This window comes from Lepisosteus oculatus, chromosome 10 (genome assembly GCF_040954835.1).
Source record: "Lepisosteus oculatus isolate fLepOcu1 chromosome 10, fLepOcu1.hap2, whole genome shotgun sequence".
NCBI lineage: Eukaryota > Metazoa > Chordata > Actinopteri > Semionotiformes > Lepisosteidae > Lepisosteus > Lepisosteus oculatus.
Genome location: NC_090705.1, coordinates 31,702,585 through 31,948,520, shown reverse-complemented (window position 1 = coordinate 31,948,520; position 245,936 = coordinate 31,702,585). Strand labels below are relative to the sequence as shown.

Here is a 245,936-nt window from a genome sequence, read left to right as displayed (position 1 = left end):
CCCTGCTTCAGTGGGTAGCCAGTTGAAAACTGCAGGGTGATATAGCTGCTGGCAATTGTAGTATCAATGACAGAAAATGAATACAGCAAATCCAAGAGCTTAATCCATTCCAGGTTCTCTATTAAAAAGTGCTTACTGACAATTTTACAAGAAAAGAGAGAAACCTTACACACATACAAAACAGTATGGGAACAAGTAATAGGTTTATTCCATGCTGAAAAGTGAAGAAAGAAAACACAACTTTTCGGCCGTGACCTGAAGAAGGCTCCAAGGCCGAAACGTTGTGTTTTCTTTATTCTCTTTTCAGCATGGAATAAACGTATTACTTGTTCCTTTGCAGCCTATGCATGCTGACGCAGCTACCCACCTGGACTACAAAACAGTATGTCTGTTCTGACGATGGACACACTACGAAGTCAACATACCAAGAGACAACTCAAATCTAGAGGAAAATCTACTCACAATAAATCACATTGCTGAGCAGAAATCAAAGTAAGAAATTATAATTTAAACACTCCCCAGACTTACCCATCATAGCCCAAAACTGGTCATCAAACGATCTGCAAAATCAGCACAGATTGCTTTGTCTTTGTCTCCCAGTGTTTCTTAACTAAAGTTTGTTTCGCAAAGGTACGGTACATAGCTTCCCCTGTTAAATTAAACCAAAAAAAAGAAATGTTCTCTATCTTGGTTCTGCATATGTTGTACAAGATTTCTCCTGCGTCTGCATCTCCTCTCGCCCTTCACTTTCTGTTTTTAAAGGCTTCTTGCCATCTTAACAAAATTAGTGTGGCAGGCCGCAATCTTCACACAGATTGAATCACTGTGCTCCTGCTGTGACATTAATTGTATCAGGTGTGTGGACATGCAGTGCAGAGGAATTCCAGACCTCAAATAGAGAGACAAAGAAAACAAAAGAAGATGGGGAAAAAAGACAGCACACCACACTTTCCGATAAACATACAGTCAGTCCTGTGGATAATCACTCTAATGAAATTGCAGTTTCCATACTATCATAACCCTTTGCTTATCCCAGTTACACAAATGTCAAAAACCTGTAAAAAATACTTATCTATAAGTGTAAGACATATCTTTAAAGTTCAGCCAGTTTAAGACTACTTTATTGCATGTACTGTATATTACAATATCTGAATAAAACCAGATTCCCATAGTTTCTGTGGGACTGTTATCAACATTGTGACTGCATTGTGGGGCGCCATGGTACTACAGTGGTTAGAATTGTTGTCTCGCAGTGCTGGGGCCCTGGGTTCAGTTCCGGGGGTGCTATCTGTGTGGAGTTTACACGTTCTCCCTATGGTCATGTGGGTTTCCTCACGGTGCTCTGGTTTGCATCCACCGTCCAAAGAAATGCTGATAAGTTAAATGGCTTCTGGATAAATTGGCCCTAATGTGAGTGTGATAGACTTCCCTGTCTTTTGCCTGTTGCTTGCCAAGATACCCTTGCAGCCATGAATTGGATAAAGCAGTTAGAAAATGGATGGTCAGTTGGATGGATTAATTGCAGTGTTAGCAGTATGTTGTGTGCATGTGTGACTGCACTAGATCTGAAATAAAGTCCACAATAGCTGCTCAATATCGCTGATGGAGAGAGTTTCTAATCTGATGAAAGAACAAGCTGCACATTTAAATCTGTGCTGATTACGTAACCACACACAGAAGCCGTAGCAAAGTGAACTGGAAAGAAAGAAGCTTTTGCCAGGCAGTTAATCCACTTGACCTAGTAACCAACTTAGAGCAGTTGCAAGAACGGTTAGTTAAAGCTGACGAAGTTGTTGGTCTTCATGTGGTTCATGTGCATGGCTAAAAAATAAAAGCTTGTTCTTTCCTGTAAAACCTGTTTTGAAACGAAAGTTCTATGGGAATGTAACTTTAGTTATATAGGGTGGAGGAATATAAGGTCTCAAAATAATACTGTCTGAGTGAATATTATCCGTTACTACAACTGTAATAACAGCTGTAGTAATGATGAGTTGTGACCTGTCTTTTTGCCTGGTTAAACTCCCCCCTCACCTTTCTCACCTTTACACACCTCTCAATTACAACAGGTGAGTGAGAGACTGGACACTGATAAGCTGGCAGGAAATTCTTTATGAGCAAATATGGAAATGAGACAGTTTTAGCCCCGCCTTACAGTGGATATTAGAAAAAGTGAATTAGTCTGATCCATCAGAAGGTATGTTAGACCTAGCCTCAGGAATACATTATAAAGAATAACATTTTCTGTAGATATAAAAGTATTAAATATCGTATTCCATACAGAGTGACATAGCCAATATCTATTTATTTGACTGTAATTTAGATGAATGGCACAGAGGTCATGAGATTTGCAGTGACAGATAAACATGTATCTCAATGAAGAAGACACGAAACACAGCAGTTTGTTTCAATGTGGTTTTACTATAGCAAAGATCACTATTATTCTTTATAATTAAAATGTATTAAAGCCTTAAAATGGCTCTACCTCACTGTGGCAGCATGAAAAATTAATTACACAAAAAAGTCACAATGACTATCCGATACTATTTATTCAAGAGGAGGTGGGTTTCCATTTGGTCTAGGTTAACAAAATTATATTTTAGGGAACTGATCATACAGTAAGTCTTTTAGTGTCATTATTTTAGGAAAATAGATCATCTGAAATTGTGTACTTTAGGTATTCAATTAACAGTAACAAAATTAATATTAGATACTGACAAAATCTATTTTAGATTCTTTCAAATAAGAATTAGAAATGGAGTAACTTTCAGAGAAATTTGTACTTGTGATATACTAACATCACATAATATAATATCAAGGATGATATTATGTTTTATATATAACATAATATCAAGGATAAAAAATAAGTACCATACTGAGCTTATTTCTTGTTTTAAATCAATGTTTTTAGTAATATGCCCATAGTTGTATTGTGATAGTTTGGTAAACATGTTATCAAACTCAGAGACAAACCTGAGGCTGGATATGAACAGCAATCCCCCACCATTTAAAAAGAAAGATCTTACCTGTGGACAAAAGAGAAAAGTCTGGAACAGCATGGTTCAGACATGCCTGATACTGTATGGTCTAGACATGCCTGAAGCAACTGTTTGAAAAAATCCAGTGCTTTCACCTAACCATTAAAAGCTCAAACACATACTTTCTCTTCTGACATAAACAGATATCACAGCTGGGGAATTATATACTCTATGCATGATATATGTTTTTTTGTTGTGTGTAAATGTATGCTCACCTCAGAAATTTTCCCCAGTTTTCAGGGCTTTGTTTCAGACTATAAAGACTATGGGATCTTGAGCCTTGGTGCTATTCAGAATGGATGTGTCTTTTTTCTGGCACCTTTGATAAACATTGGTTCCTATTTTTTAAAGATTAAGATTTTCAAATATGTTACCTGTAATTGGAAAACAATTCTTTTGTGTTTTCATGTATTAACATTGGGTCGGCAATTTTGAGATGCTGTTTTTCTTCCCATGACCCAAAACACATGATGATGCACTTGATGTCTTCAGAATAGGATGGACATGACGGATTGATGCTACATCCTGGAAAGAGCCTCCAAAGGAGAAGGGACACAGAGGGCAGCCATTTCTTCTGTGGCTGAAAGAATGGTCTTGAAGTGGTAAGGCACTATAGATGTATGGTCCTAACTCCACTGAAAGGGTAAGAGAGGCCAGTGAGTTCAGGACCAAATCCCTCAAAACTGAGGGAGAGAGTCATCTGTGTTATTGTGTTATGTTGCAGAAGGGCAGTGACTGTAGTAGATAGGATTGGCACCCATCTGCCCTTTATTACACATATCACACAATATACGTGTGTGCCGTCACGACGTACTATTGGCGTAACGCGGTAACTAAAACATTAATAACACGTAACAGTAAGTAAAATAATGTTGTAAATAATAAGTAACACTTTGTGCCAACATAACAGCCTTCTGCTCTTCCTGCATACTCCAGGTATGTATCCAGGTGAAAACTGGGAACAAAAATCATGTCCCAGTAGGGAAAAAGTGGAGACTTGGAGCCACCGGCTTTCAGCAAAGACCTACTGTATCTCATGATGGCTGGCGTTTGAGCCCCCACAATGCTGTAATTTAGTTTCCAAAACATTAGTACAATACATCGTAACTAATAACACTGTGTGCCGACATAACATCCCCCCTCCCCCACCAGAAAGTAAAAAAACACAGCTTTTCCCAACCAAGTGAAAAAAAGGCAGCATTCGGGGATTTTTTTTTTTTTAACGCAGCTGGAAGTAATCAAATACAGACAGTCCAGACTCAACACTCCAAAGAAAAAGTCCAAAGTCATTCACAGAGTCCTTGACACAGGCTGGTTGAGACCACTGAGGAGGTTCTGAGGCCTGTTCGCCCACAGGAACGGACCGCCCAGTTAGGGAGTCCACATCACCTGGCAGCCCAGAAGGGGCAGCATCAGCTTCAGCGCCAGGGTGTGTAGGCACTACTGCCTTGTGGAGCTGAGTGGCATTTGTAGTGAAGCAAGGGTTTTAATTTACTGTAAGAATCAGAAATTGTAACAATAAATTGCCAGAGTACTTGATGGCATTAATGATCTGATAACATAATAATTTACAGTCTCACACATAGATTCTCATTGTACAATATATTGGTATAAATCCAGAAACATGCATTTAAAACAACAAATATAATAGAAACTGTTAAACTCTCTGATGTGATATGAAAGCTAATTGTTCACTCAGGGATTACAAGCAGAAGAGTTAATACCTTCAGAGTTAAAAAACATTGACTATGTTATTATCTATCTCATAGGTTTTAGCATAGGTTTATATAATTACATCACATTCATATTCTCAGATTTGGGTTCTTGCTGGTATGACAAGGTATGTCATAAGGTATGACATCACAAATTGGCGATTGGCAGAGATGCTGTCATGAACACACCTGGCACCCAGCCTGGATGTACTGTATATTCCTTTGAGTAATGAGCAGTGAGCCTGATCATCTGGTCTTGGGAAGAACAGGACTACAGACCTGATAGAACCCACCAGTGCTTTATATAATTAAACGGTTCAGCATTGAAGCTTTACAATGTCTCTTATCTGAGGGCCCTCTTTAACTACACTCCTCTTCACTTTACACAGAGAGGCACCAGCTGCTTGGTCAAAGCAACACAAAGTGTCATGGTCAGCATCCCCTCCTCCAGAGGGCGCACTAACCCTCTCTTGACAGTTCCTTTAATTATTACCTGTGTTATTTCCTGGTGTGTCTAGTTTTCTTCTCCCTATTTAAGTTGACTTCCTCTTGCCTTCGGGGCTCAGCTTTGGAACATGGTTGCCTAATGGCTCGCCTACTACCAGGGGAAGCCTGAGGAGATAGGCCTGTTGAAGCTAACACAACCTTCTGAGCCCGGGGCATGGAGCAGAGCCTTGGATTCTTGTTCATTGTTTGTTTCCTGATTCCCTTTAGACCTGCATGGATTTGGTTACTTTTGGATACCTACCCTTCACTTTTGCATGGACTTCCCTGTTATCACAGTGTGCACTAATAAACCTCGTATGTTTTCCCTGAAGTCCATTTCTGGTTCTTTTCCGAATGCCACCTGGCATAGGGTCTTATCTACACTTTCCACAGGAGGCTGACCAGGCATGCGTAACACAAAGATTATTAGAAATCTTTAACAACACTTAATTCATACACATGCCATTGCAACCTCTCAGAGACGCGAAAGATAGGTGGCTCCAGTACTGGGGAGGATCGAAATAACTGAAGCTTATCTCCTCTCGATTAAGTCTACAGAACCTGACCCAGTCCAAGATAGCAATACCAATACCGATACCAGTGTGATCACCCAGTGTGATCAATCATCGTGCCTTTTCATTCGGTGTTGGCATTCTGCTGCTATGCCCTGGCTGTGTGTGAGAGATCTGAGCTAGGTGGGCACAGCGTCTGTTCAGGGTAGGTGAATCCCAGTATGAGGAAGGCTGGTGAGCAACAGCTGTAGCATACTGTGAGGTTCTGCAGAGTAGCAGGGTGCTGAGGAGAGCCATTAAGAAGGAGCAGCCCTCAGCCAGGTAGACTTTGATCTCATTTTTAAGTGTCTGGTTCAGCCGTTCCACCCACCCCATTCACCTTTGGGTTTGAAATAGCAGTTCAAGTGTCCATGTCAGCCAAGAAGGATTCCAACTCAGTGCTGTAAGTGCTTGGTGGTCTGTATACAGCATGAATGCACATCCATATAACTACATATGCCACCTCTTGCATTCTCTGACTCAGGTCAGGGCCTCCCACTCACCCGCAGAGTAATTTTGTTCTGTTGCACTATGAGCCTGAGAAATAAAAGCAATAGCCTACTCCACTCTGTCGTGAAGGTGGGACAGCACAGTTCCAACAGCTGTGTTGGGAGCATCACAGGTGACAAAATGGGGCTGGAGACGTTAAAGTTGGAAGGCGAAGTGAGCTGAGCCGACAGCTATAGAGTAGGCAGGTGTCTGAGCCAGCTCTGTGACGTTGGCCCCCCTACAAACAGCACAAACGATGAAACCCACCTCATTTGTTAGTGCTGCATTTGTGCCGGCTTGTGCCGTTTAAAGTAGTGTTTGTGCTGCTTTAGTTTCCGAGATATAGCACCTTGTTTTTTCAGGGTCATGACGTCATTCAGCCCCCCCTACAATGTCGTAGAAGAACCGAACCAGTCTCATTCATTAGTACCATGTTTGTGCCAATTTGTGCCATTGAAAATAACTTCCCAGCTGATTTCATTCCCAAGATATAGTGCCTTCTTTTTTGGGTGATCATGTGACCATGCACGGCAACTTTGACCTGCAGTAACCCCTTCTGTTAAGTTCAAGTGTTCTATTACTGGTGGGAGGATAACAATTCTGCAGCTTTGTTTCTCTGTTTTCCAGTGTCTTCTGTGCGCTTGTGTGAACAGGAAAATCAAATTTGTCACCAAAATCATATCCTAATCAGAAGAGCTGCGGATGTACAGTAGCCTTAAAAAGCTGGGTCTGCATCTGAAACTGGGCAGGACAGGACATAAGTCCTTGGGACAGGTACCAGGCTGAGCAGAGTGGACTGGGAAGGAGAGCAGGGACTAGGCCTCTATTCTGTCCAATAGAGGCAGAATACACACTTTGCCCAGCTTGAAAGTGCATATGTTTTAAAAGCTCTAAGTGCCAAGATCACTGTGTGGATCAGTAGATCATGGTGGGTGTAGAAGAGGAAGGTGAAGATGGGTTGAGCACAGAGAAGAAACAGGCTTAGCAGACTTTGTGTCACGCCCCACACTCTCCCTCGCAAACGACGTTACATTCCCGGAACCTCTGCTTCCCAATCTCATCCCTGATTGAACCCAGCACATTCTCACATGCATCAGATTCCTCAAATTCTCACTCCCTAACCAATCATCCAATCACACCCCTTTCCTTTCAGTATTTAAACCCCCTTCGCACACCTTCCCACGCTCACTATTGAGAAGCCTATCTTAGTATTCTCCAGTGCGTGTTTCCTAACCTTTTTGACTGATCTCCCGTTACGAATCTTCTGCTTCTGCCTCTTGACCTCGCCTTCTGGATTTTGCCTTTGAATTGTTTGACTATCTCTTGTTACCGGACCCTTTGCCTCCCTTATCGACCCTGCCTTTGGATTTTGTCTTTTGGATTGTCCCTTTGCTACTCTGTGTCCTGTGGGATTCCGGTCACGCATAAGGATCCTCCTATTCCACGTATTGGTTCCCTGACAGAATAGTGAGCCATATTAAAATGGATCCAGCGGACCAGAGTCAACTTTCTATTCTCCTTGAACACTCCCGGAATCTGGACCTGCTAACTACTGCAGTCCAGCAACTAGCTGACCACTTTGCACTTCCGCCGTCTCCCCCACCTGCAGCTCCTGCCCCTGCACCCCCGCTTCAAACACAAACTAATCTTCTACCCCCTCCCCTCCCGGAAAAATTTGATGGCGACTCCTCCAGTTGTCAGGGCTTTGTGACTCAATGTCAGATGGCTTTCCACATCCGTCCAGACTGCTTCCCCACCGATGGAGAGAGAATTGCTTTTATGGTTTCTTGCCTCTCTGGACGAGCCCTGGAATGGGCTGGACATCTCATCTCTCGAAACGCTCCTGAGACTGCTAACTTCCACCTTTTTCAGACAGCTCTACAATCTGCCTTTGGGCAGTTGCACTCTCGCCACCTCATTGTTGCACGCCTCACTTCCCTTACTCAAGGATCTCGCTCTTTTCAGGACTACTCTTCCGAATTCCGTTTTCTGGCTGCTCAACTCGCTTGGGATCACAATGCCCTGATTCACTACTTCCGCCTTGGATTATCTGATGAACTCAAGGATCACGTTGTGCACCTGCCCCTGGACTTCCCATCACTTGACTCCTTCATTTCTCGAGTTTTTGAACTAGAGCTCAGGCTGCAACAGCGAAGGTCGGACAATCGGACCCCTCCCACACCCTCCCAACTGCCTTCCTTCCATAGACTGACCTCCGAGGAAAGAGATTGCCGACGTCGTGAGGGGCGTTGCCTTTACTGCGGTTCCCCTGATCACCTCCGAGCTGCCTGCCCCAGTCGCCCTCCTTGCTCCTATCCACCTGCTGTTATGGCCAGTGTCACTTCTTCCTCTCCCAGATCTGGACTCTTTCTCCCAGCCACCCTGTCATGGACTACTGGACAGACCTCTCTCTCTGCTTTTGTTGATTCGGGCTCCGAAGAGAACTTCCTTGACTCTGGACTCGCTTCGTCCTGGAATATTCCCCGGTTGCCAGTCACCCAGCCCATTCGGCTCCTCACTCTTGATGGCTCCCCCCTCTCCCCTGGTCTGGTGAAGTGGCAGACCCCTCCCCTCACTCTTCGCATCGGCGCCACCCACCAGGAGGTCATTCGGTTCTTTCTCATTCAATCCCCTTCTCACCCATTGGTTCTTGGTTTCCCGTGGTTACGGATTCACAACCCACACATCTCCTGGTCACAAGGGGAACTCACAGCCTGGGGTTCCCATTGCCTTTCGCATTGTTGTCAGCTTCCTCAGAAAGTTTCCGTCTCCTACATATCTCAAGATAACCTCCCCAATATCCCTTCCCAGTACTCGGATCTACACCTAGCCTTCAGTAAACAGAAGGCCCTATCCCTCCCGCCTCATCGCCCATCTGACTGTCCTATAGACCTAATTCCAGGGGTCCTACCCCCTAAGGGCCATGTCTATTCACTCTCCAACGAAGAGACTCAGGCTATGGAAGATTATATCCAGGAGTCCTTGGAATCTGGTTTCATCCGCCCCTCTTCCTCACCTGCCTGCGCCGGTTTCTTCTTTGTTAAAAAGAAAGACGGCTCTCTCAGACCCTGCATTGATTATCGCGGTCTGAATAACATAACTATCAAGAACAGTTATCCCCTCCCTCTGATTTCATCGGCTTTGGAATCACTCCGGGGCGCCACTATTTTTTCTAAACTGGATCTCCGCGGTGCGTATAATTTGATCCGCATTCGGGAGGGTGACGAATGGAAGACGGCATTCATTACTACCCACGGTCATTATGAATACCAAGTAATGCCGTTTGGACTGATTAATGCTCCTGCTGTCTTTCAGGGGTTCATGAATGACATCTTTAGGGATATCTTGCACAAATATGTCCTGGTATACCTGGATGATATTCTGATCTTTTCCCAAAGTCCCCAGGAACATGTCTCTCATGTGCGTGAGGTTCTTCATCGTTTGATTCAGAACAAACTCTACGCCAAATTGGAAAAGTGTACTTTCCATGTTACCAGAATCCACTTCCTTGGCTACATCCTCTCACCCCTGGGCATTGAAATTGACCCTGCCAAGACTGAATCCATACAAAACTGGCCAACCCCCCAGAATTTAAGACAAATTCAACGTTTCCTAGGATTTTCCAATTTTTACCGCCGTTTTATTAGGAATTTCAGCTCTGTCGTCTCCCCCATTACAGCCCTGACCCGAAAAGGTCATGATCAAGGGAAATGGACTCCTGAGGCAGACCAAGCTTTCCTTCATCTCAAGAGACTGTTCACCACAGCCCCCCTCCTCCGTCACCCAGACCCCAACCTTCCATTCATTCTCGAGGTGGATGCCTCAGCCAACGGAGTCGGTGCCATATTATCTCAACGTCATGGAGAGAAGGGTATCCTCCACCCCTGCGCCTTTTTCTCCAAAAAATTGTCCCGGGCCGAGACTAATTATGATGTTGGAGACCGAGAACTACTGGCTATCAAGCTCGCCCTGGAGGAATGGAGACACTGGTTGGAGGGGGCCCTACACCCTTTTACTATTCTTACAGATCATAAGAATCTCTCTTACCTACAAACTGCCAAACGTTTGAATCCACGCCAGGCCCGCTGGTCACTTTTCTTTTCTAGGTTCCATTTTTTTATTACTTATACACCAGGATCCAAGAACATAAAGGCTGACGCCCTATCTCGCCTCCATGATCCTCCTGGCTTTTTGGACCCTCCTGAACCCATTATACCCCCTGAGAGAATTGTGGCTGCTATTAGATGGGACCTGGAGAACCAAATCAAACGTGCACTTCACAACCAAACCGTTCCCCCTCAGTGTCCTCCAGACAGACTCTTTGTTCCGGATACCTTACGCTCCACTGTTCTTCGCTGGGGTCATGACTCACTATTTGCAGGTCACCCCGGTGTCAAACGTTCCTTGGAATTCATCTCTAGACATTTCTGGTGGCCTTCTATGAGGACTGATGTTACTGGGTTCGTGCAGGCCTGTCCCATCTGTGCCATGTCCAAATCCTCCCGTCTCAAGAAGCCCGGTTTACTCCAACCACTCCCAACCCCTAGAAGACCTTGGTCCCACATCTCAGTGGATTTTCTTACAGATCTTCCTGAGAGTCAAGGCAAAACTACCATTATGGTCGTGGTAGATAGATTCTCGAAGTCGGCTCATTTCATTCCTCTTCCTGCCCTCCCATCTGCTCAAGACATGGCTGACCTCTTCATTCTTCATGTCTTCAGACTTCACGGCATTCCTGAGGATATCGTATCAGATCGAGGACCTCAATTCATTTCAAGATTCTGGAGAACTTTTTGCAAATCTCTCGGGACTTCCACATCTCTCACGTCTGGCTATCATCCTGAATCCAATGGACTGACGGAAAGAACCAACCAGGACCTTCTTACTTACCTTCGATCTTACGTCTCTGCTTCTCAAGATGACTGGGTCTCTCTCCTCCCCTGGGCTGAGTATGCTCATAACTCTCTCTCTTCCTCCACCACTGGGATGTCTCCCTTCTATTGCTCCCTGGGATACCAACCCTCTCTTCTCCCGGACTCTATCCCTGATTCGGATATTCCCTGCCTCCAGACGCGCCTCACTTTCCTCAAGAGGATTTGGAGACAAGCCAGATCCGCCCTCCTGAAGACCTCCTTGCGGCAGAAGACCACCGCTGACCGTCATCGACGACCTGTGCCCAGACTACGACGAGGACAGTTTGTCTGGCTGTCTACTAAAAACTTGCCCCTTAGACAGCCTTCACATAAGTTGGGACCCCGTTTTATTGGACCTTTTCGCATCCTCTCCCAGCTCACCCCTGTAACCTATCGTCTTGCTCTTCCTCCAACTCTCAGGGTGCACCCCTCCTTCCACGTCTCTCTCCTGAAACCCTACCACAGATCCCCCCTCTCCCGGCCTCGGCCACCTCCACCCCCACCACGACTCATTGATGGTCTGCCTTCCTACACGGTCAATAAGATCTTGGATGCCCGCTGGCTCCGAGGTCGCCAACAATTTCTAGTCGACTGGGAGGGCTATGGTCCTGAGGAACGTTCCTGGGTCTGGGAGAGAGATATTTTGGATCGCAGCCTCATTGATGACTTTGTTCGTACTCGCTCTCTGAGGTCGTCAGGAGCCGACCCTAAAGGGGGGGGGTACTGTCACGCCCCACACTCTCCCTCGCAAACGACGTTACATTCCCGGAACCTCTGCTTCCCAATCTCATCCCTGATTGAACCCAGCACATTCTCACATGCATCAGATTCCTCAAATTCTCACTCCCTAACCAATCATCCAATCACACCCCTTTCCTTTCAGTATTTAAACCCCCTTCGCACACCTTCCCACGCTCACTATTGAGAAGCCTATCTTAGTATTCTCCAGTGCGTGTTTCCTAACCTTTTTGACTGATCTCCCGTTACGAATCTTCTGCTTCTGCCTCTTGACCTCGCCTTCTGGATTTTGCCTTTGAATTGTTTGACTATCTCTTGTTACCGGACCCTTTGCCTCCCTTATCGACCCTGCCTTTGGATTTTGTCTTTTGGATTGTCCCTTTGCTACTCTGTGTCCTGTGGGATTCCGGTCACGCATAAGGATCCTCCTATTCCACGTATTGGTTCCCTGACACTTTGGTGAAGTGGTTGTATTTTCTACAGTGCCAACATTGAGGCCCTCAGGCATGACAGTTCTGAGCCCTAGTAGCATGAGAGGGTGAGACACGATTCTTGCAGCATTGATGACGTGACACACAAAGCTGCCATATGAGCAACAAGGCTGCTTGACTTTAGGGTTGTTAGATTTTTCAGCTATCTGGTGCCTGATAAACTACCCTACATCACCGCAAGCTGACAAGAGAAAGCTTAAGCCTACAGATCCACTACAGATGGGAGCATAGACTCACCTGCCTGCTGCCTGCATTGTCTGAACAGTATCCTCCTGAGAATGATGCTTTGGAGGTCCCAAGTGAGAATTCAGAAGCGTGACAGCGTCAGTGTATTTCACAGCAGGGCCAAGAGTGTGAAAGAGAGCACAGCCCCTCTGTACCTAAACAGTGTAGGAGCATTGCTTTTTGGGGGAGCGTCTGGCACATTTTTCAGGTCGGGTGCAGCCAAAAACATTTCAAAAGACTCCAGCCAGTGAGTTCAGGGCACTGGAGGCTCGCCAGACAAAGCAAGGAATGGAGGAGGCAGGGAGAGAGAGCCTTATCCTTGTCTTCAATATTATGTTGCAGAAAGGCAGAGACTTTAGCAGACACTTTTGGCAGAACTTTATTCCTTTATTATACATGTCACAGAACTGAGACAAAATGGTGGTGAGTCGTCAAGACTCACTAATGCCATTACATAATCTCCAAAGCATTCATACAACAACGTCGTAGCTAATAACTAAACAATGTGTCTTGACATAACAGCTTGGATTCCAATGATGCTCTTCATGCATTCTTCATCCTGGAGGATATGTGCTCCAGGAGGTTGTATCCGGGTCACCCTGGTAACAAGGAAAAAAAAATCATGTTCCTATAGAGAGAAGTGGGGACTTGGAGCCACCGGCCTTCAACTGGGAGATGTCTCATGATGGAGGGCATTTGACCCAAGGAAAGCCTGCAAGTCCCACACCCCTCCAGCCCTTGGCTGACACTCTGCCTATTGGTGACCGATAAGGGAGGGGAGAGAAGAAGTGGCAGGCCCTCTTAAAGGGGAACTGAAGTGTCAATGTGAATTTCATCTCAGTAATAAAATCAATGCACCGACATTCTACAATAAAAAAATCAAATTTCAACTAAAGCACATCGTGAAGTTTGTGAAACTAGTCGCCACGTCGTCACAAACTCGCATTCGAGTTCCCACAAAGTGCGACGTGATGCGGCCCTTCCTGCTCACTAGTCCCCACAACGTCTCGTGTAATGTGATGTGAGAGCGAAAAAATACGGGTTGTGTGGCAGACATTTCACCGCAGAAATGTTCCAATGTGATCTGCAGGCGTAGTTAATAAGTAAGTAGTATTTGTCGGCAAAGTGGTCTCGAAATCAAAAGCAATACTTCTATTGGAGTAAACGTGATGTACTGTATTCACAAGCCTGCTTGTTGACAATGTCATAAGGTCGCACACGTCACTGGATGTTTTGTTGCCTCGTTCTGAATCGCTGTGCATACCTGGAAATTTAGTCTGTTTTGTGATAGAAATGGGAGGTTTTACAAGTTACTGTTTGCATATTACTTTTATTGTGGTTTGAAATGCAGTCATCAATTCTGATTCTTTCTAACCCCCAAAATATAAACACAGCGTTGCAGTTCCCTTTTAAGAAGGAGCTGCAATTACAGCAGACCTGATACTATAGGCCCAAATGAAATTAGGAACAGGTAAAGATTTATTCCATGCTGGAAGGAAAAGAAAATAAACAACATTTCAGCTGGTGGAGCCTTCTTCAGGTGTAAGGGAGACAGGGGAACTAGCAGGTAAATAAGGACCAAAAGACAGAGCAGTTAAGAAGGGACACAGCAGGTGGCAAATGGGCAAGGATCAGGTGACAATGAGTGGCCACATTCAGGGAGAACAGGAAAAGAGATGTGAAAAGCCAAAATCAGCAAATGAGTAATTAAATTACTAATTTACTAGCAAAATAACATTATTAGGGGTGATTGATGTAAAGGGATTAGAAATTCACATTCTCATATGGATGGAATTAGGCTTTGGCATTTAAAGGATATGCATGGTGCTAGTAGTGGATGACCTTACAATAGAGTCTACTGGGCTTCACGTCTGGCCTGTGTTTCTGTGTGTTTCTGTGTGTTTCTGCGTGTTTCTGCGTGTTTCTGTGTGTGCCGACCCTTGGGACGTCCCTGCTTGAGGACAGGGTCTGTCACCATCATTAACTACAGTCTGGTCTTAAAAGTGGAAGAGAATGTGGCATAATTGAAAAAGTCCCAGGTAGTAAAAGTAAACTCTGCTCCCATCTTGTGCTATTTCCTTCTCCTGAGCAGTAGTGCTCACCACACATTTAAAAACTCTACATAGTACCATGATCTACTTAAGTAGGCCTAGAAGTGGTGTGGTACATTCTGAGATTATATTGTAGTATATCAACATAATGTACTGGGTTACATTTGTTAAATAAGGCTATCATTTTCTACTGCACAATATGTATTGTATACCCTCTTACTTTTTCATAAATATTTCCTTTACTTGTACTGTATGTACAAATGTGTTTTGAAACATAATATCATTGATAATGACAACACTACAGACTTCACTATATGTCTAAGCCCCATAGTAAAAGCAGAATTCCTGCTGCATTGTGGGTGTTCTGGTGAGGGTAATAGATGTTAAATGTTTGCTTATAGCCAGCTAGATACAATAGCTTCTAAATGCAAATAGACCCACCTGTTTTTTTTTTAATTATTAGCCTGTGGAAAACTCATTCTGTGTTATAAATACAATACAGGTTCTAGTTGTATTTTCAGGTGCAGTGTGGACTTCAGTCTCAACCAGCTAGTAAAGTTGAGCTTATCTGATGTGACTTGACTTGATATAGGAACAAGTAATAGGAGCCAGAGTCTCTTTCTGTTCCCTGCTCCCGCCTCTCACTCCTCCTCCCTCCCAACCTTTGTTCTCCCACTACTTTACCTTTGCCTACTGCCCTGTCTCTCGCACACCTGAAGAAGGCTCCACGGCCGAAACGTTGTGTTCTCTTTCTTCTTTTTTTCAGCATGGAATAAACCTATTACTTGTTCCTTTGCAGCCTACGCATGCTGACGCAGCTACCCACCTGGACTTGATATAACCTTGAGCATGCTAAACTGAGGTTTATTATGTAGGAAGCAGCTATAAACATTTGGTCCTAAGAAAAGAATGCATGAAGAGAAAAGGTATAAACATTCAATGTCTTTGGAGATGGAAATAAAATATGAGTGATAATATGCTTATAGGAACACATAAGGCAGGGGACTACTTTTTCTTCTTCCTAAACAAACTCTCTTTGAATAAACAAAACTGTTTTTTTTTCCCTTGGGGAAGGGTGAGGCTGGAGAAAAGAGGGGTGAATAATATTGTGCATTAACATGAGGAAAATAGTTTTCCACATGCAGGAATTGAATTACCACTCAATGAGCACACAGTGATATTCCACAAATACTATGTTGATCATGAAATTAGAAAATAAAAATAGACCTCACGTGGAAAAAATCTTTTCTGAATGGCTAAAGAGAACACCTCAGGTCTGGAATTGAACGCAGGGCCCCAGCACTGCAAGGCCGCTTTGCTAACTACTGTATCACCATGCTGCCCAGTTAGAAATGTATTTACAGTAAATTATCGAACATGCTATGGAAAACTTTGTGAAAAATGTCCGTTATATATCTGTACATGACTCCATTTTTTGAGTCTGCAGTTTTTGGATTGGTGGGATATTTCATGTCATTTCACATGTAAAGCACTGAAAACATTTATTTGTAGAATGTTTGACTATAAATGTCTGGCAGTAACATACTGTATCGTGCCAGCCACAAGCCTTTGCATGATAATAAACCATTATTTTTCAAGCTTACAAAATTATCTTACAGCATAGCATGTCCTAATGATGACGAGGCATGCTGCCTGTCTCTCCTATTAACTGAGGCCTGTGCTGAATTTCTTCTTGTAAGACAAATGGAGATCATTGCACATAGTTTTCTGGGACACATGACTTTTGCTTTGTTTTTTGTCATATTGACATCGGGCCTGGTTGCTCGGGTAATGATTTCCTAGTACTTCTTTCACAACAGGTTGCTGGTCTGTCATTCACACTAGCAGGAACACTGTAACTGCCTGGTATTTCTCTGGGAAATGAGAAACATGTTGCCGCTCCTCTAAAATAACTTCGTAAAGGTTTTTTCACCTTTCCGGGTGTACTGTCGATTTAAAAGATTTTCAAAACCTGCAGCAAGCATGCTCCTGTTGGTGCGTCCTCTACCTCCATTATGCTACTGTACATAAACACTCCCTAAATTCAGTTGAAGAATCTCTGCCACATAAGTAGCACCTGAATAAATAATTGGACACTGAGCAAACAGAACAGGTGTGACAAACACATTTAACTGCTGTAAGCAGGAGAGAACGATAAGAACACAGAGCCCATCTACTGTAGCTCGTTTGATTCTGAAATGATCTGTATCTCAGTTATATTACCATAGACACCACAAAGTAATACTTGAAGCAGCAGGTGAATTGTAAATGCAATCAATCCACAGTCCCCACCTTTTTAAGAAAACGTTTCTGCTGTTTCCTGCCACATCACCGTTCCTCACTTTTCTTTGCAGTCATGAAATCGCCACGTCTTACAGGATTGTGTTTGTATGCAAAGCATTCTTTCGCACCCGCCTTACATCCCAAGTTCCTCGTACTGCTGGATGCCGGAGTCACAGCCCTCACTTTTTCTGAAGTACAGTACATTGTACAACCAGCGTTTGTGTCAAGGCGAGGACCAGGGTTTTTTCTCATTTAGTCGTTCTGTGAGCCACTGTGGAACGCTCTGAGAAAGGGGAAGATCTCTGCGTGATGAACGATTGAAGACCTGTTATTTTTAGAAAACAGCCTGGTAACAATTGCTCTACAAGCTCGTGGGAAAATCATCTTCTTCTCTCACTTAAACCAATGCAATAGTGTGCTAGACGACATTTTTCAGTTAACTGAGCCAATACACACCCACGTGTCATTCTAATTGCGACTATTTACACTTTAGCAAGTAAATAAGACACCACCTTGTTATTTAATCAATATTACTATAGCCAAGTGACCAGATGAAGGAATATGGAAGTAAAGCTTTACTGCGACTTACAGGTTAGATAACTGTATACAGTACTTATCAGAAGATTTGAAATAAACCGGAGGGAACAAAGGTACTTTTAACACCCCATTAAAATTACTCTTAAATGTGGAGCATTGTATTTTCTTCCCGTCATATCAGTATGAGAACAACTCTGTCCACACTTGTCTCCTTAGCTAGTTTTCATGCAGAGCTAAAGACAGTGATCTGTACTTCTGTGTTCTGTTTACTCAAATCCATTAACACCAAGAAAGTGAAAAAGAAGTGCAAGGAAAACAATTTTTATTTTACGAGATGTTTAAGTTGATTTATCAGGTAGCGACAAACTTTCAACCACAACTTTAACCACATTACTTTCTCTTTGATTCTGAAATCTTGGCAGGCCATTGAAAAGGTTCTTTTGCTCTGGCTCGAATTGCGTCTTGTTCATGAACGACTGAAGCAATTTCACTGAACGGCTTCATTTCTGTGCGGCTCTTACGTATGCCATATGATTTATATGCCATATTCGCCGGGGATATAAGTCATATAAGTGATTGATGCTTTTAATGCAACTGTTTCTATGCAAAGGAAATAATTTGTCAGATAAGAGTAATTGAAAAGAGGTATTACATTTGTCATTGCGGAAAGCTTTGGCGTCAGAATAGGAAATAAAGCTTTAATAATCTACTACTGCCTCCTTGTGGAAACAGTTTGTAAAGTTGCTTTTTCATTTTAACAGTACATGCAGTATGTATAAGAAATACTGTGTTATTGATATGAAACGTACATTTGCCAATAATTAAAACATCGAATAAGATGTTCAGAATTCAATAATGCATCTCCATCGCCCCTTTCTTTGTTAATTCTGTGTTCAAGAATGTGGATCATATGTGACTAGTCTCTTGCAGCATTTTTATAAACTGGAGATCAGAAACTTTTACATGTCCCTAAATCTACTGTACATTTGAAACTAGAACAAATACCACGCAGAGCGAATATAAGACCTACAGTATATATATAAGGAAAAGAAATACAATTGACATTGTAAATATTACAATTTAATTTAGGGTCATTTACTATACTTTGTGTATGAACTGAGTGTATGACATTCAGTAAGATATGCTTTTAAAACTGTTCCATAGAGTTAGATGATAAGAACATAAGAAAGTTTACAAGCAAAAGGAGCCTAGTTGGTAGTTAGTAGCTAATGGACCCCAGGATCTCATCCAGATGTTTCTTGAAAGAAGCCAGTGTTTCAGCTGCAACGACGTTGACTGTTGCACACTCCCACAAACCTGGATCCGGTCCCTCTGTAGTGTTCTCTGTTCAAGACTAAAAAGGTTCAGTTCCTTCACCTGTGTAGAGAGCATTTCTATTGTAACGCAACGGGGGCTCAGGCGGGCGCCCTTGCCGCATTAGGTCGGCCCCCCACCGTCGGGGGCTCGAACCCGGGACTCTCGCATCACTCAGCAGGGACCCAGCCCGGTGAGCTAAAGAGAGATCTCGCTTCAGCCCAGTAGCTGTAGTCCTGCTATCACAGGGAAGGGCGGCGACGTCAGCGCTCTGGTAAGCCGGCTCTTATACAGTGCCTGTCGGCCATAAGCGTTACACTATAAACCCCAGGATCGGGTTATCTGGTTGCTCATCTCTGGACTAATTCTAAAGTAGTAATATCTCTTTTTTGTAATGTAGTGACAAAAACTGTACACAATATTCTAAATGTGATCTTACTATTGCATTGCATGATCTTATCATTACATCCTTTCATTTAAAATCTAAGCTTTAAAATATATATCCTGTCTTAACTTTAACTTATCTTTGTATTCTAAGTTCACTGGGCTACCTTTGAGGATTTTTATTAAGATATTAAATGAGCCGCTTAACTGAATTTATGTTAATAGTGTATTGGTCCATACAGTATTTATATTTATTGCCTTATGAAGTTGTCCTTAACTTGAAATGTATAGTGCAAGAGCATATTAAAGTGTCAATGTCAGCAGCGTGTGTGTACTTTAATGAGCACTTTTTTGAAAAATCTGATGATTAAATTCCAATATTTGCTGCTATATTAATAGCTGTGGCTTTTGACTTTTGCTTTGTAGCAAATGATCCTGTCACCAAAAAACACTGTTCAATCACCATGTGCTGTTGCCACCCCCTCTATAAATTAACCAGGGTGGAGTCTAATTTCATTTCTGAAACATGACTAAGTCAATATTTATTTTAAAGCCTGTTCATCCTGTTAATTTAACAACTTACCATGACAACGTACTTCAAACTAATCTTCTATTTAGACTTGTAAGTAGTATTGAATGAAATTCCTTGACAAAGAGTTATACATTTAAACTGTTTCTACAAAACATCAAGGTTTATTATGTATTTAGCTATTTCAGGGAACTTTATTTGAACACTGACTTTGTTTAGTATCAACAACTTTCTTAAACAACTTTCAGAGTTGAATAAACAAATACTTAATACAGAATATCAGACTCCTACAAAAAAGAAAAACTGTAGTGTGGAATTCGCAATTGGTGACAGTCGGTGTATCTCGAAATTGCGTGTATAAATTCCAGATTCCAGTCTGAACTTTTCTTCTCACAAATTAGACAAATGTAGAATTGTGTGAACAAATGTTTCAGTGCATTGCATGACTACTTTGTCTCAATACTGACATCTTGGAGAAAATCTTAACAACCTGTTTTAAACCCGTCCTGATTTTCAAAACGGGAGAAATAACATCTAGAAGTATTACGATTAAAGTATCTGAATTTTTTTATTTTTATCTTTTAAATGTGTGTACGATATATTTTACACAATCTATTTAAAAACAAATCAAGAAATCAGTAAGTGGCCTAAAACAGTTTTTTTTCTAGTTTGTATTATACCTGTTACTGTGATTAAAAGGAACATAAATGCTTTTAAACAATAGTAGTCTAGTCAATATTACTATTTATACTTTCCAATTTAAATATAAATGCACTTTTAATCGTTTTTATAATTAAAACATTAATTCTGTACAATTCTCATGATGAACTAATGTACCTATATACGGTATATTGAAATCTTACCTGAATTCACTCGTTAATTTCAATACCTTACACACCATCTATTAAACTAAAAACTTTCATGGATTACTATTACTGCTCAGTTAAAAAATAAATCACTGGGGACTCTTCATTGTTTGACTCGGAGCCACATAGTTCTCTTGTCTCATAGTAACAGCCCAAAGTTTGGAAAGAAGAGTGAGTCCAACATTAATCAAAACAGGTTTAGGCCTAGAATACCTACTTCACTCCTGCCACCCCCTGGCACAACACAACAGGCACCAACCACAGTAATAACAGAGTCTTGGTTGTCCTGGAAACTCGTCTCACAGCAAAAAAAGGTTAATCAGTTGGTCTTACTAATGAGGTGACATTAGAAAATTAATGTATAGATTGAGAAGCTGTTTCACTTTTAATGAAATTCAACCATTTTGTTCAAGAAAAAGGTTTCGTACATCAAGAGCAGACAAAAGACTGATCGTGACTGAAAGGACAAGAACAAGCAAAAGACAAACTACAGTATGGGACGTACAATGACTACTGTAAAATGTAAAGACATTTCAAATACCAGATTAAACCTTACTGTATTCTAACTAGAGTTCTCATTCTTTGATAAATAATCTAACATAAAATAAAAATAAAGTTAATTTAAATAATTATCAACAGTCTGTATGGGTTTATAATGGGTAGAATTATAAAGAAATGCAAAAAAGCACTTAAAGTCTCAGGCTGTGTAACTGATATGATCCAGATTCCACTGAGTTCACTGGACAGTCTAATACATTTAAAGACACAAACATCTTAACAGCTCAGCTGTCTTCAAACTCAAACACAAGATGAATGTTACAGGTTAGAATGTTAGTGTGCTGCCACAGTGTGGCAGACGTGGAACTGAAATGCTGTAGGTGACATCAATACTGTAGGTGTATCTGATGAAGGACATCCTGCTTAATCACAGGCTTTCATTGGGAATTCTGAAGGAGTAGTCCCATTCACACAGAATACCAATAACAGAAATATTGCAAAATAAAAATACAGATTTGGGAGTGAAACCTAATCTCAATCAATAATAACAAGATACACTGTACAGTGTACATTATAAGAGGGGTACTCTAATGAATAGTGACTTATCACAATCTCTAATAGAACAGATGATAAAAAAGCATTTTCTGGTTTTCTTTGTACTTCAAAACACATTGGGTTTTATCAGGAAATATAAGTGCTGTAACACTTCATCGTGATTAACGATGAGATTGGTCCACCTAATGCTTTGGATTTATGCCCTAATATATTATTATAATCCTTTGCAAAACTATATTGCAAAATTTGCAAAAAAGTACTCAATCAGACAAAAAAGAGAAAATCCTGGTCTATTGTGGAACCAATTCTGCATTCTTCTCCACTGCATTTCAGCAAACACACCCCTTATATGGGCAGGCGTCACGAGGTGAATCCCTCCTCTTAAGGGCGCTCTGGCCCTTTCATATTTTAGTTGATTATATGCACCTGCCCTCTATTTGTCCCTCTGTAACGAACAGTTCTTTCCGGACCCTATGCGGACGACAAAATCCGACGGAGTGGGGAAACACAAGGGAAACGTCATGCAGGAAAACGGGGCTGAAGACAAGGGGGCGTGTCCAAGGTGCGCTGGTGCACGGGGGAGGTGTGGCCGAGGCGAACAATCCGAGAGAGTAGTCCTTAGGGAATATCCAAAACACAAGGGTAAGTCCAAAACCAGGAGATCCATCAGAACAAAGAATTAAAAACCACGAAGGCCGGGTCGGAACTGGCGGACGGGGAACAGGAACGGGAACAGAGGTTAAAACCTTAACGGGACCAGGCGCTTCCAGGTCCCAGACTCGCACGATATGGAAATCAGATGCAGAGCCCGGATGAGCGTCAGCGCCTGGCTTTTAAGGTGGGCTGGGAATGGGAAACAGGTGCACCGAATAAAGTCTTGCGTGAAAGGGCTGGAGCACCCTTAAGGAGGGGGGACTAATATTGTGACACCCTCCTTATTTAAGCCCGGCGCTCTCGCTATTCCTGGCTCTGCATATGTATGCCCGGAGGCCCGCCTACCATCCAGTCGCCCTATGTCCACGGCTTGAAGGCATAGGCTTCCTAAGGTCGTCCGGACCAAGCTGAGTCCGGGGCTTGGAGCGCCTGGCCTCGTCACTCCGTTTTTAATCTCCTTGTTCCATGTCCCTGTCCCTGTTTTTTAATCGTCCTGTCTCAGATGGATTTCATGGTTTTGGACTTTGGACTCCGCCCTGGATTCCTCCTTTTGGATTGTCTGGACCTGACTGCCATCTCCACGTCCCCCGAGCACCGGATCACCATAGTCATGCCCCCCTGTCTGTCAACTCATCCCCATCCTCTTCATCTCTTTCCCTGATATCCTTCTCCACTTACTTCCAGATTATACCGTCTGCATAGGGTCCTGAACTACGCTTTGCTGGAGCCTGGGCCAGCTTCCGTTACAGCAGGTCTCTTTGTTGCGGGATCACTTTTGTTGCTGGAGAGTTCCCTTCCCCAGCAGTGAGTGATCTTTTGTTTGTTTCGCTGAATTATATTGTAGTTGTAAGTATGGGACAATGTATCCACTTGGCTTTTCAAAGTGTGTCTTCTTGTCTGGCATCAGCATGCCTAGCGTGTTCATTTAGGTGCAATTGAACCTCTCTGTTTATCTGTTTCCTTGAGAGTAGAATGGGTCCTATTCCTTGTCTTTCTCACCACCTGTACCTGTGTAACTGTACACTAAGTTGTTCTCAAAGATTCAACTGTCTGCATGAATCTTCTCAGGAATCCCATAGTGGCAGATACAGACAGTAGCTTCCACAGGATGGTGACTACTGTGAAAGGAGTCTCACCATTTGTGGTACAGGCTTGGGCATTCCTGGTGAAGTACAGTAGTCAGTGATGATTAGAATGTGCTAATACACCCTTCATGCCTCTGTTCCAGGAACTGAAAGCCAAGGGATATTAGCTCCAGAGAAAACTGGTTGGAGACCAGTGGGGTGGGGTGGGCTACAGACAGCCAAAGCTGGGACTGTGCTCCGACAGCACCACTCTCAGCTCTTGAACCACAGTTTGATGTTGGCATACAGTAAGTTTGAGGGCTGTAGCCCCAAATTGATCTGTTAATTTATCAACAGTTTTAGAGTAGGAATAGTATGCATATCGAGCTACTTTTCTCAAAGCTATACATGACTCATTGCACACAAAAAGGCAAACTTTGTTTGTTTAATGAAATCTGCCAACTTAAAATTAACTTAGTTCTTGAATAATGAGTGGGTCAGGCTGTGCTCTACGTAAAAACTTGGACCCCTTGTCTCAAATTTAACGGCTTATATCTTCCCTCATACCTAAATAGTATGCAGTTGCCAAACTGCTGCATCGTTAAACACAAGCAGTTTCAAAAGTGGTAGAGAAAAATGGTCAGTCAAATGGCAAAAAAACTACTTTCATCAGCTATTCATTTTCGACAAACAGTGCACATTTAAATGTTGAAAGCCACATTTCAAACAGTATATATTTTTTCTGACTTCAATGGTTTTCCCTCCTGTGATTATAAAGCCACATTAAAGGTGTTCCTCAATAAAGTGCATAAGCTGCTTGCTTACGCTTGAAGTTGCTATTGTGTTTTGCAACTTCATACATTTATAAGAAGTATCAGTCTAAAAACTCTAGTATTCAAGGAGCTGTTCAGAAGAGCTAGTGCTGAAACTAGATACAGACACAGGTCGGGTAAACAGCATCTTCCATTCATTCTGTTAAATAGGTATAGTAGTAAAAATACACACCTGCTTTCATGTACAATATGCTGAATTGCAAGATACAGTAGGAGGATGTCTTCAGTACATTTTGACAGTGGTTCCCCTCTTGTATATACAGCACTCTGAGATCCTTTGGGCTAAAAGGTGGTATACAAACTGAAAGAATTATTATATATTAATTAAGACACACAGTAGTTTTGTCTAGCATATTATTTATCAGATACTGCCTGCAAAACAAATCTTCCTAGCAGAAGTATTTCTTCGTTGCCATTATGAAGGGACTAACATCACTGTGAGTGCAATTTTACTTCACATAAAGTGTCATTGAAAATGACATGATAGCATGGCAATGCCTCTGTTTCTAGTCTCTTGGTTTCTTTGTTTAATTCCAGACTGAGAATGTGTGGAATTCCTGTGATCCTCTTATGTTCACATGGGTTTTCTTCTGGTGCTCTGGTGTCCACCCCTCTGAAGACGTGTTTGTAAATTGTAGTCTGTAACTTGTGTTTCTATGTACGTGAGCTCTGCGATTGATTCCCTTTCAGGTTGCAGTAATCCCTATTAAGAATCGGTGACATTTTCATAGAGAATGGATGATGAAGCTTCATGAATTCATCAGTGGAGACTGTTGCAGTATGAACACTAGGGTGTGCAAGAGTACTGATAACTGATCAGAGTACTGTTTTTTTTAATAACTGGTGTACAGTATAAATATATTTTTTTATTATTATTGTTGATGTATTTAATAATAATAATAATAATAATAATAATAATAATAATAATAATAATAATAATAATTCCTTACACTTACATAGTGCTTTAATGGAAGCTCCGCTCAAAGCACTTTACAAGTAATGGAGACTCCCCTCCACATCCACCAATGTGTAGTCCTATCTGGATGATGTGACAGCAGCCAAAGTGTGCCAGAACCCTCACCACACATCAGCTTTCTATTGGGACAACCAAACAGAGTGAGAACAGAACAGAATTTCCAGGGGGGAATTTAACTAGGACACTGGGGTAATATCCCTACTCTTTTCAAGAAATGCCCAGGTATTTTTTATGACCACAGAAAGTCAGGACTTCGGTTTAACATTTCATCTGAAGGATGGCACCTTTTTTTTTTACAGTATAGTGTTCTCATCACTATACTGGGGCATTAGGACCCACACAGACCACAGGGTAAGGGCTCCCTACTGGTCCCACTAACACCTCTTCCAGCAGCCACCCTAGCTGTGCCAGGGGGCCTTCCATTCAGATACTGGTCAGGCTCACACCTGGTTAGCTTCAGTGGGTTGCCAGTTGTGAGCTGCAGGTACTGTACAGTAGCTGCTGGCATGGCTGCTGCTATACTGTATTTGCAAAGTGTTACAACATGTTTCACAAAACTAGTAGCACAAAAACATATAAAGTTATAGTGTAATGTTATTTGTAGAAGACCGTATAGACTAGACGTACAGTATTGACGATCCTCACAAGATTGTGTTTTATGCAGAAGTGCATACAGTATTTGCATGCAGCCTCAGTTGTAGATCTGAATGTTCTCCTTCATTAGGTACTGCACGCATTATTAGTAGAGTTCTGTGAGGTGCCCTGCGAGCTCTCCCCAGTCTGCTACGTAGATGCTTCGCACAGTAGTTGGCACTCCACAGCAGCAAACATAACATTTTCTTTGTTTGTTCTCAACTTGTCATTTCACAGGGACCCAGACAACTATTTAACACCCAAGTGCAGGGAACACACACACACTCACACCAGGGCCAACAAACCTACCACCATGGCTTTGGAGGAAACCAGAGAACATACGAACTACCTGCAGATAGAACTCCAGGAATGGAACTCAGGTTCCCAGCACAGTGAGGCAATAATGATAACCACTGCATCACAGTGCCACCCTGATTTTTAGCATTTTAAAAAGAAATTATATGATATGGGCCTCAGGTTGCCTGGGAAACCATGAGCGGGAATAAACCACATATTTCCTTTGTTCTCCAGCACAGCGTATTAACAAATAACCCTGTGGAAACACTTATAAACACAAATATTTAGTTATAAACATTTACAAAGTCCAAAAAACAAAGTCTATTTTGTTCTGATATTAACAAAAGTGTATCAGTGTGCTATGTTTTACAGGCATAAGAAAACAAGACTCTACCTTGCTACTGATAAACAAATATCTTATAGTGAAAAGAGGGGACCTGTTTTTTTATGCTTTTATGCTTTCCCTATTTTAATCTCTAAATGGACGATAAACTAATGGAAACCTTTTAACCTATTCAACATACAGGTAATGCATCACGAAATAAATGAAATATTTCTTTTAGCGTGGTGGGTGCCACAAACAGGAAATCTTTGTCTATGTATTTCACAAATATAAATCAACAGACCTTTGCATTAGTCCTGACGGCAGTCAGTCTCATCAATGCTCAAATTACCTGGAGGTCATACAGTGCAAGTTGTAAAGAAGGAGCCCTCTCATGGTCCTGTCTCCATGTTTTAATCATGTCTGTATTGGTATATAAACATTGCCTTGAGACCCAGTTTTCCTGAGAGACATTCCCATGAAGACTGGCTTCATGACCTCCTCAAATATTGTGACAGTTAAACATTAGTAAACTTGCTTGGCCACCTACACTACTGTATATTTTACAGCCATTGTGAATGCTTCAGGAAACAACATAAGGGACAGTTGACAAAATGCTCAAGATATGCCCTTTCTCTTACCTTACAAGAATGGGGCACTACAATGTGAAAAATAAACATCCTAAGACCCCCGACATATAATTATATCATCTTATAAGATCGCACTGCCGTTTGACCAGGCTAAGAGAAACGTTTCATGCATTGAAATATACTTTTATAGTTTAAAACCTTTGTGACACATAATGTGTCATTACTGAGGGTATAAAAAAAAGACGAGAAACAAAGGAATGAAAACCCGAACAAGAGAGGCTTAGGAGACAAAAATTAAACAATTTAATTGAAAAAGAAAATTCCTGTAGGACACATGTATCAAACATAAGACCTGCCCGTTGGAGAAAAAGAAGTTTTAAACTCTTGGCAAATTAAGTAAACTCTATCTCTTTTGTTGAGGGCGAAGTAAATGAAGGCAGTGACAAGGTGCCAGCTTAAAGGAATCTAGCTTGTCAAAATGAAAAGCTCGCTTATCTCAGCATTACAGAGGGGTCTGCTAAATTTGTCTGTTTGGTTCCGATAACACTGATGGAATTGTTCTTTGAGGCTTTAATACATTTTAACACATCTACCAACACAGGACAAAGAGATCCACAGAGTAACGTTTTCATCAGAGCTCTGTCATAAACAGGAGACTTTAACATCTGTCAACATAGCTGTTTTTTTAATGAAAAAATGATTACCTCAATATCAATATTCAGAGTGGCACATTGGTGCAGTGGTTAGCATTACTGCGTCGCAGTGCTGGGGCCCTGAGTATGATTCCTGGGGGTGCTATCTCTGTCTTGCATGGGTTTTTTCTAAATGCACTGGTTTCCTCCCACAGTCTGAAGACATACTGGTAAATTGGCTTCTGGAAAAATTGGCCCGGGTGTGGGTGTGGGCGTATCTGTTTGTGCCTACAACCCTGAATTGAATAACGGCTTTAGTCAGAGGGTGGGTAGATGTTATCATTGTTGATTAATCATGAAAATATTTTTCAGTGAGAAATATGCTACTTATGAAGTAATATATAGGTGTCTTAACCCATATAAGAAGAAAATATGGGTTTTAGTTTTAGTGCTAGTAAGACTAAAGGAACTGAGACTAATAGTCTTCCTAAAGAACTAGGAATAAAATGAACAACTACACTACCTGTACGCTTAACTTTTCATTTCATCAACAGGTAGCGCAGTGACAAGGACTTTGGACTTGTACCTGGAACTTTATTGGTTCAAACCTGGTTGAGGTTTTGGAACATTCTTGGGTGTTAATGTGTTTGTGTCTGTCTGTCCTGTTATGGATTTGCGTCCCATCCAGTTTGTATCCTGCCTTGCACCATTGCTTGACATTGCACTGGCTCCACCATACCACCGAATTAGAAGAAGGGGTTAGAAAATGGATGGATTAAATGTTTCCTCGAAGTTTAGATTCGTGGTTCCCAGACCCGGTCCTGGAGGATCACTATTTCTGCTTGTTTTCATTCTTGCTTTAATTGGTATTCGATTACTTAAGTGATCTGATTGCTAGGTATGACTTTTATTTAGCTTGAATTTAAGCCATAAATCAGGCGCCTACTGTATAAACGTCCAGAGATATTACAAAATGTTTGAGGGGACATCATTCCAGGCAGAAACTGCCTCTGCAATTTAAGATGTATTTCAGATTATAATATTTAAGATGTACATGCGATCAGGCCTGAGTAAGAAAATACCCAACTTCAAGGATACTGTTTCCAACAACCTTAGTCTTCACAAGCTTATGCAACCTCACGTGAACTTGTTTGCAATCACAAACAACTCTTACTAGTTGATCATTTGATGATGATCAGACACAGGTGGGAATGACACTGTATTGGATACTCCCACAATGAGCGTTTTTTCTTGAGATTGAGTTGGTTATGTTTCGTGCATCACACCTGAATGAGGGTAATTTTGAAACTCAGCAATTTGTACAGGATTGATACCAATTAGAAATCCCCTTTGTTGTTGTTTAAGAGATTAATGCAAACTAACAAATCTACTCAAACAGAAAACTTTAATCTATAAGACTGTGATTAAGAATTTAACTGCAGCAAAAACTAGAAGACAGATTATTCCTTCAGGGACAAGATTGGGAATCACTGGTATAGATTGATTATCCATTCCATGTCCTTGGTTATATACTACAGTTAAAGATAAGGTATGGCAGTTTCTGAGGCCTTTCTTTCATCACATGGTGGAAATACACAGTAAAGGGACCAATAGGCAGAGCGTGGACATCTCGTTACACAAGCAAAGTGTTCCCTTCTTGAAGGTGGAAGGATCTAATACCACACGTGACCACAGCATGGATTACAAAGATTTTAAGCGAAAGCCAAAGAATGACTGTAAACATTTCATGCTCTGTCTGCATGAGCCCCTGTTGACTCTTAAAACTTGACATCAGTACCTTCTGTGGTATCTAAATCATATAGTTTAGCATTCATATAAAAATGGAAACATCGTTTTTATCTAAAACGTGGATCTCACATTAAATGGCTTTATTTACCTTCAAGAAATTACATCTTGTTACTTTTTATTTTGAACAGCAGCGTTCATTCTGATTGTGCACATTCCAATATTTCTGCGCTCTTATCACTAGGTCTGTCAGCACCTTAGTATGATCTTTGAATGTCTATGAAAATCTCACTTTTTTCAATGTCTCATTAGCACCTTCCACACCATACCAGGTTGTTCTTGTTATTTAGTCCTTCTACATTACTTTTGGTTCTTAAGCTATAGAATCTGTAGTATTTCAGTGAGAGCTGCAGCATAAGGTAGATAATTGTGCTGTACTGACCTCCATCAGCCATATGGAAATGCTCTCCTTCACAAATCACCTTGATTTAAAATTCATGAAAGGTACTCTGACCAGAAGACTGTAAGTAATTAATGAGATTCAGAGATAAATCAGAGATGACTCAGGCACAAATTAAATGTCTCTGACAAACTGTTTTATACATTGCATCTGCAGACTCTCTATCGAAGCATCTAATTAATTTTCCTTAGCTTCTCAAGAGCCTACTTTATGTTGTGCTCCAGAAACAAATGTAACGATTTTCCCCTTTTGCCAAAGGTAAATCCGTCTGGAAGTGATGTCTTCAACTCATTCTCTGATTATATTGCCTTTATCTAACAGTTTAACTTGAGTGTTTAGATGTATTTTTTCCTGAGAACAGTCCTCCCATTACCATACTGTATCTAAGCAATTTTACAAAAATGTTGAATTTTTGTCAGGATTTGTGTCACTAAAACACCTGCTACTTACATTATACTCTCACTGACAAGAAAACATGTAGCAGCACTGCACGTCACATTCCTGTCTCCCTCTCCTTCACATATCACATGTCAAACCATCCAAACACATCCTGAAACACGTTTAAGATGGTCCTACTCAATCCATCACACTGTGAAACAGCTAAAGAATATTTCAGCTTTATTCATTTTAGACAATTTCCAAGTGAAACGCCAAGCCTGTACTTGTCCATTTGACTTCAGATTTAAAAAGAGTTTCTTCCAGATTCATGACGTAGCAGAGAAAACAAAAACCCCAAATGAATAAAACACTAGTAGGCCACAGAATTCTGACAACCTTGAATAGAAGTATGGAGGTTGAGCACGGCTTGTTAAATAGCTTTTAAATGTTCGCTGAGAATACTAATTAAATTTATGGATGAGTGACCTTCATTATTAAAAATTTGATCTTAATACTTGGGAATAGAGGAATTTTCATTTCCAGTCATCGTAAACATTTGTTTATGCTTTAAAAGAGTTGCTGTAGAAAATAAAGCATCAATTTACAGAATGTTGTTTAAATTTCAATGAAAACCATAACAATAAAACTAACAACATGCAATTCTGGAACGAATGTAGTTTTGAACCCCCCGCTTAAATTCAACTACTACGGTAGGACAGAATTAATTATTGTTTATATATCTGGCTTAAATTACAATTTGTGGTGAAAAAAGTAAAATTATTTCCAGAATAGATGTTTCCTTAGTTATACAAACTGAACTTGGATCAGGACGTTTCTGATTCATGGCTGGGTTTAAAGCACACTGTATCTAAAGCTCAGGTCCTGCTCCATTATGGACACAATACTGTGAAATGAAACTGTAATCAAATGACTAAATAACAATTTAGGTTAACATAGAGTCTAGGGCAGTGGAGCAGTGGTAAGCATTGCTGCTTCATAGCGCTGGGGCCCTGGGTTCAATTCCAGATCTGGGTGATACCTGCATGATCCTCTGGTTTCTTTCCACACAGAATGTGTGTCTGTGTCTGTGTCTGACTGTGTGTATCTGCCCTGCGATGGACTTGCGTTCCATCCAGGGAGTACCCTGCCTTCTGCCCGTTGCTTCCCAAGATAGGCTCTGGCTCCCTTGTGACCCTAAATTAGAAGAAGTAAAATAATGGATGGAAGGTGTGGAGTTAGGCAGGGTTCGTTTGGCGTGGAGGCAGAGCACTCAAATGAGAGAGATGCGTTGCCCCAGTATCCACAGCTCAGAAGAGTGAGGAGTAACAAGCCTCAGCAATGGAAGTGGTTTAAGGGTTTTGATGGGGAGATCAAGCACAATGCTGTCCTGACTGAGCTGCAGGAGAGAGCAGATATTTGTGCTGAGGTGTCGACTACGACCCCCGTGGCATCACATTGGATAAAGAGTCTACAGCAGGAAGGAAAGCAAATCAACAAAAATCTAAGTCTTTAAGACATGTATCAGATGCCTCAATTTAAAACAAAATCCCCTGAATTAATGACTGAATCAGCTTCTGTATTGCAGACACGTTCTGAGAGCTTCCCGATGTTAATGAGTAGCAGGTCCACTGGCTGCAACACAAGACACGAGGGTAAAATGAGCAGCTCCCATATCCCGTGTTGCAGCCTGCGGCCCCCTGCATGTCGCCTTCAAGCTTCATGATTGTGAATCTTCCTTTATTAAGGACGTCCTCTGCAAACATCAATGTCTCTCATCAACACATACAAATATATCAGAAAGGTGCAGATTTACTATGACAGTTAGGGGCCTCTAAGCCTGAAACCCAATAGTAGAACATCCAATTAAGTAACTAAAACTGCTTTTGTAATTTATTGGACCATCAGCTTTTTGTTTGTTGTTCCAATGTTTATCTCTATGTACTTTCTGCAGTTTCAGAGACATTTTAGTTTGTGATTTGTGCCAGAACAAAAAAGCTCTGAGTAAAACAAAATATCATGGATGTGAGTGTAATAACACAGGCCTTGTTATGCCAAATATAGTTGGTTTGATCCTTCTGGATTATGTCATTAACCACAGTGGACCAGGATTCTCCAAGCAGTGCAACACAATTGGACACATGCTATTAGGACAGTGTGGAATTCATTGCCACACAACAGCAAACGCTATAACTTGTTGAGTGCCTGTGAGCTGCAGTGCATTAAATAATAGACACATCTTTCCTCTATTGAGGGGCTAATTTTGTTGAAGGCACTCCTGGGCTAGAAGATCAAAAGATGTATAAAGGGAACCTACAGTAATACAGTAGCTTCCAAGAAAAAAAAAATCATGAAGTTGAACCAATTATTTTTTTTTTTCATATTGAAGGTTTCCTAACACATTGCTCATAATATACAGTGCTGTGCCAAAGAAATTGAACATATTTAAATATACGAACTGGAAACAATCTTTTTGCACAGACAAGCCTTCATACAGTAAATATTAACTCATCACCATAATTATCTCCTTAAATAACTTTCAATAACATTTCAGACCACATACTATGTCACTTTTCTGCTAGTTGGGATGAGAAAGGTTTTTATGGAGCAACTGAAATATTGCCAGTCTTTTTCAGCAATATGATTTCTAGATTAAAGCCATTGAAGGGAAAAAAACATACGCCATTATTAAATAAAATAACCACATCAAACGTTACTGCAAATTGCATCAGTTATCTGAAAATAGTTCTGTAATACTCAAGCAAAATTGCAAGAGTGAATAAATACCAATAAACAATGTATTTCTGGCTTGATTAGATTCACTGTCACATTTATTCAGACATATTTATTTTTATTCTTCAAGTATTGCTACATAATATTACTGAAAGTGTACTGTATGTCTAGAGTCTTTATTAACTAAACATTTTAGAATATTTGCATGACATTTCTACAGTCACTGAAATAAAAACACTTAACATTGCAAAAAAAGTAGCTGCATTATACATTCATTTTCCATGTTTATGATTCTCCTGGTGCTTAGCTTTGCTGGATACTAGTAATTCGAACTATAAAAGTGACAGCTTTCATTAATGTTTTCATTTAAATGAATTTCATATCAATGCCCACATGTCTTGAATGATTGTTTTTTACTTTGAACAATAAATCATCTTACAAATTCCCTAACTCTAAAGAGGTATGATGGTATCCTCAGGAAATGGTAGACGGTACTGTAGGTGACCTTGAACTTTTTCCTGCTTCCTGATTTTCTAGTTGCTGTAATTGCTCTGCATTAAAGATTTCTCCACAGTCAAAATATTTTTCTTCTTTCATTTTAAAATTCGTTCAAAATTTCAGGTCTTTCAACCGCTGGTTGTTCCTTCAAAATGTACTTGGCACATTACAGTGATATTGTCTTAAAGCCGTTGAAGACAATATACAGTAGCTGTAATGCTCACACTATCTACCAAGTGTCCCAAAGTCTAATCTTCCTAGTAGCACACCACGAGTAAGTAAATCTACAGACAGCATTGACTGAACCACTTGCACTTGCACAGCCTACAGGAAAAAGACAGACGTGATCCTTGAATTGTTGACATGACAATACGCTTGCTTTCTTGTCTGTTTACCTTGTGCAATAGGAAGACAATTAACCCAAACAGAACCTAAACAGAGCTCAGGTCTCAAGGTATGCAGTGAAATAAGTAGTGGATTGGTTTATAAATAAAATTATTCTCATATAGCATTATATCTACCTCCTGGTGAGCACCTATCCAGCAGATTTCGTAGGTAACCTTTTATACTTGCATTTCTAAAGGCATGAAACAATTTAATTATAATGAGATACAAAGGCTCAATTAATTAATTTACAGGTCACTTGAAACAAAAAGCACAATATCTTTCAGCCCTCAAGGACCGGTATTTTCTTCATTGAAACATTACTTGCTTGATTCATCAAACTATTCTATTTTCTACTTTATCCAGTACAGGATCGTGAAGGAGCCCAATGCGCCAACTTATTTATGTAAGGGGCAAACACAAAGATATCAGAAGAACATACTGGATAGTAATGAGAAACTTGTGTTATTACCCCAAGCTAATATAAATGGACATCAGTAGTTCAGTAGCTGTGTCAGCATGTGTAGGCTGCAAAGGAACAAGTAAAGGTTTATTCTATGCTTAAAGAGAAGAAAAGAAATGCAATGTTTCGGCTGTAGAGCCTTCTTCGGGTGTGAGAAAGAGAGGGAAGTCAGCAGCTGATAAAGCATGGGAGAACTAAAGCCGGGAGTGGAGAGGAGGTGGGATCAGGGGAGAAGCAGAGTGGACGCTCAGGTGGTGTGAAGTTGAGAGAGGTGAAGAGAGGTGTGAAGTCAAAACCTGCAAATGAGTAGAGAGCAATCGAAGAAAACGTGTCTGTTGTTGAGAGAAGGGGGAAGGCGTGGTCCTAGTTTCAGGACAGTTTTGGTTCCGGGTGTCTATCTGCAATAGGAGTTCCAAAACCCCTCTTTGTGAATGCAGACAGAGAGATCAGTATGATCATGACCGTTAGAGGTGAAATGAGAAACTATGGGCTTGGAGAGATCTTTGATCCTCACAGCCCTGACATGTTCCCTGAAGCGGTCTCCCAGCCTCCTTCTTGTTTCACCAATGTAGATAGCTGGGCATTTTCTGCAAGAGATGCAGTAAATAAGGTTGCTGGAGGTACAAGATGTCACGTGAGTGATGCGGAATTGTCCAGATGTCCAAATGAACATTTGCTTGTAGCTCTGCAGCTGTAGCACAATAAGCCTCCTCTCACTGCTGACAACGCAGTTCCACTAACTGAGTACCAGGTCAAAAACTAACATGTTTCTAGACTCCTCTTATTCAGGTGGATAGCTGCGTCAGCATGCGTAGGCTGCAAAGGAACAAGTAATAGGTTAATTTCATGCTGAAAAGAGAAGAAAGAAAACATTTCGGCTGTGGAACCTTCTTTGGGTATAAGCAACATCGATGATTGTTACTTTCAATACATGCCACAGAAAGGTGCTTTTCAGTCTTTACTGAGGACCTGCTATCATCATTTAGTACTCTCTGGAGATCTATTAGCCTCATAAGGAAGCAGATGCTGAAACTAAAGTTACTGTGTCGGCAAAATGTATATTTTTAGCTACTCAGCATGGGTTTTTTTTTCTGTGGGTGAAGATATCAAGTCACTGCACACTTTTGTTGGCCAGGCCTTAAAAACATCTACAATAGTGAATCCGCAAGAGGTCTTTCCCGGACAGAAGAGGTTTTTCCCCCTCCAAGACAGAAAAACTAGTATTTATAAAATCACATTTGTCTGGTGTCTTGTGCACCTTCTGAAAGAAGGGAAAATAGTTGCAGACTTACTGATCAGATGAAAGAACACTTTTGTCTTGACACATCATAAATACTCTGTTTGAGGCTTTAAAAACTGAATTTTGGAAAGGAACTGAATAAACTGACACAGCACACTGCAAACCAGACAGGAAACTTAAATTGTCACTGCTTGCATTTGACCAAATGTTTAACACTTCATATTTATAGGGGTTATAGAAGAATATGGTACCAAATCAGTTTTAGCAGTAAATATGCCTCACTACAGTTACTCTGAAATGTACAACAGTATTAAAGATAACAAATATAATAAACAGATATCCATTTCTAACTAAATAAATATGCAACTACCAAAACAAATAGAAGAAAGAAACTGTTACATTTAGCACTATTTTCCATAGGTTGATGACATGAAATACTCTCTTGTTATATACAGTAGTTCAATTTGCAGGCCTTCCACCCTGGTCAATGTAATAAAATGATACAACTGGCTTCTTAATTGCTATATTAATTTTCCTAATCATCAGTTAGTCCCAGAGATAAACACACCTTCATGCTGTCCAGGCACGTTTAATTGCTTATAGGTTAGCAACTAATACTGTAAGTTGCTTGACTGGAACACTGCCAGGTATCATTTTTCTCAAAAGTTTGGAAATTTATGTTACTTACTGTATGAAATGCAAGAGCTAAAAGGCCACTTTCATTCTGTCGCAGAGCTGAAAAGAACAAACAGTTCAACTTAATCCTGTTATTAATTCACCTTAGGGTTCAATTGTGGAACTGAGCACTTGGTTCATACAAAAACCAGCAGGTTTGTGGTCTTTCAGGACTGGGATTTGAAACCCAGTCAAAACCGTTAGCATTTTAATTAGTTTTCGTCACCTGACAAAAAGTATGCTACCGTTAAAAATGTGATGCCAGCATGCATGTTTCTATAAATGTTAGGTTTGTATCAGCGCATTATTTTAAAAGTAGCGACACAAGAAGGAAAAAATCATAATTCATCCTATCCAAATCAATTCACAACAGTTTCATTTTCATGCAGCTATAACTATCAATGGAATTATACAAACATACTTTTTTTTCACAATTTAAAATTGTATTATAAAACAGAGACAGATCCAAATACAGAACAGTGTGTACTGCCACAGAAATACCTCGAATCATAAAGAAGTATTCATACTGCATTTAAAAAACAGAAAACAATTAAAAGACAACATGCACGTAGTGCTATCAACACAGCAGACATGGAACATTGTATTGAGAATTTATGCTAAAATGATCCGCTCTGCTTTTTCCAAGTCTCCACGTAGGGGATTTATAACTGCACTCATTTTCTAGAAAAGCCAGGCTGATGCTCCCACAGAAATGATCACATATTGCTCACACTGGCCACCCCAAAACTGTCCTTGCAACCGACTCTAAAGACACTATCATAACGTATCCTAACACAACAGATACCTACTGAAAAGCTGATGCAGTCAAACATTCTTAAGAATTAAAGTATGGGTATTGACATAAACACATAGATGAAAAAAACATAACTCTACAGTGTGTTAGGTACAGTAAAATACTGTAACAGCATCTTTGAAATTACATCCAGTACAGTAGGCCTACTTCGATGTGCCAAGGCTCTCCACCATCCAGAAGAAACCGAGTCATCTTCATCTGGATGCTTTGAAGCTCAAGTGTGCTCCAAGGCCATAAAAAGTTAAATTAAACTTTCCTTGACTCACCAAAATCAGATTTTGGGCAACATTTACAGAACTGTCAAGTGACAGCTGTTTGGCTATGGTCCTCAGACGCACTCACTATTCTGTAGCTCCTGTCAGGTCCGTCTTTGTCTCTAGCTGTGGCAGTCTTGACAGTGGAATTCCATGACTCGAAATGACAGACACTTATGTTTTGAAGGATAATTTTTCACGTTAGTAAACACACTCGCTAATTTGAGATGCACTGATAGCAAAAATTAAAAATGCATCACACTGATTGGTTTCTAAAACCCTACAGTAAAAGACAGTGAAATCAGATGGTCTCTGTAGCTCTACGTACAATACTAACAATGTGTAATAACACCTGAGGCTAAGGTACTGCACCTGAAGACCGCCAGTCACTGAAGTAGACATCCATCCACTCATCCATTTTCTAACCCTTCTTTCATTTCAGGGTCACGGGGCACTGGGGTCTATGGGGACAAGGCAGGGTACATCCTGGACAGGACCCAGTCCATCACAGGGCAGTCACAACAGGGCCAATTTTCCCAGAAGCCAATTAACCTACCAGCACAACTTTGTATTACAGCAGGAATTACACCCAGAGGAAGAGGAAACCCACCTGAACACAGGGACAAAAACCACACAGTTAGCACTCCAGGTTTGGAATTGAACCAAAGGCACCAGTGACACAAGGCTGCAAAACTAGTCACCCTGTGAAGTAGCCCTTTTAAGTAATTAAGTCAAATTGACTTGTATGTTTTAAATAAAGATCCATACCACACTGAAGGGTCTTAGCAATGGCTTTTTTCAGTCCATATTTACTGAAGTATTCTTAGCCGAATATGAAGAAGGTACAGTATGTAGTGTTAGTAGCAGCAGAGAACGTCAGTAAGATTTAATTATCATGATAAAAATTTGTTTTGGTTTCCCTAGAAGTGTGACTAAGAAGAGATTGAAACAATTACATATACGGTAAAATGCCGTTCAGTAGTATAGTGAGAACTTCCTGCTGCAAAATGTTAAATCTTAAATATTCTCAAACAGAATGTTTTTATGGACTGCTTATAAATGGTGAAAATACGAAACATTGCAATCCCTGTTAAAACATCATTCAAATACTATTCTGCGCATGACAATAAAAGTTTCGTAAATAGTATTTTTTTATCTTGAAGGAGCCTGATTCCCATTAAATACAAGAAAATCTATCCAATCCATCCAGTTTCTCACCTCTTTCCAATGCAGGGTTGCAGGAGATACACCTTGGACAGGATGCTAGACCACTACAGGGTACACACAGACACAACCATGGCCACATTCACACCAGGGACAGTTTTCCCAGAAGCAATTAACCAACCAGTGTGTTTTTAACGGTGGGAGGAAAACCCAGGAACATACAAACTCCATGCAGATAGCACCCGAGCTCCGTAATTGAACCCAGGGCTCCAGCGCAGCAAGGGACAGTAGCAACCCGATTTATCCCTTTCTGTACCGTTTCCACTAAATTTAGCTCGATCATCCCGAAAGACGATGAGATCACAAAGCGATCATACCTGTATAAATTGACAGGAGGACGCAAGATCAATTTCTGTGTTTCTTGTAAAGTTACGTGACCTGGATATTTTTAAATTACAGCAATAATCAAACCTTGGCACTTGCTATAAACATGTATAGGGGTAATCAATCTTGCGGATCAGGCGATGCACACTCATTCCTATGGTGATCGTACTGGAATTCGAATATTTCGTGCGTTCTTTCAAAAACTAAACGAAAAGCACTTCATAAAACAATTGCAACATTACAATTCGATTTAAGTTTTTAAACACGCTAATAGCAGCAACCAACAAACACAACATGCTAGTGTCGTTATTTTGTTAATATTTTTTTACTACAAATTATACATCTTAACCGGCCAAGACAAACTAAAATAGATCATAACAAACGTCACTTTTTACCTGTGCTTTTAGTACCTGTGATATAGTAACTTTTTCTGTGGGCGTGCCTTCAACGATAGAAGAAACGTCCTTTGACATAGCGATGCTATGAATTGTGAGATGCTAGTTCAAAGCGCTGATGAAGGGCGATGTTTCGTCGTATATTTATGACACAGATCTGGATGATTCCTATATACAGTAAAAAATAGTAAACGAAACGTTAATTATATATACATCAGAGGCCCATCTTGTGTCCAGTTATGTTATTTCCCAACTGATTTACTTGTGTGCGTGAATATTTGTTTGGAGCTTCGTTTTCAGACTTTTGAACTGATGAAGGCTTCGCTGCAGGCGGGTTCCACGCAGTGCTGACAACGAAGATGTCCTTGCTTGCCTTCAATATAATAATGTTGTGAAAATCCGGAGTTAAATTTGCGATGCCGGGGAATCTGTCCATCTACTCACCCGACCTCTACTCCCCTCCTCCGGGATTGTAATTCTGCGAAATTGCCGTCTTTTACACACTTCACCTCTGAACACCAACCAGCAGGGCTCCCGGGATCTGATCCACTGCACCGGGCAGGTCTTATTGCGTCGCTCTACTGCTTTCTGAATAAATATTCAACTTATACGAAAGTTCATAGTGCTTCTATCAGCATTTTCTTCAAGGCTACCATCTTCAGTTTGTCCTTGAGCACTTTTTTTAAAAAAACTGCAATTTCTTCTTTTCTGTTCAACGCACACGTCCGTCACGTTGCTTTTTTTATTCTGCTGATCTAGAGTACAAGTTAAATTCGTGGCTATACTGTAGCTACTCAAAGAAGTTTCTTTTCATCTCCCAGTGAAATGAAAGTATGGTAGGTCTTATCTCGACGTTACATTAGTCCTTAATAGGATACAGTACGTGTTTTATTTCACGTTCCACGTCACCCTCCCTCGGTGCAGTTTGTCTATCCCTTGTTCTGAAATGCGGTTATGGGCATCACTAACTATACTTATTACAAAAGCTATCACGCACACCACAGCAACGATATAATTACACTGATACAGTAAACACTGTGACAATCACTCACCGGCAAACTGACATACAGGCTCTGATATACAGACACATTGATAACAGCTATCCACACATACTGACTTTACTATCTAGCAAATACTTGACAAATGTACAGGATAACAATCATTGCAACATTAACAGAGAAATTACTACTGTACATTGACACACTGACCATACTAATACAATCACTGTCAGTCTTGCGTTGACATTTAATACTGCACTCAGACACCTTTAAGCTGAAAAAGTGACACTGACACAATAACATACAGTATGATCCATTACTAAAAACGATTAAACTAACACAATGCACCAATTCATTGATACACACTGAATCGATGACACGCTGCACTCACACAAAGTTGATACCAGGACTCCAAAAATAAAGTGATCTGAAAAACGAAACACTGGAACACTGGCTCATTTACACCGAGACAATGAAACTGGAAACATTGATTGATGCATTAAGACAAAGTTGTAGATTTAGCAGTTGCCTTTATCCAAGGCAAATGACAGTGAAAATCAATGAACTGTAAAATTATACTTTAAATTACAACAGGATTTACAAGGCACACAAATAATTAAAATGCAGGCTCCAGGGGAGAAGTTTAGTCTACATTCGTCCGAAACAAAAGCAAAGCGGTACTGTACAAGGAGCAGAAATTATTACAATAACGTATCATTCCATCTAGCACAAGTGCAAGCAAGCGTGTCTTGAGAAGGTGCTGGAATGTCATCAGAAAATGGCACAGTCCTGCTGGTTTTGGTTACAGCCAAGCCCTCAGATACTACATTAAACTCTCAATTGACTTGGTAATAGGATTCATTATAACTGTTTGACAGCTCATAAACATGTGAGAGGTTTCCTTTTCGATCCATCTATCCATTTTTGAACTGCTTAATCCAGTACAGGATTGTGAGGGAGCCAGATCCTAGCTTGGCAAGCAACCGGTGCAAGGCAGGATACAACTGAGATGGTCCATCAGACACACAGACAAGCACCCACTCACAGCATGGGAAATTATTCCAGATGACAATTAACCCATCAGTATCTTTGGAGAGTGAGAGGAAACTAGATTTTTAGAGGAAACCTACAAGAATGTGGAGAGAACATGCAAACTCCACACAGATAGCATCCCAGAAATTGCACCCAGGGCCCCAGCGCTGTGATGCAGCCATGTTCATCACCTCTGGACCTACTCAAAAGTGTGGAATTGTATGTTACTTGCAGGTAATGTGGACTCCCCTCCACCACCAATGTGCAGCATCCACCTGGATGTGATTAGAGAATGCAGTTGTGTACTCAGAAGGTGATGGTTTTATTTCTATTAAAATTTACTCATTGCAAATCAGGTATTTTTGTATCTTCCACTGAACATTGTATCTGTGTAAGAAGTGCAAAATTAAACTTTACTACTCTCAGTACTAATCCAGAAGATTTGTTCTCTCGCTCCCATGATGCTTTGCGCAAGAGTGATGCATTATGGGAATCTTTCAACTAACATTAGAGTGAGCTGCCCAGAATAATGTTTTTTCATTGTGCTTTCTAGCATATATTCAGATATCTGTAGTGTCACATTTATTTTGTTTTTATTTCTGTTACGAAATTTGTCAGGGCTAGTAAAAAATAAAGTTTTTTTCTTCTGATCTGTGGTGTGCAGTGCCACAACCAGCGTGCCAGGCATGTCCGAAGATCGAGTACAAACAATGAACTTTTTGAAGAAGGCTTCCATTTGTTTCAAAGACATCTGCCCGGAACAATCCCGCTTTCTCATGTAAGTGTGAAGTCAACAGCAGCAGAGTTCATTTGTTTTCTTTTCGAACAGTAATTCATGGCTGTATTTGTTGATCACGTTGTGGATAGTGTGCCTGTGCAGTGTCTTCACGCTGGATGGCAGTGCTTTGCAGCAAATCCGGTATTATTCCAAGCGAAAAGTATCCTTGCGGCCGTGGCTATGATTTCAAAACGGACGTTTGGTGCCTGATGTATGCTTGCGATCGAACTTGTTTGTGTAGTTAAAGATGGTGCGGAACCCGATTTTGATAAAAGAAAGTCATTTTTAATTGCAGTTGAGTACGATCAAAGAGCTATCATTTAAATAAGGTAGTCCAAATATTCGCTGCCCTAAGAAAATGCTGAATATCTGCTCTCAAGACCTATCAATTAAACTGTCCCAATACTGATTTTGAAAGTATTTCTCTGTATGGCAAATATTTCACATACTCTGAATATGCTTACTTTATGTCTCATGCCAAAGCATGAAAGGAAAATCTGGACAAAAACCTGCTCGTGAAATGAAGGGTGTGTTAGACTTATTGGAAATCAGGGTCCCAAACCCACCCCCCTGTCTGTGGTATTAGATGTCGTGACCTTATCGCTTTGTTTAAATCCGTGAGTGTACTGTATTTTGTGTAAGAAAAAGGGGTCAGGTTGTGCTTGTTTTCGGAGAACACGTTAAGCTGGCGTCGGTGTAGCACTGTTAGCCACACACTTCACTTTCTTACGTCTCTACAGTTACTGAACTATTTACTCCTATTTTGGGATTGTCAGTGGGGCGACAACATACAACATACAACGGAACAAGTAATAGGTTTATTCCATGCTGGAAAAAAAGAAGAAAGAGAACACAACGTTTCGGCCGTGGAGCCTTCTTCAGGTGTGGATATAATAATGTTGTGAAATAATAATGTTGTGCACACCTGAAGAAGGCTCCACGGCCGAAACGTTGTGTTCTCTTTCTTCTTTTTTTCAGCATGGAATAAACCTATTACTTGTTCCTTTGCAGCCTACGCATGCTGACGCAGCTACCCACCTGAACTACAACATACAACGACAACATACGCTGCTTCCTTCAGACTAACGTGCTTAAAGAGCATTTTGTCTATTCTGGGGGGTGTACGAGGCTTTAAAATAAGTGCAGCTTTGTTTTCATTTAAACAAAGAACAATAGTTTATGTGGTTTTAACGTGTGGACCAGATATTCCTGATATTGTTCCTAGGTCCTGGGCAGTTTTTAGATCTATTCATATTGAGGGCTTCTCTCGGTGCGAAATCCAGGTTTGAAGTTAAGGAGATTTAAAAAAAACAATACGTGGAGATCTTTTGGATTTTCCCCCTCCCTCTGAAACAGGTATTTAGCTGAACTAAATGGTTTCGCAATGGAAAAGACTCGAGTTGTAACTGTTCCTGACTAATTTGTACATCGGGCTGAGTTTCCCCAAACCTAGTTTTCATGCGTTTCATCCACTTCTAGGCTTTAATCCAACTGATTTTAATTCAAGCCTGGCTTGTCTCCCTTTTTTTTATAGCATTTCAATATGTGTAAAATCTGTTCAGTTTCATTTCTGGACTAAAGTTGATCTTGTTAAAGGGCATAGAGAAGGACTATTTCACAGCAGTAAGGAGTATTTGAATTAAAAAGATGTTAGGGTAAATGCTCAGATATATTCAACATTTCATCCACCTTGCAAATGGACAAAGAAGGCCAAGAGCACAAATATTTTGATATGATAAAAAGATATGGTGGAGGTCTAACGTCTTGGCTTTTTTTGTGCTGTGAGGTGAAGGGATAGTGATAGAATCTTAAAATGTAACAGACATTTGAAAATAAATAGATGATATAGTAACTCTGCAGGGGTTCCTTAGGTACAGTATATGCCCCAAAGAGTGCATCATTCATTGCATTGCAAATGAAGCTAATTTTAGAAACTAGGCGTTAACTGTTTGTAGAGCACTTGTTTACATTAACAGGGATTGGTCAGACAGTGAAAAAACACGCTTCTTATTATTACTTTGTTTCAAGACTGGCATCAATGACAAGGAAAAGAACATGCCCATTTAATCATCTAAAATGTCATGTGATATTCTATATGATTATTTTGCAAATATATTATGATATATTGTATATTTATTGCTAATATATTGTGCTATAATTATTGTGCTAAATGAACTTTACACATTCCTACTCCTTCTATGGGTAATGGTGAAGTTAAATCCATGGTAACAACAGGGACATTTTCTAAGATTGAAGCACAGAAGATCCCTGGTTCAAATATCCCCTCTCGGTTTGAAATAATTTCAAGGGAACAACAGTAACAAAATCAAAATGAGGTAGTAACCCACATGAAGCACTCGCTTCAATATGGATCACAGAACTGCACGTTACACCTTTTTTTTCCCCTCAGGCCATAAAACTGCCATTCCTGATGTACTTGTATACAGGGCCTATACTGGAAATATTTATATTGCTCAAAGTTTCCAGACTGAAAAATGCCTACAGCCCCTGTATTCTCTGTTACTTATTTGGGAAAACACCTATAAGAAAATAAGTGATATCCAAGGGCTAGTTTTTTAAGAACATGAAATGTGCTTCTGTAAGATAACATCTTGTGTTGTTATAATGATTTGCGTTTGTTACAAGTGGCTATAGTTTTCATGTCCGTGATATTTATGTTTGTAGTATGACGTTATGCTTAGTCGATAACTTGTGTCGAAGGCCCATTCTACCTCTTGAGACAGAAGTGCTGAATTATAAATCTTATTGGAGATTTGGATTCTTTTTTTTTTCAGTCCCACTGGACTCATTTCAGCAACCGAATTCATTGCAAATGGCATTATCCTAATGTATGAAGCTGCATACTAAGTAAAGGATCATCCCAAGTTAATATGCTCCTTTGCATATGTTGCGGTTGACCCACTGTGTGTTGCTATAGTTCCTTCTGACTTCGGCTCTTCCGGAGGGATTATTTGAACACTCTTGTGAGTTGAACTGTGCCTCGTGTTTCTCATTTAGAGGGTTACTATTAGTACTTGACAAAGCGGCCTTCACATACTGCCCATGTTATCAGAAACCAGGAGACTGGTCTTACAGACGCCCTGTTACTGTAATATGTTATTCAGTGATGTGGTATGCATGCGTCAGCTGTATAGAGTCAACCAACTTGAGCAGCAGTCTTGAAACCAGGCGTCACAGGAGAGAATGCCGTCTGCCGTCTGTGGTGAGCTGATTGTCAACAATGAGGGCAGGCCACAAGGAGACGCGTCGCGCCGAGCGACCAGCTACAGCGTTCCATTGCAATTTCAGTGAACGTTTGTGGTTTTATTGGGATGTATTATTGGGTAAATGTTTTCTGTGCTGCAGTGTGCTTTGTTTTTGCATTATTCCATTTGCTCAGCATTGTCCTGTTCTGGTTCTGCCTCGTTACTTAGCTGTGTTATCTGAAGTTTAATGAGGAGAAAGTCCCTGACGTGTTGGCTCAGAAACAAGTCTGAAGCAACAAAAATGGCAGTTCTTCAGGATGTCATGGAGTGTACTGCTGAAATACTGTATAAAGGCCTACCTTATTCTAAGTGCTATAATGTTTTTTGTAGAATTAAACAATAAAAAAATAATATTGTCCTAAATTCAAGGGTAATTGAGTACTATGTCCTAAAACACTGCTCCATTTTCTTACTGCAATATCCTGTACTGTTCATTGGCTTTTTTGCATTCTGGAACAAAGTTGAAGAAAATGAATTTTAGAGAGGTTGTTGTTTTTAGGAAGCTGCATGCTTGGCACCTTAACCACCAGACACACTTTCAAAAAATGTCCTCTCTGTATTGAGCTACAGTATATACTGCAGAAAGAGGGTTGTTTCTGGTCTTGGGGTAAAAATGATAGTAACATACTTAAAAAGTAGCCAAATAAAAGTAACATAATTATTGTTTCTTTAATGTGAATAAACATTTTTTATCCATTTAAAAGACGTACATTGGAAGTCTTTATAAGTCGTTAATTTGACAGTGCCAAGACACCTTGCAGTTTGTCTGCAGCGTCTTTTTGTCTTGACCACTGTGTTGTTTGTAAATTGACTTGGCTAATGTAGCATGCTCTAGCTAAATTTAGCTAGCTAAGAGGTTTCTAAGATTAGCTATCACCCATGGTAACACTAGAAGTTCAAAGAAAAATCTAGGTATCTCTCAGGCTTGAAGTTGTCACTATGATTTGAGGTGCATGCTGTGCTGTGAAACAGGGCTCATACAGTAATAGATTATGTCAAGTATATTTATTTTCTCAAAATCTGCATTTTTGCTAGAGAACTCATTCGTGTTCGGCTTCAGGGTAGTACTGTTTGCACAGCACTCCGGACGTTGTTTTTAAAAAGCTGTAATTTGACAACATGAACACTCAGCAGTGGGGGATTTAGTTAATCATAGTCTTTCCTTTAGCACGTGTGCCTCATATGTGTGCCTCAGACTTTGAATGTCATTGACCATTTTTAGTTTTTGCTATTAATAGTCTAGGTAACAAAGGTCTATGTGACTCATCAGTATACATTGTTCTTAAGCATGGCCAGTGAACAGCTCAACTTTGCAGTAATAAATTTAATTCTGCATTGTTTGTATGTCATTTCCAAAGTATTAGTATAGCAAAATATGTTGTCCTGTATTATTATATATAATGTGTTTTCGATTAAAATCTTTTTTAAAAGGCAGTTTTTATGCTTGTCCTCTTGTAATAATCGTTGTTATAGAAGCATACGTTTATGGTATGTGTGAATTACATATGAGAAAATTAAAGTGGGCATATATTTATTGCCTGTGAAATTGATGTTTTCAGGCAAAATGTATTCTTCTTCAAGCAAGGGCTCATTGTATGCGAACTTTCATGTATGTATATGAACTCTCTGTTATGCTGCAATATTTTCATATAGCGTGGATATGTTGACACTAATACATTTGATGAACTTACAACACCTGCTTTTTTTTTGTTTGCAGGAGCCAACAACAGGAGAAAGGTAAGCTCAAGAAAATATTTCTAAATGCCTTTTTAAGCTGGTGTTCAAGCTGTTAGCAGAAATTGCTGCTAACAATAAGCCTCTTTACTTAACAAGATAAATTATAATTGAGAAATTGTTTTCAATTAGCGATATCCTGGCCAGCAGGGTTTATGCCACTGTTGTGCAGAAAACTGCACTGCGAGAAAAGAACAGTCATCAACATGTCAGTAATGTAACAGGACATGCCACTGTTAACAAGTGCAAGTGTCAGGCAGTAACAATTTCAGTGTAAAACAGCAAACACCCTCGGATAAAAATAGGTCTGGTGAAGGTTTTACACCTATTTGAAAAATAGTATAAAAGAACTGCAATAGATAATGTAGACAGGAAGGTATTTTCTCAATCATAAACATGTAAATTATTTTAAACCCATTTAAAGCATTCAGTTGGTATGTAGAGAAGGTAAATCAATGAAAGAGTAAAGATCACAGTGATAAATGGAATGGATGCCATGATAGATGTTTTGGCAATTTGGCACAAGACCAGTTTTCCCAAAAAACATTTTAGAGATTATGTAATATTCCTCTTAGTAACTGGAAGAGGTTGTGAGGGATCTGTTAGGATTTGTATACTGCATTATAGGTTTGGAAGTAATTCTGAAACCATACAAAGGAATATGTCAAGAGTCTGTCAAGATGATTGATCCACAAACGTCTTATTTAGAAAAAAAACAGCTGGACAAATGCAATTTTTTTTTTTTAAGAGACAAAAGATGAGAGATTGTGTCATTGAGAACTTTTAAAGCTGCTATAATACATCCTTGTCCAGAACCAGAACTAGACAGCATGTAAAATATAATTATTGTCTAAGAAAGGAGCACAATGTCTTGTTTCTCAGTTTTTGCATGAATATAAAAAGGCAAGGCAAAGTGGATATAGGTCTGTACCAGTTAGGGTTTGACTCATTGCTGCCTTTGAAAAGATGCAGAACCAGGGCACACTTTCAGTCTGCTGGGATTTCAGCTGATTTCTAACAGATTGAAAAAGTGGGTCAGCAGGGCGGATATTAATTGAGCAGCGAGTTATATATAAAATGGTTCATCATGACTAGCAGACATAGTACAGTTTTACAAAGCTCGGTAGGCACTTCTGATTCAGTAACAGGGTGCATCATAAATCCTGAAGAACATTTGAACTTGACTGAAATTTACTGGAGTGAATTGGTATTTTTATTCAAATATCCAATATCAGACACACAAGTGGCTTTGTGGAAATGTTACATTTATTCAGTTAACGTTTATCGGTTGCGCAGGATTTCCATAAGTAGAACACATTTTAATAAGTAACTGAAAAATGTAAATAAGTAGGTACATCAGTGGGTAATGATTTTATTTGGAGCTTCTAATAGGTTTTTGCTTGCACGTATTTCTAAATTGTGTGAAAGAAAGCCAGTGAGTGGAATTGTTAGAGGCCCTAACATTTCTCTAAATGAGTCTTGATTAATTAAAGTTGACACCTTGGGGCCAAATTGAGAGCAGTGGCAAATTCTAACTTTAAACCTCATATCTGGTAACAATCTTTAAATAAGGTCCATGCATCTTTGATGGATAGGATGATAGGATTATTTTTTCATTTATTAATGCCAGAACAGATAAAAAAGCCTGTTCATTAAAATTCATAGGACATCATTTAGATAACATCAAAGGAGGAAGATTCTCTTTTATGCCACTTCTAATACCTGCTATGAAACAGTGATCTAAACTAAAATCCTTACAAAATAGTCGACTGACCTTGATTTAATGTTGTGTTTTGGTGATTTAGTCAGTTCTAGTACAGTATGTTTGACTGTACTCTGAAATAAGTTTCAAAGAAAGTTGAATCAAAATGTAGCACCTTAAAAGGACAAAAACAAAAAGTAAGAAATCACGTCGAAAGCAATACTGTCTTCGAAGACTTATTTTTGAATTGGTACTGGTCCTCCTGTACCACATGGCGATGCTTGCAGTGCCGAAGGCTGAACACTCTGATGGATCTGCAGTTCATCTTTCTCTCCTGATGGGTCCAGTGCATGTCAGCAGTGAGCTGAGATGTATTGCCAGCAGCCATATCACCCAGCAACTCACAACTGGCAACCCACTGAAACTAAGCAGGTGTGAGACTGGTCAGTACCTGGATGGGAGACCTCCTGGGAAAAACGAAGGTTGCTGCTGGAAGAGGTGTTAGTGGGGCCAGTAGGGGGTGCTCTCCCTGCAGTCCATGTGGGTCTTAATGCCCCAGTATAGTGGTGGGGACACTATACTGTAAACAGGCCCCGTCCTTCAGATGAGCCATAAAACCGAGGTTCTGACTCTCTATGGTCATTAAAAAATCCCATGGTGTTTCTCAAAAAGAGTAGGGGTGTAAATTTCCCATTGGCCCTTACTTAATAACCCCCCTCTAAGAATTGGCTTCATTACTCTGCTCTCCTCACCACTGATAGCTGATGTGTGGTGAGCGTTCTGGCGCACTATGGGTGCCGTCGCATCATCCAAGTGGGGCTGCACATTGGTGGTGGTGGAGGGGAGTCCCCATTACCTGTAAAGCGCTTTGAATGGAGTGTCCAGAAAAGAACAATATGTGTAAGCAATAATAATAAAATAATGATAATAATAATAAAGAGAGGCTTCACAGTTCCATAATGTACTGGCTGTCCGTAAACAACGCCTGTAAAAATATCCCAGTAATTCCACATTCTTGGACTTCCTTTTAGAAAGGAAAACAGACATTGGCCATACAATGTATAAAGCTTGAAATGCTCAAGCATTTTTCTAAACGGTTTCTTTTTGGCTTCACAAAATTGATTGTATGAGCAGCCTTCTGGTAAATAAAAATTGCTTATTGCAGAGCTAATCGACAACTAGACTGTTCAGCAAACTTTTGGAATTTGTGTGCTAGAGCCTACTGCTGTCCTCAGCATTTCAAATCGGCAGTTTACTTGCTTGTCATAGTACATTTTCCACTGACCTGGTTTCATTGTCAGGTTTGCTAAATAGGACCTACATATAGCTACATATCGCTGGCATATACTTATGTGAGTGCAATGTAGAGACCTGTTAAAAAATAATAATAATTATAGAAAAGATTATATCGGGATTTTGCAAATACTTTTAGGATATCATTAATTGCAGTATAAGAAAGAAATGAGCAAATACTGTATTTGTGCACTATATTGTTTATTGTAGCATGGCCAGTTATCTAGTTCACATACACTTCTTTCCAGAATTCAGTTTTTGTGTCAGCTTATATCCTAAAGCTGTTTGTGATTCATCGTTTTTCCGGTGCGCATGTTGCACACTTGGCAGAAGCAATCCAATCTTCATTGTTTTGTTTTAAATCAGAGTTGGCTAATATTGCTTGTATATCTGTCTCTAAATATTTTGCTGCCTTTAGTGAGGGAATGGGCAGTATAAACAAATTCCGTTTAGAATTGTTTATATTGTTTGATAATGATGGTGACAGTCCGTTGTTTATTCTTAATTTTAGCGTTAATGGGTTCATCTATAACTTGAGTAAATGTTTCCACTTTTTTTAAATCAAGAATATTATATCTCAGTTTGACTTAAGGGTAGTTTAATAGTTCATTTCTTTTACACATCCACAAAAAAACATTTGCATGCACTTTAAAGGAGAACGTGATGTAAAAAAGTATTAAATGTGATCCCATCTCACCTCTCTTTGTTGTAGATGGCGGTCTTCGGAATCGTTTGATTTGCCCATTTTGTTTCCAGTGGCGCCTTCCTGGTAACCACAGAGTACGATTCAAACCAAAACAGAAGTCAAACCTCCAGATACAGAAGATTATAAAAATGGAGGCAGCACAGAAGACTCTGAGCCTGAAGCAAATGAAGATTTTGAGAAGGTTTAGGAATTCTACCAGCACAATGGTAAGGCTCATGAGAGACCATGGTCAGAAAGCACACAAATTATTGTTGTTAATTTAATTTTTGTATGCAATACAGGTGGCCAGTGTTTCAGATATCAAATTAATATTTTAGTGTATTTTTTTTATGATTTGTAAAGTTTTGCAAAAGAAAACTTTTAAACGGCCATCACTCAATGTAGTGTTGGTTTCTTTTGTAATTCTTGACGTACAGAGCCTCTATTTCCATAATGCATTAATTGTGTGCTTGATTGCTGTGTTGCAATTCATTTAGCAGCATGTAGAAAATGCAATTTTTCATTTTCCAGTAAAACGTGTTTGTAAAGGGAGCCACTATTATAAAATTTCACCTAGGTTTTACATCTAGTGTAGAGGATTTGCAGTTCAAAGGTAAAAATGAAGTTTATTTCTCTTCTTGCACTGTGTATTTCTTATAATTGTAGAAAACAATGTACTACACATGGTATCAGTGGTAATAAAGGGGGTATTTAAAAAAAGAATTTTGTGACATCCTTATTGTTTGCAAAAAATAATAGAACTGTAGTTAACCATGTCAAGAAAGTATTTTGTATTAAGGACACACAGAAAGAAAGAATTCCCTGTAATAATACTCCTTCACTCTCAATCAGATGCCAAAGTGGTGTGTTTCCTTCCCTTAAACACCTGAGGCAGTGCTGATTCCTTTCTCACTACTTTCAGTCTTCAAAACTGGCTCTCCTTAGATCTGCTTCCTCTAATATTATGTTAGGAAGGTACCAGTGTAATGTTACTCTGCCCCTTAAAGAAGAGCTGCAGTTTCTCAGTCCAGGTTGGCAATGTCATTGACTTCTTTTTTTTTTTACTGTTTTGTTTTGATTTTCCAATTGATTTCTAGTCCCAGATGTCAGAAAGGAAACTTTCTCCAATATCCAAGTCAGTCATCAAATGTATTTTCCTTATGGTCTATACCAGTCCGCAGGGTAGTGAAAAATTCACAGTCTTAATCCGAAAGGATGGGGGTAAGCAAGCTTTAGTGAAAAAGTTGTATTTATTATGTTTTGATCTCCAATTCTAATTCCACCACATCAGTGAGGAATTTCCCAAGATAATTCCTTGCGGTTGTGGGAGATGGATATTTATTTTTCGCTCGTACACCTTCGTGTTACAACGTAAACCCACTATAATTTTAATGGGATTGCAATTTTGCAAATGAGTTATCATTTTGATGCACTCTGAGCCTTAGTCATCCTGATACATTTCATCCTCACATAAAACAGATTTTAAAATCCTCTTCATTTTCTTGTGTTTTTTTTTTACTCATCTGCTGAAAACACTAAAGCGTCCCTAAGAAAAAAAATATTCTGTCTCTAGCTTGAAGGACATTTTGTGATGCGCAGGATGTTCTCATGATTTAGAAGAACTGTGCATGTGAAGTGGTTAAGCAAGTGTGGCTATTTCCGTAAATTTACAAAGCTTTCTCACTTAACTCCCAGAAAACATTAAAGGGAGGTAAGTTGAGGACTTGAATTTTATGAGCTGCTGTCATTGCTTTTCTGTGAACCCCGTTGCTCCCCAGCCACTGAACTGAACTGAGATTAAAGCCACAGCAGGTCATTCCTGTTTCCATGCTCCAGGCATGATGGCTTTCTCACTACAGAGAGTGGTCAATATCTAACAGTTTTCCATGTCTTTAGGCTCAGACAGCACATGACATCGATCAGTCAGGTTTCCTCATTTTCCGGTCCAAGAGTTCACATGTATATGACAAACCCTCAACAGATAATAAAAGACAATGAGACCAGTTCCAGTGTCATCATCTCAAACAGTTTTGCACACACAATTCTCCTTATTCACAAGGGACACATTCCTGAACCGTCTGTGAAGAAGGAAAAATGTTTATACTGGGGGAAAAAAAACTCTCATACTTATTTATATCTTGTCCATACAGTACCTCATACCTTGTGCAAATCACTATAAATATGCAAAGAATATGACAAAGTATTGTGTTCTGTTCTAAAATGGAATATTAAGGAAATTAGTGTAAATCTATACCCTTTCAGTTACTGAGTGAAGTTGTCTTCAGGAAGATGTGATAGAGCTTGAGAGATTAGATGAGTAATGAAGAGGAAAATTTTGAACTGAATAAGCTTTTTTGAATAAGCTTCGGGCCTCTGAGAATGTTCTAGAAGCTTAAAGAGTGCCTCTCTCTTTTTTTTGCCTTGTTTTGTTTATATTTGGTTTAAGTGTGTCATGTTTAGTTTGCATTATAATTGCCTTGAGCAAGAAAAAGAAACTGCTTACACCAGTAGAACATTCACAAAGTTATGGTGAGAAGGACAGTCTTTTTTTGTTGCAGGTGCACTGACATTTTATTGCACAGACATACCATAGGTAAATTCATTAGGTGCTTAATTTGATGTAAACAGATCTGATCACCAGGCAGTTGCATAAGTAGCCACCCTGGAACAGAATACAAGTTGTATATCAGCAAATGCATGTTTTGCATGAGGTTGAGAATGATGTGTTGTGGGTTTCTGTCTCGGGTCCTTTTGCAGAGCCTGGGCAAGCATGTGCCTTTTGACTGGTCTGTTTCAGCCCTAGATGTCATGTAGTTCCAGTCTCATCCCATAGATCAGTAGTTCTCAAACTTTTTGGACCAAGTACCACCCCTGATCAAACCAAAGCATCCAAGTACAGCCTACGAATCATCTTCTCATAGGAACCCCAGAAAATCTCAATGACCAACATGGGCACGCGTGCCTGCACACACTCACATACATGTATAATAAATATTATAATAATAATAAACTTTATTTGATATAGCACCTTTTAAAGGTGGCTTCTCAAAGCGCTTTACAGAATGACAAAAGGAACAACAACAACAATTAAAAATAAACAATAAAAAGCACTATTTCAGTGAGAGGGGTGAGCCTGTTTAGTCGAGCAAAGCAGTTGTGAATTGGTCGAGCCTTGATGCAATTCACAACAGAGTCTTAACCGATTTTAAATTGTCAGGCATTTTCTTGACGGCCAAGGCCTCGCGGTGGATGCTGCAGTTCATATCTGGTGGGTTATCAATGTGATATTTGGATGATGCAGTTCATATCTGGAGCAACCTCTCCTGCAACTACACCGCTGTCTCGGCTTGTCATCGCTCTAGCACTGTATGTACAAACTCTGATGCATTTTATCCAGTCGATGCCGTTCTCTTTGATAAATTCATTCAAAAACTGAACTATGTGCTCTCCTGTAGTTCCTGTTGGTAGCGGTTACAGAACAGAAAGTCCTCATGGGACATGCCCTTAAACTCGTAACGAATGTAAACGTGCAAATGTGCAAATCAACGACATTTAGAGACTCATCTAATTGCAGTGAAAGCATCTGCTCATCTTAACGACCTCTATCAGGGTACTTTTGACATCATCTGCCATATCGATAATTCTGTGAGTGACTGTGTCTTTCGGAGAGGGGGCAGCAGGTCGAGCTGTTAAGCAGCTTTTTCTCCACACATAATACGCGTCAGCTCTTTTGCCAATGGTAAACAAAGTTCTTCACAAGTAGTGTGGGGGCTTACCAGCTTTAACAATCCGCAAGTTTGCATTTTTCCCCTTTCCCATTTCAGGAGTTCGTCTCAGAAGTTAAAAAGTTTTTATTTATTTTTTGTATTTTTCTCAAATTAACCTAGAACAGTTCTTAAATATTGTTCTGTTATCTATCGTGCTTTCCTGTGCTCCAAAATCACACACATTCTCCTACCTCCCTATTTGCTGGACATAACTTTTTTTTTTAAATACAATTGGCCACTTTCGTTCATAGCACGCATTCCTATACAATGGTATGGAATAACATAGTAGTTCTTGTGTCCACTCAAGTATTAGCGCGCTTTATCGTAGTACCTTGGCTGCGTATTCGACACAAGCTAATTTTGTTAAAATAGAAAATATGAAAACCCATCCCAATTTTGCAGCACACACAACAAAGTTCCAGGGTCATATGGCGTACCGCCTTGCGGCACCTCGTACCACAGTTTGAGAACCACTGCCACAGATGATCGGTGGGGCTCAAATTTGGCGAATAGATTGTTCATGGCTCAGCTATCAAATTCTTATCTATAGTTAAGCAGCTACTTACCTTAGAGATCCCAGGACTTAAGAACTGCTGTGCTTGGTGGTCAGGCTGCACTACAAAAGAAGTCCTCCTGCCCAGGCATCACACTTTACCTGCCCAACAATCTCAGTGAGGTGTCACTAATTTATAGTTTTCCAAATTATGGCCTTATGTTGCTGGACTGTGGACTATCACCTTGATATTGGATGTTGCAGGCTGTGAACACCCAAGAAAAAGAACAAAGTCATTGTTCTCTCAAATATATTAGGCAAATTGATTCCAATCTTTCTTTCTTAGTTTTTCACCAAGCTTGACTTGCAGCGTGTTAAATCACCCAATTTGTGCCAAATCAGATCACCCACTAAAGTGTGTTACTTGTGCAACAGTCATTCATCCAGTGCTCAAAATGCCACCAAAACATTTATTCAATATCCAAAATGTATATACTTCGCAAAGGAAATGCTGGGCTGATAGGCAACTGTGTATAACTTAAGATAGTTGAGAGCTTTAAGGTTTGTGTTCAGCCGTGGATGAGTGTGCTATGATAAGAGTCAGGCTTAATCAAGGAAGGGAAAGATGCAGAGGAGAGTATGCTTACATTCCTGCTGTTGAGTTCACAGAGTGCCCTTCAACAGCTGAAAAGTCAGAAGTCTTCTGAAGTAGCTGATAAGCACAAATAGTGGACAAGGCAGGGAACTTGACTTTAAATTAGAGGTCACATTTCTATATACAGCAGTTTCAGGGTGACAGTATTTTCTCAGGGTCAAAGCATTCGGCAGTGATGTGAGGAAAGCTCAGATGAAAGCAGTGCTCTGGGAATAACACTTCTTAGAAGGTACATTCAGTGTGTTTTACAGATTATAGGCAGAAGGGAGGAATTGCTCAGAAAGGCTGACTAGAGATTTTTTTTACCTCTCCAGTTCTATTTACTTGTTTGAATTATAAAGCGAAGAGTTTATTTTGATTTTACTTGCAAATTGACCTCCCATAACATTTCTGTGTTCTTGCAAAAAAAAAACACAATTGTATAATTGAACCCTTCCTTCACTCTTTGAAACTTTGCTAAATTGCTAAATGTGTAGACATCATACAAATCTTAGTTCAAGACGTGAAACATTTTAAGTGAGTGTAAAGCTGAGGAAGTTGAAGTGTATTTCAATTTGATAGCTGCATGTATTTAAATGGGATGTTCAGAAGCCATTCCATGGTGGTGGTGATGATGATGACGATAGTTATAATAATGTCTTGTGGTCATAATCATCCCTACACTTATATAGCGCTTTTCTGGACACTCCACTCAAAGTGCTTTACAGATGGGGATCCCCTTCACCACCACCAGTGTACAGCACTACCTCGATGATGCTACAGCAACCATTGTACACCAGTACACTCACCACACACCAGCTCTCAGTGGGGAGGAGAACAGAGTGATGAAGCCAGTTCAGAGATGGGGATTATTAGGAGGCCATGATTGGGAATGGCCAGTTGTAAATGTGTAACACCCCAGCTCTTTTTGAGAAATGTCCTTAGATTTTTAATGACTGCAGAGAATCAGGTGTTATGTCAGGACTAAGGTTTTATGTTTAAAAGGTTTAAAAGGATGGCAACTTTTTTAAAACAAATCTCTAGAAATGTTGGTTTCCTTCAAAGTCCAACAATATCCACAAGAAACTATGCAAAGCAAGTGCCCTAACACTTAAAAACTTAAGAAGGTCAGAGAATTTGGTGTTCACTTTGTAACCCTATTTTCTTCATTGTTTGTGCACTCTTAAACCACAACATCCATGGAATTGTTAATAAAAAAGGTTGTTTTGGATGCTGCTTCACATTCAGCACACTGGATACTAAGGACTGATGAACAAACAGAGAGGTTCACTTTAAAGATATTATTCCTGTTGTACCTGAATTAAAGGACAGTTAAAAGGATTTGCCAGGACTTCAGTTTGTCTGAAAACTGTATCTCAGGACTGTTCTGTTTCCTGCTCGCAATATTTGCTATTCAAATCACAGAATACATAGACTACAGCCTTGATGGACTTCTCATGTCTGATTGATTTAGTTTTGCATAGAATAGAAAAAATATATATGCACAAGATACAAATGCTAAACTAAAAAAAAAGAGCAAACAAAAAGCAGTGATTGAACTGACTGTTTTGAATATTAGAATTTTTCTTCTTGCCATAAATAGTAGTTAAAAACACTGTTGCAACATACACCAAGTGTTGTAAATAAAAGTAAAGTTCTCTTGGTGCTTCCAACTGTAGCTTCAAAGTAGGTTTTACAGTTTGAAATTAAACGTGAAAAATAAATATAAAAAATAGCTGTAGGCTATCTTCAGAAAAATCGTCTTACAGGGTGGGACCACAGTAACAACTGCATTGTCTTTTGTCACCCAATTAATTTATTAATTATACTTTAATAGATGTTTGTAAAAAGTAATGGTCAGTTTTCAGAATGTCAGCTTGGCTTTAAACTATTCCTTATTTCTACAGATGTCGATACTATGGATCTAGATGTCATGACAGAATGCAGTTCAGTATTCTTTCCAGTTGGCCTTTTAGCAGTCAAACAATATATCCAGCTGTTTTTACAGTTTCACGGTATCTGTTTATGCCTTTAAGGGGTTTCATCATGACAAATATCCCTCCATCCATTTCCTAACCACTTCTTCCAGTTCAGGGTGATGGTGGAGCAGTGGGAACAAGGCAGGGTACACCCTGGACAGGATGCCAGCCCATCGCAGGGCAGACGGACACAAATCCACACACACTCACTCACAACTATGGCCAATTAACCTGCAATTATGTCTTGAGACTGCAGGAGGACACCAAAGAAACCCAAGCTAACACAGGGAGAACATTCACTCCACAGAGATAGCACCCCAGATCTGAAATTGAACCCAGGGCCCCAATATTGCGATGCAGCAATGCTAACTACTGTGCCAACGTGTTGTCTATCATGACAGTTATGTAAAAAAAAATTAAGTATAAGTTTTTCATCTTTTTCCTGTGGCTAAAGATGGACCTTTAGGAAGTTATTAATATAAAACGTTCTTCTGCTTGTAAATACATCTCAACATCACCAGCTCTATAGAAAACAATTTTGATTACTGAGGTTTAGTGTTAATGGCTTTTTAATTCTTCAGATTTTTTTCTTTGGAGAAGCAGCAGCATGATGTTTGTCATTAGGCTGTTTTGTTTCTTTATTATCACGCAAATGTATTCTTTTAAACAGTTGTTAATGCTTCCTGTTATTAATCAGATATTGCTAGTCTCAGGAATTATTTCCACCCCTGCACAGCTCAGTTATGGTCTAAGTGATATAGATCTGGAATTGGTTTTCGTTATAGAGGTATTAGCTCTATGATATGCTTTCCTCTTTCACTTTTGTACAGTATATTCAAGGGCAATCGCTTGCCTGGAGGTGGACTCCATTAAGGTCACTCTTTCTGATCCCCACCAGCACTTGGCAGTGTCACTTGTGTTATTTTTGATTTGCAGTGTATTATTAGAGACAAAGAACTCACTGGTCGGCTTGATTGCCTACAAAGCAGTCTGTGACAATTGCACCAGGGTAGACCCATATCTTTTACTGTGAGTCTGTGGTCTATTTTCTTAATCACACTCTGAGTCATTATTCAAGTCCTCAGCAGAGCTGATTGCTGTTCTGCTTCTTCATGAGCAAGATTCTTTCACGTTTGGTTCATTAATCAGATAAGCAATAGAAGGTGCACTGTCAACTGTACCCATTCCTGAGTTCTTATCCAATTCTGAGTACAGTTGTAGAATAGTTTTCTTAAGTAGTCACAGTACATTACTGGACAGCTAAGCAAATAATGTTTGCTTGATCACAGAAATGACTTCTGTAGCAAAAGATGGTAACCTTTATATATCACTGCTTTCATGCTGTTAAATCTGTGTGGCATATATTTTTAGCACAATCTAAGCTTCTTATTTATTTTATTTCATTTTGCGAAGGTTTGGTTTAAGGAATTGTTTAGAAGATAAAATAACCGTTGTAGTCATGTGAGCCTTGTTTTATTTACATGTTTCCATTGTTAGTTGGTGTCATTTTGGAAGTGTAATGCCAGCTAGATTAGGCATTCTGCATAGCAGGGCATAAACTGGAGACATGGTGGCACGTTGGAAAGTGTATCTAAAGATAACGTCTTCAGCTCTATGTGTGAGAGAGCATTTCTGCTTTTTCGTCCTTCTATAATAACCTACAAAAGTGTTCATACCCTTTCTGAACGGCACCTAAGTTATATTTATTCAGCATGAAAATAGATTTATATAATATTAGCATGTATAAATACAACTTCCATCAGAAGTATACTATATGTATACATTTATATTGATTAAATATATTCATTACCTTGCAATCAATATTTTGTCAATCATCCTTGTACTTTTGATAGTCATGAGGAAGCACTTTCTGTAGCCTTTTCTGATTCTGAAGAGTCTGAAACTTCGGACGGGGAAAAATAGAGACCGTCTTCAAATCCACCGGGGTGTGGCCCGCACTCAACTCAAATCATAAATGTTTAATCAGAAATTGTAATGAACAATCGATAACACTGATATTTATGCTGTCTTAAGCATTTTGTCAGTTTGATGCAGGCTTTATATTGTTATCCTATTGTAAAGCCTGTTTCCAGAGTCAGCCAACCCTTAAGAAGTACAAATTCACTACTGTTCTTCACAGAAAGGGCAACATTCTTTTTCAGTGTGAGTTTCATAATTCTGTGCTAGTCATTCTTCTGGTGAGACTGTCCAAAAGCACAGTCTGTTTCATCCAACTGCTTCACTTGACCCCGTTTAGACTTAGGAGTCAATTAGTTGCTAATGAATGCTGCAACATTTGATGAATGCCCGTATCATGTTTTCTAAGTCAACATGGGTTACTCTAGAGTTCTAACTCGGTTCCCTCTTTCAGTTTCAGTTCTAAAATAAAATCATTTTTCATCCATTTAAAAATAGCATTTTTTAATTTTTTAATTTGTTCTTCTGTAACTTTCAGTGACATGATTTTGGATGACACATATAGTTACAACACCACTATTGATTGAGCAAGTAAGTTTGAGTTGTGATTTTAATTGATTTCATATTAGATAGAAAACAGTGTACAGATTAGTTTTGCTATAATTGCAATATATCAGAATAATCTAGAACAACAGCGTATCCATTCCTTAATTTTTGATTTTCTAATTTAAAAATAGTTTGGAGTATTACTATTGGAGATAGTTATTTTTAGATTCACAGTGCATCTCTTGTTAAGTATATACATAGTATTACTATGGAGTATTAGTTTGGAGTATATTACTATGTGGGGGAAACAAATCCTGAAAAGTCTGAAAATTGATTTACCCCACTAGTTTTTGTGGAGCCAGCTCTTAAAACTGTGCTACAGTCATTTAAGAGTAGATAAATCAACCATGTAATGCTTAATTAAAACATTTTGGTAATATTTTAATATATTTCCTAAGAGCATCTGGTCAACTAAATTTATCTATAGTATGTAAAAATCAAATCAATGACTTAAAACCACACACACAGGTTTGTCAAACCTATGTTACAAAAATGCTGTTGTGCAGTAGAGAAAAAGAAAATCATTTATTTCCAGTAAAGCCAGATTGCTGTCTAGATCAGTGCCTTGAGCAGGGCAGGAATATTTCCGACATCATTTGGCAAAGACGGGGAAAGGGGATGAATGAATTTTCCACAGTCCCACCCAGTGGTGATTGATTGGCTCACAGCTGTGCGGCTGTACATTATATAGAGCAGTAGTGAAAACAGGAGAGTTCAATTTTATCTGCTCAGATCATCCTTCCAGTTGTAACTCGTCATGGCAACTTTTGTTTCGGTGAGTTTCTTCCTATGAATCAATTTTTAAAGCAGTTATTTTTATTTCAGTTGTTAACTGACTGGACTTGTTGTAGCACCTTCTTCAAACAGTACGTGGAAGTTAACTTTTGGGTTTTAGAATCCTGTTCGATTTGTTTGTTTCATTCCTCTTTCAAAAACGTTTGCTAGGTTGTTGTTAATCACAGAATATAATATATCATCTCATCACTACACATTAATCAATGCGCTGATTGTCCACTGTACAGTAATTAATGAACTGTTGACAGTATAACTTAGTTTAACGTTCATGTTTACACTTACAATATTAGGTTTCAACTAAATCATAACTTGTGCTTTAATGGGATGATATAAATTTCATAAGAATTCCTGAAATGTAATAGTTTCTTCTTTCTTGGATAAGGACATAAATGTATAGACAAATGATTTAAAAAGCATGGTATTGCTGTGTTAAACCAATTATTCCTGTTCCATACATATATTTAAAAAAACGTAATTAGATTTTGCTTTGACATCATCTTCACAAGTTCAGACTGATGGCCGCCATTGTGTCTACATTTTAATGTTAATTGAGTTGTCAGCTGTGGTTGAGAAAAAGTTGTTGCATAATTCAGTGTACAATAATCCTGTATTATTTGTAGTTGGTCACCTGTTACAACTGCAACAAGACCTCAAGACAGGGTGGTGTGAGCAGAGACTTCTTGATGGGCTTTTCCAAGAACCTCAACACTCCGCGTAGTGCGACTAGACAGAAGACACCTGGTCTCACTCCACAGTCGGCTAGCAAAGCCTCTACACCACTCCCCAAGTCTGCTTCAAAAGGCAAAAGCCCAGCTGGTACCCCAAGGTAATATTGCTTGTGTTTGGAAGGAATAAGGATTTGGAAGAGTACTGCTTTCCGTAATGCACTTGCACAGAAGAGAAAGAGTGGCTGAGAAATATTTTGTTGTGTGCAGTATGTTCATCCTGTAGGATGCTTCCTAAATCAGGAATTTGACCTGGACCTTAGTGTATTAGTGCAAAGGTGCTTATTATGAAGACATCTGGTTATACAGACAGAAGTGGGATAATAACCACTCCTTTCCTTGAATTTCCCTTTTGTGACTGTAACATGCTGGAGTCACATAAACCTCATGGAGTGAAATGTCTCTTCGCAGGTCAGCGTCCTCAGCCCCTGCCAGCTCCTCTTCCTCCAAATCGGCCAGTGCGAAGAAGTTTGCCTTTTCGAACCTCAAGAGACTGCTAGTCCTTGAAGAGAATGAGAAGAATAAAAAAGGCGGTCTACAGGACTTCCTTTCTTCGCTTTGAGCAATGCGAAGCAGAACCATGACAAGAATTTTGGCAAGTGCAGGAAGCTTTTTCCACAATAATATTTTAACACTTAAATGTCTTTTCAATTGTAGAGATCACAACGGACTTTTACAGAATTGTATTTTTGACACATCTTTTCTTTTTTTAAAAAAGAAAACCAATAGTTGGTCCTATGAAGATGCTCCTTTGTGGACTTTGAATGTACTGGCTATAATGATGTTTTAACATAAATTCTTGCTTGCATGTGAAATAAAATGACCAAAGACTTTTCGCCTTTTTCTGATTTCAGTATTTTTATTCTTGTATAGTAAACTCTTATGAAGACTTTATATATAATTGACATAATGTTGTATTTTAGTCCACTCAATTTGAAGTGGACTTACAGTATATAGATCAGCCTTAATCAGCTTTTTTAACAGTACATTAACTTTACAACAGATCAAGACTATATTATGATTTGCTGGGTTGTAAAAATTTAAGTTATTTCATTTTTCACTTCTCTGAAATTGTACAGCTCTTATTCTCAAATCAGTTGTTTTTTAAAAAAAAAAAAGATTTTCAGTGTTATATAGTTTGCAGTTATATTGTTACAGCCACAGGTGACTAGGAAGTTGTGGGTAAATGAAGTGTCAATCAGCAGTCCAGAAACACACCATAAAAGATCCGATCCAGAAAAAAAAAGGGTATAAAGAAGAGAAAGAAGGTCAGACCACAAGAGAAGAGTTGGAACGAGAGCCCCTACTTCATGATCATCCAGACAAAACTGGATTAGAACTAAGTAGTTGAAGCTTGCTATTCTGTATTTGAGGGAACTTGGGCTTCCTGATTCATGAATACCTCTGTTAAACAGAGCCTTTCCTGTTTGGGGCTGCATTTTTAGAATACAGAGATAGGCTCCCATTTATTTTGTGGCATCTGGGTTTGCAGAGAGAGCTAATTCACAGCAGAATGTATTGCATTTCATTTAGATGGCAGCATATCTCTGGCCTCTGTAGGCCTTTTTTAAGAGTCGAAAAAGTGGTAGCAGTCTGGGGTTTTCTGGGTGATTGGGATCACCTCGTCTGGAACACCTATGGAATGCCTTGTACTGTATGTGAACTTATAAATACAGAAATGTGTGTGTTGTATTTATGTCGTGTGTAGTGTTTGTTACTATTGTTAATAAATATTTGTTGAACCACGTTTGTCTGGTTTACTACTTTTTTCACCAAAGCTGTGCCTCTGCCTCTGTGAGAAAGAATTCACGTGCCTCTAACTATACCAACCACTCAGGTATATTTTGGCAGACGTTATTAACAAGTTGGGGGTTTTGAATATCTATTTTACCTATTGACTAATCCTGTCAGTCAGTTCCTGATTTTTTTCTACTTTTGGTTTATTTTGTCCAGACCCAATTAAAAAACATTAAATATTTATGTGTGTCATCGACAAGTTATGCAACTTTAATTTATCCTGTCGGCTGCTATTTTCCCTTATATTTAGTTTTAAATTAGTCTTTTCACATTCATTTAATGACATACTAGGCTTTAAGGACCAATATAAATCGATACACATTTGTCTTATCATATTTGTGAGAATACCTTTTTATGTCTATTGTTTCATATTCTGTCTACCCAAATTAAACTATAAAGCAGGCTGAAAACCTTTTGGCACTTATATATAAAAGAAGATGCAACTTACACCAAAAAAAAAAACCAAATATTTGCACTGTGGGGATGCCTCCCCCTGTTCATCAGGGCATGCCTGTCTTTGTAGGAACATTTTTTAAGTATCGTCCCCACAGGCAGTTAGAATGCAACAAAAAACAGCTCATGTAATGGATCTGAAAACCTGCCTGCCCTTTCAAATCATAATCCACATGAGGACATGCTTTCATGACATTTTCCTGCGGACAAAAGAAATGTCCTTGCTTGCACGCACAGTATGCGTTATTTGGCATCATTTTATGCATCTTGGGTTGAGCACCACTGCTGGCTTTTTCCATCAAGTATTGATTAGCAATCAGGATGAATTTACAGTATATGGCAAATACAGTAGTCATTTCATTTCAGTCTCCTTGAGCATTTCAGACTTGTTTTAAAGAGGCATCCATTCATCTGAATGCTTCACCCAATTCAGCGTCGGGGAGGGAGCTGTACTCTATCTAGCAGAAGGGTGCAAAGCAGGGTACACCCTGGATGGGACACCAGTCCATTGCAGGGCAGGCTCACAAACCAAAACACTCACACTGGGTCAGTTTTCCCCAGAAATCAATTCCTACCTACCAGTATGCTTTTGAGCTGTGGTAGGAAATGGGAGCTCATATTGAAACGCATGCAAAACTGGGCAGAACATACAAACTCCATGCAGACAGCACCCCAGGTTTGGAATTGAACCCAGGGCACCATTTATTGTTTTAAATGTTTTTTCTATAAATTTATATAAATTTAGGTTAACAGATTTAAGGCTAAATTCAGTCTTGCTTGAAAGTAAATTGTTCATCATCGTCTTCAAGAAATTGATGTTTAAGAGAACAAATGTGCATAAGGGCCATATTAATGTGGGACAGTATTTGTTTTCCAGAAGCTAACGCTAAGATATTTTATATATCTGTGTGTGGTGGATAATACTTTACTATATAGCACAGACATAAAATGATTTTCAGTGTCCAGAGCATCTGGGTATTTTAAGATTGCTTAAAACTAATCACTATACAGTACAGTATATGCATAAACAATACATTTAAGGCTTCAAATATTCTGCTCTCCTTTTCTGTTTCTACAAATGTTCATCTTTAAAATATATCTGCTTTATCACACTTATATTAAATTAAATATTAAATTTTTCAACTGAAGCCTGCTTGGATACTGCCTGACATGTTTTTTCTCTTATTTTTAAATAATTATTAAGGTCTGTGGTTGCCAGGCTGCACATAATGCAGCAATTTTGTGGCTGAAAGCAGAAAAGGCCCTTTCAAGCCCTGGAATAGTACTACAGCTGAATAAAAGTTCCTAACAGGAAGTCAAGATGAATAAATAGAAGTTACTAAGAGGTTGTCAATTTGACAGCAACAAAATGCTCTCAAGAAACTACTCTGAGCAAGAAATATTTACTAATTTGACAGAGGTTAAGGCATCATCAGAAGCCACTGTGGCAAAGCAATTATAATAGAAGTCTAAGAGTTTTGACAGCAGTAAAACACATCAGATTGTGGTTCTTCATCTACCATTTCCCGACTCTATTAAAGTAATTATATTAAGAATTCCGATGTACGTGTACATATGGCAATAAACTACTCTTCTCTCTCTATTCATGTTTTGGTATGCCTCAAACAATGCGCCCCTCTTTTGATAATGCTGCTGAGTAATAAACGGTGATCAGTGGATATTACACGATGACATACTGTACGTGATCTTTTATAAAGGAAGCTCAAGAGCTGAATTTGAGATTTCACTTGTACTGATTAGAGTTCCCTGTGTGCAGTTCTTCTTGTCCTACAGAGGGCGCTTGATTTCATCCGGAAAGTCAACAGAACAGGAAGTATAGTGTTTCCTTGCGAGTCTCCTTTAGTTACCGTAGAGTGCAGCGTGGTTTCGTGGAGCTTATTATGAGCAATTTCTAGTACTGTAAATGTAAGATCGGCTTCGGTGAAGTTTATTATAATGTCCAAAAGAAAGCGATCCAGAGATGAAGACAGTGAAGTGCATCAGAGACTGAAAGAGGAAACAAAACATCTGGAGAAATACACGAAAAAGAAAACGAAAGAGCACAACCAAGAAGTCAAAAAACTGAAACATGTTGAGACTTTGTAAGCTCACACGTTGCGCTTTTCAATCGCTTGCAAAAAATACAACCGAGACAGCCAAGATCTGCATACAGTCGTGTTAATGATGCAAGATTTTAGAAACACACAATGTGCAATGTCAATTTTGTATTCGATCATAAACATATATTACAGTACGTGATACATTGTCTGTGCACTGGAGCTCAGCTTTTATTTGTATGACATACATATTGAAAACTGTAATACTTTTACTAATATGTTTAAGAGCTTTTATATATAGTGTTTGGATGTGTGTCGTCAGAGTAGGTGACGGTAATAACTTGAATACACTGAAACTGCAATTATCAACTGTTTTTGTTGTACTTTTTTACAGTTATGAGAAACCCCCTCCTGGGCTGATCAAGGTTGGTAGTCCAGTTATAAAAAGTAGCTCTGCATACTGTTCACAATGTATCCTTATTGATGGTGGCACCATTCATGAGAATACCCCATAGTAATGTCACCCTTTCTTCCTGCTCCGGCCCATGTTAATGGATTTAAACATATTCTGTATGAATTGCATGACGATGGAGCACTGATTAAAGTTTTTTTTCCAATAGAAAACAAAGGCACTTCCATATGCACGTCTCTATTGAATTTAAGGTGAAGGCGCATAGTCAGTATGGCTTTTCTTAGCTCGTCAGTTTTTTTTAAATTCTATTCATATCGAAACATATTGAAGAGTGGTTTTGTAGGAGGAGGAAGACAAGCCCGAGGACTGTATTCCTGATGCTCCTGGGAATGAAGATGCTCGGGACTTCCTGGCCCACGCACCTACCAGGGGACTCTGGATGCCTCTTGGAAGAGAGGTGAAAGTCATGCAGTGTGAGTAGAAGCAAAACGAGCCACTGGTAGACCTAGTGAGCAAAATCAGGTCTCTAAACATAGAGGCTCTGTGGGTATATCTGGATGCAGGGGTGGAGCACCGGTCCATTGAAATCTAGGTTTATGTGGAACTGCTATAATCAGACTATAATGTTAGTGAATATAGCATTATCTTCTCCAGAGATACAAAGAAGAAGGCAATGCAGCCTGAATATAACAAATATTCAACTAATGTGCAAGTGTTGGGAAAGAACAATGTTTTAATAATAGTAATAATTGCTTACACTTATATAGCACTCTTCTGGACACTCCACTTAAAGTGCTTTACAGGTAATGGGGATCCCCTCCACCATCACCAATGTGCAGCCCCACCTGGATGATGCGATGGCCGCCATAGTGCTCCAGAACACTCACCACACATCAGCTATCAGTGGGGAGGAAAGCAGAGTAATGAAGCCAGTTCATAGATGGGGCATATTAGGAGGCCATGATTGGTAGGGGCCAATGGGAAATTTGGCCTGGACGCCAGGGTTACACCCCTACTCTTTTCGAGAAACACCCTGGGATTTTTAATGACCACAGAGAGTCAGGACCTCAGTTTTACATCTCATCCGAAAGACGGTGCCTGTTTACAGTATAGTGTCCCCGTCACTATACTGGGGCATTAGGACCCACATAGACCACAGGGTGAGAGCCCCCTGCTGGCCCCACTAACACCTCCTCCAGTAGCAACCTTAGTTTTTCCCAGGAGGTCTCTCATCCAGGTACTGACCAGGCTCGCACCTGCTGAGCTTCAGTGGGTTGCCCATTGTGAGTTGCAGGGTGATATGGCTGCTGGTTTTAATACTCCTATTACTACTACTACTACTACTAATAATAACAACAACTGCAACTATAAAATATGTAACAATAAGATATGTGATACCTTTCCAAACTCAAGGATGCTGTACATAATGTACATAAAGTACAATAACACCAAACAATATAAGCTGTAAGACAGACAAGAATAGGCCTTAATTAAAAGGTGAGTTTTACGTTTTTGTCAGGACATCTGTAGCTTTGCGTTTTCCCTCCTGGGAAGATCATCGGATGGACAATTTACAAATGGCAACTGTATTTTCCTTCTTGACTATACACTCATCCAAACATAGGTGTATTTTTACAAGTGTGTATCACTGGTACTTAAGCAGTGAGTGTACCCATTTATCTCTGGACAGTTTTGTTTTTTTGGTCTTGGTGTAGGCTGTCCTTAAATACTTGCTGTCACCAGTCCTTTAACACACCAGACAGAGAGATGTCTCACTCTGGTTGTCTGGGTGTTATGATGATGTGCATAGATGTTTTGGTTTAGAGTCGCTTTTACCTGGCTACTCTAGTAAAAGCTAGGGGCTTGTAAAGTGGCTATTCAGTCACTTTACAAACCTGTTACAGGCACAGTAGGTTTCTCTCAGTCACGGTGCGGTGGCTCTGTGGTTAAGGAGCTGCGCCTGTGGCTGGAAGGTTGCTGGTTTGGATCCCGTGGCCAGCAGAGAAATCCTACTCTGAGCAAGGCCTTAACCCCAGCTGCTCCAGGGGCGCCGTATAAATGGCTGACCCCGCGCTCTGACCCCAAGCTTCTCTCTCCCTGTCTGTGTGTCTCGTGGAGAGCAAGCTGGGGTATGTAAAAAGACAAATTCCTAAGGCAAGAAATTGTATTTTTGGAAACATGCCCCTAGCATCCAAGAATAGACAGGAAGGTTTAAACAAGATGCTTCCTCACCACATAACACATCTGTTTACTCCTGTATTAATTGTATTCTAATAAGCTTTAAGCAGTACATTCTCTTATTTCAAACAAACAATGGCATTCATTATTTTTCTAATGACTTTTTTCCACACAGTATGGTGGTATGCATGAAGTTCATCTCAAGTGCCTGCTTCTTGTTTTTTGGGGAACTAGAAAGCTCTTTTATTTAATGCAGAATTCTTAAATGTTTTAGTTTGATCTTTTGGATTTCTGAAGTAGCTGGTTATATGGTTTTTGCCTTTAATGTGCATTTGTAACATTCTTCCAGGAGATGTTGGGCAAAGCGACGACAGTTTGTGGCAGGGGCACACACTTGGCTAAACAAGCTAAAAATGTGCTTTCCTGTTGTAAAACATCATAGCATACGCCCTGATAAAATGAATGATAAGCAGAACACTAAAGCTATTATACTGATTGTGAATTCCCAAGACATTAGAATGGAGTGATGATCCTTCATCCTTTATCAATTGGACATAGTTGTGCCAGAAAAGACTACACTATCAAAAATAAATGGGTTTGCTTCTGCATTTGAAAACTTGTACTTTTTTATTGGACAGCTTTAGGTGAGCATTACTGTGGCTTCTGTCATCACAGAAATGCTTTTTTTTCTTTATCTTTCAACACAGTTCAGCACATCTCTGCAATTGTGGACATCCTAGCTGGCACTGTTGTAGTGAACAGGGCTATAAAACACCTCCCACGACCACTTAATTAAAAGTTAAACGTTATGCAACATGATTTGAAAGTGAAATTTATATGATGACATTGTGCTGACTTCATTTCTAGTCTGACTTAAATAGATGCTGTATGTCCTTTTGGCATTGTGGAGGTGTTTGTTCATGAGGTACAGTAGCTCATCACTATAGGAATAGCATTTGTACATTCCAAAAATCTGTTGTATAAAGACTGTCAGGATAGTTTTTTGTAATTGGGTCTGTGCAGGTTATGGTTTTTCCTTCTGGTGCTGTGTCCTGGAATTCTGGAAATACAGTGTCAGTGATTAGTTAAAACATGCTGTGTTTTTTTTTAATGTTTGACATTTGTAGGTGTTCCACGTGTTTGCATAATAAATGTACTTACCAAATGTAGACCATGATCCTTTAGTTAAAGGTGCATGAAAAGCATTTTGGTGAAGAAGACGATGTAAAACTAGAAATTTATGCCAACCAGCTCCATAGGCCTTTCAGTAAATAATAAATGAAATTGATCCTTTGATGTGCTTTCGAATGTTTTCTGTTTTCTTTTACTTAACGGCTGTGGTGATTAATACTGTGTTCTTGCTTCCATAGGTTGGAGATGCAAACGTTACGGTCACAGGACAGGAGATAAGGAATGTCCATTTTTTATCAAAGGCAATCAAAAGCTGGAGCAGTTCAGAGTTGTAAGTCTCATTTAACTTTTTTTTTCTGGTTGCGCCGTTCAAATGTGTATTATCCAGTTTAACCGTCTTGCTTTATAAACCCTCTCTCGGCTCTACTTTGTTTCGTGAAATGAGTCTTTGCTTGCTGCTTGCGATATTGGTGATTGCTGGCCGTGTTTTGTTTCAAGAATTGAAGCATTAACTTTGATGACCAGCATGAATCTTCTGGACCAACAAGAATCTCTTGTCTTTGTTTATCTATTTTCTTTTATTCCAATCCAGTGCATCCTAAATATCTGAATACTCCTTCATCATTTACATTCTATGCATGAACTTTCTGAACTTCCATTGCACTTCAGATTCACTTCTGTGCTTTTCCCAGTTTTTAGAGATTTGATTTGATTCTTACCTGCAGCTATTTTGTTTTACTTCTAAGATTGCTACTACTACTCTTGCTGTTTATTCCTTAATGTGACTCAAGAATTGCTCTTTTCTACTCTTTTTTTCTTAATTTCATATTTCCATATTTATATATTTAATCTAATTTATCTGTTAAGCCTTAACAAATGTATTTTGGGGGGTATTTTCGTATTTGGAACTGTTAATGCAAAGAGGGTTAGGCAATTGAAATGATTTGAGGAATCATTTACATCATACATGAATCAAAGGTGACCTTTAATGGGATTTCCTTGAGACAGAGTTTAATCCTAAAATAGGTCTGCCCCAGGGAGCAAAGATATGACTAGATTTTCTAATTAATCTGACAAAAAATAAAGGCTTTTTTTAAATCTTTCAGGCACATGAAGACCCAATGTATGACCTAATTAGAGAAAACAGACGTCATGAAAAGGAAATGAGGTATCAGGTTTTATTCTGGCAGTATTTTGTGTTTATAGCACATATGCACCACTTTGTCCTTTTTATTTAGGATAAAGAGAGAAGAGTTCCCCGCAAACATGTTTACATTGGTTTGCAAGGTAAATATAAGAAAACTGGTAATAAAACAATTACCATGCCATTTTGCTAGTCTGTGCATGCTATGAATTTTAACCTTGCAAGGATATAGGTTGTCTGCAATTTGTTCCCCTTCATAACTGTGTGGGTTTAATAATTTAAAAATATAATGGGCTTGGGATGTGAGTGGCTTATTTGGCTTTGTTTGGAGTCCATATAATGGCTTAATTGCCTGACTTCATGCAGAATCTGAAGCCACCATCAGCACTGTAACAGAATCGGTTTCCTCAGAGAGACAGCAGAAACAGTTATGGTTCCTTGAGCCTCAGCACTTTCCGTGCTCAGTGAATGACTGTTACATGATACCTCAAGTATATAACCAAGAAGGAAGAAGAAAGGGAAAAAATACAGATTATCTCGTGATTACTATGGGGCACTGTGCAAAGCATACAGTACAGTATGTGGGAAAGGAAAACCTAATGAGGTTTAATGGGATGACAGGAAACAACATGGTCCCAGTAGAGGGTGTTGAAAAAGCAAGTATTTTGTACTTCATGGAACATTTTATTTATTGATAAGTGGCGTTTTGTTATTCTTTGGGAACAATATTGAAAGTCTTTACAAGGGTTTTCTCGGTACATTAATTAATACCATGATTTCACAAAACTGATGATGAAACTAAGGATTTCAAATAAATGAAACGGATTTCATTACCGAGCGCATAGTGTTCATTGCTATTTTATATTTTATGTATTATTGATGGCTCACTGTGTCATAATTTATCTTCAGACAGATTTACAGTCAGAGTTCAGGCATTTAGAAGAGCACTCTCATTTCTTTTGAAGTATAGATTATGCTTTTAAGAATGTGCTCATCTTCAAGTCAGTTGAAGTAAGACAGTTGGGATTTGGAACAGTTTTGCCCTACTTTTTAGAATCGGCAGAAAACCAGCGTTCATCTTGGCCACTTGAAAACACTTAACTTTGGTTGGCTCCTAAGAACTCCCATATGTTATATTCCCAGTGGCAATGTGGAGATGCCATTGAAAACTGAAAGTGTTGTTATTGTGTTCTTTTTGCCACTGTTCCTTTTAGTTGGAAAAATAAAAATACTTTTTTTGTTTTACTAACTTTTTATTACAATACTAACAGCCTTATTACAGAGAAAACCCTAACTGTTATGTAGTTTAACTAGTTGAAGCGTTTTTGATATTCTTCAACACTGAGGTAGACAACGAATTAAGTGTCGTCCATTTTTCTCTTAAGTGTGTGTGGTTCCATGTCACCGTTTGCTTTTGAAAACGCCGCTGTTTCTCATTGCATAGCCTGGACCACCACTGCTGCTGTGCCCCCCGCCTCACTGTTGACCCCTGTGACCTCTGTTTCCAGGATACAGCAGCTCCAGCAGCTGCTGGAAGACACGACCTCCGACTCGGAGAGCAGCAGTTCCACCTCCTCACACTCCGACGGGGGCAAGAAGAAGAAGAGGAAAGGGGACAAGAAGAGGAAGAAGGAGAAGAAAAAGAAGAAGAGGAAAAGAAAGCACAAGTCCGCGCGATTGAGCAATGGTTCTGGATCGGACTGAGAGCTGAGACAGCTCTAAAAAAAGAAAATGAAAGCCTGGATCTCGAGGCTTGTGCTTCTGGGATCTTTCAGCTCTCCCTCAGAAGAAATGAAGCTGAAAGCATCTCTCTTGACTGACGCTATGCCTGTCTGTTCCAGCGGTGTCATCGGAGCACACTGAGGCGTTGAAGCTCTTTGTTCTTTATTCTCCACTGTCACAGTCAGTGAGTAATGCATGGATTTTCAGCTTTTTATTTGTCAAGGGTGACAGGATAATCAGCCATTTTCGTGGAAGGAGACACTGCAGCTCTAGATACAGGACAGGATTCCAGCAGTCAGGTTGTGTTTGAGCTCAGTTCTCTTAAGTTCTATCCCTTATTGCGCCACTGGCCATTAGCCAGGTGGTAAAACAAATACACAATGATGGGTTAAAAATGGGCTATCCCTGCAGAAACGACTGGGTGCCATTCCTGTGGTTCTTTGTGATGAAGGGATGGGTTTCGTTGTGAATATCTCAGTCAACAGCAGAGCCCTGTCCATAATGCTGCCTCTCATCTGAGTCTGTGGACTCTGCAGGAATCCGAAATATGTGAGGGGAAGGCTGTGATTATCAGCACAACCAGGTAGTTAGCGACGCACCATTGAGGTATTTAATAAAGAGCTCTTGACGGCATGTAAATATCCATCCATGCATTGCCAGAAAGCTGCTTATTTCTGTTAGCGGTTGTGGAGTCAGTCCCAGGAAACGGGGTGCAAGGTGGGACGATAGTCTGGATGGAATCCCAGGGTGCATGCAAACAATGTAGGGACACCAATTAACCCACCCAGTGTGTCTTTGAAAGATGGGAGAAGACTGGAGAAACGCCACGTCTTACTGAGGAGAACCGCTAAACTCAACACGGAAAAGGCTGGAGTTGAACACAGGACCCAAACGCTGTGCTTTAAATAAAAGTGCACTCAAAGTGGCAACCAAAAGCTGTAAGGCAAAGTTATAACCATGATGTCAATGTGCCACCCAACATGTAAATAATGTAAAATAAATCATATTCAGAAAAGATACTGAGGTAAGTTCTTTCTATAATTAATTAAAAAATAGAATTTAAATTAGGCTTAATCATTTTATTTAAAATGTATGTTTTCATAAATTTATTGACGTACTGTTTCTCTGTTGGAGAGTAAATTTTACCAGGTGCAACAGCCATACAGTTTTAATCATGGAAATTTTTTTTTTTCCTAAGTCACCGAAACCTTTAAAGATTTTTAACCATCTTTTGGCCACGTTAGGACATTTCCTATCTGATGCAAAGTAGACATGACCTCTACTCTTTGAAATATTTTGTTATATAAGTTACCATATGGCTCACACAAGAAAACAATACTTTGGAATCATATTTCCAAATGTATGGGGAGTTTAGGCACCATATTACCATATAATACCTCAGTAGATATTATTACTGTCGTATTTGAAAATTAGCATAGAAGTATTATGTGCTCAGGTGAAGTCGAATGCCAAATTGAATAAAAAATCCCAAACCAGAATAATATTGCACATGAAAACAATCATGTGATCCAACTTAATACTTGTGTCTAAGGATAAGACATTAACCTCGACAAACTGTTCAGAGGTGCTGTGTGAGAGGGTTTTGTTGAGTTTTAGAATGAAAACAAAAATTCCCTTTGATGTTATTATGTAATTTTAAGATCCTTTCTGAGAGCTGGAGTTTAACTGCAGTTTTAAGAATGCATATTTCAGTTATATTTTCTCATAAGTAATAAGCCGCAGATACCACATCAAAGAACATTTGCTGGACTCCACCCAAAATGAGATAAAGTCTATTTATAAATGCCTAGCATTGAAGAAAAAGAAGTTGATGCTGTTAGATTTTTGTGTGAGTGCTATAGAGATTTTCTTTGTGTGACATTTTGTTGAAAAAAAAAGGAAATTCAGATTGCGTTAAGAATTGAAAGGTTTAATTTATCAGTTTTAAATGTACTTTGTAGTTAATTTGCAGGTAGAGGAACCTCTCTTGTCACTTTGTTATTCCATTGCCAAGGTTTCTATTTTGCCTATGTTTTCAAAAGCGTATGGTAAATATCTGCTGTTTGAAGGGCACCGTTTTGAACTTGTTCTTTTACCACACATATGAATCCTTTAACACAATGCTTGTTCTAAATATTCAAAGGGATCTGTTGATCTCCCACGTTAGGGTGGGAGTCAGAAGGCTGTTAATGGAATTCATTCATGTTTTCAGAAAGAAGAAGAAACAGGTTTTCACTGTTCAGGAAACATTTTTGAAAAATACTGAGAGCTGTGTCAGTTTGTTTTGCTTTGAGTGTTCACTTAAAGGGGATTTTTTCTTCTAAGACACATCAGAATTCAGAGGCATAATTGTACATTGTGCTGGCATGCCAACTGTGCTATGTTTTCAAGAAACTCTTGACCTATGAGTACTCCCATCACTTACTGAGTCAGGTATTACAGTGAGGAACACATTGCTCAATGAATCACCATTTGTTTTTCTACAGTATTCACTCAAAACACAATGTCCACCAGATGTGTTGATTTTTTTTTTAATCTATTTTCTTTATTAAGAAAGCTGGTGTGTAGCAACTAGGGAAAAAAGACATTTCTGTAGAAATGTTTCTAAGTGGTGTCCATAGAACTGAAGTCTCAGCAAAACGATGGATGTAAAATAACCACAAGATAATAACTGTGAGAAAAACCACAGTATTTCTCTTTGGATAAGATATCAGCATTTCATTTTTAGTGACAAGGTACCTCAGAGTATTCATAGAATTCCGATAGCAGCTTGTGATTTTTCCTGTTGGAAATATACATGCATCCTAGTATTTCTTATCCACTGTTGCAATTCAAATGCCTGAATTTTAGAAAAAATAGGTCTTGCGATCTCTGTATGAAAAAGGATAGTCAATAACAAAAGAAACGTTTTGAAAGAACAGCCTTTTTATGAAATTGATTTCAAGTGTTCTCATTGCTATGAGAGGACCTTATCCTCTGTGGCACAGCGTGGTGGTGTAGTAGATAACTTTCCTGCCTCACAACACTGGGGCCCCAGGTTCAATGCCTGACCTGGGGTGCCATCTGTGTGGAGTTTGTATGTTCTCCCAGTGTTTGCATGGATTTTCTCCAAATGCTCTGGTTTCCTAGCACAGTCCAGAGACCTACTAGTAAGTTAACTGGCTTCCAGGGAAAATGACCCTGGTTTGTGTGTGTGTCTGTGTCTGTGACAGATGTTATAATTGTTGATAAAATTATGAAACATTCAGTGATAAATATGCTACTTAGGAAGTATTATATGTGTGTCTTATCCATATAAGAAGAAAAGGCCATTTTTAGTGCTGGTATGACTAAAGGCACTGAGATTCATAGAATTTCTGGGGAACTAGGAATGACATGAACGACTACAGTACCTGTACAGTTAACTTCTCATTTGAAAACATAGCCAGTGACAAGGATTTTGGACTGTTGGTTCAAATCCTGCTTGAGGTTTTGGAACATTCTTGGTTGCTAACGTATTGATTGAGGTTCTGGGGTCTGGGTGCTGCTTTTGTAAATGGCAGCTCTCCAGGATGAAACTGTAAAGGATAATTTGTTCTCAAATGACTCACCTGGTTAAATAAAGAATTTGAAAAACTGGTGCTTGTCTGTTAGGATTTTTCTTTTCTGAGGGCAGTTCCATTACGACCTCTTTTGAGGAGTTTTTTTAACAATGTCCATTCAAATGTTTTTCTATTAATATTCTGAGGCCATTTTATTTTACTTATGGTCAACATATCCTAAAATGGTAATAAACTTTAAATTTATAAGGAGATACAAAAATGCAATAACAGACAAATTACTGGATAATTAATTTGTATTAATTTTTGTAGAATCAAACTGTATTTGAACTTTACATTTTTTTTCTTAAAAAAATTACATATGTTGGGAGTGCTTATGCTGTGTCACCTATGGTACTTTCTTTGTCTTTAAAAAGTTCCCAGTTTGTCATGTGTAAGTGTGAGGAGTTCATTAGACAGGGTTTTTCCACATAGGTTTTCTTATTTATTATTTATTATTTTGGGGTGATCATTTTAAGTAGGAGTTGACCACGGTAACTATTTATGTTTCGATTTTTTGACCATTTCATATAAACTTTTCCGTAACCATAACAAAACTGCAGATGGAAAACTGTATTTCAATTGTGCCAATCAAAATACTAAATTTAACGTCTGGCTTGGACTTGGATGAGTCAATTGCCAACTCCGTATTTTAAACTCTCTGTGTATTTTTTTATTTGGTGGAATGCCTCTCTGTGTTTCAGCTGGATTATGATTTATGAAGCTGGAGTTGAAACTGCTGTAAAGCAGAACTGATGTACAAGGACTAATAGAACTGTCCTGGGTCACACGTATGGCAAACACATGCACAATTTAAAAGGTTCTGTTGCTGGCAGCTCATATCTCAACTGAACAGGTTTTTAATGTGGCCTTGTGCACTGTGCTTATCGGTGTTATTGAGATTGATGTGTGTAGGTTGCAATGAGGTTATCACTGTGCTTTATTCCTAATTGTTGTGGTTAATAACTCATGACAGTAGAATGATAATTTGATGTGTAGTATTACCATAACAACAACATATTTTTATTTGATGGCACTCGTGTCGAATAAAAACCAAAAAAAATGAATAACAGAGCCATACTCTGTTAATTATTACAGTATATGTGTATAGAACTGTTTAGTTCACACAAAAAAAGATTGTTGAAGTTTGTGTGTTTTCTTTTTATTTGTATGAGAGTGAGGTTAAAGAGAAAAAGTTTTGGTTTTTGGTTTATGCTATTATGCTGTTGTGTTTTGCTGTTCCTGTTTTTAACATAAACATGTAGCAGTCTTTACACAGATACAGGCTGTTATATGAAAGATGTGCCCTAGGCTTAAATAGATTATCGAATATATATGTGATATATATATATAAGGTGATGTATGGGTATTTGCAGCTAACAGACATATCACCCTGCAACTCAGAACTGCCAGCCCACTGAAGCTAAGCAGGTGTGAGTCTGGCCAGTACCTGGTTGAGGGACCTCCTGGGAAAAACTAAGGTTGCTGTTTGAAGAGGTGTTAGTGGGGCCAGCAGGGGACACTCACCCTGTGGTCTGTGTGAGTCCTAATGCCCCAGTATAGTTACAGGGACACTGTACTGTAAAAAGGTGCCGTCCTTCGGATGAGATGTAAAACCAAACTCCTGACGCTCTGTGGTCATTAAAAATCCCAGGGCGTTTCTCAAGGTGAGTAGGGGTATAACCCTGGCATCCTGGCAAAATTTCCCATTGGTCTTTACCAATCATGGCCTCCTAATAATCCTCATCTTTAAACTGGCTTCATCACTCTGATCTCCTCCCCACTGATAGCTGATGTGTGGTGAGCGTTCTGGGGCACTATGGCTGCCATCGCATCATCCAGGTGGGGCTGCACATTGGTGGTGGTGGAGGGGAGTCCTCATTACCTGTAAGGTGCTTTGAGTAGAGTGTCCAGAAGAGTGCTATGTAAGTGTAAGGAATTATTATTATTATTATTATTATTATTATTATTATTATTATTATTATTATTATTACCAACAGAGGTTATCATTAGGAATGGTACAGCACACCATCATCCCTGCACCGCAATGTTGTTGCTCTGCTTGGAAGATGAGAGCAGTAAGAGGCTGTTATACATCTTTCCTGCAAATAGTAATACTTCCTTCTGAGAAATGTAGTTCAGTTATTGAATGACAGTTCCAAATCTTTGGAGTTGTGGGACTTTTCAATCGGAAAACATGACGTGAGATGTCAGTGATGAGGGCTGTACTGTAGAATTCTTGATTTTCATCACCATTAATGCTAGTGTGCCTATATACTGTACTGCAAATTTAAGGTCATCTGTTTTCAAGTGTCTCTTGAGAATTATTCCATAGAAATATGCCTGTTTTACAGTATATTTCAGACCTAACCTTCAAAGCTCCACTGCATGAATGATTTATCGTTGATACCATAGTACTATTAAAATGAACCAGAATTTCTGTCCTTCATAGTAACCTACTTTATGTTCAGCAAAATTTAAGATCTGAAGTTTGATTTGGAATAAATTGTGATTTTTCAGTGACATCTAACCTTCATATTCTTGCGTAATGTGTGACAGCACCTTCCTCTTTTCTTCATTTCTTTCGTCGTGTAGACTATGCAAGTGGTAAAATGTCGTTGAAAGAACACGCACACATGAATATGTATGAAGTCAGTAGCAACCTGGATTGCAATATGTAGGTGTTTGGATGTAGGTGTAACCTACTGTACGTTGTTCGGATGTGGGAGCACCACGGTGTGTTCTTAAAAAAAAACTGATCTGCAAAGTGAGTTAGAGCTCAGGGAATAGTTCAAATTAAGTTGGAAGCCTGGGTTATAAGGAGGCTAGACAAAAACAACACTGCATGGACTATAAGAAGTGATGCGGAGTCGGTTATTAGCACTGGCGGTCTCTTAAAAAACGTTTTTTTTTTGCCTCACTTAGTTTTGTACGACTGTTCGAGCATAAGCTGCACCCCCTCCGTTTGTGTTTTTTTAACCAGGTTTAGTTTGCCCTTCCGTGTGGATGAACCTGGAAATACAGTGTAAGACGCAATATCCTTAAGATTGTTTTAACAATCGCCAATTGTGTATTTATGGGTCTGTTTGCTGCTACAACAGCTGCGAACCAAATGTGCGCCCTCGCTTGGGGAATGCGGGTGTCAGTCAGTCAGCCAGCCAGGCAGGGAGATTCAGGCTCAGGCTATCGACGTCTGGATCACTTATGGGCTCCCGTGAGAGCACCCTCACCCTCACCCTGGGGACGCTCGAATATAAATCATCCAGGTCTTCAAGTCTTATATTTGTGAACTTGTTAATATGTATTTCAGTTCTTGCTAAATTAAATTATATATCACGTTTCAAAACGTTCATACACTTTTGTGCATTGTCATCAAACCTTTGGTCATACATTAACATGTTGTAATGTTAAAGAGAAATGGGATATCGGGAGGGTGGGAGGGCGTTGATAAGTATTGTTTTTACACTCATTCGTTTTTTTTAAATAAAATATTAAAAGCGTTTATCGCCGTCGAAAATGTGAAGGAGAGGTTTCGCAGCAGCCGATGAAGCCCAAATACTCCTAAATCCTTCCTTTTGGTTTGTGTAACACTAGACGGTCAATGGGCTGTTCCTCTTAGTGTCTTCAATATCAGTCTTCCTCAGTGGCTTTTGCGATCGACTCTATAAAGACAACGAATAAAACGATTTTTTGCCGACCCATTTTAACTGTACTATTATCTTTACATTCACTAATCTTTTAATCACACCAATTTTAAAACTTGCCGGAATAAAAGTCTTACTGCTTTTAGAAAATCGACAATGAGCTTGGTGCCAGTCACACATATTTCCCCAAAGGAGAACCAGAATTTATCTGTGGGAGGAACTTCATCAGATAAATAAACGGAAAAACACGCCTCTTTCCGTGGTATAAACAAAGACGTCCAAGGTATTGTATCGCAAGATAATTGTATTTGGGTAACACTGAAGTTGGATATAATACATTAAAAAAAACATTTCGCCTCGAACCCTTCTAGGCATGTTGGGAAACAGCGCAGTTAAAATGAATGGCCAAGCTGAGGAGCCGCAATGACAAATGAATAATGTTAAGAGGCTGCAATTTAAAACCAAGAAATACAATACCTGCAAAAACTGAAATCAATCGGCGGAGGGGGGGGGTATTATGCGGTCTTCTGAATCTGAACACGTTTTAAAGTTTTGGACAGACACGCTTCGTTTGGCACCAGTCTGGTATCAGAATACAAATGCACCAAAACGATGGCATTAAGATACGACTTCAAAGGGATTTAATTCATCGCGACGCTCTTTAAAGTGGCAGCAGTACGGACGACAAAGTTCGCAGTACTGGCAAAATTGCAATGTAACTGGACCACATTACAAGAAGGGACACTAGATTATTCAATTGTCAGCGCTCGTTGCAATGTAATTGGTCAATGTCCCTCACGTCGTTACTCGGAGGACTCTAACCAGCCAGAGGAGGAGGAAAGAGGAAGTGAAAACATCAGCAGAAGCTGCAGAAGCCGAGGAGAGGGCGAGCGATATAAACTCCGGACATCATCTCTACAATCGTGAAGCCGTCGGCTTGTTTAAACAGGTTAGTGGCCGTAAATGTTACTCATTCACAAAAGTGCCAGCCATTTGCGGGACGAAGCGCACGCACATGCCCTTTCACAGTTGATGTTTTCATTCTGTTGGGAGGGGGGTTGCGGTATGTGATTTACATAAAAATGTTTGTTTCGAAACTGTACTTGTTAGTGTGTATCAGAGTACAGTAATTATTTCTTTTATAGCGGACCGCAGCGAAATGCGCGCACAGCGTGCCGCAAAGATGGATTATTTCACTTGTGTACCTGGCAGAATTATTCCTCTTATATAGTCCACGCACAACATTTGTTCAGGACAGTGTGCCTTGCCGATACCCTTTTAAACTATGCAGACATATTGCATTACGAGCAATTTTATCTTTAGTTACTCGATTTGAGTCAACTCCTAAGTACTTGCTTAGAGTTTCCAGGATGAGCACTTAGGTGATTTGGCGGAGATTGAGTTGAAGTAATCACCAAATAGGACAGTTTACTGCCGGGACAGAAATGTGACTTTTCGCGTGTATCGGGCGCAATGGGTTGGTTTGGCGTGACTGAGCCTCAATAAGAGACCGTGTTATTTAACAAATACCTTCATAAAGAATTATTACTGAAGTATGAATGCGTTTTAGAATTAGCCAGCTGACTTTTGTGTTTATTTTTATTAAATGAATGAGTGAAAAAAGAAGTACGTCACGTTCAAAACGCGTATTGTAGAGGCAAACGTACAGCACAAAAGTTCACATTGTATTGTATTATAATACTTGCACACGAATGCTTCAAACAAATATGTTACTAAAATGCCACGGATTTGTAAAGAATGTTTTTAATCGGACTCGTAATCGCTGGTGGAATTACAGTGTTTTAGTACCGGTGAACATTAACGTGATTATAGGCATCAAGCCTTGCCTTAATTAAAGGCTTCTTTCTTCAAACATGAGCTAGGAAATTAAAATAAATAAAGAGGTGGTTTCATTCATCTAGTTTGCGTTAGACTTTAATATGTGCTTTTCAGTTTGCACATTACTTTCTATCCATCCTACTAAAGTGTTGGATAACTTGAGGATGCTTTCTGTCTGGCAGTACTGTAGAAAGTAAACTGGACAGTATTGGATTACAATATATAAAGTCTTTATTATATTTACGTACCCCTTTATAGTAGTAGCATTTCCCAACGTCAAAATGACTTGCTCATTGCGTGTTGTTTCGCTTACCTGCGTGTGCTTAAAACAGCAATAAACCCATATCTTTGCATGTTCCATGATGTATGGTCCAATGTGTTTATTCCATAGAAAGCAACATTTTACACCCCAGTCTCGTTCAAGTTGTAAATGCTTTGTGAAGGAATGAAACCTCAAACCATTGTACATACCTAAAAAATTCTAAATGTATTTTTAGAATCCAAAAGGCCTTTCAGTGTACCATTCTTGAGTGTTTTTAATATCTGTTTAATGATACCCTTAGTATAAAATTGTAATTGTCCTCAGACGTGTAATTTGATGCTGCTCCATTTTGAGGTTCCAGCGTATTGTATTAAAGAGAGGGAGACAGGATCGTTCCCTGCCCAGACAGTAATAAGTAACTAGGCAGTGACAGCCCATTCATTTCAGAGCTTCTCCCATTGTGAAACTGGTGTGGCCAGGAGCCATGGCGACCACACTGGCCTTCCTCAGAGAAGGGCGTGGGAGTTGTAGTAGTCGAAGGAAGAGGAGTATTGAGTGTGAAGGCAGTTGGACTTCTTATTTTCAGTGCTCAAAAATCAAGAAGTCCCCAGAATCTTCTGTCCGGGGGAAATAAAAGACCATTTTTCTTGAAGATGCACATAGAAGAAAACCCTTTGGCCCAACTTCATACGTCTGTGGGGCACCTACTGTAGCATCGCACTACGCATTTAAAAGGCATAATGTGGAACGAAAACTCGAGTACAATTTCAAAGCATACCTACGAAAACTTTGAAATAAGCTGTTGTATACACATAATGCAAGAGCCCTTTTACATTTATGTCACGCATTCTAAAAATGTTTTGGGAGATTTGGAACATTGTGAACGATATGCTAGGGCTTATAACTAGGCCAAGCAGTGACCCAGGTTGAAAAACAAATTTCTCATCTTTTCCTGTCCCTGGTTTGTTCTCATTCGCAGTGTTTGTTTGTTCCAGGCTTGAAAATGTTTTTCTTAATTGCAGTTGAAAATGAGATCTGATAGTGAGCTTTGCCTCTGATTAGATGAGTATCACTTTGATTATTAAGCTTTGCCAAATATCAGGCTTGAAGCTGCTTTTGCTTCACACTGTGCACAGATGTGAGGCTGACAGTGTGGGAGCTGAGAGGCATTTCATAAGCGTTACAGAGTTGTCATGCCTCCTCTGAAGTGGTTGAAAGATTAAAAGTAAACTTTTATGGGGTTTTTTCACTTCAATTACCCCATCATGAGGTCAAAGATGGCTTCTCTTTGAGTACAATATCGAAGCCTTGTGATGCTTACTATTGCAAAATGATTAATATTTCTATGGAATACTAAAAAATGAAGTTCTTTTGGATGGTGTTCATCTCCTAGGCACTACATTTAGTTGTACACGTAGAGTTACATGCTGTAGTAGCTGAGTCATTTGTGCATGTGAAATCAATATTACAAGATACTTATATGTTCTTAACGTTGTCTAAATTATAAACTAAATTCTGTACTCTTTTTTCTTATTTATAACTTCTTGGCTCTCTTTTGCCATTTGGACAGCTAGATGCGGCAATAAAGGTTTAGGTACCTTAGCATTTAATGAAGCCTTTCAGCTACGTGTGAATGTGATGTTCATAATTGAATATGCTGGAAATCCAGAGATGCTTAAAAAAACCCTTTTCAGAGTCTATAGAAGCACACCTGAAAATCTCTGGCAGGGTGGTGATGCTCTCAAAATTATACAATTCACATGAGGGAAAATGAATTCGTCGGTGAGGGCAATGCATAATTTTCTTTTGATGGTGTGAATCTTTTTTTCTGTTATTAATCATTAGATTTGGAATACATTAACGTAAAACTTCCAACACCTCCTTTTCGTGAAAGTAATATGAATTCTGAAAGAGATTTCGTAGAGTATCATTACACCCTGACGTCTTGGTAGCCATTTTGGTTTACTGCCATTGTTCTTGTCACCTGCGGCTGAACATTCTGTACTGCTTCCAGAGATGCAGTGGTACTCTTGACTTTGAAACAAAACCTCAAGGATGTTGTCCTTTTTAGCGTTTTTGTTTGGAATGAAAATCATTGAAGTCCTTGTGGTTGTTTTTTCTAATAACAGTTACAGAACTAATGATTTTTAATGTGGACAATTTCAAATTAGTTACAGTATGTTATTGATTTAATCGCCAGAAGTTAACTGAACGACAGTTTTGACTTACATATGACCTGAAAGGAGATACGCTTGCAGATGGAACAAAGTAAAGGATGCATTTGAGGCGAATGTTCTTTTGCACTTCAGTATCTAGTGCTGTTTTTTATTGGTGTTTTTTATGCAGACTTTGAGAGGCACACTTTCCTGTGAAGTCTCTTAAGGGATTGAATAAATCTACTATGGTGGGCATTATCTTAAAGAAATTCTGTATGGCTAATAAAGTGATCTTATCTGATCTTAAAAGATTAAGATGAAGATTTGTTTTCATCACCCTAAATTTGGAACGTTCTTTGTCACTCTTGACATAACATTTGTTGAATTCATACAGTGCTACTCAGACTTTCAGATTCTGCACTAAATTTGTGCATAATGATGAGAAAGGTGTGGTGGTGCATTTGTAACCATTGCTACCTCACAGTGCAGAGGCCCAGTGGTTCAATTTCAAGGGTACTATCTGCTTGGAGTTTCTATGTTCTCTCTGTATTTGAGTGGGTTTCCTCCCACAGTCCATACTGGTAGGTTCATTGGCTTCAGGGACAAACTGTCCCTCGTGTGAGTGTGTGCCTATCTGTGTTTGTGTCTTTGTGCCTGTCCTGCGATGGACTGGTGTCCCATCCAGGGTGTATTTTGTCTTGCGCCTTTTGCTTGTCAGGATGGGCTCGAGCTTCCCCCCGGCCCAGAAAAAATGGATGGATGGGTGAATCTACTTCATAGAAACAGAATGTGTAGATTGTGTGGTACACAGCTTCTGTTCTGGTATTTGCTTTGCCTAAGCTCTTACCTGCCTGATTGAATTCTCTCAGCCAGACAAGTATAACGTTCTTTCACAGGTCCTGAGCAATTGTAGAGAACAGTACATGCTGTAAGATCTGCTGGGAGATATTCAACCAAAGCACTACAAGTGCAAATGAATGTTTTCAGTAACCAGACTGATGAGCTGTCTCACTGGGTGTGTTCAAGAGAGAAAATAACTGACTGGGAACATAGAAGTGGTTGCTACGGGGAGGTCATTAGGTTTTATTAGAAAGATGTTCAAAAAGGTATTTAAATTATTTATTAAGGAAATGATGAAAGCCAAACTCTGGCCCGTCCTGCAGGTATTCTTCTACACTGAGAGACGCTGCTTAGAGAATGTCTTTCCTGACATTCATGCTCATGGAATAAACTCTAAATTCTCACTCTGACTCCCCCTGATGGACAGGGCAAGACTGTGTTGCAGCCTGGGTTGGGCCAGAGTCTGTAGCCCCTCACAAGATGGGGGATGATAAGATGAAGGACATGACAGTGCGATCAAATAACACAGTAGAACACAGATGAAATGACAATTAAAATGCAGTGGGAAATCCAAATACCACCATACAATGCAATAAATGGTTATTACAAAGGAAGACAGGTGGGTATAAATGTGTGCCGTCTATTCTGGTCCTCACAAGAGGTCTAAAGATGGCGGAGCAGTGGCACTGTGGCTAAGGATCTACGCTTGTGGCTGGAAGGTTGCCGGTTCAAATCCCGTTGCCGGCAGAGGAATCCTACTCCACTGGGCCCCTGAGCAAGGCCCTTAACCCCAGCTGCTCCTGGGGTGCCACATAAATGGCTGATCCCGTGCTCTGACCCCAAGCTTCTCTCTCCCTGTCTGCATGTGTGTCTCATGGAGAGCAAGCTGGGGTATGCGAAAAGACAAATTCCTAATGCACGAAATTGTGTATGGATAATAAAGTGATCTTATCTTATCTTAAAAGATGAAGATGAAGGTTTGTTTTCATCACCCTAAATTTGGAATTTTCATTGTCACTCTTCACATTACATTTGTTGAATTATATGGTGCTACTCAAACTTTCAGATTCTGAACTAAATCTGTGCATAATGATGAGTAAGGTGTGGTCTTTCTTCTTTCATCATGAAAGAACTCTAAGTATCCTTTCATCTTCTAACTGCTTCATCCAGTTCAGGGTCTCAGGGAAGCAGGAACCTGTCCCGACGAACAACAGGTGCACGGGCAGGGCACAGCCTGGCTGAGATGCCAATCTATCTCAGGACACAAGCACAAGCAGACACAGACAAATATGCACAAGCAATCATGTTTACTTTTTATTTGTCACTTTGAACATGTGGAGTCACTGTTGTATATGGAAAATATTAAATTCTTGAAAGTGTTGTGTGACAGTAAGCTTTAAAGCAACAACATGTGAAAATTGTACAGGGGTCTGAATACTTTTGCAAGGTACCAAATGTACTGAGTCAGTGTAGGTTTTTTTTATTGCCTGAGCTCTTTAGCTGTCCGTCATTCTCAGACAAGCAACGATAGAGTTTGTTGTAGCTAGCCTATCACCAAAATGCGATTAAACCAATTCACTGTCTTAACGATGCTGCTCAATACAGATTGACCCAGATTGTGTTTGAAACTGTAATCTTCAAACCAAACCATAGAGTAGTTGTATACTTGTGTTCCTTGTGCCTTAAATGTTTCTGTATTGTTAAAGCATTTTTAATTAGAACAATACGTGTCGCAGTATTTGGAGTCACCTCTGATTCTGTTGTACTGAGTTTATTGAATGGCATCCTCTGTTCAATATTGCAGTTAAATAGACATAGACTTAACATGAGCTGTTGTTAAAATCGCTCGGACAAAAAAAGTTTTCTTCCATACACAGAAAGAAGGAATTCCATCCAGTTGAGCTGTCTTGTAGTTCTCAGTTGGCAATATCCTCACAACATGACTGCCTGCTGCACACTTTGTTACAGAATTTGGACCGTATAATGCCAAATCTGCAAACAGTGACAAGATTCTTTATGTCATCATGGTTTACATTGTAACGGAAGAGAACTGACAATGTTTTCTTTTTGTTGTTGATGTTATTTTAACCTTCAAGAAATGGAAAGCTTTTCAGCTTGTCTGGCAGTGACAAGGTCAAGCTAACATTTTCATAGCTGGATGAACTACACTTTTTTTTTTGCAAGTGAAGGGAACAAGTACAATAGTTCTTTTTTTTTGTCCTCAGAAAGCACAACTGTATTCATAAAAAGGGAAATACCTTGAGTGGTGTCAGGTAAACTTTCAGAGTTAATTTACTTCTTACTCCTTTCTTTTATGTAGAAATATCAGTTCCTGGTTCTCTAGCTTTGTTTTCATTGATCCCTGTACATGATCTGTGAACCGCGGTGACAGTGACATCATTGTGGTGACCCTCATTTTAGAATCACAATAACCTGGGTCATCAGCACTAAGTGGGTGTTTTGGCTTATACTGACAAAATAGAGCTATACTGACTGTCATAAGATTCATTTTTTAGTTTTTTCAAGACAAACAGTACCATGTAGTTTCATTTTCATTTGAATTTGAGTATCATTCATTATCAGTGCATTTTTTGCACTCTAAAAGTTTAACAGAATTGCTAAACTGTCAGAAAGCTTAGTTGTTTTAAATGATATGAGAGAGAGACTTGTGCCTGCCCTGTCCTCTACAGGTCTCATCAGTGCTTCTAAAAGAGTTTTCATTTCATAAAGGAGAAGCAGGGGATATCTGCCCTTTGATTTAATTAAAAAGTATGGTAAATGATATGTTTTTTTTCCATTATGAAACAAAATAAGGGCAGTTATTGTAATCCACGTGGTTTGTTTTGTTTTTACACAAGGGTAGCAAAGTAGGGGGCACCACTTGGTTAAATAAAACAACAACCCGATTATATAATAAGCCAGAGTCCAAGTTATTTTAACACGCTTTGCCAGAAATGCTGAAGGGTTGTGAAACAATATTCTGAATATGCTTCCCTGAGCTATCCTTGCAAACGAAACCCATTAGTCCCGTGACTCAGTGGTGAGACCTGTTGGGGATGTAAACGAAGCAGCAGTGCTGGGTTTTGGAATGTGCCCAGCGTGCTGAGGGCTGAGGGCAGGAGTGTGAAGTATGGGCCACAGCTGGGGCTTAAGGATGTAGTTCAAGGAGCCACTGTTGACGTTGTGGTGCTTGAATTTAGTGCCTCTGTTCCAGGTTCCTTGCGTCATGGTAATGTGACTTATAAACATCTGCTGCCCACAAGTAATACCTTAACCCGTGGAACTAAAATGCTGCAGGCTTCACTGTGTTGAACTTTTCAAGACTTTTGAAAGAGAATGGAAGGAAAGGCAGGCTGTACCAGGCTCGTGACCATGAAAATGCTCATAAACTCGCAGTGTTCACAGTGCCCAGTTTAGAAGGACAAAGAGAATAGTGTTCCTGTGGACAATAAATAAACACTGCCTCAAACTACAGTTTTTCTTGGTTATGGTCATGGTGCAGAACTGCACACTTATGATTTGCTGCTTCGCCAATAACAGGATTAGTGGGGCAGCTTAAAAGGTCACTCTGTTTCACATACCTTGAGCATTGAGTAGCCATTTTGCTGACTCCTAACATCTGTAGCTGAATCTTATGTTATGCAAATCCATGACATCTGATCCGAGAGCCCCTGGAGGACTGCGGAAAAGAGCTCGGCCTTGTGCGAGCTTCAAAATATGTCAGTTTTTGCATGATTTAAATGCAGTTATATCCACAATTTCAGATATGTGCCTAATGGTTTTTAATTTTTTTTTAAAGCTTGTTATAAATTTTGAATGAGGCATAATTTGTCAGGGTGTTTCAGTGACTCCTTAAGTTGTATGTACAGTAAACAATGAAATGATTTGTCATTTAAAGGACAAATGTGATAGTAGAGCACTGATATACCATCAAAGGTTACAAAGCTCATTTTAAATCTCTCCTGGTGCAGACAGTTTTGAACTGTTATAATGCACAATGTTATGCAACGCTGATCCGAATGTATTTTAAGAACAGCAGTTCTGCTCTTTTATGACCATTGCATTTCGGCATGGTTGTGTGTCTTGACTGCAGTTGCAAATAGTTTGAATTCAACAGTGAAAAATTCTCTGGCTTAGGTATGCCCGTGATATCTGTTGTTGGGCAACCACAATATTAAATGTACATGATCGTAAATAAAATGGTCCTGTCAACTGCTATGTCTATATCATGCGTAATTAGCTATTGAACTAATCAGCCATTAAAGTCTGAAGTCTTATGTTTAAGAATCGTGCTTGCCCCAGGGGAAACAAAGATTAGTTTAATTAAAACATGTTTGGTTTTTAATGTAATGAGGCAAGTGCACCATTAAGTTATCAGATTACATTATCATGTGTAAGTTCTACTTTATTTTATTGCGAACAACTGTTGAATTGATTGTGTCTCCCGTGTAGATGTTAGAAGCTTTTGTTTTGTTATTAAACAGTCTACAGGAGTTGTGATGCAGACCTTAGGTTTAGGGGAATCTCAAGTTTGCAGGAAAGGCTTAATCGGTTCATAGTGCTGTACTTTGTAATATTTCCTTTCTGGGCTAGATTTAAGTTTTTGGTCTCATTTTGATTTATTCTCTGAGAAATAATAAAGATAAATACATTAATCTGGAGATAAATTATGTTCTTGGGAGACCTAAATGCACACTGCAGCAGTTCTTAAATGTAGGCCTGATGCTCTGCTTCATTGCAGGTACTGCTGTGCAGTGCTGGAGCCAAGCTTTCAAAGTGGATTAGCCTCTTACAAAATAACATTACATGTTCACACCCTTCTCCAAGTGGATGTTGACTTAAACAGATTCAGTTCTTATTTGTTGCCTTTTTTCCTTTTTTGTGACGCTGATATAAAAGCGCTTTTATATCTTTTAAAACGTTTGGGACAGGCAAAAGGGAACTGTTCCTGCTTCTAAATGCAGAAGTGAGAAATGGAACTTTTCAAGCAAAGAGGCCAGTTAATCAGCACTGTGAATTGCAGTGATTTAGCCACTTTCTCATTAGTGAATCAACCCTTACAGAGGATGCTTTTGTTGATTCACAAAATGTTGTACAGGGGTTATTACCATTTTGCCAGACTTTTGTGAATTCCAGACAATTAGGTTTAACCTAATTTGAAATAGTAAGTTAGAATTGTCAGGCCTCAAAATCAGGTTGGTTATAGTTTTTCATATTGAAATTTATATTTATGACAAAGTAACAGTGTACTCACTCACTCACTCGGTGGCAATAGCTTTGCTCAGAGCTGCTCTCTTCTGCATTGTTTCACGTATGCATTTCCAGGATTTAAGGAAGCAAGTCCTTCCACTTCCTTTTGGATGAAGAAGATTCTGCTTAGGTAGGGAAGCGTGCGTGACCATAGATTTCGGAAAGAAATCGACGGAATCATGGGAAGCAGTCGTGTTCAAAGAATTTACATAAATTGTTTTGTGGTGTGCCGTTTCAGGTATTTAAGTGAGTGAAGTGGTTTCTTCTGCGAACGCAAACCCAGATGGCTGGAAAACAAAGTAATGCCCATGTCAATACTGTTGGGTTTCTGTGCTCTTGAAATTAAAAATGAGGGAGGCACAATGGTTAGTGTTGCAGTCTTGCAGTGTTGGGGCACTGGGTTCAGTTCCTGAGGTGTTACCTGTGTGGAGTTTGTGTTGCACTGCCCCACCAGGACAGTGCAGGCAGGAAAGTGGGTATCATAGACCCAAGAGCAAGGGCGTCACCATCCAGGCAGAGTGGCTACCATGCTCCAGAATGGACTTGGCTTCAAAGGGATGGACACGAGATTGAGAACTGGGGACGGGACAGGGCTGGTCTCTCTGCACCTGGAGGCTGGGCTGTCCAGGCTGGACGCGACGCATGTCGTCAGGGTGGTCTACAGGGAACGCGACAGGAACTGGGCTGAGGAGGGCGTATGTTTCTCCAGAGACCAAGCCAAGCGCGTGCTGCCAGGATGGGTTACAGAAGGCACACCCTGGACCAGGCCGAACAGTCCGTCTTCTGGGAACCAGAACGAGAGCGATGTCCCGAGGTTGAGGAAGGGGAGAACTACCGGGGTCAGGAATTGTGTTGAGTAGGTTTACTGAAAGGGCACCCTGAACCAGCCTGAGCCCACAGAGGACTGGATCCAGAGCAGAACCCCAGTCTCATTGCCACACTGTTCAAACTGGATCTGTTCTAGAAAGCACAGCAATAGATGGGCCCCAGCTGGAGTCATGGCACGTCAGGAAGTGGAGAAACAACTGGAAATGTCCAGGCAGGCAGGGAAACAGGAACAGGGAAAAGGCAAGGAGGACTCCAATGGGAAACACTGGATGGTGGTTCAGGAGAAACATGGTGCCAGATTGTCAACTAGCACCTGCTGCTGTGTGCCTTCTCTCTACCGACAGGTGCTCCTAATATCATTTCTCCTTCGCTATTGGTGCAGCACAGGCAGGAAGGAATGGCCACTACATCTGCACATACCCCACGCCGTCACAGTAGGACTGATTGTAGCAATTTGTATATTCTCCTCATGTTTGTGTGGGTTTCCTTCCACAGTTCAAAGACATACTGGTAGGTTAACTGGCTTTGGGAACATTGGCCCTGGACTGAGTTTGTGCGTTTGTGTCTGTGTGTGCCCTGTGATGGACTGGCATCCCGTCTAGGTTGTACCTTCGTACCCGTTGTTTATCCGAATGCTCTCCAACTCTGCAGTGGCCCTGTATTGGATAAAAGCAATTAGAAAATGGGGGTATGGCTGTGTTGTTGTGTATTATTTTGATATTGAAGTGAGTGGAGTGTTTTCGTTTCATTTTTACACGTAGTTGGGTGCTGCATGGCTGGAAAACAAAATAACACCCAGATCAGTACTGGTGGTTTTTGTGCGCTCTTGAAATGAAAAATCCTAAAATATTTGTGGTAGAAATAATGACAGTGTTTAGAAACTTACAAAAGCGAAATGTCAAACAATTATTTATGAAGAAAACATTGTAGGCCTAAAAGTGTATGCTAACAGATTTCCTATAAAGAAGGAATTTCTGGTTGCTAAGGATTCAGGGCACATTGACAGCAAAGCCATTGTCAGAGGATAAAGTTTTACCCTTTCGTGGTCACATTCTATATAGGTCATATTGTAATGTGTCAAGGACACAACATTCTTAATATTCTTATCTGTCTGGCAAAAGTGGTCATTAGGTTGAAGCTTATACTTTAAAAATGTTATACTTTTCTTAGTATGTGGCCGTCGTCAGATATAATCACATAGGCGCACTACAAAATAATGATTTTTTAAACACAATTGTGTGTTAAGGTTTAATTACCAGACACTCTTGTTCAGCTGCTCAAATAAATGTCTCTGTCTTGTGAAAGTCTGGCTTTGGCAGAGTATTACTGTTAAATTAGGTCTACTATTTGTTGTTGCACAATTTCAGCAGTTTGTATGCTACCCTCCCCCCCAAGCACCTCCTATGAGATGACAGACTTGAGCTTTTTATAAGCAGACATTACGCTGAAAACAGAAATAGACCAGTCTCCAGGGCTGCCTGAGCAGGTCATTAAAAAGGTACATCTATTTGAGCGGAATAATGTAGCTTAAAAAAGGCCATCTTTTTGCTTGTAGACATCAAGGGTCACCTGCTCGTTTTCAGGGTGGCTTATTCATAAAAAGTTTTGTTTTCAGCTGTTAAAGCCAGAGGTTCAGACACACAGCCTTCTTTGTGCACTCATGGATATGTAGATTTTTTTCACGTGTAAATTTGATCCAGACTTTCCAAAGTGTATTTTCTGATGAATATTAAATTGTTCAAGTAATGGACATCTTCAGTATCCACACTTTGTCATATATTTCACACTTATGAAAACCTTTTTTTTTTTTGCTGTTGGATGGTTACTTCAGTATGTGACATAGGCAGAAATGGCAAAAATGTCACATCATGACCAATTGCCTTAGTGATCAGGTTTGAGGGCTTAAAGTATTGCAGTAAAAATCCTTTTTCCAAAATAATTGATCTTGACCTTTTGTTTCTTCAAGAACTGGTAGGAAGGATGTACATTACCTTTCAGTGTTGTGATGTGCTGTGGGTACAGTATGTAGTTGCTATGAATTATGGGAATGTACATTAATTATCCTGTGCTGTTTCACAATATTCGAAAGCAGAACTGTCTGAATAGACTTTTGTTTCTGCTTCATGTATATAAAGTCTAAGTTACCAGCCCCAGATTGCTGTTTAGGAATTAGGAGTCAATTTAAATTGTCAACTTTTAGCATTGTGAAAAGTGTTCCATGTAAGACACATATACCAGTTATATAGGCATTGCTAATGGGGAAACGCTTGCTCACTGCTGCTAAATTCTTATACAGTACACCCTCAGTTTAACAGACTAATAAGGGGGCAGGGATGTGTTATTGTCAAATGTTTGTTAACATTTTTTCAGTCCCAAAACACTCTTATATGAGAAAAATACATCCACTATGTACAGTATATGCTTCCTGGCTATGTAAATACATAATGGCAGTGTGTATTAATATATTACTGTACTGTTCATAGAAATATACTTTATTGTATTACAGTAGAGTGTACCCTCACTTTATCAGACTAATAGGGAAAGGGAGAGTCTGCTTTTACCATCTGTCTGTTAAATTACCCATGAGATATTTTAAGCTAAAAAAACACTTTTATATGTGAAAAAAAACCTGTCATCAAAAAACCACGTATTAGACTACTGTAAGATCATTCATTATATCCTTGAGGACCCTTGGTCTCCATGACATTCCAACAACTACAGATGTCTGTATAAGCCGTCAGCATTTGCACACAGTAGTGCTGAGATCCTTTCCATTGCTGATTTTACAGCTTGCCATTGATGTCTAGTTCTTGTATACTTACTATTTTCCAGGACCAAACAGCATAAGAGCCCAGTCTCATTGGCATTGTACGGTTGTGATAATATGATGCCTACATCCACCCATTTTCTAATTGCTGTATCCAGTACAAGGTACAAGGTGCTGGAGGAGCTGGAGACTAACCTGGCAAGCAATGGGCGCAAGGCAGGATACACCGTGGATGGGACGCAAACAGACGCAAACACCCACACTCAGACCATGGCCAATTTTCCCAGAAGCCAAATAACCTATCAGCTGGACTGTGAGATAAAACCGGAGCACCCTGAGAAAAGAGCATTCAAACTCCACCCCAGGTCTGAATTGGACCCAGAGCCTCAGGTCTGCAAGGCACCACTGTTAACCACTACACTATCATGCCTCTTCATGATACCTTCATCTTGGATTAATTTCTTCAGCTTCTTACCGAACAGACCTATTACTTCAGTGGGTGCACTCAAAGCTTCACCATATGTTCTTTTATTCATTATTCCTTGATGTTTGCAAAATCGCCAAAGCCATCCGTTATTCCATTTGAAATTCAATTTTGGATGTTTGGCCATTCTGTTGGCTGCAGATCGCAATTCAGCGTCACAGATGTTCCTTTTGTGGACAAAACTGCCCTTTACCAGAGTAGAGTTTAGTCTGTTGAAAAGAAGTCTGTTACAGTGAAGGTGTACTGTGTACTGCGTACTGTGTTGGGGATGAGCCTTGACCCCATGGAGGTGGTGGCTGAGAGGAGAATGCTGACCAAGCTCACAGCCATCATGAACTCATCCGCTTCATGGGACTGTTACTGGGCAGCGGGGCACTTTTAGCAACAGACTGCTCCAGCTACAGTGTTCAAGGGAACGTTTCCGCAGGTCTTTCCTCCCGGCTGCTGTCAGGGTGTATAACGCTGCCCTAGGCTAGGGCTGTTAGCCCTTCATTTGCTCGTCTATGGACAGCATGTTTGCTCCATTGTACTTTTTGGACAATCAGTCTGTATAAACCTATGCACATTTTGCACATATTTTATTGTTTTTACTGTGACTATGATCATCACATTTTGCACACACCTACGTATTTATTTATTTTTATTTTTTTGTGTTGTCTTGTTTTATAACTATTCTGATGTCTGTTTTAGCTTGTCTTGGGCTGGACTGCTGTAACACATCAATTTCCCTACGGGATTAATAAAGTATTATCTATCCATCTACTGTATAAGCAAAGCAGAATTCAAAGCCTACTGTATATAGACCTGTTGCAGGTTAGACTATAGACTGTATGGTCAGACAACCTGCCAAACAAAGCCTACAGAGGTGCCTGTGTCGCCTATGATTAGGTGCACTTAATTAGGTTATTTGTGAGAGGTTAAAAGTGCATTATAAACAGAACCTCATGTTGTTAATGGGTTGGGTTTAGGGGAGACAGCTTTAAGGTCTTTTGTCCTGTGACCTGTGAAATCTCTGCAATAAAACGTCTGCACTTTGACTCTTGTTCTGAATTGTAATTTGCTCAGATCCCTAGATCCACCTTATTCAAGGGTGGTGTCTGTCACACGTGGGTTCTGCTTTAAGTATTGGGAAATATTGAGAACTAATTGATGGTTTTGATTAAACATTTTTTTGAGCGTCTTAATTATGGAAAGAAAATTACTATGTTAACACAACAGCTTCTAAATCTCGATGTTTTAGTAAGTGCAGTCCCCTTGTTTTGTACAGCTGTATATTCCGTGTATGTTACTATCCGTTCAAAACTGTGTTTATCGGCCTTGTGTCAGGGTCCCCTAGGGTGCCTTCGACACTGTCTAAAGGGGTTTCCTGAAGCAAAGGGAAGCCTTTTCACCTCAGTTTTAGTATGCACAATCTTCATGCACTGTGGGCTCTTGACAACACTTGCGTCAGGTTATTGAATGTTCAATCATGCTTTTCGTGTCTTGTAATAAAACAGTTTTTGGAAGAATTTAGCTTTTTTTTTTGGTTCATGCTGAGGGTTTGTTGTGTTTTATAATAGTAAAGCCTTCCCCCAGCTAGAACATTTGACAGCCCCTGATTTAAGGGACAGTCCAGCTTTGTAGAGCAGTGTAAGAGACACCTGTAGTAATCTTTATACTCTGCATTATGCTGTGGTGCTACATGCAGTGAATTAATCTACGGTGGCAGAATCCATTCTCAAGGGAGCTTACTTAGCTGGATGGTAGTTTGATGTACAGATAACAAAAGGGGCCTTTCATCAGGATTCTAAAAACGTTCTGTATTCTGAACAAATGTTACAGAGTTGACTGTGCAGAAGTGGAATGATAGAGCATGTCACATGGAGTGTGTTCCCATTGCTTGTGTTGTGTTGACACATCTTCACTTAATTGCCTTTCATTGGCCCTTTTAGAAGTCATGATGTGTGTTTGGAGTGTTTATGTAGAACATGAAACCAAATTACAACGTTGTAATGAGGAAGCAACTACAAAGTGTCCAAAAATGAATTCATGCTAGAGATCATCCCTCTGACTAAACATGAAGTAAAAGATTAATGTGGTTGAAATAACGGGTAATTACTGTCCTTAAGACGCTTGCTAAATTTAGTCATTTATGTCCGACCTACTGAACTCTGGAAATTTTTAATGATTTCAATTTGCCAGCCATTGTTGGCTTTTATTCAGTGAGAATTAAGCTCTAGGCTAGTGCAGTGGTAAAAATGTGTACTTTATTTTTTTACAAAATGTATATGGGAAAGCTAATGGAGCACTAAGCATTCAAATGTCACTCCAGTGATTCAGTGCATCATGATGTGTAATAAGAGTTTTATTTTATTTTTTTTCCTGCAATTCCCTAACCCTCAACTGTACTAAAAATAACTGCTACATGCTGTTAGTGGCAGAGCTAGTTTCACTTAGGTAAACATGCTGCAGTAGAATGCTGAGGACTTGGGCATTATGAAGAAGCATGCTGAAATGCTGTGGGTTTTATTTGCAGGTTGACTGAAAGTATTGTCTTTCTTTCAACTGAGTATAGATTTAAAGATCCTGGAAAAAGTGAAAGAATAATGGTCAGCTCCACACAGAATTTCAGAACAGGATAAAAGAAGATGTATCAATCTGGTGTGGAGAGAAATCCTGGGCAGAAGATAGGAGGGGTTATTTTATATTCCCGAATCGGGTAGTAAGCCATTTTGTTACTTTTTGTCATGGATGTTTATGTGTAGCCGGTGTAGAAAGATACCATCCTCATGTTAGGTGATGGGTTTGGAATACTCTACAACAATGGAACCTCCTGCTGACACAGCAGTTGACTGTGAAAAATTGACAAAGTGTTCTGTATCTGGCAGCTCATTCCATTGTAATCCCCAATATATATTTTTTCATTTTATACTTGCCTTACTTTGGAATTTCCAATTCGTTTCATATCGCCTGCATGAGGAAGGGTTAGGTGGGCTCTTTTGACAGGCAGCTACATAGTGCCTGACTGCAGGATTAGCACTCACTGCAGAATTTTAGTGTATCTCACTGACACCACTGCTAACCTGCAGGCATCTAGAAGTAACAGCCAGCCCAGATCTGATATCACAACATCTGGATTGTAGGACTCAGTCTGTGAGTGTCTTTATTAGTTAAGCCAATTGGGAACCTTCCTGTGCAAAGATTGAGAAACTGGAATGATTTAGGGGGGTTTTGGCTGTCTTGTTTGTCCCTGTTTGACTTATGGGTGTTGAAGAACAGACTTATGTAATGAAAAGAGAATTATGCAGACCTTTTATTGTTTGTAATAGGGAGGTAACTACAGTATGACGATACTCTGAATGCTTCATTCTGTCTAATGTGTTGGGGAACACAATTTCAATGTTTCCTTTCTGCACTTTAACACAGCTGGACTGGTGTAGAATATTTGGTGACTGAAGTTATATACTTAACATCAGGGTGACTTAAGTTCTTTCTGAGGTTAATGGATTGCCTGTTTATTATCAATCAAATATTTGCTTATTTTCAGTTCACTGGAATATTGAACTGATTTCAGTGGAAATAATCCAAAAACTGTTACGTAAAGGTTCATTTGATGGGGTGAACACTGGGCTGTGTAGGTCTGTATTATTTTCTTTATTTTTAATACAGAGGAAGCTTGGGGAATATTATAAGTCTGCTAAGGTACATCCCTTTATATTTAAGCTGAATTACATTTATGGGTTATCTGACATATATAAAGAGAATAGTTGTCCTGCTTTACTCACTTGGCATGTTTTGTGTTTTTTACATTTTTAAGTTTGTGTTTCTGACCTATCCTCAGAGAAGCAGACAGGGAAGTAAAAAAAAATGGCTTCCTGTCAGTTTTTAGTTTGTCGTTTCTTTTAATTTTGCCGCTCTTTGTTTCTGTGGCAGGCCCGTTTCCTTGTCGTGTGACGTTCACCTACTTCCTATTTTAGTTAAACCTTCTCTTTCTGATGCTGCTTTAAGTAGCAGGGTGCTGTGGAGCTTCTGACGGAGACTTTTCTCCTGCTGAAGACGGCTTTTTAAAGCCCCGTAATCTGGGAAGAGACAGGTGAGTAAAATATGGAGTCATACACCTTGGAATATCTTGTCTATAAAAGGATTATTTGAAAGATTTTGGGTTCACCAGCAGAAGAGATAAGGAGAGAGGATCTGCAAAGCTTTGCTGCTTGTGACAGGATATCCTGGTTAGTCCACATACCCACTTGCTTCTAGGCAGCACATAGACTTCAAGTTGGCTTCCTCTGTGAGGTAGGGTGTGGTTTTGAGTGTCTAGATTCTTTTGCGGACTGTCTAAAACTCCATTACTAAAGTGTTTGACGATAATGTCTTAGTAAGGTTACAGTGATACATTTTTTTTTTAGATCTGATTCTGAACGTTGCATGAACCCATGTAAATGATGGGCTTTTGTTCCGTTCTCTTCTCTTCCTTTTTAGTCTGGTTAAACTTGTTTGCAGACTCCGTGGGGGGAGGGTTTCTTTGGTGCTGGCATATAAGTATCTACCTGTAGAGGATGTGATAAGATGCTGCGTTTTAAAGGGTGATATCCTTAGCTTCTGTATGTATTTTTTGGTCGGTCGTGCTTTCAGCATTTGTTCTGAAAGCTACAAAGCTTACAATTAGCTTTGTATTCAGTAATACTACTAAATACTACGACTACTGCTCTTTTAAGATAACAAAAAATCTTTGCAGGTAGGTTTTGTGGACTATTGTTTTTCTCTTTAGCCAAATGTGTCCTTGTTTTTCCACTGAAGGCATTTGAATATTATGTTTCATGCAGTTAAGATGTGTCTTAGGTTTCAAGCGCATGGTCAGTGGCACAGTGTTGAGCTATACTGCAGGGCACAGCATTATACAGCAGAGCATTGATGCCTCAGTTCCTGGAGAGAGCATTTTACTGTAAATTATTAAATCTGAGACAGATTGTTTAATTAAATCTGGAAGTGGTGGATATTTTTATTATCTGAGGAAACTTTTCCTCAGAAACCTAGATAACCAATAAGGTATTTATTAATAGACAGTGAAGAAAGACATTTCACTAGTTAAGCTGTGGACATCGTAAGCCACAACCCGTTTCTGGTTTAATAACGGCATACTCTGTACCTCACCAGGGTGAGAACTAGAGCACATTTCCTTTAGTGATTTAAAAGCATTTCCTGCTGACGGGAAGAACTGGAGCATATTCAAGAGATGATGTGCTGCTTTTTTCAGTCATAAAATTGAAACAGTGTCTGCTTTTTGTGTTGTAGGAGCCCCAGTACTATTTGTAAAACATTCTCATAGTGACAGAATTAACAGAATAATAGCAAGTATTGCAAGCTTTTCTAAATAAAAAACAATGCAATGATATCATCTCATGAGTAATTCCAGAATGAAATATAAATCAATTGACAGTTTTTTAAAATAGTGTTATTTCAGTTGTGAAAAATCAAGTCTTTACCTTGCATGATCAGGGGTAATGTCATAATGTCAAGACGGTAATAGATCATTGCAACTGTGATTTCTGGAACACTACGCTTTAATAGAGTAATTTTATGATGCTTATTTTGTTGCATTGACAAACTGATGAAACAGTGGCATGTAAAATTTATTAAGGGCTCTGATCTTAACACTTCGGTGATTCATGAACCTGTGCACATTGATGGGTTGTGCAAGTGCTGTGATGGTTAATACTGCTAGCTCACAGTGCTGCATTTGACTCTAGACTGTGATGCAGGTTTGGGGGGTTCTGCGTGTTCTTCCCATGCATCTTTTGCTGGATGATTTGGATTCCTCCTATTTTTTGAAAACATGCTGGCTGGTTAACTCCCTTCTGACTGGTGTACCTCATGGTTCTGTCCTGGGTCCCCTCATAGTCTCTTTCAAAACCTGTTCCCTGAGACGTCTCCATCCCTTTCCGTGGCCTTTTATAATACTTTTAGGCTGCTGATATTCAAATCTTCCTCTCTTTTCCTCCCTCTGATACTCATGTCTCCTGTTGGAAGCACCTCCTTTTATTCCCTTTTCCTCTTCCTTGATGAGTCTGAACCTGATCACTCTCGATCCCTCTCTTAAATGCCCCGAGTACCTTTCTTCTCTGGTAAGCCCCTGCCATTTCTTCTTAAGCAACATTAACAGAATCAGCCCCTTCTTTACCAACAATTCTGTACAACTCATTATCCAGGCCCCATTAATGTTCCACCAATATTCCATTCTGACTGTTTTTCCTGCCAATAAAATGTGCTTTCTTCAACTGAACTGGATTTTTTATAGCTCAAACTTCATATTTCTCTATTGAATCAGACCCTCTGATGTTGCAGTATCATGTCCAGTGCCCTGTTGTTTCTGGAATACGCTGCAGGTTGCTGTAACCTTCCTGAACAATAAGAGACTTTCTGAAAGGGCAGGACTGGATGCAGTATCTACGCAGTACTGCTTGCATTGTGAAAAGAGAAAGAAAGTAATGACGGCAATGTTATCTCTATCTGCTGTTTCTGGATTAATCCTGTACAGACCAGACTTGACCCATTCATGCCACCAGCCAACCGGGACAGTGAGATTTGTGTTTTGCTGTTGTACTGTTAGACTGTTAGACTGTTAGACAAGTGCTTTTATTTTTTACTTCTTTTTAGTACGGCTTTTAATTTGCTGTGTCATTACCACATTGTCTTTGCCTAGACTAAAACAGCAGAGTTGCACTTGAAATATAGTCTCTGTAAGCATGAATTTGCAAAATCAGTTAAAAGATAGATGGTTGTCCTTAATTGTAGCTGCTAATTGTTTTTGTACCCAACCAGTTTTGGAAACACATTTTATTTTGTGTCTCATATAACGGCAACAACGTCTGTACTTATGTGGGGAGGACGTAGAAGGGCAGAGAGTCTCTTTAACATCTCAGACCCAACCAGTCATTTGTCATTTGACATTTGTCATGCATTTGTCATCATTGAAAGCCTACAGATCAGAGTGAGCCAGTGACATAACCAACCCAGGCTGTGCTGAATGAAATCCATCCAAAATCCGAAATCATGATCTTTCAGTCCTGTAAATAGTAATAAAATTGTCCAATGCGCATTGTACTGTATTATGGGGAAATCATCTCTAGTATCTCTTTTACTTGCTTAACAAAGGTTAAAAAAAACTCTCGATTTTCTTTTAGCTGTTTGAACTGTAATGAAGTTTAAATGTTCCGTTTATTTTTGTTTTGCCATGTGTCAAGTACAGAAAGTAGATAATTTAGAAATCATTATTAGAAGATTATTATAAAATAGGAATCATGTGCGGGTTGTATAGACTAAATTATTTTTTCTTTCATATAGTAAACATTATTAATCATTAATTCTCTTTATGACCTCTAAATGAAGATGAATGGAATGATATTTAAAGAGCTGCACAAATATTTGGAGTCGTAGTATGCAGTTCTCTTCGTTTCTTACTGTGTTACTATTTCCATTATCCTAATTTGCACCTCTCCGATTTAAACGGGGTGAGTGCTTTGTTTCATTGTTTAATTAAAGCAAAATCCTAGAATTTAACATCCACTTCTGTGTGTACTTTGTGGCATGCTGAGGAATAAGCTGATTAAGAGGTACAAGAAGTAGATTTCTTTTAGCGTTTTGATCCTTGGATACGTTTCATCTTAAAAATAGCACACCATATAAGTGTTTTAATACTGAGTCTTGGAACTCTTAGCACTTTGAGCTGTGATTCCCTAATAACATTTGAGCCACAATATCAAGCAAGAGATGGCAAGAATTATTTCATTAGATGATGTAATTAATGAATTCATAGCTGCTGAATCACACAGTTATGTTGTGTTTGATGTAGCCACAGACCACCTTCACATAAACGTTTAAGAAACTTTACTAATGAGACATGGCCTTTCATCTCATCTTGCTCTTATGTTTCCTACTGCCTTATTTCTCCAAGGATGTTATCCAGCTGTTTCTAGAAGGATTGCAGGTATTGTGCTTCAGCAATACACAGTAGTTGTAGTTTTGTCCAGACCCCTTAAATTCCTTTGTCTAATGAAGTGCTTCTGATTTTAGTGCTCTTTCCTTTCACTTGTGTCTTCAGGTCCATATTCACTATCCACATAACAGTCAGGATCTGTTCTGAACATTTTTCTAAAAATATAGCAGGCGATACTTTGGTCTCAGGAAAGATGAGGGGTAGGATTACAGTATGGGTTATGATTAGGATCATCATGAATACCTGTTTATCCATTATATTATGGAATAAATATATTTCTGGAAAAATGTTATTATACCATGGCTACAAGGTACTCTGGCTACATCCAGTAAGTCTACATTCAAATAGAGTGTTATCAAATCTGTAACGTTAATCTGTGAAGTTCTACAACAGCTGGTGTTTGTGCAGCAGAGCTTTTGTATTGCATTTTCCATACTTAGCCTATTTTTTGTTTCCTGTCTGCCTAAAAAAAAAATCTAATATTGTTCTCAGATTCTATTAAAAATGAATCAAGGTTTTGGAGTTTGATACATTTTTAGAAAAGCAGGGTTAAACCTTCCAGAGGTCAAAGTGCAGTAACTTCAAAGCATTGTGAGGCCTGGCAAAGATTGAAATATTATCACAAGGATGACATCATTACAGCTGGGTAGATGAAATGAGTTCAGAACATTTCATACCACATTTATAAACACTGTCACAGTCCATTTTTTAGAATTAACTTTTTAAAATTCAGCTTTACTACTTATTGTCACGTTCTGTCCTCGTCTATGTCCTATGTAATTTCTGGTGCATCGTGTATATCCGAGGAAATGGATCTGCTTTCTGGTTGTCCTTTTCCTCATCATTTAATATCCTTGCACAGTTCAGGATGCTTGACCTTCCCCTGTGCTGAAAGCACAGCTATGAGCATATGATTATGACGAATATTATTACAATGATTAGGCAGAATAGCCTAGTTAATCTCCTATGGGTTTTCAAAAAACCTACCCGAATGATGGGACTGTACAACTCGAGATTCACCCTTATTCATTCAATGACTTCATTTCTTGCTTTTAATGAATGCGGAGAGAACATATAAGAATACGAGTAACAAACAAGGTAACAAAAAAGGCTACAAAAGAGAGGAGATTTTTTGACTCATCTGCATCTTTTGAATTTTTAATGGATAACAGTCTCATCCATCTTTGTCTTGGAAAGAAACCGGTATGCCTATACAGCTGTGAGCATGATGAATACTCCAAAATTTTTAGTATAACTCATTCTAGGGTTATATTACTGACCTCTATGCATCCATGCACTATAGAGGGTTAATCTCTCTGTAGGGCATTTTGAACTGAGCTGGATATTTCACATTCTTTTTCTTCCCACAGTATATACAGAGAAAAAATAGAATCCTGAGCGGTGATAATCATGTTTTTATATTCTTACTTACAGTAGATAACCTTTCAAATAGAAAAAGCCTATATACTATGGTAGCCTATATGCATTAAAGTGTAAGCACATTCACACAGTAGTCACCTCAATTGCGGAATGATGAATTAAATTTGATGTATGGTTGTTACAAATGCACGCCTCTCCTGTCGCGTTTAAAATGCCTTTGGTGAAATCGCGAAACGCTGTTGCGACAAGCCATAAGTATTCCAACGCTATTTATATCTTTTGTATCATGTGACCGGTTTTCACTCATTGTTTCCAGGTTGGAACAGAATATCTTCTTTTGTTGTTTAGACTGAAGCCACAAAGCAAAAAGGGGTTTCTGCTCGAAAGAAAATAAAACATTGTATATCGCTCCTGCCTTTATTTAGCTAAATAATGGAAAAGGAAGCAGGATTAAACATTGATGTATTGTACATTGGAGAATTAAACTGTGGGTTTATAGTCTTAAGGAGCTGTCAGGTAAATGGAGTGTCATTTATTGTTGCAGTTATACAGATGCAGTCAGATTATGCTCCGCTTGTCCCATGTGAAGATACTAGATTGTTTTTCATCTCGTTTATTTTAGTAGAGAACTTTCATTGCCCACACTTTTAACTGCTGTGATGGCATAAGTGCGCAAGTATATGGGTTGACCTGCTAAATCTGGAGCCAGTAAAACAGATGGTGAGGAGGTAGTCTCCTCTGAGCAGTAGTTCTGGTGGTGTGAATTCAGTGTTCATGGAGAATTTGAACTACTTACAGTAATGAAGTTCATTGCTCGGGATGACTCAATGGAAATAAAAATGCACAGCAGATAAGGGTAATGTTTGTGCTTCTTAAAATCCCTTTTGTCTTAGCTTTGCTTATACTGTATTACCATTGATTCTGCCTGTATGCTGAATGTTTCCAATGATGCGATTAGGACTGTATCGATCATTTCTTCCCTTTTCTAATGCCTGAGCGAGCTGAACTGGAAACTGCTGGGGGAGGTGTCTGCTTTTTGTGAATTGAGAAGTAAAACTCTCATGTTACCTTCATGAATTATTGAGCCGTGACTCTGTAGACTTCAGCCCATATTCCAACAAGGTCTAATTGTTTCTGTGCTTGTTTTGCCATTCCTAATGATACTCCTATTAATTTGTCCAGAGTTTGATATTCACCATGCTTGGCACCGGGACTGTTATGACACTGTAATCACAAAGGCTTATTGTCATGCTCCCTGTACCCTTGATTAACATGAAGGTTTTTGAAGAGAGCATGTGGCCTCTTCACTGGAATGCGGAGATAAAATACGGTGTGTGTGCTATCTGTTTTGGCTTTCATCAGATCTCTTCATACAATTTGTATTGCTGCTTGTAAATGCAAAAGCCAAAAATGCCATTCATGCGGGACATCCCAAAAATATCAATGAATTGAAATAGTTCTATAAAAACAAATACCCTCAGATTGCTGTTCAGGACTGATTAGCAATTTGGTCGAGGTCAGTGCTGCTAAAGGAAGTTCCGTTACTGAGTCTAAAGGTTCACATACCTTTTCCAGCATAAACTGAGTGTCTGAGTGTTCAATATAGACGAGAAAATGTATGATTGTGTTTTATTTGTTTAATCAGATTGTGTTTATCTGTTGTTTTGACCAAGATGAAGATCAGATCGCACTTTAGGAGCTATTAATGCAGGAATACAGATTCCGAAAGGCTCACACATTTTTTCACACACCTGTATTAATTAAGAACATACAGTTCACCAATGACATGCCATTCCACCTAACTAGCTTGTTTGCTTTTTAAATAGCTAATTGTACAGAGGATCTCAGACAGCTATATCTTGAAAGAACTCAGGGGATTGAGTTTCACAGCATGCCTGGGTATCAAGTTCCCGACTCCTACCACCCTTAGTGTAAAGACGTGCCTCTTGTGCTGTATTTTAAAAGCATTTCATCCTCATTTCCATTTGTGAAATCTGGTTTGTATTTCACTGCTGATTCTGAAGAAATCCATTGGGAAGACCGTGTCTTTGCCTTTGAGGAATCTGATTATTTCAGTCGGGTTCCTTCGTAGTCTTCACTGTTCAGGATTAAAAAAAGCATATTCCTTTGAGCCTCAAAATAGATCTGGTTGCTCTTCTCTATACTGATTCCAGATCAGAAATATATATTTTTTTGCATTGTGGTGACTATAGTTGAACACAATATTCTATTACCAGTACATTTTTACAATGTACAATTTTGATATTATATATTTTTATTAGATTTTGTACGATTAACTTCATATCCTAATACTATTATCCTTTTTATGGATTCCTCACATCGAGAAAATGGAAATATCTACACAGACGCCTAAGTATTTATCTTCCATTGCTTTTCCAAGCTCTGTCTTTTACCATTTTAGATTTACAATTCATTTTTGCTGTTTGCATTTGACACATCTATGTTAAAAGTCATTTGCTAAATGCAGACCAAGTCTTTAATTAATCATTTTTTGGGATTTCACAGCTTTTGCAGTATCAAAATCTTCCAAAACCATCAGTCTTTCGAAATCTATCATCTTTCAGCTTGACTCGTTTCCTGATTATACCAGAATCTTTGATACACACTAGGAAGAACAGTGCTTGCAATGCAGATCACTGTGGTACTACACATAATAACACCTCCATTTATGTGTACTTAGTTCTCTTCTCTTTATTCTCAGGGATTATTCCAGATACAGTACATGCATTCCATTGAATGCCTACTGCCTGCAATTTGAGAATTAATCTTTTATGAGGAACTTTATGAAAGGCTTCTTCTCATAATAAGATATTGTTTTAATCCATGTTGCTTGATTAAGAACTATTGTAAGCTAAGCAAGACCTTGGAATCCACACTGACTATCTCCTAGAATCCTACTGCATAATGGATGTTATTCTAGTTTATTTTAGGCTACAACTATATCTGTGGAATGATCATTAAATGGAACTAGTATGTGATCAATTTTGAAATGTAAAAAAAAGAACAAATACATTTTGACATGTAATGGTATTTAAGCATGGCTTAATTAATTTCTTAATTTAATTTAATTTCTTAATTAATTAATTTCTTTGCCAATCCTGCCAGTTGTCCTGCCAATCAAAATGGGGGCATAATTCTCTCACTACCTTCACTAATGTATAGGGTGCTTATTTGGTTAAAGTCCAGTGTATTGATTGTATAAATCCTGCAAATGAAACAAGCATAACCTTCAGGGGAACTGAATTGTATGCTGTATTAGGTTTATATTCCTGTAATTATCTTAAGTGTGGGTTGAAAATAAATAATCATTATTACCTAAGCAGTTACACCTTAAAATTATTAAAATGAGATTAGTCTGTTAGCTAGGCACAGAGAGAAAAACTGGAAGCCAAAAAACAATTCTGGTGTATCTGCAAAGTTTTTGTTACAATAAAATTTAAATCTGTGTTAGAGGGTGATGCTTCAAAATGTGTCACATATCTTTAACTGGGTTAGTTTCTTTGGGATAAGCAATTCTCAAAAGTGAAAAGTTCCTTTATAGTTGTCAGTTAAATTAAGCAAGATTATACGATGGAGTAGTTCCAAATCTGTTTCTAGTCAATTTGACTAATATTTGCACTGCTGTTCAGTGTTTTTGAATTATGTGTCATTGTGGATGGTATCCAAGGTCAAGCATGATTTACAGGTTGTTCATCATAAGATGTTTTGGAGGTCATAGGCGTGCACTTAATGTTTTATTTGAAGCTGTTTATCTGCCTTTTGGATTCTTGTCGAACGGAGAATATGTTTGAAAATAAAACAATATATTATTGTTTCATATTTAAAACCTTAAAAGGTTGTCCTTTAGGGGTTAATTAGAAAAATAAATTGTAGGCTCCCTGTTAGATTGTAATTTAGGATTTATGGTTCTGTACGGGTGCTGTTCAGAATATTGAATTAGTATTTAATAGACACATTTTTATTTTTTCACTGGTTGTGTTCCATTTTAGACTTTTTTCTTTGTCAGAAACCTGACAACCTATTTTTCACAGGTAGACAGTAAAATAGGTTGGTGTAACTTTTCTGGAGTTGGTTATAAAAATTACCAGGGCACCCAGATGGCTCTATTAGTAAAGGTGCTAACTTGGAGCACTGGGCATCTGTGTGCCAAGCCTGGGCTTTGTAGTTGGATAGAAAGGACTTGGTAGTGTTGCAAAGGACTTCTGGGCTCAAAACATGTGGCAAATGATAAAGATGTGCAGGTCTTTATTCTCCCTGTGTGTTAAAGGAAGAGGATTGATTAAAAAAATTGGGAATCTCAATTTGGGTGGCTATAAAATAGAAAACTGAACTCTCCATTAATGGTTCCCTGCTACAGTATTTTTGTATTAATGCATACCGTATGAGCTCCCTATAATGAGAAGCATTGCGAATGTACAGATCAAGAGGGGGTCAGGAAAAAACTAGAGGTGAAAATAAAATGTCTTTATATGTACTGTACAGCGGCAATTTAAACAAAAGGAGCAAATGCTGCATGGTGGTTATCACTGCTGCCTCACAGCTCTTGGATCCTGGGTTTGAGCTGAACCTAAGCTCATTCTATGTGGAGTTTGCATGTTCTCCCTGTTTTTGTCCGTGCTCTGCTGGATAGGTTAATCAGTGTCTGCCCTCTGCTGCTGGGATAAACTTCAGGTTGCTGCAATCCTTATTAGGAGTGTACAGCTTTTTACTGATAGATGGAAATAAATATTTGCATAGTAGATATTTAAATGGAAACAGCAACAGGATGTCCAGAGAGAAGGCAAATGTTGAACATTAAGGCAAATCTTTAAGTGAAGAGGCTGCAGGTGTCCTCTGAGCCTGATTAATCAGCTGTTGTCAGGATTCTGACTAGCTAATACAAGAAGCCTTAATTAGTGTATTGAGAGGTATTTAGGTACTATCAATACATTATATATTGGAGAACATTAAGTATTGTGTTCCAGTTTCTTATATAAGGTAAAGATAAACTTTTAAGTCTTCCTCACTTTGAGATAAAAAAAAATCTGTTTATTTATGCAAAGGAAGGGATTGCTAAGGACTTCACTTAAGCAGTATAGAATAAGGCACGTACATTATTCCTTCTACATGTATTCCTTTTAAAATGCCAATATTGATTTTGTTTTCTGCAAATCTATTTTGGGATCACCAGCTTTATTTTTGGTTGGCAGGAGACTTGTCCAGCTGTGCGCGTTTGCCTCTGCTTGTGGAATCCTGATCATAATGCACTCCGGCTCAGCTGTCCTAGTATTCGAAGTGATTTTCATTAACGTTACAGTATTACAATGTAGTTTAGGGGTTAGCACTTCTACTGTTTATCTGCATGCCTAATATATTCATGTTTTGTATTAAATTTATTCATGGTCTGTATAGTGTGGTGTAATTAATGGGATATCAAACTGGAATTTATCTAGGTATATTCGATATGTAATACAGATCATATTTGTTGCACCAGCTGGCTGTGGTACTCTTTTTCAATAGCCAAACTGCTGTACAGAAGAACATGTGTTCATAATCATTCCAGAAAATCTTTATTTTACAGTTTTTTTTTTAGTTTGGCACAGAGAGAGGACCATTCAGCTCCATTTTATCTTACACAGTGTATCAGGGCCCAGAGAAGCAAGCCAGGACTTCCAGCTTAACAAATGCTGCATTATTTTTCAATTGTCAGAATGGAGGCTGTTTACTCTGTTTATTCATTACCAAGAGACTGGATCAAGGGCATTCAGATTTCCATTTTGTTTTGCTTGCTTCTGCATTTTGTAACTTAATCTGAAGGAATTCAGCATCAGATGATATCCATCAGGTGAATCTGAGCTTTTCCCCCCCCCAAAGACGTCAAACATTGAAGCAAGTCCTTTTAATCAAGTCACAGATGAAGAATAACTGCTTTTTTGGCAGAATTTATTTTTCAGAATCAGTCCCTTATACTTGTAATATACTATATTACATTCTCAATGGTTGACAATAATGAGTGACCATATCTTGAGTTGTCTTGCTCTCCAATCCGTCATGTTCAATTGAAACACACATATTTCCAGTAACCACAGAACAGTTTTTTAGCACTTTAATTCTGAGACATTCTCCTACTTAACATATTGCCATTCTTCAAGGACAAACTAAAACATTTATTTTTTTTATTGAAGATCCAAAAGAGGAAAAATGAAATTGTCAAATTTTTATTTCTGATATCCAGCATACTATAAAGTTTCTACCCTTATGTTTTAGGTGATTAAAAAATGATGAAAAGCAAATATAATACTATACAATTCATATGCACTACTGTACAGTTAGGGTTTTTCCTACAAGAGGGGCATAGTCTTTATGAAGCCAAAATATAAAAACTTTAAATTTAGGATTCTTCTGAAACAAGACTTATTCAAAAGTATAAATAATGCTTTATTTTACCCAGTGTTGAAACCTAATGTACTTGAAGGCTTGGTTATAATATGCTTTGTCCCAACTGCTTTTTTATGTTATTACAATCTATAAATATCAGATCTTTCATCTGAATCCAGGTTAGTCTTGAAAAAAGCCTGCTTACAATAATGTGAACAGCAGCTACAGCATTGCATTGATTGATGAGGATATGTTTGATTTGTTTTTGATTGTACCGATGTTTTTAGATATCAGATTATTTCTTGAGGGCAAATAAAAATTTTAAAAAAGGTGTGGTATCCTCATTCAAGTAATGTAAAACGCCAAAGTATTTTTGTGAGACTACAGCTACAGCAAATGTTAAAAGCAGTACTAAGTCTTGGGCACACCCTGGAAAAAACTATGTAATGTTGGAATGAAAATAATGGTGCAACATATTTATGCTACTTTTCCCTTTGGAACTTTTTGAATCATTCTTGACAGATGGTATATGTCTACTCTATCTTCTGTCTTTAAACATTTGACTAAAAAATCTCTATCCTGTAGGCTATTTTCTCTTTTGTCGTGTTGAAAGTAGTGTTTTTCATAGCAGGCACATTGTCTAATTATGAATCATTAAAACAAATCTGACTCTTGGTCTACTAGTTACAGATACTCTAGTTGTCCTTGATTTCAGTCTGGTTGGAAAGACATTTTTCACACTGGTGCTTTGTTAAAAAATGAACAGGAACATTGCAGAAGGCAGTTTGGAAGTCTATAGGTCTATAGAAACCCTGTCCAGTTCTGACTGACATGGGCCAGTGTGTCTGCAATTTTTTCTCGGTCTTCTTAAAGCACCTACAGCTAAGGAGCTTGGAAAAGTTTGGAAATAGGTCCAGTTAACCCAATGGAGAGATAATATACATTGGTAAAAGCTGTATTGAAATTGAATCCTGCTGATACAGTGACCTTTCATGAATAAGAAGTCTAGGAGATCTGTCTGTACATATTCCAAGAAGGAATGAAGAGAATTGAAATATTCTAAAATCTGTCAATAAAGACACATACACTTCGCACCCTAAAGCATGTTTTAATATCCAATTTACTGTAAAGCAATTGCTATATGTGCGTGATGAAGAAGTTAAACTGCCTAAAACCACAGGGGAGAAACCACAGTGCCTTCCCAGAGGTTATTTTCTCAAGATAAACAAGAACAATTTCCTCAGTCTGTCTTACCTTGTGTGTCCGTGCCACATTGATTTTAAATTTAACATGTTCCCTTGTTTTCTTCAGTCTGAGGATTTTGGGTTTCTCAGATTATGCTCTGATTATTGTTTTGGATTAGTCTGTGCCTTTGTACTATGAAGTTTCAGTATCAGATTTAACTTATTTCCTTAGTTATTAAAGCCAGATGTCTGAGTTTTTTGTTGCTGCATCATCCTAGGTCCTTCTGCGTAACAATGATGTCGGTCTGGCAATGCACATATGACATGGTGTTGTGTGGTTAGGTGATTATATGTTGATTGGTTTTGTGTACTTAGAAAAGCAGAAAAACTGTTGTTTGATACACAAGACACTATGCTTTTGACAAATGTACATGCGTCGCTATCCATGTCCTCTTCAGTTATTCCATTCTTTTTTTACAGGACATGTAAAGTAAGTTATTATGATTTTGTCTAACTTGTTAATCCTATCTGTGAAATGCAATTTTGTTTTGAAAATGTATTGTGGAGGAAGAGCTAACAGGATATATATATACTGGCTTCAGGCAGTGTGTTTGAATGATCTGTGCCTGTAGTGTTACAGTAGATCATTGTTATAAGTGCTGAAGGGTACAGTATGATAATTTACTGGAATGAAGATAACTGTAATACATGTACAATGATTTCCTGTAAATTCCCACATTTGATGTAAGAGTTAAATGCTTTTAACTTTCATTTTTTTCCATCTTTCCTTTTAATTCCATTAGTTTGTTTTGTTCTATTTCTGGAAGACACTAATGTGTCTGTAACAATAATGTTATTGGGACTGTTCAATAGAAACATTTGACTGTTTCTTCTATTTTTTTCTTCAGATTAATTCTAGTATTGTGAAATCCGTGTTCTGTTGGGATGATTGTTCGATTTCACCCTCTCACACTCTCTCTGCTCTTCTGACTTCTGTAGCTCTAACCAGAAAGATTTTCACAAATCAGGTGATGCAGGCCGAAAAGTCAAACAACTTCATTCTTTTTAATAATTAATCATTCTTATCTTGGTCATAAGGTCAGAATAAACTAGCCACGTAACACTATTGCTTCAGGCAGTGACCATGTCTTCAGTTGTCTTCTCCAATGCGTCATGTTCAATTGAAACAAGGGCATTTCACACATATTATTTCCAGTTACCACAGAACAGCCTTTTAGCACTTATACAGTTTTAAAACCTATACAGTGTAAGTGAAGGGGCATAAAAATGACAGTGTTGTTGTACATTAGCAAATCATTCTCTGTCTGCCCTTTGTACATCCTGGTGCGGTGGCTATGGCGGTGTGGTGGCTCTGTGGCTAAGGATCTGCCCCTGTGGCTGGAAGGTTGCTGGTTTGTATCCCACGGCCGGCAGAGGAATCCTACTCTGTTGGGCCCCATGAGCAAGGCCCTTAACCCCAACTGCTCCAGGGGCGCCGTATAAGTAGCTACTATGTCTGTGTGTCTCATGGTGAGCAAGCTGGGGTATGCGAAAAGACAAATTCCTAATACAAGAAATTGTATATGGCCAATAAAGTGATCTTATCCTAATGCTAGATACGTGAGTACTTACGTATTCTTAGTTTCTATCAAGGTCTTTGTTGCTCATGTTGAGTTAGTACCTTTTTTAAAACTTAAATCAAGGGTGTGCAAATGCCTGCCAGACTTTGTATTCTTTTAATTTTGAATTTCACAGGTAGCAAAGTTGAGTGAGAAGAATGTTCGTTGGCGAATTCCTTTGTCTTTGTCGCTTTCCAGTAAGATTTTTGAAAAATGGCAGCAGTGTCTCACAGAAAATATTTCAGTTCATGAAATTTGTTTGGGATGTGTAGAGATGAGGTTTTGTAAAAAAAAAAAGAAAAACGTAGGCCCCTCCTTTTGGGGTTTTCTTTGGCAGTATGTCTACCTGTAAGCCAACTACAATGAAGCTCTCTTTGTTTCGTTTGTTTACCTGTAGACTTGGATGAAAGCGAATCGCTCTTCAGTGTGAAGATCATCTTGCTGCCTGTGGCAAGCCTTCCACTCAGCTGCCATGCCACCACCGGCTGACATAGTGAAGGTGGCCATTGAGTGGCCTGGGGCCTTCCCCAAGCTCATGGAAATCGACCAGGTGAGAGAACTGGGGGGCGTTAATTTGCATGTTCATTTATTTTCATGAACAAAATCTTGCACGGCCTGTGGCATGCTGGGAAGCTGTGATGTCATCAGTGTGGGCCGGGCACAGAGGAAGAGCTTGAGGAGACAGTGTTGTTGTTGCCGAGTCACCTCTCAAACACCAGGCAAATATACAGTAGATTAAAGCAAAGACTAGGCTGGTCTGTACTTGGTTGAGGTCTTTCAGACCTATTTGAAAAATCTAGGGCACTCATTGTAATGTTTTGACCTTCTAGTCAAAGGAACATTTACTTTTTTAAAAACTGCATTTATATAATTGCCTATTTTTTATCATCTCCAGATGAAGAGGTGTTTTGACTTATTTTAAGCATTTGACTATTTTTTATGGGCCATCATATCTGTTTCTTGGCTTGTGTTTGGTAAAAGAACAGAATTTGTCACACGTTCTTTGCTCTATTTGCTTATCGACGTCAAGTCAATACTTTGTCTTAATTCATTTTAATATAATTCCATTGGTCTGCACCTCACTATTCCTGGATGTACATTTAATTCATAACTGAAATCTGAGTTGTTTTTTGTCATCAGTGATTGATAGCTTTATAGTGCAGGGGGTATTTCTTTGTTTTATCATCATGTTTATTATGTCCCATTAAAATAATGCAGTAGTAACTCAATTATTTGAGGATCCCTCTAAGCCGAAGCCTGCACAGTTAAGCATTCGACATTGCAATCTCCTTTTTAACAAAATATCTGGAAGCTCATTTTGAGATGACAAAGATATTGTTCAATATACAGTATTATAAATACTTACGGTGGGCTAATCATTCTGTTCAAACGTATATTGTAGGTGTTTCTTTGGATTGTGCCTTGCAGACAACAACATTTGCTACTTAACTTATGTATTATTCAAATTGCAACAGGAATATTAATGATGTATAATTAAGCCTTGTGGGAATGTTGTTTTTTCCTTCACAGTGTTTTTTCCTTCATCCCTTTTTTAATACATGTAAAAAATGCAAAATATGTGATCTAGTAGAACTTTTGTAGTTTCGAAGTGAGCTTTTTTTTGTTGCCAGTCAGTTTTTTTTTTTGACAGCTTCTTTAGCTTGCCTATCATTACAGCCTTCAGGCAGCTATCTGTGTGGTCAAAAATATCCCCATTGCTACTCCCTGCTGTTTGGCTTTCTGAAAAGCTTTTGAGATTTCAAGGGGAACCAGAGAATCAGCAGTCTAGTGTTTTCCCTCTGTTCTTGCACTCTTAGTGGCATCAAAAAGGATGTCCTTTCTCAGAAGTCATCTACAGTTCCAGTTTATTCGCTGAAGGGGCTCTCTGTTTTCAGAAGCCTTTTTTTTCTTTCTATTGCTCATACATCAGAATCAAAATAGGTGTCAAGTGCAAGTTGTTGAATGCCTCCATTTTCTTTAAACGTAAAGGGCTACAGGGTAATTTGAGTGGTGCAGTCTCCTCAGTAATTAAAGCAACTTTGCCTTAAACGTTGGGTACAGCTAACTTTGGGCTGTTTTTCACTCTACAGAAAAAGCCCTTATCATCTATTATAAAAGAAGTGTGCGATGGGTGAGTAATTTATGGGGTTCCATCTTTTTGTTATTTAATAAATAGGTCGCGGTTTTTGACAAAGTTTATTTTTTCTTTTCAATATTATCCAGCTAGGGATGCTGTTAATAAACCCGTGGTACTGTATACACTGTAGATATTTTTTTCAATACAGATTGTTGCACTTCTTAAACTTTAAAAGGAACTGGGTCTGTACGATATCTGTGCAATTTTAAAAATGTATGACCTGTTATAATGATTATATTGTACAACACTATACACGATACACTAGACAAGGTTTATAAGCCTGGTAACTCACAAATTTCAAGACACTTGGAACAATTTCATTTTAAACCCTTGGTCAGGTAATTTGTGAAATTATTAACAAATGTAGCTCTCAGAGATCACTCAGCACTTAATGTCTTAATTGAACCAACTAATTCATCAAAGATAAGGTGTCCACGCTTTTAAAACTTGAGGATTTACTGTGTCCTGTAAGAGTTGCTGGACTGTGGCTGTCCAGGACCAGTTTTGGCTATCCCTTTCCAGAGGTGGCTGTGAACCTCAGAACAAGGCATTTGATCTAGACATTGACCAGCTCAATTGATAGCTCACCTTCGTACTTTTTAAGTGTACAATTCACTCCTGATGATTACCAGCACAGGAGATGACCCTGATCCTCAGACATTTTTCCTTTAACCCAGATTTGTGTATCGTATTCTGCTGCTGGTACAGATTGTGTAATCTCTTGAGGAACGAGGAGTAACCTCGGTGTCATATACAACTCTGTTTGCACACTAAATCTGCTGCGCCTGACTTCCTCTTAAATACCCAGATAGATTTTATGATAAAATCCTGTTCCTGACCCTCTTTTGATGTTTATGCTGAAAAGCACACTGAACCTTCTAACACAGGTGGCCTTGCTGTACTGTACTGGGATGGGCTCATATAGAACAGTTACATAAAATGTGACTCAATCAGGAGCTATACATCGAAGCTCAATTAAATGAGTGGAAATTTCTGCAGACTGCTCCTATTCTGTCAATTCCGTTTGTTTTATATTTCATCGACAGTTGAACTATTGGCACAGTTCCCAAATAAACCTGTCTGCACAATTAAGTGAACTGCTTAAACTGCTGCTCTTCACTAAAAACGCGTGGCTAAATCTCTAGTGTTCACTCATGTGGGTCATTATGGGTTTTGGATGCTAGTGTAAAAATCTCTTTGAAATGCAGATCAGTGCCCATCTTATACATTTCGAGCAGTTTAGGATAAATGCCCAGTCTTTTGTGAGCATTGTGCTTTCTCCTGTGTTCAAAGAGCCAAACCGTGTGGAGAGCACAGACCTGCGCATACATTATACTACTTTTAACTGCAAGAGCATTCACTATAAAAAACAGAAATTCAGGTGTCATCTGAAATTGTTGCTAATATCTCTGATTTCTCCCTTTGATTTTATTAAGATTATGTACATAATCCTGACAATGAATTTATGTTTCTCAGGTGGTCACTGGGTAACCATGAAAACTTTGCTCTGCAACATGCAGATACAACCAACTTTTATATCACTGAAAAGGTAAGCTTTTCAGCTTTTCATGGCTTGTTCATTATTTTAAAAGGTAAGCTTTTCAGTGTCCTCTCAGGTGAACTAAATAAACGTTTTGCTGTGTTTATAACTGCAGATTAAGTTTATATTACTTATTAGTGCCAAATCTAAATGCAAAATTCATAATTGATCACTTTTACATTCATTTCCACTGGATGCCACCCTTACTCATTAATTACTTTAATTTAGTTAGCATCTTATTTTCACTTTGTAGAAGTGGCTTTGTAGCTTCTTTTCTAGTCTGTGGAATTCTTTGGCATGATTTTCTAAACTGTATCTTCAAGCCAGACCCTATATTCCAGTTATTAAAGAGAAATGTTCTTGAGTTTTATTTTTAATGTTGTAGTAGACATCCCTCAGGGCCTGCGAGGATTATCTCATTGTACTGTACTGTATGTCTGATAATTTCATCAAGTGACAAATTGCTAAATCGCAAACCAATAAAATATGAACTGAAATGTCCCCAGAGGTCTGTTCTGGCTTGAGCAAAACTCTTAATAGTAATTTGGGAGGAAAAAAACGGGTTGAATGAACAGGAAGAAAGAATATTACAGAGGACATATCCACTGTAATAGAAAGGATGAATCTCCCTCTCGTTGCCTTATAAATGGCTTTCAGTCAATTTTGTATACACAAAATTGCTAATTAAGAAGTTAATGATGTATTTGCATGTTGCTTAGACATTGGCTATTAGATCCGTTAGAGAATGATTATGATGGAACCAAAGTTGCTGAAGGAAAGATTCTGATTTTCCATCTGCATCTGCTCCTCACATTATTTAAGGGAGCTTTTGTCCTGTACCAGTGCAATGTGATTGAGGATGCTGAATAGAATACTGTTCATTAAATTATACTGATTATGCTACATATAGTTTATATGAATTAACTGCTGATTAATACGAATCCTTGAAGAAACAGCTTGATAACTTTCTCAGATTCACAAGCTAGTAGCTTCAGGATATTAACAAACTGTGAAACATTTTAATACCCCTGAGACAAAAGCTACTTCTCTGGCTTGTGACAAAATAGTATTTGGTGAATGATAAGCGTTATGATTTCTGCCACTGATGTACATGAATGAATAATACTTTGTTGTTTTTTTTTTCAGAATCGCAATGAAATAAAAAATGGAGCAATTCTGCGTTTGACTACATCTCCTGTGAGTGCTGCTTTTGTTTGATTACTATAAAAGCCATATACTCTGAATACCCTAACTATTCTGTTATTCCAGATTTAAATATACATTTTTAATTTCCACATATGTGCATGTATGCAGAGCCCTGAGAATCATGAACTGACTTCATATTTTGTTTCCATGTAACAGATTGAGTCATAACCGTAGTTCGTATGTTTATCTCTGATTGAATGCAAAGAACACAGCTTGCAGGCAGATGGATTATAATAGAAAAATCACGTGGGCTTTCATTTTTGTTGATATAACAACAACAAGGGTTTGCCACATGGTTGGTAGGTTTCTCGAATTTTATCAGGTGCAAATAATGCTTCTCCAAAGCTGTTTTTGGTAGAATTAAATGATAAAGTAAAAGTACTTTTTAGGTTCTGTTTCTAAACAAAATCAGTGCAGTCTTTTGTATTAATGCATTTCTTTTCCATTAATTACCAAAAATGGCCAACATGTTGACACAGGGCTTAGCATTGCTGCCTTGTAGCATCGGGGTCCTGGGTTCAATTCCTGGGGTTCTATCTTGATAGAGTTTGTATGTTTTCCCTGTATTTGCTTGGGTTGCCTCTAGGAGCTCCATTTTCCTTCCACCTTTTTTTGTGTGTTAAAATGCAAAGCAAATTTAGTGCCACCTTATTTTGTACATGTACGATATGTGAGGTTTTGCATGAAGCAAAAGACGACTCGCCGCCTGTATGCAGCAATAGAGTTTTAGAAATACTCCACTACCCCTGAGTAAATTAATTTAATTTTAAAAAATGCATTTTATATTAATTACAGAATTTATCCAAAGACTGTATTTAGGTCAAATGGAGTCCTTGGATAGTTATTCTTTAACATGTTCAAAGATCATGTAATCTGTACCCCATGAACCATTCTGACCCTATGGAAGAATTTACGTACTTTTAAACACCAAAGTAAACAGAATGGGAAAAATGTTACCACAGGACAGACTAATTAGGACAATGTTTTTTAAAAGCTAAGGCATTGAGACATTTTTGTTATGTATATTTGCATATATACACACTTTACTGTCCTTCTTATTAGAATTTACCATTGGTGTTCAATTTAAATTAGGTCATGATGCATGAAATATCCTTAGGTAAGATAAGTGTGCTGATATTAATTCACATGACGGCATAAAAAAATATTTACTGAAAAGTAACATGCAATAATATATATATATACATATGATATTTTTCTAATTTAGGTTTGATTGTGTGGTTTGTAGCATGGGGCTGGATTATTGCTGATCCCTCCATTCTTTTCTAGGAAACTGAGGTGTTTTAAGCAGTCATGCTAACTATGTTTTTATATGTTAATTTCCTTAGTCATATCTGTACTTTTAATGATCATTTCAATTGAAATCTTACAAATCTCAGAATTTACCTTTTAATTAAAATGTCTTGTTCTCTCCTTGGTTGTTGATGTGGTTGTTAGATATCCCTTTACAGTATTTGTAAGGGTTTTTCATCTGTTCACCTTAGTACTTTGTTCTCGATAAATGTTTATAGAAGGGCATTCTAAACATTCAGAGATGAAGAATTAGTTTTAATAGCACATTTAGACAATATTTAGAATCATTTTAACGTGTCCAAGAAATTGAAAGGTAAGCACCTTTTGTTTTAAATTAATTTCTAAGATGGAGTAAAAAATATTCTGCTAATGTTCTAATCTTATTTTTTGACATAACCCTTGATAATATAAGAAGTGATTCTGATGTGAAATATTTAACTTGTAAATCCATTGTAAGAGAAAGCAATGCATGGAGTTGAATTACTTGGAAAGAGAACATCCTGCTCTACTGTGTGGTTTCAGTGTTACAGGGCTGTGTTACTTGAGACTTAATGACAACATTACTGTAAAATAACTAGATAATACCAACTTTTTTCATGCATGTTAAAGTTTATAAAAAAAAAACTTAGTTAAGAAGCAATTACTTACAGCATCCTGATTAGTATCTCTTATTTGCTAATGATTTCTATAGCATGCTTAGGAGCTATTGACTACAATTCCTAATTTCAATATGCGGTAATTATACATTTAATTCTTTATGTAATTGAGTGGCTATACTTTGACAAGACCCGAGGTGGGATTTGTTTTGTTGTCCTTCCTGTGTAATGTTGTCCTCCAGACATCAGGTAGCATCCAATCAAGAACACAAGCTAGGATACTGCAGGCAAAAACACAAATTATATTCTCCGCCTTATGTAAAAAAAAAAAGAGAACATACTTTTTAATAACCTTCTTCTCAGTGAAAAGAAAAAAATATGGTACTATATAGGTTATAAAAGGGGTGGCATAGTGGTAGCATTGCTGTTTTGCAGTGCTGGGGCCCTGGGTTCAATTCCTCTGTGCAGAGGTTATATTTTCACCCCACGTTTGAGTGGGTTTCCTCTGGGTGCTCTGGTTTTGTCCCGTAGTCCAAAACCAGACCCAGTGGTAGGGGAATTGGCTTCAGGGAAGATAGACCTTGATGTGAGTGTGTTTATGTCTGTGTGCTGATGGACACAGATGGACTGGTGTCCTGTTCAGGGTGTATCCTGCCTTGCCTCTCCTGCTGGGTGAAGGCCTGTTGCTTGCTGGGATAGGCTCCGGCTTCCCTGCAACCCTGTATTGGATAAAGTGGTTAGAAAACAGATGCATGGAGTTTGGTGTTAAATATAGGTGATTGCCAACAACAAGCGGCGTGTTGGTGTAATGGGTTAGACATGTGCCTTGCATGCTGGAGGTCGGGAGTTCGAACCCAGCTGTCACCATGAGTTTTCTTTGCGGGGCGGGGCAATAGCACTGTGACTAAGGTGGCTGGAATGCTGCCAGTTCAAATCCCATGGCCGGCAGAGGAACCCTACTCCGTTGGGCCCCTGAGCAAGGCCCTTTAACCCCAACTGGTCCAGGGGTGCCGTATAAATGGCTGACCCTGCGCTCTGACCCCAAGCTTCTCTCCTCGCCTGTGTGTCTGTGCGTCTCATGGAGAGCAAGTTGGGGTATGCGAAAAGACAAATTCCTTATACAAGAAATTGTACATGGCCAATGAAGTGATCTTATCTACATGTTATCCCTTGTGGATGAATGAAAGTATTCCATTTTCTGTTAAAACAGCACCTGTTGTAATGCTTATGTCATCACTGATACAGACTACTTAATCGATCTAATCAGTGCTAATTTAAATAGTGAGAAAACTTCATCCTCTCATTCCAAGAAGATTCTGCGAACATCAAGCTCAACATTTCTGTAATGAGAACACTGAGGGGGATGTTTCAGGGTTGGCCATTCAAGGTATTTCTAGAATTATGCAGCTGTTTCCATCAGCGTTTCGGATTAGAAAAGCAGACCCCTTGCTACAATGATCCCTGGAATAAAGTCAACTTCGCCTCGCGGGTGGAGAACCGCTAGCCCTTGCTGACTTGCTCTTCTCTGTGTCGCTGCTGTGATTTTCAAGGCTCAAACCGCACAGCAGCTGCACGAGAGGATACAGTCCTCCAGCATGGACGCCAAACTGGAGGCCCTCAAGGACCTGGCCACTTCGTCCCGTGACATCACCTTCGCCCAGGAGTTCATCAACCTGGACGGCATCTCTCTGCTCACTCAGATGGTGGAGAGCGGAACAGAGTAAGTCCAGGCTTCTGTGATTCTATGGGCAGTGAGAATAGAGGATCTCGGGGAAGAGCTCAGTGTTTTCATATTGCTGAGTTGCCCAGAACGATTGGAGGAGGGGAACAAAATATATTTTGGAAGATTTTCCCTCCTCCCTTCCTTTGGTCTCCGTAAAAGTATTAGATTAAAGGTACGGTGATCATTTAAAAAAGGATGAAAGGGTGGAGAGCAGTAGATGTGTATTTTCGTAGACAATTTAAATGATTGCATTTGAGCCTTTGTGATAAACTGGTGTCTCGCCCAGGACATGTCCTGCCTTGCACTCACTGTCTGCAGGGATAGGCTCTTGTATCTAGACACTGTGTTGGACTAAAAGGTTATTCGGAAAGGCTGGATGGATGTTTGAGCTAATCCACAGTTTAAGTCTTCTCTCCAGTACATGAAAAAGGAATCTTGTTGCTTGGAAACACCAGGCATCAGTTTCCTCTTTTTTTTAACACTACCAGGTATGACAAATAGAATGGTTATTTTTGGATAGACTTGGATTATTAAAAGACATTTACTGGAGTACTGCAGCCTTTTCAAATCAATTTTGAAAACCTAGTGGGTCACGTACATTTTCAGGTGAGTTCTGTCAGCAGGCAGAAGGTTAAGAGGAAGATTAATTTTTGATCACCATTCAAGTCAAGTGTGACAATCTGAGTACGTAAGCATAGAGCATAGGGAGGAACATTTTAAAGAAAAAAATTTAAGTGCTTAAAGCCATGTTTCACAATTGTGGAGAGTTTACTAATGCATCGTGGTTAACACCATTCCTTTTACCTGCAATATTGAAAATGTTAAAAAGGGACGTGATATTATTACTCTGTGCAAGAACTGTAATTGTGTGCTTAGTCATAACTCACAAAGTAAAGCAGAATTTTTTATTTGTGATTAAAGAAATGCAGTGTGAATCAACAGATGCTAACTTCCTCTTAAGAAGAATCCAGATAATAATGGTAGGATTCTTCAATGGAATAGTGGGCAATAAGGTTGAAATTTTGATGGCAGTTGGAGTTGATGGCAGAAATGTGCTGTAAGGTGTGTTTGCCTTCAGCTCATCACTTCAGTATAATGTTTGAGCTGCCATTATACAGTAAATGGTTTTGCAAGCAGAGGTAAGTAAAGCAGTAAATGAAGTAAATGTCCTAGAAAGTTCTAGAATAATTCTAGAATTCCCGAGCAGATTAAAAGTACATAGCAGCACATAGAAACTATACTGTTTTGTATTATTAAAAACCAAAACAGTTGAATAATTTAGCATATGCTTTGAAGCAAAGTGACTTAGAAGACATTTGTGACATAGCACCTTGTCTAAACAAGTCCTTTTACTTTTTTTTATAATTCACTAATTATTTCAAAGTAAACCATATTATGACATTCAAATCTCAAAGTATTATGCAGTCCATTGGATATTCTTGATCGAAAATTTGAAGAAAATCAATGATTTGAACAATTCAAATATTCTTAGTGTATTTCAGTAATGGATAATAGACACAATGGATGAAAAAAATAAAAAACACTTGAACCATAATTTAATTTGACAGATTTACTAAATACTTCAGATTAGATTATCTGTTTCCCTCAGATATCATAATTTGTGTTCAGAAAATAAAGACTGATTAAATTCTGATCCTAAACAAACTAATAACAATTCCCTGTCTTTTCCAGATCTGCAAGACATACAATCTGTGTTTTTGCGTGATTTGTATTTCTGAGAGAAGAGTATAAATCAGGAATGTAATCACAATAAATGCAAAACTACACATTTAAGAGCCCTCTAGTGGGCACTGATAAATTGTGAACAAATATATGATGAATAGGTAAAATTATGTTATACCATAAGTGTGTAAAGTACATTACAGATTTAAGTACAGGGCTCTCTTTGAAATTATACTTGTTTGATGTACTCAGTTGTAATCTCTCCATCTATATGTCTACACAGTTTTCTAATTGCCTTGCTGACAGGACACTTGAAAGTGCAATACTTGACTTTAGGATCTAATATTGGTAATGTTTCTAATTGGATTCTATCTACCTGTTGATACGTTATTGGGATATTGAAAGCTGTTCTGACTGAATGAAGTACAAGTACATCACATTTTGCTTTTTGCAATATTGCAAGGTGCGTATTTGCTTTTTGCAATATTGCAATGTGTGTTCTGTATTTCATTGGAGTTATATGTCATTTAAATACTTTGTTGGTGTTTAATGGAAGAATTTATTGCTGTGCTTCATGATGAACTGCTTGCACGCACCTTTACCGCAAATGTCTGCTTTTCACGAACTGGTTCCGTTACCCATGAATGATTAGTAAAATAATGAAACAATGTTTTTTCTGAAGAGCTGTTTTTTTTCCCCCTACAGGTACATTGTTCAGTTCTTAGGTGAAAGTTTCCTCGAACCAGTTTTAATGCAGGAATTAACAAACAACTATCTAGAGCTTTACTGTTAGTCTAGTTCTAGAGTTTTTGGATTTGCCTGAGGTCCTCATTTAGGGAATATTACAGTATGCTGAATTAAGACACTTAAGACACTGAACAAATTAAGGAGAAATGGTTCAATGTAACTTTATTTTTGTGATATTTAAAAGGTTGGTCTTGATGTATTAATTACAAGAAACAAAATCTCTTATTATTCTTTAAGTAGCACCAGTTCCAAAATGCTGTAACATAAACCATTTTGGTTTGCTGACCTCCTGACGTGAAAGTTTTTAAATTTTTGCAGACGATATCAGAAACTACAGAAGATAATGAAGCCCTGGTAAGAATTCAGCTGGATAATCACACTGCCTAATACTATTGTTAATCTACTTACCAATTTGCATGTTTGGTTCTGGTACTGGTGCTTTAAAGGGAAAAACAAAATTGCTGCAGTCTTTTAATCTTCAACTATGTTCCTGTTTCCTTAATAATTTATCAGCATTGCTCCTTATTTTGCATGTGGTAATGGGCACTATTTTTTTCTATTTGAAGACCTAGTTTCTATATACAGAGCAATATGTAATGTGTAATTTCTTTAACTCTGCCGGGAAATGATGCTAACTAACAAAGAAACATTTGTATTACAAAACTCAACACATTACTCCAAAGAATGCAGGGGATCAAATAAAACATATGATTTTACTATGTTGTTTCTGGGGGGGGTTAATAGGTGAGATGTGTTCTTGTCAGTTATCTTGGTCTCAAGTGTAACTTTAATCATTCATGTATACTAGTTCAAGAATAGAATTAATAGAATAAATAGTTTTCTTGTGTAGGGTGTAGTGAACTACTGGGACAGAGTGTTTGGTCAACCTACATAGATACTGCCTTCATTATACAAATTATACAAATACAAATTTATAGATTTATAATGAATATACTGTATAATCCACATTTTAATAAAGGAAATTCATTAAAGAGGATACTTTTAATGCTTACATGGAATTACAGATCCTTGAGTTTTTCCACGCTGTTCTTATGACAGTCATCAATAATGTAGATAATTCCCTATCATTTGTTTTGGTTTTCTTCTAAATTATTTGCTGTAGGATTTTTAGAAAACAAAATCCCATAATTGGCTGTTTGTCAGGGATTGTAAGTATATGAGCCTTTTGTGTATTGGAAAGAGTGTTACTTTACGCCCCACGCTAACATTGTTTTACTGTATAATAATAAAAATCCACCCTGACCATTGCCAGTAAAATTTGAGCATAACAGGGGACTGCTGAATGCATTATTCGAATGTTTTATGTCCTGTGTGATCACCATGTCATTTCCAGCTATTCTGTAACATACAGCAATATCATTTCTGCTTCCAGATCATCCAAATTCAGGTGTAAGGCAACATAAAATAGAAATGTGTGGTGCAACTCTAACTTTCAGACTTTTTACTTTGATAAAGCATGAAATGATCTGCCCACTGCCATGTGCAAAAGCTTACTCACAAAAAGCAGCCAATCAGTACTGGGACTAATTATTGTGTTAAATAAAAAAATAAAAATAAATTGCTGTGTGTTTTAACCTTTGTTGTGCTGCATTAATGCATACATCAAATGTGGACTTGTTTTGTTCTTATTGTTTTAAATCTTTTTATTGGAAACCAATGTAAAAATAGCTAATAGATGTTGTATGTTCAGCTGGTATTCATGTCAATCTCCTGGGTTTGCCACAAAAATATAAGATAGAAAACCGTCTGTTTCAAATGTTTATTTTTGTTATCTGTAACTCTTCATTTAATATTTTAAATGATTTTATAAATGTACACTTGAAAGTGCTCTTTAGATACTATGTCTCTGTCTCCACCTGTATACATTACCCCTTCCTGCATGAATTGGTCAGTATCGTTAGGCGTTTTCATTGAAAATACAGGGAGGGCTTCCCTGATATAAGCACTGGCTCTGAGCACAGGTTGAGCTCTGTGATCTACAGTAGGTGGTGTGAGAGCTTCTAGAATTCATGACACTATCCAGCAGTGACTGGCCTTCCCCAGGTGACGGCTCGCCACTGTCTCAGCTGTCTTACCTCCTAATGAAATAACTGCTCTTCTGGGCGCCTGCAAGCTTTCCCTGATGTCAAGGAAGAGAATGTGCCACTCCTTCAGTGGACACTTCGCCTCCTGAACTGAAACTGTGGAGCTTGCAGAGAGCCAGGAGATGAAAGGTTTGATGGGTGGGTGAGCTCAGACGCCCTCATCTGCTCTTCTCCATTCTTCCTCATTCTCCCTCTCCAGGAGCCAAGTCGTCAAGACGCAATCGATCATTCCAAATTGAGCCGGTGTACAAAATTATACAAATAATTGGCCATTTTTTTTCTCCTAATGCTTTCAAGAATTTCGTTATTTAGGCTCATCTTGTGTCATAGGCAGTGAATGTGAAAGGTGCAGTTGTAGGAACACAATTTTAGAATATTTGGCATTCTTTTGCATTTTCCACAAGTGTAACTGTGGAGAGGAACATTGTCAACAATGGGAAATATGTAAACAATGTAATTATAAAAAATAGAGTTACAATGCAATTGTCATGTTTTCTTTTTTACTGCTCTCTGTATCAAGTTCTGTCATATAAACTGGTGAATGTTTCCTTTACAAAAATATGTTAATAGTGGCTAGTTATTTCATGTAAAATGCAATAATGCTCTGTGTTAACATGTATTGCTTATCTCCTAATAAGGTTGTTTATATCATCTGTGATTTGTTTAGAATTCATTTCTTAACTTATTAATCTCCTGTTAAGCGTGCTCTAAATTTGAAATATACCCATCCCAGTGGAATGTTCCAGGCAATTGAAAGTAAATGCTCGCAAAAGATTTTTCACTTCTCATTACTTTCAATTAGGTGTGAATTCAATGAGACTCACAGGGTTTCACAATAAAGCTTCAGCACCATATTGTGGTTCCTGACAATTTTTCTATTTAAAGCCCTAGTTTCTGTATACAGAGCTTATTTCATATTACATGTTACATATTGCTCTGTATATAGAAACAGAGAGTTGTTAAGCCTTATAATAATCTTGTTTTGCTGTTGTAGCTAAAAGTACAGTACGGTAGCACCTTAAGGAGATGCAACAAAATTATGTAGAACACGTGTAGCAGAATATGTAATAAGTAAGAACATGAAAAAATAAAGGTGATATAAACAAGGCTTTTGTGAATGCAGTCTTAAGTAGCCTGCTCCTGTGATGTGTATTGTATATTATGGTTATTGGTCATATTCAGCCCTTACAACTCTTGGCCCAACCATAACAACCTCTATTAATATATGTATATGAAACTTGGACCAAGCTTTGTAAGGACAAAATATAACCAGAGAAGTGTGGGGTGAGAAAGTATATCTTAAAACGTCAAAGATCGCTATGCTGCAGAATATAAAATAAGGAGATATGCTATGAAGATTAATGCCTGCAGGTGGCAGTGTGGCCTATAACATTGGCAAGTGCTAATGACACATTTGGCCATGGGAGGTCACTAAACAACATGAGGAAAACAGAATGAGGTTTAAGGATTAAGCAGAAGTTTACCTGTCAAAGAAAACAGCATTTCACTAAGCTTAATACTATTTTTCAAAAAAAGAGATGATGCACTGTTTGGATTATTGTATAGGTGTACATTTCTAAAATAAATATGGCAAGCATTCTAGGTCACATGACTTGAAAACTACCTTCTAACCAACTAGGTGACATCGTATGTACATTTCCTCATTATTTCCAGTTAACTATATTGTTTGCTTTTAATAAATGAATATATGATAAGTGCATAAAGATAAAATATAGAACAGAAATTGTTTGTTAATTCAGCTTCTTAGGCATCACCATTTCGGAATAAGTTTACTTCCGCATTTTCAGTTGCACTTAATCCACTGAAACGCTGAGATCTGCGCTGTGAAGTCAGGGGGAATTATTCCAGATTTGAGCTTCCCCACCCTTCTAAGGGAACTCAAAGGAAAACAGAACTTTCAAAAAATGAAGGTGTTTTCCAGTTAAGATGAAATACGAAAAACAAGTTGTGTTGATTGATTTTGGAGGTTATCTAGTGCATTCTAAAATTATTTTCTGCTGAATGTGAAATTGTTTTAAATGAAAATACTTTCAGTCCCAGCATAGAGCTATTTTACACTGTTCAGTTTATTAAGGTTGCCATTTTAAAACAGCCATTAAAAAAACAATAGGGCACCACAGTAGTAACAACACTAATTACAATACACTTTTTGCCATGTAACTGCATATTTTTTGCTAAATTTTATAGTACTATTTTCACTATTAAAGGGTAGGGTGACATCTACCTTATATTGCTCTGATCATTATTTTTCCTATTTTAAAACTTTTTTCTAAACAGCCACAACTAAAACAAAAATGGATATGCAATTTACTGGTCTGCAAACATAATTATATACTATGCACCTGAATGGCGACATTAGGAGATACAATCTTAAGTTAATTGTCAGCAGTAACTCAATTAATCATAACCTCTTCTAACAGTGTTACACATTGCTCAGTGCACATTTCTATAAAACTCTCAACAGCCCTGTGTTCTGTACCGAATCAGAAGTCCTAAGTAATAAGTGAAATTGTTAAAAAAATATTTTTGACTCTACCTTGTGATTATACTCAAGGACTAACCCTGCTTGGATACTTAATTCTTTTGATCTGGTATGTTTACTAATAAGAAGATAACCATGCATGGGAATGCAGGCTGGCTTAATTTCTGTATAAGAATTCTCCCTCCCCCCAAAACAAACTTCCCGCCATGCAGTTGTGTGCTCAAATGGCAGCACTGGTCAGTCTTACCCATCTTTTGAAAGCTTGGCTTCCTTGACAACTGCCCCCTTTGTGCTTGGCTTTGCTGCTTTATGTTTCAAACAGAGATGACGCTATTTGCTGTTGTGTTTTGTTTCTTCCAGCTTTGGAGATATGTTATCATTTACACTGACGGCTTTTGTTGAGCTTATGGATCATGGCATTGTCTCCTGGGACACTTTCTCTGTTGCCTTTATAAAAAAGGTACGTGTACTAACAGAGGTCTTGGTACTGTAACTTTTGTTCGACGTTTATCAATGGAAAATGCCTTCTTATCATTGAATAATTTCTGCACATTGAACTAAATCCTCTAAACCTTCTCTTAATCCCGAAAAGCAATTGGTAGAATTTATGAATTGCCAAGATTTTGAAAAGCTATAGAAAGTTGGATTGAAATATACATTGTGGATATGACAGTGCAAGTTCACAGCAGCACATTTAATGTTATAGCCAAAACATTTAAAATAGTGGTAGTTTTCTGTGTGTTAAAAATTTTTTTACACCTTTATTTTTGTATCTTCTTTGTATTTATGAAGTTCTCAGTTGCCTTTTTGCTCACTGAAATGTTTTCTTTGTGAATTCAATTAGAAAAAACAACAGCCTATTGACCAGCATGGTTTCTGACCACTTGTACTGTAAGTCCAGGATATTTGACTCCAAGAAAACTGCTGGTTTTATGGAAGCTTGGTTCCTGTGTTATTCCCAGGTTTCTATAGCCTCGGATTAGTGGTTGATGGATCAGGAGCCAGGTGTTTTCTGTACAGGAGAGACACCATTGAGGACTGGTTGATAGAAAGGGGAGCTCTGTGCATCCTCAGAGACATCTGTTAACTTCTAGTGAAAGTGCAAAAACTCAAAACGTCCTTTATTCATTTTGAAATGGCCTGCAAGTCAAAACCGTCCAGGAAAAATTAGGCCAGTCATGAATTTTAGAGAAGTCAGTTTTGGAGCCTTGAAGGTAGTGGGCTGGTTTTACTTGGATGAGACCTGAGTAGTATTTGCTTCTGGATTTTTTTATAAATAAAATTCTTACTGACCTATGGTAATTGATTAATCAAGTGAATATAAAATTTAATAAAATGGTTAATTTTCCATACAGAACCCCTAATGTTCTTTGTTGTATTTCTTTAGCACAATTATTATTTCAGGCTTGCTCTACAGTGAGAGGGTAGAGTAGTTGTGGGATTCGTGGAAGATAACCTGCCAGCTGTTTCTGTAATGAAAAACAGTCCCTAATATTTAAGTGTTTCCCCCTGTTTTTTAAAATGCAGATAGCGAGTTATGTGAACAAGTCATCGATGGACGTTGCTGTACTGCAGAGATCTTTGGCCATTCTGGAATCCATGGTCCTGAATAGCCATGATCTTTACCAGAAGGTGGCACAGGAGATTACAATTGGTCAGCTCATACCTCATCTACAAGGGTGAGCTTGTTTTTTTTTTTCCATATTCACCAGTAAACTATCTACCAAGTCTCTAGATTTCTTATCCAATGTCTTTTTATTGTACATTTGATTTCATGCACCTTTATCCGTTCAGAAAGTAATGCTGAGTATAAACCATTTCATCATACTTTTTTATTCATTTAAAACCACAAAAGGCATGCATTATTTGCGTTAACTCCTGCTGGGATTCTGCATGTTTTTTTTCCAGTTTGCTCCAGACAGATATGGACCTGAATCAGTAATAATAAGCAAGTGAAACCGAATCCCATCAGTAGTGACAATTTGCAGCTGTATAAGATTAGAAGCTCTAAGTCTACAAATTTGTAAATAGGATAGGTAATTAAAATACTTTTTAAAATTTAATTGCTGAAAAAGTCCGAAAAGATGTGGCATATGTTCAGTGGACCAAACTTGATTGTAACAACCACTGCAGCCATCTCGTACAAAAAGATCAAACTGAGATTTCTTGTAGGATATCGGTTTTGCACATCTTAGTCTGAAGGTTTTGAAGAAATCAGAATTTTATGGACAGCATCCTTAATCCACATTGTCCGATCCAATCCAATGTCTGGTTTCTGTGCTTAGATTTGGTACTAACCATAAAAATGAACTGCTTAATCAAAAAACAATTTCGGCAGTACAAACAGGCAGTAAATCTGTCAGTCTACCAAATCCTAGTTGATTCAGTCATAATATCCCTGTTCCAGCCGTATGGAAAATTACTATAACAAAGATATCAACAGTTATAAATTTAGCCTTTCAATGTAGCATCAAATTGTGATTAAATGCCTAGATGAGCTAAGTACTGTACATAAATCCAATGTCTATTCTTTTCTATTTGTTTTCAGTAATTTATTTGACATGCATATGTAGTATAAAATGCACATTTTTACCAGTATTCAAAGACAAATAGATTTATCCTTGCTCGTGTAAAAATATAGAGTAAAGATCAGAAACATTTGGTCTTTTCAGGTTGTTGTAATGAATTTCAGGTTGTTATAATGAATTTTTTATACTGTGCTTAGAAGTTAAGTGGTTGAAGATTGTGACTGAACATTATTGTGTCTTCATTGCAGGAATGATCAGGACATTCAGACATATGCTGTTGCTGTAATTAATGCACTGTTCCTGAAAGCACCAGAAGAGAAGAGACAGGTACCTGGGATTTTATTTATTACCATTGTTTACTGCGTGGGTCAAGCAGAAAATGAATAATGAACCCAAGATGAGTCAACCAATTTACTGCCTCCTAATAAATGTAATTGAATGAAAGGCATGCTATTTTAAAACCTTCATCAATCATTTAGAACTTCTTCACATTTCATCCTTTTAACCTTCTGCTGCTTTGTTAGTTCTATCTTAATAATGCAGAGCTATCTTTAAAGAAATACTGGGAAATATATTATACTGGAATTTATGTCATTCCTTTTGATTCCTGCTTGGCTTATGGAGGTGAGTTATGTAGCTATTCTTCTTTGTATGTTGTAGGTTTTTAGAAGGGATTAAAGTAGAACCTAAGTGTTTTAAAATAATTTTATCAATATTATTAACGTAAGTATTGTAATTGAGTGAGTCTAAAAGTTTTTGGAGATGCATCTGCACAACACTCTCCTGGAACTGTCCCATCACTGTCTGGTTGTTATGAGGAGAGTAACTGTAGTGATGAATATGAGACTTGAAAAATGCAGCTGAAGCTAAACTTGAATATAATGGTGAGGACATTGAGTAAAGATAGACGGTATTAAAATTTAGCAAACTGCAGGTGAAATCTGCAAAACATCAAATGAATATCATTAATACCATCTTGTATTTAAAATGGTTCCCTACTCCAATTCAGGTTGAATGTTTTGGTAGCCTGATTCGTGGAATCCAAATATGCTGTTTTTCAACAAACCTTAACAAATAAGTCATAATTGTAACAATGTTTTTTATTGCATTATAAATGAATTGTGATTGCAAAGTTAAAAGCTGTAGGAGTTACACTATATCAGCAAAATGCCTTACTGTGTTACCCAATCTAGACTCCATTAGTCAAGCAAGCAGGAGCAACAGACCTATGAGGTAGCAGTATCACCTGTTTGATTTTCATTATCACAAAATTTGGATTTTTAGTACATTTCAGATTAAAGTGGCCTTTTAAGTTGTTCTTTGGTAGGCAGTTATTTTAGCCTCAGGCAGATCAAGTGGCACATTGCACACTTAGAACCTTTTAGCTTGTATAAAATGTTGTAGAAAGATTGTATTAAACTTTCAAATGGTGATAAATGAAATGGTGTCCAATTTCTGGTTTTCAGGTTTCAGGCTGTTTAATTGGGATACCAGTTATTTGTTTATCCATTACTCCCTTTGCTTTTATAGACAGCATACAGTAGTTTGAAAAAGGGTTTCCAGTCTAATGAACTGGGAGTATGCAGTGCAAGTATCTTTTCCTCACAGTGCCATTGATGAAGTCATTTTCACATTGGGGTGTGTCACATTGATAGCCACTGCCAATGGCACACCTGAGCACAGACTGCCCAGTGTGCATCTGTTGGTTATCCCCCACAGTTACCTGATCTTTGGCACAAGATGTTGCACACGGTGAAGTGGAGATCAACCAAGGGCAGCTTTTCAGATACTTCGGAAACATCTTACAAGAAATATACACAGTTATAGTTTTTTTTTTGTTTGTTTCTTATACTAAAATCTTGCAGCTTTTGTTACTTTGAGTTACAACTAGCACATCCTTTTTCACTGAAGATTCCAGTGTTCAAGAAAAGCTTGAATCAGCTCACGTGGAAGTTTAGAATTGGCACTTTTTCCAACAGGCTGGGCCCAAACTTTTCTTCCTCTTCCAAATCCTGGAATTCCACCATTTTTCTCTGGCGGGGGCTGACGGGACAATGAAAGTGTGACAATGAAAGTCTTTAACTCTAGCACTTAGCCCTCTGACTACTGTGCCAGTGCCAGGCGGGTTGGGAGACTGGAATTTCTCTTTGGAGCCCTTGTGGCGAAGCTGTGCCACTGGAAAAGGGGATTTAAACCCCTCTGCAGTATTTCCTCTCATAGACCTTTATTTATTATTAAGTTATGGACAGCATGGTGGCGCATTGGTTAAAATTGCTGTCTTGCAGAGCTGTTACCCTGGGTTCAGTTCCGAATCTGGGGTGCTCTTGCTGTGGAGTTTGTATGTTCTCCTAATGTTTTTGCACGGGTTTTGTCCCAAAGTCCACTGGTAGGTGCATTGACTTCTGGGACAAACTGGCCCTGTTATAAGTGAGTGTGTGTGTTTCCGTCTGTGTGTGCGTCCCATCCAGGGTATATCCTGCCCTGCTCTTGTTGCTTGCCAGGATAGGCTCCAGCTCCCCTGTGACCCTGGATTGGATGAAGCAGTTTAGAAAATGGCTGGATTATGATGTCATTATAATAGCAGCTAATTAGCACAGTAATTCATTAACATAGACAAGCAGAGAGTTAACAAAAACGTAGGCCTATAAAATATTGTAAAGAAAAATGGGGGGGAAATTTGCCTAAAAATTATGTATGACATAGCTATTCCTTTAACGATTTACTCTTTAAAAAATTACCCACATTTTGAACCTAGAGGCATTTGGTTTATTCAGAGCAATAATCTGAATGTACTTCAGCAAAGAAAGAGGCTAACTTCCTGAAGGGTCCACTTTTTCCACTTTCTTCACAAATTTCCTTGCTCTAGTTTTAAAGCGCATAATTTACTGCCTTGCCTTGTAATGACTTATCTGGCAGTGTACAGAAGCTCAGCAGTGAAGCACTTGCTTATAGACAGTGGAGTAATACATTTCCCTGATGAAGCTGCCAGCATCCTGGCTTTACTGATGAGAGCTATAAAGCTGTTCAGCCAAGCAGTACTTGTTTTCTTTTTATTTTGGTTTTAGTGACGTCAAGGCAGCTAAAACTTTCTCTACAGGTATATGGTCCAATTACTGTAATTCCAAAGAACTACTGTATAAGATAAGATCACTTTATGGGCCATACACAATTTCTTGCATTAGGAATTTGTCTTTTTGCATACCCCACCTTGCTCTCCATGAGACACACAGGCACACAGACAGGGAAAGAGAAGATGGGGGTCAGAACGTAGGGTCAGCCATTTATACGGTGCTCCTGGAGCAGCTGGGGTTAAGGGCCTTGCTCAGGGGCCCAACGGAGTAGGATTCCTCTGCTGGCCATGGGATACGAACCAACAACCTTCTAGCCACAGACGCAGCTCCTTAGCCACAGAGACACCGCTCTGTGTGTTAATGGTGAAATTGTTAAAGGGTGAAAAATATTGTAGGATTTTGAAAGAGGTGGAGAGGTTTTCTTGTCCATGGCGTTTATCGCTTGAGAGGGTTTATCGCTTCTTTGCTTCCTGGGTCGCTTGTAACTTCGTCGTGATCCCTAGCTATTCTGTATATACCTGGTAGACCTCTTCTTAATAGTCTAGGAGTAGAGAAACCTACTTTAAGAGTCAAATGTCTGCTATATATACACAAGGTGGAGACCACTTCATGCCAATTTAATCAGGGCTTATGACTGCTTGTTCCTATTTGACTTCTACTCAAAAGAAAACTGAATGTTAGGATGTTTTGCTTACAAATTTGGAGCATTTTTCAAAAATTCACACCAGAAAGATAACAGCCAAAATAAAGAATATGGATTTAAAGAGATCCCCATATTGGATAATCAATGAGTATAGTATGTCAAAGTTTTAGTGCAGTAGCATAACTATCCCGTGCAGTAATGTTTGTTTGAATAAATTATGAAGATCTAGTTTTGTATTTTTTAATATGATAATCATTCCTAAATTCCTTATTCAAAATAGTTTTTGCTAGTAAGGAAACTCGTTCTTTGTACGGCACACATACAGAGCACTGAACCATTTTTATGTTGAGACTGTTTGAAGATAATAATTCAAAAACGGTTATATGAAAGTCAGATGGACTGCATCAGACACAATCAAGCAAGAAAAAGAAAGTTAATAACTAAATAAAGTGGCATCTGTGGGCTCTTTGGATGTAACAGACAATTAGACTTGTGGCACTAACTGCGTTGTTAAGAGTGATATGCTTGTCTTTCTCAATAGGGAGTTGTCAGTCTGTAGTAAAAATATGCCTGCATGCATGATCTTGACTTCTATTTGCTCTGTCATAAATTCCTGTTGGTTTCACTTGGAAAGGCTTTGGGATTTGTTTCTAATAAAAGGCTTTGCTGCTTTTCTCTCTCTTTTTTTTCTGCACGCTTTTCATTAGCTTGATGTGGAGGACAATGTGAACATCCTCGATTGTCCTCTTACAGTAAGTTCCCTGTGAGAACAGTCTCTGAAACTCTTCTGCGGGTCACCTGCTTCTCTTTTCTCTTGCTGTGCAAAGGCTACACATTGCATTTCATTTCAGATCACCAAACTGTATTGGTGTGATACCACAAAATGTGACCAAACTAAAGCTATAATGAGTATGCTTCCTTTAGAAGTGTTTCTTATGTCACAGTAACAATGGTTAGGAGCAGTAATTACCATAAGAAGTGTTAATGCATTTCTGATGTCAATTTGACTCTTTTATCATGTCTGTTGGAGAAAGGACCGTCTCTGAGTATTAATAAAGATACCAGATCATATCAAAAGTGTTAGTATTTTTATTAGTCCTAGATAATTACATTTTCAGTATTTTCCCCATCACAAAAAGTACATGCCCCACAGATTTATTCTGATATCCTATAATAAAACATGCAGTATTGTCCTAGTGCAGTTATCATTCAAGGGATCATTATGCTATATATAAGTTCAGATGTGTATTACTGTTATTATTAGTGCTGTAAGTGCAGTTTGGATTCAGGACTTAACTTTCTTTTTGAAAAGCAGCTCAACTTTGTATATTTAATTTCTCCTTTGTTTCATTAATCGTAACAGTGATGAGTTTCGTGACATACTTTTAATCCAGTGGGCTCATTTTGAGGTTATATGTCAGTGGTTCCTGATCTTTCCCTTTTCTCAATGAAAGCCATAACTTTCTGAGATTAATTAATGATGTTAATTAGTTAACTGAAGGAGGTGTGGGTTTGTAGATAACCAGCTGGCACCATTTACTGTACTTTCAGCTCTTTATATTTTTCTTATTAGTTTATTCCTAAATTCAATACCAACAGTGTGCTACAATGAATCTTTCCCTTAGCTATTCCAGGACACAAGAAAATAACAGCCCTTCTCCTACTTCATTGCAGCCTTTAGTACTATCAGAAATGACAGAGACACTCTGAGTTTTATTTAAATTAAATTTTATGTTATAAATATGTATTCAATTATTTTAAAATATTTAATGATTTAAAAAAAATTGTATTTTGTTTTCAGCATGCATGTGAAACATGAGATTTTACAACTGTCAGTCCTGCACCTTAGCTGCAGGTCTATTTTATTTATCTTTTATTGGTTTTCTTTTATCCTGTGTTAGACTTGAGTCTTCAGAGGTCCCCACACTTTTTTTTTCCTATTACTAATAATTGGTTTTCCTGTCTTTGTAGGAAATGGCAAACATCTTGGCACAGAAGCAGCTCCGATCTATTATTTTAAGTGTGAGTAGAAATTTACTTATCTTCCAGGCTAGAGGTCTATAGTATGTTTAAATTGATGTTCATGCTTAATAAAGGTGGTTAATCATGGTTATAAAATAACTGAAACAGTATATTCACTTGCTTTCAAGTGTTTTTTTTTAGATAATGTGATATACTGTACTATATCTAACAATTCCACGGATTTCTCACTATCTCAGACTGAACTCATTAAGTAAAGTCCTTGTTTTTGTTTTATCCGCAACGTAACTCAGGCATATTGAAACTGGCTGAAGACTGGCGCAAAAAGCAACAGTCTTACATTTTCACCTATTCCTCTCTTGACTGGAAGTAATTCTAGGCTCTGCTTGCTTACCACTGACTATCAAACTGGTCTGTAACAGATAAGATGGAACTGTATTTACTATGTGAGCAGACATCGTAATGAATACTTTAATTTTTACCAGAATTTTAACCATCTCACTGATCTGTATTTTTGGAATATTCAGCAAAATCAAGGGGAAGGTCATCTAGATAGTTCTTCCAGGAGCTTTTTGTACATAAGCAACTCTTGTCTCCCACATGAATCTGGAGCCGGTGGATGCTCTTTCACAGTGTTCCTAATGCTGACCCTTTGTTCTGCAGCATGTAATACGAAGCAACAGGTCAATTAACTCTGAGATGGCCCATCAGCTCTACGTTCACCAGGTTCTTACCTTCAACCTGCTGGAAGACAGGATGATGACAAAGATGGATCCTCAGGATCAGGTATGGCTGTCAAATATCATGCTCTTGTTTCAATTTATATTTAGCCATTCAATGAAAAGACTTTTTTTTATATCTGTACAGAAAGCTGGCAGTAACTTTCAGCTCGGTAGTGTTGCTTTTATGCTTTTGCTTATTGCAAAAAAAGAAACCTATTTCATTTTTGCTCCTTGGAGGTAAATCATGCAAGATAAAAAAGAAATTAAACAAAACAGGAATGCATAACCTTTGGCATTGCACTGGAAATTGTGGGACACAGTTGATAATTGTATTCAAGTGCATAATTAATATGTTACAGCAATCTAAACGTTAAATGCTAAATTGTTTCAGATGCTTAATAATTCTTCATTTTTATCAGATTGTCTTACAGGGAAAAATATTTTTTCTCTCAGGGAAAAGCACTGTTATAACAGTACAACTACCAGCTCGTTCAGTTGTTAGAGCTGTTCTGCCTGTAGAATTAAATGTATGCTATCACTGGCTAGAGAATTTGGAAGATGTAGAGCCAGTGTAAATTCATATACAGTGTAGAAACCAAAGAAATCCTGTTTGTACTACCTTCCCAGGTATGTGCTATGTTACCTTTTCAGGTTATTGCAGTAAAAATTGACAATGATACAGAGGGACAAAAGCTGAGTTCCTGCTTACTTAATTCTTTCTTCTTAAAGTTTATGAAGTCTTCTTCAGACAATATCGGATTAGTTCTGGCTTCCCATTCAACTCCTTCCTTTTTTGATCTGAACCAGCACGAGACTTTTGCAAAAATGCAGTGGAATGTGTGGAGCACAGTATGTTGACACATGGAATGCCTTAATGTGTTTTGAAATTGACAAATTCTTTCCATATCTCTGATTGTTTAGAGTACAGCAGGAACACATAACCGCAATCAGTCCAGGTTGCTGCTTCTTATGAAATATTTGCCTTTTCTTTTCAGGCCCAAAGGGACATTATATTTGAACTTCGCAGGATTGCATTTGATGTTGAGTGTGAACCGAATAACAGCGGCAGCATAGAGAAACGCAAATCTATGTACACCAGGGACTACAAAAAGTTAGGCTTCATGGTAAGCATCCTTGGCGCATTGGTTTTCTCACATCTTCTGTTAGATGTTTTCTTCAGCTGTGTTAGTCTGACTTGTTCCTTAAAATTTTAATTTGCTTGCACGGCTGTGTTTGTAGAGCTTAAGTTAAATAGTTCTTTAAAATATCTACCAACATTCTGTGTGCAAAAGAGATTGGGCCAAAAGAGACACGTCCTCCGTTGTGTAACCTTGCAAACTGACAATAATAGAAGAAGTACTAATAATCACAGTAAGGAGTAGAAATGTCTTCCAAACAATTGTTGTAAGGGAGGCAAGTCGCTTTTCAGGCCATCAAGGCCCATGGGAGGGATGGGGGACTAGGGCCACTATTTTTCTCAACCATCCGACACTGGAGGTGGAGGTGATGTGGTCAGCATCACACTCCGGCCAGCCTATTACCTCCGGAAGGATTAGCCCCTGGTACTCATCTGGAAAGCAGGCTGAGTGGACCTGGGAGCCATCTGGAAGGAATTAGAGCAAGCTCCATCGCTTGCCCCTACGTGGGATTGAACCCAATCAGGAGCTAGACACCCTTGCCGTCTGAACTACCACAGCTCCTGGTAGTTTCTAAGTGACAGATTAATTGAAGCATCAGCCACAAATGTCATGTTCGTAGTGATGGGTGAATCATATAAAAGGCATATTAATCATATTAAAGCAGTGAGAGGTCACCATTATTCAAGAATCAGTGTATTACTTAACCATCTTAAGCATTATACAAATGATTTGCTGCAAGCTGTGGAGAAACAAAGACTGCATATGTCAAAGAGGAGGTGTATAGGTTTGTGTAGAATCCACTGCTTATACTGTATAGTTGTGACCCAAGAATTCTCTGCAAACAGAAAAGGTTTGTGTTAGACCTGCAGCAAAGACGACAATAATGATGAACATTAAGAATGCAGGAGATTCTGTGGTGTTTTTAAACACAGTTGTGCGTGTGATTGTCTCTCATTGTTTTCCTACCCTGTTTGGTATTTTAGGTGCTCTTGACTAGAGGGCAGTGTAGCATTGGTTTTTAATGTGTGTGGTAGAACTAGCTAGGGATTTTTTCTGTGTTGGGTGTGGTGTTATAAAAGCATCAATTACAAGTTTTGGTTGGTGAGACAGTGTATGATAGCCTCTGACACAATCTTGTTTACTATGGCTGCCCTGCTGAGGGTACCATTGTTAGCTGTTGTCAGAATGATTGAGTGCCCTTCACTTGCTATAGATAGCTTCATAATGCATGACCTACTTTGCAGCTTTCATTTACTTTATTTTGCATCACTTATATGCAATATTTTAAGTATCCACAGTCTCTCTGTGGCACAGCCAGACACTGCGCAAAATGTGGAGTGCACTGTAAGTCATTTGTCATCAGTAAATGTTAAAGGTGTCTTGCCATATAAAGCAAGCAGAAGTATAAAAATTGATAAAGAAGATACAGAAAATATTCCCTTTATTCCATTGTGTTAATTGTTTCATTATTTTGATCATGCTTTTCAAATAGGCTCTATAGCCTGAAAAAAATCAAGCCTTAGACAAAACAGCACTTTATTGTGAACCAAGAGGTTGTCAGCTTCACTTCAATTGTTCTCTTTATCAAATACAACTACCTAAAATATGATATTGTGGCGAAGAGAGTGTATAGTTTTTAGAACTCTGTTTTTTTTTATTCTTCTCTCTTCTCTGTACCTTCCTGTTCATTTAATCCACTGACCTATTGTATTATTTTGAAGGAAAAAAGTCAACTCAGTGGTTACTGCATTCAGGAATTAAAAACAGGACTGAATGATTCAAAGATCTGCTGGAAAGCAAACAATGCTGTTACTGTTAATTTGTACACTTGCTGGTCAGTTAGGAGCTCCCTATGTCTTATGCCTGTATCTGGTGAGACACAAATATCTGCACTGTGTATGCAATCACTTTTCCAAAAGAACTAACGGGGTTAAGCTGCTCAGCGGTTTAAAACATCGGAAGCCAAATGTGAGATATTGAAGGAATAGAAAATGAGAATTGAATTTTTTGTTGTCCTCCAAAACACCTACATTCCACTATAAATAAGCGAATTATACAACATTGCATAACCAGAATGAAAACCTCTTTAATTACTGACGAGAGCTCAGCAGGTTATTTATTTTATATCTTGAAAAAACATTTTTGAAAAAGTTCAGAAACAAAATAAACTCTACAGTTATGGAGCTTTGAACTCTAATCCTGTGGAATGATGTAGAAGCCTTTCTTGCCTTGAGTAATGTGGTTGCTCAGGGTTTTGTTTTCTGATTATAAAATGCAGACCACTTGGATTACCATCATTGTTGTACAGTATTTTTAGCAGAACTCACTTTTCAAGATGTTAAGGAGACAAGCAATTTATGTGATGACACAAAACATATGATATATCAGTATTGAGAAAATCCTAGAAAGCAGTAAAACAATTAAAAGGCACATGATGAGTCTTGGATGAAATAGGGTGACTGTCATTTTGTAAATTAAAGCATTCATTTATCTTTTCTAAAGATATGACTTTCCAAAGAGTATTCAGCATATTTTTACTTAATTCAGCAGGATTGTTAAATCCCGTCTTAAAATAATCATATATGACCCCTTCAACTTCTGTGCTTTTTTCTTCTCTCAGACCTGTTTCAGGACATTTAAGATTCGGACACACAAATATAATTAATACATGTTACTTCTCTTAATGTGTGGTTGAACTCTGAAATGACAGGGTATTTTCTCCATGATCATTTTGTGAGGAAATTAAATGAAAAGAAAATTTCCTTTAGTAGACCCTCATCCATGGTAATTCTTACAAAGTTTCTTCAGGACAAAATATGTACAGTACCATCTGTCTTACATCTCTAATGGAGGCTACGGCTTCCTCAAGCTTATACTGATTTTTTTTTTTAGATGTTAGGTGAGCTATTCTAAACCAGGAAGCTGACCACAATTGCTTTGACAGCACTTTCTACTTAGTCTGCTACAGAATCAGAATGATCAGAGCCCATTCATTCTCTGCCCTTGTACCTCTGTGCCGGAATGAACTACCCTTAGAAATTTGAAATGTTCAGGCCCCGACTACTTTACAGCTCCCGTTCAAGACTTGTCTGTTAAGACAGCGCCTATGTCTAATTCTCCTCACTGAATTACATTCTTCAATCACTCTTACACTCTGTCTCACTAATGTAATGTGACTTGCGTGTTGCACCTATTCGGTGGCAACAGGAACTATGTACTCTTAGGCTGTCTTTCATCAATTTGCTCGACCAAAGCATTTGCATTCCACTTTCAATTTGTTTCGGTCTTGTTATTATTTTGCAAATTTGTTCTTGCTGTAATTAAATGATTGTCTCTTCTACTTACCTAAAGTAACGTCAATATATAAGTAAGAAGCACTGGATAAGGACATCTGCTACGCAAATGAATGGTTTCCGATAAAAGGTCAGCAGCAATTTCATTGCAAGTTAGAATTCCAAATTTCACTGCTTTTAGAGGCATTATGTAATCAGAAGGCACAGAGCTGACAGACTACAGCAGACAAGCCTGTAGCTGTACCAGCAGGCCATTTCTGGGCCATGGTATGGAGGCGTATATGGAATGGAAGATGAGAGATGCTGTACTGAAAAATCAAAATCAATTTGTCCTTTCATGAGCTGCAATGCTCGTTTCTTGTGGAAATTGTCAAACTAAAATGTCTAAAGAAAAATTGCTTTCTGAAGGCATTTTCACTTTCCGTTTTTCATCTTTTGTTTTCTCTGTGTGTATGCGGCATGCCATCCGCTACTTGTCATTGGTAAAAGCTCGACTAACATTAACAAATTCTTCTTAGCTGTCTCCTCAATAAGTTCTGCAGGCTGATGGTAGCCAAGAAGAATTTCACGGCTCTGTCTCTGATAAGTCATATTTTGTAGTTCTTTGTTTTAATGTGTTTTTTTTTTAAACCCTGTGGTGCACATTTAGTAAGAAACAGTTTCAGGCCAATCTGTGTGTTGATATACGCTCCTCAGACATCTTCCTGATATCACTAATCACTCTTTGTGTGTCCTGTTTAATTTGCCTCTGATTCCAAAACAGCTGTCTAAGGAATGACTTGCAGGGAGTCAAAAGCTCTGCACAGACAATCCAATTTCAGTCTTAATCAGGAAGACAAGCGTGCAGAGCAACTGCCTCATGGAAAAAGTTTGCGTTGTGAATTCAATTCAAATTCTGTTTGTATCAGGGCAATTGGTTTTCAGGCAGAGGTGATGTTTTCTCTACAAACCTCTTATACAACACTTTGTACAGAAGACTTGAAGCATTATTTGTTAGTAACAAAAAGGGAACTTTATGATTTAATTTAAAATGTTCAGATTTTGCAGCCTTTCAGTTTCAGTGGTTTGGTGAACTTTTATGTAAGATTACTGTTTACAGCTAGCAGATCATGGAAAATTAAATCCCTCTAGACACCCTTTTTTAAATCCCTACAATGGCATTGACTCTCGTTAGTAACTAACACATAGAAAACAAGGGTAGAAAGTAAAGTGGCTGTTAAATAGAAAGAAGCCACAAAGTCAATGAAAGCCTTAAAACTGGACCAGATTCATGATCAACTTTCTGGAAGCAGTAATTCTGTCAACTGACAGAATAAATGTGTCTCTCTGCAGGAAGACAACACTCCGTTGTCCTGTTGGAAGGTGCACAAAACTTATGTGTATGTGAAAAACAATTTTTCTCTCATGATATACGTCTAATCACTGTCACCCTAAAGACAGCTATTTGTACCCGGAGAGGCATGTGAAATACCATCTTGATGTAAATAATGCAAATAAATGATGATATGTATGGATACCGTGTATCTATGTAGGTTAGAAGGAAATATTTTATTATTGTAGTGATTGTTAGCAGATGTCCTTATCCAAGGCAACTTGTAATGTACAGTGTACAGGTATATGGAGATAACATTAGAAAAGTACAAGAATTAATTATTTCATTCTAATAAGAATTAACATAATAATTAAGGTTAGCATGCATTCAAGGATAGAATAGAGAGCCGTAAGGACACAAGGATACTTAACTCTACTTAAAAAACTGCAATATTAAAATTTCCTGTCATTTGGTTAAGGACATTCACAAAATGAATGTAAATATTGCCGTCTTACATATACTTAGGTATTATGTAGCTAAAAGTGAGTTTTCTCTGTGTTATTGATAACTTAAATAGTACACAATTAGATGATAAGAACTCTTTTTACTTTTTTTTCTTATTTTGGCTTGATCCAGACTTTTAATTTTACAGTAAGACAAATGAACCAATACATTTAATTTTCTTGTAAAATTAAGTGATCTTTAATGAACTCTTGTTACAACTTATTGCACTTATTAATGTGTTCCTTACTGATTGAATTTACTTTTATTAGTAGTCTGTGTTAAGTGTTAGACTAAATATTTTAAGAAGCATCACGTTTTACCTGTAAAGCTAATAAGGGCAGTCAGTTCTTCAGTGGTGTTGCACATACAGTACGGTACATGACATGTAGCAAAGGCTCTAAAAACATGAAAGAAAGTTAAGAGGACATTTCAGACTTTTGTTCTTAACATGATTGTCATTTTAGCTGGGATGTTCTGACAATTTTTGTTCTAAAAATAAAACTGATGTTTTCCCTTGTTTTTTTAACATTCTGCAGAAGAACAAGTAGCTAAAACCTCACCATCATTCGTTATGTTTTCCGATAACACTGTTGTCTTTAGCAAACATCCTTTTTCTACCCAGTTATTTACAAAGGAGTTATTACTACACATCACTGAGAAAAACCCTAGAAAATGTTCTGTCTTTTATATTTTGCCTTTCCTACCTGTGATTAAGTTTGAGCAATTAGAGGAAGAATTAAATGAAGAAACATATCACTGACTTGTTAGAGTTATACTGTATATTAGGAATTTTCCAAATGCTGAGTTATGATACTGCATAAAATGATGTTACTGTTCCTAGCAAACATATTCAGATCATTCCTGTTAGGGTCCCATTTTGTGAAATCACAAAAAGGTGCAAGCACATTTTTTAAATTAAAATTGTATTTAAAACGTGAAAGCTCAAATTGAAGATTGAAGGGTAAGTTAAGTAAATGTCAGCAAAAACCAAAGAGAGAAATTCAATAAAATGAAATATTTTAATTGCATTAGCATTCAGACCCATAAACTCAATATTTGGTGGGAGACTCCTTTGGCAGTAATTACAGCCAGAACTTTTGCATGGTATGGTGCAATTTTTAGTCATTCTTCTTGGCTGATTGGCTGAATACCAAGTTGCTTGGGAATTGCTTATGGACAACAGTACTCAAGTCATTCCACCGAGGTCAGAACACTGGCAAAGCCACTCAGTGACATTCACTTTCTTCTTATTTTTAAGCCATTCTAGTGTAGCTTTGGACTCGGGTTGTGGTTGTAAGTCTTCAGCAGGTTTTGAATTTTTCCCTTTACTTTGCTCTGTTCATGTTTCCTTCAGTCTTGAACCTTAAATTGCTGTTATTGATAAAAAATGTGACAATGTATGCAAGGGGCTGAATCATTTTGCAAGGCACGGTACATGTTCCATATGCTAAGTTAAGTAATGTTTGAAAATAATCCCCGTTGTCTGAAACCTGTTTTGTCCCGAGCCGTGCCCCACCTTCGCTCGGCCTTATTCTCTGCCTGATGCAGAAGTGCCACTGTGTTTTATAGCGGATTAAAATTGAATAAGAGGAGGACAGATGGTGACTAAAACATGCTTTTACTATCAGATTAAGAGCGGCTTGTGAACACTTTGGTGGGGGCTGGGGATGTTGTGTTGTTTCTGGTTTTGTATTCATTTAATTTTTTTTTCTCCTAGAATCATGTCAATCCAGCTGTGGATTTCACTCAGATCCCCCCAGGAATGTTGGCTTTGGATAATATGCTGTACTTTGCCAAGCACCATCAGGATGCCTACATTCGGGTAAGGTCTTGCAGCATGCAATACCTAATATATTATAATATTAATCATAACCCAAACTGTAATCCGTCCCCTTATCTTAATCCTGATCCTCCACTTTTGCTTGCTGTTTGCTTACCTTGATTTGGTGCAGAGAACTGTTGAAATTTCTTAAGTCTACCTCTGTGCTGTCACATAATGTACTGCAGTTTATCGAATGTGTATGGTTAAAATAAACAAGTAACCCACGTTGTATGGTATTTAAAGTTATAATGTTTTGGCTTTAAATTAAATGACATTGATCAACTAAAAGAAACAGCAGTAATCGCAAACCTAGAGAAATCCTCCTAAAGAAACCACATGAATCTCTTCTCTGCATCCAGCCTGCACTTTTTCTCTGCCTCCATGAATAGTACGCCCCACTGTATTAAAATAGGCAATAAAACTGACTATAAAGTGAGCCTGTAAAGTTGTAACCAGCCAGTCATTCTCCATGGTGCCAACACAGAACAGGAAGTGTTTGTTATGATCCAAAAACAAGCCCATGCTGAGATGTGGATACTTGGGCAGGGGGCAGGGAGAGGCTCATCATTAGCTCGGTTCACCTCATGATCCTGGCGCATTGCGCTGCTAATTTGAAAGCTGCACTTGACAGCCTTCGGCATGGATTCATCCCACTCTGCTCTACTTCCATACAAGACCCCGTCATGCAGGCCAGATTGGGAAAGAGCAAATTTGTGAATGCTAAATTCACAGATGTCAGTACCCAACTGTACTTTCTTTCAAGAACAACCTGCTTTAATTCATTAGAGGCTTAATTAAAAACTTAAATCTTCCAGTGTTGCTTTCATCCTCAGACATCTGCCTGCTGTCGAGATGCTGAAACAAGAGAGAAATTAATCTTGACCGTGTGGTCTAGAATCATACCTTTTGCCATTTCTGAGAAACTCTTTATATTGGTTAACCAGATAGTCTTCCAAAATGGTGTCTCTGTGTTGTAACACAGAATAAAGCTCAGAACAAGGTGCTGTTGAAGTTTTTTTTTTGCATTAGACATATCCTAATGCTAAGATAGGATACTGTATACTTTCATTTCAATGTAGTCCCTATTTTTTTTACATGCTAATTTTTTTCCATTTTTGTATAAAGCAAACAGCCAATGGGCCACATAATAGCCTTCAGCCATGCTACGCAGTACCTTAGTCACAAATGGACGCATGATAACTCTTTTCCAAAGAAGTAAAGTACTGTAAAGACGCTCTGGAAACAATCATTTTTGACAACATGGTCCGCCAATACTTGTTAGTGTCTTTTAGGAAATTAAAAACCAAATTCTTTGAAGTTTCTGTAAATGGTTTTAAAACCCCAACGGGAACAATTTGTACAAGTTCAAAGTGTGTTTTTTTGCATAAAAACACGTTCAGTATTGTGACGAATCCGTGTACGTATGCATGCATTCAACATTTTTAATTCAGAACTTGGACAATAGACTGAAGATAATGAGAACTGGCAACAGAACAGAGAAGCACATTAACCCTTGGCTCTCCCCCAGGACTCCTGAAAGTTGGGAACTCTGCCCTTATGTATCTCCCTTATTAGGGGAGATGACACTGGAAGAGAGAAGTGTTGGATCACTCCGGCTGTAGTCCTCACTCAGATGTTTATAGTGACGAAACTGATGTGCAGTTTGCTGGCCCAGAAATGGAATGTAGTTTAGTTGGAGCCAGGATACCCAAATTGTAGAGTTAACAGTATTATTTTAACCCATGCTATGAAGAAAGGTCAGGGTTGTGATTTGGTGTTAATTTTTCCAATACAAAGCATCTATTTGTCTTGGTGACTGAACAGTCTCTGCTTATTATTCCTTATGTTTTAGGCAGTGTTGAAAACAAGAATCAAATGAATGGCATTTAGTGCATTAACAAAAATCCTGTTGACTTCACAACCCCGAAGACCCTGATACTTACATTTTGCTTAGTTTGGGAATCAACTTACAAACACAATGGGTTTGGCAGTTTAAATTTTGCATTTTATTTATACTGAAGAAACTGCTTATAGCTGCAGCAAATATATTATATGTGGACTTGCTGCAAAGGATCAGAGAAAGGCTAAACAAAGGAAAATGTAAAAGGTAAGCCTAAGGAAAGTGCTTTGCTTTCTAAAAATATTTTCAACGGACACTGTCACAGGCTGGTAGCTTGTGTGTCCGCCAATGGAAACAATAACGTCACAATATGAAACACCATAGGAAGGATATGAATATTCTTGCAAGGCACAGGTCCATGCTTAGTGGTGTACATACATCATTAATCTATACCATTGTACTTTAGTGAGTGTCCATGAGCACAGTAAATGATTAGAGTAGCAGATCACAATTAGAAAACAATTACATATTAGTAATAATAATAATATTATTGCTTACACTTATATAGCGCTTTTCTGGACACTCCACTCAAAGCGCTTTACAGGTAATGGGGACTCCCCTCCACCACCACTAATGTGCAGCATCCACCTGGATGATGCGACGGCAGCCATAGTGCACCAGAACGCTCACCACACATCAGCTATCAGTGGGGAGGAGAGCAGAGAAATGAAGCCAATTCATAGATGGGGATTATTAGGAGGCCATGATTGGTAAGGGCCAATGGGAAATTTGGCCAGGATGCCGGAGTTACACCCCTACTCTTTTCGAGAAACACCCCAGGATTTTTAATGACCACAGAGAGTCAGGACCTCGGTTTTACGTCTCATCCGAAGGATGGCGCCTGTTTACAGTACAGTGTCCCCATCACCATACTGGGGCATTAAGACCCACATGGACAGCAGGGTGAGCGCCCCCTGCTGGCCCCACTTACAACTCTTCTAGCAGCAACCTTAGTTTTTCCCAGGAGGTCTCCCATCCAGGTACTGACCAGGCTCACACCTGCTTAGCTTAGTGAAGAATATGTTCTACTCTTTTGGCCTGAATTAAATACAATTGTCTGCCAGCAGATGACAAATGTTTTTTGTGAGCGTGTTAGGTTTGACATTTATTTATGAAGTGACTTCTTGTACTAAAATATTTTATTGCATTTTTTAAAAGACTTTTTAAATTAGTCCATGGAGAATTTTTAGCAGGATTTATCCAGTTCTCAATAAAAGGACTCTGTAATTTTGAAATTGAGTGATACTCTCTTTCTAAAAATTAAATAAATTTAAATTTTAATATTTAGTCTACAATGACATTTCATCTACTGTGCCTGAGGTTGACAGGTTGACAAGACACAATGAAGTTAAATGCAGTTTCTTAAACTTGCCTGCCCATTATTAAAATATAGTGTATTTGGTTAACTGTATCACTGTTTCATTATCATACTGTACCTGCTTAGAAAAGCTCACACCACAAGTACAGTACAGTATATGGAAAAATCCATTTCATTTTTCTATATCTTCTGCCAATGGCTGCCCCAGGCTGTTTTCAGTGATAAAGCAGAAGGCATCCAGTATTCTTTAATAGCTATTTCGATTGTGATTCCTTATGAAGCCATTATAAGATCTGACATTTTTACAAAAGGAAATAAAACCACTTCCCTACCAATATGATCTTCACAACTGGCTACGGCTTTTTTTTTAGGTTGAGAAGACAATATTTTTAAAGCTGTTATTATTGTATTTTCTTAAAATGAAGGTAACATCATTAGAACCGATCTTGCCCAAACACTTAACATCTAAAATAAGTGTTTATATTAATTATTTAACAGGCCTGTGTTTGTTCCCTGAAGGCAGTATACAGGATAATCTTTGTGGGCTTTGATACAATTATGTTTTCTCATTAACTGTTTAAGGAAATGTTTATTTTGCTGTTTGGTCATATGTTTGAAATTGAGGGTTTTACTATATGTTGAGAAGAAATGTATAAATTCATGACATTGTTAATTTAAGAAATAATTGTGTTAGACCCATTAATCTGTAGTATAATTTTTAATCACATTTATATTGATTTTAATACATTGTAAATATATTTGATTTATAAAACATTTATATATGCCAAGTGCAGCCTCTTATCTAAAGTTTTACTCATATGTTTTATACAACATGAAATACACGAAGATGTGCTACTGGTTTCATAAAAGACAGCAGTGCTGTTATACGTAAAGGCTTTATCTTGTCCATTTGTCTGAATGAATGAGCAGAATTAGAAAATTCTGTCAAGATTAGTAAATATTTCATGGACTGTGGCATTGAGACTCTGGCCTTTAAGACTAAGATGGCTTGCTGTTAGGTAGCATAGTGATATTTGGCTTTCATCACATTTTCCAAGATGGAGATGTTGAGCTCTTGATTTCTGATCTGTTATTGTCAACAACAGATGACAAGTATTAGACTGAAAAGCTCTACATGAATCAGATATAAAGACTTCAGGTGGTATTTTCATTAAAACCAAGTAGTCAGGAAGCTTTAGAAATGTGATGTATTCCTGACATTCCTTTTTGTGATGCACCCTGTTGATTCACGCTATGACACAGTTCCCAAAGGCCCAATACCTTTTTAAAATAATTAATGTGATAATATTTGGGTTGCCTCAAGAGAAAATCCTGAGCTGAAGAAATCTCATTATTACTTAAGTCTGTGTGATATTTTACATTTTTAATCATGAACCCAGTTGAACCTTACATCTTATTTGCAAACGAAATGCCTTTTCAGAATTTTTCAAACCTATAAATGTTATGTAATTCAATTGAATGATGACTAGCCCCTGAATGAGTAGATTAAAGGAGAAAGATTACATTATTTTCTAAAACAGTTTCTCTTTCTTTGATACGAGTTATTCTTTTCATGCACGGTTTTTCGGTTTATTCTTAAGATTTGTATGAAGAAAACTGACATTTTCTCATCTTGAGCACAATGGCAGACTTACAAATCTTCACAAGTGGCACAAAATTGTGTTCATTAATCTTTGGTAGTTAGCATGGGGCATATCTTTGCCGAGCTCTTTATACAGCACATCACTTATACACATTAGGAATTCTTATTTCAGCAGGGGGTTTAACTTACAGCTAGTGCTTATAAACCAAGGCCACATTAGTATTATTTCAAATCTGAGAAGGTAATTAAGAATAGGCTTCTAGTTACATTTTTTGCGATTATGCACAGGGTGAAGGTTTTTCATCTGTGATTGAGTTTGAAGGACACCATGTATGATAGAGGCATCAATTTTTTATTTTTATAGTGTACATTGAACATTAGAGTTAGTTATTGACAGGCTAATGGACTTTCTTTAACAATGGACTTTGACTGATAAATTAAATCACTCCACTTTTTAATTGAAATATGTCTCAAATATAAACATATGTCGCAAATATATTTAGGTGTTTTGACAGTACATTTTAAATCGAGAATGCTTCCACAGGTTTGAAATGTAAGTGTTTCTTTTTCATGTTAATGGAATTTTGCGATACTGTCAATTCATTTATTTTAACACTGAGTTTTGATAAGTGGTCTGAGTGGTTTGAGAAATTGTGACTATAGTTCCCCTTTAATGCTGCAGGCCACGAATGGCAAAATGCAACATGGATATTTTAGGTATTACCTTTATATAACATACAAGAAAGTCCATTATAAAAGAAAATTGGTAACAGTCTTGACCAGTTGAATATTGCAGATTTATCTAGATGTGGACTAGGGACAGGCTAGCCTATATTCAGCTCCTCATTACAGTTAAAACCAGATCAGGTTTGTTATCACAAATTTGTAGTAGTACAGTATGGGGTTTGGAAGAACATCAATACCAGTGAGACCAAACAAAACTGCATTTTCTCTCAGGTGTGGTTCAAGAGAAATCTTTGTTTAAAAATATCAGTAGGGGGATTCATACACTTTATGGATTAAGTTGGAAAGTACCGACTGGCATGTAAAATCGCAAATACCACAATTTATTTGTAGGATCAGGAAAGAAGAAACAATTTGTAATGCAAAATGATTTTACAGAAAGAAGATTATACCCCTAGAGGTGGTTGTTGTGCACAAAATGGTGACATATTAGTGTTGGAAACCATCTTGCTCTTGATATCGGTGCCATCTTTTGGCTGCTAATTATGCTTTGAACGGCTTTCCAAATTTGATTTATAACTGTACCTCATTCCTATACAACATGACGGGCGTTCTGCATTTTCCTTGAGACTCTTTCATTCTTTTTGCTTCAGATTGTTCTAGAAAACAGCAGCCGGGAGGACAAACACGAGTGCCCTTTCGGCCGAAGCAGCATTGAGCTCACCAAGATGCTTTGCGAAATCCTCAAAGTCGGAGAACTACGTAAGTGTAAATTATCAGAAATGTGGGGGCATTTGAACATAGATGGGCCTTCAACCCATTTCCAGGTAATCATTAGCATGGACAGTACCTTGCCTTGATGCTCATCTGGAAAAGCCCTGGAAGGTTGGCTGTTATGTTCCAGAAAAAATGACACCTTTAAAAAGTAATTGCTTTAGTTGTCAACTTGTTAGTTGTTCTGTTAAGAACAAGCTTAGAGGTGATCTGCTTTTTCAGCTCATGAGTCTTTCAATGATCCCTTAACACTAGCATGAAAGTAGAATGGTGTTAACATGAATTCCAGTTATAGCCATTTTCCTGATTCACTTAATCCTCTTCCCCATATCCTTTCTAGTTCAATTAAAGTTTGGGGCTTAAAAACGGAACCATCTTCTGTTAAAAATGTTATTTTACTGGTTTTAATTAGTCTCTGGTTAAAAGATCCCTAATGAGGGGACGGAGGGCAAATATCAATTGCAAGTTGTTTTAGCTTTCTTTCTCCTTTGTAGGAATTGAAGAATCCAGTATAAAATGTTTTTAATAGTAGAAAAAAATCAGGTTTGTGATGTAGTGAGAATTGTTTCATCTGTTATTTTACTCAGTTTCACCCTCCTCAGTGTGTCTTCTTAGCCATTAGACTGGAATAGCATTGAAATTACATTTAGTGATATCTCTTGTGGAAAGCCCACTTGATAGCACAAAATTGCATCAGGTGCGCCAGGGGTGAGCCAGTAGTTACTATAGCAAAGTCATTGCATTATAAAGAAAAATAAAACCTGAAGACCATTTGGCAGACTGTAAGAAAATACTTGCACATTCAGTGTCTCATGCTGTTAGGATAAAAGGGTCTATTATACAATTCCATTGGATTCAGTCAATAAATAATTAAGCGAGCCTAATGTTAGCCTTTTTTCTCCTAAGCTGCATAGCTGATCTGTATTGTCAAGGCAATGGGTGTTCAGATAAATTGCAGATTAGAGTCAGTCTTGGTCACCTCTGCATTAATCCAGCAATTATCTGTATGTCAATGTACCTTACACCTATCTGGGTGTTTGACCGATCCCTCAGAGCCATGTGGAAGAATTTATGATCTGTAAAGGGATTCAAATTATTGATTGAATGTCCAATTTTGTCCTTGTTACTAAGAGTAAAGTTATTTACTTTGTTTTTATGAAGAAAATAAAACAGTTTTACATTGTCAGTTCAAACTGAAAGAGTTTTTGCCGTGAATGATTGAAACATCCTTTTAAGAATAACTAATTAAAAACGAATCATGCTATCCAAATGTTACAGTAAATGTTACAGTAAATACCGTACATTTGTATTATACATAATTATGTCACAATGAAAAATCTTTTTCCAGATATAACCATGAAGTGTCAAATGCTCTTTCACTAAGAATGTTCTCCTAAAATATTTGTCAGCCACATAACTAATTTTGAGGCATAAGATTTAGAAGCCGTGTGGTTTCATAATATTCAGATACTAATATAAGAAAATCCTTTTCTGTCACTCTGCTTTTTAACATTTTATGACTAGAGAAATAATTTGTACATGATATACTCACTAAATACTTCAGTAAATGATCCTTTCTGTGCATCTCAAAGTCATACATTAATGAAAATTCTTTATGGCTGATTTAGTTGTGTAAACATTAGTTACTTATTTAGTTTATCTAGTTCACTTTATTATAAGTGAACAGATTGAGACATGGTTCATGAATTTTAAAATGTATGCCAAAGACTTCATTAAATTATTCTGAAATCTTATTAAATGGTATATTAAAAAGGAACGCATTCTACTTTTCAGTAAACCTATGCACATTTCATTCCTAAGTAGTCCACCACATTCGTTCATCACAAACAAAATGATAAGGGACTCTGTTTGAGATTTTTTCATTATTATGTAAGGGTCGTTAGGTCATTGGTGTAAATGTATATCTGTTGGGTAACCAAGAATCTGTGATTTTGCTGATACAAGGATGTTTCTGCCCCTGTAATATTTTATTGAGGTTACAGTATTTGTCTAGTATGACTTAATATCAGTAAAAAAAGAGATTTAAATTTGCATATTATTTAGATTATGCTGTGAAATATGGTCCAAAATGTCTATTAATAAGCCTGTTGATTAATATATCCAGAAGCTTTGTTTCTGTTCCCTATCTGTTCAGTGACAGATGTAAAGCCAGAGGAAGCTTTGTGCTTCTATAACTGGCTGAGAACTCGGTTATAGGTGTTTTTATAGGTATTGTTTGAAATAGATTAAATTATTAAACAAAGAGATGAATGCAGTGGTGGGTTACCTAATTTATCCTAATGAATAATTTATACGTTGCAGCTTGTGGCTAAATTGTAGAGCTTTATTCCTGGCTTAACCACACCTAAGGAGAAACAAAACTGGAACATATTTTACTAAATAGAAAAAAAAATCTTGAAAAACTCCAGCCTACCTTTATGAATACTGACTGAATGCCTTGGGGGTAGATGTTTCCGATTTTCTATTGTTTGCTTTATTTGCATTTTTCAAATTAATTTGCACCCACAACTCTTATTCTGAAAACTGTCACGGGAACTAACCTCTTAGGTGAACATCTTTGACTAATTAAACTAATGATGTCAGAACTTCAGATAATGTTGCTTCTCTAGTTACACTAGTTATTTCTGGGCTCTCATACTGGTGCTCTTTTAGAAGCCTTAGCCTCAAAATGTATTGATTTCCTTGACACACTGTCACTAAAAGTTGATTGAGCAAAGAAAATATGCGTCAGCATTTTTCTGCGCGTTCAAAAACTACAAGAAATATAGAAATTGATTAAACATTTTTGACAGTTATTTTGTTTATACACAGTATTTTTTAAATTGGAAAGTCTTTCTGTTTCTATACAAATACTAAATACACACTCGTATTAAAAGACTTAAAGACTTCTAATTAGAGTTTATTGAGGACATTTATATTTTTGGAGGCTCCTGTATGTTGTTCTGACATGTACAGTATATGCTATGTAATGCCATCAGGTGTGTGGGATCCTTGAGTTGGTGGAGCTCTTGTTAGCAAAGTTAGCAGCTGAGTGGAGCTTACGAGTTAATGAGACTCAGCTATGGGAGGTCTTTAAAAGCCGGCTGAGTACCCCCCTGATTGGAGGTCAAGCCGGGCTGTCAGTCTCAGGTTAGCTTCAGAGTGGAGTGGACATGACAACAGGTCAGGTCCCCCCTTACAGCTGTGAGAGCTGCCGGGCTAAACGCAGCAGGCTGCCATGAGCGTTACCCTGATGAGGGGGAAAGGAGGTAGCAACGGGCATGGAGGAGAATGGGAAGAAAATCATTATTGAGATCATTGAAGGAACCCCGAATAGGAGAGGGTTTTCAACATCAATCATGGAGGGGATTGATGTGTAGAACATGAAAGGAACCCCAAAAGGGGGAGTAAGAGCCAGAGGACGATTCCAGAGGAGATTAGGAAATGACAGGGGCCTGATTGTTTATAGGGATGGCAGACTGTTCTGGTAAGAGAGAGCAGGGCTGTCCAGGGAGTGCTATTGTGAGGCGTGTGCCACAGTGTAAGGTGGGGTAATGGGGTCCTCCCACTTGGAGAGAGAGAGAAGGCTCAGGAAGTGGTTATGTGGTGGTGTTTGTGTGAGGGCACCACTGATGGTGATAACCTGAAACAGATATACAAAGGCAAAAAGAAACTGATGATGTTGGTGCGGGAGAGGTTCGGTTGACGGAATTCTGTCTCTTTCTTTTTACTTGAGCCTGCCTTTGTATCCTTTTTAACTTAAAAAAATGAAAATAAAAAAAAATCAGTAACAGAGCCACACCGGTATTATATGTGTATAGAACTGTTTAGTTCGCAAAAAAAGAGAAAATTGTCATGTTGTGGAAGTTTGTGTGTTTTCTTTTATTTGTATGAGAGAGAGGTTAAAGAGAAAAAAGTTTTGGTTTGGTGGAGAGGAGGGAATGAGGTATATGTGTAAGAACAGTAAGGTGTGGGCATCAGTAGAAAAGGGTCTGTCTGTCCACTGGCCTCTGGCAATGAGTGGTCCAGAGAGCAGGGGTGTAGTGAAGGGGCCCTCACTCTGTAAATGCAAGGCATAGAATGAGAAGATGCATCAGGTGGAACGGTATGAGTGAGTAAAGTCAATGGTGGCAGAGCACGAGGGAAAGATGTGCCAGCAGCTGGGAACGCACAACCTGGGACACGTGAGTGAGGCATGGGAGAGCTTCTGTAGGTTTAAGGTGACTGCGTATTGAGTCTGAGCATCAAAGTGAGAAGAGCACAAAACGTTACGCTGCCAGGAATATCAGATTTAAAGACCATCGGGGCACACAGTACAGCATTTAGAAATGCATTGACAGTGTTAAAACAGATTTTCTTAGACCAAAGCAATAAACTGCAAGTGTTTTGTAAATTTTGAAAAGTTCGCATGGGCCTCATCCTCTGTTTTAATATAGGTCGGAAGTGTGAAGGCAGCAGGTGCGACCCAAGTCTCATTTTGGATTTCTTATTCCAGTGGTTCTGCTTTCTCTTGGGATTACTCTGATATGACAGCAGTAGGGATCCAGGTGCATCTCTGCTTCACTAGGCAATCTTAAGTGTGTGTGTTGCTAAAGCATCTAAATATAGGTCAAACGACTGCATCATGGGACATACAAGCTAGGGATCGGTCTTAAGAACTCAGGAATAGAGGTGGTCAGCAAGAATTTCTGAGTCACAAGAGACTCAGGCTACAGATACTGTACACATTTCAGGATCCCTGAGAATCAAGAAATCACTGCACAAAAAATAAGGATAAGCAAAAAAAATAGTTGTAACACTGGTGCACAGATGCCAAATTAGCAGTAATTCCAAAAGACTTTCTGAGGCAAAACTGCAGGATTAGAGTATTGCTAAAGCAGTATTTTCGTTCACAAAATGTTGCTGAAATCGATCATTATTCATGAGAATGTAGTGCAAATGGACCAGTGCTGTGTTAACTACTAATTCATTCGAGTAAGTTTTTGATTATGCTTGTTAGGTCTGCAAGAAATGGATGACCAAGAATTCAGAAAAGACCTTCTAAAAAGCTCACGTGTTTTTCATCTAGAAAGAATTGGAAGTGCTCTGAGTTTTTTATTTAACTGCAGTCAACAAGTTAACGTCAGTTGGAACACATCTACTGCATTTTAAGATAGTTAAAATGCATTATCTCCAAGTTGTTGTTTACAGCAGCAGTGTTGGTATACATACTGACAGAAGAAAAATACCTGACAGGAACAACAATATACATACATATTTACATAGAATGTCAAGTGTCAAGTAACGACATGACTACAGGTATGAATGAAAACTGAAATCTGTTAGTTTGGGGGTTGGAGAGTCGGTATCTGCATTCTGATGGAAGTAACTGGAAAGTATTAAACAATGGGTGTGAAGGATTATCACAGATGGATATTGCTTTACGCAAAACACATGAATGATAGATGGAGGAGAGGGCTAGAAGGTTAGCACCAATGACCTTCTGACATATTTTCACAAGACTGCCCAGGCCAAAGCATTGTGAAGCTTTATGCAGGACATATCAGCTGATGATTACACAACCAGATGAAAATGATGAATGCGCCTACACCACCTGGGTTTTAAACGGATTTTAGATTTTTTCAAATGTTCCGAATCAAGTCCCTAGACGTTATATTACAACAATGTGCAATACTGTGGCCATTCTATGACTGATAATGCAGGAGCCAGAGGAGCCTTTCACTTTGCATCACACACAATGACAGCAGGTGTACTTGTAATGACAAAGTTTGTTAAACCCATGTTCTTTAAATTTACATGAAATACTAAAAATGTGTCCTAAACCTCTGTGTAAAACTGAATAATGCTCCTCAGAATGCCAATTTCTTATACATTATATGTGTTTTTTTACCAGAACATGAAACCTAGATTTCCATCTATTGAGTAACCCATTACAATTTTGTTCTTGTTAATAGTTTTATGCCCTTAAACTACAGCGTAGTAACTTGTGAAGTGCTAATAAACTTATAAAATACACAGATTTCTTTAACCGCAAATATGTGCATTTAAGAGGATGAAAACCTGTGAATAGTTTTCCTCATTTTTTTGTAGTAGAGATTGCCAAGGCCTTTGGAGCTAAACCTGTGGACATTGCTCTGGGGTGGAGAGGAGGGAATGAGGATTTGGGCGTCTATTAAACCAGCACTGCTGTTAAATAAATTGTTGATATTTGCTTTTTGCAAGTTTTGACATGTTGGTTGTTGCCAGGGGCTTTGACTCCTTTTAAGTAGAGGATTGGAATGAGAGGTCTGTAGAGCCCACTGGGATGTAGATGTCACGTTTCATGCCTGTGCACAAGCAGGGCATGCTCACCCATTAGGGTAATGAACCCTCTGCCATCAGTGCTGTTCAACTTGTTTTTGGCCTGAAGCTGATGTGAACTTAATTTTGGTTATTAAAGTCATTAATAGTCATAATATCACTGCTGCATGAAGGACACATTCCTAACTCAGGTGCCTTATGAGTTCAGCTGGTAGTCGCACGCACTTGAAATAATCTGACAAATATGTTTTCAAATGTAGGTAATATTCTGCTCAATTAAATACATATTTGGAGCTATTTCTTGTTTTTCCTGTTATTATTTTGCCCTTTATTCATACTCACCGACTGTTGTAATTTGCGAGTGTACATGGGGAATTTGAATGCAAAAAATGTTTTTGGAAATATTTAGTATTATATCATGTCCTTACTCTTCTTTTGGGCCACACCAGTGAAGGGAGTGAGAGGGTTTAAATCCTGTGGTTAAAAAAATTAAGTGTGGGCAAGATGTGACCTGCAAGTCATAATGATACTTTTTTGATTCAATGTGTTACAATTCATACAAATTCATCCCTCTGAAAAAATCGAGTTATTAAATCATTAAGACAGTCATTCTGAGTGGCACAGTGGATAGCAACACTGGAGTCCTCGGTACAATTCTGGTTCCGCGTGGAGTTTGAATGTTCTCCCTCTGTTCCCGTGAGTGTCCTCCAGGTGCTCTGGTTTCCTCTCACAGAGAGGAAATCAAAGACATACTGGTAGGTTAATTGGTTTCTAGGAAGAGGCATCCCGTTCATTGAGGGTTCATGCTGCCTTGCACCTGTACCTTGCTGGGATAGACTCCGGCTCCCCCGTTGACCCTGAATTGGCTGAAACCGGCAAAATGGACGAATGGACAATTATTAACCTCAGATGGGAAGAAAATCAGAAGATTTTGTGGTTCTTAAGATCTGAAGTGGTGCTGCCCCAGTACTGAATTTCCATTTGTAGAAAATATGGTCATCTGGCAAAATATTTATTGAATAAGAAGAGAAAATATTAAAAAGCCTATCTAGTGTATTTGATTGCAAGTACCTAATTAGTCCAAGGATCTAATCGATCCGTTTGTTAATAAATCAAGGCGTATGAGCTTCCGCAACATGGCTGTGTAGCTTGTTTCACACTCCCATTACCCATTCTGTAAAAAAAGGACCTTCAGACTATGTGGTGAAGGTGCTGCACCGATGAAGGCTCTCACTGGTCCTTGGAAGTTTTGAGGCAACACTTTTAAAGGCATGTGCTGTCGTGGTCCAAGTGCTGATGGGTCTGTTTGAGCTTTAATGGTGCAGATGGTAATGGGGGTGTGCTGTGAAAGGCTTGTGCTGTAATGGACTGCATGTTAACATCAGAGTAGATGTGGTGCATACCAGTGTCATGTAACCACAGAGGAAGGATTAAGTTCAGGGCCAAACAAAGACCGCAGTTGTTTTTCCTCTCGGCTCTTAGCTGACACAACGGGCATCGTAGTACTTAATTTAATGACAATGAATGTGTAGCCACGAAGGAAATACCTGTACTGTACTTCTGTAGAACATTTACAAGTCTCCAATAGGTGGATTGTTATTGCTATTAATCTATTACTTGTAAACCTGCAAAAAAGATCGGGATTTTTGTTTGGAATGTACTGTATGTGGACATTAAGTCCAGACAAGATGATCCCCGTCTGAATCACCCTTCCTAGAAGGCTGTTGGGAATAAGGTGCTGCATTCAGTCACCTGGCCAATTTTCTTCGCCCCTACAGGTGTTAGAATTGAAACGATAAAGAATAATTTAGAAAAGCAATATTGGCGAGAGTCCACATGTGTGTTGAAAGAAGGTGTCGGACAGGAGACATAAATGAGAAAGAACTGAAATTGGAAATCTAACAAGACCACTTGTAAAATTGATCATAACTACGTTTCCCACATGAGTGTTATGAGTAAAAGTATTTTGTTTGTCTCTCATCATTCACATCATTGCGTCAGAGAAAGGCAATGGAAATCAGTGGTTTAGTTTTGTTAGCAAGATTATTAATATATCAATTGGCATACATTTTGCCATGAAACTGGTGGGCTATAACTAAAAGGAAAAAAAATGTTTGCTGACTTAATAAAAATGTTCAGAGTTCTGCAACATCAGTTCAAGTCCCTGTGTTAGCTTTACGTTTGAAAAGTTTAAAGTGGTTTCTGCGTCACACCTTTGCTCCAGAATGATGTTTTCATCTTTATTTCCGAAGAATTTTCTTTTCCTCTGAAGTATTGCACCAATCTAAAAACAATGTTTTTCTTTAATAGGTAATACATTCAACTACACTCAAAGTAATTACGGGAATGGCCTGAAACATTGATAACACCCTCCTCTGTTCACAATAAATCATTTAGAAAGCAAGGAAAGTCTGGGATGCACTTTAATCTGAGACTGTGCACTTCACCACTCAGACACTAAAATTAAATTAAAGGAAATGAGCAGGAAGTAATCCCTTATTAAAATGTAATGTCTGGCTTTTAAGACCCGTGCTTCTGATAGAAGCATTTTTTTTTTTGCCAGTTGCACTTTTTGTGGAATATTTTCAAAAGTTTTCTCTTGAACAGGGTTGGATTATAAATAAATACCGAACTGTAGTATTCAGAACTAGCTAAGGAGTGGAGGTATGGCATGGAATACAATCCAGGGTTGCTAAGTTGAAGTAAAATAGAGTAACATATCCTTTTTTGCCTGATCACTTATTATTGGTGATAATTATTGAGATAACAGAATCGGCACGCAATTCTGTTTGGTGCCGTCTGTTATGTGGCAATGCAACAGCCAGAACCTTAGTCAGTGGTCAGAAAGCTAAACATGTAAATGCACAGGATATTTCTGAGCGGTAAGTTTTCCTTTGGATTCTTCGCACTTGATTACACTTTCACTGTGCTAAGCTGACCTGTGTGGACTATGTCTTCTGTTTTGCCTGCCACTTTTGAGGTCTACGTCTCAAAGGAGAAGGAATCTGATGGCCCACATGTCTGCCATATAAACTTGCTCTAACTCTCCTGCATTAGCTGCTTGTAGAAAATCGTGTTCGTCATGTAGTGATTTGCAGAGAGGAATATCAAAACAATTAGAGACAGGCCTAAGTCTGTCCATAAACATTTGACAGGCAGAGCTTCACTGAAGGTACAGTAGATTGTAGCTCCACTATCAGTGCAATAGTGTACAGATGAGATTGGATAATGCTACTGTTGCACTTTGCAGAGTAAAATAAAATGCCTGTTTTAGCACATTTGTTACTTCCAGTTACTGTATGGTTTGCCAAAATCACTGCTCTTTATATTTATATTTCATTTGATATTACCAAAGTCATTGACTTCAAGCAAAAATAAGTAAAATTGGTTTAATTGCGGTTTGTCTCTCTGCACTTGTGCAATACAGTTGCCTCTTGTGAAGTTATGAGCTGTTGCATAGTATCAGTGGTATAAGTTCTCTTCATAGTTTTTTTTAAGTGTAAGAAGACATCTGACAAACTGCTGAGTGTTTTTCTAAATGTGAAGATTGTCACATGTTTTTGTCTTACAGACAAAATTCCAATCTAAACATAATCTCATTCTTTGCAACATATAGTTGATCTCATTACTTTTCTCATAAATGTCATTTCAGTAATGTCCAAGTCAAAGCATCCAACATTCAATAGCCTAACAGATCTGGGAGATATCTTACTTGAACATCGGTCTCCTGACCTGAAATTTCTTCATGGTCCTGGGAATGTATTGAGCTCAGAATTATCTGTGTGATTGAGGGATGTCTGTGCATGCCTTCTGGTATAAATATTAATTTATTATTTATCATTTTTAATTTACTTATAATTACTTTACTCATTAATGTAAAAACAATTTTGGATACATCAGTGCTCAAGGTTTCTGCTCGGTTTGTATATTTTGTTCAAATAGGGTTTTCTGAATTCTTGAAAATATGTAACAGTTGTACTTTGTCCGATACCTTGGCATTCAGTTCAGTTGCTCAATCTAAATCTTTAGTCTATTGAGATGAATTCACAATCCTAGATTAATAATATGCTTCCAAAATTACTCAGGCCAGGGGTTTGTCATCGACATGTCAGTAGGTTTTAAGGGAACACAACATGGGTTTACAAAAGATAGGTCTTCATATAATTCTTTGAACAAGCGACAGCAGCATTGCATAAGAACAGAGCATATACAACATGGATATACAGTATGTACATTGATTTTAAGAAGACTTTTGATAAAGGTGATCAAAAATATGATCGAAGTAGAGGGTAGAAAACAGAATACCAGTAAGGAATGAATGTTCAAATCGGGGTGGTATAATTAGCTGAGTGCTATAAGGATCTGTACTATGACCACTGCTCTTTCTAATTTATATAAGTGATCTGGACTGTAATATCATTTGTACACTAGATACATTATTTTTCCTCAAATAGGAGGATTATCAAACACTGTAGGAACTGTAAAGTTAATTAAAAAGATTTACAGCAAATTCAAGAAAAGGCCGACATCTGGAAAATAAAGTTGGGGAAAACCAGGAGACGCTAACCTTGAAGACTCTACCTATGAAAGAGACTTTTTTATGTGGATGCAGCACCTTCTAGCCAATGTGGGCAAATGAGGTGTTAGAATATGTAGTTAAAAGTATTTTTAACTTAATCAGTGCTGTCAGAGGTTAAAAGAACTGACTAATCTAGTCCTGAAAAGAGAAGACAGCGAAGGGGGCAGATTCCAATACTCATTAAAAGCATTGAGAAAGTCAACTTAATTGACTTATTGGACTTAGAATCAGTAGTGAAAGACGAGCAAGAGGGCATAATTGGTAGTAAGGGGAAGTGCATTTAAAACGGACGACATGAGGCAATTTTTCCGTACAAAGGTTGAGAGTCTGGAGTGCTACCCTAACTATTTTGTCAAACCTAAAACTCTTCTTTCAAGAAACTGCTGGATCCTTGGGTCACTCAGCTTTTCAAAAGACAAATGATCCAAATTCTCTCTTTTCATTTGTAAAATTTTAATGTTCTTATGTATAAAGTTATATTTGGAATCTAGAGCAACCTGAGCATCCTTAACTATTGATTAATATTTTTTCATTATGCACTGGATGAGACTGAGACTTGGCAAATAGCAGAGCTAATCGACTGACAGTTTTTACTATTGCCTTATTAAAGCTCCAAAGTATCCTGCCTTCAATGGAGACATTTCAGCTCATTCCAGGTCAGAATGAAAGTAGTAATGTAGCTGAAGAGTTTCAAGAGACACTATATACAGGCACAAGGGGGAAAAAACTAATTAACTGGGTTTACAAAGGGCAGGTATTTCCTCTGGGTGTTTTATTCATTTGTGAGGATATGTGATGGCATTGTAATCATCAGCTGTAAAGTTTACTCCTGTTCCTCTTTAATATTCATCCGTATGACAGAAAGATAATTTTTGCTGTGAACTCAATACTAAATCATTTCTTCAATATGCAAGATTGTCTAAAAAAATGTTGAGCCTCCTCTTTAATAGCCCTCTGAAATAATGAATAACAGCAGCCATATCACCCTGAAACTCACAACTGCCAGCCCACTGAAGCTGTGAGCCTGGTCAGCAAATGGATGGGAGACCTCCTGGGAAAAGCTAAGATTGCTGCTGGAAGAGGTGTTAGTGGGGCCAGTAGGGGGTGCTCACCCTGTGGTCTGTCTGGGTCCTAATGCCCCAGTATAATGATGGGGATACTATACTGTAAAAAGGCACTGTCCTTCGGATGTGATGTACCTGTTAAACCGAGGTCCTGACTGTTTGTGGTCATTGAAAATCCCAGGGTATTTTTTGAAAAGAGTAGGGGTGTTATCCTGGTGTCCTGGCCAACTTTCCCATTCACCTCCTAATAGTTCCCATCTATGAATTGGCTTCATTACTCTGCTCTCCTCTGCACTAATAGCTGATGTGTGGTGAGTGTTCTGGCGCACTATGGCTGCCATCGCATCATCCAGGTGGATGCTGCACATTGGTGGTGGTGGAGGGGAGTCCCCATTACCTGTAAAGTGCTTTGAGCAGAGTGTCTAGAAAAGTACTATATAAGTGTAAGGAATTATTATTATTTCCATTTTAGCATTGCTTTTTTTCCCTCTTATTTATATTTCCAAAGAAGTTGAAATTTTGCATATGAATTCAAATGATAATAGACCGATTTATCAACAGGACAGAGGCATTAGTGGCGAATTGCTGCCTGTGATTGATACAGATTGTAGAATTAGTAACAGTTGGTGGTTAATTGGGAAATACTGCTTGTAAGGCTTTTTTGTACTTTTCTGTACTACTTAGTAATGCAAACTGCCTTTTATCTTATTATGTTGACCACAAGAAGTAATTTTGTCTGGCAGTGTGAAATACATCATAACTCATGGTTTGCATTATCTTATATGATTGAGACTATATTCAGCAACTGCTTTGAAGATGTTATGTGAGATGGCTGAATTATTCATCTTAGGTCTTTTTTTACAAAACGTAAAAACAACACAAACTCTTTGTTGTAGATAACAGTAATTTGGTGATTTCGGTCATTTAAATGAAGCGTAATGTTAAAGTAGGTAGCTGCGTCAGCATGCGTAGGCTGAAAAGGAACAAGTAAAGGTTTATTCCATGCTGAAAAGAGAAGAAAGGAAACACAATGTTTCGGCTATGGTGCCTCACACCCGAAAGAGGAATACAGTTTTCAGCATGTAATAAACCTTTACTTGTTCCTTCATAAGTAATGTTAGTTTACTTTGTTGCTATTGAATTAGGTGGGTACTTTATCCTGCAGTTATTCAGTCCATACTTTCAAGATTTATTGTTTTTTTTTAAAGCTTCATATAAAAAGGTTTCCATTTGTCAAGGTGAAACAAAGCATGGTGTTTTTAAAGATAGAAACAAGTCTCATAGAACAGTATTTTAACAATCCTGATTACCTTAGTAAATAGCTTTGTACTATTGAAAACATTGAACTTTTATATAGCAAATAGTCATATTTAAACACATTTTTGTTTTCATTTCGTGCCAATTTGGAATAATACTTGCCTCTTTACATCTTGCCTCAGAGCAGTGACTACTGTTCTGAAAACAGCGCAAATGAGCTTCTCTGACCCACCTTCCCCTTGAGCTTTCATTTGTTGACTTACCGCAAGCTCAACAGTGTTGCCAAGGAAGGGTTTGCTTCAGTTGGTGAAACAGCACATCCCCAACTAACATCACTGCAATGTTGCAAGTCGAGCTGAAAGAGCTGTGGTAATTTAATTCCCTGATGGTAATCTCAGTCTATGCTCAGAATACTGTAAGTCCCCTTTTTGATTAAGCCACTCAGGAGTCCCTTTGTTAATAATTATGACCACTAGGGAAGCCCATTTCCAACTTGGATCTGATATCAACAAACCTGTTTTCAAACAGGCAACATGCATATCCAACAATTTGTTACCCCTGACCCAACCCAGAATGTTGTCTTGCCAACCACAGGATACCCCTCCTCATGGTTCTGCCCACAGAAGCTTTTAAAGAGTCCTTTGAATCTCCACCAATTCATAACACTGAGTTGTAGTCTTGCCTCCTTCACATATCTCCCTCATGCACCAGTGTCTCTCTTTCCATTAAGTGAAAACTGCTTGTTCCTGGTAAGGGTCCTGGCAACACAGAAACAGCCCCGAAAGACTGCAGCCTGGATGCCCTATTGCAGGGCGCAGATAGAAGCACACAGGGGTAATTCAGAGATTCTTTGAAAGAATGCAGGACACTGAAGCTCCTGGCAAAATCCCATGCAAGCATGGGAAGAGCACTTACTGTAAATACTACACAGAGAGCACCATTCAACAGCTGAGATATTGCCTGCAGCTAAAAACATTATCTAGCAAAGGGGGTCTCATTGATAAAATGTTTTTATATGGCAGGGCTTAACATTGGACATCGTGCACCTTGTGGTGTGACATCCTTTTGTGAATGAGGCTCTTTGTTTCCTTGTATTTTGAATGTTTGTTATTGGCAGGCATGTGAACCCTAGGATTTATAGGACGTGATACCTGTGTTTTTTCAAACTGTTCTGCCAAAATACACCATTTGTTCCCTGATTATACTTGCATTTTATGTACAGGTTGCTTGCCTTCCTGCATTAAATTGTTTTTCGAAATGCAGTTTAAAATTGCAGGCAGATCAAGGTCCTGGTTTCACGGCTTGTTTATATTTATGCGGGAAGAAAGATATTTCCAGCAGCCCAATTGACACTGCAGTTATTATGTACAAATGAGTCAGTTTCAGATGATTTCTTATTTTTCAAATCGGCATGAGGTCTGTCCAAAGCTGACTCCGAAGACCATGAAATCATTTTTTGTCCAATCAATGTTTAGAAGTTAGGAGGAAGTTGTGAGGAACTCCCATCTGAGGAAACATGTCCCCCTTTTCCAAAAGCAATTTTCTTATTTCTTGTACTGTATATACTCTCAAGTGTTTACCTGATAGGGAATGTGGTTGTACACTGAGGTACGTGTGATCACAAAGAGCCTCAAGAGTTTAACATCAATTCTTAGCCAAGAAATGATATTTGTAATTGAAGATCGCCACACGTTCAGGTTCCATAAATACCTTCTGGTTTACTTTTTCCTGTATTCTACAATGCTTGTGATTGCCAAAAAGCTTTGATTTCTTAAATCATTGGATATACTTTTTTCTGCATTATTCAGAAAGATAAATAGATTTGTTACAGGTTTCCATGGGGGAAAAAAGCATCTTTTTTAGGAATTGTGTCTTTTAAAAGTGAGACTTGATTACACCGGTTTTGTACAGAACATACTGTACCACATTATCAGTACTGTAATACTGCCATCTCCTTTTGAGAAGACCTCTTCCTTTGTTCTTGAAAATAGAAATGTTACAGGCTAGTGGAGACTGAATGTATGGGCATCCATCAAACCATTATGAAAAGGTCACTTATTCCTGGTACGGCTTGCAACAACCTGGTGTCTATTTCAGATACACAGGCTGCAAACTGTCTCCCGTAGCACCGTGCCAACTATTTTATAATTGATTTATCTGAAAATCTCATAATCCAGTTTCCTGAAGACTGCAGGGAACTGCCATTCACTATGTGGATTGGTTGTTAACTACAAACATTTGTGTGAAGAACTGGCAGATGTTTTTTCATGCTGTACCTACAGTACCTGCATTCAACTTCCTTCACCAATTATTTCACACACAATAGAATTCCCTTAGTGCCTCTCAGAGTGAAGCTTTTTCTTGTGCTTCAAAACATGAATTTAACAGACTAACCTTCAATAAAGCCTTTTAAAAATATACTCGTTTGGTATGCATACAGTATATTTAAATGATCATGGGGATTTGAAAGATGTGATACCCTGGAAGGATTTAAAATCAAAACTTTTTTGTCTTCATTTTGAAATGAAGACTCTAAAATTAAATTAAAAAATGAGTAAAGCAAACCACGAAGCCTGACCCACATCAATTGTCCTCTCAAAGCATAGCTGTATAAGAATAATATCATTCTCTCACATTCTCCAAATTAAATGACTTTCTTTTCACTCAGTCATTAGTATAAAGAATAAACTGGCTAGTGCAAAGATGTACATTTTTGTCTGAGCATGGCTATAAAACCACTTTCATGTTTAATATAGACTCAACAAAGATTCTCACAGTGGAGAGATGTGACAAAGTCACACAAACACAGCAGTGCGCCTGAAAGGGCATAACAGCACTAGAGGAATTCATGGCATGGCTACCTGAAACAGCACTGCCTCTGAGGTCACCAGCCTTCACTCCTGCCTTCACTTAATCCTATCAGAAACACTTTCATGGTGGAGCAATATGTTTTTTTCCCTGCAGTATCTTAAGGGGATAGAGTGAATCATACCATTACATTAGAGTGCATGCAGGAATTTTCTTTTTAAAAAGCTCATGAGAAGAATGCTTGTACTGTACTGTATGTGCACATGACTAAGCAGCAATGAAATATTAAGACCAACCAGTGTAGCAAAAGAAAATTCATATACCACATTTACTATAGGTCTGTAATGAAAGAAACTAACAAAGTTCCCCTTCTCCAATATGATATTTTAATATTAAGTCATATTTTTTTTATACTGTAAGTGTTTTTGTTGCATGGGAAATGCAGTAATTCTTGTTAGGAACTTTTGTTCGGGCTGACCACGGCATGGTTTAACATCAGTTTAAAGCACAATGCTATTGGAATATCCCAACTGCGTCATGCACATCTGATGGTAAGATGCTACTCTATGGCCTACAATGTCGGTTCAGTAAAGAGGTATAAAGTGAAGCACTGTTGTCTGAGACTACCTTCTGTGCTTATGATTAGGTCCGTGGTAGAGATCTGAGCTATTGCTGCTCATATTCAACATTATAGTCTGGACCAGCTAGTGAGAATGATTGATCGGTAGATTTATTTTCTAAACTACTTTATCCAGTACAGGTTAGTGCGAAATACAGAATACACTATAGATTTGATGCCAGTCCATTGCAGGGCACACAGACACACTCACATGCTCACCAGATCTTGTTTTACAGAAGCCTACCAGCATGTTTTTGGACTGTGGGAGGGAACTGAAACACCCAAAGGAAACTCACTGTAACAAGGGGAGAACATACAAGCTTTACACAGATCAGCATCTCAGTTTCGACATTGAACTCAGGGCCCCAACACTGCAAAGCAACAGTGCTAATAACTGCACCACCATACCTCCTGATTAGAAATTGCATGTATCTTCAAAACCCTTGATCTTCTGTAATTCTAATAATTATCTGTGCATAACGACTGTGTAACATTAATCTTGAACATGATTATTCAAGTGGGTGAAGTAGTCATGTGCTCTCTGCCCTTTGCTGACATGGTAAAAAAAACAGATGACTATTCCAAAACCAGGTGAACTACATTATTCATGGCTCTCATTGGGTTTCAAACTCCTGTACAGTATGTATAATAGACTTGCAGCAAAGAAAGCCTATTTCAAAGAGCATGTGGAGCTTGTTTCAGTACAGGTTATGGAGGCTGATAAACTCTGATTCTTATCGAGGGATGTTTTGTTCTTTTATCCTGAATGCCTGTGGAAAAAAAACTCTTTTGGTGTTCTAGTATTAAAGACCATACAAAAACAATTAATTTGATCACTTGGAAGAGCAACCAAATAGATTAATATGAAGTCTGGTGCATTTGCTGTTAGAGATTTCTTATTTATAAAGCCTTGCAAAACGTTAAAACTACCATGAAAATGTGAGTCACTGTACTGGGGGATGTGATCAGCCACTGTGATCATTATAATGCGTTTTCTCTGCACTAGCGTAGAATTACCTAAAGCAGTCTTTTAGAATCCACAATATGTCCCTGACATCCCACAGTTTATTTGTGCACTTAAGCAATAAATTCACACATAGCCAGATATTAATTATAATTAGTGTGACACGTTTCAGTATGCATTCATCATTTTATTTTGCTTGAAGGTGACTTTATCAAGGTCCCATTTGTCTCTTTGCGCTCTTCCTGGCTGTTGTTAGTGGTGACAGACGTCACGGCAGCCCTTCACAGGAGGGCTCTCAACCTTCCGGCCTGTCAGAGGGAACAGCTCTGAGAAATGGCAGCTTGAGTTATTCTTAAGCTGTGGGTCTTTTTTTTTGAGCGAGGTCTTTTTTTTTTTTAATTAAGGGGCCAAAATGCAAAATATGATGCTGTTTATCTGCGTGCACAGTGACAGATGGAGAAGGGCATTCCAGGTTGCAGCCAGTCATACAGTTAGCTTTGAAAAGTTGCTTAGAAGGGGATGCAGATGTGTTCTGACACCAGGGCTTGTGTTTTTCTCCTTTGCTGCAGCATACTGTACATAGCATTAGAAATTCAGGTTTCAGCTGCTGTGTGTTGGGAATTCCTCTAGTGGAATATGACAGGAGATTTCTATATTGTGTCTTTCTAAGCTTTCTGAACCTTATGTGTCAGATAATGCATCTAGATTTTATATCCTAAACTATTATAGGTAAGAGCTTCAGACCTGATCAGAAAGTAGTTTTACCTTTACATCGGAACGTGTCGGGGAAAAAAATGTGATTCTTCTCTGTGTTCTCTCCTGTTTTTGCTAATGATTTCTACCCTTTTTATACAGCTTTATTTTTTACCTGTGGGCCAGTGTATAGTTGTTTCTTCTAGGAGGTACTTGTTTTTGTCACAAAAGTGTGATTTCCTAGCCACTTTGAGAGCAATATCCTGCAAAAAACAAATTTACAGGCATTTACTATTAAATAAAGGGGAGTAATATCAAACTTTTAAGGTAAAGGAGTCCGCTTTAGCCGGGTTAAAGTGAATGGGGAGGTGCAATCTGTGAAAATTAAAATTATTTTTAAGAAAATGTGTACAAAGTTAGTGTTTTCTTCACTGCCTACTTCATTGTGCTCCCACAGTCCAAAGACATACTGTTGAAGTTACTTGGTGCCTCTAAATTGTCTCCAATAGTTGGTTCTGTGGCCTGTGGTGAGTGGACAGGGGTGAAGTTCAGGATTTATACTGTTTGTATGCCCAGAGTCTGCCAGATTAGGCTCTGGCTCACTGCTACCCTATATTGGACTGAAGGGTTACTGAAAACCATGCAGTAATAATAATTAATAATAATTGCTTACACTTATATAGCGCTTTTCTGGACACTCCACTCAAAGCGCTTTACAGGTAATGGGGACTCCCCTCCACCACCACCAATGTGCAGCCCCACCTGGGTGATGGACGCAGTGGATGGACGTGTGCAACACAGTCCACCAATAGTGTTCCACATACTGTATATCCCTAGAGACACTTGGCACCTTTCTTTTATGATGAATACTGTTGTACAGTACATTAAAATGAATCCTCAATGGACCAGTAGGTTATTGTAGTGTTATGACAAATGATTTCACTAAATCGTTTGGAAACTGTATTCCAGAGTTCTTTTGACTATTTTATTGTTAACACAAATGTTATAATTCTGTTAATTTTGAATTGTGTAATTTTTTTTTTAATTTGGAGTCACTGTTAAATGTAATTAATTGAACCAGAACATTTGGAAATGTCTGTCCAGTTGAAGATCTGTGCATTTTATATGCTGGAAAAAAAAAACTTTTGGAATCAATTTGATTTGATATTTTCTCTCTCTTGCTATTCAGCAAGCAGTGAGCAGAAACTATCAATCAGTGTAGTTTGGGAAATTTAAGGTGACATAACTCAAAGTCCCAGACTGAATGCAAGAGACTGTGTGAGTCACAGAACCCCTTGTGGCGAGGACAAATCAAAGTGATTTGGATTTTTCTATTAACTAGTACTTAAGTAGACAGATGGCAAATGAAGTGCACACATCAAAGGGAATTAATGGGTTGTCTCAATTTAAGGAAACAGTCCTTGTGTAAGGTTTTTAACTGGAAATGTTTAAATTCTGCAGATTTACAATGAGGGCTATGTAGAGTACGCCAAAAGTAAGCACTCACTGTCTGCAAAACCATAAACATGGGAACACGTCTAATATGATGTACTGTATTGAAGATGGCGCCAACAGGGAAGTCTGCCATCCTGCAAGCTCCCATTCGTCCTTGTCTATTTCTTTATTTTTTGTTGTTTTTCGTACTGCTAACTGCACATACTGCTTGCTCGGTGATTAGATATGACCGACAAACACTTCTAGACAGATCGAATATCGGCACAGTTAAATCAACACCAATAATTACTGCCGACTATCAAACTGTGGCGTCACACCTGTACCTGTACTGGGAAGAAGACGGCGTCATAGGAAGGAGGGGTAAACTGGCAGGCGTTCTGGTAAGATTGAGGCAGCGCAGCAATCGTGCCCCGCTCCCGACTATACTTCTTGCTAATGTTTGGACAATAAACTGGATGAACTGGGACCAACAGGACATCAAGAACTGCAATGTGCTGGCGTTCACTAAAATCTGGCTTGACCCGTCTGTTCCGGACTCTACTATCCTCCCGGGGGGATTTAATATAAAGACATTTCATTGCCAACTACTGCTGCACACTGTATTGTTGTGCATTTGATAACTAAACTTTGATTTGATACTGTATAGTCAAACTGAGCTTGAAGTCCTAAAAAAGAAGAGGGGGCTTTCCTCACCCTCAGTCTTAAACTTGTTGGGACATGTCTTTCAAGAACTTTCCAGAAGTGTTCAGTAGGGCTAACATCTGCCTGTGATTTTCCACACTAATGATCGGATCACTATATTGTAAAAAGGCGCCGTCCTTCAGATGAGGCGTAAAACTGAGGCCTGTGTTCGTTAAAAATCCCAGGGCGTTTTTTTAAAAGAGTAGGGGTGTAACCCCGGCGTCCTTGGTAAATTTCCCATTGGTCTTTACCAATCATGGCCTCCTAATAATCCCCATTTATGAACTGGCTTCATCACTCTGTTCTCCTCCCCACTGATAGTTGGTGTGTGGTGAGCGTACTGGCGCACTATGGCTGCCATTGCATCATCCAGGTGGGGCTGCACATTGGTGGTGGAGGAGAATAGTAGTAATAGGAGTAGTAGAAGTAGTAGTAATAGTACTGTTCTTTTCTTTAGTTACTAAACAACTACATGCTGATTGTCAGTGTTTTGTACATTATTAAAATGTATAAATACAGCTTGTCAAAATTCAGTATTTTGGAGGAAGGACACGGGCACTCCAGAGTGCAGAGTATTCCAATAAGTATTTCTTCAATTCTGCTACATGATAACTGGGAAATGACAAGAAGTCTTATTACTGAATGAACAGAGCGGAGAAAGAGAGGTTTGTAATGCAAGCAAGAGGTGGATGTCTTTGACCTCCAGTATGTACATTTTTTAGGAAAGCGTCAGGTGTGTCTAGTTATTAAAATGTGGCAGCTTTTAATAATAATAATAATAATAATGTTTCTTTATTAGCCCTATACAATTTCTTGCATTAGGAATTCAACTTTTCGCATACCCCAGCTTTTCTCCATGGAGACAAAGACAGGGAGAGAAGCTTGGGGTCAGGGCGCAGGGTCGGCCATTGTACAGAAAAGATACAACTAGGATGTCCTGATTCATGAGTGAACATGATGCAACATGAGATTTGCATGGCACTCTATTCCTTTGGGCTTAGGATATTGACAAAAAGGAGAGAGCAACTCCTTGCCAAAACGTGATGGTGTCTTTATCTTCGACCTACACATATTTGATCTGTAGGGAACAAAAAAGTGGAAGCTCCAATTAAAGTTACTTAATAGGGTGTTGGGCCACTTTGTGCAGTGAGTACAGCCTGTAGTCTACCAGCATCTGGAATTCTGCGGGAGGGATGCATCACAGATGCACTCGTCCACACCACTGGACTCGCACATGTACAGTACATTACCAGGTGTAATGAGCAGTTTGTGAAATGTACTGTAAGCCAGCTATGGTGACCTGCTGGGCAGAGTTCTCAGCAGACCATTTCTGATTAAAATGGCTGCCCTTGTCCCAGGTTAAAATATGCAGCTGCTTGCCTGTTTTTCCTTGTACTACAAATGAATGAACAAATATCACTATGGACTACACCATTCTGCCCAGTGTTTCTCTTTGCTAATTACAGTATGTCTTCATGTCTCTCAGAGTTTCATGCTGGTATTATCTTGGATGCTACTGCTCATGTAACATTACAGGTTGAACTGTCCTTGCCAATGAAGCTCCTGCCAAATGCTTTCCAGCAACCATCTCTCTTTCAGGGTCCCTGATGTCTCCTATTGCAGCAATGCTAACCATAATTTTAGACACCCAGGCCTATCCAGCATTTTTAAGCCAGACTCTAACCATGCTTGACTCGTGAGTGAACACCAAAGCTAGGGCTTTGAATACTCAACAGCCAGAATGTTTTCCAGCAAAGCAAGTGTCATTACTTCCATTTCTTTCAAGAGCTGGAGTAAGTCTTTGCCACTTTAGTAATGAATATCTCAAGTATTACACCAGTCTTCAGCTCCACTCTGGCATTTCTGTCAGATTCTTTCTAAAGTTTACCTGAGGACACATTGCAGTGAGCATCTGAGCTTATTTGGGCAATATACTGCCAGGCTGTGCTGATATCTTTCTGCTGTGATAACTGTATCAGTCTTAATAAAGGCACTCTTCCTTCAAGGCATTATCCATTAAGATCCTGTGTTGCAATATCTGCAGCGCCAATGCAATTACTTTCCAAATTTAAAGCTTAGCCTTTTCTGACTAGCCACTGACAAGATTCTTGTCAGTGAATAGTAGGCTAGTTCTTTTGACAAAATTCTGTGAAATTTGTGCCGTAAAAAGGACAGGTGGCAGAGTAGTACATTTCATAAAAAGACCATCAGATGCTTTGACCATCAGATGAAAAATAGGGGAAACATACAGACATACAAAGTTCTTATTGAATTGAAAATGTTTCGTTCTTATCTTAATGTATATTTATGTGATTATCCTTTTAATCTAGTAGAAGTAACCTATTTATTACATTTTGCTTCTTTATATACCATGTAGTCCTTGAAAACAGAACAAGAACTAATAACTGACTTCTTTGAAAATGGGGATTTAAAGAAAAAAATGCTTCGAGAAACCAATAGAAAGAGAAATATTTCAAATTGCAAAAAAAAAGTTAATGGTCTAAAATATTTCAAAGGTTTTGAAATTGCTGTATTCTTAAAGTTCATATTCAGTGAAGAGGGATGAAACTAAAGATACTAGTATTATCTAGCAAGCTGTTCAAGCAACTTGGATTTCAGCTTCTTCAGGGCAGAAAACTGATTAATTTTCTGTCAAATTTCCAAAAGCATTATCTGGTTTAACAAAGTCATTTATATTTGGTCGACATAGAATATTTTAAATATTTTTTTCACATCCCAGAAATCAGAACTGAAGAATAATGCCAAGAGATTAAGATTATTTCATTGGTGGTGAAAATAAACGTCTGTTCCAGTTAATGAAAACTATGCACAAAAGAAGTGACAATTAACATGCAAAGTGTCCAGGCGAATGTTTGAGAGATGTCAGCATAACTGAAACTATAGTGTTAGAATTAGTGTACTATAAATACCAGGTCTGAATCTGATGTTTATCTAGTTTTACAGACGAAAATGTGCCCAGACGAGCTCTGTTGATAGACTCATAATCTCAGGGTAGTGGGTTCGTGTCCCATGTTGGGCGCAAGATTCTCTAACAACCCAAACTGGGCAGCAGCAGTAAAGGGGTGGTGTAGGCGGCGGAGGAGCACGTTTCTGTGACAACGGCAACAACACTAGCACTATCTGCGCGGAAGAAAGGCCTGGCAATCTACTTCCATATCTTGCCATGACAACTCTATGGATAGTGACGGGGGAACTATCCATAGGGTCGCCATGAGTTGACACTGAATCAACAGCGCTCAACCCACCCACCCACTGAAGAAAATACAGAAAGTTATACAGTACATAATACCGGCGTCACACTACAGGACTGGACACAACTTCTAGTCGGAGAGCATGTCAAATGTAATGACTGCAGTTGCTGTATCTTGCTGCTTTTCCTGTGCAAGAGGGTGTCAAATTATACGACTAGGAATCTCAGGGGGTGGCTAGTTACACGATTCCCTCACATCTTTTCATCACGGTTCCAAATCTCGTATTGCACCGCGAAAGTACCGCGAGGTCCCCTCATTTTGGCAACCAATCAACATGGAGCGCACTGGAAGAAAAGAAGCACCGCATGAAAGTAAACAAACAACATGGAGAACAAGCAGATAGTTGCCACCGTTGCTGTAGCCTGTGCTCTCCTTTGTGACAATAAAAAAAGAGGATACACCGAAAAACTTGGAGTAGGCCATATTTGTCTGGACGTTGTATGCATTGCACTTCCAGTTGAGTGCTCATTGGCTGTTGACTGTCGCAGACACAAGAGCCCACCCCTATGACCTGCGACTCGCTATGAGAAAATCAAATCTGTCGTAGGGAGGCGCAGAGAGTCATAGGGGCTGTTAAGAGCACTATGAGTGAGTCGCGGGGGTGTCACACTACACAACTGATGGTAACGTTCTGATTTTCTTATGCTTATATAAATGAAGGCTACGACTGAAAATCCTAAAAACTACAAAAGTCGTGTAGTGTGACACCGGCTTAAGACACCCAGGGAATAATTTCTGGAGAGTTATTAAAGGTGGGCATGGTGCCATGTAATTATAGTCAAAAGTCAAAAGTCCCCTATAAACAATGTGTTACAACATCCTAAATTTACTTTATGTAAAAATTTGTACTGTTCTCTCAAATACTTCAGTTCATCTCAATGTTGATCACCAAACTCTGCACCAGGGTTGTGATTCCTTTTTAAATATTCATGAGCCGTCTTGCTTTGCTTGTCATTTATTTTTGTTTAAGGAGTGCCAGATGAACTGGCAATGATAAATGTATTTACCGCGTGCACGTATATGTAGGCACTTGGATTGGCATAGGTATTTTTAAATGTCGGGGAACCATGAATTGATTTATTTTTTTAAGTTTTCAAAGTAGACTTTTCCAGAGAAACTAGTTTTCTTTGACTGTTTTTGCGAATAAATAACGAACATGTCACAGGAGCGAATGAGTGGAGCAATTAATTAAATCTTCTCAGAGGTCATTTATGTCTTTTTTAAAAAAAAGCATGATAAGGTATCAACTTCCAGTTGTATTTTTAAATCTCCTGTTTTATTTTTTATGCTCATGATTTTCAGTTCCCTTTTGGTTTCAGGGTCTTGACAACCAGTGCTGGTCTCTATGAAGTCCCTTGATTTACCAGCAAGGGAGTGTGGAAAATGTATATGTCTCCTCAGAAATGTTACCATATGAAATTTGTGCAAATGTACATTTGTGAAATGTACAATACCATGGCTTAGGAAACCAACTCACTAATTTGGATCCAGTACATGATTTGGGGACTAATAGTATGAAATATAAGGTCTAATTAGAGCAATTTATTAACATCCTTAATAAAGTGTAGAATTTAAATTTAGAAAAGTAATGTTAAGATTGTAAAATACAATATAAATAGGCCTTAAACACAAAAATACTGTTTTCAATCCCAGTTGACCTTTGATAGTGGACCCACTATAAAAAGGATACGTCTATGATCCAAAAAGTTCAAAGGAAAGCAATCGCATTCCATGTCTAGATGGTCATACTCTGATAGGTTAAAGAAGTGGAGTCGCATTAGTCTTGAACAGAGGACATCACAAGGAAAATTTGACAGAAGTATTCAACGTCCTGAAAGGTTTTGATATAGTCAACCTGATAGATTACTGAGTGCTCAGCAGCAAAATAAGCAGCATAAGGCCACAACGTTAAGATACAAGGAAGTGAAATTATGCGGTGGGAGTCTGGAACAATCAGCTAAGCCATGTTGTTGAGGCTGATGCACTGAGAACCATCAAAAAGCCGCTTGATGAGAACCTAAAATCATTCTGCAATCTCCTCTTGATTGCTGCATTATTATATTATTATTCTGACCCTCTCACATGTTTCCCTCTGTGAGATGGAAGGCAACTTGGAAAAGTAAATCTAAATCTCCCTGAGGCGAATGGGTTGAATAAGAGTTTGGTTGTGTATTGTGGAAGCATCTCCGTGGATCAATCTAGGCGGGCCACAGTTAGGTGTCCCCTTAATGAGATCTGGATCCGACATGTGCATGAGCTAATCAGTCCTGGGAAAACCAGAGCAGGTGGCAGCTTCTGGTCCCACATCAACTGTACAGATGCTCTTGAAAAACAAAGCTATGCAACTTCATGGGGGAAGAAGCAGAAAAATTAAGCTGAAGTGCGAAGTGCCTTGTGAGGTTTGTTTGAATCCCTTTTCATGTGTAGGAGTGTTTATGTTCAGTTTGTGTGGGAGTCAAGGAACTGGATAGCTAGTTGCAGTGGGTTAGAAATGCTTGTTCTCTAAAGATGCTGCTGGAAAAAAAAAATTTAAGGTCTTGTATTGCATGAAAGAACTGTTGAACTTTACCCATGATGCTTCCTTAATACCATCCTTTAGCCAATATGGGAAGGTGATGAAATGAAGGCCAGGAAAGTACTAAAATATTGCAAAATGTGCAAAGTACAATGTACTGAACACTTCTGGCCACCACTTACAACTTTGAGAGTTAAAAAGAAACAGACGCACCTTTTCCTTGTTTTTAGAGTTGCCATGTGCTGACAGGTTACTTATTTTTTTATCATGAAATGTTTACGTTTTTGTGTGCTTCAAATATGTTTGATGTTCAAAATCCTAGCAAGGTACTAAATGAATGGACATATGTGAATTAAAAAAATGTAGTCATGGAACAATGGTTGGAACATTCTCTGTTACTGCTGACAGCATAAGCCAGTATACAAGACCAACTGTTGGTGTGTTTACTAATTAGCTTTTATCTCTGTGAGTTTCAAAGTCTTGCCCAAATCTCCTAAAGCCTCCTAAAGGCTGGGATCTGTAAACATGTTTTCCTGGGATTTGCCGGGTTAGTTTATGGGCTTCAGATCTTTCTCAGTTGGAGAATCACATAATGATACACGGTAAGCCCTGATGTGTCAGAAGGTACCGCCTTGTAAAACAGCTTCGGAGAGCTCATATTTTCTGGATAATCAAACAAAAGCAGCTGAGAGATGACACAAGTGAAAAAAGATAGTAGTGGTGACAGAGAACTGCTCAGAAATAGCAGAGCCGTTTGGCTGGAATTCAGGGTTGAGCAGCTGAAGTAAGTTGGCAAAAGTGATTTTCTTATCAATGGAGCCATAGAAAGAGTCCACTGTACTCTGTTCTCTCTCTTTTTTTTTGTGGATGCTCTTGATGAGGCAGATTAAGTTTACATGAAAAGGATTTGCCCTGACTTGTGCTCTGTTTTCCCCACAGCAAGTGAGACCTGTCATGACTTCCATCCCATGTTTTTCACCCATGACCGCTCCTTCGAAGAGTTCTTCTGCAGCTGTATTCAGCTGCTCAATAAAACCTGGAAGGAAATGCGAGCCACCTCAGAAGACTTCAATAAGGTGAGAGGCGTGGCTGAAGTTTTTCTTCTTTTGAGAACTCTTGAACTAAAATAGAAGAAGACAACTGGTAGGTCTTGGAAATATAGTGGTCTTGCTGAAGGATAACTGCTTACTTCTTTGTCCTTGATGTGTTTGTCAAAAAGAGGTTAGGAAGACTTTCTGTATATTAACAACTTATTTAGATGTGCAGCTCAAGAACATCTTGCAGTGGATCTACAGCAAGAATAAAATCACACCTCATCCATTTAAAGTCTGATGGGTTTAATCCTTTTTTTCCATAGCAAATTATTTTTCTTTTATAGCGATACCCCTGTGAAAAGCACCACAGAACATTCTTATGTTCGTGAAATAAATGGCTTTCATGTGACTCTGCATCCTTTATCAGCGGTGAGCTTGATGTCTAGTTTGGTACTTAAGAGGGTGGCCTATGGCCGGGAGATGGAACTGGGAAGGTTGGAGACATCAATCAGTTGGCCTTGCGTGATTCAGGCTCTCAGTGCATTTCGATGTAATAAGCCTTCCAAGTTGGATTTCGGTTCATGGAATATTGCTGATCCCCCAGAAGCCCTGAACTGCTTTCGTATTGTGTCCTCTGTCTAAAAATAGCCTGCGCAACACACATGATATACTCACCTGCAGCTAGTAAACGTCCATTCTAATATACAGGCCTGAGTCATTCCATTTTTCGCAGATAAAATTGCGGATGAAAGTTTAGCACTAGGGTGAGCAAAAAAAGAAGATATTTGTATTTTAAATGACACGGCAAAGATGCAGATAATTGTATCTGTCCTTTTGAATTGTGCTGTTGAGGGATGAAACAAACTAAAATTCACACTTTAACAGAACCACTGCTTCCAATTGAAGTGTTTGGTCAAAATGTAGCCAGAATTTCAACTGCTTTGAGGTGGAATACATACAGATATGCAGGACTGTTAAATGGCTGTTATCTAACACAGCCCTTCTAAATAAAATGTATACAATGGCTGCAGTGAACAAATGTTTTTAACCTTCTCTACTGTAGTTGTCTAAGTAATTTTAGACAGCCTCACTTCAGATGGCATTCAAATGAATTTTACCGTTATCTTCAGGACAGGAGCCTCTCCTGTCCGTTGGTTTTTGTCCTGCTACTTTGTGTGCATCTTTCTTATTCTTCCTGAGGCCTGGTGTGTCATGGGGGATTCATGCAGTCAAGTCCCATATCATAACAAATTATCAACTTTCAATATAGTAAAGAGCTCTGAATCCAATGTGTGTTTGTAGGCAGGAATGAATAATGTTCAGGCATCACTGACTTAATGATGTGTCTTTCTATGGCAGCTTAAGCCATCTAATGTCTGCTGTTCCTGAATTGATTTGTGTGTCGTGGTCCTCCACACCACCTCCCTTATGAGGCATGCCTACTTCTGCTTGGGCTGGAAGAGCGCATTACTATGCAGGCGATGCAAGCAGCTCTCGGGAGAACATTGTCTGGGAAACGAGCAGCACCATACATTAATCACACTGTCGCACATAATCACACTCACACGCTATAAGAACCCAACTGCTTTAACATGACAGAGTTTCTTCTTCCTTTCACCTGGACGAATGCAATTTCATTAGTGGAAAACTGTCTCTTATTACTATTATGAACCCAAACATATGTGTAAATCACCTTCTCTCTGTTTACCATGATTTCTTTTCAGTCCTTAAATGTAGTTGATTTTACATAAAAGACGTGTAGTTCAACAAATCCATTTTCCCTTTCTTTCTCAGATTGCTGTTTAGTAATGTTTGGTGTGCTGTAAGCTGATGCCTGTGCCCTGAAGCTTTCAGTACTAATCAATAATAACTGGTAGCAGAAAATAAGCATCATTGAGATGTAAAAAAGGATATTGCCTTATGTTAAAATCTATAGTCATTTTATATCTTTAATCTTTAAAAGTTAAAAAAAGTACAAATGTAAAAATGGTCCCCGAAGAATAAGTATACAGAGTCACACAACTGTAATCAGACTCTTGCATAGTATGCACATTTTGTTGCCTTAAAGCTTGAAGTTATGACACTTTAAAGTAGAAATATTTATTATATACACATCCTACTCCATCATTCAAAGCAAAAAAATAGGAAACAAAAATGTCAATATTGCATACGTATGCAAATGTTTTACTGTGGAAATCCTAAATAAATGTACTGTAGGTGCACAAATATACAGTACTTTAACGAGACGCAATATTTTTTGTGCCCTCTGCCTGTGCACAGTAATAGTGGTTTACAAGATTAAAGAATAAATATACTTTGCTCTGTAAGATCCTTCAGTCAGGTGGTGAATTTTAAACAAAGATTTAACCATGAAGGTTAAAGAACTTTCAGAACAACTCAGAGAAAAAGTAGTATAAAGGCACAGAGCAGTGTGAATAGTTAAATTATTTCAGGATACTCCAAGCCCAAAAGCTTTATGTAACAGGTGTTACTTATTTCTCATTTCTCATCTCATGAAAGAATAATAAAATATGTTTTCTTGCTTGGGTCCTATTCATTGTATTTTAAATGATTCTGAAGTCTAACATAGATAACCAGCAGTACTCGATAAACTAAATAATACCAGCATGAGCACGCCTCATTGTTTTTTTACTTGAAAATTATGAAGGTAGGGAAACAGATAGTAAATGCAATAGCCTGTTACTCCATCTTGACTTAATACTTGGTATGGTAGTCTGACTAGAATTCTGTACTGTGTTTTGAAAAAAAAACCCTTCATGTGCATTGGTAAATTGTCAGGCAATTTGAAAGCTTCTTGTGAAAGAGATTTTTAGTATGCACAGGCTCATGCAGCCGGAAAACTCACAGTCAGAAATTAGACTCCTGATATATTACTATGTAATCAGAGGCCATAAGGCTTGATTCAATTGAGAAACATTGGATCCCACTATCGTTTATGTGGGTGGGTAGCTTAGCTCTTGAAACTAAACCAAAATCAAATTAAACACACTTCACCCCAACACTTCTGGCGTCCTCTGCTTGTTAATCGCTCTCTATTATATTATTGTTGACAAAAGAGAAAATGTAGGTGCTTGTGTTTTTTTTACATTTCATTTACATGCTGAGGGGCATACATCGATACAGAGGGTCCCCCTGGCTAATAGATTAGACCACAAGAGGGTTGACCCAATTGGATCTTTTTAGTTGACCCAATGATGAAACTGGGTATTCCCTTGCCAAGACAAAGCACTAAACAGCAGACACGTTAGAAGTTGAAGCTGTTAGGAAGATGAATTGGAGATGGTTTCATTAGCTGAGAGCTGGCTTTTCATGACATGACAGCCTAAAGGAGAAAATGTGCTGAACTGTGGGTCAGCAAATTGGAATAATGTGGAGTGTGGCTGGCTGGTGATGAGATGCCTTCTCAAGAGGTCCCCCTAGGGTCCTGCTTTAACTCTGCTGCTGAGTCAACTGTTCTCGACAAGAGAGAGCTGGACGTCTGAGTTAGATGAGATGGCTGCTTTGTTTGGGGTTTTTTTACTGTGACACTCGAGATCTGAGACAAAATATGTGACGGAAAACCACCAGGACTTTTATCTAATTTTTATCTCAGTTCCTTTGAATGAGAGAAACGTGTGTTGGAGCACATTCCCAAACAAGCCTGTCAGGAGCACTTTTAGGGGTGGTAAGCTTTGTTAAAACTGTGTAAAATACACAATGGGCACATTCTGTAAATAGCCTTGTATCATTTCCCCATAAGGTTATGTGTGTAAAAAGAGTAAAAGGCATTAAGCTTTCCTGCATTCTTTTGATCACAAAATGGCATTCTTGTCACATAGTGTACTGTTTTCTTCCACACTTTGTACATGAATCCGATTGATGTTTTCTGTTGTATATCTCCGTTGCTTACAAGGAATGCCCACTGAATATCAGGACACCCTTAAGGAATCTTGTCTGGTAGGAACATAAAGATTACATCTAGCCAATTTAGTTGTTGGCAGCTAATTGATTTTTGGATCTCTTCCAGTTGTTTCTTGAAGAGAAACAGTTTTGACAACAGGGCCGGGTAGCTCATTCCAGACTCCTGGAACAGTATTTAGTTGCCCAGTTTGTCATAAATTCAGACCCCTGGTTGTGCAGTGCTGTTGTGCCTTCCAGCAAAATACTTCACTATAATAACTGGTCAGTGGTACAATGCCACAGGTGTGGGTACTCTTGCCATCATTACTGTAAGTAATATTAGTTATAATATAAGTTAGTAAGATTTCAGAAATAAACCAGTATTTAAGAGACTCCTTAAATCGGGTCCCCTTGTCTTTCATGTTAAATACTACAAAGATTGAACTATTTTATCCTATCAGTGTAGTGTGTATGTTTAAATCTAAATCATTTCAATACATTTTCAAAAGAAGGGCATCTAATACATATACCTGTGGTATTCCACTTAACCCCATTTACTTAACTAATTGGGGGCATTTATTTATTCACCCCTTATTGATTCTCTGTTTTCTGTCCATTAAACAGTTCTTTATAGTTCTTTATCTAAGCACATGTATTACCTTCAATGCCTACCACCTAAACTTGAAGAATGTATCTTTTCTGAGGGGCTTCATTAAATCTTCTAAAAATCTAAATACATTATGCCATACGCTCAGCTTGTATTCATTGCTGGTGGTGTTTTCCCAGTTAATTAAGCAAGACCTACTTTTTCACAATTCATATTGGCTATCGCCTGGAATTCTGTTACCATACAGATGATGCTCTAGTTCAGTTCTAATGACTGTTTACGTAACCTGTGATGTAATAGAGGTGATCAGTGTTGGTCTGGAATTACCTGGATCATTTGTCATAATTTTCAAGGATGGATGCTACGTTTGTCAATTGCTTATGTTTCAGTCAAAGAGTATTACCCCTGTCTTGAGCAAGGAAAAGGTTTGCCAACAGCCTTTATATTTAACATCTTTTGTTTGATTAGGTGCAGTTGCTAGAAAATGGTTAAGCCCTATAGATTTGTCCTGTTCTCTGTTAGTATTATATAATAATAGAACTTAGTCTTTCCTCAGCCAAAGACGTGATGTTGGTTTCTTCCTTCTTAAATAGATGGGTCATATATTCTTGAAATACATCAGCCATTTCCATTTCATCACCTTGACATTTCCAATTATCTCCAAGATGCTTTTCTTCATCCTTCATTGTTCATTTGCTGCTGTACTAATGAGTTGTTTTATTGAAGCCTCCATTGCAGTGTTCTTTTCTAACTCTCTTATCCTATTGTAATATCATTTTTTTTACTATTACCTGTTCTTACAATTCATTACATTCCTTTCTGACTCAAGCTACACTAATGTTATTACAGTAAAAAAAATGAATGTCAATTCAAATTTGTTTTAGCCTGAGTTGGCAAGAGCTATTTGTATAATTTAGATGCAGAAGCTAATGCTCATTTATTTATGCCGCTGAAGAGCTGAGACTTGAACTTCACTCAGGGGATGAGTGCTTGCTACAGTTTTAATGTCTCGGCTATCTGCTTCTTGCATTCAAACGCATTTAGGCATTGAAAACTGTGTCAATCCTTTCTCAAATGACAAATATTTACAGCTGCCATTTTTCCTTCTGCGAAGGCTATTATTTACTGAAATAGGGCTTAATTGTAAGTGGCTGTTAAGAAGATCTGTTAAAGAGTCAGGCAAAAAGTCAGACAAAAAGTGAAATATCTCTTTGGCATCAAGCCTGTGGCTGTATGTTATAGTTAGCACCACAGGGGTTACAAGCACTATGAAAACCAATTTGATGTTCTTAATTTTTCATTATATTTATTGTTAAATCTACAAAGTTTCCAAAATATTTACATTTTTAAATGTATATTCTGGGTTGAAAATATTGGATTGAAATGTTCAGATGCTTTGGTGGTTTTTAGAATAATCAGTTGTTCTAATTAGCTTTAAGAGTGTTTATTAGTCCAGCCCATGTTTCCTTTCTGTGTGCGTGCTTCTTGCAAAAATGCATGAAATGTAAGCTAAAATAAAAAACACATCTGTAGATATCACTTCCTAATATGTTTAGTTTACCCACTGTAAATGATCAAAACACAACTAGCTCATGCGTTTCTTCTTATTAGCTATACTGTGGATTCACTGTGATAGCTCCAGGAAATGTATTAAATATCCATGTGAGGCAGGGAAAATCAGATAAGACACATCAATGAAGTGACACTTTCACTTTGTAAGGAGGTGCTTTACAATCGACAGCAGTAAAATGTCTTTCACACAAAGAAAGTGACGAATCTCTTGGGATGAGGCTGCATTGTCTTTCACTAATTTGTTGTTCCTCCACTGTTTTTATGCCGATATTTGTGAAATAAAAACACCAAAAATAAAAATAGGAATATGGAAAATATACAGTATGATTAAATTAAAATACAGGTGATAAGGTAAGATGAACATATACCCAAATTATGACATAACAGTTATTTAGGAACCATGCAATCGACTGACAAAATTAAATGTAAAGGAAGGAAAGAAAAATCTTCTACTTTAAAATTTAATTACATGTTTGTATAAATCCAGCTAAAGTATAAGGACCTGCCTACAATGTGCATATATATGCTCCTGTTTATTAATGATAAGATGAGGCTGAAAGCAAAGCAGTCAACTCTCATAGTAAACATTTACAACAAGGGATAATCTAGTGTTGTGTGCAACAGAAGGTCAGGTTTGCCTTACTCTGGAAGGAGTGACTATAGCTGTCCTCACATCAGTGCTTATACTGACATTACTCTTGCACTACTGTATATTGTCTTGAATAGAAACACTCGATAATAGAACCTCTAGATACTGCTCCTTTAATGTGTATGTGAGAGGTGGAGTATGTGGAGGGAGATATCTTTGTGATTGCTGTGCAGTGTGATTTGCACTCACTGTTAATGAGTTTTTAAAATGCCGCGTTCATGTTTTGTTAGCATTAGGTCTGAAGGACTACCAAAGCGTTCGCTTTTGACTTCAATCTGCTGTTTTTAATCAAAATGCTCTTGAGATTTAGAGACCATTCCCAATACTTCACTTGTAACCCTTTGTGGGTTTCCACCAACTAAACTGGAAGGTAGTTGTAAACAAAGATTTCAGTGCATTTCTTTTGTGAAAAAGTCAGATGTTTCAGCAAAATCTCAGACTGTAATGAAAAACAAAAGGCCTTACCTACACAGCCACCTGCAAATAAATGCTGTTAATAAATGCTTTGATTCTTTTGATTATATGTATTGTATCTCATTCTTCTTTAAGGTTCAAAGGTCAGACAGTTACTAATAATAATTCCTTACATTTCTATAGCACTTTTCTGGACATTCCCCTCAAAGTGCTTTACAGGTAATGGGGACTCCCCTCCACCATCACCAGTGTGTAGTACCCACCTGGAGTGTGCCAGTACACTCACCACACATCATCTCTCATTGAGGAAGAGAACACAGTAATGAAGTAAATTCATAGATGGCGATTGTTAGGAGGTCATGATTGGTAAAGGCAGTTTACTAATTTGCAGGAGGAAATTTGGCTTTGACATTGGGGGTAACACCCCTACTCTTTTTGAGAAATGCCCTAGGATTTTTAATGACCATGGAGAATCAGGACCTCGGTTTTACGTCTCATCTGAAGGCCAGCGCCTTTTTTACAGTATAGATTTCCCATCACTGTACTGCGACGTTAAGAACACACTGACCACAGAGTAAGCACCTCCTGCTGGTCCCACTACCACTTCTTCCAGCAGCAACCTTAGTTTTTCCCAGGAGGCCTCCCTTCCAGGTACTGACCAAGCTCACACCTACAGTACTTAGCTTTAGTGGGTTGCTATTTGTGAGCTGCAGTGTGATAAAGTTGCTGAATGTTACTGACTGAAATGACACATTGTTTCTCAGAAGGTTTAGTGGACTTGTTGGTGTTTACAGTGGTGCCTATATGTACACACACACATACATAAATTAGTAGTGTGAGTAAAACCTGAATTCTCATAAAATCTTTGAAGGCATTGTCTTAATATATCACAAGAAACAACTTGCCATAACACGAGTTTTTGTGTATAATGCTTGGTCACTAGCCGACTGTGACTGGCATTCCCCAAGCAGCATGAGCTGCATCAGCCATGGCTCTCTCAGTTCTCAGCATCATAGTGACACCTGTGGTGACCTCCCAGGCACTTTCAGGCAAGCAGTGTCGTCAGCGAGGGACGTACCTCTCTTCCAGTCAGGGCTTAGTCTCTGGTTTGGTGCTGGGCAACTTAACATGTTAAAAAACATTAAAACATGTAGCACGTTAAAAAACATTAAAACATGTTAAAAGTGGCTTGAAGATAAATGGGCAGGAGGAATCTACTCTACACCTCCTCATTATTCCCTGTGAGACACCCCTTAGGGACCATAGCCAAGACCTGAAAAACGCACAATTGGAAATTCCAAGTTGGATTGATATAACAAAAATGAACCTAAACAGATTCCTATTTTTAGCTATAGCTTATATTTACTCGTCTTACACAAAGTTAATTGAAGTCATTCCAGTTGTTTATTTCCCCCTCTTTTACTTCCCCTGCGGCTACACTGCACAGCAGTCTCAGAAATTCATTTTCCTCTCACAACACATCTGAAAACATTACACACAGCCCCACGGTGTAAACCCAAAACATGTCTGTGCCTCCCAGTTTCTTTCCGTTTCCAGTTGACTAAGCACTCCCTTTAAACGCCTTCAGCTTCACTAGTCTTGTGGTGTAAATAATAACGATTATTCTTGCGACATGTGACAAGTATAATAGGAAACAGAAAGCAACGGGCACAGAGGTGGATAGAGCCTGCTGTACAATCAGCAGCAGATGTTCCTAGGCAAATCTGACTGGCAACATTTAGCTGGTTACCATGACAACTGAATGCTAATTACTGAACCTCTGCTCTCTCATGACAAGGAGGAGATGCTGATGTGTTTGAGCTCTTCCTTGTCTGGCCGTTCTGGCTTTCAATGCAAGCGATACAATGATAAGAGCTGCCACGGTGCTTACTAGAAAAAAAGACACCACCTCTGTACATCAGAGTGGAGTGACAGTGATGTAGAGGCCCACCCTTAACAGCCCCCCCCCCCCACACACACACACACACATACGCACACACACACACCTCCTTTCTCGATCACCACTAGCCCATGTGACCTTGGCTGACAGCAATTGGCTGAGGCTGCCAAGGCATCTACCCAATCAGAAAACAGCAAGACTGAAACACTCATATAAACATAAGCAAGGCTACACGCTTATTCTTTGGACCTGAATTAGATTCCCGTAAAGAGATGACTGTGAGACTCGCTGCACATGGCTATAGTGAATTCCATTTTCATTAAAAGAGCTACATCTCGGACCATCTGCTGTTCTTACACCCTGCTTTCCCTCAGACATTGCTGTCTTTTATTGTGTGATACTGATGTTCGCAAATATGTGATTGCTGGAGTCAAACACAATGGACCTGAAGCATCCATGTGAGTAGACTGTACCTCTTTATCAGGAGCCACTGTTGAAAATGCTGCAGTCGTCTTAAATTAAAAGCAAATGATTACTAATGAATAGTTAATAAAAATTTCTGTTCAGCTAGATTTCTGGGGAAGTGATAGTCTAAGCTTTGTATGTTTTAAATATTTTTCAAACATGAATTTAAAGGGCAGTAGTCTGATTTCAAGGAGTGTTGAAATCCTTTTAGATTTTAGATGGAATCTGAATCTAAATAAAGATTCAGATATTGAAATTATGTTTTGGGAATTTTTCATATGAAACAATTTTAAGTTATATAGATTCCCTATAGGTGTGCACCTGTGGATGTTTTCAAATTTAAGAACAAAAAATAAATCATCATGGACATTGCTTGTACTAGCCAAAGATGTACTTTCATATATTGAATGTGAATTTAAAATGTGTTCCTGCTTAAACAGAACTAAAATGATATATGTTGGGATCCATGGTAATCATGAAGTCATTCAGCGAACAGTGAAACTGGTTTTACTATTGAATTGCTTTGGGAGACTGTAAGCCTTTTTCTAAAATCCTTTTGTTTAACATCGTGCTCAGAACAGTCAATTGGTGGAAGTGTTTGTCTGCTTTGTGGATACGTGTGTGTGTGTGTGTGTGTGTTTTGGAGCTGTCAGACTGTATTTCAATAAAACTGAACACAGACCGCCCGTCAGGATAGCCCTCATAATTCCCTCACATGCTTTCATGTCCGAGGGAGTGCGCTCGCAGTCAGAATGTGTGTGGCCTGTAGAAACTACACTACCTTCTGGACTGGGCTTTTGTATGGGCTTAAACACCTTTAATTCCATTTATTTTTACTCTTCTTGTTCCATCTCGTAAAATATTAATTTGCCACATTATTCTGACAGTAGTTACAGTATCGGGATGGATGAGAATGTGGAAGTACTGTCAGTCTGTGTTTTATGAAAGGATGGAGAGGTTTAAGGAGACCAGACAGATGATGGTGATTTTTGAAAAGTGCATCTTGAGGGTATTCAGACCAGAGAAATGGCATGATTGCTAGGTGTTTCCGGCCACTGTCCCTGTGGACAGAAGCTGTGAGTATGATTCAACGTGGGACAAAGCTTTGCGTATTCAGCGCAGGTTCATCCCTCTGGCACAGGAAAGTAAAGAATGCTATTTTTAGCCCTTCCTCTGCATTCCTTTTTTTCCCCCTCCTAACAAGGTTCCTGTATTGTTTTCTCACTAAAAGAGATCACGTTGATGTCATCCAGTATCCTCTGCGGCTTCTACAGCGAGGATCAGTAGTGGCCTCTTTTCAGCTTGACTAACCTTAATCTGAACTACGGGGCGTTGTGAGGTTTTCTGTAATGCAGCATAAAATTTTTAATATGCAATAGGTAATAGTTTGATAAATACTGTCACCCCAACAATATATCTTTTAAATTCAATATTTATGGTTGTTGGGCTCCTCTAAATGAAATGAGTAAGATCATTCCCATCTGGATTTAATGAAACATTCCAAAATTAACATATTAACTTTTTTAATGGAGAATGTCATATTTTCTAGCAATTCAGTTTATTCACTTGCATAGCTCTCAAATTGTAGAAATGCCTCTTGTATAATCAGGTCTAATTAAATCAAGCTATTAAATAATTAACTTGCAAGATGTGAAGCAGCCAAACATGTTATTTAGGTCTTAAAAGCACATACTCTATAGTTAACTAGTTTACAGTTATTGTAGTATTCTTTATTATCACTTTGTATGTCATAGTCAGGCTTCTGAAAAATCAAAGGAGATGTAAAATGACCTGGCTGCTTGTTTTTTTTAGTCCAAAACCCTCATATGTTAATTAGGCTGCTCCTATTATACAGTATTAATCTGAAGACTAATGAAGTTTTCAACTAATCTGCTTGTGATGAATAAAAAAATATCCACTTGCAGTGTCAATTACAATTACTCTACAACTGATACAATTAAAGGAGATGGTCTTCTCTCAACAAATACATGAAAAAATGAATAAATGAAATGTAAAGTTAAATAAAACCCTGAATAAAATGCTTTTCGATTTAACTTTGATGTAAGAAATCTGCCTTCATCTTTAAAACGAAATGTACAGTATAACACCAAAAATGATTTGAATATTAATTTAATATTCAAACTTTGAGAAAATACAACATTTACATTGTCATACAAATCAAAGAAGACTTGTCTAAATATCTAGATTATTTTACTAAAATTCAATATTATTAAAAACTCTAACAAGCATTTAATGAAATGATGTAAAATGAAGCAATTATTTCCATAATTAATAATGAAATAGTAGGATGGTATGTGCAGATTTCCAAAAAAAGGTTTAAACATATTTGCACATGAAAAGAAACCACTTATGAATATTTTAAATCAATTGAATGATTTTTTTGACTGGTTAGTGCATACTGTGCAGTAGAGAATATTAATTTCAATATGGGAAAATGGTAACCTATATACTACTGTAATAAGTCTTTAAGTGTCTTTCTTGCTAAGCCTGATCAGATGGTGCTTAGTCAGGTGTCATGTGAGCCATATAAAAACAAATTACAGACAGTATTATGTGCTAAAGAATATTAATTGATGACATTACAGAGATGTTTAGTGGAGAGATGCAATGTTTCACATACCTGTACTAAGTCTCATAAGACCTTAACAGCAGCAAATCAAAGGTGTTGTTAAGAAAATGACTATTTTGCAGCTGGTGCACTGACATGTTGAACAGATATGACATAAGTAACTTCTTTATTTTATCAAAGGGGTGTCTATTGTTACAGTTATGGTCTGGTACAAACCGTTGGAAGCAGATACTTGGTAATATTCCTGGTCACTGGTCTCTGAAACCTACAGTAGATCATTCCTTACACTTATATTGAACACATATATAATACATACATCAATGTACATATTGATATAGAATACATAAATCAAATCTGTCAATCCAATCACTAAGAAAAAAGAATCTCTTCAAAAATGCTGTAAAGGAGGACTTCGAAATAAGAAAATTAATTATGTGGTGATAACACGATAAAATGTAGGGAGTCCCACAGAGCCAGCCCATCTAAATAGTTAATTTACACAAGGCAGTTGAGGCCAAGATTTGCTCACACATGCATGAAACACACATACTGTAACACATAGCTGACATCAGCTTTTACTGTCATTTCACATAATAATAATTGCTTATCCTTATGTAGCGCTTTTCTGGACACTCCACTCAAAGCGCTTTACCGGTAATGGGGACTTCCCCTCCTATGTTCGCTCTTAATTTTTTTTTTCCTGCTGAGCAGAGGACTTAATAATCCGAGCAGCGTAAAAAAGCTGTAGTGCGGGATGTACAGTCCCATGTGAGAATTGTGATCGACCACAAAGACCCAAGACAAGGCCCAGGGGACATCATGACATGTACTGTATTGCTGTTGCTGATTTTGTGAAAGTTTGCAATAGTTTGCCAGCTAAACTAAAAGAAGAACCTACAATATGTAGTTTTAAGAGACGTTTTCAAGTACTACCTATTGAGTTGGCCGATAATGTATTGCGAAATTGTGTAATTTAACGACTCCCATGAAGGCCTCTTTGTTTTGCCACATTATCTGAATTTTTGGTTGTTTGCTGCTCAGTAATGTCATTACTTATGCGTGAAGCGCACCTCCCGAGTTCTTGAAGATTCCGTTTACAATGTGCAAATGTTTATTTTCTGATATTGCGTTTGATGTTTATTCAACAGTTGATTGAGTTGGTTGATGCGAATTGCAATAAACTGCTTACTTATGTCCTTGTATCGTGCACGCTAATGGAAAGTTGTACCGTGGATGTTTTTTATTCACAACATTGCAACTATAATGCAAATCATGCATTGCATATCTTTAACTTCAACAGTCAAGTTCAACAGTTCACTAATCATTATAAAAAATAGCAACTCAGTATGTCACTGAAAATGATAGAAGTCTTCAATTCTATCCTACGAAGTGAAGTTTAAATCTAACTTGTGCTGTATACAACCAAATCGTTCAGTTGTCTGTCTTTCTACAACAACCATCACGTGTACATCTTGTCGAGATTAATATTCTGTCAATTGTTTTGGTACGATTTAATTCTCATGAGCATATCTAAATGTAACTCTTCCAACTGGTTTCGAGACTTTGTTTTTATAATGTTGCTGTCGTTGACTGTTCGCTTAACTGATGTTCAGAGATAACAGTGATTAACGAAAAGAAATAAATTGAAATAACATGAACGCAATATGGTTCAGATATTATACAATTGTCTCTCTTCGCAACGCCTCACAATGATGCTACACATTATAAACAGTAAATGACGAAAGCGCTAACTTATGTCAAAGACAGTAAATAAGACTAGAGCCACATCCGTAGATACACATGAAGGTCAACATTAACAGGAAAATGCCAACATTCACAGTCACAAAAACTTTCTGTGTGACTTTTCGTTACTTCCCTCTGAGTTTGCTACGTGCCAGTTTAAAAAAAGGTTCACAGCCTAACAGCCACGCAGTTTAGAGGGAAGTGTGCTCCCCTCCATGACCACCAATGTGCAGCACGCAACTGGATGATGACAACCGTCATCAGATTTTCAGTGGGGCTGTAGTCTGACAACTAGAGCATCCGCAGCATAACTGTCACCAGAAAGCTGCTCTTACATCAGAGGTATTAAGATGTGTTTTGACATCTGGATGGGAAGCAAGTGAGTACATGATCCCCAAAGTGGAGTTGTTAAGACTCCTAAAAAGGTCTGCGGAGATCTTCACACTTGGACCAATCCACTAGTCTCGATGCCTTTTTTTTTGTCAACAATAATGTGTTGAGGACAGTTCTACACATCTGCACCACACTTGATGATGTCCAGCAGGAAGGTCTACAAAGAATCTTGATCTTGTCAAAGAGGGCATGCTTCCTCTGTTGGCAAGTCTGCCGAAGTTATTGTTGCAACATACTGATTGCATAAAGCCACTGTTCTCTTGTAAAACAAGTGATATGTTTGCATACAATGTTAAGTACATATTAAGTACATACTGTATATAAGGTAATTTTATTCTTCAAGGATTATTGTCAGGTTGAACAGCACTGTGTCAATGGGGTTCCTGTTTATTAGATGTGAGTTCTTTTATGGTGATTAATGCATCATTATGAACACATTTTGCTTGTAATACCCATCTTCACTGACTGATTGCATTGCTGTGGGGGGCCTTTTGATCAGTATATTTTATTTGTTCATAAATGCAGTCCTTGAGAAAGTATTCACCTCTTTCCAATGATGCTGCATCTTGATGGATCACTAATGATGTATACACATCAGTGTATTCCCATTTTAAAATGAGTATTTTAAATCAAAACCTGAATGCTCAAATTGAACACTTTTATGAGTGAAAAGGACTGCAAAGTTTGCCAAAATATTTATTAATACTCCAGAGATAAATCAGTTACTAATATTGGTTGTGTTATTATATACTGAGTTAATACTTGTTGGTAGTACCATACAGTACCATGTCTTTTTCAGTATGTCTTTGCACACCAAGGTGGTGCAATTTGTGTCAATTGTTTTAAATGTGAACAAGCTCTGTGAAGTTGGGGGTGGAGTTTTGATGGACAACCATTTTCAAGTCTTCCCACATAATGTGCATCGGATTCAAATTCCGAGCTACACAGAGACGGTCACTTTCTGCCAATCCCCTCAGGTAGACTCCAGCCTTCTGGTAATTGTCCTGCCAAAAGGCAAATTTACATCACCGTTTTAAAGTTTTCTAAAGACCTGAGGCAGGTGTTTCTCTACGATTTGATAATGATTTGCTCCATCCATTTTCCCCTCCATCTTGACAAGCTTCCCAGTCCTTGCTGATGGGAAGTAGCCCCATGTTATACTGCTGTCACCGTGCTTGACAGTAGAGGTGGTGCTGGCTTGGTTGCAGACTTCCAATTTTGACTGACACATACAGGTATTAGCGGTTTTAATTAAATGCCTTGTTACAAATGTCATGCAGAATTTGAAATGTTTTTTTTGCCACTCTGTTATTCAGATGCTCATACTACCAGCTGACCCATAGACATTTTCTTCTCTTTCAACCATTGAACTCTATAGCTCTATCAGAGTTGCCCTTGACCTAATTTATTCGGCTTTACCAAAAGCAGCTTGTATTTGTGCCCACTGATGCAGCTGGGTGTTTCATTGACTAAAATTAATTTTAGCCAGTAAATTCGGCTAAAGATCCTTTCTCAAGGGTACAACAATGGCTCGGCACTGAGCAGCACCTCACCTGGGATTCAAACCCTCAACCTTCTGCTTACAAGTCCAGAACCCTACCCATTGTAGGGTAACACAGTAACAGTGTCATTTGTGGAAATAAGTTTATGCACCAGAACTAATTTAGGTTTGTCTTAGCAAAGGGAGAATGTGTTATCATATTTAAACTTTGATTTTTTCTTTGCAGCTTTGGCTAATTTAATTTAGTCTACCCTTTCACTGTGTGCATTCAAATTTTGATTAGAAATGTTCATTTAAAACGTGAATTCATATCATGTGAATGTCATGTGTAATTCACCAAATGGAACACATTGAAAAGAGGTGAATACTTTTGTAAGGCACTGCACATATCAAGCCATTGCCCAAAAACTGAATAAATAATTTATTTATTTGCATTGAGACACCAGCACAGACAACAGCCTGTGTCAGATTGGAAATGACTGCGGTAGTTTTAGTCCTAATACTGTCATTTACTTGAATTCAGTTTAGCTAGATTGGATGAGTAAAATATTTTGTCTTATTCAATTCAATTCAACTTTGTCATTATACTTACACGGGTACATAGTACAGTGAAAAGTGTTTCTCATTAGTCTCTCAGGTGTGGTATATGAATAGAACAGCAGACAAGACAATAGACAGAAATACAATAACAATAACAGTGTAAACAACGGTATGATGCCAGTGCAAAATTGTCAAAAACTGCAAATACGCAAACATAGAAAAGTATACAGACAGGACAAAAACAGGCTAAGGGAATACTTTGCAGTGCAAAATAACAATGTAATATATAGTGCAAATAGTGAAATAACAGTGTAAAATAATATGGCGATTACTCAGTAGTACAACTAGTACAGTTTTAAGTACAATTTCAGCTTACATTCAGTTGTCGTGTATGTAGTGGTGTAGGAGTACAGTCATTGTGGGTACAGGAAGAAGTGAGGAAAGATCATAGTATGATGGGAGGGAGTGGTGGCGTCACCAGCATGACGGCTCTGGGGAAGAAGCTATTTTGGAGTCTTGTTGTGTGCTACTGGAGCATCCGGAACCTTCTACCAGATGGTAGGGGGACAGACAAGTTATGACTGGAGTAATTTTGGTTTTGCTTTTTTCAAACTCCTGGTGTTGTAGATTTCCTGGATGGATGGTAAGGCACTGCTGAAGATGTGTTGGGCAGTTTTGACCACCTCCTGCAGTGCCTTATAATCGGATGTGGTGCAGTTGCCGTACCAGACTGTGATGCAGCTGGTTGGCATGCTCTCCACCGTACATTGTACATTCAGCAGTACATAAGGGAAATGATTACTATATCTCATTCATAAAAAGTTGCCTAATTTACAGCTTTTTCTTAATCATCTGTGCTGGCGCTGTGAACCTTTAGCAACTGAAACAAAATCTGCCTTGTTAAATGCTAATGTTTTGTCTAATTAACAAGTCTAACATTTTAAGGTATTTGCACTTGGAAAACCACTTATCACCAGTGAATTTCACAGGATCTTAATTGTCAGCGAATTAACATTCTTCTTCTTAATTATGCCATAAAATGAAAGTGTTTTTTTATGTGTTAGGGTACTTCAAATCAGACAGCATTTTACTGATAAAGTTGCTAAAATCGAAGGTAGTGTTTGGCTTTAACCCCCTGCTGTGAAAAGTATTTTCCATTTAAACAATCATGTAATGATTTTATGAAATATACTGTAGATATACACAAAACCACAAAGACATCCACGTGAACCTTTAATTAAAAAAAAACATGCAGGTAATTTCTCACTAGGTATGATTTCAGCTCAAATGGAGAACTGTGTTGAGTTAAATTTGTGTCCTGATTTTTAAAATATTAACCCATAGGTTATAATCACTAAATCACTAAAAGAATAATTACAGATGTGTTCAACACAGTAAAGTTAGGTAAATGTAGATGTAGGTTATTTCTTTAGTGAAAGTGAAAAGCAGTATTTCTCAGTTTTTCAAGGATATTTCTCTATAAACTTTAAAATTGAGTACCCAGAGTACCCCAGTCACTCGAATAGCAATCATTGACAATTTTTGAGAGCACAAGGAGTTGTTGCAATAATGCTTATGTTGTGCTTTCGCCTTTCTCTTAAAATAAAAGCCAGAGGAATCACAAGTGCCTTTTTGCACAGAGCATCTCATAATAAATGGCTTTTTCAAGTGCCACATCACTTGGAGTTAACAAAGTTAAAGTTATTATTTTTCTTCACCCGCATCCGCAAAGTAGAAAATGAGATGAAATGAAATGAGTTCAAAAAGTGCGCAGTCAGTGCCAATGTTATAAGCAAAATTCAAATAACTATAAACTCAGGATGTAATGGAAACAACACCTGAAGAAAACTTTTATTTTTGCTTAATGCACTCTTTATAATTTTAAATTTAATATGGCAGAAGCTGCGAGGGAGATTCTGGAAACGATTCTAGATTGAAACTTTTCAGGAGTCATGCATTTTGCTTCTCTTTTGGGAATGGGGCAGGATAAACATTAACCTACAAGAAAGGGTTATAAACATGGGATTTTTCCAAAACCTAAACCTTCCAATCTATTATCTTTTGGAATTTTTGCACAGGCTGTTATCCGTGACTCAAAATTAATGATGCCACTTGGGGTGAGGGGAAAGAAAAGATGGCCGTGAATTTGACGTTCCATTTGGTTGGATTTCATTTCCTATAAAGTGTTACTGTAGCCTTTGTGTGTATTTAGCACACTCATACTTAAGCTTCTTTTGTCTTTTTCTCAGGTTTGAAGTTTATGTAAAACACCTGGTGTTTCAAGCATTCATCGGAAAAAGTAATCTCTCATGGGTCTAAGTGAACAGATGAAATTGGCTTAGCACTACTGCCTTGAAGTGAAATTTAATTTCCCAAGGAGAATTAAGCTGGATACATATCAAAACTAGAAAAGAGAAGTGTTGTAAAACACATTAGAGGACAAGTGCAGTTCTGATGAGTAATGCATCACAAGAAAATGCATACCCTGGCCAAGTAAATACCCAATGCAGTTGACTTTAAGGCTTTTGTGCAGCTTTGCATTGATGAATATAACCTATAGATGACTGTTACAAATGGTGAAAATCAGGAATTTACCATAAGGTTTAGTCAATAAGTAAAATAATTAGCCATAACCCCCAATTTGTAAGTGATTTTTCCAGAATATACCAAAACGTTTGGTATAATTAGAGGCACAGTTGTTTGCTTTCTGGCACAACTTTGGTGAAAAGAGTAATAACCCAGGCATGCATGGTTAAACAAATATTTATTAATAATGACTGTACAAAAACAACAAAACACACAACACACAAGTTACTATATTTACAGAATGTACAAACAAGTCGTATCAGAGGCCTCAGAAAAACCTCAGACTTCTACTAAGTATTAAACTATTATAAAAATGCACCCTAAGGAGGAAGGGCATCTCCAACCGAGGTATCTTTTACCCAGGAAACCCAACTTCCTTAAAAACACAGAATAGAAAGCTATCTCTAGCAAGGTTTAGATACTTGAACTAGCTCCAGTGAGGTTTCGTTTGGAGGATCATGAAGTAAGGGCTCTCATCTGGTGCAAGCTTCAAGTTCCAAATCCCCTCTTCTCTCTTTTCTTTTCCTCCTCTTCTCCATGTTCTTTATGTGGTCATATCTGGTGTGTTTACTACCACTCATTGACAATCATTAATCCAAAACTTAGTCTTTACACTTGTTTTTGCTAAGGGTTCCCCCACATCTCAGCAAACATCCCCTCTAGTTTGAAGCTAGAAGTGTTTACTCTGCCAGGTGTCACACACTTTATCTGAACTGTAAGAGACACTTTATAGTCACCTAAAGCTGTTACAATGACTAAGAAGTTTCCAAAGAGATGCCTCATTTCTTTATATAAACCCATAGATTTCAAGAGAGTAGAGCTATTTCTATGGAAACCTCTAATTTAGATAAGTAGGGGCACTTGGGGAATCCCAGTCTCAGTTAGACAGTGACATTGTACTAATGCACTTCAGTTCTGCCGACTGAAGATTGACAATGGCATGTGACACACATTAGGATCGACTAAGTGATTTTCTACGATTTTCTTTCTATTTTCTGCAAAAGGTTTTTTTTTAGGTATTGCACAAGCTACCAAGCCATGTTGTGAAAGTTGATTTCTGGCTTTTTTTCAACAAAAAGATGGGTGAGAGCAATTAACTACCTGCAAATAAATGGGCTTAATGGGTTGAGCAGTTTGCTTTTTACAGTATTTGTAAACATTCTCATTCACTTCTGAAAATCCTGTTTTACTTACTTTCTAAACTGTTAATTGACATATGTGTGTTTCAACAAAGTGTTACCATTGTTACTGTATGTCTGTGTCTCTGTACAGTTTAAGTATTAATTCACAAATATTGCTATAACCAGGAGTTTAAAAGTTGTGGGAAGTTGGTCAAATCACTGAAACAGCAGAGACAGCTGTTAAAGAACGGGCCTTTTATAATGAGGAATGACTGCATTCGGCAAAGTTCAACTATATATTCGTCCTGTGCTGCAAACTCATTATGTGCAATCTGTGATGCTCTCCCTGAATCTCGACGTTGATTCCGAAAATGGGCGATAGCGTCTTGCCATGGTGAATGTGCTTTGAAAACTGTACTTCAATTGTATGGTCTTGACAGCTTTGGCAGGTAAATATTTGCTTTGTATAAACAAGCTTCTATAAATAATGAGATGTTCAGGTTTAAAATAAAAATCCCGAGGGAGCTGCGTCAGTAGTGTTTGGGCATCTATTGATGAATTCTGCACGCTGCATGCCAGCCAAGAAGCATGTCAGCCGAGCTGTCACCCACCAAAGGAGGTGTGGGGAAGACAAACATTTGTACCTGGGATGGGACGTGAGCAGAAAAAATGTATTCTTAAAGTAGATAAATCTTTGTGCTCAGAAGTAATGATGTAAAACTAGAAGCCCAATTGTCTGAATAACTCTCATGCAGTACTGGGGAAGAGGTCTTAGGAGTGCCTGGCACACATACAGTATGTATTTTTCTACAGTGATTTACAACTATATAGCAGATTCTTTCAATCATTTGACTAAACTGCTATAGAATTTCTATGCACTGTCGCATGTGAACCACAAAGTTTAATGATACACTTAGAACAGAAATGTTAATTATTCTGCCATGGACTGGTGCGTACCCTGCCTTGTGCCTATTGCTTGGCAGAAGAGGTTCTGGCTGCCCCTGTTACCCTGAATTGGATTAAATAGTTAGAAAAATGGATGTTAATTATTACCATACACCTTACAAAACAGACAGAAGCACATCATGTTATACAGTATATGCAGTGCATGTCGTATGCAAGACCAAACAAATATTACATCTGAGAAGCTATTGTACACACCAGCAGTGATTATAAAATGTGTAGTTTTTGTGTACAGCATACTGGTTACCATGGTGGTGGTCTCAGCCCTGCCTTCCACAATGCGATGTGTGCATGTGAGACTAGGTTCCTAGGTTATGTCCAGTCTCAATTAAACAAAGCCTTCACCGCAATGTACCTTTTACTTTTAAAATCCTTGCTCACAACTTCTCACATAGTGTTAGTAAAACCCATGTTACAGCCAAATTCCCACCTAGTTTCTAAAACAAGCCAAAATGAATCCACGTTTTATTTCAGCTGTTGATGCACACTTCAGGTATGAATACCAATTCTAACTGTGAAATCACCAAAGTAGCGTAAGAAATATTGCAGTCACTGTGCAGACAGTGGTGGGACTGAAAACATGCCTAATTTATGCAAAGCACTGTAGTTTGTAATGAGATCAGTTAGGAATAATAGGATTATTAATAGACTTCAGTTATGGTTAGTAATTTTCCCTGATTCTAATTTGTTTTGAATAAGCAGTGCATTAGTTTAGCTTCGAAAACTATAATGACAAATATTCACCACACGGTATATTCTACCACCTGTTCATTAACAATGCCATCTGACTGGTACTTGAATCTGCAGTGGTTTACTCTTTAGTGGGGTTTGGATTAATGAGGTCTTGACATTTCCTGAGTATGTATGTGTTGCTTCATCACTGACAGACTTGACTTTAAGGCATTGGTCCTCATTGGACTGTTTGAAGGCGAGGTTTGCTACTTTGTTCAAAAACCTCTTGAGTTGACCATGACAATTGATTTTGCTCATTTTCTTGCCGAGACAGAAAGGTCATTACATTAAAGCATTCTGAAATATTTATACAGCAAAGGAAAGGCTTTTTATATTTGATATTTTGAGAAGGGGACTGAGAGAATTCAGAAAGACTAATAAGCATTTTGGGTTATTTCTATTTATAATGGGTTAGTCATATTAGCTGGGTCAGATCATTTCTATTAAAAATACAGCACTGGAGGAAGACTTAAGCAATGATAGGATTTGACTGATAAAATACAGGGTCTGTTTCAAGTGCAGAATTTCTGTTACAACTTGCAGAAAGTGACGATGATTTGTTGTGGGACATTAAAAGAATTAAAAATATTACAGCTCAAAAAATCGGCTAATACAGCTGTTAAAGCAGTGGACCTTGATGTTTTTTTTCAAAAGCGTTACTGTATGTGTCATTTTATCACTTAGACTTAACACTTTGGTGTTTCTGTGTATGCCTTTAAAACTCACATCTTTCAGGTTTTCAGGTTAGGTCACTCTACACTTTCCGTTCAATTACAGTTGTCGTTCTTTAATGTCAGTAACTTTATTCGAGATAAAAAGGCTCATTTGGATTTCAGGTTTCACATAAACTTTTTTTTTAAAATTTTCATCACACTAACTAATTACTCTTATGCCTCCTTCATCTTTTGGAGTTCTCCCAGGCTCAGATTATGTCATCATGTCATGTCATGTCAGATCATGTCATCAGATTTATTGGAAAATAAGAAAGGTGTCTGGCCTACCTTGACATTCACCTATCGTCAGGGTTTAGAATTCGTTTTTATGTTTCTGCAATATTGAATGACATAATATGGAATATTTTCTAGTTTGTTATCGTTGTGAGTTGCTGATTGCTCAATGATTACAGAAGTCTGTCAACCAATCTTTTTGATTCACACCTGAGAGATGTATTGAAGCTATACTGTAGTTAACTCCATAATGGGCCTCTTCTCAGCATTGTACAGTACATGGGTGACAAGGGGGGTTGGTCCTTGGTGTTGCCCAACATTCCTGGGCATAACCAGCAGAAAAGTAAAACCACTGCACTGTCTAAATTTTGGATACAGCCCACATAAAAATTAATCAGCTACTTACTGTATATGGTTTGACCGAAACATATGCCAAAGGCTGACACCCACTGTTTTTTTGCTGTTGTCTTGCCTTCCTGTTCATAGAACCATTAAACTAAAAACATTTAATAATAAAATATATAGCTCGACATTCATACAATATGGCGGAGCAAGAAATTTGAACAAGTGGCTTTGTAGTGTTGGATCTCGCACTGTTCACTCTCATTTTAAGTGTAACAAGACTTGTTGCAATAAATAAAGTACAACTCAATCTTGAGGGCTGTGCTATTGCTACTGCATTTTAATCCTTCTCTTGGACCCAGACTATTATCATGGGAGCCAAAAGGAAAGATAAAGTCATCTGTCTCTCTCCAGAGCTATATCTTACTGATACAAGACACATTTTTATTTGCTATTTTGCTGTTTTCATGAGCAGAATATACTAGAAGCGTTATGTAAGTAAGTAATGAAAACAGGCCATAATCTGCACTATTTTGTGGTTACAGAAAACCAGATAGGGGTGTTCACTTGCCTGGCATTATGTATTGTACCGTCTTCATATAGAGCAGCATAGCTGGGCAGGCTTGTTGAGGGAGATATATGAGGAATAACATTCAAGTGCCATGTAAAGACACAAATATCAAGTGTTGTTGGTTTGTCTTCAAGAAAGCTCAGAGTCAAGGAGTCGTAAGGCCATTTGATTCCTGAAGTAAGTTGGGTAACTTTTGATGTATACAAATTTTAAATTGACCTAACTACTAAAAACTTCCAAATGAGCAAGAGGAGCAGAAAGACCTCCTCTCCTGTCATACCTTTCCTAAGTTCTAATGTAAAAACGTACAGTATAAGTGTTATAACTTCACAAGATTAGTGTTGGGGGGACATCTACTGTAGGAATAGTGGTTAATATTGCTGCCTCACAGCACTGGGGCCCTCGATTAATTTTCTGGGATGCTATGTGCTTGGAGTCAGAATGTTCTCATAGGTTTCCTCTGGATGCTCCAGTTTCCTCCCACAGTCCAAAGACTTGCTGGTAGGTTATTTGTTTTCTGTAAAAACAAAAACAGCCCTGGTGTGAGTGTGTGCCTTTTAGTTTCTGTGTGTACCCTGTGATGGACTGGTGTCCCATCCAGGATGTATTTTGCTTTGCGCCCATTGCTTCCCGGGTTAGGCCCTAGTTCCTCCAACTACCCCAGTATTGGATAAGCAGATTCCAGTTTTTGTTAAATCATTTTTCCTTAGAGCACACAAACAAGTTTCCACGTCAATCTTTGCCTTACTTTATTAGGGCATCCACCTGTTTTCCTGATTCGCAGAGATGTTTCAGTCGTCCACGTGTGGTTCTGCTCAAGGGAAAACCTCCATGCCGCTGAGCTGCATTGCTGCCTAAAGTCAAACATAGTTAAAGCAATGGGTTCAATCAGCTAAACTAGTTTAGAATTAGTTAAAAAATCAGTCTTACTTTATGGACTTTGGCATCTTCCATAGAATAGCTTCCTCGGCAGTGTTTTTAATTTCACATATCCTGTCATTATCTTGGAGGCAGATAGAGTAGAGATTTGGCCATGTGTGAATCATGCTCCACACGCGATGAAGCAAAGAGATGGCTTTTCCTCAGGACCTTGAATTAATGTTGTACAATAATAATCCTAGAGATCAGAGTTTCTATTAACCTCTTTTTTGGGAGGGATGTAGGGGGAAGATGAGCTTTACTTAGGTTGATTGTAGCAATTAAGTGAGGGCGAGATACAGCAGTTCCTAATTTTGGCTTTTAGAATGCAGCATGGAATACTTTCTGAGCTAAAGCTATCTGGTAATAAAGATGTTTAATAAATGTGTGTCTCTGTATTAGGATTTACCCAAATGTATGTACTCATGGAGCTAACATTAAGAAAAATAGATATAGATAGATTGTAGATATACCTTGTTCTGATTTAGTTACATTGTTTTATTAGGAATTGCTGCATTTAACTGATAAAAATTAAAGTTGGCTAAATGCAAATATTTTTCATTAACAATATGATAAGCTAAGAATGCCTTTATATATACTATACCTGCAAAGTCTCCTAGCCCGTGTTTAGGTTTCCACAGGTTAACAAATACCAATAGTGTATATATTTTATAATATATTAAATAAATATCTGGGATTAATTCTGGGATCATTTGTTAAAAAAATAATTAATGATATCATCAGCATATCAATGGAGAAATTGTAAATTCTGTTGGTTTTGTTTTCCAATATTTGTAACATCTCAACTCCCAGGCAAGTTTGATTCATCATGTCCACTTGACATTTCCTTTGCTGCTGGTCATAATGCCTGTAATGATCTCCATCTTGATTATCGACAGCACATAAAGATAATATTGACAGGAGATTAGGTAGGTTGAGCGGCAGAGGTGCCAAATGAGATATCGATGCCGGTTCTTTGTTTGAAAATGGCCTTGAGCTTATTCACCACGTCAAACCGCCAGCACAGGGACTGTTCTCACATTTTAAAATGCCAAAGATTCAGCCTCCTACTGTAGGTGCAACAAAGGGCTGAAAATGGAACCAGTAGCACTTGACTGCATCTGGTTAATGCTTTGTCAGGTTTCTGTCACCTTCAGAGGTTTACTGTATATAGAAGCCCATAGCCCTCTGTGTTTTGTGAACTTGCATGGAAACTAGGGTCCATGTTGCCTTGTAAGAAAACGGTCACATCCTTATCTGTCATCTGTTTGTTGTAGTTTTTTGTTTATCTGTCTGTGGCAAGCAAATCAAGCATTAATAAAGTAGTAATATACTTGCCTGACCAGATGGATTGTGAAGATTAACGCACGACTCAAGGATAAGTAAGAAGACGCCTGTATTGCAGCTATTATGAGTATTATCTCCCAGCTGTCGTCATTTAGTGTGTCCATACGTCATGCCCTGGGTAAAGGTATCCTGGTTAATAGAATAAAATTGATTAATAACCCCTGAAAAGTACATCTGTATTCAAGCCTACGTCCTGCTGCAGAGTCTTCGTAGGGCTCATCTGTCATCCGCCACTGAGTGCATTTCATTTTCCACAGCTATAATTAAGCATATTTGTTTGCGTTTGGCAGACTGTGCAAATATTCAGCAAAAGTAATTATATTCAAGCTGGTTATTTGTGCATTTTGATTAGCGCGAGATCTTTTAAAGGTACCTTGTTAGACCTGTAAGAGACTACACCATTCCGATTAATACAAATGGCATGCTTGAGTAATCATCCATTCAGTGTTAACTGGAGAGTCAGTCAAGACAGAACTTTTAATAACTGAGGTAAAAGGTTGATGTTTTTCCTTCTTCTACATCAGATGTTGATAGTGTCATTTTGTAGTAAACAACCTTAACATTTCAAATGTTAAGGAGTGCTGTGAGTTAAGTTACTCTTACTGGGCTTCTGGCTGTGCTTGATACAGCAGTTTTATTTTAATGTTAGTTTTTGTCATAAAACCTCTGAAGAAAGAATTGGTACCCCATTTTGTGTTCTGTTCAAGTTTGCTTTTGTGGTTTAATGTATTTTGGAAAAAACTCAGATATATCTTCTGAAAACTGAAATGCCTTTATCTTGTAATTTCAAAATACCATTACATACTTCAATGTACAAGCCTTATTTCATTTTGCAGATCCTCCAGGACTAACTTTTCATTGTAATGTTTCTTTTCGAAGAGATTTCTGTCAGGAGAAAGCTAACTGTTCTTTAAGAAAAATAAATCTGAGTGCACATGCCTAATACTGCCTCCCTCAAACTATTAGAACAGTGGTATGCTTTAAATTAAAAAGTAATACAGTAGACTTGTATTTTAGTTACTTTTGTGATAAGCAGCTAAATAGTCATCTGCTAATTTCAGGTTCAAGGAAAAAATCTGTTACAGATATTCCCTTTGGTACAATGAGAAATAAACTTAAAACAGTCAAAGATATAAAAGCCTATTCATCGTTGGCATTTTTTTAAATTACATCTAGTAGCCTGGAGTTGTTTTTTTATGTTCAGAGAACAGAAAGATAAGGTTGTTTAATCTCTTGCTTGTAAAAGACAAGGTGCTACTTGTGTCTTCCAAACACTTTGACAGCCAGTAGATATATTACATCTTTATTATAACATTTTATAGTGTATGTTCCGAGCTGTACTTTTAACATTTTGTTATTGTCTCTGCCGTTTTAGAATTCTTAGATTTCCTGCTAAGTAAAAATTACTGTTAAATACAAAGGAAGTAAAACAGCCCTTCAGGGTGTTCAAGACAATGAAAGACAAATGTCTGATATACTGTACTAAATTCGTATTTCACAATGTATTAGCTAAGGAAACAATCAACAACATGCCTCACCTAGTGTAAGGACAAAATTCTTTTTAAAATAACTGTTAATATAGAAGAGGCAGCAGTGTTTCAGCACTCAAGATTAATAAATTCCCAGGACCCAATAATGTCTTAATAATTGTACTTAAGAAAATGAGATGTTATTCAGGAATCATTTCTGTAATTCTTTCAAGTCATTCAAGACAGAGGTAGTGTAGTTCCCATACCCAGAAGGTTGACAAAGTGATCCACGTAATTACAGAACATTAAATCTGACTTCTGTCACACATAAGGCTGTGGAAACAAGTACTAGAACTAAACAGAGGGTCACTTATAAGGAAATATAAAAAATGTTATGAGTTTGCTTCATAAATATGTGAGCCAATGGTTCTTTAAGTCTTGCTTTTCAATTACATTTTTTTGTATGAAATGCATTATCCTAAACTTGTTTGCCAAAAGATAAAAATAAACCTCTGTTTTGTGTTTACTACCATTCCAGTCTTATAAGTGATTAATCATGTATTACGTTCACACCATTGTCAGGAAGATAATAAAGTGAAATTTAAAACTGGAAGGAAACATAGGCAATAGAAAAAATACATTTATTCTACTTTGCATTGTACTGTAGTGGTCATTGAACAATACATGAAGGCTGCTGATTATGGTTGGGTTTTCCAAGTGCATTGATAAAATTAAAGTGAAATTGAAAGGCAAAGACTGAATATAAATTTTAGAATATGAATAATATGAGAAAAGATTAACATATAACACAAAGTGTGTTAGGTAGGATACATCCTGAACGGGCACCAGTCCATCACAGGGTGGACAGACACAGATACACTCACCTCAGGGCAAATTATAACAGAAGCCAATTAACGTACCAGTATGTCTTTGAATTGTGAGAAGAAACAGGAGTATACCCACACAATTACAGGAGTAACATACACACTTCATGCAGAGAGAACCCCAAGTCTGGAATTGGACCCAGGGCCCAGCGATGCTGACCACTGTGTTGCCCTGTGTCTGTGTTATAAACATTATATTATCTACAGAAATATTGTTTTGCCCTATGATGGACTGGTGTGTGTATCCCTCCTTGCGCCTATGGCTTGCTGGGATAGGTTCCAGCTCCCCGGTGACCCTGTACTGGATAAAGTGGGTAGAAAATGGAATGAAATCTCTGCTTGTATTCAGTTCTTGATGATATACAGTATCTGAAAAACTGCAGACACCTGATATCCTGTCACTTCAATTAAGGCCATGTGAACATTGTACCTGGGGACTTGCAGTCTTGGCACATCTGTCTGCCATTCAGTTCTCACTGGCTGCCTGCAGCTTTGTTTGAAACTGGCCTGAGGACTAGTCCTCAGGCTCGCACCCTAAGGGATCACCATGATCTGTCAGTGGGAATCAGCACATTACAAGGTGAGCAGAGGAATAAGTAGATCATAGGCACTGTACATAGGCAAACCTGGTGTTGCTGCCTGCTGTTCCCTTCATTTCCCTGAGGACTCAGCTTTGTTAATGTGTTTGCTAATGCAGCTGTCTTTTACAATCCATAATTCTCCCTCCTCACCTTCTTGTCTATTGGATTCCTTGGACTAAGACTATGGGGCTCCCAAAAACTTAAATTTGCTTTTCGTTTCGTAGTTCTTTCCTTAAAGAACGGGGACCGGGTTTTATGTAACAGCAAGTCTGCTGTTGATGTCTTAAATGGAGCTGATGGTCTCTTTTGAGCTGCTCGCTATTCTATGGGGAACATGAAAAAAGAAATCAGAAGCTCTTGTCTTTAGTAGTTTTCACCAGAGCATAGTGAAAAGCCTCGGGCGAGGGTTTGTTAAAATTCATATTCATGCATATTCAGCCTTGTAGAAGTGACTGTTTGCCTGAGTCACTTGAGCGTGAATCTCCTCCTCAGCTCCTGTAAGCCAGTGTGATTCTCGCTGCTCCTTCACGTACAGTATCTTACAGTACCACCGTGGGCTCATCCAGCTGAGCATATTGAACATCTCCAACAGCTATGAATCCCGCTCATGCAATTCTCCTCTCAGGTTTTCACTCGTCCTGTATTTCTATTCATTTTCAAAATTTAATTAGAGCCCCGCATAGTTTCCTACTTTCATTTAAGCTCCCACTTTGGAAGGGAAAATCTCGGATTTCTCGTGAGCAGTTCTGGATGCGGCTTCCCAAGAGCCCCTTTTACTTGTCAGCTCGATACACTCGGAGGTAGCAAAGTCGGTTGTAGCGGCCAAACATTTTGTTTTATTACAGATTTATAACCCCTGATCTGTTGTTTTTTTTTAAAAAGCCACAAAAGCCACAAAGACCATCAACCTGATCTGTTGGGTTTTTTTTTTAAAAAGCCACAAAGACCATCAACTCAAAAACTAAGCACTTCCTCATTTATGTATATATGCTGAACAAATATTTGACAGACTTGATAGGAGCGAGATTTGGTTATTTTAAAAAGAGTTTGGAAATATGAATTGTTAATTAACTGATATCTAACAGTTAAGCAGTTAAAAAATCATCTAATCAGGTAACTACTAACCTAGGAAGGGTGTCTCTAGAATTGTTACATATTTTTCACCATAAAACTTTATTAGCTCAGGGTGTTTTGTGCAAGTGTATACTTTAAGATCATTAAATGTCACTCCATGCATAAAAATGTAAAATATCATCATTTATTTATCAAGACTAAATGTCCTGTTTTGCTTTCAGACTCTAGATTGTGTACTTTTAAAGGTCAGATTTATGTGTAAAAAAATATGTAATTCTGTTTCAAATGCTACGACTTGACTCACAAGTGTAGCATTGCAGAAAGAGGTTTTCTTCAAATGTTTGGTTTGGAGCCGCAGGGTGCATAAGGCTCTGGACAGATCACTGACTGCTTATTCTATTTAATATGTTCCACTTCACACACATTTACATTTATTAAGAAGTCATTTTACCTTGATTGTCTGCTATGGATTGTCATCTTTTCTCATCTTTTAAACATTCGTAAAATTGCATGTTATGAATGTTTAAAAGGTCAGATTTTCAGTTATTGGCCTTATAACGAACTCATTTACATTCACAGTGTTTCCAAGGGATAATATTGGCATAGAACAATGAACAGATAATTGGAGGTGCCTATTTAATCAGACCAGTGAAGTGCTTCACCCAGTTTAATCCAGACAGGTTGATCACTGGAGCCAGTGTGTCTGCTGAAATACCACGGGCACAGGCTGATCTCCAGCACTGTTTTTTAGGCATTGACCAGGCCAGAGGACGTGTCTTGAGGGAAGAAGAGTGCTTTAAAAATTTAACTATGAAACAGCGCTTTGGCTCATCTTTTTTGTACTGTGTGCTGCTGAGACCCAACTATTACACGACTATGAAAACAAAACCTGCTGTTGTTGTTGTTAAATCGTGAGCAACAGTGGAAGTTACCAGAAAGCTTTTGATGTGGGACACATTACAGAGGAAGATTTTAAAATGGTATTTTAAAATATATTTTTAATATTACAGAAGAACAACTTAGACGTAGGGGGCAATGTTTTTAAATTCCTTGATCACATTATTGCATTTTAATTATATTCTGTATTAGCCAAGTACAATTTTTATATTATATATAATGTCTCTCTTTTGGGTTTAATGTCATAAAGGATATAATCAAGAATGAAATTATCAGTGGGTGCCACAAGGCTTAAAAGTACAAGGTAGTACAGAATTAACTTTGTCTTGTGATCTAGAAACACACAAGTGCAAACAAAGGGCAAACTCCAATAACTCTTGAAGCCTTTGTCAAGATGGTTACAGATGTAGATTATACGTATTGGGGGAAGGTTTGGTGTGCTCACTGCCTTTGTTTGGAAGGAAATAATTGAACCCAGAAAATTATTTCAGACAGATTTTATTCCCCCTTGTGCCCCTCATATAAAGAGCGTATATTAACGGAATATGAGAGTTATTGTAGCTCATGATTAGTGCACTGTTTTTGGTTGTAGTTAGCCTAGGCTATTTTTCTTCTGCTGGCATCACACTAAGTCTGTCTTGAAAAATAAACTATGGGATTATCTATCATTTCAAACACTGCCGCATTTTTTACATTTATTGTATTTGTGACAAGTTTGTTCCCCTTTTTTTAAGAAATAAAGCTTGAATCACTTAGTAAGGCGAAGCTTCTGTTAATTTGATTGTCAGTTACAAATTTTGAACTTTCCGAGAAATAGACCATTTCCAAGTTGTATGTCTGGAATTTGTTTTTGATTAGAAACTGCACTCTGTTGAAAGAGTCGTTTAAGCCTGCGATTAAAGTTTCAAAGGAGAAAAGACTTAAAAAGCTTGCTGTATATTAATTTGGCTCTATTTTGTGTCCCTTAGTGAGAGAGAATAACATATGCTGCCAAACGTCTCTGTAGCATAGCAACGAGTATATTTGGTGGCGTGATGAGTAAAAAGGGCATTATGGAAACTGACCATGAGGAAGATTATCCATTATGCAGTTTTTGTAAATACCAAGAGATAAGCAGTCATTACATTCCATGAAACCTTGTTTAGGGGTCAGAAAAACTGGTGACAATATGTCTTTTTGTGCAGTTGTACTGTAGATTTAGACAGACACTGTAGTTGTCTTTATGTAAAACTGTTAAGATTATGCTTTCTTTAGGTTTGTTTTGTGTAGGTCTTGATATATCAGAATCAGTAAAAGAGGTTAGAGTGGCTGTTGAGCGTTTAGATTTTGAATTTTATTTTTAATGGAAATTTTACTTGAGAAGTACCTGAAAAGCAGCTGCAATTTCCCTTGCAATCAAGACTTTTGGCACTGAAAGCTTGTCTCTGCTTATATGTAAATTAATTATTTGCTCTTGACAAGGAAGATTCTTCATTTTATATTCTGTAGTCTTCAGAAACAGAGCCTGAATTTGAATTTGAGATTGAAAATGCTTCTTTCAAATGGCATTTAAAACATGTTAATGTACATGGGTCTCACACAGAACTAGTTTTGATTAAACAAACTTAAATCAATATGGAACTGCTAAAAATAATTTATTCTGTTTTTCATTCATAAGAAATGCATTGAGTCTAGGCTCAATGTAATGTTCATAGCCAAATTGGACAAATAAAAACAAGACCAAGACTTTTTGCAATTTACACATTAATCACAAAGCAGAATATATATTTAATATACATTTGCATGCTGTTCTCTTTTATATGTTTTATTAGTGTTGCTACTTTACCAGAAGCCTGTGAAGCATTTGAAAATGCAGAGAACATGAAAGAAAAAATATTCCTTGCAGGTGTTATCTTCTATATGGGGGAAAAATAGACCTTTAAATATTAATATTCACAGTTAGAAGTTTCAGGGTCTACTTGACACATTTTATATTACTTGTAAAGACCTGTAATACTTCAGCCAGCGTTGTATAATCTTCTCAGCACACATATCTTTTCTTAGTATTATCCAGCCAATTCGTGTTGGCAGACCTTAGCATTATGACAAGGTTGATATGCACTAGACATACTTATTTTGGAAGTATTTGTTGATGAAGCTATTAATCGGAAGAGTTTGCAGCTTAATTTCTAAATATATCACAGCAGATCTTAAAATCAAAACCTGGAATGAAGGAATCTTTCTGCTCCCCAGAGTACTTTTTTTTTTCTCCTTTCTCACGAGAGCTTTTTAGTCACCTACGAGCAGGACGCCAAGTTTTTCTATGTATTAGCTTCTTATTTTAGTAATAAAAAAAATATGAAAATTACTTATTACTACATGTATTGGGTGACAATTAAAATACTGTTTGCAGAGGGGAATGATTTTATACAATAATCTGGAACACTTTATTTGTGATTTTATTTGTGCTATTACTTGGGCTTGATTGATTGATCTCAGGCGAGACAACATTTGCATAACTGCATGAACCATTTTTCTGACAGCAACCTGTTCAGAATGCTGTTACACTGACAAACATTCCAAATTTGTCAGTGAACTTTGAAACCCTGTCACCAGGTTTTCAGAATACTTTTTATTTAGTCATTTTGTTTGGGTATTTGTGCAAATAACAGTAGTTTTAAAATATAAAATCCATAATCCATAATAGTGATTCAAAATGTGATTGATCATATGTGGGGCTCTGATTTAAAAGCATGTGAATATACGTTAATGAAAATACCTATGTAACATAATCGGTAAGGAGGTGAGTAGCATTTGCGTACTTGGCAACAAATACATTTGCAGATCAGTGTGGTATGCCATCTTCTTTCATATAATACTGTGATAATGTTATATTGAGATGCTTTTGCTCTGTCCGGCAGCCTTCAGATCAATTCACAGTTTAATTATTGTAAAATCTTGTTTGTACTGATATTTACTAGAATATGTCAATACTGTGCAATCCCAACGTTGATCTTTAAAAGCTGTAAGTGGCAATGGATTCAAACAGGCATTGGGAAATCAAATAATATAATTATAAGGTTAATTACAAAAACTAACAGAGATCATTAAATTAGCAGCAAATTGACTTTAATATCAACAGTATGTCTCTTGTTGTACTTGTTACTTTTGTACTATTCTTTTGCTATGTCGTGTTGCAAAATGAGCCTTCTTAAGGCATTTTGAGTTGGTTCTTATCAGTATATTGTGTTATTTAATGGAATGTTTTTTGGATGATTTTGTTCTGCACAGGACACTGGTATTCTGATCATGAGTACGGCACAGCATGTGACACACACACTAGCTTCATCATGTCTGTGAACCTCTCTTCATAATCCGCTCAAAATTCATAGAATTTTCTCACATCACAGTTTCCTTCCTGTACTCCTGAAACGCCAGACCTTTTCCCTGTTTCATTCTCTGATTTCTTTCCCCAAAACAGATGAAATGAGAGTAATTCAGAAAGGTCAGGCTCTTGTGTCTGAACACACCCATAATGACATACAGAGGGGTTCTGGTAGAATAGCAATGAGGAACTGTCGGTGGGAAATGCAGTTGAGGCTTCAGTGCAATTAGTGGTCATTTAATTCTTGCAGAATAAGGTGCATGAAAATAACTAATTGAATATGTTTGCTTCTGCTGCTAGCCTAGAGTTAGACTGAAAAGATAATCTAACTTTCAAATCTTAGATGTGCTTCTGCTTGTGGTGGTTCCTTTGATAAAAAATGCTCATGCTAAAGCCTTGTGTTATACAGTATATAAAGGCTTTGAATATATAGGTATGAATATAACAGTTATGACAAGATTTGAGAGGATTTGAGATTATGACCGGATTTGAGAGGATAACCATTTGTTATATCATGTTGAGTTTTAACTAAAAGCTTTATAATAAGGAAACCGTCTTTGCATGGTTGAGACATCTATAGGACCATATAAAAGATCATTGGCTATGATCGGGATTTTAGAGGCATCAGGGCAAATGTGTGTATGCAGTTTAACTTCTCCCAGGTGGGCAGACACTGTTAGCGATACACTAGAGAATACTCTTGACAGTTTATAAGGAAGACTAATGGACGGGGATCTTGAGGGCTCATTATTATGCTCTTGGTTAAGGCTGTAGAGCTGGTTACAGGTGTTGGTTGTAATTATGATTCGTGGTGGTGGTGGTGGTGTGTCGTGCACTTGGTTGTTGTGTGATCACATAAGGTGCATCGTTTGGGGTTATGGTCACTGGTCCGTGGCTACACGGTTTATGGATTTAAGAACATTTGGTTGTGGTTTTAACAGAACTCTTGGTAGGGCTCGGGGTTCTCAGTGAAGCACTGAAAGCTGGGTGTCCAGGCCTGAGGTGAGTGGGCTCTGGGTTGTCGTCAAGTCACTTGAGGTTACAGGCTCCTCAGAGCAGCAAAACAATAGCACCAAAGAAGAAAATCCAGGCACAGGTCAGCAAACATGCCGCCACATAAGCAAGTTTGCGTAACTGGAAAATCGTGAGTCAGCAGTGAAAAGGTTGTCATGGTGCTCATGCCAGCAGCAAGCAGGGATACAGATACAAGCTTCTATGCTATTTTTTGGGGGGCTTCTGTGCTATTTTTCTATGCTATTTTGGGCGGTGTGGTGGCTCTGTGGCTAAGGATCTGCGCCTGTGGCTGGAAGGTTGCCAGTTCGTATCCCACGGCCGGCAGAGGAATCCTACTCCATTTGAATACTGAGCAAGCCTCTTAACCCCAACTGCTCCAGGGCTGCTGTATAAATGGCTGACCCTGCGCTCTAACCACAAGCTTCTCTCCCTGTCTGTGTTCTCATGGAGAGCAAGCTGGGGTATTTGAAAAGACAAATTTCTAAACAAAAAATTGTATATGGCCAATAAAGGGATCTGATCTCTTCCTAGCTAGGGAAGCCAGCTTTTCCCCTGATTTCAGTATGTGAACTACAATGGAAAGGGAGGATCCTCATTTTAAAGCTTTGAGAACCTTTTGTTCTCCCACAGTCAGGATCCTGCTGCTGAAATGTCACTGGGCATGGATCCTTTTTTTAAAATAAAAGTCAAAACCATAACATTTTAAAAACAACTGTGGTGATGCTGAAAGTGTTTTTATGGTCCCTCTATGCTAATTGAGTGATGTGAAACCTGCTGTTATATTCTTTGTCTTGACTCTCATTTGGCCTTTTGAATGACATAAAGTATACATTGCCATATTTGTGTATACACAGTATACAGTAAGTGTATTGTTACAGTACTGTACAAAATAATACGCTAACCTGAATTCAATATCTAAATTAGGCTCCGGTGAACTACTATAGTTTTATTTTAAGAGCAGCAGAATACAATTTGAATAAATGTGTGAAAACTAGTTCAGTTAGTTTCTGAGGGTTCTAATTGAATATTCCTTAGGGCGGTATTGTGGTGCAGTGGTTAGCACTGCTGCCTTGCAGAGCTGGGGTCCTGGGTCCAATTCAAGACCTGGGGTTCTTTCTGCATGGAGTTGATACATTTTCCCCATGTTCTTATGGGTTTCCTCTGGGTGCTCCGGTTACCTCCTAAAGTCCAAGGACATGATGGTAGGTTAATTGTCTTCTGGGAAAATTGGCTCTGGTGTGATTGTGAGTGTTTTTGTCTGTGTCTATGAGTGACCTGCAGTGAGATGGCATTAAACGCAGGGTGTACCCTGCCTTGCGCCCGTTGCTTGCCGAGATAGGTTCTGGCTCCTCCTCGACCCTATGTTCGATAAAGTGGTTAGAAAATGGATGAATGGATCGATTATCCCTTATCAAAATAACGTAAACATTCCAGTGATATCCATCCAGTAAACAGCTCGATGGGCGGCCTAGAGATCAGCCTGTACCAGGGCAGTAATGGTGTTCACAGTGGGTAAGGAAAGAGTGCGTTGTCAGGAGATGTCCAGATCTCTTCTTCTGACTGAATACTAGCAGTAGGAACTATGTAATGTTGCATGAGATAGTGACGTTTAATGACATTTCCATTAGATATTTAGACTTTTATCATTAAAGCAGACATACGAGACATTTCAGTGGTACTGGAATTGTTTTGAATATTCTCTTTTTTCAGGTGGCAAAATGAAAGCTTTTTTTTTATCTGTTCTCGCTGTTCGCAGGTTATGCAGGTGGTGAGAGAGCAGATCATGAGAGCACTCAATACGAAGCCTAACTCGCTGGACCAGTTTAAAACCAAACTGCAGAACCTGAGCTACACCGAGATCCTGAAACTGCGCCAGTCTGAGAGGATGAACCAGGAGGACTTCCAGTCTCCCCCCATTGTGTGAGTATTGGCTTTTCCCTCCATTCAGGACTTGAAAGTGTGTGGGACGGGCTGCACGTTCTTTACTAAACAACCAAAAGCTTGGTTGTCATTTAAATTTCAGCCTCAGTCTGTGTAATTATAATATACAAAGACCAGCGTCCATTGTAAATTCTAAATTATTTTTTAAATCCCTTCTGTACATGAACCAGGCAGCAGCTTTCGGTGCAGAGTGAAGTACTGTAGGTTACTTACCTGGGGCTGATGTCTCTTTAATGTTCTGCTTCACTGGTTTCTGTGGTTACAGTTCCTGTAATTAGGTCTTTGTGGGCTTTATGTCGTTATTCAAAATAATAGCCTGGTATGGCTAATGTGAATACCAAAAGACACTTATTCTGTTAACAAGCATGTAAGACTATAAACATCTTCAGTTATTCATTTCTTGCCCATTAATAAGTTAAAACAAATGACTAGGAACAAAAAAAATGTACAGTTCTTGAAAATACATAACTAGAATTCAAATTCAATTCAAATATAGTAGGTCACATGGAATTATTCAAGTTATGAAAATTAAAATTTCATCTTTTGGTTTCTCCTCATGTGAAAACATTCAGTTACTGACGAATGGTTAGAGAAGAAGATTTTTTTTTAATGAATAGATGTTCCAATCCATTGTCATGCTTATTCATATGGGTGGCTTCTGAAGACCAGTATTTATCATGAAGACTAAATATTTCTTATAGGCTTGATTTAGAAGTTAATGATTCATGTCACTTAGGATCAAGCTTCATATAAATCAATTTTTAATTTAAAACTAGAGTTATAGCTGATATTTGTTTTAATTTGTTTTAAAGTGTCTGACAAATAAATAACACAGGCTTTATTAAGGATATTAACAAGCTGGTAATTGCATAGAACTTCATGTTGAGTTATGGTGTCAAAAGAAAACAGATTATCTTGTGGACTGTAACTGTTATTCCAGTTAACCACTGGAAATAGTACTTTAAAGCCCTTGAAGTAGCCTTATTTGGTACTATTAATCTCATAGGCAGACATTGTATTTAATAATTAAGTGTGTGATTAAATGGAATATGGAACATCTATAAATCCTTGTTCAAAATTAATGGAGTTAAGTTAAAGTCCCATTCATTAGCCCTTTGAAGATAATTATTTACTTAATTATTTACATTTTGTTTTGGAGGCCATTATTTTATTTTCCATGCAGACCTTTTAATCCTGCACACGGTAAGAAGGAAAAATTGCTTGCACATTAGTAAGTGCTGAGTAATGCTTTCTGTGCATTGATTTAATTCTGCACTTTTCAGGACTGAGCAACACCCACAAGATGAATTGTACTCTGCAACAAAAGCTGGCATTTTGAAGTTTTCGGAAAGCTGATCTCAGGCATTGATTTTTACTCCAAAACTCAGTATTTGAGGGAAAAACGTGGGAATTATAGGCATCATCGTGAAGCTGAAAAGAATATAGGGATCACACATTTGTATGCGACTATTGCAGTGCTTCATTTGTTGACACTGATCACCTTGAGCATGTCGCATTGGTAAGGAAAATCCAAAAAGTAAGAGTATACTGTACCTGATGATCATAGTGTTGACGTTATTGAAGGACAGGATTCAGGATTTACTCTTCAGTAAAATAATTGATATGCCGCAGTCTGAATTCCTAAATGAAATACAACATTGTGTTGCAACTGTGAACCCCTGAAGAAAACCAGAAAAAACAGTGCTGTGATTTGCTAAACCTTTGGGAAGTCTAGTTTGCTACAGTTTCTGAAAAAAACACAGATTGCTGACGAAAGTACTGTTCTTTGAATGAGTAATTTTGGAATCCTGCTCCATTACTGAAGTCTGGAAAAGACTTAAGGTGCACTAGTAACACTAAATACAAAAGTACTTCTCAGTGGTGTTTTTATTTCTTGTCTGTCTGGGATAATTGGAAGCTCTCTCTCAAGTTCTGATTTAATCATGTCTGTGTGAAATATTTCCATAGTTTAATTCCAGTTACCATCAAGAAATAAGCAAGGAAAGAAACAATATTATAAAATACGATTATTTTTTTCTGAATTCATTCTGTTTTCTTAAAAAGTGACATTAGTATAAAACAAATAATAACCCTTCAACTACAAACATGATGTTATAGAAACTGAAAAACATAATTCACGGAAATGGAAATGCAGTTAAAAAGATTATATATGTTACTGTATAACAATGAAACAGTAATGAAATGTACGTTGCAGCATGTTAGTTTTGATTTTAAGTCATTCATATTTTTTTATTATCTAGTATGGAATTGCTTTATGGCAAGATTCCACCAAAAATATTTCAACCACTTAGAAGTGAATGTTGTGTATAATCTCAGCTCATAAGGTTAATGAGCTAAGATTTCCAAGACATTACTAACAGGATACTGGAAATTAAATTTAAATTCAATTAAACAAAAAAAAAAGAAATTGAATTTGGAGAAAGGAAAGCAATAGAAAGATTTTTAAAATAATTTGATCAAACAGTATATTCAGGTTTTCAGGATAAGGCACTCAAAATATTCAAACCCTGTGACTTTTATGCTAGTTGTGGTGCTGTCTGGAAGAGCTGTTGTTAATCTGCCAGTAGGTAACTCTTGTCATTGCAGAGCAGACAACAAGATACAGTATTTTACTCATACTGTAAAATCATACATCAAACTATAAACATCAAAATGAGCAGGAGGATTTGTTGTAAAAAAGAAATATTTGAGGGAATGATCTTAGGTTTCACATTTGTGTAATGACTGCAGATCTAAATGCTTTTCAGTTTCTATTCCGAAGCTTTTCCATTCTTTTTGTTAAAATAAAGAAAAAAGGAAAGAAAATTATCTTGTAGTGTATAGAAACTATTTATTTTATGATAAGCACTTTGTGGTCCATTGGTATTGTGTACAGTATATTTCTAATGTACTGTAGATACATTTAAATAAAGCCTAAGGTGCATTAGTTCCCTGTTTTAGATAAGCTATCAGAAAAAAAACATTTACCTTACAGCACTCTCTAGCAGCAGTGCAAATGAGAAACCTTTCAAACTAGTTTTTAATTTAGAATCACTAATTAATTTTTGTTAAGCCCATCCAGTCTGGAATAGCTAATTGTGTGTTTTTCATGTTTCTGCTCACGGCAAAAAAACCTGCAGCAACAAACAGGAAACAAAGAAAACCATTCCAATCTAATTTGGTTTAAAATGTTTTTTTTTTGTGAGCGTGGGATATTTAGCATTTTAAGATGGAAACTGATGCATAACTTTATGGAATTAACTGCTTGCTTGGTGCTTGTTATTTTTAGGACTTCGTTTTAGGGGTAAAAAAATCAAACCATTTTTGATAAATGATTTTCTTTGAATCGAGCTCTCAAAATGCCTTTTCTTTTGCCCAGGGAGCTGAGAGAGAAGATCCAGCCGGAAATCATGGAGTTAATCAAGCAGCAGAGACTGAACAGGCTGTGTGAGGGAACCTGCTTCAGAAAAATCAGCAGCCGGCGGAGACAAGGTACATCTTTTTCTCCACAGTCCACACGCAGGCTGCTGCCTCTCGCATAGTCACCCTCTGCTCGACTTGTGTAAATGAATACACAATGTGGTTTGATCCGTCTACCTTACCCTGAGGTATGTTAAGGTGCTGGACTCATGTACTTGAGCAAATTCCTGTGCTCCACCCAGCTCTGGAAGTGAGCATCAACACTGATGGAACAAGTAATCGGTTTATTCCATGCTGAAAAAAAGAAGAGAGAAAACACAACGTTTCGGCCGTGGAGCCTTCTTCAGGTGTGGAAGAAGGCTCCTGAAGAAGGCTCCAAGGCCGTAACGTTGTGTTTTCTCTCTTCTTTTTTTCAGCATGGAATAAACCTATTACTTGTGCCTTTGCAGCCTACACATGCTGACACAGCTACCCACCTGAACTACATCAACACTGATGGGCAAGTACCTGCAGTAAACTAGCTTCACGTCCACAGGGGGAATCACACACTTTACACATTATTTTAACACCTCAGAAATTGGGATAAACTCTGGTAAATCGAGTCTCTAGACTCATGTTTAGACTTGACTTACAGGACCATACACGGAGGCACTGGTTAGGAAAATGTCCTGGTTTGTAGCGGAAAACGTTTTTCATAAACGGAGCAAGAATTTTCATTCAGACCTCACTTTCATTGGTGCACCCTAAATCACTGAACCCAATTCAGTTCTGAGAAATGCAAACTGGTTACTTCCTCTAGCTTTTCTTCAGTTGGTGATGTCTTTAATTTTTCAGAAGCTGTGCTCTTTGAGGGACTCAAAACACTTAGTTAAATTGGTGAATTGTTAAATTGTTCTGAAGCAGCAGTTATTTCATTGAGATTTCTTTCCCTCTCATTTAGTTCTACAATTCCAAGATGGGTTACATGTTCTGAATAAAACCCCTTAGTCTTTCTGCTGATTAAGTCTCCAGGTGCCAAGTTTAGAAGGTGCATACATCGCACATGTATTGCAAGACTGTGAAGAATTACGGGAAATTACATTGCTGTGACTCATTTAGGAGCCTTTTTAATGTGGTATCTAATTTGTAAATGTAAAATCTGAAAAAATAACAAATACTTGCAAATTGTTCTGACATTTCTGTGAGTCCTGCCTATTGTGTTACCGGAGGTACCTGTATATTGGGGTAGTTTTGTACTACAGAATTCAGTTAGCTCTTACCTATACCCTCCTAGTCCTTAAATAATGCTGTGTGCTATACCATGTCTATAAACTGGAATTCGCCCAGATTTAGTGTGACTTATTTTGAACTATAATGTAAAATAAACATGCGCCAGAAATGGGCCTTTTATAATTTTATATGTCTGGCCCTCCATAGCTGTGCTTTCCCCCGTGAATCTCTTTTGTGTGCTTCAAAGCTGATTTTGGGCTCATTTTATTAGATATCTAGTGGGCAACTGATCAAAGCTAATGTTAAGTTTATTCATTTTATTAATACAGGATAATTAAACTAAAATACCTTCTGCAGCCCTGACATTGTTCACTTGCTGTAAAAAATGTTTATGCAGTTCTGCTAAATGATAGTCATGGTTCTCTTGTATCATATTGATGTTTTACTCCAGAATGTACATTATAACACAAAATATATACCAGACCTTAAAAACACTCTTAGAAGGGCGAGCTGGACACTTCATAATAATGTGGTTTTCTTCTTTAAGGAATACATCATTTACATCAACTAGAATAATGTTGGTCTCGTCTATGATATAGATTTTTAGTGCAGCTTTCTTATTTTCAGGAGAATTTCTCATTCATTTAATACTGTCACACTGTCATCTTTTTATCCAACATCACATTACCCTCCTGTTTCTTAACCAGTAACAGTATACACAATAATGAAAAGCACCCTTAAACATTTGTTCAGTTTCCATGTAGAACTTCAAAATTTTTATTTTTATATAAATAAGATAAATGTATTGGATGTAGATGATAATCATTATTCTAATTCATATAATCGTGGGAAAAATTGTCCCATAGGTAGTTGATTTATGAAGCTTTGAGGCAAAATATTTCTGTACCATTAAACAGTGAACTGTATAAATCTGAGTAAAGCCTCTTCCACTTCAAATAGCTGGTGAATTGTGGAGCAATAAAGCTTTTACACTTCAAATTGAAGTGTTTGGGGATCTTTCACTCTAATATCCTTTTTCACACACTTGCTAGCAGAACTTGAATTACTTCAGCTAAAACCCAATGGGAACTGTTATCAGTTTGCCTGTTTAAATTGGCACTGTTCACAGTTGGAGAGGATTAAACTATCAAGAGATTATGCATTTCCCAGCCATTCCTTCCTTCATAAACATCTCATTTATTCTGTACGTTCAGCTCAAATGTAAGGATTTTTTTTGTACTGTACATTTATCAGTTTTTAAGAATCCGGCTGTCCTCTTTGTAATTTCTGTTTTATTCTTCATAAAACTGGCATGTTTAAAAATTAATGCCGCAAGACAGCCAGTGATCTTTTTTGAGTTGGAGGTTATTGGAATGGAATCTTAAATTCACTAAAGTGCCAGTTTGTTGAATATGAAACTAGTTATGAGTTATTCATGCTTTGTCGCTACATCACCTTTGATGAAGCCATACTTTCATACTTAAACTGCCTTCACTGTCCAAAATAATTGGAAACCCAACTTAAAAACAAGTGGGCCCTTTGTTAAGTTAAAACAGTTAAGTTTGAGTGTAAGACTAGAAGCACTTCTAGTAGTTTTTGGTGGAATTAATTTTTGAGTGGTTGTTTTGGTTAATGAAGGGGTTGGAATCATGCCACAGACTTGTCATCCAGTTGGGTTTCTTATATGATGGTCAGTATTAAAGAGGTACAGTACGTAAAAAAAAATCTAAAATATTCTAGATGTAGATTCTGGTATAATTAGTGGTCACAATAACAAATGATTAAATAGAAAGGTTGGAGCTGTACACTCTGCTTAGAAATAAGATTTAGATGGAATTCAAGAATGGGCACACACCTTGCAACTGTTATTTAAAACAGATGTGTCCAGAGTGTTTCTTGCAGGTAGCAATACCAGAAATATAATGTGAGAAATACTTATTTTGATGGAGCAGTTTATTCTTTTTGGACTTTCCAGCCAATCTGAGCAAAGTAAAAATGGCAAAACTAATGTTTAAATATACATTATAACAAAAACTATAGAATTTAAATCAAGGGCAGTAATTGTTGACATTGTACAATGCAGGAAGATCCCATTTAGAATATTCTGTACATTATATTTTTGGTTACCACATTACAAAAAGATATCGCTGCAGTGGAATCACCAGAGAAGAGTGTCCAAATGTAGCCCTGGGCTTAAAGTAATCATAAAATATCACAAGATCATCTTGAACTATAAGATTACAAAGGAACTTGGTTCAAGTATTGAAAATCCTCTGAAAGATTCACCTGAATAAACTTCAGAATCAGCATGAACTATGTTTTCACAGAAGTGTAACACATACTGGAAGGCACAAGGAGAAACTAAGAGGGTGTATGTTGTCTTGAAGAAGTATTTGTACCCTTCTTGTGTTGGCTCGTTTTGTGAACCTACAAATTCTTGTGTACACGTTGTTTTAATCTTAATATTTTATTCAAAGCATAAATGCAATACTTGAAGGGTAGAGGTAGAAAAAAACCTTATTGTCAGCACTGATGAGAAGACAATTCTGCTTTCAAACTGCTTTGAGGGTTGCCTCTTGTACATCATTTGGCTTATCAAACAACCCAGCATTATGCATAATTAAATTTTGTTTATTTGTATACTTTGTATAAGATTGTGGATTATTTTTCAAACCCACTGAAATGTATAAATTAGTCATCTCTGAGATTTTTTCTTAGGCATGTATAGAAGGCTAGATTTCTCTTTTAATTGTGACTTTGTCCTACAACACTGGGCTAATATAGCACAGCATCCTGATTCAATACAATACATGCATTCTCTCATACATCATCCACCCAAAATGACAGCATGGGTACAAATAATTTCAGTTTATTGCAATACAATACTTTGCCCTTGTGAATAAATTCTTGAATTAGAAAAGAAAAAAATCTACCTTTTGTAGCCTTTTGAACCCTTCAGCAATTTTATGATTTATTACAAGGCATTTCTAGTTGTATTAGAACATCTGAAATTTAACTGCACACTGCGTTCATTGCAATGAAGGAAAGCCGCAGGTTAGGTAACAAATGGAAAATGGAGTTCAGAAATTTTATCCATTCAATTCAAAATGTAGGCTGAGCAGAAAAGAAATATCAAACATTAAAATGCCAAATACTTAACTGTTGAAGTGCATGGTTATACGACACACACTAATTCAGTAGATTCAAGTGAAGTCGTCTAAAAATCCAAAGGAGAGAGACATGAATTAAAAAGCTGGGAATGAATCCCTCTGGCACCTGGCAATATGCATCATATAAAATAGTATAGAATGGGTAGCGCTGGACTTCAGAAACATGATTTATTCCTGTCTTCATCTGTCTACTCTATCCTTCCTTGGTTTAGCATTTTGGTTTTCATTACCGCCTCCTCTTTCTTTCTGGCTCCTATTCTTCTGTTTCTGTCTCCCACTCCTTTGCCTTGCTGACTCAATCACCTGATTCTTACCATTCTCTTCCTACTGTAAATCTCTGTGCACCTCCTGTGTCCATATGTGTGTCATGATGTACCTCACCTGCCTCCTCCCAGCAGCCAGCAGCACAGCGATCAAGCTGAGTCTGATCCATTAGATGTTTTTCTGTTTTAAAATAAATTAATTCTTATCGGGCTCAGTGGTTGTTTATTAACACATGGCTTTCTAGCAACTCCTTTACCTGAATGGGAAAGACAGAAAGCTTCTGATAAGACCACCTACAGAATCATACTTTGGTACCTTGCAAGCTTTATAGCTCGTCACAGAAGAATTTGTACCAACTGGGGAATCCTGGACACAATCAGCTAGGGCCATAGCCTGCGTTCTGAGTGAGTGCTCAGGAAACTTAGTTGTAGAATTTTTCTACCTTAAAGAAATGTACAGTATGGATAATTCTCGAGTTATCGAGATAAATAAGTAGCACGAGTTCTTACCTGCCCTTCACATCTTTAATAGTTACCCAGGCAGGAAAGCGAACAAACCAAAATCCTTCCTGTTTATGTAATTAATGTACAATTGACATGTGTGGTACATTGTGAAGGAGTGAATTAAGCTGTGTTTTGATAGCCTCCATGGCTTGGAAATGTAATGCCTTTCTGGCATTACTCTTAAATAAGAGCGCTTAAAATTGCATGCAGACTGCTGCATTAAGGTTTCCTAATCTTTACAAAATGTAGGACAGTGCAGGCTTATGTAAAGGACACATTTCTTCTTCCATTAATGCCTCTAAGATACAGCTTTACAGAAGACGCTTTTATGTCTTAATGGAAAATGCTTCTTTATGCAGTGGCACTGCTGAAGACCCAGAACTGCGCTGACACTTGCCTTTTTGTGTCTTCCATTGAACACCTTGCTCCATTAGCTTAGGAGCTACTCTCAACTTAACCTTTCTGCTAAGTTTATCATCACAGCCAGAGAAACTAAGAAATGACATCACTTCTGTTCCTTAACTCTCACACACGCGTTTTAATCAGCTAACAGAGTTGTACATAAATTTAAGAGATTAATTAATCATAATGCTGAAGAACCTGGGAACATACTGTACTCTGCTCCCTACCTTGGTAGAAATATTCAATGAAATATAGAACATCACAAAAGGGTGCCTAACCAAAATGTGTTTTTTTTTTGTTTATATTTTACCTTGCAGCATGGAATTAACATCCACTGATTCCATATCCAAAAAGCACCTCTATTACTCTCTCTCTGCTCACAAACAATGGCTTTGGCAGTACTGTAAAAACACTTGGAGCTGCCTGCAAATGCAGTCCCAGTCTCAACTGCCAAGTGTCTATTTTCAGCAATTATATCTTGGATGAAACGGTCCTTCTGTGTGCCAGCTAGCAGCCCCTGCTCCATAACTGAAACATGTCTGCTTTTCTAACTCTCCAAAGCCTTGGCACTTCAGAATATGCCAGGCCTAAATCTGAGATGGAACATATGCCCAGGCAAAAACTCATGCAGCTGCTCCCCAGCGTGAAATAGCCAACACTAAAGTTCCATCGAAATCCAACCCCAAAAAACTCTACTTCTTGCACAAGAAATTTACATTAAAATATGAAATTCTAATTTTAGTGATATAAATATATTAAGTCAATAAGGTCTCCTTGAATTGGCACTCTGTAGCAACTTCTAAGAGCACAGTGACATCAGTGAGGGACTCCTCTAATCAGGACTGACTCTCCTGCAAGGCACTGTGGCAGATGACTCTGACTGGTGAATGTGTCAGAGGAGTGAGTGGTAATAACCTCAATGCGTATGGCACAGGCATCATAGTTGGGTAATAGAGATTCAATATATTATATAAATTACTTAAGAATGAAATAGACAGGAAATGATCCTCTGTGGATAAATGTGTAGTTTGAAATGGAAGCTGTCTTACAGATTTCTTTTGTGAGTATGAGTAACAATGTATACTGAACTGGATGTGGATGTTTATTGATTCTCTATACTTTTTTTCCAGATAGATGTTTCTTTCATTTGCTAAACAAGCAAAACAATAGTTCTTAAAATGGTGAAATGTGCAGTTATAATCTCAACCTACAATACAAATGCAATCACAAAATGGTGTCAATTGTTCTGTTTTTGGTCATGTTTTATTTGAGCCTTCTGACATAATGGCGTCATAATCCATTCAACTGCTACACGAGGCAATAGGTACATGCATAATGCTTTACAGGGACACGAACAAATGATATAATGTGCACAAAAGGTTGGGATATTTGTTTGAGCATTGCATCATATGAAAGCGCTATAAATTATGCTTTATTTTTCTATAGATAAGTTCTGGTATTGCCGACTATCTCCAAACCACAAGGTCCTGCACTATGGAGATCTGGAGGAAAGCCCCCAAGGAGAAGTGCCCCACGATTCTCTGCAGGACAAACGTGAGTCACTCTCTGGATGCTCCATAAATAAGCAGTTCATCATCCAAGGGATAGCTTTTGCCTATGAACCAGTAAAACCATGGTCATATTCAATGAGGAGTCCCCAGTCCTCCCTCCGTGTGTGTGGAGACATTGTTCAAATTTATGTTTGACTGATTTTCTCAGTGGTGCCTTCTAAATCAATGGTTTTGGATAAGAGATTTCCAGCATGGATTTCTGAAATCATGACAGGAGGTCTGGCTAACCTCATTAAAATCAAGATCACAACTTGCAATACAAGCACAGGTTAATTTTTATAAGCACAGGACAAGTTCATGGCAATAACAAGACTGTCAGGTTAACAGAGCCTGTTATTTTTTTACACTGTTTAGTTTTGAAAGATCGCAACATCTATGCTTCAGTGTGTCTTCATTTGTGATATCTATAGGCCAACTTCATTGATTGACTTTTAAATGTTCAAATTCAATTAAATGTCTAAGTACTGTCTTTTACTGTCTAGACTGGAAAAATTACATGCCTTCAGCTTAATATTGTGTTGTTTTGTAGTGAACACTTTAGGAGCAGCAAATGAAATCCAAAAAGATTTAGATATTTAAAGACTGAGCAGACATATGGCTGCTCTGGAATCAGTCCAGGGAAGAGTGACAAGATACATTCTGGGGCCTAAGATAATGTCCTATACTGACAGATAGAAGATGCTGAACATTTTTAATCTTGAAACCAAAGAGTTAAACTAATTTTTGGTTAATTGATTTTGAATTTGAATTCAACTGTATTGCCCCAAAGGGAATTTGTCTTGCACATCAAGAGCCCATAGCATATAACACACATGACAATAATCCAACACAGCAACAGTATAATACCATGATACATAACAACATTTAACAACGTTGCTCATTGTCAGAACTCAATCCTGTATCATAAGATTAAAAACAGATGATAAGCTGATCAAAACAACGATAACAATATTTCTCCCTAACTGGTCTAAGCATCTCATCCAGGCATACTATAAATCGAAAGAAGCCAGAGTATCACCTTCAAAAACATGGCTAGGTAGATTGTTCACACTCCCACAACCTTTTGGATAAAGAAGTGCCTCTTGTTACCAGTTTTAAATGCACTTCCAAATTGCTTCCACTTGAGTTCTCTGGTTTTTGGCTTAAGGGGATGTCCTACATTGACTGGCTGAAGAAAATAACTCTTTTAGTCTTGAACAGAGAAGATTAAAAAGCACCCAAGTGTTCTTCTTGCTTCTTTCAAGAAACGTCTGGATGAGATACAGTACCAATTAACTATTAACTACCAAGTGGACTAGATGAGCTGAATATCCTCATCTCATTTGTAACCTCATTTATTTTAATATGTATTAACAGTCTGTCCTCATTTCTCAGAATTTCAAGGTCTTGGAATGAGTCCTGTTGATGCTTTCTGGACTTGCTATGAGGCTTCTTTTCGTAAGAAGGATAGGATAATTTTGTGTAGTGCTGCAGATGTGGTCTAACTTTGGATACAGTACAGTTGTATCATAATTCTCTAGATTTGTTCCCTACAGACTTTCCTATCTTTCCAGGCAATTTCCAGAAGAGCCACTGTTCCAAAACAGAACCCTAAGCTAATAATGATAAATTGACAGATGCACAATAGGAATTAATAATAATAATAATAACTCTTATTTATAAAGCACCTTATAATATATACTAATAATTCTTACACTTATATAGCGCTTTTCTGGACACTCCACTCAAAGCGCTTTACATGTAATGGGGACTCCCCTCCACCACCACCAATGTGCAGCCCCACCTGGATGATGTGACGGCAGCCATAGTGCGCCAGAACGCTCACCACACACCAGCTATCAGTGGGGAGGAGAACAGAGTGATGAAGCCAGTTCGTAGATGGCGATTATTTGGAGGCCATGATTGGTAAAGGCCATTAGGAAATTTGGCCAGGACACCAGGGTAATACCCCTACTGTTTTTTAAAAAATGCCCTGGGATTTTTAATGACCACAGAGTGTCAGGACCTCATGGTCAGATTAACACTCGGATTGAGACGGTGACTATTTTGTTCATAGCGGAAGGTTTTATGCTACTGACACTCAGTTGCTGTGCAGGAAGGGAATGTTTTTATGGGCTTTAGAATACCACCTAGGTATAAGCAAAATGAAACATTAAAAATTCTTCTTGTGGACAACGTTCTTACACTTGATTTATTGTGACCACACAATAAGTTGCTGAATCCTTAAATTCATGAATAAAGTTCATGAACTTTGCTGGTTTCGACAAGACCACAATTCAAAACGTGTTGGTGATGCTATTTATGATGCTATTACTATATTACTATATATTAGAATCACATCTCATGCTAATTACATTCCTTATGGATATTAATTCCTCTAGGTAATTTCCCTACAAGTTGCATTATTTCGGTATATAACCAGGACTTACGAAGGGACAATTATTATGTTTGGTAAGCTGCAAATGAAACACACAATCTAATTTATGGTCCCTAACCAAACTCTGTTCCATTAATTTTTATGAGAAAGGCCTCCAGCTTTAAGTCATGAGTAAAGTTTGTACTGTTATACTGTAGCTCCAAACACTCCATATTTATGTTGCAAAGGAACAAGTAATAGGTTTATTCCATGCTGAGAAGAGAAGAAAGAAAACAACGTTTTGGCCGTGGAGCCTTGTGAGGTCACACATGAAGAAGGCTCCACGGCCGAAACGTTGTGTTTTCTTTCTTCTCTTTTCAGCATGGAATAAACCGATTACTTGTTCCTTTGCAGCCTACGCATGCTGATGCAGCTTCCCACCTGAACTACATATTTATGTTGTTTTTATGGGAGAACATTCCTCTCTATATGTCATTTTGCTGTATGTCACAACAGTCAGGTCACTAACCCCAACAACATATAACAGGGGCCACCTGTACTGTAGTACAGTAGTAGTTAATAATGTCTGCTTTCTGACTTATATGAGTTGTACTTCTGTGAAGGAAAAATATGAGTTCTTGAATTTAAGCTTTGGTAATCACAAGCAGTCAATGTACTTTGTTGCCTAGTGTAATTTAAATACACTTTTCTTCCTGTAAAATCAATAGTTATATGCAACTTCATTGCAATAGCCCATCTCCAATAAGACATTGTTCCTTGATGTCACCACGAAAAGTACCAGCAGTAAATTTAAGTCCTTTGCAAGGTAGTGAATGTCTTATTTTACCAAAATAGGTTGTCCTGTACTCCTTACACATATAGGGATTTTTTTTCTTTCTGTTTTAGTACCAGTGGCTGATATCAAAGCTGTTGTAACTGGAAAAGACTGCCCTCACATGAAGGAAAAAGGAGCTCTGAAACAGAACAAGGTGAGGCTTACTTAGGTATTCATCTCTCATATTTTGTGTGGGTGCCAAGTAAAATATGCTTCTTTATCTCTGTACAATATATTATTTTGTAGTAGTTCCACAAACCGAACCAACAATGAAATACGTTTATCTTACAAAGCAAAAAATATTTTATTTTCTTCAAAAGGAAAAGTTTTTGTTTCATTTTGTTTCCAGTTTCACCCCTATTTTTCACAGTGGCATAAAGAAAAACTGTGATGTGGAGTACTATGTTCTGAATATAAGGGTTCTGAAGGCTTTCATTTTGTACAGTAATAAGTCATCTTTTCTGTGAAAGGTAAACTCAGGTTTTGCAAGTATTGAGATTGTATAATTTAAAACAAATTCTTCCATGTCAGCACATTCACTCTTATGTCTGAACCAGGCTTGAATGAACAGATGCGATGCATACTACCCCAGAGGCATTTTAGTAATCTTATTCTGTTTTGATAAGCAGTCTAATTACCCAGGTCTACAGAAATTGTTGGCTAATGTTGTAGATACTGTTTCCAGCTCATGCAGGGTAATTGCAAGGTTAATGTCTTGTTGACTATTTCTGTGCAAGGTGTTTGTGTACACACAGATAAGGAACATAAATTGCACCTAATTTGATGTTATGGTCTTCTAACAAATTAGCTTCATTTTTGCAGCACATCCACATTTGATGTAGCATCTGCAGAGAGAAGTTTAATTCTGTTTTATTTCTGCTTCTTGAAATAAGGAAATGTGTCCTTGTTTGGCTGCCTTTGTGTCGTGAGTAGATTTAAGCTTCTGCTGGAGGAGAAAACCAGTTTGATTTTGTCGTAGCGAGTCCGAGAGAGTCGTAGGGGCTGTTAAGAGCACTGTGACTGAGTCGCTGGGGGTGTCACACTACACAACTGACGGTAACAGGCACGCACTGCGACTCTCTACAATGCGCTGTGATTTTCTTACGATTTTGTAAATGAAGGCTATGGGTAGCATTTTAATGGTGTTTGTCTGTAGGTGGGCTAAGAGGCAGGTAAACATAGATGGTCAATGGGGGGTTTCTGATTATCTACTCTGGTTAATTGACTTCATAGTAAACCATTAGAACCAAAATAAAGGACAAACATTCAATTGCCATAGACACAACATAAATACAAAGACAAGGGAGGAAGGAAGACATGGAGGGCAACAGAATCACTCTCCTCCAAGATTGTGCCTTGCAAGAGATCTGATCAGTGTTGGAGACCAGATTCTGGCTAAGTAATCTGAACATTATCTCTTATTTAATTGAGGAAATTCTGATTTCCTGTACTGTGGAATCCTCGGACTAAAAACATTCTCTTTAGTTAGGTGGTGCAGTTTTATTGCAGGGAGATAGCTTAACATTTGGTTTTGGACATCAATGTTGTAGGAAAGGAGACTTAATCTGTTTTAGGATCCATTTATTATGATGCAGGTATAACTGTTTATGGCGTGTTAAGACTTTGCATAGTGCTTTCAACTTAAAGGGGTAGAAGATCAGCCTATAGAATGCATTGAATTGTACATGTGGTATTGTGTAATACTGTGTAGTTGCATTTTGTTAATAAATATTTATTTGTCTCATCGAAGTTTGACCCTGAGCCAGAAAAATAAAAGAACTGTGCCAGTGCTACAAAATAACTTGCGTTCCATTTCTCACGTGCCTCAAATTATACCTGAAGCACTGGCTATTTCCTGCCCCCTTTAGTTTGTAACAATGTCATAGAGGGGCCAATTAAAATGAATGTGAAATTCTAAAGAAAGCATCTTCGAGATTTAATTTATACACTCAAAATAGAAAGCTTAATTTTAGAATGCACGGCAAAGGTGCATCCTTCCCATTTTCACTCAAGATTAGTTTAAAAGGTTGGAAGTGTTGCTTCTGTCATCAATCAAATTCTGTGTATCTGGAGTCTTATCTAGAGAGACTCATAACCAAAAGTACAGATTTTGTAGACATATTGTACATTTCAAGCATTTTAGAAATGTCATATGTTTTTATTTTTTGCCTGACACTAATTAAAAAATTACTAAAAAGGCAATCATCAGATGAAGGCTTCAGATCAACACCTAAATAATATTTTTAGAGTGAGGTGTATGCAACATCACCCACTGACCATATGCTGGAAATATTTGCATTTTTTCATAGCTACAGTATACTGGAGAATTTTACATTTGTTTTTTTTTTTTAAATGGATTAAACAATGTAACCAAAGCCCTATATACATTCAATTATTATTTTAATTTGGAATTACTCTGAAGAAGGGCACTGGCGGCATGTTTATATTGCTATTCCTTTCTTTAAGCTGTTCATGTATATTAGCGGCTAGGTGAGTCCGTCACAAAAAATCCGTTTGGTCTTTTATTTACCAAAATCCGTTATAACATTATGTGGGAGTTCGAATGTATTAGTTTCAAACAAAAGAGCTGATCAGTGTAAAACGTGAATGTTATCTTGTTGCAGGAGGTACAGGAACTTGCATTCTCTGTCCTGTATGAGTCAGATGAATATTTAAATTTTATTGCTCCTGACAAGCATGAAGTAAGTATCCATTCATTATTTTGTCAGTTCTAATGGTGAGAATATGCATTGGAAAAAGATTAATAGAATCATGCTGTAATGGCATTTAAGAAAATTCACATGCTACAGGAAGGGATTAATTCATTTTTTCAGGTGATATTGTTTCTGTTTTATTTTAAATGTCGGATTGAATCATTTTCAGTTTACCTCTGCTTTTGTTTTACCAATATTCGTCTTTTTTCAAGAGATCTTGCACTGGCACACTCCTCTAACTTTATCTGTGACTAAAATGTACTCGTTTTACTTGAAATCAGTGATTTTTATAGACATCACAGTGTTTTAGTAGAAGATTTTCTCATTTTTTCAAAGGTTTGTAAATAATATCTCGCATGGCATGCTGAAACTGTGCAGCATTCATACTGTTCCTTCAAGAAAGTCGTGCGGGGCTTGTCCTGATTTGTGCTGTCATGTGTATTTCATCCTGCAGTACTGCGTGTGGACAGATGGTCTAAATGCTCTTCTGGGAAAGGAAATGAGCAGCGAGCTCTCCAAGACTGACCTGGACACACTCCTTAACATGGAGATGAAGCTCCGCCTCCTGGACCTTGAGAACATCCAGATTCCTGAAGCCCCTCCCCCCATTCCCAAAGAGCCTAGCAACTATGACTTTGTTTACGACTGCAACTAACAATGGACTTGACCAGTTACTACTTCTTCATACTGGAAGGAACTTGTAAGAACAGAAAAGAAAGAAAAACTGGATCCTACTTTAACCTTCTTCTTTTGTTTTGCTATACTTGCTAAACTTAACTTTTTTAGGTATATTTTGACGTAATTGCAGCACTTAATAACTTGCCTGTGAGGCCTTCTGAAGTGTATCATCATAACAACCACACCTAGGCCAGCAGTATCCAGCTCTGGTAAAGCCAAGAATTGTACAAAGTATTCATGTACCAAACATCACAGAGCTTCAGCAGTGAAGAACGTCATGAAAGGACTAGGATCACTTGAGTTCCACGTTTGCAGATTCTATATTTGATTTCTCTGTAAATTATTTCTGAATCTTCGTTTTCCTCAAAATTATGTTTTTATAGCTGTTCAATACAGGATCCTGTAATGGTTTCCTGCCTCAGACTGTGGTTTCGACTACAGGAGGAAATCAAATGTTGCACATTGTTACATGTGGCAGCTATGTCTCCAAGCAGAAGGAAAAAATGGTTTACAGGTTGCTTTTTTCCTAGATTTAGTGGTATCAGATTCACAGTTCACACGGACTGTTAAATCAAGTGCATCCTCCTTAACTTGGCACTATCATGCACAGAAACTGCCTCTGACATCTTATTTAATAAATCCTGCTTTGAGCTTAAAGCCGCGATTCCTGATGCCAGTAGAATTGTTATTCATGCTTGCAACTTGTTCATTTTTTATTTTGACTGTGTTCTGTTATATTGGCTGTTACATTCCAAGGCAACATTAAGCTTTTGTTGAGTAAGCTTGTGTAGCCTTTAGTGGTGTTTGTGAAGTTGCCAAGTAGTCAGTATTATGTCAGTGTTTCAGTGTTGAGCATAACTCAGAAACAACACTTTTAAGGAAGTACAGGAATATTTTTTTAAAATAAAATTTCATCCCAAATTTGAAATGTATATTTAATTTAAAAAGATCATCTGTCTTTTTATGATTTTTACCTTAATCCATTGAAATGTCTGTTCTCGGTAACTTTGCCCTTAAACCTGCTGTGTTTACATTAAAATTTCATTAAATTAGTTGTTGCATTTCTTGCGTACATTTGTTTTTCCATGCTGTATGTTGTTCATAACTCTCAGCTTTTATGTGGTGATGTTTTTCTTCCTTGTGTGCCCAAGCAAGTCACTGTGTAGGGAGCACAGGTGTCAGAGTAGACCCTGAAAAGTTTAAAATGTAATCCCAGCTCCATGAATCCCATACACTTGATGTGGAGTGAAACTTTTCAATACTGATGATTTAAAAACTTATCAAAAGTCTCAGGGCAGAAATCGCCATGAAAAGCAAAGACAACCAAATGATCTACTGTCAGTGAAATCCATAGATTGATTGTCACACACAGATAAAGTCAGAATGTCTTGTTGATGAAGGCCAATCCTGTTTGTAAAAAGCTAATATCTCTCTATTGATATCTTGACCAGTCTTCACTTGAAAAACATGCACTTATATTTGTGAAACTTTACTGCTGCACATGGACATAACAGGGAACAGGGAAATAGCAGCAGACATCACATCTGGCAACCCACTGAAGCTTAGCCTGGTCAGTACCTGGGTGAGAGACCTCCTGGGAAAAACTAAGGTTGCTGCTGGAAGCGGTGTTAGTGGGGCCAGCAGGGGGCGCTCACCCTGTGGTCCATGTGGGTCCTAATGCCCCAGTATAGTGACGGGGACATTATACTGTAAAAAGGTGCCGTCCTTCGGGTGAGACGTAAAACTGAGGTCCTGACTCTCTGTAGTCATTAAAAATCCCAGGACATTTCTCGAAAAGAGTAGGGGTGTAACCTCGGTGTCCTGGCCAAATTTCCCAATGGCCCTTTCCAATCATGACATCCTAATAATCCCCATCTGTGAATTGGCTTCATCACTCTTCTCTCCTCCCCACTAATAGCTGATGTGTGGTGAGCTTTCTGGCGCACTATGGCTGCCGTCGCATCATCCAGGTGGGGCTGCATATTGGTGGTGGTGGAGGGGAATCCCCATTACCTGTAAAGCGCTTTGAGTGGAGTGTCCAGAAAAGCGCTATATAAGTGTAAGCAATTATTATTATTACTATAAATATGGAATTTGTTTTTCTCCTAAAACTTCAGTCTCTGTAAGCTGGTCAGTATTCTCTTGGTATTCACTGAAGATGACAAAATGCTCTGCTTCTCCTTTTATGGTGTTTATAAGTTTACCGTTAATTATAAAGTTATAAAATTATAAAGACCCTTTAAACATTTTCAAATGTTGCTGGATTTGAAATGGTATGTGTCTTTTTCCAAACAGTATTTTTATTGAAAACTCACATGCTCAACCAGAAAATTTGTAAAAAGGAAATTAGTTATTTGTCATTAGATATCTTAAAGAAAGTCAAAAACTGAAAACAGACCCCTGTGCACTGGTAGTTCTATGGTTACACAGAGGTTTAAGGATCCTAAACATTCCCTAAACTATGTGAGTTATGCCAAATACTTTACATAGTACATACTCATTAGGGTCTAACTGAACTAGTGGAATGAATGTTACCACCTAGCTGGAAAAAAAAATTGTAGTTCAATTAGAATTATCCATCTATCCAATTCAAGGTCTTGGGGGAGCCGGAGCCTGTCCCTGCAGGCAATGAGCACAAGTCAGGATACACCCTGGACAGAACCCCAGTCCACTGCAGAACAGACACGAACACACTCGCACCAGTGTTAAATTTCGCCAGAAGCCAATTAACCTCCCCGCATGTCTTTGGACTGTGGGAGGAAACCGAAGCACCCAGAGAGGAAATCCATATGAACATGAGGCGAACATAAAAACTCCGCACAGACAGCACCCCAGCACTGGGACGCTTGAATATAAAATGAATTACATCTAAAGCTACAATAGCAAATAGCCATTCTAGACTGATGACGCTGTTTAAATTGTTCATATTTCTTTGGTGCATGCAGTCATGGCAGAAAATATTTTCTAAGCATCAGTCTCCTCTTTTCCTTCAATATATATCTTCTTGTTTTACTGGATGTTCAATCCTGTTGATCTACCGGTTATGTAGTCCTTTCATTTTAAGCTGTTAAGGATTGTAGGCTTATTTTAATCTTTGTGTAGAGAGGAATATTTATTAAGGAGATAACCTGAAAGATTAGTAAATATTTCAGATTGTTGGAATTGCTGGATTTTACAGTTGTGACTGTTTTTTTTTTTCAATTCTGGTCAGTGAAATATTGTTAAATAACAGCCTTAGTCTCTTTCAACTCAAACTAGATTGTATTAATAACAAAATTCTCCTAAAAATACTAGAAGAGTAAATTCATGAGACTCATATTGTAGGTTCCAAATTTAATATTTCACACCTGCAGCAGTGTACATGGAAACAAAATCATTTAATTTGAAATTTAATAAATACAGTAAAAGAGAACATAGGTTTCATGAACGTTTTGAAACTTGCAATTATTATATGCCATAAATATATTAAAGCCAGATATTTTTCATTAAATTACTGAGTTTTGGCTAATTAAAATACAAAATGTTCTAATGGACGCACATAGAATTTGGGATCAAATTGAGGTGGTAAACTGGAGACTGTGTTCTTTGTAGAAATAACACATTTTTGAGGTGATCTTTAGCTGAGAACTCTTTCAAAGACAAAAGTTTGCACAATATAAGATCATCATTTTAAAAGGCACGTTTAAAGATGATGCTGCCGTAAGCATGTTTTTTGTTTTGGTCTTTTTTTGTACCCCACTTCTTAGTGTTCTGTGAAAAGAACTCACAAACCCTTGTCAGTGAGACACGAGCAAACCCATTCATGAAACAGGGCAGCCTTTGGAACAGCGTGCTCATTGAGAACAGATTGGATGTTCAAAAATGCAGCCTTGGAGCCTCAATTTTCTATTACATGGTTGAGTGTTTAAGGTTGGAATTATTTGTTCATACCCAGGTGAAGACAGTCTGTTCACTAAAGTCTACACAATGTCTCCTCCGAGTAATTTTTGTCCTTGAGTATCTCTTCTGTCTCCGTTGTCAGTAAAGGTGGAACAATTTAAAGGATTATTTATATCACAAACACTTAATCATATACCAATAATGGTGCTCATCCTTTATTGAGAGATGTGTTATTCAGTAGCTTTCCATGTATTCCTTAAAGCAAAATAGGGTAATCAAGGACGAGTTATTTCTTAATTGCAATTTTGCTTTGAGCTCCACAGCAGTGAATCCATGCTGGTCTCTTGCACGTAAAAATAAATTCAGTGCCAGGGGACCCTGTGAGCTTAACCATAACAGCAAATTAAACAAGTTCCAAATTAAGAAATAATTATTTTGTAGTTGTGATTTATGCCTGAGCTGGGTGGCATGTGGCAATTTACATAACAACACACTTAATCTTTCATGCATACAAATTGTTCCAAAGCATTGGGACTGGCCTATACTGCAAATGGTCAAGGATTTCTACTCTCTAGCAGCCATTCATTTTGAGATGTACAGATTTCCATCTTTAAAACACATTAAAACATCCACAAATGTCAGAAATGAAATTACACACATAGGGCATTATTCACCACTCATATCGATCCAGTACACACAAGGAAATTAATTGGAATTTTTCAATTTTCTAATTCACAGATCAACAAAAGCCGACTTCTAGAGTATGAAATTGGAAGCCAAAGACACATTTAAATTTTAGACTTTAATTCCCTGAGTAACACTGACAGAGCCTATTATGCCTGGATTTTTTAAACCTAGAAATCTTGATGGTTCAACTCAGTGCTGCCAGGTGGTTTATTTTCAGTTTCGAGAGTAGGTAGTGTAAGAGAGAAAACATCAATGACGATACTTTTTATACAAAATGAGTGTTGAACTACAAAACCTGTAGAAAGAAGGCAGAAAAAGTGTAAGACCTCAAATAATGATGCATGAGTTCATGGAAACATCACAGATAAAACACAGTTGCAAAATATAATACTTCCCAGAGTTTTAAATGAAATCGGACCTGTCTCGTGTTATTTTGAGATAATGAAAATAGGAAAAAAATTAGCCATAATATTTTTTCTTATATAAAACAGTACCAGATTAATTTATTGATAGTCTGGAACTCTCTAAAAAAATCACAATTAAAACAATTTTATTGTTACTTTTTGTAGGACCTTCATCAGGCTAAACATTTCTGTCATAGACAGCTGTGCACTGTATGTTGGTGTAAGAACAAAGCAAGACTAAGTCAGTGTACTTCAGCTGCAATCTATATCACTATTCTACATCCAACTGCATCATGACTTTTGTATCTTGTTCATTCGTTCATGTGTGTTATCTAACCAAATTAGACCAGTAGGGTTAATAAATTATAATAATCTCTCTTACTGCATACTGTATGTGTATTTTGCAGTTGTAATTTTAGAATTCTGCACCGAAGAATAATCTGCTTCATGGAATTTAAGATTGTACTGTACCTGTGTGCACTTATCCACTATTGTTTAACAAGGTGAAAATATAGAGTCAATAGCTCTAAGGTATTGTTTTTTTTTTTGTTAAGGTTTTCTTATGAGCACTGTGAAAGAAGAAGTTCTTCAAAACCAGAGTAACCATGACATATTGTTGTTTTGGGTTGTCATTACGAATCACTAAAATCCAAAGTAGAAAAACAGATCCAGAAAAATTAAAAACTCAGAAAATTGCATCAGCAAAATAAATGGAATACATTTCAACTAAACAAAATGCAAAACATGTTTCTCTATTCGAACAGAAAGAAAAGAATGAATTGCTGATGAATCATATGTAAACCAATTTCAAAATACCTCTCAAATATTCAAAGCTTTAATGTCCTACAGAAGAAAAACATATATAGTTTTGTTGTGTTCTTTCCTAATTTGGAATTGCCATTCATATAGTAGATCAATTTGGTAATTCTAAGTAAGTATTAAGTAAGTAATTATGACCACACATGTTTTCCTCCAAAATGTCCTCTGTTTTTCCCCTTGCCAGCAGGACAGTCAACCTCCATTGAGGACTGGATATCTCTCTCAGATAATGCAACCTATGAATAAGCACCTGGCAAATCTCAGACCTCACCGCTGGTCAGGTGAGAGAATCAATCCCTCTCATACAGTATATGACTAATGTCATGGTCTAAACCTACAATGTCTAGGTTAGTGCCTCAATGACCCTGAGAAGTTACTACAACTTTCCAAAGAAACGTTCATTCATACTCAAATTGTCAGATTCAGAGCCCGGTTACATTTTCTGTCTCTTGCCAGAAAGGAAAAAGCCAGCCGGTAAAGGGTTAACAACGGATTGTCTTTCTTATGGTTCTGTTCAGATGCTGTTCAAAAGAGAAATGATTTTCAAAGAAAAAAATCACTGCAGATGCACCAAACAGCTGTTTGATGAACATCACACGACATGTTTTTCCGCCAGAGACATGGAACTGGTTTTATCTGCGTCAAGTGGAAAATCTATATAATACAAGTAGGCCATTTATTTTCTGCAATATCAAACAATAAGATTTGCCATCTCTGGAATGAAGTTAGAACACCAGCCGAAACCACCTGAGGGGGGAGAAACAGTAAAAGATACTGAGCATTCTTAATTTTAAGACAAGCAGTGCTCTGAATGTGTTTGTAAGAAAATGGAGAGGTTAAAGGGTGACACATGGCACATTTAATCACAATATTCAGGTACTTAATGTATTTACTGGGATGCTTTAAAAACACAACAAATATGTAATGGAACCAGTAGAATTTACTTGAGTTTTGATAGTATAGATGAAAATCTCAGTATAGATCGAACAAATGCAATGGCATACAGTATTTTAGCAAGTAGTCTAACTGGCCTGGATAGAATTCTTATTAATTTTCAATGAAAATTCCCAGGTTGACATGAACTGTGTCAGTGGATACTGCATTCATATATGGCTCTTCCTACTAACATACACTTATATTATCTGTTTTAATCCTTGAGTCAGCAACTGCTTAAAATACATAGTACTCTTTTTGCCTATATCCAAAAACACCCAGCTATATAGTGTAAAACCACTATAGTTTCTTCCATTTAAGTTTTGCACAAGAAAAATAAACATAATAATAATAAAAGGAGCAATTGCATTATTCTTTGGAGTTCTAAGAAGTCTTTATTAATCCTAGATCAAACAAGCATCAATATGGAAGAGAATGGAGTGATGAAACAAATTCCTGGATGAGGATTATTAAGAGGTCATGATTAGTAACAGGCAGGGGGAAATTTGTCAACTCTTTGCAAGAAACACACTGGGATTTGTTAATGACCACAGAGCGCCAGGACATCGGTTTTACATCTCATCTGAAGGATGGTGCCTTTTTGCTCTATAGTGTCCCCATGACTCCACCTATCTGATGTCAGTTAATTCACCAGGAATCTTGATTACCACATCCTAAAATTGTTCAGCAGGCTTCTAAAACAAATCTTTAATAAGTAACAACATGTAATGTAATAAACACCATTTACTAAACTAATTTAAATGCTGAATAGGATTGATTCGGATAAAGGATGGCAATACTTTACTTCACTGCTGTAAACAACTCTAACTACAGCATTAATAAGTAATAATGTGTGCTTACTGTTTCATCATAGCAGATAAGACCAAGATGCAAAAGTGCAAATCTGCAAAGCACAATGTGTGGTGTTTGGCAGCTACAAAGACCTGAAAACACCAGATGTCATTATTACAGAACTACTGTATAACAGCTAATTTAATTCTGGGGGATTTTGGGGTTTCCATCAAGCAGGAGGAGTGAAACAAAAAAAAAAACAGTGAAGTTACAAGTAAATTAACAATCAGAATAATATTGTTATATATTGTTCCTGATAGACATACTGTGTGTAGTGTGTCTTGAATGTGATTCAGATAACTGCACATATTGAGTAGTGTAAAGTACATTTTTTTGTAAATGCTCTTTTAGAAGGAAATGACAGAAAGGAAATGACAGAAAATGACAGAAAATAACACTGGTTAGGGGTAGTAGACTGCATACTGGTACGCTGTAGTCCTAATCCCATTGATAATGTTTCTTATTGGGGAAAAAATGGAAAAAGCTGTCTTTTTCACCCAAAAAAAAATCTATTTTCAATGACACCAGTGTACACTTGTACTTATTTTCTATCTAAAATAATCTCTATTTTTTTTTCCATGGGACTGTATGTACTAGTGAGTTGAAATACTCTTATTTTGTATTACCATGGGTACACTGCTTTTCAAATTGACCCAAAGTAGCCTTTACCCTCCATTAGTCTGACAGCTTGCTCGGCTAAATCGGCCTCAGGGGAATTCTCCAGTCATGTTTAGAAATGGCTAAGGCTCCCTCCTTCTGAAATTCCTTCAAAAGTCAATGGAATAATATTTTTTTTGTATAATTCTCCAATTTCCTATAACATTGTTGTTTAAAGATATTTTGCATCCCATTTGTTGTTTAAACATATGCTGTGTCCATTTGCATACTAAATAAGTATAGTCTCTCTCTAATCCTTGTTGTTACACTTAAAAGGAGATTATTATGGGTCATTGTGCTGCCAATAGATAATCACTCCAAGGATCTCATCCAACAGTTTTTTGAGAGCAGCCATGGTACTAATTTTAACAATGTAACTGAGTAGCCTTTTCTATAGTCAAACCTGCAGTGTAAAAAAGAGTCTTCTGTTCTAAAATTTAAATGCACATCTCCACAGTTTCCAGGTGGGTGCCCTGTTCACTCGGATTCTGAAAAGGGTCATTGGGTTGACTTATCAATGTCTGAAGATTCTTAAAACGTAATCCTCGGGTCCTCATCAGAGTCTGTCAGTGTTGGACATGCCTTTGAGGCTGGGAACGTACCTGGTTGATCGTCTCGAGACCGATTCCAGAGTAGTGGAGGCTAAAATTGACAGTATCCTAAACAAATTCTTACACATTGCATTATTAAACAGATTTTGGGGGGGAGGAAGTCGAATTGTAATCTTGTCCTTCTGCTCTCCTGCGTATAAATGCTTGCTGGCTGCCCACCACTTTGCACTCATCTTCTTTAGTTCCCCTTCCTCGGCCATTGCAGCATCTCCCTAGTTAACGCCAAAAGTATTGAGTTTGCTCTCTGTTTATGTGCATTGGCTCATTTCATCCTAATGAGAATTTTCCAGAGCCAATGAAGTACATTGTACAGTTTTAACAAATACCTTTATTTTCGATTCTACATTTTGTACATTCTAAAACTGTTTGGCTCCTGTACTGTATAGTTTCCTCCCATTGTCTTTAAGATATAAATTAGGTGTCTAAGTCTTTCTCTTAAGTAGATTCTTTAAGCTTGGTGTTTCACATTTTCCTATAGTAGTCCACCTGTATGCAGCATCTGCATTAAATATAATCAGGCAGGCTTTAGCCCAATCCTGAAATTGGTTTAAAGCTGAATATAAAAGCTAACAGATAGCTAAATTAATTTCAAATGTTCTATGGGTGACTGGTTTTCATGTATACATATATACAGTACAGAACTAATTAATTGAAACTGGAGAAGGTAGTCCAGGAAAGAGCAAGGATTTAAAATAGTTGTTGTCAAATTTTAGTTAATATTGTGCACTCTTAGGTGATTTTAGCCTTTGTCTATTATTCTAAAAGAATGAGTTTCTGTGGTGATCAAGCTGTAAGATGCATAGGCACGAATGCTTCCTTTGACATCAGAAAACAACAAGATGTTTACCCGTTGATGGAAGCTGATGCACATACAGGCCTATTTCAGATTATACATTCAGTTCAGTTCTAAATTACAACCTGACAAAGCTGATAAATATTTCACTGCCGACTTCAGGCATTTTCTTTAAAGTGTCTGAAATGTGTGACTTTTATTACTTCAGAAAATAAATATGAAACCTTTTAAACATAACATCAAGGTGCAGTAAAACATATGAAAGGGTGTACAATAAAAGCAAGGGAAGAATATGTATTAAATATTTAAAGGTACATTGTTTGAATAAATAAATCCTTGCCTCTGGCTAACGACAAGCACTTGTCTCTCTCTAAAAGCTGAATAAGAGTAACATGTTCATGATTACTGGCAACCCAGGAAGATAGGTGCAGGGATTAATGCATTCTAATTTTAGACAGCTGCATCAATCTGTTCTGGTTACATATTTTCAGGAAGAATTGTATTTGACCTTATTGTTCTGTGTCTGGCTGTACTGAGTCAGCCTGGGTGCACACATTGAATTCTTACAGTGACAAATTGCATGCTAGGAATGTGGATAGACTGAACCACTGAAATAAAGACATCTGAAATCTGTGATTCTTATCTCCAAAGAATGGTAGGATGCAGATAAATTCCTTTTGTGATTCAGTTCAATTTTATTCCATTTTCGATAGGTATAGCAGTCTTATCAAAGAATAGCCACAGAGCACTTTAATAATCACAATGGATCAACAGATCTATTAAACATGTCAGTTTTAATTTGGTTGTATCTACTCCAAATGAGTTTCATAGGCCTTTTATATTCGCTCCACTCATCTCTCTTCCAAACCTAGATGCAGTTTTTCTTTTACTTTGTACAGCTTCATTATCACGTGGGTAATTAGTTTCTGTTTTTTTCATTTGCAGCTTTCCTTCTAATGAAATGGAGAAGAGATGATTCTCATGAGTGTGCATATAATTAATAGAACTGGGGCTTCTCATTTACAATTACTCACGTAATCCACTCTGGAACTATGTACAGTAGGCTCTGGGGACACAAGGAGTATATACAATGCTCATAAGCATTCTTATAAACAATAAAGAAGCATCAGATAGCTACTCCGAAAATCCTCTAGTGTTTTCTACTTTTGTAACAGTTTAAGACAATCATAAATACAGCTTAGTTTATGTATTGAATAACCAAACTTATTGTTAAAAAGTTTAATTCACATTAATCAAACATTTCAGGCGCTTGCTATCGGACTAAAAAAAAACTATACTATTCTACAAACTGCCAAAATAAACTGTGATAATTAATCCATCACATGCACTGATCAAATCTAATTGATTCATTGTCAGGTGTACCTTGTCATTAACATTATCGGTTCCTTTTCTATACAGTACATCCATAAAGTTAGGTTACATGTTTACACAAATAAATCAGTATTAGTATTAAAATTAAATTATAAAAATTTCCAAACCAGATTGCCATAGAAGTAAGTTTCTGCATGAGAAAGTAAACACACTGAGTGAAAAGAGTAGAAAATTATTATTTCCTGGACTTTTGCCCAACAGTGTGCTGTGATTTTGTGATTTATATAAAAATTCTGATCTGATCAGCAGGATATTGTGAATCACCACTACAACGAACATGTGCTTATACAGTGGTGTAAGAAGCAATATTATACTAAGGTTCTGAAATTTAATTAACCTGGTGGAACTTCATTATTATGATTTTTCTATCAATCACTATCATCCAACCTTCTAATGACAAGCTGACACAGGGTCATTGCAATTTACTAAGGAAGAAAATGTTAAGCATAACCACAGGCAGATCTTTTGAAAGCTATTTAATATCAAATGTATCACAGATTGCTCAAATCATAAAATGTTATCTGACAACCTTTCCACAAAATTCAGCTCTAAATTAGCCAATGTGTTTTAAACTGAGAAATTGGCTTTGCAATTCTTGGTATCACTGTTCTGCAAAGTAGAAAGTAAGACACTGAATATGACACAGACATTCTTGATTTTCATTTCAAAGACATTTTTACTAGGATCATTTTCCATATCAATTTTCACATTGTTCTGTGTCATTGATGCATAGGACACACATCTTAGAGCTGTCTACTGACTTTTAAAAGTTCCTGAAACTTTCTTTGAAAATTCCCCTGATACTCTTTTTCACATTAGTTTTATATATTTCTCCTACAAATACAAATCCTGTGAAAATTCTGAAGATTTTCCAAATAGCTAGCTTTCTGAACAGAAAGAAAAGATGGGGAATAGGGACAAGCAGCATTATACAATAATAATAATGGGTACAGGAATGTAAGCGAGCAACTCAGGGTTTCTTAGATTCTATAAGGTTATGCTTATACCGTGAGAGGTATGTTAAAGATGTTAAACCAAAATCATATGAACTACATATAATTCTTATTCAACTTAATCAGGGGTGCATGTTAAAGGAAAAGTAGTTCACATGGAAGACAATACAAATAGGGATGTTGACAAATAAGATTGTAATAGCAGCTATGGGTAGTGATTGATTTCTTACTCAGTTTAAGATAGAAAAGGTAGCATAAAAATGAGTCACTTGGCATTCCTGAAGTGATTTAGCCTTTTCACACAACCAAGACCATGAGGAAAACAGTGGAGACATTAGGAAACCATTAGACCAGAGTGATAAAACATTGTTTCTTGAAATGAACACCTAGAGACTAAAACAAAGGTTTAAAATGATCCGATTATAGACCCTTGAGGAATGAGAAAGAGTTTAAGTGAAATAAAATGTTACTGGACAGACAAGGTGTAGAAAATTGACATCAAAACCTGAAATTATAATCCATTTGGAAGACGAACTGTATTTATCCTATTAGTAGGTGAACCAAAAGGTAAAATAATAAACTTTGACTCTGACACCACCCAGAGTAACACACAAAGACTTCTACAACAATTTTCACGGAAACTAATGCTTTCTACCATTTTCTCCCTCAAACAACAGATTACCCTTTCTGACAACAACATCAAAGAAGCTAAGGAATATTGACAGCTAACAGCTCCCCATCATCTTCCTTTTATAACTAACCTCATCAGATCCTTCAACTCCAAACTCTACCAGTTCCCCAGTTCAGAGAAGGACAAAAAAAAACTCAATCATCTTCTACAGAAAAAAAAACATCAACACCCCTGCTATCTCCACTGATCCTAACCTTGTTATTACTATACCCTCTGATCTTTCCCTTTCACAGGATGAGCGGTCTACTCAGTGTAGGGATTTTGTGAATTTACTGGGACAATTTATTAATTGTAGCAACAGTCATGAGGTG

The 245,936-nt window shown here is 38.0% G+C and overlaps 3 protein-coding genes and 1 long non-coding RNA gene across 12 annotated transcripts; 3 read left to right on the top strand and 1 right to left on the bottom strand.

Moving 5' to 3' along the window:
* Positions 1-33,052: 33,052 nt before the first annotated feature.
* On the bottom strand, positions 33,053-40,157 carry LOC138241521 (uncharacterized). 2 transcript variants are annotated; one of them, XR_011190751.1, is made up of 4 exons: positions 39,506-40,157; positions 39,244-39,411; positions 36,246-36,292; positions 33,053-35,133 (listed from the first exon to the last, which is right to left on the bottom strand). It is a non-coding gene; the product is annotated as an uncharacterized lncRNA (long non-coding RNA). The 2 variants fall into 2 exon arrangements; XR_011190750.1 differs by having other exon boundaries at positions 39,244-40,157.
* Positions 40,158-41,760: 1,603 nt separating this feature from the next.
* Positions 41,761-63,392, top strand: c10h18orf21 (chromosome 10 C18orf21 homolog). The gene is made up of 5 exons (XM_006635829.3): positions 41,761-42,051; positions 47,035-47,054; positions 50,759-50,958; positions 61,543-61,748; positions 62,059-63,392. Exons 1-5 carry the CDS (start codon positions 41,960-41,962, stop codon positions 62,207-62,209), a joined length of 669 nt encoding a protein of 222 aa, XP_006635892.2. The 5' UTR covers positions 41,761-41,959; the 3' UTR covers positions 62,210-63,392.
* A 2,352-nt stretch (positions 63,393-65,744) lies between these two features.
* On the top strand, positions 65,745-76,160 carry rp9 (RP9 pre-mRNA splicing factor). 3 transcript variants are annotated; one of them, XM_015357551.2, is made up of 6 exons: positions 65,745-65,999; positions 66,349-66,379; positions 66,710-66,839; positions 69,915-70,006; positions 70,782-70,843; positions 72,264-76,160. In XM_015357551.2, the coding sequence occupies exons 1-6, from the start codon at positions 65,854-65,856 to the stop codon at positions 72,637-72,639; spliced, it is 837 nt and encodes a 278-aa protein (XP_015213037.1). In that variant the 5' UTR covers positions 65,745-65,853; the 3' UTR covers positions 72,640-76,160. The 3 variants fall into 3 exon arrangements, with proteins under 3 accessions (XP_015213037.1, XP_006635842.1, XP_069051187.1); XM_006635779.3 differs by having other exon boundaries at positions 72,328-72,624; XM_069195086.1 differs by lacking the exon at positions 70,782-70,843 and having other exon boundaries at positions 72,328-76,160.
* Positions 76,161-80,122: 3,962 nt separating this feature from the next.
* On the top strand, positions 80,123-234,006 carry elmo1 (engulfment and cell motility 1 (ced-12 homolog, C. elegans)). Of its 6 annotated transcripts, none has more exons than XM_015357487.2 (23): positions 80,123-80,712; positions 113,120-113,272; positions 114,813-114,853; positions 116,336-116,408; positions 117,546-117,596; positions 121,063-121,232; positions 123,984-124,019; positions 128,634-128,733; positions 129,801-129,952; positions 131,050-131,128; positions 135,223-135,267; positions 136,487-136,537; positions 137,159-137,281; positions 138,213-138,341; positions 145,183-145,287; positions 151,446-151,554; positions 178,713-178,849; positions 215,648-215,811; positions 219,212-219,324; positions 226,247-226,354; positions 229,634-229,716; positions 232,187-232,264; positions 232,731-234,006. In XM_015357487.2, the coding sequence occupies exons 2-23, from the start codon at positions 113,195-113,197 to the stop codon at positions 232,929-232,931; spliced, it is 2,226 nt and encodes a 741-aa protein (XP_015212973.1). In that variant the 5' UTR covers positions 80,123-80,712; positions 113,120-113,194; the 3' UTR covers positions 232,932-234,006. The 6 variants fall into 6 exon arrangements, with proteins under 6 accessions (XP_015212973.1, XP_015212976.1, XP_006635841.1 ...); XM_015357488.2 differs by lacking the exon at positions 80,123-80,712 and adding an exon at positions 98,151-98,261; XM_015357489.2 differs by lacking the exon at positions 80,123-80,712 and adding an exon at positions 98,441-98,461.
* Positions 234,007-245,936: the final 11,930 nt, after the last annotated feature.

What these genes read in the sequence shown, in the direction of transcription:
- c10h18orf21 (XM_006635829.3), top strand. Translation starts at nt 41,960, where the DNA reads ATGTCCGAAGATCGAGTACAAACAATGAACTTTTTGAAGAAGGCTTCC. An exon ending in GGAATTCTACCAGCACAATG is followed by an intron (nt 50,959 to 61,542) that starts GTAAGGCTCATG and finishes TATTATTTGTAG; the next exon opens with TTGGTCACCTGTTACAACTG. An exon ending in AGCCCAGCTGGTACCCCAAG is followed by an intron (nt 61,749 to 62,058) that starts GTAATATTGCTT and finishes GTCTCTTCGCAG; the next exon opens with GTCAGCGTCCTCAGCCCCTG.
- rp9 (XM_015357551.2), top strand. Translation starts at nt 65,854, where the DNA reads ATGTCCAAAAGAAAGCGATCCAGAGATGAAGACAGTGAAGTGCATCAG. An exon ending in CTGAAACATGTTGAGACTTT is followed by an intron (nt 66,000 to 66,348) that starts GTAAGCTCACAC and finishes ACTTTTTTACAG; the next exon opens with TTATGAGAAACCCCCTCCTG. An exon ending in CCCCTCCTGGGCTGATCAAG is followed by an intron (nt 66,380 to 66,709) that starts GTTGGTAGTCCA and finishes GTGGTTTTGTAG; the next exon opens with GAGGAGGAAGACAAGCCCGA.
- elmo1 (XM_015357487.2), top strand. Translation starts at nt 113,195, where the DNA reads ATGCCACCACCGGCTGACATAGTGAAGGTGGCCATTGAGTGGCCTGGG. An exon ending in TCCGATCTATTATTTTAAGT is followed by an intron (nt 136,538 to 137,158) that starts GTGAGTAGAAAT and finishes TTTGTTCTGCAG; the next exon opens with CATGTAATACGAAGCAACAG. An exon ending in CCTCAGAAGACTTCAATAAG is followed by an intron (nt 178,850 to 215,647) that starts GTGAGAGGCGTG and finishes CGCTGTTCGCAG; the next exon opens with GTTATGCAGGTGGTGAGAGA.